The 288358-nt window shown below is 37.0% G+C and overlaps 1 long non-coding RNA gene across 3 annotated transcripts; it reads right to left on the bottom strand.

Annotated features, from left to right (window-relative positions):
• Positions 1-81025: 81025 nt before the first annotated feature.
• LOC119056655 (uncharacterized) lies at positions 81026-202638 on the bottom strand. 3 transcript variants are annotated; one of them, XR_008392555.1, is made up of 4 exons: positions 202593-202638; positions 88967-89247; positions 87553-87711; positions 81026-81222 (listed from the first exon to the last, which is right to left on the bottom strand). It is a non-coding gene; the product is annotated as an uncharacterized LOC119056655 (long non-coding RNA). The 3 variants fall into 3 exon arrangements; XR_008392556.1 differs by lacking the exon at positions 202593-202638 and adding an exon at positions 170471-170536; XR_005083916.2 differs by lacking the exon at positions 202593-202638 and adding an exon at positions 89882-90003.
• Positions 202639-288358: the final 85720 nt, after the last annotated feature.

Genomic DNA, 288358 nt, shown 5'->3' with positions numbered 1-288358 from the left:
TGTCAGTCCCCTGTGCTCACATGTTATCACTTCTCTCCAAACAAAATCACTTAAAAGGAAGAGAATACATGCATAGTTACTTGGTTTCCAAATCAGGAAAAGTGATGTGCCTTATTTTAGAGTTTGTTCTTTGAACTTTATAAACTGGTATCTGACTCTGTCTACAAAATACAGTATTTATTCTCTTCTCTGGCCTGAAAATACTTGGCTCCAAGAGGAAATGGATGATGGCATTGTGATATTTGGGGATTCACGACAAGGGCTCAGAGCCCTCGACATAATATATGATCACAGATTTATTTGTGGAAGTACTTTTCCATCCTCACCTTCTATGACTGTGAGCTCCAAAGGAGTGAGGACTCTTCTGCTCTTCTTCTACAATTGTGCAGACAGGGCCCAAGATACAACAAGTACTCACTTAAAATATATTGAAAAATAAGTGATCTGAAGCTAGCTGACAGATCAACATACTTGTTTACTTATAACAAGAAAGAAGAAGCCACTTCCAGTCCTGTGCATACCACAGTGCCAGGTGAAACACTCAGTAAATGTCTCTGCTTCCATTTAAGGTTTGCTCTTCTCTAGCACACAGGTGTGTCAGCCTCTGCTCAACTAGTCCCTCATGTGATTTTGACCTTCTGCTCCCTTTATCTCATATTCCTTTCTCCTTACTTAGTTCCTCTTAATTTACTGGCTTCTTTTTTTTCTACTTTCATATTTAGGTACTTCCGTGGCTCTTGTTGGCTTAAATAATATCTCGTACTCCCTGAAGTCACAGTTCCCTGGTGTTTGCCAGCACTGAGGATATCAGCAGTTATCCTAACTGCCAGTTTTCTTAGAGGCCTCATGATACATTTCAATTAGATCGACCTGTTTCCAAACATTGGTCACAAAGTCTAAGTCTCCTGTGACATGACAGAAAATTGGAATACCAAAAAATGGTAACAAGATTATGCAGGAGTTTATGAGTGTCTACACTAAGAAAGCAATCAAAGTATAAGGATATGAACACAGGATGGTAAAAAAATACTATCATTTGCCAACCAATTGATTATGTGGTATGAAGAGAAATTAATTAGGACACATATGGTCAATTTTCAGAGGCCCAAATTTAGCTACCCTGTACAAATTATATAGATAGATAGATGATAGATGATAGATAGATAGATAGATAGATAGATAGATAGATAGATAGATGATAGATAGATAGATAGATAGATAATTAGACTGCCCTGTGAAACCAAAGGCTTAGAATCTGGTTCAGTCTCAGGAAAAAGATGCAACAAGCACTCACAAGTATTAGCTAAGTCTCTCTGTCTTTCCCTCTCATCTTTGTTCTCGGCACATGTGTTCCATTCTTCTCTTTCTCTGCTTTTCTCAGTTTCTTAAATCATATAGCCTTTTTAAATGGCAGTGCAGAATGATTCAAACACTTAAGGTTCCAAATCTAAGTCTCTGGAAAGAGGTTAGTTTAAGTTCTTATCCTTGGACAAGTTTACTATTAAGCTGCAACCATGTGGCAGAGGGTGAGTGAGTGGAGGAAAAGGCACCACATGTGTGCTACCTGGCAGAAAATCTTATGAAGAGTATACTACAAAAGGCTAAGAATGAGTTAAATATGCCTCCAAAATCAAAACCTCTGACTTCAAAGACAGGATAGAACTCTCCCTGTGAATAGAAAGGAAGAGGAAGCAAGAAAAGTCACCGGGAAATCAGTAATTCTCTCTGACCCATGAATAAAGTGGAGTTCAGACATCATCAGTTTAAGGTATCAAAAATTGTTATTGGATGTATCATTAGACTTTTAGGTTCTAGATCCTCATCTCCTATTTTATTCTAAGTGAAGCCCAGAAATGATGGAGAAATGACTGTTAGCTAGAACAAAATGAAAAACCTATGGTAAATATAGGGAAATTCTCATGGAGAATTTCAAACTGGACAACTAACAGATATTATTTTTTGGTTCCACCTTTACACATCATGTTCAGGTACTCTACTAGTGACTATGGATACCAAATTGAATACTATAAGGTCATTTCCTGAATAATCTCACTTCCAAGTAAATATCTATGAGCCAATATTAGCACTATAAGAGAATTACATATACAGAGTTATGGGTTCATGATGGAAGGTGATTTCATTCAGCTAGACCATCAGGGAAGACTTCATAAGGGAAGTGGCATTTCGCTTGCAGATGAATAGGAGTTCATCAAGTAAAGTGTAGGGAAGATATTCTATGCAAATGGTTCAATACAAACGATCTTTGACAATATCATGTTTTCTAGTTTTGTTCACTCTGGGCACCAGAAAGTTGATAAGGAATAATTAAATCTGTCTCATTTAAGGCCAAATATCAACACACACAAGGCCACTTCATAGCCACTTGTCCTACTTAAAGGTATAAGAAATGATATATATGTATATGTTTTTGTAGGAAAGTAAACAATTACAATTTTATCTGAGTGGTTGTAACAGAGGAAGGGAGATGTTCCAGAAAGGGCAAAAGAGTAAAGTATATAAGTGGTAATTTCTCAACTATAGAAAAAAGCAACATTGAGATGAGACGTCAGTCCATCTTTACTGCCCTCAACAAGTATACAACCAGAATTGACTAAAGCTAAAATTATTTAAGGTAAAAGTATAGAGGCATGCTTTTGTGTGTGAGTTCACAAAGAAATGTTTTTAAATTTCAGGGAATTTTTAAAATAATTTGCCTTTTGGAAGGGAAATTCTTACTTCTTATTATGTTATCAATAGAGTAAGAGAATAAGCTTTAATTTTTACATTAACGCTCTAAAAGAATTCGGTGATAAAGAAACTAACTGAAAAGTAGTGCACTGGGTTTGAAGCAGTATGAAAAGATTTGAGCCGAACTCTGTTTTGTTTTATTTTTTACAGTCATTCCTTTTCTATAATCACTGCCATGAATCTGCTTGCATCTAGAAGTGAAATGCTGTATATTTTCAAAGCAGTAAAAATTCCTTAAAATAGTTCCAGTGGTTCAAAATATGCATGATGATCAAAATAGCCATCTATAAATACTGTCGATCTATCATGTGATATATAAACATGATCAAATATTTTTACATTCACATATGTATATATATGGAGTGGAAAGGAGAGAAGGCACAGAGAGAATATTTCTGTTAATCCTTGCAACTATTTGGCAAAATATATACCCCACAATATGACTACACTGCATGGGACCTAAAGGAATATGTCTTTCTGCATTGTATACACACACATAAACATCGGAGTTGGAATGTTCGCATGTACACATGCATACATATTTTAAATAACACTTTAAATGCAGTTTGGAAATACATATGTATATACATACTCACACATATTCTGAAATGCTATCATTCAACATAATTCATGATGTGTACTGAAATGTATCAAAGCAGAAACACATTCCAGAAAGAAATACTCACTGGTGCAATTAAATCATAAAGGAGTTTAATTTGTTCGCTTAGTAGCTAAATGTTTATTTCAACATTTTGGCCAGCAGTTTCTTTAATGAGAATGTACCTGGAATGAATTAAATTTGGTTATTATTTAAGCTCATGAGTTAAAGTGTTTCTTCAGGGACTGCACTTATGCTTTGATGCATTTCAATGGATACTGTTCTTGAAAATGCCTGTTTCAACTACTTGAAGCTGGAAACCTGAAAATCCCCATGACAGTCTGGTTTATGAAACTAGTCATGAACATCTTTGGGATACAGGGGCTGGAGGAACAACTTATGCTTTTTGACATAATAGCCGTATTGAGATATAACTCACATGTACAATTCACACTTTTAAAAGTGTACAAATTGATGTTTTTTTAGACTATTAACAGACTTGAGCAACCAGTACAATGACTTTTTGAGTATTTTCATTACACCAAAAAGTACGCATCAGTACGCATCAAATGTCATTTACCATTTCCTCCCACCTCACCCCACGTCCAGCCACAGGCAACCTCTAGTTTACTTCCTGCCTCTATTCTGGACATTTTATATAAACAGGACAACACAATATGTATCCTTTTCTTACTGGCTTCTTTCATCTGGACCACTGTTCTTATGCTTTATCTGTGGGGTACCATCTATGTGTACCTCATGTTTAGTGCTGAATGATATTCCCCTCTATAAATTTACCACATTTAATTTAACCATTTATCTGTTGGTGGACATTTGCGCTGTTGCTATGTTTTGGCTAACATCAGTAATGGTGCTATGAATATTTGTAAGTATTTGCATGGGCATGTTTTATTTCTTTTGGGTACACAGCAAGGAATGGTGCATACCCAATGGTTGGGTCAAATAACAGCCCTGTGTTTAACCCCTTTGAGAAACTACTAGACTGTTTTCCCAAAGTTGCCACCAGTTTTACATTTCTACCAGCAGTGTATGAGGATTTCAGTTTTTCTGTGGACAACTCATTTTGATGTCTAAGGATGTTCTTCCGAATTTATCAAAGCAATGTGTTTCCTAAGTGCTGGGTTCTGTCCTCTATTGTGATATAGCCACACAGGTAAGACATGACCTCCCTGATTTTCTACTCTTATATGCTTAGCAAAAGCATTCTGTGGAACCAGAAATATCAGCTCTTCTCCAAGCACAGAATGAACGTTCTCTCAAGAACGCCCTGTACACTGAGTGTTATTGACTGAAATATGAGAGATTGGTCCAGAGTGAACTCTGCCACTTGAAACCTATTTGACACATCCCACTCCACGAGCAAGCCAAGTATGGAAGGAGATACAGATGCTATTTGAGATCAACTTAATGTGTTTTTAAAATACAAATCTTAAATCTATTTAAACAATAGCAACTTGAGAAATATATCAATTCACTGAGGGAAGATCATCCTACAGGTTTTTTAGATTCTTTTGATTAAGTACCCTCTAATATTCTCAGAAGGGACTTCAGTCTTTCACTGCTAGAGTAGGTTTAGATGCACTGTTGTCCTCTCCTAACACCATCAGTTGCCACTTGTTTTTAAATTTTAAATAAATTATAAATTGCTGGGCTATGTAAATGTTCCAAATCATTTTGCCATATCCAAAACAACATTGAATAATAAGGGAAATACTAGTGAAGGCCAATAAATTTACGTAACTGAACTATTCACTTTTTCATGCTTTCAGCATACTATAGACATAATTTTACTGAATAATTATATAATGTATATATGTACATAGATGTAATTACATACATGCATACATTATATAATTATTCAGTATATAAATATCCATAAATATTCATTATATATATCAGCCCTTACCATAGTGAAATACTCTATTTTATAGTGAAGCTAATGCACAAGAACAACAATGATGATGATGATGATAAAAATAACACTCCTGCCCTGGCTGGTGTGGCTCAGTGGATTGCATAGTTCATTGAGTGGAATGAGCGATGGAACCAAAGTGTTTCCAGTTCAATTCCCAGGCAGCGGATATGCCTGGGTTACAGGCCAGGTCCCCAGTAGGGGACATGAGAAAGGCAATCACACACTGATGTTTCTTTCCCTCTCTTTCTCCCTCCTCTCTCTAAAAAGAAATAAAATCTTTAAAAAAATAACACCCCTAAACCATACTGTGTACTAAGATATATCCTAATTATTTTACATATATAATGTTCTTAATCTTCACAGCAACCTATTAAAATGGGTTTTATCAATCTCTCCAATTTACAGATGAGAAAACTGAGACTAGGAACTTAAATTACTCCTTATTTGTTATGCAGTGAGTGATGCTGGGCCATGACTGACCGGAAGCCAAGTTTGTCTGAGTCTAGTGTAACCTCCAGCCCACACTCTATCTAACCAAGAGGGCATTCACTGATCCCTAAAAGAAGGAGGATTGTTCTGACATGTATTTTTTTTAATTACAGTTGTCTGCAAAATGTATTCTCTACAGCTGCAAAGTAAAGCCCATTATTTTAGTGGGTCATTGGGAACCAAATACTGCCTATAGTTTCATGAATGTTTTATCTTTTTACATATTAACTATTTTCCAAAAGTAAGTAGAATATTTCATGTTTGATAGAATACAAGCTCACAGATAATAATTTATACTAGCCTTGACTACTGCATAACATTTCAATCAACATATAATAAAAATATAACTACCAACATGTTAAATCTGAAAAATAATATTACATTGAAAAGGGGCTTTTTATTTGAAAATGCTTAATACCTACAGACATAAAGGGTTTTCATAACCTTAATGAATAAAATATACTTCTAATCATAAAGTAGTGATGTATTCCAATTAATAGTAGTTGTTATGAAGTAACTATAAAATACAGCATATGTGCTTAAGTATCACTTCATTATCTCTATTTTGTAAATATGAAATCTAAAATATTAAAAACAATAGTTTTCTTGTTAACACAAATAAGGAATCATTGTCATAACAAATAACTATATTTTATCTATTTACTCAGAGTCCCATTACTGAAACATACCAGAATTTTAACCAATGTTATAAGATAAATGTTTAATTTGTGACCTGCATTCTGCACTACCCTCCAGGCACTTTTTATTTATTTTGCTAAAACTAAAATGTTTTTTATGTTTGCTAATTTCACAGCAGTAGCCTTAACATTGTCCTTAATTAATATTCAATAAAACCTCTGAATTTAAAAGTTATTGTGGTCAAAACTGTAAATAAGCTACAGAATCTATAGATAAAGGCAGTTAAATAGATTTAACCACCTGTGAGGTATAATAACCATGCTGAAATTTGTGGCCTGGAGTGTTTTCATTGCTATTATAAAAGGAAACATATACATAAAAGCAAGGGAATCATTCAGATGTGACCATTAATAAATAATTATAATATAATAAGCAGTAAAGAAGAAATCACGTATTAATCCAGTGTTATACAACATTCAAAAACAAACTTGAAATTATTTTTTAGAAAACCCATGAACTTAGTAACCACACACATAGAAGAATACTACTCATTATCTCAATAACACATTCTCAATACTAGAAGTGAAAAGATCTAGAGAGATTATTGGGTCCAGAGAAGGCCTGTATCCAAATCATTTAAAAGTATGTCACACAAGCCCTGGCTGGTGTAGCTCAGTGGATTGAGTGTGGGCCTGTGAACCAGAGTATCAAGGTTCGATTCCCAGTTAGGGCTCATGCCTGGGTTGCAGGCCAGTTCCCAGCAGGGGACACATGAGAGACAACCACACATTGACATTTCTCTCCCTCTCCCTTTCCCTTCCCCTCTAAAGATAAATAAATAAAATCTTTAAAAAAATATGTTACACATACGTAACAACTTTTTATGTCATAACATAAGATTGGTATAGAAATAAAATTTTAGGTAATTCTACATTTTATATTTTAAGAAAGATAGTCTATATAATTATTACATAAATTTAATCCACTGATATTCACTCATGAAACATAATTTTATGTAAGATATACTTGTATTCCATAAGCCTATACTCAACCTTAAATAATATTCCTTGATTAACAAATATTTATTAAGCACATATAGTGTACTAACATGAAGTGAATGGTGTTTTGAAAGCGACTGGCCTAAAATCCAGAGTTATATCTCTATACCTAGTTAGTTCTGTATATTCAAGACTTGGTTTTCTCATGTGTAAAATAAATTCATTCCACCCACCTCACAGGGTTATTTCAAATACAATATTAACTGAGAAATGTAAATAAAAATATTTTCTAAACTGTGAAATAAATCACAAAATTGGTGAAATCTGTTCATTATCATTTATTTATATGAAATAATCATTGCCCAATTTTCAAAACCTTTTTTAAATATTTGTTTTGGTAAGCATAAACTCAAATATGTTTTCAATACATTAAATTATGTATGTTTATAAAAATTATTAACAAATCTATAGTCAAAATTCATAAAGGTAGAGGAGTGGCTTTGAATCAGCTAATTTGTAGCAAATTCACCAGAGCGAATGTGTTCTGAGTATCTATCAGTACTAATATATTGTACGTCTACAATGATATGGATATTTCTTATGTTTTTCAATTTTCTTTTCTCTATATGATATCAAAATGATCAACTGTTACTCTTATTACATACAACTAGAAATAATAAATTAATTTTCTTTCTTGCAATTGATGGCATAATTTTTACAAGGCTCTACAATTGTGGATTACTAAACAGAGTTGTAAATCTTCTCCAGAGTTCTCTTCAGTTTCTTATTTTCTATGAAAAAAATTTCCTATAGAATTATTAAGATACAACTAAGCTGACAAGCTGACTCAATCTTGGGAATAATTAGCACATAAAATTGCCAAGTAACTTTCCAGATATGGCCTTTTGAAAATGAAGAAGAGATGACCAAGAGCTTTGGAAAAATGATAGTATTTACAAAGAATGAATAAGCAACTAGAATCATCTGGAAACCTTCTGTGATTGTATTTAAGGTACACAAGTGTTAAACTTTTAAGCATATTTATTAATTCACTCAACAGACATCTGAGGGTTTTTATGCATCAAGCTATGTGCTAGGAGCTATAGGAATATAAAGGTAAATATTACCCAGACCATGCACATAAGGATTATGCCTGACTAATGGAGCTGAGAAAGACAAATTAAATATAGATGCAGATGAAGATACAGATTCCAACACAGCTGTGCATGAAAATTATATTATAAGGTAGAAATTGGTGTGCCCCTAAATATGTACAAATATAAAAATGTCAGAGATGATGGCCTAAATTGAAGGATTGAGAGAAACTTCTTGGAATATATAGGGTCTTGGGCATACCAATGTGGAAGACAACCTTATTAGACCTAGGACCAGCGACCACAAACACTCAAGAGTGGGAAACTCTGAACTGAATTAGGACAATAATTAGGCCATTTGACTAGAGTAAAGAAGCCTAAATTAGGTAAAGCCATATAATGGGAGGATATTGAACATCAAATTTAAAATATTTAGCTACGATCTGGTAAACTTTTTGAAACTTTTTAGAAGGAGCATGCAAGCCATTGTACATTAGAGGAGAGGTTTCATGGGAATGTTAAGTGGGCAAATGTTCATGAAAGAAATTAAAACGAGGCTAAAAAAGGGAAGAACAAGGACTACTGCAGCAGCAGAATGCAATGCAAATGCAAGTGGAAGTTAAAGAGACCTCTACTTAGCTACAAGAATGAAAGAGAAAGAAAAAAATTGTAAAGACATTTTAGAGAGACGGTTGGCAAGGAGTAGTAACCATTTGGATTTAGAGTTAGAGATTATATATTTTTTTCCCTTTGGCAAGTATTATCTGGCATTTATCCTGTGAATTTCCATGTCTGCTAGAGCTATTGGGGTAACAGTAAAAGGAGGAAGAAAGAAAGGAAGGATGATTTACCTATTCTTCTCCATCTTTCTGAGCAGTATTTGAGAGGGTGAAAAATCCCAGCATATCATGTGGCCACCCTTTATTTAATTTTTTATTTATAAACTGACTACTTTCTATAGTCTCCCCTGCTTCCTGGATTTAAAATCATCTCTGCTGGGGTTGGAGTTGGGGTTCCCACAAGTTGAGGTTAAAACACAAAAGTCTGCAATAGCACCAATGAGGATTTAAATGACAAGTTTTTAAAGTATGTTATATCAAAACATGTTCACATCCTAAAACTGAATAAGAGGTTGAAGATAATGAAAAGGCTAAACAAACAAAAGTCATTAAATCAATGAAAGGAAAAGAAAGAGTAATATGAGACCCCACAAGAGTGAAAGCACTTGGATAAGTTTCAAGTTAACTTCATTAGTGCAGTGAGCCCGCGCTTCTGCAGCCTAAACGGGCACTGCCATGCTTTCTCCAGTGCACACTCTCAATCCTCTGTTTCCTTGTTTCTCTTCATGCTCCTGCATGCTAGGTCTAATGCCTCTATGGGCTCTAATTTTCTCCGACTTACTTCTTACTCTGCACTTATTAGCCCCTTAGACTGGGATTGAGCCATCATTTCCACATTTGTGCTGATTCCCCTTTCCCCCGTTGTATTCCTTTTTGAATAACATTCCAGATAGGACTAGGAATACCTGAGCATAAACAGCAGCGGTGGCTAAAGCCAGTGATGTAAGTGGTCAAGATGCCAAAGGAACGGTCAGTGTCTCCTTAGGTCTAACAGTCTTGATGTCTTCCAGTCTCCTGTATTCTTTCAGTTCCTTATGGCAGAGGATTTTCTTTACTTTTTCTTGGGAAACATTTCAAGTTCATGATATTTAGAGCTATCCATGGGTTCAGAACAGTCGGAGTAAAGTCTGAAAGACATACTGGCACTCCAGCATGATAGAGAAAATTAGTCATCCAAATTGAAAGATGAAAAATATATCCAAAAATTAAAGGAGGCTACAAGAGGGTAGAGATGGGTGTGGAGGACAGGAGGGAATGGTGTTCTGTCAAGAGTTTCCTGACGGTGCATCTTGTTTGGATCATGCAATTTGAGCAGAATTTGGGGGTCAGTTTTTGCTTTACTCTCTCCCATTTTTAGAATCAGTTTGCCCAATATTATGACACACATGTTCCCAGTTAGTGTAATAGACTGCATATGTAACGTTAACTACATCATTTCAGAGTTCCATTTGCAGATTCTACATTTTATTCGACTCATACGCCCCCCACCCCGGAGGAGACAGGCTGTTAATCCCCATCCTCTGTGGAAAGCTTATGCTATGGCTGGCAAAATGTGAGAAAAAAGGCTTTGTATTTCAGTTACCATGTTAGCTGTGATACACACACATATACATTTCATCTCCAGTGTTGTTCTTCATTAATTCATTTTGGAAATTATAATGCAGCATTTCACCATCGTCTTAGGGAAGCTCAGAGCAGATTTTTCTAGATGTGCAAGGCACTCTCTTTTCAGTGGGTTTGGCAGCTATCGTGAATAAGGGTGCCTAAGTTCGCACTTTTGAGGTTGAACCTTAAATTTTTGATAAGCCCTGGGTGGAAATCTAGGCTCAGAACTTGTCGAAGAAAATCTGAATCTCTTAAGCACTGAAGGGAACAATTAAAGGAGATTGGTTCCTTCTTCCTATGTATCTGATGTGAAATCTAAGTGTAACAAGAAAAAGGGAAAATTCTTAATTGCTTAAATAACTAGAGGAAGGGATTCAGTCATAGAAAACATTTTAATTCTCTATCAGTACTTTCAAGCTATGTTAAACTTACATATATATTTATCGGGGGGAGTGGAGAGTTAGTAAAAAAGACAGCTGTTTCTTGTAAAAATTGGTAAAATTTGTGTTTAAAAAGACACACAACAGGAAAAAGAAATATAAAAGCAAACGATTACTTCAGACTTTTACCCTCAACATTAAAATATCAGCGTTATCATACTTTGGCACTTTAAAAGATTTAATTCATGTAATAAACCTTATTTGGCTAGTTCTAGGAGATTTGTTCCATGAAAAACTGTGTCATTTATGAGTTCTAAGAAATTTTATATAAAGATGGGAAGAGTGCTAAAAAAAATATTTAAAATAGATATGTTTTTCTAACTATAGGAAATGTACACATTCATATTCCTGAATGCTTCAATAGGGTTAATGCTTTCATGGGAAATTTTTTTTCAGATATAATAAGTGCAGCTTTCTAAATAAATATTTTTCATAAGACAATATCTGATTCTGTAAACTTATATGAGAATAATCAATTACTTTCACCCTCCTTTAATCTTTTTCTCCAAGTTCACTTTTAGAAATCCTTTCAATGGCAAAATTAATAGTGTTCAAATAAAACCTTTGCAATTTTTAAGTTAAATATTCTATTATTATGCAATCAGAATTTGAAATAACATACTAAAATTTTTTCTACCCTTTCTCCACATACCTTTCCTTGTTTCTTAAAGAGCCCAACATGAAATCATTAAATTAAACAGTATGATTTCTAAGACCTTGAGAAACAAAATAATGTGTTATTTTAGAATCACACACATTATCACATCAAATACATAAAAAACACTTTTCATTTAAATGTGACAATAAGCAATATATAAAAATACTGAAGACCACCTTTAAAAATCTTGAACATGAGCAAGACTAAATAGTAACTTTCCAATGGAAAATGAAAACTAGAAAACATAACTGTAAAATATCAACTTAAAAATGCTAACAAGGGCACTGAAAATTATTTGAAGTTTTATTGAATTATTTTTGCTTTCAGAAATTGATTTTCATACAAACAAGAACAGTGATAGATACATATATGCACAAAAGTCACAGGTCGATTTTCCTCTCTCAGTGTGTGTGTCACCCTGATTTATAGTACCTGATTGATCTAACAGGCACCAAGAAACTCTGGTATTAAAGATCATAGTATACTTTTTTTTTTGAAATGCTGCTCAGAGATTGACAGAATTCCAAACTGTACTGTACATACCTTAGATCTATCATTCTTATCTATCACTCTGCATTTTATATCGAATCAATTTTGACACATCACATTTGAATAAAACAGTGATAGAACACGCATACTCATTTACACTTCAATATTAATTGTTACACTTTTATGCACTAAATAAATGTACATAATTGGTAAAGTGCATGAGAATTAAGTCAAATTAGCCAAATATGCATTTAAAAAAGACAATTCCCCATCTCATCATTACTCTATATCAAGGTATATAATGAGATATATGCTGTAAGTCATTATAAAAACTGATTTACATCTCTGTAGGATAAACAAATATCTCCCTAACCTAGAAGAAAAATAAACTTTCACTGAGTTTAGATTGGAATGTAGAAAATAGAAATTGTCCTTCATCTAAAAATGAAAGAAATTATTTTCCACGTCAAGACCATTAAGTGAGCAGATCAGAACTTATGTGCTTTGCAGGGTTGAGGCAGCCCCAAGCCTTATGTAGCAAGATCCACTGTGGGGTCAGTGCCCTCTAACTGCATACTAAAAACTTACGAGAAGTAGTAAAGAAGATCAAGATCACAGTTAAAAAATTGGCCTTCAATAGAATCCCCTTTAAAAATAGCTATGTCACTACTGACATTTTACCCTTTTGTGGGTCAAAATCATGTTTCTCCAAAGAACGTGATTTTTCAAAGTAGGGGAAGAGGCTCAGTTGGCCACCCATTTTTCTAATGCTATTAAATTACAGTAGAAAACTGTGTCTTACATATAATCAGGATGCTATTGGTATACAGAGGTTGTAAATAGAAATTTGAAAATCCCTTAGATACATATTATGTACTATAGTATTTATATCTAACTGATGTTTAAAATGTAGCTATAGCATTTAAGCCAAATAACTATGAAAAAAAACTGCAAGCTAATCTTCATTAAAGGAAAGTAGTTTGTACACACAGGTGTCAAAGATCTTAAGGACCAATCCTAATACCTTGTTCAGCTGGAGGTCAAAGCATCTCAATCCATTAGAATATTGTTGTTCTTACCAACAACCATGAACCAATACACACTTCTTTAACCTCAGACAAAGCTTCTGGATCCTGTCTTAGAAGAGCCTATTCACTTCCCCACAATTCTAAAATGGTGACTGCAAACCTGAGCACTCCACATTTTGACCCAAGTAATTCTTTGTTGTGAAGGTCTGTCCTGTACACTGTAAAAGGGTTAGTGACATGACCTCTGCCCACTAGATGCCAGTAGCAACCCCTTCCTAAGTTATAACAATTAAAAATGTCATTATACAATACCAAATGTGCCCCAAGAAGAGAAAAGTCCCCAAATAAACCTGCTGTTCTTGAAGGAGAGGAATAACCTTGGTTAAAGTCCAGCTTACTGAGGAGAGCAAGAACTATTAGCTGAGAGCTTTACAGTAAGAGGGAAAGATTGAGAAATAAGATCAAACAATTACAACGGGTTGAATAACAATGGGTTCATACTTCGATCACTACACTAAGTATGAACATCACTACAATAACTATGAATAGCAATTATTTTATTCTACATTAACATAGAGATCCCCATACAATGAGAGCATCCCTAAGTCATTGCTAAATAAGATAATTTATGCTCACTGTAGTTATCCTGAGTCACTAAGAAATTCTTAGTTTCTTCAGTGTACCCCAACAAAGGAAAGAGATGAGATAATACATCTGAGTAAGATTACAATCAAAAGATTGAACATTTCTAAATTCAGGCCAACTGATGTTTATCAGAAAAATGCTTCTTTGCAGATATGTATTTTAGATTTTCCAAGGCAATAGATTTAGAATATTTTACTTCATTCTTTCATCGGTAGCTGTTCAGAAAATAGATATCACCCATCAAAGGGACAGCTTATCCTTTGTTAAAATCCTACCATGTTTTGGTTTGTACCTAGTTTTGCCCACAGATATTACCAAATGTGAAGGCTATTACCTCCTGCCTGGTCAGAGCTGCCCATAAAGATGCTAAAGAGAGATGTATGCTTGAGGAAGATCTGGACAGTTTTTTTTAAGTTCAGGTAAAGAAATCTGGGCTCTCCAGAGAAATAAAACTAGTAGGATCCATGATAGATGATAGAGATAGATAGATAGATAGATAGATAGATAGATAGATAGATAGATAGATAGATAATAAATAGATAGATGATGATGATGATAGATAGATAGATAGATAGATAGATAGATAAAGGTAGATAGATAGACATGAAGGGGACCCCCCAGAAAGCAGAATTCACTTATACAAAAATTGTGTATTTATTCCTACAAATGTAAACATCAGTCAACTTCAAAGTACTCTCTGTTTGAAACACCTATTGAGATATACTTTCAACTGCTCAAAACAGTGTTTGAACTCACCAGTTTCAATGCCTTTTCATTCTCTTGCCATTTTTGTTTCACCTCTTCCATATCAGCAAAACATTTTCCTTTGAAGACTTTTCTCATTGGGGGGAAAAACAAACAAACAAACAAACAAAAAGTTATTTGAGCAAGATCAGGTGAATAGGGAGGGTGGGGCATGGGAGTCATGCAATTTTTGGTCAAAAACTGCTGAAAACTCAGTGTGGTATGGGCAAATGAGCTTATAAATTACCTATCATGAAATGGGCAAACACGTTAAAAGAGTTAAAAAAAAAGACTTCACTAAAGCCAAACACAGCCTCTCACAGTGGCACACTGATACAGACAGGTTCCTAAAACTCTAGCCTAGTGGGGGAAACCTGTACTACAGGGGACCTGCCAGAACATAATTCTGGCTTTTGGGGGCTCCTCCTTCATAGATAGATAGATAGATAGATAGATAGATAGATAGATAGATAGATAGATAGATAGATAAATAGATAGATAAAAAGATTTATTACAAGGAGTTGTTCCACATGATTATGGAGAAACCCCAGTGTCTGCAATCAGAGATCCTGAAGACTCAGGAAAGCTCATGGTGTGGCTTCCAGGTTCAGTCCAAGTCCTAAAGGAGGAAGAAATGGATGTTCCAATTGGAAGACAGTCGTAGAGAGAGAGGACAAATTCTTTTTTACTCAGCTTTTTTTTTTCAATTCAGGTCTTTGACACATTGGATGAGGCTCAGCCACATTGGGCAGAACAGTCTGCTTTATTCATTCTATAAATTCAATTGTTAATCTCATCCAGAAATACTCTCACAGACACCCAGAATAATGTTTAACCATATCTGGGCACCCCATGGCCCAGTAAAGTTTACACATAAAATTAACTCTCACAAAGCTCTGTGTGAAGAGAGCTTGCAAAACAAGATCAGGGTACAGAGTAGGAGAGGGAAACACAGAGAAGGGCAAAGAAACCAAGCGCCCAAAACAAAGCAATGGGGAAAATATTGTGGCATTAATTGGGACAGGGTAGGTCAGAGACCGGATGGATACACATAGGTCAAAACCTTATTTTGCAAGGAGTTTTAGAAATCTGACATGCCCATTAGACAAAACAATTAAATAAATGTGCTAGCCCAATTCTACAGTTGGAAAAGCAATCTGAAACAGGATCATGGGAGTAAGCAAAGAGCTAGGACAATGTCATCCTTTTAATGATGATATCCTAGAAACCTCATTTGTGCCTGGCACGAAGAGGGCTTGGGGTAAGGGAATTCCAGAGACAGCAGCAAAAGGGATGGAAAGGAAGTCAATAATTATATTCTCTGTCCACTTGTGTTTGATATAAAATCAACCAGCAAACACTCAGAGAGACAGGCTTCAGATTGGAGCCCATCTCAACCATTTATTAGCTACGTAATTTTTGGCAATTAGTTGACTTTTGGGGTTCTGAGTTCTCATAAATGATATAAATACAAAGACTAAGTAAAACCCTAATGAAATAAACACATTTAATAACACTATTAATAACTGGCTGCCAGTCTGCATCAAATGCCTGTTCTCAAATGAAGACAGCCACATAGGATTGGGATTTTATAAGTCATTGTTTGTGGTCATTTGGGACCCTCTTGGGTCAGTGTTTTGTCAACTGTTCACAGTACATAACTTAGTACTTTTATTTCTGTGCTTTTGTGTGTGTGACAGAACAGACCAACTGAAAAGTATCATTTTTCATTAGCTTTGCAATAATACAACACTGTATTTTCTGTGGTTCAGTTTTCTGGACACACTCTTGGTGTTATCTCTGTGTTTTACAGTCTCTACTTCACCAGGTCAGGCAAGGCAGATCTGGGCTCTTAGAGAGTGGGGCCTGAGGCTTGAAGAAGTTGACCAGACTTTTTAAAGAAAAAAATATACAAAATTATGAGTATAAAATTAGATATGAAAAAGAATGGTGATTTAGAATGTAAATAAGAATTATACATTTTTAACTAATAAACTTTAAAAGAGGGCTTTGGAAGGAGTCCTTGTAAGTCAATAGCCCTGAAAACTTAAACTTCATTAGCTTTACAGTACATCTGCTTCATGTGGTGGATGAGGATTAGGAAAGATCATGCATGGAAATACTTAATGCCTGATATTAAGAACTTACCTTCAAGCCCTGGCCAGGTAGCTTAGGTGGTTAAAACATCTTCCTGATACGCCAAGGTTATGGATTTGATCCTCAGTCAGGGCACGTACAAGAATCAACCCATGAATGCATATATAAGTGGAACAACAAATCCATGTCTGTCTCCTGGTCTCTCTCCCTCCCTCCATCTCTTCTTTCCTCCCACCCTCTGAAATTAAAAATTAAAAAATAAAATTAAAAAAGAAAACTTATCTTCAGAAAATGTTGGCATTATGATTGTCAAAATAGTGAATAATAGTGACTATCTAACATGTACCGAGTCACATGATACTTGAAGACATGAGAGTTGGGGAGAGGCTGTGGTGATGGATGAGAGCTTCCTTCCTTTCTCTTCTTTGTCCCCTCACTGGGGACGCTGCCCTCTCACAGCCCAGGACACATGAGATTGAGATGTCATGTGCATTAGTCTTAAGTGAGAAAAGGGACCCCAGCCCTACTGGCCTGATTAGCAGAGTCAGCTGAGAAAAGTTAGATGTCAAACCTGTCAAAATTGCCTTCTAGGGTTACAAAAACAAAAAATCAAAGATAGAATCTTTTTGTAGAAGTAATAACTACGAATACAATCACAATATAATATAATCAGCAAAAATGCATACATAAATGAGTAGTTATGAAAGTACCAACAAAAGTGTAGGCTATTAATTTTGTCCAGCACTATTAGAGAAACCTCACTGGGAAATACACATTATAGCAAAATCCTCGATGGAGAAATGAAGTGCAAAGGTATGAATAGGTGTGGACCAGGTGAGACAAGTAGTACCTTGGACTAAGGAAGGGTCACAGGAGATAAAAGTGCATAATAATTTCACCTGGGGTTCTCTGGTATAAGATATTTGGCCTAATGGAAGTAGGAAGCTTATTATGCATTGACTTTTATGAGCTTGGTAATAACAGCCTTGGGGACGTTGTGCAAGAGTCACCCCTGGAAGGGTAAAGGCTACGATCAGTGAGGTTACTCCTGGGTAAGGCTGTACAGGCTCTGTACTGCACAGCTTCCTGGGAATGCTAGTCACATAGACTACAGTAAGAACAATACTGTTGGAGCTTTACATCACTTGTAAGAGCTGTAACCCAGATCAAGAATAATGACGAGCTGAACCAAGCAGATGCAAAGAGGATAAAGATAGTTAGCAAACCAAAAAATATTACTGAGAAGCAATTAGCAAGTATGGGAGACCATATTTCTCTTCAGTTCCTCAAACAGTTGTTACGTTTCAATGAAATACACTTGAGGTTGGAGTAAATTGGAAAATACAAGCTTTTGACACAGCAATCCCACTTCTGGGAATACACCCTAAGGATCCCGAAATGGAAATCAGAACATATGCACCCCTGTGTTCATATAAGCACTATTTACCAAAGCCAAGATCCAGAAACAGCCCGAGGGCCTATCAATAGATAAGTGGGTAAAATGGCTGAGGTACATTTATACAATAGAATACTACTCAGTCATAAAAAAGGAAATCATACCTTTTTCGACAACATGGATGGACCTAGAAATCATTATGCTAAGTGATATAAACTGGTGAAAAACAAATACCATGTGATCTCACTTACGGGTGGAATCTAATGGACAAAATTAACTGACAAACAAAATAGAAACAAAGGCATGGATACATGGAGCAGACTGACAGCTGTCAGAGGAAAGGGGGTGGGGGACTGAATGGAAGAAAGTGGAGGAATTTGCCAAAGAACATACATGTATAGCCTATGAACAAAGACAACAGTGTAGTGGTGGCCAGGGGGAAGCCAGAGTGGGGACGGGAGGAAAGGGGCAAAGGGGGGAAAATGGGGATATTTGCAATAGTATCAATAAAGAAAATGCAAGCTCCACCCCAGATCTACTGAATCCGAATCTACATTTTCATAAGACCCCAGATGCTCCTTGTACAAAGTAGAGTTTGAGAAGCACTGTTTTAATCTGATTCATGGAAAATAAAGCTACCCAGGTATCATACTGATTAGCTGCTTTAGCAATACCACCTTAAACTCACATACATGTACAAAAGGAATTTGGCTACAGGAAGATTCAAATAAAAAGATGAGAAGATGAGACACTCAGCAAAGGAAAAGACCAGCAAGCACTCGCAGTCTCTAACTAGAAGGATTTAAGTTTCCAAGTTTTGAGGCTGATTCCAATAATTCAGCCCTTAAAGACTGCCCACAAAATACAGAGAATTTTGTTCTTTCTGCTTGTTTGCAAGAGTAAATACTTTCCAGTGAGGGCAATATTCATTTCATATCATATTTTAGGATGATTATAGCCCATCTCAGGTGGTTGAAGTCATTTAGCCTTCAGCCTTGTACCTTATACCCCACCTGAGGCACGCTGAGCTACGTGGAAATGGGCTGCCTGTTGTGCCTTACTGCTTAATTATTGTATTAACATATTGAAACTTCCTTTGAATTAGCTCTTCTCTGTGAGTGTGTTTATTCTGTAGAAAAGCCCTTCAGTGATTTGCAATGAAGGTAATTTTTCTTGTCAGCTTACTTCAGAAATCCAATAAGTATAAATCCAATGCAATTTTAATTTGCCAACATTTTGTTTCCATTTCATTCTGTTTTGTTTCCTTTACATCTTTTTTTTTAAAAAAAAAAAGAAGTCCAAATGCAAAGCTTCGCTTACTGAATACAAAGCAGGATGCAGCTTCCCCAGAATACACAGGGCAGTGTTGCTGCTCTGGCTCCTGTCATGCTGGGCGCCTTTGCCCACTGTGGGCAGAAGCTGGCCTGCCTAAGACTACATCAGAGCACACTTGAACTTTGGATCCCTTGGCAGAGAGCTGCATGTTGACCCATTGAAAACTTTGACAGACATTCATGTCTGTAAGCATAAATGAAGTGAATAAAAGTTGGGGGGGAGCATTGCACATAAAATGCCATCTAGAAATTCAGTCATCTTTATAGCTGCAGGGTACTGGCAAGGTTATATTATAACAAAAAAAGTATGATTGGTGACATTCCAAGTCAACATTCACTTCTCTGGTGAAAGCCCCTGCAAGTATTAAATCCTGTTTCTAGTTATTTTAGCCACACCCCCACAGTGTGGTCTCCTGTTTAAAATTTTAGCAAGCGGTAGGAAATAAAGACTAAATATTGATTTTTTATTAGTTACATGCATGCCACCACAATTTTTGTTGCTTAAGATTTAGGCACAGCTAACAAAAAAATTTAGGGATAGCTGTCAGAGGGGAGGTGGCTGGGGGATTGAGTGAAAAAGGTAAAGGGATTAAGCAAAAAAAAAAGCACCTCACAGACACAGACGGCAGTATCGTGATTACCAGAGGAAAGGGTGTAGGTTTGGATGAAGAGGGTCTAAAGCAGAAGATAAACAGTGACAGAGCAGTTGATGTTGGGTGGTGAGCACATAATCCAATATACGCATAATGTATTATAGAGTTGTACACCTGAAACCTACATAATTTTATTTACCAATGTTACTCCAATAAATTCAATAAAAATAGAAAAACAAAAGTTAAAAAAGTCAGGGGCAAAATTGCACCCCCCACAGGCTATAAGTTTAGCAAGAGCAGGAATCAAATTTTATTCACCTCTGTAGCCCCTCCCACTAGCATTTTGAAATTAGGCTGGGTAAGTAGTTGACATTCAAATATATTGAATTTTGAGCTTACTCTCAAATTTGCATCCAGGTGCTCAAATTTTCTTTTAGCTTTATCTGACATGAGAATAAGAAGAAACTAAAGTCAAAGCCCTCTGCTACACTACCAAATTTAAGTTACTGTCTAGGCTAGGTATTTAAGCTTATTAGTCTAAACCAATCACTCAAAGAAAAAGCCTTCCTAGTTATTTTTCCCAATACACTAAAACTTTCCCCAGAAATTCCCCTCTGCAAAATGTCATTTAAGTAAACTATAATCTTTTTAAGTAGATTTATTTGTAATTTTTAGTACCTTATTTCATTTTCCTTTTCTCAGTGCTACAAACCCAGCCCAGTGACTCACCTATGTGGGACAGAGCTTTAGGTGCACAATGTCATTTTTATGACTAAGGGCAAATTACTGTCAAGTTAAACTCAATGACTTTGGTAATGCAAGATCTTGAGAGAGAAAGTAGAAGGCAAATTAGCAGTGGCTAGAGAACCACAGCGTAACCTCATTTTTAATCATAAGTGTTCACCCCTCAATGGGCATAGCTGATAGGTTGGTGAGCAGACTCAAAATAGGTCAGTTCCAACTAAGTTTAAATCAAGTGGTGGCAGCTAGTGATATAGTGGTGGAGTTTGGTGGTTATATACACTGGCTTTGAACTCCGACAAGCCTGTGGTCCCTGGATTATCTTGTGTGGTACTTAAGAACCAAATGCAGAGAGATATTAAGAACAGAACTCTCAGGAAGGGTTATGTCAAAGAAAGGCAATGAAAGAGTAAGCAAGTATTAAATAATATCAGCAACAGAATTCATCATCCAACTTGATCTTCAACCTCCAGGTTTCGAGTCTCAGCTAACCATTTTTTTAAAATATTTTATTTATTTATTTTTAGAGAGGGGAAGGGAAAGAGAAAGAGTGGGGGAAACATCAATGTGTGGTTGCCTTTCATGTGTCCCCTACTAGGGACCTGGCCTGCAACCCAGGCAGGTGCTCTGACTAGGACTTGAACTAGCAACACTTTGCTTCAGAGGCCCGTGCTCTATACACTGAGCTACATCAGCCAGGGCTCAGTTAACCATTTTTATTCAGTGCATTTGAACAACAATTAAGCGAGTATTTTGTGCTAGGCATTACAATCCCTGACCTCTGCATAGACTGCCTGGGAAGATACATAAATTTTAATAAAATAAGTATTGCAAAGTGATGCAAAACTTGACAGAGAAGATAAAGTGTGAAACATATGAAAATGCAATAAATCTAACTCTGAAGGAAGGTTATATTGGAGGTGGGCCTTCAAACAGAGGAGGAGTTTGCCAAGCAGACAAGGATGAAGAAGGATTCTTAGTGGGAGAAATAAAAGCAGAGCCTGAGAAAGGCTGGCAAGCTCCAGAAATTGTAAAGCATCCTGCTATATTCAGAGCAGAGAGAGAATGGGGACAAGGCCAAAAACAGGGTAGGAGTGGAAGCGGTCAAAAGAAATGCAAAGGAATTTTGACTCTTTTTAAGGTGATGACAAGTATTTAAGTAAAAAAATTTTATAAGCCCGTATCTGTGTTTTGACCATTAAATTTAATCATGATGTCGGGCCATACTTTTCCTCTGCAATGTCCTAAATATGAAATCTTTATTTTTTGGCATTGTTAATACTGACATCAGTTCAGTCCCTCAACATCTCTGAATACTTAGCAAAGCCTTCTAACAGACTACCTGACCTCTTATCTCTCTTCCTGGAATCCAGTCTTCACACAGGTTCTGGCAAACTTCAATGACTGATTCCCAAGTGTTTAAATTGCAAGCTTTTCCATAGTTATGAGAGCTTTACTGAGGTATTGGGTTGGCCAAAAAGCTCATTTAGGTTCTGGTAGTGCTTGGTTGTCTTTAACTTCATTCAAAACAATTTTGTCAGATTGTATTGTGACAGCTGTTATATCATCATTCTATCAAAATTGGTGAATTTGGGGGCAGCCATTTTAATATTGAAGATGGAGGAAGACATGCAACATTTTTGACGTATTGTGCTTTATTATTTCAACAGAGGTAAAAACGCAACTGAAACACACAAAAATCTTTTTTCAGTGTATGGAGAAGGTACTGTGACTAATTGAAACTGTCAAAAGCAATTTGAGGAGTTTCTTGGTATTATTGACATTTTGGTCAAATAAGTCTTTGCTGTGAGGTGTCTTATGCATTGGGAGATGTTTGACACCATCCCTGGCCTCTGCCCATTAGAAGCCAACAGTGGGAGACAGCCAACATACTCAAAATATCAAAATCAATAAGCTTAGTGGTGAAAACGAAAACTGTGCCTTTTATTTTTATGGAAAAAACTGAACAGTTTTTTGCCAAACAAATACTTATTCAAATAAATAAACACACACACACACATACATGCACACAGAGCGTGAGGCTCCCATTATGCAGTACCCATAAAAGGAACCTGTCTACTGCTAAGGCCAGAAGCCCAGAATCCTACCAGAAAAATATGAAATTCCCAATAATCTAAGTCCTCTTCAAAACCACCTCAACCATCTTCTTTGGACATTTTTCTCTTTCTTTCATACATTTGGACAACTTTTGTTGTAACCAAAACACCCATAATCTCAGCCTTCAACCTTTGTATACATATGTCCAATATGAGGAATGCTTACATTCTTGTACTCTTACTACACCTGTAAAAACCCTACCTTTCCTTTAAGGCATATTAGGTATCACCTGGTGTGCTGCTTTTCTTATCCATCTGTCTGGATGTAGTCCCCTCCCCACACCCACACAGGACATTTCAGAGAACTTTGCCCTTCACTTACTTTACTTACCTTATTATACTTGTATTGCAATTATTGGTGATTAATTTGATGGCAGAAATCATTGTTTTCTTCATTACTATATCCTCTGAAAAATTATCAATTTATTTAACAAGTAATAATTAAATTCTATTATAATTCTGATGGGGCATTGTGATAGATATCGATTGATATGTAACTAATCACTCCAAAACTGAGAGGCTTAAAGCCACAAATTATCTCGCACAATTTATCATCTCACACAATTTTTGAGTATCTGGATTGCGGGACCAGCTTAACGGGTGCCTATGACTCGGGGACTCCATGAGGAGCACTGGCAGGACTCGGGTCATCAGAGGACAGAATAAGGTCGGGAGGTTCTACTTCAAAGTTGACTCATGTGGCCACTGGCCAAGGACTGAGTTTCTTCCTGGCTGTTGCTTGCCACATGGGCTACTCTATAAGGCTGACTGTGTTATAGAAAATTACATCCCAAAAGTGAGTAATCCAAGAGAGAAAAGAATGAGAGAAAGACCAAAGAAAAATTGCAATGTATTTTCATTACTTACTCTCAAAGCAAATACCACCACTTCTTCGGTATTTTATTGGCCACACAGACTGATCCTAGTGCAGTGTGGGAATGGACTGCATACAGGTACGAAACTGACTTCCAGAGGCCCTTCATATTACACAGTAGAAAATGGTCTATTCAGCCACTGACTGGATGGAAGACTAGTGCTATGTCGACAATAGTCTTCTTTGTGAACAGGATCATATTTTTTATAATGACTTTTAAAAAACAATTTCAATATGAAGTGATTAATGATTTGGATTATTTCATTATTTAACAAACAAAATGTTCAATGTATATGAGATAAATTGTTCAACAATCAATCTTACTAGTGATTAAGACAAGCTATTTCTTACATCTCATCAAAGAAAACATATACAATTCTGGTCAAGACATCAGCAGAGGTAAACACAGCTCACCTCCTTACAACCAAAACTACAACTAAAATATAGAACAACTATCACTCAGAACTGTCAGAAATGAAGTTGAATGGAAGTCTAACAATTATGGAATTAAAGGAAACACATCCACCCAGACAGGTAAGACAAACAGAGATAAGGAACAGTCTAGTTCCACATCTGTGTGTGGTGAATAAATGTTCAGGAAGTATATCTTAGGAGCAAGGAATCCCAGTCCCACAACAGGCTTCCTGGACCAGGGTTTCAGTGCCAGAAAGATAAGCCACCATAACTTCTGTCTACAAAAACTAGCAGGGATTGAGTCAGTGGAAGAAAATTCTGGAGTCCCAAGCAGATCCTTTGAAAGAACTCACAAATGGATTTAATCAGACTCACTCCCTCTGAGTGCACTAGGGTAACAGCTTAAAAGCTTACAGGCACTAGTGGAATACAGGAAGAAAGTGAAGTGTCTGGCATGAAGGTAGGAGCTGGAGCACACCTTTCTCCCAGACTGAAAGATGGGCAGAAGATATTGTCCTTTTTCTGTGCCCACAGAGGCACAGAGCCAGGAGGCAGGTGCCATAGCTGAAACTCCATCCACCTGGCTAACACTATTTGCCCCACCCTGGAGATTCACAGAGACTCCCTCCCACCCAATTTACAGACCCCTCCAGGCTGCTTTTTCATATGAATAACTGGTCTTGGCTCATGCTTTAGACTTTCTAAGTCCTCTCAAATAAGCAAGGGCCAGTCTCAGTGAACACCCAGGCCCCATTCCTCTTGTTAAAGGGTGACAGGCCTGGTACTAGCAGCAACCAGCCTAGATTCACAGCTTGGCTTCTCTTGGGAATCTCTAAACCCAGCACAAGTAGCAGCCATCTCAGATTGCTTTACAGCTCAGGCAAGGTTTCCCTGGGCAAAATACAGGTGGGGACAAACCCTGTACTGCACCACCCAAGAAATTCCAGAGCTCGCACACCCAGTGGACAATTGTAGACAATGTGGGGGCATCACCACTCTGCCCAGCAGGGAGAGATAATCCTCCACAGAAGACAGAGATTGTTGGTGGTCAGGGGTTACAGCCAGACTTTACTTCTGATTGGCCGGAGTAAATCCCTCCAATTGACCTGTCAACAGTAATCGAGGTTCAACTACAAGATGAGGGTATACTCAGCCTACATGAAGGCTATACTTTAAGTGCCCAGTGTTAGAAGAGGCTGTGCCACTGGACCCTACAGGACACCTACTACATTAGGCCATGTTACCAAGACAAGGAGTTATAGAAGCTCTACTTAATATACAGAAATAAACACAGGGAGACTGTCAAAATGAGGGGACAAAGAAGCATGGCCCAAATGAAAGAACAGATCAAAACTTGAGAAAAAAACTAAACAAAATGGAGATAAGCAATCAAAACACTGGTTAACAAGAATGCTCAAGAATCTTAGTGAAGACCTCAACAGCATAAAAAAAGAGCAATTTAGAAATGAAGGCTAGGCCCTGGCTGGCGTAGCTCAGTGGATTGAGCACGGGCCTGCGAACCAGAGTATCGCAGTTCGATTCCCAGTCAGGGCTCATGCCTGGGTTGCAGGCCAGTTCCCGGCAGGGGACGCATGAGAGGCAACCACACATTGATGTTTCTCTCCTACTCTTTCTCCTTCCCTTCCCCTCTCTCGAAAAATAAATAAAGAAAATATTTTAAAAAAAAGAAATGAAGGCTATACTAATTAAAATAAAGAACAATTTGCAGGGAAACAACAGTAGAGTGGATAAAGCTGAGAATCGAATCAATGATTTGGAATATAAGGAAGCAAAAAACAACCAATCAGAACAAGACAAAAAAATACAAAAGAAACAAGAATAATGTAACCAATGTTAGCTGTTTACCCAGTTAACCTCTGGGTAAACTTCAAGCATTCCAACATTTACATAATAAGGGTGCCAGAAAGAAAAGAGAAAGAGCAAGGAATTGGAACTCTATTTGAAGAAATAATGAAAGAAAGTTTTTCTAATTTGGTAAAGGAAATAGACATGCATGTCCAGGAAGCACAGAGTCCCAAACAAGATGGATGTAAAAAGACCCACTCCAAGACACATCATAATTAAAAATGCTAAAGCTTAAAGGTAAAGAGAGGATCTTAAAAGCAGCAAGAGAAAAGCAGTTAGTTACCTACAGGGGAGTTCCCATAAGACTGTCAGCTGATTTCTCAAAAGAAACTTTGCAGGTGAGAATAGGCTGGCAAGAAATATTCAAAGTCATGAAAAGCAAGACCTACAGCCAAGATTTCTCTACTCAGCAAAGATGTCACTTAGAATCAGATGGCAGATAAAGAGCTTCCCAGATAAGAAAAGACTAAAGATGGTCATCATCACCAAATCATCATTATATGAAATGTTAAAGGGACTTATTTAAGAAAAAAAGATCAAAACTATGAACAATAAAATGGCAATAAATACATATCTAGCAACAATTGGATATAAAAATCAAATCAAGCAAACAAGAAGATCTGGGACAGAATCATGGATGTGAAGAGTGTTTTGATGGTTGCCAGATGGGAGGGGATTGTGGGGGAATGGGTGAACAGGTGAGAGGATTAAGTACAAACAAGGAGTTACAAGTTACCAGAATAGCCATAGAGACATAAAATACAGTATAGGAAATGGAGTGGCCAAAGAACTTATATGTATGACCCGTGGACATGAGCAATGGTGTGGGGAGGGAAGCAACGGGAAAACATGGGACAACTGTAATAGCATAATCAATAAAATACCATTTCAGAAATAAAAAATAAAACATATATTTTCAAGTTTATTTCAAAATGTGTAGTCACTAGCCATGTGCTGCTACCAAGTACTTGAAATATGACTAGTGTGATTGAGGAACTAAATTTGTAATTGTATTTCATTTTAATTAGTTCAGATTTAAATGGCTACATGTGGCTAGTAGCAATCATATTGGAAAGTGCAAGCCTGGATTAACACTATACTTTTGTTTTGATATAGACTGGAAACACAGATCTCTCGAAAGATTCTTTCAATTTTATTTTTAGAGAGAGGGGGAGGAAGAGAGAATGAGCGGGAGAAATACACTGCTGTGAGAGAAAAACATCGACCAGTTGCCTCTTTACATGTCCTGACTAGAGACCAAACTCACAACTTAGGCATGTGTTCTGACGAAGAATCAGACTAGTAATCTTTTGTTTTGCAGAATGACACCCAACCAACTGAGCCACACCAGTCAGAGCAGAAGACCTGGAACAATGTTTTAAAATGACATCTTGGGACAGATAATACAGTGATAGAATCAAATCACCTCGATTTTAAACTAAGGTTTTTCATTTACTAGTGATTTAACCATGAGAATTATACACGTCTCTGCCTCAGTGCCCCCAGTTAGCAAAATAGATGTACTTACTTATATAAATTTGTGGATAGGATTAGTGCCTAACATATGATATATGTGATAGTGCCTAACATTTATAAACATATAGTCTCTGATGCCATGTTATTATTGGTGAACCTACAGTTCCAATACCATGTATTAATTAGTTTAATGGGATAAATGCATAAAATCAACCTTCACATTCCTGTAGCAAAGAACAAAGTTGTGTAACATGTGCATTTCCTACATGGCAGCTTCAGAAATCAAAAAATATATATTTTTCTTTGAAAATAGACAAGCTACTAGCTGGAACATCCTTTTCTCCCTTAAGTTTTACATCCAAGTTTTGTGGAATTTTTGGCAATATTTTAGTCATAACTTAGATGATTACTATGAAAAAGACCAGGAGAGTGCTGTTCACTTAATTTGTTAAGTTTGCTAGTGTTCATTTGAAGTTATTATTACTTGAAAGATAATAATAACATGGCCAAGTTCCCAAGGAAAGTAAATGTTTAAATCCCCTACCTGTGGGTATGAAGATATTTTTTTTCCTACAGGTGGTACCGTAAACCATTAGCCTCCCCTGGGGGAAGAAGTGCAGTTTAGTTGCTGACATTAAAAGTAACACATTTTCGCCTGGGCCAACATGGCTCAATTTCTTGAGCATCGTCCAGTAATGGAAAGATTGTGTGTTTAAGTCTGGGTCAGGGCATATACCTAGGCTGCAGGTTTGATACCCTTGGGGCGCAGGGGTGTATGACCCCCCCATCAAGGTACATAGAGGGGGCATCCAACTGATGCTTCTCTCTGGCATAGATTTTCTCCCTCCCCCTTCCTCACTCCCTTCCTTTCTTCATTCCTCTCTAAAAGTAAGAAAAAATTAAATGTCCTGAGTTGAGAATAAAAAAATTTTAATAAGAAGTATAGCAGTCTCACCCTGGCCAGGTGGCTCAGTTGGTTGGAGTGTTGTCCCACACTCCAAAAGTTTATGGAAAGTTTGTGGGTTCAGTCCCCAGTCAGGGCACATACATGGACTGTGGGTTAGATGCCCAGCTGGGGAGCACACAAGAGACAACCCATCCATGTTTATCTATCTCTCAGTCTCTCCCTCTTTCTCTCCCCCTCCCCCCTTCCTCCCTACCTCCCTCCCATCCTCCCTCCCTTCCTCCCTTTCTCCTTCTCTAAAAATCAATCAACATATCCTAGGGTGAGAATTAAAAAAATTTTTAAGGTAAAGCAGTCTTTTCATTTAATATAGGTTGAGATAAATTCAGATTAACTGCGCACTGTATAAAGAAAAATGATTAAAGCATTTATTATAAAAACAACACACAGGACTATGGTTTTCTGTATTTCTATCCTCAACACACACAATTTTAAATTGAGGACTCAGTTGAACACTATCCAACCTATTTCAGTTAAACAACTTTTTACAATATATTATTGACCCATTCTCACTATAGTTTATTTTCTTCCTTGGGGAAAGCTAAGAACTTCTTTATAAATTGGTTAGAGTTTTTATGATTGCCCTTTGAGTTAGAATGTAACGGTGTATTCTAACACATCAGTGCTTAGTATTTTGCCCATCTCTGCTCTAAACTTTCCCTCTTCCTCATACTATGATTCAATTTAAAAATATTTCCAATGATCAATCTAAATAAATAACAAGTTAGCTTTAAGGCAAACAAATGAATTTGCATTGTTTTATATTCATCATAAATATTTCACTTAATTACCAAGGTACCTAGTTCAGAAACACAAAACAATATTATAAATTAATTAGCACTGTCCCTGCTGATTTTTTAGCAGTTCTTTGGAATTTAAAAGCCAAAAGTAAAAACAGCCTGCAGAGTCAAACCAGAGCATACATTATATCCAAATGCTAATGTCCATGAACATGTCATAGTATAATTTGTGGGATATATTTTGAACCCTCAAGATTTTGGTTTTCTTCAGGTGCCACCTTATTTACTTTTGAATTCAAGTTCAAAAGGCCCTTCCCCCCTTTTCTTTATTTAGCTTTATATGATCCAAACAAACTAAAACCCCTATTACCTTGAAAGAGATTAAAGGAGGTACTTTTCTCTCATTGCGGAGTGATTAAATTGTATCATTACTAAAAATGTAAACACATATTTTCAAAGATAGAGAAGGTCATCAGCATGAAATAAATATATTCTCAATATAGAAATGTCACAAAATTTAGTCTTTAATATCAAAATTTTAACTTCATTTACTATTATCCCAAAACAAAGGTAACACATTTTATTTAACTCATTGTTAACTCTATGAAAAGTTTTTTAAATCATTGCTTTCAAATAATTGATCTTTAATAACATTTCTGAGTGAAAGTAACATAGCCTCAAAGGAAATAGTAAAAGTTCATAATATCTAGCATAAATCTAAATAGCACGGTGCCTATATTTTATTAAAATTACAGTCATAAAATTTTGTGATAAAGTGGATTTCAGTCCTACAGAACTGATATAAATATCAAATTAGCTTCCAAGAGTTAATGTTTAAACCCATTTTAAATAGCTTCATTATATAAATATTATTTAGGCTTTTTTTACAAGTGATCTTATGTATATATTATTATAAAATACTCGACCTTTTTCATTATTAGACACTTAAAATAAGTGTCTGCTAATTCTGTACTAAAATCTCTGCTAAAACAAGTTGGTTTTCCTCTTCATGAACTAAGAACAGTCTGAAAGAATTAGTACTGAGAAGAAAATGTTAAGAAAAACAAAAATATTTTGCTTGACCAAGTAAAAAGGACCAAAAATGGTTTGGTTTGAATGATACGATGATTTGGAAACTAGGTCTGATTCTGCCGTATTTGAACAGCTGGAGTTTATTGTTGTTGTTGTTTCCTGAGTAGCTGGGGAATCAGCGTAAGTCCATCTAATGCATCATATCATCAGCCTGACTTTTGGGGCAAGACATTCATTATAAGTGACTAAATGTGCAATATTCTAATGAAACTAAGAAGCTAATATTAATCAATCTTGGTTTCTGAATTGAGAACTGAAAACAATAACACAATGGGTGCAGAGAAACCCTTGGTTTTACTCCTTTGCTCACACATTGCAGCCTCCTGAAACTGGGGTCAATTGGTAAATTTCTCAACAGTAGTTTCCTGGTAATTTTTCCAACCAGCTATTAGTCATCATGCTGACAGTCTCTGAACCATCTTCCCTAGGTTCCTAGGCATACATGGTGTGAGGCAATTGAGTAAATGACTGATTCACTCAATTTCACATTCTCAGGGTTCTTAAAGTAGTCACTGTGCTCTGTTCTCAGAAATATGAGTTACATATTCAGGATCCATATCTTCTGACCTCTCATTCTTTATCCTGGCATGTTTTGTCTTTGGGCATGAGGCTTCTGTTCTTTCCATCTGTGCAGGGCTGCCACCTAAAACTTAAGTCATTCTGCCCTGACCTTTCCTAATTTGAGGTTGCTACTTCACTACCAGTTGTTTGTGATACAGAACAGCCTGCTGTAATAGGAAAAAATAAATCATAAATATACATGTATGAATGTATATGAAAGATTAAGTAAAAAGTTAGACATATATATATTTATACTAATGATTGAGATAATGGGTATTTTAAACTATCACTGCCATAAAATGTAAATTATTAATGGTGAAATTTTACATGACTCTTCAATTTTGACATTCACATGTTTACAGGACTATAACCTAAATCACTGACAGAACTGTGAAGTAATGACTGACAGACAATATAAATAATAATATTATTGAAATAGAGTGATTGAGCTATCATATTGACTAAGAAAAATTATGGATAATTTTTAACTGAAAAGATTAAAAAATAAAGTATATATTATAAAAATGTATACGAAATACCTACAACAATATACATATATTGTTTCATGTTACGTACAATCAAGAGATGTTCCCCCCTTTCAAAAAACTGAGAACTACCTGGTGCTTAGGTTGCTAGAAGCAGGGATGCACAACATAGGCACTCAGTATTTTACATTGTCTTTGAGCCTTTGTCTGGCTTCTTGGTCAACACATGATTTCTGATTCAATGACAAAGCTCCATCAGCGGATCCGACTGACAGAAGAAAATTCTGAGACCTCACCTAGATCCTCTCCACTGCTCAGAAATTCTTCTTTTCATCTCTTCTGGATTTCTGATGACAGTTCCATAGAAGGTGTTCCAAACCATCCCCTCTGTCCTCTGTCTTCAACACACATCTACTCATTTCATTCTCCTTGTTGTGATCCCATTTCTTCATTTACTGAGCAGAGTTAGACCATGCAATATGTGTCTTTAAGTTCCATTTTCTCTATCACAAAATTATCATTGTCATCCTTTCTCTCTGGAATCCATCTCCTCAGTATTAGGGAATGAAGCATAAAATATTTATCAACATTCAATTCTGTCTCTTGAGCTTTTTATTTCACATGATCCCACATCTTGTATTCTATCAACCATACATTCACCTAATCAGTGGCTCACTTGATCAGTCAACAAATACTTACTGGGCTCACAGGCAGCAGTATAGCACTTTGATTCCAGAAGTGGGTTCTAATACCTGTTCTGTCATTTTCCAGCTAATTACTATGGAAATACACATAGGAAAACTCTTGACATGAAAGTATGAGACTTATATAAAAAACAATTATGGTTTGCCAAATGATATAACAGGAGTAAATTAAAAGATAACCTCTTTTGCTGTATGTTGTAATAGTAAGAATATCTTGAATTTAGAATAAAATTTCAATTGCATTTGTTACATGTCAAAGGATTAACAGGTGAGACTGAAATTAAAATTTTGGAAAATGCTCTAGGACCCCATGGTTCTCTCCAAAGAATTCCTCTGTGACACTGGAACTTTGTCCCAATGCTGCAATCCCCCTCCCTCAGGTTTTTACAGCCAGAGGTTTGGAGGCTTTCTCTTCCCATACTGGAATTCTTGGTTGAGTGGTCTGTCTCGCTCCCCAGTTGTTCCTCCTGGTTTACCCACATACAAATGTAGGACCACCAGCCCCTGCCTTGCTCTGCATCCTCTTTGCCTAGATGCCTATCTCCACCCCTCCTACCAGTCTGAATGAATGTTTTTTCTTTAACTCCTAGGTTGTTTGATTTCCATACAGTTTGATTTTTTTCTGGCAGTTCTGGTTGTTCTTATTTTTTTAATTTGTTGTTGTCCTTCTTCTTTGTGTGAAGATTGTGTGATGAGGCAAAGTGTATCTACCTATGCCTCCATCTTGGCTGGAAGTCCCTAGAGTTTTGAAAACTAATTTGAAAAATTAATGAAGGAAAACTTTCCCAATTGGCAAAGAAAATAGACTTCTAGGAAGTTTAAGAAGCCCAAAGAGTCCCCAGAAAGTTGGACCCAAAGAAGCACACACCAAGGCACATCATAATTATAGTACCCAAGATTAAAGATCAGGAGAGAATCTGAAAAGCAGCAAGAGAAAAGGAGACAGTTACCTACAAAGCAGTTCCCATAAGACTATTCCCTGATTTTTCCAAAGAAACCTTGCATGTAAGAAGGGACTGGAAAGAAGTATTCTAAGTCATGAAAGGCAAGGACCTACATCCAAGATTATTTTCCCCAGCAAAGCTATCATTTAGAATGGAAAGATAAAGTGCTTCCCAGACAAGGTCAAGGTAAATGTGTGAGTCATCACCAAGCCCTTATTATATGAAACTTTAAAGGTACTTACCTTAGAAAGAGAAGATGATCAAAACTATGAACAGTTTTGATCATCTTCTCATAAAATGACAACAACCTCACAACTAAACCTAAAACAAAAACAAAAACAAACTAAGCAAACAACTAGAACAGGAACATAATCATAGAAATGGAGATCCCAGGGAGGGTTACCAGCAGGAAAGTGAATGGGGGAGTATGGGGAAAAGGTACAGGGAATAAAAAGCATAAATGGTAGGTACAAAATAGACAGGGGAAAGTTAAGAATAGTATAGGAAATGTAGAAGCCAAAGAACTTATTTGTATGACCCATGGATAAGAACTAAGGGCAGGGGGAGCTAGTGGGAGGGGGGTTGCCACACAGAGGGGAATAAAGGGGAGGAACAAAATGGGACAACTGTAATATCATAATCAATAAAATATACCTAAATGTTTTTGAAAATGCAAGTAAATGATAAGATACACTTCTTACTAGATATTTTAGAGGTATTATAAAAGCATAATAATTTTAAAAGCTTGGAACTATTCCCCAAATCAGCGGAGAAAAAAATGGAATACAAATAGAGAGCTCAGGAGCAAATCATAATTCATATGTAGAAGTATAATATATAAGAAAGGTGACCTAATCTGTCAATGGAAAAAAAACTGTTTGATAATTAATTCACTATTTAAAAGCTTTAAATTATATACTTATAAATAAAATTAACTATAAAATATATCTCATTCTCACATAAAATTACATAATTTAAAAGCAAACAGTAGGTTGTTAAAATATATTAGGCAACTCAATTATTGACCTAAAATATGAATCCATAATGCAAATCAATAAGTCAGACCTAAAACCTAATTACATAAACAACCATGTGACAAAAGGAGTGTGAAGGGTAATAAGAATGTGAAAAATAATTTACAGCTTTACCTATTATAAATAAAAGGAATTGTACAAGACAAGACTCTTTCTGCCTATCAAAATTAGACAGAAAAAAGAGTAATGGAATACTATGAATGGGGTTAATATTCAAAATGTATAAAGAACTCATACAATTCAACAATAAAAACACAAACAACCCAATAAAAAATGGGCCGGGGATCTGAACAGACACTCTTCCAAGAAGATATACAAATGGCCCACAAATATATGAAAAGATGTTCGACTTCACTAGCTATCAAGGCAATGGAAACCCGAACTACAATGAGATATAACCTTACCCCTGTTAGAATGGCTATTATCAATAAAACAAGTAACAAGTGTTGGAGAGGTTGTGAAGAAAAAGAAGCTCTGATTCACTGCTGGTGGGAATGTAAACTGGTACAGCTGCTATGGAAAACAGTCTGGCAGGTCCTGGAAAAATTAAGAATAGTTACCACATGACCCAGCAACCCATCTTCTGGCTGTCCACCCCCAAAAAAGCTCGAAAACATTTATTCACAAAAATATATGCACCACTGTGTTTATAGCAGCATTATTCACAGCAGCCAAGACGTGAAAAAAGACAAAGTGTTCTTCAACAGATGATTGGATAAAGAAGATGTGGTACATATATGCAACAGAATAGTACTCAGCCATAAGGGAAGGGAAATACTGCCATTTGCAACAACATGGATGGGCCTTGAGAATATCACGCTAAGCAAAATAAATCAGAAAAAGTTAAGAATTATATGATTTCACTCATATGTGTAATATATAACTAAAAATAAAAAGGGGAACAAATAAAGAAAAGAAACAAACTAAATTCGTAGATACATAGAGAAGGGGTTGGGGCATAGCAAAGGGTAAAGAGGGTCAAATATATGGTGACAAAAGATGACCTGACCCTGGGTGGTGGGCACATTATGAAATATGCAGATCATGTATTATAGAAATGCACACTTGAAACCTATGGAATCATCTGAACCCATGTCACCCCATAGGTATAAATTTTAAAATTTCTTTACAGTAATACAGTATTCCATGTTTGTTACAGTGTGCGCAAAAACTGTTGTTTGGAGAGGAAATTGGCACATGTGCCATTTTGTCTGTTCATCTGTCTTAATCCATCCAAACAACCTCACCTGAGCATTTATCCTTTGTAAGGTATTGTTTTGAGTAGTTGGGAAGTTAGTATCAAATGTTTTTAAATGTTTACTTTTGTATTCTGAAATTTTTTTTCTAGCAAGTATATTCTAAAGAAATAAGCACTGATGAGCAAATAAACACACATAGGATATTTATGATAGCTTTAATAGCAAAAAAAAATTGACACACCTAAAAACCCAACAATAAGAATGATTAAATGAATCCTGCTATCTCCATACAATTGCTTGTATATTCTTCAGAAAAAGTAGAAAATTTTGAGACTATTTAGGGCCTCAAGGGTAATTAACAGTAGCAACATTTGCGTGTAGTACAATCGCCATATTGTGATACACATACAACAAAGAATAAGAGGGATTATCAGTGGAAGGAAAATAAAATTTTATTTAAAAATAAGAAAACAACCAGAATTATAGTTTGCCAAAAAGTTTATACTTTTCTATGTTACTTCTTATGAGCACATTTTTCTTTTAACATCAGAAGTATTACTAGTCATTTTTAAATTCTACAGAATGAATGATAAAAAAGATATTATTATTACCTAAAAATATAAGAAGGCCTCAAAGGCACATTCCAGACTTTGCTTAGTCATCACTATCTTTTCTCTCTGGCATTTTTAATCTCTCCTTGGCCCACAAATAAGCTCAGGTCTCTCCTATTTAAAAATTATTTTCTCCTGTTTCTTTGAGCTAGCCAATATTTTTCCCACATGTTACGACTGCCAAATTTCTTTAAAAAGCAGTCGATATTTCTTCTCTCACTTTTTTGCCATCCATACAACCTTTTCAAAATGCTTCCCACTTCGATATATTTCTTGAGCCAGCTCTCTCTCAGACCACTGGTAAGTCCATTTCAATTTCAATTTTCTCCTTTTTGTTATACTCCTTGCTTTGTTTTCATTGTTTAACTATGGTCATATTTTGGTAGTTTTCTCATCAATATTTCACTCTCTGTTTTTCTCCTCTGACTCTTTAAATAGGTGTTTTTCTTAATATTTCTATCCTGAGCCATATTCTTCTCTTCTACATTTCTATACCCTTTTGGAAAAATATTATTTGCTTTCATGTTCAGTTTTCACCTCTATACATATAATTCACAAATCTCCAGTTTCTGATTCTCCCTGGAATCATACCCCCCCTTCCCTTTTTTAGCTGCATGCCAGAGGTTGCTACCTAGATGTCCTTCAGTCATTGCCAAGTCAACATATCTAACATTGGAACATTCATTACATTGTACAACTTACTGTCCCACTGACTTCTCCATTTCTATCTATCTCCCCATAATTTATGCATGCCAAACTCAAAATCTTAAATGTATTTGTCTTGTTTCTTTTTATCCAGTTGGTTAACCAAGGTCTCTCAATTTTTTTTAAGTAGTTTTCATTTTCTTTCTCATTCTTTCCAATGCTGATAGAACTACGCTTACTTTAGTGTATAACTTGGTCTGTTTCCACAGAAGTAATACTCTGGCCATTAGTCTAACTTCTTTCACTCTCCTGTTTTATCTTTCAGATTTACCTTCCTACAGTAACACTACTATGATTTTACCACTAACTACACAAATGTCTCCCTGCTGTCTCTCAAGGTGAATGCTCTTTACCTTGGCACACAAACTCCTTTTCAATACAGTTCTAGGCCCCTTTTCACTACTACTCTACAGATTTCCTGTGCTCCAAGAGGACTACTTTCTAACATGAGCTGCCCTTTCTGAAACTGCTAACACCTTTCCTAAAAGCTCAGCACAGATGTCACCATTATAGCACAGCTCTCCCCAGACATGCCCACTGACTCCTTGATTTAGTCGCTCTTTGTGGCAATTACTGACTGCTATTTGTTCCTATTTGTAAAAATGCCTTTCCCCCAAGCTATATTGGAAGGTCCTTGAAGACAAAATTTGCATCAAATTAGCTTAGAATACACCACAGCATTTGGCACAATATTTTAAGAACAAATCAATAAGTTTATGGGCAGCAAACTACCTGACACTTTTTGGTCATTATTGTATTCACATATTTTCTGTTAGTATATTGGTTTGTTATTCTCCTTTGTAAGATTGTTAAATCTTTACAAATAAGAATTAAACCTATTTTTTAATAATAGATAATCATTGGTTATTAAAGTCTTAGAAACTTGTTATATATAAAACAATTTTCCTAGGTGTTTTACTCCTTATCCTTGCTTTCTTTTTTAGAAGGAGTAATATAAAATTCTTAAAATGCTATTTTTTATTATGATTTGTCAGTGATTAATCTGTAATTAAATCTTGATTATTAGATTGACTATCAGGGTTAAATCTACTTCTTAATCCAATTAAATGTTTACAGGAGAACATAGGTGGCTGCTTAAGTTCTCAAAAATAAGCATAATTTGATATCCCAGTGGTGTATGAATCAGGTAACTCTTTTATTTGGCAGATTTTTGAAGGAAAAAAAAGCATCAAATGACCAGTCATTTCCCGAAGCACCTCTTCTTATTTTAACAGCTATTACTCTCATTCCATGCTCATCTCCCCTGAGATACTGTGTTGGATTCTTTTTCCTGAATAAGTCTTTTAGAAATTAAAGATAAATACAAGTCTCAGAATACCAACAACACTCCTGTCTGAGACATTTCTTACATGTTAAACCAAAACGGGGTGACATTACAGCCCAGCCTTGCTCAGATCAGGTGAAGCCTTCGCTGAGTAAATCTATAACACAAGACTGTTCCCTCAGCTGTGAGCCAAAAGAAACAAGAGTAAAAGCACAGTAATATGGTAATATCATTCCAAGATCCCAAACGTATCTGTAAAACCTCAGCTGGAAGTTGATTTAACCTCTCTGGTATTGTCATGTGACCCCTGAGGTGGTACCTTCCCTTCTATAAGTGAGTAGAACAATTACCATTACCCGTGGAAGCCAGAGTTCCCCAGTGACTCGGAAGAGTCTTGAGAAGGGATAAAGTTTCATAGCTTATTGCAATTCCTCCAGCACTGAAATCTCCTGGAGCTGAAACTCATTCAGAAATGATGAGGCATTTGAAGCTGCCTGAAACAAGGACTCTCTACTAAAGTGCCTGGCTAGTCCATATCCCACCTGAGACAATGATGAAAAATCACGTTCAGAAAAAAATCTATCCTGCAATGGAGCTGAGACAGTAATTATTAACCTGACTTTGATTCAGGCTTGTTGACTCTTTAGATTCCTAATAGCCCATCTGCACTGGAGGTATTAAATGCTGCACTGATCATTTAACTTCTCCTATCCAATTCCTGTGATAACTTCTGTACTCTAGATAATTAGGGAACTGAGCAAACAAATTGCCACCCTTCCAATATGAGGACAAATGCATTTCTACGAGTTTATCCACTGCACTTTCAGGAAGCCTGCCCCCTGTAGCGTGCAATCATACCATGGCGTTTCCCTCTGGGCAGTTTACCACAATGCAGAGGGGGGGAAAGGGGAGGTAACATGTGGGGACTTAACTGAGGCCAACCCAGAAGTGGCTGTCATTCCACAAGAAGAAAAGCAGGAGTGACAGGCCCCCTTTGCATTCACAAAATACTTGTTGCCATGTCTGAACAGATTTTCAAGTGCAGAGGTGAGCCGTCTTCCCACTGGCTCCATGGGTTACAAACCACGCATACTGAAAATAGGTGACATTTGACCAGATCGGAGATAATAGCATTTTGAACAGCACCCTTGTAGCTACAGGAAAAACTACTTGAAATGGGGAGGCTGTCAGCAGAGCCTGTGTGTTTGGGGGAGGGGGGGCGCGGCTACACAGAGGCAGAGAGAGTTGTAGCTACACAATGAGAAGAGAAGCAAAAAGGGACACCCAGAGAAGAAGAAAATAAGCAACTGATTCACAAAAAAAATAGAAATGAAAAAATTAAACACCTCAAAGATGATTTAGTGAGCAATTTAAAGTCAGCTAAGGTGGAGCAGGATGGCAAAGGGCTAAGGAACTACTTACTCTCTAAGAAGGCATCTCATTGCTTAAGTGGAGACAACCCTGGCTCCAAAGAGAGGTGTTTTCTATTAGCTTGCCCACTGGAAGTAAGAAAGAAAGGCAGCAACAGGAAGTGGATGTTTAAGGCTACTTGTACGCGCACATAGGAAGCGGCTGTTCCAGTGGGACTGCCCTTCTCCCGACAACCCTCCAGGAGCCCTGTCATTGTGGACACAAGCAGCAAGCTGCTTCCAAGAAAAAAAGGCACATTAAAAAAAAAAACAGTGATCTGGAGATTTTTCTAAAAGCATAAATGCCAAGAGCGAAATAAATAGGTTAAAGAGGGATATTCAACTTTTTCAGAACTGTGAAATGAGGAGCAGGGCGGGAGAGAACAGGAGAGAGAAAGGGAGGAAGAGCTCTAGAGAAAGAGGAGCGCCTACTAAAGAAGCCAGCCCCCCTGTACAGACAGCCTGACGCCAGATGGCTTCTTCTAATAAATATTCAACCTTAACTCTGTTCCCATGTAACTTTGTTGTAAAGCTGCCAGCACACCCACACAGATCTGGGCCAGCAAAATGATTACAGTAGTACAAACAAAATAGTGCAATAGAGGAAACAGACAGACAGGGTCCTTCCACAGACAGTCAGAGCTGGAAGATGTGAGCTGATGGACTTTTAGATTTAATGCTTCTGAACTCCTAATAATAAGTAACATTGGAGGGGAAGAGACATCAAAAGAGGAGAAGAAACATTTAACTGTTATCTTCACTCTGCTTCAGGTTTCAGCACTGACATATGTACAACTTTTTCTTTAGAGATTATGCATGAGATACTATATTTCAAATATGATTTTCCAGTATAACCTCTCTGTTTAACTACCTTTAGAGGAATAGGACCTCTCTGATGTCTCCTCATCCCTCCCCAGTATTTTTTAATTGCAGCAATCAGTAAGACTTGATCGGTTAAATAAAAATAGATGATTCACTGTAATTAAAAGAAAAGCACAAGAGTAATTCTCCATCAGTGTCTTCTTCTTCTTCCTCTCCCCATCACCTCTCCATGCCCCCCAGCTATTTGGTGTTTAAATTATATTTAAATGTGTGTACACCTCTGGATCCTGAGGGGAGGGAGATTCAGTATGCATTTCTATGTTTGGGGGGACATAATTGGAAAATCATGATGTCAAAATAAAAGGGCATTTTAACAAAGTAATATATGGATATTTTAAAACAAATAATGCCAAATTAGCTTGAGCAAATGGTGATTTGGTGCTATATTATTTTAAATATGTAAACTTTGAGTATGTTAAAATGCTTTGTTAGAGAACAACTACTAGAGAACGACATCAAGCTTTAGCAATTTTAGTTTTCTAATGCTATATATGAAGTTCTTATAGATAGAAGTGGACCGAATCAACTTAGTAATAAAATATAGCAACTTGGAGCAAATCATCTAAAATTCTTGGTATAAAAATGAGTTGCCAACTATATTTTATTTTCTATTTTTTATCGGATATCTAAAATTGCCCAGAAAAAATCCCTAAAGGAGGTTACCATAAACCAAAGCTTTTTTTTTCTTTACCTCGAAATCAAGGCTGTATTTTTTGGGTTATCTGTAAGCACTGATAACACCACAGGAATGGAGTTGTAAGAAAACTCAACAAAACAAAAAAAATTAAACACTTATGAAGAACTAGATAAGTTTTGTTAAGTGCATACTGTTGTTTTGACAGTTTGAGAATCTGCACAGATTTTACATTTTATTACACTGACATCAAAAGCTGTATTGATAGGAAAGGACCATGTTTCTAACAAAGAGAGACAGATAAAAATTAGCATTTATCTTCTGATGATATGGAGCTTTCCTAGGGTAAGTCACAGGATTTTCCATTCCTGCAGAGGACTATCTCAGGGAACTGAAAATGCATTGGAAGATTAAGGTTTCCCAATTAAGGATAGGATGGAGACAAATCCTTGAAAAGATGTGTATAAACTGCACACATGAAAAATAAACAATGCAAACATATCCCTATACAAAATATTCAGTTGTGCATTCAAAAGAGGTAAAGACATACAATAATTGAAAATTATTTGAACATCTGTTTGCACATTAATCTGCATATTTTTGCACATGCAATCATCCATTTGCATCAGCATATTTTGGATGTCGCACGCACACATTTGACACCTGTTATTAAAAACCAGGTTCATAATGTGCTACTAAGTCCCTAAAATATAATTTCATTTTCATGAAATTTATCATGAATTCCAAAAGGTAGTACTTTTTTAGAAAAGTGGACAATATACACAGGATGATATTAATGGAAAATAGTGTACTTCTCCTCATGTAGGCATAGACAATAGACTTCAGGGTTCAAAGAGAGAACCTAACTGGTTGTCACTAAAAACAAATAACAACAGGGCAGAAATGAATCAACACAATCTAGGTCCTTCCTTCTAGCAGAAAAACAATTAACCTCTGAGGAATAAACTAAGAAGTTATGCTCATCAACTGAGGCAAGCATATGTTTACCTAACACATAGTACATACTCAACAAATATTTGCCAATTCCTTGGTTAATGAAGGAATGTATAATTTAATTAAATGTCACATTGAGCTGATGGTTACTGAGGTCAGATGATATATCAGACTCTGACTGATTTGCAGGCCCATCTCATTGCATCAATATGGCAATAGCCTTTGGGCAAATATTAAAAGACTGAACTAAAAAGACTCTGCTATGGACTAGGAACATGACCTTGGACTAATCTCTCCACTAGTTGATTTTCTAAAATGGGAGACTGGATTGAGTTAGCAAATATGTGGTACATTTGATGCTACCATCCCTTTCTCTACCCACAGTAGGTATAAAAAGTCAATCCTGGCAGTCTTTCCCTCTGAGCCTGAACTTAGCCATAAATTCGTTCTTAACAAACCTCTCCAGGCAACCACCAACTGATTGGATTCGACACACAAAATTCATCTACTTTCTACACCTGGACTATGTTATCTCTAAGGCCACTTTCATAAAACAAATCTAAAACTTCTAAAGAACACTAAAATCCTATGCTTTTAAGAAAGCATCCTAATTATTTGGTTGTTTTCTAATTACGAGGTCTCCAATATGCTCTAAAAGTAGTTGACCATCAGTTAAGATTTGAGAAGTGCTTGCCTCATGTAGAGTTTCACTGTAATACTATTTTACATGGATCCCACCCATGAAACATGCTAAAGTAAAAAAAAAAATATTCAATATATTTCTCTCTTTTGGATTACCCATAAAAGTAGGCTCTCTCAGGCAGTTATGCAGAGTGGATCAGGAAAGCAGCATGAAGCAATACTTTGCACAACACAGCCCTTTGGTATGGAAGAAAGACAGCAGCCGTGGTCCCAGCTTCTGCCAGACAGAGCGTTGGTGGTGTGACAGAAAGCACAGAAACCTGGAGGCATGTTGGACATATTCAGATGACTCAAGCGATATGGAAAGATGGGAAACAAATGTAGCTCTCAGAGAGGACGGGTTTTGAGAAAAATTGCTGGGAAATCCTTCAATGTGATAAGCATTGCAAACAGCTGAAATGAATCCATCAGAAGTATATATTCAGTGTTTGCTTTGTATCCAGCATTGTGATACATTCTTAGAGAAGTACAATAAAAGACTATAACACAGTGCCAGCTTTTGGGGAAATTACATTCTAGTTGGAAGAACCAAAAATTATAAATAACAGTACAAAACTGCTTATAAGCCAAGGATACTTCCCCCCCCTCCAGCTACATCTATACCCATATGGACAACATTTTAATCAATCCTATCACTTTGAATCACAAGGCTTCAACAAAGAATGCCCAGAATATTCCTTATCAGGTAGAAAAATGCACCCTGTTGTAATTTTGACACTTGTGTTATTTTCCTAGCAACTTATTGGGTGATGTCTCTTCATTTCCTAATGCCAATAGACGTACGTTCTTTTTGCCTGCACATTACACATACCTCTTGCTTATTGAACTGTCATCCAAATTACCCCTAAAGAACCACCATTCTTCCACCCTCAGTTTTTGTGGATTGAGTGAGGTCACCTTTCACATACTATCTCCAAGTACAGGCACATGATCCAAAATGGACAATGGCAGTGAGCACTAGCATTGGCTAGGACTGTGGTGAAAAGAAATTCAATGTCTGACCAGACTAGCTGGTGGCCTTGGGTCCAATGAACTATCAATAAGCCCAAACAAGGAAAGTGGAGCTGAGAGGTGGAAGCAGATGGATCCCTAGTGGCACAGTATGAGCACTAGGATATAGCAATGTCTGATTCCAGTATGATTTCCTGGCCTTTTCAGTTATCCATGCTAACAAACTCTACCTTCCCCCTACTACCCAGCTTAGACCAGTTTAAACTGGATTTCAGTCACAAGCAATCAAAATAACCAGGCAAAATCAACCCTCATCACTGGCATGCATTAAGAAGTCAGTTGGTCCCATTTAACAACACGCATGCAAAAAGTACCGAAATCAGGGTCCTTAAGTCACAGGTCAACAAAAGTAAAGTCCCAGCTTTTAGGAACAAAATAAGTTGAAGCATCAAGTTATTATAAAACTCTTTCCTATAACTATGTTTACCTATTTCTCTTCTCATTGCTCAAGACCCTCTGAAATACCCCCTCTGGGAAATATTAGGAAACAAGGTGACTGCCAAAATTCCCCTTTACTCATCTCCATTGAATTAAGTTTCTTTTGAGTTGCTGGTAGAGAATTTTTATGAAAACAGAGTATCTAATTATTAGGTAGAATTATCAGAATTCTAAAAAGTTCATTTTTAGGTCATTTATGAGATGGCTAGTGTTAATTCTCAATTTAGAGCCCCTTGTCCTCCTCCTGCTTGTTTTCCCTGAATCCAGCCAACTCTCACCAAGTTCCTCAAAGGGAGATCCCCACACAATACAAATTCTACCTCGGCACTCAGAGTGCCCCTAGAGACAACAGCTGATGAGCACTCTTAGAGTCATCCCAGGATACTGGCAGGACACTAAGGTATTTTTGCCTGACATCAGTAATTTATGCAATGGAATTATGTAGCTGGTGAAAATAAGAAATAAAGAAAGAACCAAGATATGGAGGGGTGGTTTCTCATTCATAACATCAGAGTAAATCCATAGTGGCTCATAATAGCTACCTACCTGAACTAACCAAGTCCTTGGCTCATTGCCTAGCCTAAGAAGTCACACTGCTGTTTTACTAAAAGTTAGCTGTGGGAATGTCTCTATCACAACATCCCTACTACTGGCCACGTCTAAGCCAAGCATTTGTTCTTTTTTAGTCCACTTCCTGTTTAGAAATTGCTTCTATTTTGAGCAGTATGTTTACTTTTTCACCTTTCTGTAAGAGGAATTGCTTTTTATTAGCTAGAATTCAAATACAACCAAATGAGGAAAACTCAATAAAGGAACTGAAAAGAAATTTCATCCAATAAATTTGCTGTGAAATGCCAAGTTTGTGGCTGTGCCTGCAGTCATTTTAGTTATAAGACACATAGTAGGAAATAGTTTTGGTGTTTTCAGCCATTGGTTTATAAATTGAATAAGATAGATGTGTTCATTCATAGGAAGTAATGTAATTTTTCTTGGGAAAGTTTAATATTATACAAGTCCATTAGCATATTTACAAATTAATCTTCCCTTAGGAAAAAAAAGATTGAAGATTTATAGAAGGAGAGGCTTTATTACTTTTAAAACTGCATTTTGAAAGAAAATAAAAGAAAAGAAGAAAATTATATTGAACCATAAATGCCTTTTTATGAGTAACAGTTTTGTAAAACAAAAATTTATGAAATGAGAAGAGAATAGAGCAGAACATAGAAAGGGTTTTCAAGAAGCTCACAGAAATTGCAACTCCTATACCACAAATTGCAAACTCCTATAAAATTAAACCTGTTTATGTGAATGCAAGCTAAAGGGCATTAAATCTATTAGGAACTTAAGGCTATTACTGTCAATTTCCCCTGGGTAATTTTTTTAGTCTAAACTCTTTAGCTACTTATTCTAATTTTTGACAAGTTAGGATTTTAAACCTTCATAACATTGATGATAACAAAAACCTGTGTTCTTTTCATTTCTTCCTCAAACTCTCAATGACTCATTAATGTTCAGCAAGTAACTGACAACGTAATTAATTACTAACAATTCACTGTCATAAAAGAGACTTTCTCACAGAGAAAGTCTTGGAGTATAAGTAACGGAAGTCTCGATTTACACACAAATTCCTGACATATTATGAAAAGGAAGAAATGAGACTTGATCTTCCCCCAGATAGTTACATTTTACTCATCCCTAGCATCTACCTTGGAAGTGTCCTTTTTTAAGGAGGGGTTAAATGGACTTTCTACACAAAGAATTCAGTCTATTATTAAAAACAATCTTATAAATAAGTTACAAAATTTAATGATTTACTTATGGCTACTCTTGCAATACATCTAACTATTAAAAAATAAAGTATTAATTATACTAAAAATTTCATTGCAACATTTTTAAACATCATCCTAAACAATTCTTCAGATTGAAAGCTACATAATAGTAATTGGTAATAAAAATAAATGGCTATTTATTTATCAATCATCTCTTATATTTTAGGACTATACTTAATGTTTTCAATGCATTTTCTTATTTAATAGGCACAGCAACTTTATCTGGTAAATAATATGATCATTTGTATTTTAAAGATGAGAATGTTAAGCTTAAAGATATTAAATATTAAAAACATCCATCTAGTTCATGATGGAGTCCAGAGTGGAATTTTAGTCCTTCTGATTCCAGAGTCCACACCAATGATGTTACTCTATTCCCTGAAATCCAAGTAATGAAACTCTTCCCGGTGTTTTCAAACTTAGTTAATAAATTAACTACTAATACTAGCTAAAATAATTTCAGAGATGTAGATCTCATTACTACAGTTTAGCAATGCCACATATTAGAAAGTTTTTTCCATTATACTTAACCAACATCTAGTCAAACAAATGCATGTCCATTGGTTTTGTATAGTTTTCCTTACACTATGGGCTACCACGGTCTCCACAGGGCATCTTCACTTGCAACAGCAGCCTCTGAAAGGATATGCTGTCAAGCTCTCTCACTACCTGTTCTCCTGTCCCTATGGCCACTGTTCTTCCAAGTTCTTCTTTAAAAAAGGGCACTTCAGTTGAGCGTAACCTCCATAAGTATTTGTTCACTTAAAATAGTAAGCCTTCTATTTTTAGTTCCAATCTCTTTCACCTCAATGCAATAACATTATGCCTAAAGCCATGGCAGTTAGATTCTGGAATTATCAAGAAGACCTATCATTTACCCAAAGGTAAAGAAATAGTATTCCTGAAAAGACACATACTTCTCCCCCCCCCACCTTTTTTGAATGATTTACTGGGCCAGTGATTTGAGAATAGCTTTGGATAGAAAAGAAACCTACAGAGCCAGGCCTGGGAAGAGCCTTCCCTTACAATGCTTTAGTGGTAGTTCTGAAGTCAACCGAAATTTAAAAAGCTTGGGCTTCTTTCTGAAGTCACCCAAACAACTATTATCGCTGTGATAGAAGAGAAGCCCTTCCTGATCCTATGGATGTGGAAAAATACTGAATTCAGCCAATTTCACTGGGAATACTTAAAGATCAATCTGAACGAATGCTCAGAGTGCCTTTTGACCCACATTGAAACATTAAATTCCTATGGCAGTAATGTAGAGTCAAAATCTCATGGAACACAGATGCGTATAGTACAAACATGTATAGCACTTCCACCTTCAATATGTCATTTTATATTAACAGATGAGGTAGAAAAGGGACAGCTGTTGGTTATCTTCATTCAAGAGAGACATTGAGAGCTGGAAATGCTAAATAGCTTTTTACCTTTCACCTAGTAAATGGCAGTAGAGCTGGAAAAAGAAAAAAAGATTGGCCTTCCGGTTTAATGCACTCTTCAAACTTCCTCTCATGAAATGTGCTGCAGTCCATCACACTTAACCTACACTTTCCACACCTCCAGAAGGAGATATCAACAGATATACCTGTTTACTTTGGCGTGAACTCAAAGGAGTAAGCTTGCAGAGCTGGTCTCTTTGTACATTAACTTTAATTTCTCCTTTCCACACATACACTGCAAGAACATCAGGTAGATCCATTTACTTCCACCCCCTCATCCCACTGCTTCTCCTAAAGTGACATATTAATTATGGCTCATTTGAAATTTTCTGTTACAAATGTAGATGCAGACTTCAACACCTCGATGAATTATATACACACCATGCAAGCCTATTTGTTCCAGGTTTCTTAAAAGGAGAAAATGAATGCAGGGTATTAATCGTCAAACTGATGTCTCCTATTGAAAAGTAAATTATTTAAATGAGTAATACTCCGGGTGTTTTAATATGTTACTTTCTAGAAATTCTTTTTCAACAGGCAAGGTTAAAAGAATGAAATACAAGTTAAAGTACACTACCAAGATGATATAGAGATAAAATTAAAGCTATGTATACACTACATAATTGTGGTCACCCCAAACTGTTGGGTCTCACTATTCATTGATTCTGTGGCTATCAATAAAATTTGCCACAGTTATCTAATTAGCTTTTAAAGGGGTCTAAAAATTTTGACTACTGTATACCTAAATATGTCTTATCCTTTCACACACAAAGAATGAATGTACTGCCTAATGTAGATTTATGTTTTTTAAATCTTAACTTTCAATGGTATTGAGTAGCAAAGCCAAGTGGAATAGCCATAATATATAAAATATATAAATAAGTATAAACATATATACGTATATGTGAATATAAGTATATATATTTATGTGGTCTATATTCCTCCTGATTTAAGTTATGTATTAGACAAAATTTCCCACAGTCTCCACTTTATTTATTATAAATATATCACATGTACAACTAAAAATTACGAGAATGAAGCAATCAATAGGATCAAATATAAGGTAAAGAACATAAAGTTAAAGAGGGTAAGACCACCTTGAATAGAATATAAGTAGTCGGAGTGACCATTGAAACCTTCACATAGAATGTGCATGAATCAGAGGGGGAGAAGGAGGAATATTCGGGTGAGTGCAATTTATTAAACTCAGCAGGTACAGGAAAGACATTCAATGATGAAAGTCATATCAGTTGGGAGAAACTAATTGCTTTCAAAAACACTGAATATGTGTAATGGAACAAATTCAAAAGAGTTTTTATTTCAATAATGGTACTAAGTGAGAAAAGAAAAATTGATAAGGCCCTCCACCATGCAGTTACTTGAAGACCTAGGTTGATGGAGGCATATTCAACCCATGGCTGTGAAGGTCACTCTGTGAATTATTTCCCTTCCAGCCACCGGGTTAGGGAGAGAAGAATGGAAATGCGTTTGCAGTGATATTTAATGAACCAGGCCTGGATGAGAAGCACATCTCTCTTTTACTCACATTCTGTTGGATAGACCTGGTCACACAATCACAACTAAACATGAAAGAGACTAGAAAATGTTGTAGCTGTGTGATCATGAAGAAGATAGGGCTACAATTTTTTTGGATGGCTAGCAGTTTCTGCCACAGTCTGCCCTTGCAGTCACCATAGTCATGTTCATCTTTCTTCCTTCACACAGAACACATTCAGTAAAATCCTGAAAAGAGACAATCCACTTAATGCATCTAGCTAAGTCCATGGGTGTCTGAAATGTTATTTCTCTCTTCAAACTTGAAGTGGTTTCCTATGGTCCTATATGCTGTGAACCAAGAGACAAGTTCTTCTTCTTCCCCATATACTCCTACATATCAGGAGTAGAAAAGAAATAGCATGACTCTGTTAAAAAGTCTGAAGCATAGAGGAGAATAGTGGACACACAATAACCACGGATCCACAGTAATGATGGAACTCTACTGAAAAGGTATTGTGAAGCCAATTGAGCAAGTTCCAAGATCTTGATTTAACTCTCTAGGAGCAGTCTCTGTCTCTCTCCCCTGTTACTCCAAGACCCAGGCTGCACCCTCTGGATTTTTTTCCCTTGCCCATTATTATACAAGGTCACGTCTCAAATGAACACTAAATAAATGTATTCACTTGCAAAGGTTAAAGTCATCCCTGTCTGTTTCCTGCTAATGTAAGTTTGAGGAACTGAGGGTTGTTTTACAATCAGAGTTTTGTTAAGGCTGAAATTATTGTGTTATTGGCAATACATTTTTTTCAAATACTTAATTTTTTAAAATTAAGTACTTCTTAATTTTAATTACTTTTAAGTACTTTTTAAATTACAAAAATATCTTCATAAATATTTTTAATTCTTTAAAAAATTAGGAACTTCTTATCATTTGTTTGCAGTCAGTTCCATGAGTTAGTAATAATCACTTAAATTCTTTTTCAGATTTAAGACTTGGACCTCTTTTACTGATTTGTTTATTTGTTTCTATTTGTTTGTTTATTACCTTATTTTGCTTTCTAGCTTTTATGCCTTTATTTCAACCTAATGGCAGATACTTTGGGTCATCTAAAACAAAATAAGAGGCTTATATAAGAAGGTAACCCACTTAATTATTTTGAGATGTACTTCACATACCATATCAGTTACCATTTAAAGTATACAATTAAATGGTTTTTAGTTTATTTATAGATAGGTGCAACCTCACCACAGTCAATTTTACATTTTTATCACCTCAAAAAGAAACTTCATTTTCTATAGCTACCACACACCCCCAGCTCTAAGCAAGCTACTACTTTCTGTCTTTATCAATTTTCCTTTTTGGATTTTTTATAAAAATGGGATCATATAAAATGTGGTCTTTTGCTTTGCATATTATTTACAAGACTCATCCATGTTGAAGTATGTATCAGTTCTTCATTCCTTTTTATGACTGAGTATAATACACTTGCACAGACATAACACATTTTGTTTACCCATCATCAGTTGTTGAATATTTGATCTGGTTCTACAACTCCCAATATTCATGTACAACCTTTTCTGTGCACATATGTTTTCATTTCTCATGGAGTGAAATTATTGAGTCAAATGGTAACCAAGTTTAACTATTTGAGGAACCTCCAGATTGTTTCCAAAGTGACCATACCAATGTATATATCTACCAGCAGTGTTCAAGGATTCCAATTTCTGCTTATCTTCACCAACAATTGTTATTATTTCACTTTTTGATTTTAGCTATTCTAGTGGGTATGATGTGGTATCTCATTGTAGTTTTGATTTATATTTTCCTGGTGACTAATGATATCAAACATTTCTAAATGTTTATTGGCCACATGTATATCTTCTTTGATGAAATGTCAATCATGTAATTATTTTTCTTTTGGGTCTTTTTAATTATTGAGTTGTAAGTGTCCTTTACATATTCTATATATCAGTTCCTTGTCATATACAATTTGCAAATATTTATTCCTATTCTGTGGTTTGTCTTTGAATATCCTTAAAAGTTCATTTGGATAAAGTCCAATTTATCCATTATTTTTGTTGTTGCTCGTGCTTTCATGTCATATCTAATAATTCATTACCTTATCTGATATCATGATCATTCATTCACCTTTATGTTTTCTTCTAAGACTTGTATTAATGTCTTTGATCCATTTTTACCTATTTTGATATATATTGTGAGGTAAAGGTAAAATTCATTGCTCTGCAAATGGCTATCCAACACCATTTTTTCAAAACACTATTCCTCCACCATCAAATGGATACCCTTGTCAAAAATAAGTAAACCATAAAAACATGCATTTATCTGTGTATGCTCCACTCTATTCCATAGATCTCTATGTCTACACTGAAGCCAGTACCATATTGTCTTGATTTCCCTTACTTTTGTAGTATGTATTAAAATTGGGAAGTGTGAGCCCCAACTTTGCTCTTCTCTTTTAAAAATTGTTTTGGCTATGCTGGGTTCCCTACAATCTCATATTAATTTTAGGATCACCTTGTCCATTCTTATAAAAGAAACCAGCTGGTACTGAGATAAGTATTTCATTGACTCTGTAAATTCATTTAGGAGTATTGCCACTTTGACAATATTAAGTATTCCAATTCAAGAACATGGTAATATTCTTCTATTTATTTAGATTTTCTTTAATTTCTTTAAGTAATGTCTTGTAGTTTAAAGAGCACAAATTTATGCCTCTTTTATTAAATGTATTTCTAAATACTTTGTTCTTTTTAATTCTGTTATAAATGAAATTGTTTTCTTAATTTTATTTCATAAGACTCATGGCAAGTATATAGAAGTATGATTTTTGTATATTAGTCTTATATCCCCAATTTTGTTGACCACATTTCTCTATTCTAAACATTTTATAGCAGATTCCATAAGAATTCCTATATGCAAGATTATGTTATCTGTGCATACAGTTTTACATCTTTCTTTTCAGTATGGATATATTTTATTTGTTATTCTTCCCTAATCACCCTGGCTAGAATCTCTAGTACAATAATGAATAAAAGTGGCAAACGTTAGCATCCTTGTCTTGTTCAAAGGGAAAGTACCCAGTATATTCACCATTAAGAATGATGTTAGCTACAGGTTTTTCAGAGATGCTCTTTATCAAATTAGTGAGGTTCCCTCCTGTTTATTCTTACTTTGTTGAATGTTTTTATCATGAGAAAAAATGTGTTGAATTTTGTCTAATGCTTTTTATGAATATATCAAAATGATAATGTGGTTTTTTTCATTATTCTATTGATATGGTGAATTATGTTAATTGATTTTCAGATGCTAAATAAATTTTGTGTTCCTAGAATAAGTCTCACTTGGTCATGGTATAATTCTTTTACACATTACTAGATTAGGTTTGCTATTATTTTGTTGATTTTTTAAATCCATATTTATAAGATATAGTAGTCTATAGGTTTCTTTTCTAATTATGTCTTTGCCTGGTTTTGGTATCAGAGTAACACCTTTGCCATCCCTGTACTATCATTCTATTAGTATATTTGAATTAAAATTGTGTTTCTTGTAGACAGCAAACAGTTTGTCTTCTTTTTCCATCTGGAAGAACAATCTGTACTTTGTGACTGGATTGTGTAATCTATTCACATTTAATATATTAAGATTCAGTTAAGCTCATGTCAATCATTATACTTTTTTATCTACATATCTCATCTTTTCTCATTATTTCTCTAGTCTCCTTTATTGCTTTCCTCTAAACTAAGTGAGCATTTTCTGATGTAGCATTTTAATATCTCTAATGACTTTTTTACTATTCTTTTAGTTATTCCCTTAGTGGTTGTTCTAGGGCTTTCTATATACCTTTTAACTTAGAACAAAGTTAGTTTCAGATTTATACAAATTAATTCCAGTGGGATATAGAACAGTTGCTTTTATATAGCTTTATTCTGTAAATATTATAAGCCCAACAAGCATTTATTTGTGTAATTGTAGTGTTAAGAAGCTAAATAGAGAAAACACAAGAAACATTTATATATTTTATATTAAAATTCTTATTTATTATTTCTTGTTGCCTTCAGTTATTCCTGTGAATTCAAGTTACCATCAGGAGTCATTTGCTGAGCCCAATACAGCTTTGTTTCCACCCACCCTCTTGTGCTATTATTGACAAATACATTACATTTTATACATTATAGGCTAAAAAACACATTGCATGCATATTGCTGTTTTAATTAGTTGAGAGAAAATGAAAATAAATATACATTTGTACTGCTTATTAAAATTACATAATGCTTTTACAAGGGTTCTCCATTGCTTTATTTTGTTCAGAGCTAAATTACTCTCTTGAGCCACTTGCTTCAGCCTGAAGAAATCCCATTAGGATTTTTTATAATTCCAGTATGCTAGCAACAAATACTCTCAGTTTATATTTATCTGGGAATCTCATTTTGGCTTTAATTTTTAAAGATAGTTTTGCTGGATAAAAGATTCTGGATTGACAATTTTTTTCTTTGAGCATTTATTTAGAATGCTATTCCATTGTTTTCAGGCCTCTATGTTTCTGATGACAAGTCCACCATAAAATCATACTGAGGTTCCCTTTTAAGTGATGAGTCCTTCTTCCCTGAGCCTTTCAATATTTTCACCTTGTGTTTGCTTGTAAGCATTTTTACAGTGATGTGTCTTTTTGTAGATTGCTTTGCATTTATTTTAACAGAGGTTCATTGAGCTTTCTGGATGTGCAGGTCAATATTTGTCGATAAGTTTGGAAGTTTTTTGCCCTTTCTGGCACTCTCTCCCTTCTTTTCTTCTGGTCTCCCCACTAGATAGATATTGGTACTAATGCTTTCCCACATTTTTGAAGCATTAAAAAAGCCCTGTCTTTCCCACATTTTTGAAGCATAAAAAAAGCCCTGTCTCTTTTTCTTCATTCTTCTTCTCTCTGTTTTTCAGGTTGCATAATCCCTTTAATCTTCATATTCGTAAGTTTTCTTATGCCAGTTCAAAATTACTGCTGAGATACTAGTAAATTTTTAAATTTCAGTTATTATTTTTTACTCTGAATTTTCCATTTGCTTCTTTTTAAAATAATTTACATTGCTTTATTGATGTTCTATATTCAATGTATCATTACCATCATACTGTTTTAAATGTTTTCCTTAATTCTTTGAATATATTCATAATAGCTGTTTTGAAATCTTTCTTTGTTAAATCTGACATCTGGTTGTTCTCACAGACCATTTCTGTTGACTGATTTTTTTTCTGGTATATGGGTCATACCTTTTTGGTTATTTGCACATCTCATTTTTTTTTTTGTTTAAAACTGGAAATTTTAGATAATATAACAAAATCCAGGTACTTGGTTCTTCTCCTTCAGCTCTTATTGCTATATATTTCCTTAGTTTTTTAGTAACCGGCTACCTTATTTTAATGAAGTACAATTCCTTCATAGTGTGAAACCTCTGCTGTTGCTACTTCTCATGGAGTGCAGCTTTGGAGATGCACTTGGGATACCCTGGGATGTCAGTGGCTTGGGCAGAACTCTCTTTGACTATTTTATCCCTGAGCACACTGTTAAACTCTACTAGTGGCTGGATGATTGCTCTACTGTTTTCAACAATGCCCTGGGGATAAATTGCTTTTACAAGCAAATCCCAAAATAGTGCAGGTTCCTTTAGAGGAATATTTAGTTCCCAGGTCAGTAATTCAGATTCATTCTGACACCAGGAGGGCTCTTCTCAACTCTGTCTTTCCCCATTTCTATCCAGAAAACTAGCCAGCCTACAATTTAGCCTGTATCTCTAATATGTCTATTAATATCCTTTCACCAAAACTTTTTTTTGAGAATTCCCTTAGACTTGAAATTCTTCATACTCTAATACATGTAAAATCAATTACTCTGGGGAGAAATTTGGAGATATCTGTTCCATGGCTTGCTTCCACTCCCCTAAGTCCCCAGAAAAATCTCTGAGCCATGGCTATGGTGACAATGACATGTTTTTCTCTGAACAACACCTCCACATCTGGAGCTTAGCCCTCAGCACAGGGGAGGGAGGGGCAAGCAACAGCCCAGATTTCAGATCTCAAATTGTCTCTCAATGTGGCACCTCTCATCCATGAGCTAGGACATGCTGGTCGGGACCCATGGGCTTTCAGTATGCCACCCCCCAAGGTAGAGCTCGCTTATGAGTGGGAGATGGGCAAAAGAATGGGATTTATTTGGTCACACTTGTCCAGAACTTCACATCAACAACCAGTCACAGGGGAAGGATGAGAAATGTTCTTGTCCTGCCTGTCCCAGGTAGATAACCCTCTAACTGAGACCTGGGAAGAGAAAGAAGCCTGTGTTCTTGGCTGTAGCAGTTTGGGGTAAATTTTCTATCTCCCTGAACTGAGAGGTAAAGGAAGGCCCTATGCCTGGTTTAAATATCACATATTATCATAGTTCTTACCAATTTTAGCAGTTTTTTTCTTTCTTTCCTTTCCTTATTCTTCTATTTCCTTCCTTCCTTCCTTCCTTCCTTCCTTCCTTCCTTCCTTCCTTCCTTCCTTCCTTCCTTTCTTTTTTGTTTTTTCGAGAAAGGGGAAACTAAGGAATGAGAATGAGGAGGAAAGAAATAATAATTTGGAAAGGAAACATTGGTTTCCTCTTGTACATGCCTTGACTTGGAACCAAGCCACAACCCAGGCATGAGCCCTGACTGGGAATTGAACTGGTGACTTCTTGCTTTGCAGGTCAATGCCCAACTAACTGAGCCACATCAATCAGGGCTGGTAGATTTTCTTGAATATCTTTTTTTTCATTTGATGTATGTCCACAGAGTTATTTTTAGAAACTTTAGTTTTTTAAAAAGTGTTCATCTGTTTTATTGGGAAGGTCTTGTGAGCTTCTCATACTGTCATGCCAAAGGTGTAACTCCCAACCCCCTTAATTTTATCTTTGCTATAATGTTGAGTTAGTTGTTTTTGTTGTTGTTTGAGAAGTAGTTTAGAACTTTGACCATCAAGGTCTTTTTCAGTCATTTTGCCTACTCTTTAGAGTACATAAATAGCTTCTAATTCCTAGGTTGTCATTTATACTTACAAATTAGCCTATTCTTTCCTAACCTCATCCCACCCTTATAACATCAAGCTATATGTAACAAAGTGCAATACACAAATATTTGGGTCTTTTTACATCTTTTACTAGATTAGCGGGTTCTGTATATCTGCCTTCCAGGTTGCTGCAAGCAATTGTTTTACCAAATGTTTATCTACTGGGTAATATAGATCTCCAATATCTTTCTGTTTCCAATATTTGTTTCCTTGTTTTCTGTTGCCCAACCACTATGAGCCCCATATTTTATGTTTTTGATGTGGCAGCTATGTACTTTGAGATGGTAATTCCTGTTTTAATCAGGTGAGGCAAACCACTAAAACAAACTCAGTTGAAATTTATTTCTTGTCAATATAATAGTCCTGGTCCAGAAATCAGATTAGTGGGTCAGTATTCTTACTCAAAGTTATATAGAAATTTAAACATAGAAAAACTACTTTATGAGTGATATGCAAAATATCTTTCACACAACACAAAACCTAAAATATATTTTTGTCTTACTTAAAAGTAGGAAAACTTATAAAAATCTCTGAGTCATAGACTTACGGATTTTTGTGGGCATTTACATGCACAAAGTTTCCTTAGGGTTGAAAGAGTTTTTAGAGCATATTTGCAAGCATGTTCAAAAAAGCATTTACAGCCCTGGCTGGCATAGCTCAGTGGATTGAGTGCGGGCCTGTGAACCAGAGTATCGCGGTTCGATTCCCAGTCAGGGCACATGCCTGGGTTGCAGGCCAGTTCCCAGCAGGGGACACAAGAGAGGCAACCATACATTGATATTTCTCTCCCTATCTCCTTCCCTTCCCCTCTAAAGATAAGTAAATAAAATATTTTTTAAAAGCTTAAAAAAAAGAGCATTTACAGAACATGATAACATTGAAGGGGGGGTTATTTCCTGAAGTCATTGCATTTCTCACATTTTGGAAGAAAAGATATGGGGAGAGAGATACTGGTTTTCCAATTCTCATTTTCACATAGAGGTGGAATTTCCACTCCATTACTTAGAAGGGAAAATTAATAGGAAAAGCGGCATTTAAGGCCTTTCTCTGCTCTTCCTTCCATCCCATGTTTTTGGGGATTGTGTCCCCCAGTTCCTATGGTTATTCTTAATGCCCAGTACCTCAGAATGTGACTTCTTTTGAGTGCAGGTCCTTTCGAGTTGTAATTAAGGTAAAGTGAGTTCACATGGAGGGTTTACTCCACTATGACCGGTGTCCCTATAAAAAAGGGAGATTAGAACACTGAAAACACAGAAACCTCGGGACAAGCACATGAGGAAACAGCCATTTGCATGCCAAGAAGAGAGACCTCAGGAGAGACCAGCCCTGCCAAGTTGTTAATTTCAGACTTCTATCATTCGGACTATGAAAAAAAATAATTTCTGTTCTTTAAGCCATTGTGTTTGTGGTGTCTTGTTATGGCAGCTCTAGCAAACTAATATACATGGTAAGAGAGATAACATATAATTTGTAAGTTTAGGAGAAATAGCAGGTCATGTGTGGAATCTTCCAACAGTAAACAGTAGCCAGTAAGCAATGCATTTATTCATTTATCCAGAATACTGCTATTATGTAAGTACTACAGATGCAGTGCTATGTTAGATGCTGCTAATACAGGAGTGAAACATTCAGGTATGCTACCTGCCTGCAGGAAACTTATAAGCTGATGGAGAAAGAAAAATAGAATAAATGTTGTGTATACAAAAGACACCAGAATATGGAGAAAACCTGGGTAGCTTGTGTTTTCCTCAGGAAAATCTGGGAAGCTAATACCCATATTGACTTGGATCGGGTAGTGGGGGTTGGGGGGAAATGGAGACCATGGGTCAAAGCAGCCAGCCAAAAGAATTTTATGATCTTCTGACCAAATTCTTTTGAGCCTATGGTGTTGAGGGGCAGCCTACCCTTGGATAGTAATTTCTTTTGCACAGATGGAAGAGGACTTGGATATGAGCCACAGAGACAATTACTGGCTATGAGTTTCTCCATTTTCCTAACAAAATGGCTGAGCTATCACCAAAACTGAACTGGTTACCTGAAGTATGGAAATATATAAAGCAAGCTCCAAATAATGTACAATCAAAACTAGCACAAATCAACATCCCACATTAAAAAAAATCAATACCCCATATAGTTTATTTCTGAGTATGGATACTACAACAATAACGAGGAAAGCACAGGCTTCAGAAGCAGAGTGAATGTCAGATGAAACATATGCATAACAAATACTAGTGAGAAGCCAACTACCGTTAGGTACTAAGGAGAAAGTAGTGAGAAAGTAAAATAAAACAGACATAGTCCCTGCCACTTGTGAACTTGGGTAAGTAATTTAATCTCTCTAAATCTATTTTCTGAGGTGATGGGTAAGGACTATGACAGTTATTTTGGATAACTCTTATATAGAGTAAATGTTAAAAAGACATTTAAAAGTACTTAGCACGGTGCCTGGCAAATAACTACATGTTGAATGTTATTTCCTTCTCACTTCTCTCCAACTTTGCTCTCTGCAAAATGGACCAAGCTAAACACATCCCTTTGGGTATTGTTCAAATGTGTCACCAAATACCATCATCTTCATAGCCAAAATCCAAGGCTGAAAGAAAGGTGCTTTAATCATATTTGAATAAAGTAGACATTGCATCATCATGGATAAAACTTTTAGGATCTTATCTAGAATGTATGTACATGTGTATTATTTCTTCCTTATTTTCCAGTACTTTCATCCTTATTTTTATAGTATTGGACTCATAGCAAAAAGTCAAATTATTTGCTGAAATAGACAAAAAGAGGATGTCACAGAAATAATCTGCCAGCACTGAAATAAAAGTAATACATCCTCTTAAAGCCTTAAGAAGGATCTTTATTTTTACTTACAGAATATGTAAGTAAAAAATATATTCAGTCATATATATATATATATATATATATATATATATATATAGTTATCTTCCCTTTCTCTAGAAAAAGATAAAAGCAATACAAGATAGAGAATCCCCTAGAACCTTCAAGGGGTACTGGAAATAGTAGGGAACATAAGGTTCAGATAACATATCAACATGGGTGGGTTATCTGTGTTGTATTGAGCCAGATTCTCCTTGTACAAAAGCAATTGTCAGTTTGGGTAAGTATTCTAGGCAGAACTATTCCTTCCTTTTCACAACCTCAGGGAGTAACTTGAAATTCTTACAGAATCTAAGTTACTTTGTCATAATATCAAAAGTTTTGGTTTGGTGAACTACATCCCCAAATTACTCTCAAGTCCTACACTCTTATCTATAGCTCTGAAGTCAATGAATTGCAGACTCTGGAGGCAACTTGTTCCTTGCTCTTATCTCTGTCATCCCTTGTCTCCAGCTACTCCACATCCCATGAATCAGAACAATTTTGATTTGAGATAAAGTGCTAGCTGTCAATGGGCTTTCTGCTTTTATTTTAATCCCAGATTCCCCCCCCCAAATAGCTTTCTTAAATCTGCTACCTTCATTTCTTACTCTTGAAACAGAGTTGGATTGGAATTAGATTTAATCCATTACTATCTATCATATTGATCATTTATTTTCAATGTAGGGTACAAGCTAGGCTATTTAGGGAGTACCAAGGGTGACTGTTATACTCAGACTTAACACCATAAATAGCAAGTTACATCTTTATTTTTTCTCTATACTTTTCACATTTATATGTAAATGTATACTTCTTTCATTAAACCATAGTGATCTATAGTCAAATAAATAATGTTAAAAAACAGCTTTGTTCCTAATTCATTTGGCTGCATGTAAAATATCCATAGCTGTGATGTGTAATGAAGCCACCCTCTGTTTAGAGAGCCCTGCAAAATCTACATGCAGTGGATTTCATTTAAGAAAGAACATTCACATCATTTGAACACAGTGTTAGCAATATAATAAGCAAGAACAATCTTCTGGGTAATACCAGAGTTTACTTAAACAGATTGATAACGTGTTCACCAAAAAAAATAGCAGGCACAGTTTTCACAGTTTGTTCCCTTCTGTATGACTTACCCACCAAGCACGATAGTACAATTACTGAGCTTCATTGTAAATGCCCAGACCCCCTTATGTGCTGTGATGGGATATCATCCAATTGTAGCAATGGCATTTCTCTTCCTATCACATAATTTTTGTGGCTGTCAAAAAATAAGTACACTTCATTAGAATAAAGATGTGAAGGGGGTACATGTAGAGAAAACAAGGTTTAAAACAAAGAACCACATGGTTATTTTTGCTAGCCTTAATTTTTTTCCTCTTCTCCACAGATCTCTTTACAAATCCTTCACTTGATGTTCCTTGATAAGCTTGGCCAATCAAAATGTCTCAGTCAGAAGTGACTGGTCCAACAGCCATGACCTTTCACTCATTTTTTGTTTTTGTTTCAAAGCTAGCTTAGTGGTCATTCAAATCATGAACGTGTTAAGTGGAAGTAGTCATAAATCTTTTATGACTTTTATCAATCTGCTGCCCCCAAAATATCTGTATTTAAATGAGAGGGGGGTTATTTAAGGCCACACTTAACAGGACTTCACAGTTGTTAAAAGTTGGCTTTCTGGTCATTTGGTAACTGAATTATGACGGTCTTTTTCTAAAATATTGACATCCAAATATAAAGTTTATATAAATATATACATACAGGCATGAAATATTGCAAATAGCAAAGAAAAAATGAAATGTTTTCAGAGTAAAATAAAACCATTGGTATTCCTTAACAAATATTTTAAAATGGTTTATTTGAAAATGCTTGTATTATTTACATACAAAATTTGATCAATGTCTTTACATCTCTGTTTATTCAAAATTGAAAACAATAACAACAAGTAGTGAAAAGCATCAAATTCACTTGTGACTTGCACAATCAGGTGAAACTCATTTCTACATTTCTTAACCAATGTGAAATATATAAGAACATGTGCTCTGTGAAGATCCAGTGTTAGTAGTACAAAGCTTGAAATGAATTAATTTGAGATAAAATATGCCTACATTTCCATGCAAATAAGTTTAGAGATAAGTTTTAAGGTAAATTTGTCCAAATGAATAGTCCAAATGAATAGTAAGTGGGGAGACTTCCGGCCAAGGTAGAGGCGTAGATGGAAACACTGTGCCTCCTCGCACAACCAAGTTTAAAGACAACAAAGTTTTAGTGACAAAAATGCAACCAAAACACAGAAAATTGAACTGTATGAAAGTCTGACAACAATGAACCATTCAGCCAGACCAGTAAGAGGGGCAGAGCCAGTGGCTGTCAGAACCCGGTCACGCAGGAAAAAGTGACCACAACCCAGATGCGCAGGCTGTGGTTGGCAGATCCCAGGTGCAGGGTGGCAAAGGGCGGACACAGTGAGGGTGCAAGGTGGCTGGCTGACCCATCACACATTCACATGCAAATAAACCAGGCACAGGAGTGAGCAGTGAGATAGACCACGCAACCCAGTGCCCCAGCACTGGGAAATAAAATCTAAAAGCACCAACTGAAAAAATTGGGGGGGGGGGTTGAGGTGCTGGGAGAATCTCCCAGGCTCACAGAGAGTTTGTTAGAGAGACCCACAGTGTCCTGGAGGGTGTACAGGCCCACCTACCTGGGAGCCGGCCTCACAGGGCCCGTTTTGCTTGCAGAAAGCAGCAGAGGGGACTGAAATGCAAGAGAGAACAGAACAAACGCCATTGCCCCTCTCTGACCCCGCCCCCACATACAGCGACTGGGTCGCTCTGCCCTGGTGAACACCTAGGGCTCTGCCTCTCAGATGTATGTAACAGGCACAAACAGACCAAAACATTATGGGTCTAGAAGAACCATAAAGCCTAAAGCCCCAGAGTCAATACTTCTAAGCGACCAAGAGATAGCCAACCTATCAGGTTCACAGTTCAAAACACTGGTGATCAGGATGCTCATAGAACTGGTTGATTTTAGTCACAAATTAGAGGAACAAATGAAGGCTAAACTAATTGAAATGAAGGGAAATGCACAGGAAACCAATAGTGATGGAAAGGAAACTGGAACTCAAACCAAGGGCGTGTACCGGAAGGAAGGAAAAAAATGACCAAACAGAAAAGGATGAAGAAACAAGAATTCAACAAAAATATGAGGAAAGGCTTAAGAACTTTCAGGACATCTTTAAACATTCCAACATCCAAATTATAGGGGTACCAGAAGGGGAAGATGAACAGCCACAAGTGGAAATCTTACTTGAACAAATTATAAAGGAGAACTTCTCCATTCTGGCAAAGGCAATAGACTTCCAGGAAATCCAGGAAGATCAGAGAGTCCCAAAGAAGTTGGACCCAAGAAGGAACACACCAAAGCACATCATAATTATGTTAGCCAAGATTAAAATGAAGGAGAGAATCCTAGAAGCAGCAAGAGATAAGGGGACAGTCACCTCCAAAGGAGTTCCCATCAGACTGTCAGCAGATTTCTCAAAAGAGACCTTACAGGCAAGAAGGGGCTGGAAAGAGGTATTTCAAGTCATGAAATCCAAAGACCTACATCCAAGATTGCTCTATCCAGCAAAGCTCTCATTTAGAATGGAAGGGCAGATAAAGTGCTTCTCAGATAATGTCAGATTCAAGGAGTTCATCATCACCAAGCCCTTATTATATGAAATGTTAAAGGGGCTTATCTAAGAAAAAGAAGATAAAAAATATGAACAGTGAAAGGACAGCAAACTCACAGTTATTAACAACCACAATTAAAATAAAAACAAACTAAGAGGACAGCTAGATCAAGAGCAGAATCATAGAAGTGAAGATCACATGGAGGGTTAACAACAGGGGAGTGGGAGGAGCAGAAGGGGGAAGAAGTTACAAAGAATAAGTAACATAAATGGTAGGTAGAAAATAGGGAGAGGGCAAGAATAGTAGGGGAAATATAGAATCTAAAGAACTTGAGACACATGGTCATAAACTAAAGGGAGGGAATGTGGGGAAGGGGGTGTGCAGGGTGGAGGGAAATGAAGGGGGGAATGTCATAATCAATAAAATATATTAAAAAGAAAATAAATTGAAAGTGGGTGTTTCCAAAACTATCTGTTATTTAAATGAATGGCACATTTTTTGAAGGACACATTTTTACAGTGTATCTTAGCCAATAGAAATATGGAGGCAGATTATGGTGTATATCACATGTCCAGACACATACCTAGCTGAATATGGCAAAAATTCTCTCAAACAGGGCTGGTTAGAGATTTAGTGGAAAAGGCAGCCATCTACATGATGTGCAGATGGAAATACAGAAGAGCATCTGTGCCAAAATTAGGTGTTCCCTTCTTCTTGTTCTTATTCCCATTTCACCTGTAGCATTTGGAATTCTAACCACTAGTCATTATTTTCATGCTTCACTGAAAATTTTACCAGAAAGCAAAGATATTATCTAATAAACCATTAAGTCATTCACCTTACCTTGAAAGAAGGGCAAGGGACTAGTCAACATGCTATGAATAACCCATGGGCATGTATAGCAGCGTGGGTAATGAGTTTGGGAGCAGGGGTTGGGTTGGGCAAAGGAGGGCAAAGGGAGGAACATTGAGACATCTGCAATAGAATAACAATAAAATATTTTTTAATAAATAAATAAATCAGACATACAGATAGTTCACTTAAAGGCCCTGAGAGAGTATAGTACCAAACAGGTCATTTTGATGAGGATAGGGATTTAAAAACACAGGTGTTAGGCCATTTTACAAGAAGAGCCCCTAAAACACTGGGTAGTTTGTCAGGGGAGTCAGAATTTCAGAGGGTCATAAATGCAAAGGTTAGCGGAGATGGGGTTGAGAGAAAACCTATGGCATCGTTTTCCTCCAAACCAGCTAATGAAATCTGAGTGTGATTGACAGCCTCTGGAACACTAATAGTACGTGGTTTACACTCTCAACCTACGTAATCCAAGCTCCAGTGACAGCTCTTAATGCTTATTCCTAATGACAATTTTGAAGGAGGTATATGTTTCTCGATACCGGCAAGTACCCGATCTTAGTCTAAACCAAAGTGTACGGACTAGGCAACCCAATGTTAACATTTCACAGTGAGGCAAACATTAAGTGGAAGATGTGTACAATGCCATCGATCACATTCTTCATACAAAGCATATGATCAGTTATTGAATTATTAAATTTGCATCCAGGTAGTTCTGAGGCAAGCGATTGATGGCACTTACAATGTGTATATGCGGTTGTGGGAGGACAGGCGACATAATGAGTGATTTGACTGAGGTGACTAATTCAGGCCTATGGTCTGACAACCCCGGCAGGTAATCCTGTTCCGACACTTAGACACACTCGCACTCACGGCTAGCTGAGTGCTCAGCATCCCCAAGTCCTTTACACTATGGGCCTATAATCACATGCGTTGCCCTTATATTCAATAAAGGAGACTTCAAAATAACAGCATTTTATTGAAAATTACACTAGAGGAAATTCTCTGAAGTAAATTAATGATAAAAGAATAAAGCTGTTAAATGAATATATTTTTTCATGCTTCAGGGCTATGTGTTTAACAGTTTTCTAACTGTTCATTCATTTATAAAAAATACTTCAGATATTATCTCCTAGAGTCGAAATTAGATATTTAATTGACTGGAGGGAATGAAAACGGCTCACTTTTAGATACGGCAACTAATTTAAAATATTTCTATAAAATGCTTCATAAGACCACCATCAACCCAAATTCTTGGCAAACATTCTTGTGTGTATATATAGTTGTTTTTATAAATGTCATACTGTAAAAGCTAACTCCTTCAGAAACATGTTTATCTTAATTAGTAAAGTCAACAGACTTCTAATGGAAAGAAATGGGTATTTTTCTCTGTGGTATCCAAGGCATCAAAGGCCCAGTTCTCCTGCCAAACCAATCTTCCTTCCTGCCTGTCTTTCAAACCCAGGTGATTGCAGACAGCTGAACAGGCATTTTCCCCAAAGCCTCTGTTGACCCGGCTTCAGTCTCTTTCTCTCTCTCTCTCTCTCTCTCTCCCCCACCCCTCTCTCCCCTCCTCCCTCTTTCTCTCTCTGTGTCTCTCCTCTCTCTCTTCCTGTGTGGTTTTCTATTTTGCCTTTTTTGTGTTTTTGCCTCAGGAAAACTAGGGATATTCATGACACTGAGGGAAATAATGTGGAATTAACTAAATTCTTGAGGCCTATCCTAGCAACAAGACCATCACCATCTGTTCTGAAGACAAGCCAGCCATTATCCACTGCATTCTTTATACAGACTCCATCACCTGTGAGGGAAAAACACTGCCCCTTTTTGGGTTCTCTCTTTGTCACAGAAAAAGTGGTCTGTGTCCTGATGCAGTGAAACCTAAAGAAAGCAAATACGACTAGGAGCACGTACAGCCAATTTAAAGAGACTTATCTGAAGGCCCTAAAAGGCCATCCCAAAACATCTGATAATTGTCATCTGTGCATAGTAAAACCAGACAAAAGTATATTGTGGGTATCTCTCAAGAGCCATTTTATTTTTTAAATTAGAAAAGAACAAATGGAATGTGTATCTGTAGTTTGGCAGTAAAATAATTGTAATATTTTTGTATCTATTTTAGCATCAAAAATTGAATTCATTTCACCTTTTCAAACCACATCAAAATTTATGTTTTGAAAGTGGCATTAAAATGTTATTTCAGTGACTTCAGGGTAACAATCAATCTGCTTAGACAGCTATCGCAATCCAGGATGAAATTTTTTCCTTGGGAAAATGTTTAAAACATTAAAGACAGTAGCTTGGTTATACTTTATGGAGTAAAATTTATATTATTAGGAACAAACAAGGTTTATTTTCTCTCTCAAAATACTTTAGTACAAAGGAAGACAGTATCTGTAGAGAGACGTTTGAAAACCTCAGCTGGAGTCTGAAGTCCAGATAAGGGAAAATAGGAGATAATTGTGGATGATTTTCTTCCTAGAAAAAAATACACCTGGAGATGTGATCCAATAAGTTAGGAAAAATAGATCTATTCAAGATCTACTATGTACCAATCACTAAGCAAGGTGCTTTGAGGGTTTTTTTTAATTTGACATGGTTTTTAGTAAAATACACCAACAAATAAAGTGTCCCTCACGGCCTAGAAAATATTAGCTCTATAATTATCAGTAAGATTTGCTTGATGTTTATTTTTTTAAATCTTCTTTTTGTGCTCTATCTAATATGATCCTGATCAAGGGAGTGGCAGGCAGACTGAGAAGGCATCTCCATCACCCATTTAAGTATGAGGAAACCCAGGTTCAGACAGGTGACCTGGTTTGTCCTGGGCTCCCTAAGCTAAGAACCTAAAATCTATTGAGTCCAAATTTAAGACTTCACTCTGCCTTTTAAAAGGCATTATTTATTGTTTTCCCATCAAATAGGGAAATACAAATGAATAAGAAGGCTCAAGCTAAAGCAATGATAGCTCTTCATTCTCTTGGACATATCACTGACATACCTGTTGGCTGAGATTCAAAAACAGCATGTGTGTCTCACATAGACTCCATTTGCATGAGCCAATGTTCCTGAAGTTACTTGTAAAATATGAACAGGAGTCACTAGTGTGGTTGCAAATAATCTTCCTTTTTAGATTGCACCTTGTATTCCTGTCACTGGGCATAAAAAATCTCCTGCATGTTTCTCACATGGCTTTTGCTAAAGTATTTCTAGACACAGACACAATTGAAAATCTTCGCCAGTGATTCTGAGAAGCAGCTAAGTCATTCTCTTCATCCCATCTGTGAATTTGCTTAATCTGAAGGGAACAAAATCCCAATGTTTGGCTAGTTTCAATGAATAGAAGAAACACATATGTCTGGTTATACCACTTCAGAGTAGAACAAAAGCACACATGGGAACTGAATAAGATGTACAGTGAGATCATTGAAGGACGTTTTGATCCCACTAATAGGTATTAAGATGGTGTAAGAAAAACAGATTCCAGAATAATTGCCTCTAGCCAATTGGGACTACTTGCATATATAAAAATATTATAAAATAAAATATTTATCAAGATATAAAGATCTGTGCAGGATGAATCATAGATGCCACAGATATGCAAAGTGGGATGAGAATTGAGTAGCATATCTTAGCAATGTAGTTAACTCCATTTTAAAGCTAAAAGAAAATAACTTTTCAGACAATTATTTCCCCAAAAAAAGATATAACTATAACTAATATGAGTACAAAAGCAGTTATGCAGAAATCACTATTCCCAATCCTCATTTTCAGATTAACTTAACACAGTTGTTAATAATGCTAACAGCGATGTTTTGATCCCCGTGTGGCCCGGTGACCTTGCTTTCTCTGCTCCTTTAATACAGAATACAGACTTTTCTCACAGTCCCTTATAAACATGTGCTGATGGTCACAAAGGGGAAAGAAAAGGAAAATAATAGGACAGACCAGCAAACAAAGGAAATGGCATTTATAATCCTCGATTGTAAAACTGAACACAGGGTATCAATACCCTGTCCTTGTCGCTGGAGTGACCAACCATTCTGGTGCACCCAGAATTTAACCCAGATGCTGGATGAGGGCCTTTCAGTGCTATAGCTGCAAAATCCCAGGCAAACCAGGGTACGTGAGTCACCCTCCTTAGCTGTGAAATAAGTCTGTTTGAGGTTTAATTTGGCACCACTACTTAAAGTCTTCAACATTTTTTAATAAAATGTTTTAGGAAAACAGGACTGAAGAAGATCTGAGTGTCTGTTTTGAGAGTCAAGAGCCCCAAAATGCACATGAGTAGAAGAAATGTGGAGTTTCAAACTTCTTAATTGCTACAAGTAAATGTTTGTGATTTTTGCCAACACCAAGACCACTGCTTGCCTTACCTCTTGACTCATCTGTGCTCTATCGGAAGTGACTTTTCTTTCTTCAGTTTCTGTCTACTGCTGAGTTATCCCCATTCACCCCATTATGCCTCTGCTTCCCTTTACTAAACAGGAGTGCCTAATAATTTGTTAAAAAACAATCCCCACCCCACTTTTTTATTTTTTTTAAAGATTTTATTTTATTATTTATCTTTAGAGGGGAAGGGACGGAGAGAGGGAGAGAAACATTAATGTATGGTTGCCTTTCGTGCATCCCCTGCTGGGAACTGGCCTGCAAGGAACCAGCCTGCAACCCAGGCATGTGCCCTGACTGGGGATCGAACCGCGATTATCCGGTTCGCAGGCCCATGCTCAATCCACTGAGCTATACCAGCCAGGGCCCCACCCCACTTTTTTAAAAATAATATGGAAATGCTGCCCTGCAGTTCAGGGGGAGAAATAAAATTCAATGGATCCTATTGGAGATTGTCAGGGCATCAACTCATTACACTGTAAGTTGATTTTTAAAAGGGGGAAAAAGTATTAAGAACTTATCCTGTCTTTAGTTACTTTGAGGTAATTAAATAGTTGATGAAAGAATTTTCTTTTAGAAAAAATTAATAATTAACTACAGACAGAATGATAAAATTAGAAAAGTCACCACTTGCAACCCTATAAAAATGATGGATGCAAGCAATGATTACCAATGAATGTAAAATAATTATTGAAAAGTTATTGCAGAACTTTAAAACTCTTACAGGACTTTAGACTTGAAATGTTTACTTAAGTTCAAAATGATTTAAAATGGGGCAACTAGACTTATTGGGTTGATATCTTGGTAAGGTATATAAATGTCTAATCATTATGTTGTATACCTGAAACATATAATATTATATCTCAACTATAATTGAAAATAATTTAAATTAAATTAAATAAGTAATTGAAAATTTTATTGTAAAAAAGATAAAACAATATAAAGTTTCTTTTCAAAAAAAGAAATAAAATAGGTTGATCAATTACTATAAGCATCACACACAAAAGGCATACACAGAACCCTGTATTAAATGTTCTAGCCTGAATAAATTAAACCAAAAATCTGTAACTAATTGTAGCAAATGCCTTGGGTTCTCACATCTCATCCCTCTGCCCACCTCTGATCTCAGCTGCAGTTCTGAGGAATAATTCCAGTTCACTGTATGCAAGAATCAGCTTCCAGGAAAACTCCCAAAGGGACAGGAGAGTCCATGGCAAGTTCCAGGAGTATTTTCTAACCTTCTCAGAGGACCTCACAAAATAGAGCCTTGAGGTCATCAGCAGGTACCTTGACAATACAACTGTAAATGATCTGTCTTTCCTGGCTTACTGTCTCCACTACCTTAGTCTTCTTGTGGAGTCACTTTCCAAATAAATAAGGCTCCTTATTGGAAGCCCTGCTTTCAGAAAGCTTTAGGTAGTCATTAATGAAACGTACATCTAATTACCTATTTCTAGGAAATGCAGGAGATAAAGGAACAGCTTGCTGTTGGCTTAAGAAATGTCCAGCCTTCCCAAGATCAATAACTCATATTTCTAACAAACTGCATGAAAAAAAGGGACAAGGGGTAGGGGAGGAGGTGGGGAGGGAGAAAGGAAGAAGCTTTTTAAAGAATTAAAAAAGAGCTAAAATATAATAGCCAAATATAGAATGTGAAGTTGCTGAATTCTTATTTGAGTAAACCAACAATAAAAAAAATCTCAGAAATGTAAGTGGAGGAATTTAATATAAACTGAGTATCAGGTGATGTTGGGAAATATTTAAATATGTTAGGTTGAATAGCAGAAGTGGTTATATTTTTTAAGACTGTACCAGATGAAACATATACTAAAATATTCATGGGTTAAATAACAATATTTTGCCTAAAATTATTTAAAAATATTCCAGTGAAACCAAAAAAATATTCCAGTGAAACCAAAAAATAAAAAATTAAGGATTAGATAAAATCATATTGATAAAAAGTTGATAATTGTTGAAGGTGGTAATGCAGATAGAGAAATCATTATCATCACTATTATCTCTACTTTTGTTTATGTTTAAAATTTTAGGTAATGAATAGTTAAGAAATAAAGATTTAGTGGCTTGAAAAGACCCTGAATTGAGATGCACAAAATAAGTAAAATACCATCAACTTTAATTTATGTCTAATTTAGTTGACTCAATCACCTAAACTAACCTGTCAATTTCAGTTTGATTCCAACTGTGAGGGTTGGGGATGAAGCCAGTGCAGGGACCACAGTGGTACTACCACTAGGAACAATCCAGGAACCCAAATGTTTGTGACCTTCTGTGTTACCAGGAGCAAATTTCCAGGTAAGTTATTTTGTCACTGGTTGGCACACTCTGAAGGCCTCCTGTTACAGACTGACCCGATTGTGTTTCCTCAAATTTTGTATGTCGAAATCCTAACCCCTAAGTGATGACAGATGGAGATGGGACCAGGAAGAGTGCCCCCAAACCCTGCCTTCTGAGAGGGAACAGAATCTGCCAGTGCCTTGATCTCCGACCTCACAGTTTCCAGAACTGTGACAAATAAGTGTCTGTTGTTTAAGCTTCCCTTCCACCCAGTTCGTGGTATTTTATTATATCTGCTCAAGCAAACGAGATACCTCCCCAACTTCTGTGTGCTGAGGAGACAAAAAGTTATTTAAATATTAGGCTAAGCTAAATATAATTAGAAGAATAATTAAAGGAAAAGAACACCTTATATTGATATTTTGAAAGTGTTTTCAAATGCATTATTTCTGTTGATTCCTAAAGAACCCTCAAGAGTAGAAGTCATATGTATAAAGTCAAATGGTAGCGAATACAAATCATGTAACAATCTCTGCTTTACGTTTCGCTTCTCATATAGGAATTCAGAGTTGACCATACTTTGAAATGTAACACCCAACAGGAAGCTTCTTGAGGGAAAGGATTTCTTAGAAGTATTCATTTTTGTATCTCTACCACCTAAAAAAGCATTTGACATATTGTAAACACTTGATAAATATTAATGCTTAAATTTCTTTTTCATTTGTTTCTTTTTTAAAGATTCTATTTATCTAATTTTAAGAGAGAAGGGAAGAGAGGGAGGATAGGGGGAAAAGCATCAACATGAGAGAAAAACAGTGATTGGTTGCCTCTCACATGCACCCCAACTGGGCACCAAACCCATAGCCCAAGCATATGCCCCGACTGAAAATCAAACCAGTAACCTTCCATTTTGGGAAACGACACCCAACTAACTGAGCCACACAGGTCAGGACTACTGCTTACAGTTCTTTAATTCTTTTACTTCAGTAGCAGTAGGGTCATCTGTCTACTCTCATCATCATTGCCATTAAATTAGTGTAAACTAACATCACTGTCTTTTCTGGAATTTCTAACTGGACTCCTCACATCCACCATTGGCAATACCAATTACACTATAGATAGTGTGCTTTACAAATTCAAATATGACCCTATAACAGCACCCACCCACATACACACATGTGTACCCACAATCATTCAATTATGATTCATAGCCGTAGTGCTATTATTTTCTAAATCTGTTATTACATATCTATTTTGATCATTTGATTAATAAATGTTTTAACTAACAGACTTCAAACCCCATTCAGTGGGGGTGGTGGGTGGAGGGAAACAAAGGAGGAAAAATCAGGACAATTGTAATAGCATAATCAATAAAATATAATTTGAAAAAAAAACATTTTCAGGGCAGAAACTGAGTTTGTTTTGGTCATCATCTCTATTGCCCAGGCTCTAGCCTAGGATGCAGGGTGGAGCAAAAGCAGATTTACAGTCATGAGTCTGCAAAATACAGTTTATTTTTATGTTATTATTTATTAATTATTGCAATATTTTTCTTACAAACAACCATAATTCTATTTTTGATCACCCTATATAGTGGTCAATAGTATTTGTTAAAATAATTCATCCAGTAGCCAAATTTTAACTCACTTTGAGTTATTATAGCATGCTAGCTTTATTATCCAAAATAAATAGGTAAAATAAAATAGTGGAGGAATATTATCATCAAATTAATAAAATTGTTTCTGCTTGCTAACCAATCACTGCAACACCCATAAGGTCACAACTTATTAATAGAAAAGCAGCAATTATATCTCTTTGACCCAGAGTGACCCTGCTTGTGAATTCAAGGGAAGTACTGAAAGAAATCCATTATTTTGCCTTTACCTACAATGGTTATAGAAAATTAAAAGTATATTTGAGAGCTTTCAGGAGCACAAGCAATTCTTTATGGTCAATGGTCAGTACAGAGAAGAAAAAAAATGTTCTCATCTAGTAAAAATTTGAGTCATTGGATTTTTAGGTCTTTGGCAAAATCCACTCTACAGAAAAAAAAGTAAGCATATAGAAAACTCAAACTTACTACAGGTAAATTTCAGAGCATATTATTTGAAAGCAAAGTAACTTTGAAGAGTATTCACAAACCATTTCCTTTTACTCTCAGCCCCAGGACATTTCAAAGGCCATGGGTTTCCATCTCATTCCATGATACTCCTGGAGGGAATGCATCTTTTCCTTCTCTCTCTGGTACCATATCTCCTGTTATCATCACCCATGTACTGTGTGTTTCTCTTATGGGATTAAAAACCTGTGAGTTCAAGATCTGAGTCTCTGCATATTGTCTGGGTAACAGTATGTTCGGTAGTTCAACACTCCTTTGTTAAATGCTATGATCTCATCTACAAAAATTCAATTCATACTGAAGACTTCTGGGACAACATCCACTGTGTCAAGTAGAAGATGGGACCAATGCACATGAACCAACAGTGTCATAAAAAAATAGTCATTCAAGGAAGGACTGATCCACTTCCATTAAATGGTGAATGGGCAGAGTTTATCTTTGGAGTTCCTCTTTCATGTTCTCGGCTCTGAACACCTTTGTTAATACGCCTTTCAGCTCATCACCCCATCCTGTACATGAGATTAAAAAATGTGATGAGTTTAACTTGTATGTATGAATGCAATGAAGAATGTAAAGTATCTAATGAATTTTTATCAGTTTAAAGTCAAACTTTATTTGTAGAAAATATTATTAAGTTATAACAACTTGAGATATTATAATGAAATAAGTTCTTGGAAGTTTTATTGAATAAATTTTTAGAAAAGTTCTCACCATCTATGGAAAGATGCCTGCTTAAAGTTCATAGAATGTTACAATAAGAAACACCTTCAGATAATTTCTGGTTTAACACCCCTACACTCAGGAAGGTTAAGTGATGTTATTAATTACTGATAAAGGATATTGGTTATTTCCTATGCTGGGCACTGGGCAAGGCACTAGAAACACAAAGATGAATAAGAGTAAGAACCTGCTCACAATGAGCTCCCAGGGCAGCAGGGCACATAACCTCTAGGCTGAGGGGAATTATGCCTTCAGCATGTAGAGGAGATATTTGCAGAACTCGGCATTTTGAAGAACCATGACTTCTCACTGATCATCCTGATGAACATACAAGTATCCACGGCCTCCTCGTGTCTCTCCACAGTTACCATTGTTTTAGAACATGTTCCATCTGAAAAGAAATAATTCCCCTCATGTGTACTGAATGTGTACTGAAGAGTACACATTTTTAATCTAAATAGTACCCTTTTTTGACATTTTAATTTTTGGAATTTAATACATAGTCTAGTGTTACCAGAACCACCACTTTCACCAAAAACCACCTTAAAATAGCTATAGAATCCCAAACAGATAATGAGTTCTTACGGAGTTTTCCCAGTTGTGGAGAGGAAATCATTAGTAATTTAAGACAGAAGTAAAGAAATCATCTAATTAATGTATTCAGAGATGAATCTTAATGTCCAATTATTCTACTGATTTGACACAACCTAGTAACAACATAACATAGTCAGTAACATTGTATTAATGTTGGAAGAATTAGAGGGAAGGTAGCCAAGTAGAGGAAGGGACTGATTTTTTTAATGCTTTTTTTTCTTTTTTGAATATACAATAAGCAGACCTCTTGCTTAAGTTTATCATATTTTTTAAAAAGTAAATCCACAGAATTAATGTAAAATCCATACTGTGCTAAAAAGTTAGAATTCCTTCAAAATTAAAGCTTATAAAATATCACTTATACAAAGTCTATCAGATCAATTCATTAAATATTAACAAATGATTTTTCTATCATTCAACAGTCTCTTAGTTCAGCTTCATTGATTGATTCAACCAATGCCTATTTAAACATGTATAATTTTCATATTTTGTAATTGGTCCAATATTAAATGATACTCACATAGAGTAAAAAGTTAAAGTACTGATATTATCACTTCTATATTCATGCTCCCATTTCTTGAAGTGATCCAAATTTTAAAAAATGTTTTTCAATTTTTAGTATTTTTTGTTGAATAACACATAGCATTAATGGCAAAATATTTGAGAATGCACAAAGGTATTACAGCACAAATCTGCCCACGTTTCTATCCCCTAGTCTCCCAGTTCTCTACCAAAGAAAATATGTACATATATACTCAAATATATTTTTATAAAATGCAGTCACCATAATCAATAGCTGGTTATATTTTAAGATCATTTAGCCACATCTCACTTTCTCTCTTTCCTTCATTAAACAGTATAAAACCAATAAATGTGTTAAGCAAATACATTTCAAAATAAGAATATTAGGAATGTTTTAATTTTTCTCAAAGGTAAACATATCCTCTGGTTATTTCTATATTCAAGAAAGTTTCATTGTTCTAGAAGATATTTTTGAACTGCTCTGTATTATAACTCCTATTTATGGTGTGTGTCTCTCTCTCTCTGAAAACATTTAAATCATTTTTTTTGTTTTTTTATTGTTAACGTTTTGAGCAAATATCTACCTGCTTTGCCCCATCAGTTGGGCCAAGGCTGTTGTCAGTGCAGCCCACGGTTTTGGTGAGATGCTGCGGAGTCGCAGATGTGTTAAGATGACTGATACACATGTAAATGTCTGAAGAGTCTGTCTAGCCACAAGTATCTTGAGTTACAGTTTCACTCAGAGCAAACATAGAGTCTGACCTGAGGAAATACAGACTATCTGAAGAGACACAATGCATGTAGATGATGTAGAGATGGCATTGTTTTTAGTAATCGATGGACAGCAAATAATGCAAGAATTCAAAGGAGAGAAAATGACCACTATAGGCTAATTGTCAAGAAGGCTTTTCTTTTATTTTTAGGAAAACAGGGTTGAAACTAGGCACCAGATGTGTATACAAGATTTTTTTTAAAAGGATAGTGTGCTCAACAGCATGAGGATGGAGATCTAGAAGGCTGTATAAAGGATAGTGAGTCAGCAGTGTGGCTGAAGTAAAAAACAATTAATAAATGGGAGTAAAGGAAAATCAGGTTAGAAAAGCAGTTTAGAATTACATTACAGGAACCTGAAAAGGCTAGTTAAAGAATTTAGACATTACGTGCCAGCAGGGCACAGCAAGCAGTAATTTTCTATGAGAGATGACATGATAAGAAATGATGGTTTTAAAAGATTAGTCTGAGGGTTTAATTTTTCTGTTCACTCGTGTTTTCATTTATTCAACAAATATTGATTCCAGTATTTGAATATTCAGGCATTGTAGTATAAATACAAGCAAAGATAAGCAAGATACATTTCCCATGCTCAATGTGCTTTTATTCTAGAGACAGAAGTAAAACAATCCATGCCATTTACTGTGATATGTAACATGGCAAAACACCTCCACGAAAATTTTGAATGTAAAGAATAAAGACTTCCAGATAATGCTAGTGATCAGGGAAAACCTTGGCAGAACCAATTCTGAAACTTACACTGGAGGGATCAGTATAGTTTACTATATGAACTTGGAGAAGGAGATGCAATGAAGACATTTTAAGCACACAGGAAATAGTCATGCAAAGCCAATAAAGCATTAGCACAGTGGAATTCTCTCTTTGTTGCCCAATGTCATGTCACTTTGGTCCATCTGCCATTGCAGCTGCAGCTATGATATGTAGTTCTGTGCAGTGTCATAGCTATCATCCCAATCAAGCTTCAGGGACTTCTTGAAGGTTCTGGAGGCCACTTAGCCTCCTCACAAACACAGCCTGGGAGTGTTGGGTTGTTACACCCAAGGCATCCTTCAACCAGTGGACAAATGACTTAGCCTCCTGCTCTTCTGATAATTCTGGCCACATTACAAGTATCTGAACATATTATAAGTATAGGCATTTTAAGGAATGAAGCCCTATTGCCCATTTCTGGAACTTCAATTACATATCCTAACAAAAACACTCTATCTCTATTCTTGCCCCTCATTTCTGCTTTCTTATATAATTACCCAAATAAACTCCCTGACACCAAGTCTGCCTCAGGCTCTGCTTTTAATAGAACCCAAAGAGAGAAAAAAGTCTTTTATTCAGGATGATTGTAGAGAAATGTATGGTAGAGGTAGGTCATAATGACGGGGAAGAATAGGGAAGAATTCTTCCTTCTGAGAATTCTTGAGACTAGAGAGCTTTATATGTTATGCTAAAAAGTTTGAATTTTATCTAAAAGCTTACAGGGAATCATTAAATTAATCAAAACAAGATAGTAACATGATCAAGATTTTTGTTTTGAAAGATCTCTCTGGCAACATGTGAAAAGTATGAACTAAACATCCTGTAATGAGAACTGAGAGGCTTATGTAAAGTCTGTATGGTGATGACTAGTCCATATTTTTAGTCTCAATTAAGGAATTCACTGTAGAGATGAATATGAGAGATCTGCCTTTATGGGAGTGTTTGGTTAAATATGTGGAGTGAGAGGTGTAAGACTATCAGATTTGGGACAATGTCTGAGTAGCAATGTTACTCATCCATAAATACAGGAGCAGTAGGTTGTGGAGAAAGGTAGAATGAATTTATTTTCCAGAATAAAACTTTCATTAGGATTTTAATCAATCATGGGAAGTTAGTCCATGGCCTATAGTTCTTGGCCATAAACCTATAAGGGGCAAATATTTATGGAACTTAAGTTCTGTGTAATTATAACTTTCTTTAGTCAAAGTATCCTCATGTAATCATTCTAGATATAAAGCAAGGTATTATCCTTTAAAAAGTTTTTAATTTCTCCATACAACTGGCCATTCTCAAACTTTAAGAACACCAAAAGCTCTTGAAGGGGTTGTTAAAATACAGATTACAGGGCCTCACCAGCATGTGTGTGATTCAACTGGTCTTGGAAGGGTCTAGAAATCTGCATTTTTCACAAGTTCCCAGTACTGCTGATGCTGGTTGTCTAGAGACCCTACTTTGCAAACAACTGCACTAATAGACCCTAAACAACTTGTGGACCAAAACTGCATCTCATTGGTTTCCATATGCATGATATCTACCATGTAGTAGGATCTCAATGAATGTTTATAGGAATGAATGAAAGACTATATTATTATATTATTATATGTGATGTAACTAAAATTTTTACCTAATTTGGACAATTAACTGCCTCATTCAAGAGTCTTCTTGTTACTCCCACTTATAAGGAAATTAATAAATCAAGAAAATATTAAGTAATTGCTGTCCCATTTGCTGAAAACGGAAAAGCTGAACTCTGTGTTGTCATGGATACAGTATTCTATTTTCAGTACTAGTCGTGTCCTACTTGTTAATGACTGTTACAGTAACCAATAAGAAAATAACACTTCACTCACCACATTTCATTAAATTTAACACCTCATATTAAGCTTAATGGGACAATAAGAACAAAGTTCTGCTTGCCAATTGTTTACAGAATTCCACCATTTTCTTGCAGTTAGTGACTCACACAGCATCAATCTTTATGAACAGCTCCCAAAATAAAAAGGAGATAAGAAAATAAAAGCTTTTGTTGACTTAATAATAATGACCTCTTGGTCAGACATTGCCTGACATTTAACCAATAGTTGAATTAAAAGACTCTACCGCCTTTGATTCAGGGTCTCTGCTTCTACAACAGATTATTACCTCGCAGGAAATGCCCTTACTTTCCAACATTATATATTTAATGGAAGAGAAAGAAAAATAAATCCTGAGCACTAGGGCCTTCAAATGCATGTGCTTTACAGTGGTAAATGCAAAATATGGGTGGAGAATGGACAAAATCACTTAGCTTGAATAAAATTCTTCACAGTTTGATTTTGATGCCAATCACAATAAAATAATCACCTTCATCATTGAAATCTGGGATTGTGTTACTGTATTTTCAAGGAAAATTGAGCTGTGAGGGTACAGACCTTCATAATTTATAGGGAGGGAATAGATTATAAACAAACAGCTCAGGCTCCAGGAAGAAAAAAAAAGATAATTAAATACATTAACGATGCATACATCTGAGCAAAAGACCAAAGAAATTCTGGAAAATATAGCATCATTTAGAAGTCAAGGGAAATAAATGGGGAAGGAGAAAAGGACAGATAACTCAGAGGGACTGAATAAATCTCAGATAGGATATAAAAGACTGGAAACAGATGTTTATATTAAACTGCCAATGGAGTGATGAAACCATACAGATTGTGGTACCAATTTAACTGGAAAAAGCTATGGCGAGCAGACAGAGATTTGAGTTGGGGCTCTATTTTCCACCAGTCAACTAAAAGAGGTGGCTGCTGCTGCTACTGCTAATGATGAATACCATATGCTAGCAAGAGACACAGCCAGTGTACTCTGTGCAGCTCTGTGTGTTGGTTTGAGGAGATATGTGTGATTTTCTTTATCTGATACAAAATTAATGCAACTTCAAATAACTGCATGCAGAATGCCTGAAGAGCCTATATTGCTTCTCTTTGAAAAAGTCAAGTGGGAGTTATTTGAAAATGGTTTCATCTCCATTCAACAAGGCAGGTAAAGTAGTTCCACCTGATGTAGCCATGATATTGACCTAGTTGCCTATTTTACTTTTACAGTGGAGAGGAACCCTACAACAGAAAAGTAAAATAGTCAAATATGATATTTAAGAAAATAACAACAAACTCTCTGCTTACAGTCTTCTTTAAATGAGCCTACGTGTGTTCTGTACATATGTTACAGTAATTTACTTAGTGTATAAGCAACAAAAGGATCTAAATCTTGTGTTCTAGTCATCAATTTAGTTTCATGCTGAAAAAATGTTTCCCCATATTTAAAATGTGTGTGTGTGTGTGTGTGTGTGTGTGTGTGTGTGTGTGTGTGTGTCTATCTTAGCCCTGACCGGGCAGTTCAGTCCGTTGTAATGCCATGCGGCACACCAAAGGTAACGGGTTCAGTCGCTGGTCAGGGAATGTATGGGAAGCAACTGATCAATGTTTCTATCTCACATTGATATTTCTCGTTCTCCCTTCCTCTCTCTCTAAAATCAATAAACATGTCCTCAGGTGAGAATTAAAAATAAGAATCTTCAAAAATACTAGAATTGGCGATACGGGTTTTGTTGGTTCATTTGTTGTTTTTTTTAAGGGAACCTTGTATCCAAATCCAAGTTTAAAATAAACAAGTGGTCAAGAAAGAAGAAAATAAAAGGACAACTGAGAGAAATGATGTATAAGAGGCCTTATTTCCTCTTTTGAAACCAGTTATAAATGCCTTAATTCTGAGGTGAATACCTAGTTAGTCTGATCAGCTCAGCAGGCAAAAAAAAAATGAAAGAACAAAATAAAAACCCTGGTTATTTCCTTTCAACATTTGACAAACCAAATGACTGATGATTTGATTTTTTATGTCCCCATCATTATATTAATGTTACATAGACATGGTCTAAGTATTCATTTTATATTTTTTTTCTTCAAAACTCATTAAAATATAGAGAGTAGAAAGGGAGAGCCACAGAATAACTTTAAAAAATATTTTGGTAGTCCTCATTAAGAAGAGTTTAAGTACCTTGGATTTTATTTTATTACATGGTAATAAAATTCAGCCAAGGGAGAGATATTCAATCTGGAATTCAAAGGCCAAATACAAGTGCTGCTAGCTCATAACCAATGATCCTTTGACCAAGTGAGTAAACTCCAGGCTGAGGAAGCCTGTTGTCCCAGAAAACCATCTGCGCTGTTTAAGCTACTACTTTGTGTTATATAAATGGCCTCTGCTTACCAGCTAAAGTTTCTTTTACACCCATTAATATGGAAAGAAATAAAGGAAAAAAACACTTCTCACAGAATGTGAACCTCTTAACAAATATTATCAGATAAATTTTAATATTGTGTTTACTAATGTAATTCTGTTCTTTAAAAATGAAAGAAATGGAAAACAAAAGAAAGAAAAGGATGAACACCATATACACCCTAAAACTGAGGGAAAATCAGAAAAACTGAGGAAAAGGAATTGTTTGTAGAGATAGATTCCGCTGCCTTTCAAGCTACTGTCATTTCATTCCTCTCTGTAGGCCTGGGACTTATTTTCACTGCTCAGACAGTCTTTTGGATCTCTAATATCAAGGGCAAACACATATTACTTGACAACATTCCAAACTTGTCTGTGGGAAAGATTTAAACCACCTGACTCTGTCTTCTGCTTCTGGTCTAGGGCAGCCATGCATGGTGGGCCTAAACGTGCACCTCCTCCTGGAGACTATTCGTGATCCTTCCCAGTGCCCCCTGCACCGGAGTTCACCTCCAGATCCCTTCAGAGTCACCAGTCCCATTGACATTTATAGCAAAGGTTTGCATTCCTCACTAAGGAGAACAATTAATTGGTCTCTGAGGAAAAGTTTTACGAATGCTCCCTGGGCTAACTGGAGACCTGGGGCTTGCTTGAGAAAGGCAGGCGGACAAGAGCCCTGCTCCACCCCCTCTGTCCTGCTTGGGTTCCAAGAATCAACAATGAACTAGCAAGCATGGAAAGAAATTAGAATTGTAGAAGTGCCAAAGGTATCCCTTGGAACAGTGTGAATATTGTGTTGTCATGTAAAAGAGCCCTTGAAAGATAAAGGAACCAAGTCCAATTATATTACTGGTTTCGTGTTCATCTGAATCACTGTCTAACTTCAGACTTCCAATGATATCACCGTGCCTGCAATAATTAATTCACCTCTTACTTCCAAAATCATGTTGGAAAATTAATTCCCAATGCTAAAATGAATTTGGCAGCAGAACACATTACAATTTTGCAGGTTACCTGGCAATCATTTTGAAATATTATCTTGGGTAAAATGTAGTCCTGTGTCTTCCCCACAGATGCAGTCTGTCTGGTCTGTGGGTTTATTTCTCAGTATATTAAAGAAAACATACCCCCCTTTGATGTTTTTATAAAGAAACACAAATTATCTTTCATAAACATTTGTACAGATGCAAAAAATATATTTTATCTACAAGAAAAACAGCACTAATTTTTAACTACAAATAAGCAAGAATAAGTATTACACTTAATAAGAAAACCAATTAAAATTAAACCTCACAAATAAATCAGAGAGAAATCTTACTATTGTTGCATGGTTTTTATTGTGGCTTATCATTGCAGAAACATACATAATAATTTAAGGGCAGGCCTGCTGCAGCAAATTGTTCTTTAAGCAGAAGGTAAACTCTTGGATCTGTATATCAGAAGCCAGGAATGACCGTTTCGACCCCAACGAAAATCTTCATCTATAATTAGCAGGTCTGTCAACACAGAGAATACCTATTGAGACATTAAAACAGTTACAAGGATTGAAATACCAGGTGCAATAAAGTAGAAGTATTTTTCATCATTATAATATTTTGGCCAGAGAGGTGGTTTTTGTGTTTGTTAGTTTTTTGCTTCACGATGTACAAACTCAGAGAGAACCCAGATCTCTCTGGTGGGCTCTCATTTGGGCTACTTCAGCCCCAAGAAGAGGCTAATTATATGAACACTGCAGTAGAAAAAGATGGACATAGCTGGCTACCCTTTCCTTTGGCAAAGAACAGTGATGGCCTTACCATCCTTCTGTTTATGGCAACACAAACTACTTTATTTGAAAAGTCACTCATTTCTATGATTGCAATGGACATGTTTTCATCAACAGAGCAGTTCAGGAGGAAAAAATTATTTTATTAGCTAATTTTCCCTTCATGAATTAGGGATTTTTTCTCTGTGCAGAGAGAAACTTCAAACCCCTCCAGAAATGGAAGCATGCCCATGGCTTGACTAGGACAGATCAAGTTTCCAGTGGGCTAATAACCTGCTCCAGTGAAAACATATTTTTAATTTGCTTTTAGGGTTATTTATTTTTTATTATTACGCTAAGGGTTTATAATTTAATGTCAAACATAATTTTGCACGAATTATGTGACTGTACTATGATGCAGTAGATAAGCACAGTGTGCCTCGTTGGCACGGTCTCAAACGATGTTTTTGAGAAAATGGATCACCATTTGGCAAGTTGCCATTCCATAAACTGCTCAGTAGAACTTTAAAAGGAAAAAGTTGCAAAGAATTTTCATGTTTTGCAAAAACTATTTCTAGTAATATTAAAAGCAGAAAAATTACTTATTGCTTTCTATTAGATGTAACATAAATTGCATGAAGCCAATTAAGAAATTAAGAGGTTTCCAACTAGAAATTGCAAAGTCATATTTATTGTAAGTTGTCAACCAGCCAAGTGGAATAATATTTTTAAATGAGAATATTTGTTTAAAAATATACTAGTCATCATAGTGCCTCCAAGTTTTATGATCAGTTTCGTAAACGTTTAGGAGCATGGCCAATGCGCCAAGTATTACGCAGGGAATGGGAGACGCAAAAGTAAAAACCACACCGCTGCAGCCCTCAAGGAGCCCACCGTCTAGTGGAGGAGACAGGCAGAGACACATCCTGTCAAGGTTCTGTGGTAAGTGCTGTCGTGCAGTTATGCAGAGGGTTCTCTGAACCATAGATGAGGAGCATTTAGCTAAGATTTGGGGATGGGGTGAAAGGTCAGGAAATGTTTATACGAGGAGACTGGCAAACAGTTTAGTGTTCCAAGTTGGAAGGCAAAGAAAGGATTAAGAGAGTTGATTCACCAAATAAGTGGTTATTTGTATATTTGTACATTGTCCACAAGTTTAAATAAATGTAAACATAACATTTATATGTCATTAAGCCATTTTCACATGCTTTAGCTAATCTGATTCTTACATTGACTGGCCCTATGAGTTTAAGTATGGAGGATATTAGAATCTTCACTCTTCAGATACGGAAAATAAATCTGAGAACAGCTGCATGGCCAGCCCAGGGACACTCAGGTACAAATGCATTTGTAAGACAGCTGGGGGCCAACCACAGGACTCGTGGCTGCAGCCCACGTCTGACGGGCTTCACTCTGCCATCATCCTCCTCACTTATCAAATCATCACTAATAAGACAAGAACTACTAAACCTTCAGACATAGAAATGTGTAATTAGAGAATAATGTGAAATATCATGTTTGACCTTTCCAATTAAAAGCAAACATCATCAAATTAACATCATCAGTGAATATTCCATATATTTTTAAATGCCATGCATTCATCGGCCACAAATTTTAAATCAAATCATATAGAACATGAAATCAAAACCTATCTGTGTATCTACATTATCAAATACAAATAGTTTGGTAGAAAAGTAAGTGAAGCCTGGGGAGTTAAAGCATTCCAGTATGCAACTGGCTTACTGAACATACTAGCCATGTGAGTTATCCAACCAATTATAGGACAATTGCTGTGATGTTGATTGGATTGCAGAGTCATTGACCTGATTTTTTTTATTATGGTGAGTGAAATAACTGAATTGTGAAACTCTCATAAATCATTGTAAATTTGTCTTTATACACAATCTTAAACTGTGGACAGTTTTCTTGAGTTTCCACTCTTGCTTCAAAATATTTACTTTTCAGAATATAAGAGATGTAAATCCTAAATTAGAACATTAACCTGAGCTGGTATGATATAATTAGATAGGGTTTTTTCTTTTATTATTAAAGAGTTTTACATCAAGCATAGGCTGGTCTGAATCAATCAGTAATCCTATATGAAAATATTCAGCATGGCAAAACGTTTGCTTTTAAAATGTTAGAATTATTAACAAATGTCACCCTAATAAATTTAATAAAATTAAATTAAATTTTAAAACAAGTTTTAAAAAAAGAATTTTTTCTCTCTGTAGAACCACAAAGTTTTTACTGGTGACAATGACATTTATTACTTTTGTCTACTTAAATTATTTAGGTAACTTATGACAACTCCTCTTTATATTTGCTAGTTACCTGTATCCTTACCATGTTAAAAATATATGTGTGTATGTGTATATGTGTATACTCCTCCAAAGGTTTCATGTATTAGTCAGGTTAGCTTAGACTGTGTTGCAATAACAAATGCACCCCAGAATTGCTATGTTCTTTCGGGTCTGGTAAATCTTCCAACTGATATCATAAGAATTCAAGTTACTTTTATCTTGTAACTCTGTCAATGAGAACATTCCACATCCGGTTACTGCATCAGAAAAAGAATGAGCTGAGGGCCCACACAAAAGCTCATAAATACTTTTTATTTGAAAGTGAGTCATATTATATTACTTCCCCTCACTGTCCCTTGGCTAGAAGTAATCAAATGGGACTGCTTGGCCTATGGGGGAGGGGAGAACAGGAGTGAGAGAAGGTGGGCGAACACCTGAATTCTCTGTGAACAGTAAATTTATCTACCATAAGAGGCATGGTTCTAGAGGCACTTACACTTCTGACATCCTCAGAAACAAAGTCCCTGGTTCAAACATACCACAATGTAGTTTATGCATCTAGAGCTAGAATGAGAAATTAAATGTTCAATAATAAAGGTGATACTGTTTTTAAACAATAATAATAATAAAATTATACAATTGCTTAAAACCAATAGCTAGAATGAAAACTAATTTCCAGATTATTTTCTTGCATATCCCTTCTCTAAATTTGTATAGAAAGTCAGTATTCTCGAAGAGAACATTCAGAGAGACCCTAACATTTCCCTGAAGTTGTGTTGCAAGTGCTCCATCCAAGATTTGAACCTAGTTTGGTCTTAATCTACTGTATCTGCTCTTGCCACTGTACCAAGCTAACTCTCGAAGTGTAAATTTATGAGGCAAGTGAACAATATCTATCTCTGACCCAGCTAAACAAACAAACAGACAACTCATGAGTGGAAGCTACCTCTAACCCAAGGCTCCTGAGTCCTAGGAGCAGTCAGGCAAGAGCTAGGTTCAAAACTAAGAAATCAGACTGCTAATTGAAGAATGGGAGCCTATCTATAATGCTAATAGAAATGAGAATAAAGGTAATGAGATAGGAAAATTTTCAAACGCAGAAGGAGTTAAAGGCTTGGCATCTGTAACACCGATGATACAGTGCATTGATTACGAACAGGATTTGGCATCAAATTGGCCAGGACAGTTTTTGATTTGCTTAACCTTTCCATGCCTCAATTTTCTTTTTTTGTAAAGTGAACATAAGACCTACCTTGTTGGATTGATTTTTCTGAAGATTATATTAAAGGAATTAGCATTTGAAATGCAGATTACAATGTATGACATGCCTTTTCCTAGAAGAGAGAAGATCTTGAAGAATCTCAACTCATAATACTTAAGTATTATTAATAATGCCATAGCCACTGGGAGACTGCTTAAAGTTTTTTATGTGATAGTTTCTTATGTGACTTATGGGCTTTTGTGTGGATTTCTTGGTATCGAATTGGTAGACATATTATAGAATGCAATGTGTCATGAAAGGTTCATGGCACTGAAAACCCATTCTAAATAACACAGCTGATATGAAACAATGCAAACCTACCTTACAAAATACATAAATAGTCAAAAATTATTTAGAAAAAATCAATAAGACTAAAACTATTTATCTTATTTTCTATTATCTTAAGAAATATTCCCATTCTACTGCCATAGTTACTGATAACCTTGTAAATCATTAACATAAGCAAAACAATTCTTGCCTCCAGTAAGTGACTGAAATATAGATAGCATCAAGGTACCATCCCCAACTTAAATAATCTGTGTGGTTTCATAGTTTGATTTTACACACTGGCATATTTTCCACTTATTCGACCCTACCTTTAAAGAGTATGTTAACATGAAAATAAAGTATACAACTAAAGCCAAAATTGGTTGCATAACTTCTAGTAAAAGCCGAGAAATGTGTATCCACCTTAAAAACAGGTCTCTCGTTTGAAGCAGTTGACTACTTAAGTATTTTTTCATTGCTTTTCAACTATAGATACAATAAATTTGTGTTCATTCACTTTATACACTAAGCAATGGACACTTATTCTAGATAGATAGAGCCTGGTAAGTGATGTCATGGCAATTGTCACAGTAGTTCAGGGTTTTGCTTCACCTCCAGATGTATTGATGGGACCAAGCTCAATAGTATTCTCAAGACATCTAGCACTCCCTAAGTACTGAGTAACCAAAAATTACTTACTGTGTCAGCTGAAATCAGAAAAATAAGTCAGGAATAACTCAATAACACCGAGGCTGTGAAAAAAATCCTTTTATTTTTTTTAATCCTTAAAAATCCTTTCAAGCATTAAACCTCCTTTAGATAGGAATTTATATAGTCAAACATTTGTTTCTAAAACTGAATATTATCTCAAGTTCCCCCAAAAAGACTAGAAAACATACCATTTGCCTTTTGGAAACAGCATTCAATATAAGAAAATTTTATATTAAGCACATTTAAATAGATGTTTCACATAGTCCTCAAGTAGGTCAGAATTGTAAGGAGAAGCAATGTACTCAGGACAAAAAGTCAAGGATCCTGAATTCTGATTGCGGTTCCAGCCATTTTATCAAATCACTTCACTCCTATGAGCCCCAGTTACATCTTCTACTAGGTAAGAAGTTTGCACAAGATAATCCTCTGTGTCCCAAGGTAAAGCATACTGCAAACTCTTCACTTATAACCAATATGTCTTAGACCAGTATGTCTTTCCACCATGTACAAAATGCTTCTCAAAATATACTAAACACTGTCCACCAAAATAAACTCAGACAACACATAGATCATTTAAAAAATGTAAAGTAGGGTTGTATCTTAGGAAAAACATAAATACATACAATTTGGATAAATGAATAATTATCTAACATTGCATCCTGAGAGCCATCTTAGGCCCAACATGCCTAATCATTCATGATAAACTCAATCAGGCACTTCAAATTGAATTATCCAAGATTTCCTTGACCTCACTAAATAGTAAATCTTTGTTTAAGAAGAGAGAGAATCTTTGCATGAACCACAGGGAACCAGACTAAATTCAGACGTAACAACAGTTCTAATTGTAATAATTATTATTTTTTGAATTCTTACTATACACTAGTGTGTTAAGGAATTTGCAGGCATCATCAAATGTAATCCTCTCAACAACTGTAGGTATTAGATGATGTTATTCATATTTTAAAAAGCAAAAATAGCTCTAGAGGTTTTTTAAGGTCACACTATTGACACATAGAAGTGGTAGCATTTAAACCCATTTCTGTCCAACTCCACACCTTCTACTTTTTACTATAGCAGGACCTCAAATAACATCACATTGAACATAATTTTATTACAATGTTGATGAGAAATAAAAATGATCCTGGGCAGGGGCCACTGCCTCTGTGGAGTTTGCCCATTCTCCCTGCATCTGTGAGATTTTCTCCAGGTTCTCCTATTTCCTCCCCCTCTCAAAGTTGTGCACATGGAATGGATCAGTGTGTTTGCACCAGCCCAGTCTGAGTGAGCTGTGGCTGTGTGGGCTTGTGCTCTGTAATGAACGTGCATTTAGCCCAAGGTGGGTCCTTCATTGGACCCTGAGCAGCCTGGACATGCACAGGTTCTGGCCACCCATCACCCTGAGGTAGAAAAAGCTCATTGGAAAATAAGAATAAGCTTATTTGTTTTCATTAATCTTCCTTAAATGTAAGTATAGCTCACATTTATTTCAAAGTTTAATATTAGCAGTGTTGGTATCTTTATTTAGAATTATGATGATGTTTTGTGACCAAAAATATTACCTCTTGTTTATATCAATGAGTTTGTGGTAAGATCGCTTTCATCATCCGTCATTTCACCCACAGTTGCAGTTTCCAAGAATCTTTCTATGATGTAGCAAATGAGGACTCACTGTACTGCCTTATATATAACCTTCATGTTGGAGCCATACACTGGATCTTCTAGGAGAGTGTAGAAATATCAAAAAGTGTAGGTTAATCAAAAAGTCCATTTATATTTTTCCATAAAATAAAAGACACATTTTTTATTTTCACCAATAATTTTATTAATTTGGGTATTTCAAGTAGGTTGGCTATCTCTGGTGAGGTATAACACTGATTGTTCTCAATTAATGTCTTGATTTGATCACTATTAACATCAACTGGCTTGTCTGACCATGGAGCATCATCCAGCAAGAAATCTACAGCACAAAACTTCACAAATCACTTTCGACACATTTGATTAGTCAAAGCACCTTCTCCATACACTGCACAAATCTTTCTTTTGCATTTCATTTGCATTTTTACCTTTCTTGAAATAATAAAACACAACATGCCAAAATGTTGCCTATTTTCTTCCATCTTCAATATTAAAATGGCTACACAAAAATTCACAAATGTTGATTTTTTAATGCATGGTGTAGGACAGCTGTCACAATACAATCTAAAAAAATTGTTTCGAACAAAGTTAAGACAACTAAGTGCTACTAAAGCCATCAAACATTAAAAAAAAATCACAAAACTTTCAGCCAACCCAGTAGTATTCTAGGAGCACAAGTTAGGAAGAAATATGTACAATTCTGTTGCTCAGTGGATGGTTATTCTAATAGTCATCCACTGTGAGCCAGAATTCTATTTGTCATTTTGAAAGTAAGAGTTTTGTTATTTAATAAAATAGGACTGATTCCTAAATACTAAAAGTAAGATAAATAAAAATAATAATGTCTCTTTTCCAGAATTAGCATAACATTGCAAACTTAGACAGATTTTCATATAATTCAAGTTTCAGATCATCGATAGAATATTTAAGACTGTCTTGAATGGATGTGGAGTTAAGAACAAGGATTCCTATAGATATTTCTTCTTTGTTAAATGTTGCCAATAGAAAAACACATAACTTATATTCAGTTCCAATGTACAACCTTTTGGAGAAAAACTTTGTGTCTCTAAATATCTTTTTCACAGTATGCGCCTTTACCAATTCCACTGTATAACCCACAAATCTAATTAAGAATATTTGAGCCAGCAAGAGAAATGTGCAATTGATTTTCTATCCCAGTTTTCTCTCATAAATATAGACTCTATTTCATTTGCTATATATTCATATAATTCTTTTCCTTAAAAAAGTTTTGAATTTTAGAAATCTTCACAAACTAATTATACTCCACTTTCAATGAGTGCAACTAGGATTTCATCATCACAGGAAACAGAATCGTACCTCTTGTGGCTCGTAATGGTAATGGTAGGCTTCTGCATCATTGCTTTGACAATCTGCCACTGATTCTTGTGGTCTTCATCTTGGTCTCCAAACACTTAAAAACAGCTGGCAATCTTGATGGAGAATTACATTCTCACTTGTTGGTCCTTGAGCTTCTTAACAACTTAAACTATTGTCATAATGATGTGGCCATGCCCTTGGGCTTTAATCTGATACATCAACCACAGTCCATGGTTAGAGCCTCTTAGTAAGGTCCTAAAATATTTCTTAAGAGTTCCAATCTAAAAAGAAATACATCACTTTAAGATATTTGCTTTCATCTAACAAAAGATACTTACAAACAATGGCAATAAGAAAAATTAGCACCAGCAACCAGCATAATAGCAGGCATGTGATTTTTTTAATGAGTAGTCTCTTGAATCCACACCTTGAAAATTGTCTCACTTAGTGAGAATATATGGCATTATTACAGTGTTATAATTAAAATTGCATTAAGAAACATAACACCAATAAACGGGTATGGAAAATAGTAAAGAAAAAATAAAAAGGAGGTAATCTGAGAAGGCTCTGGAGGATACTGAAAAAAACAATGAGAAAATATCCCCAATTTAGATAAACAACAGTGAAACCAAGAAATGGAGTAAACTACTATTTACTAAAAACTTATAGATTATTATAGCACTTTACTGAATTGCATTATAGCATTATAATACTAGCATATAATGCAAATGAACTACAATTGTATGAGTCAGTAAAAAAAAAGGCCAACAGCATAATGTGAGTTTCAAAATATGAGATGTAACTTGTGGGTTGTGGGTCATTCTTGGCTGGATGAAGGGATCTAACCCTATCAGAGTTTGAAATAGCAAAGGTTATAAAGCATACATTTTCAAAAATAAAATAAAATGTCATTACTATTTTTGAAGTTCACTGTTAGATTATTGTTGCTTTTAAAAACCAGTGTTGGTCTCTTAATCTCTTTTTTCCATATGTCCAGAAGTAAATTCATATGGTATTGGTTGATTTTGCTATAATGCTGTAGGTGGTAAAGAAAGATGATGACATTAATGACCAAACATAATGAGCAAACACTCTTCATAAAATACTGGGTTAACAAAGACACTGTTACGCTTCCTAAAATGCATGTGTTTTTCTTGGTGCCTGATTTATGGATGCTTTATCTCAATTCCAAGTGTGAATCTTTAGTCATGGAGCCCTGGCAGTGCCAACACAAGTTGAACAGCTAAACTCGGTTCATTGAGTCATGAGGTTACTCCCTTTAATGGAATCATTATCATTGCTAGTAAGTCAACAAACCTGTGATTACTGGTATTGCAGATGACATGACTATTATTATTATAAGATTTAAAATACATTTTACACAGTTATTAGATCTTAAGTAGTAAAATTATGTGAGAAGCAGAAATCATTTATTTAATATTTGATGTGTCACAAATGAGCCAAAACAAGTCATTCTTTTTAGGTGCCTTTCTAGTAACACCGGAGTACTTTCCAGTTGTAACCTATCTTTCCATTTTAAGCGTCTAACAGCATTCCTAGAAAAACTCATTATAGAATTACTTTTCAAAAGTAGAGATGTTAACAAGAAATGGTAATATATCAAAAATAATAAAAATGAGAGAGAGAGAAGGGAGAGGCTGCATCATCACAGACCATAGCCTGAATCTTATAAGAGAAACTGCAAAGTTGTAGGTGACTGGAGAAAGTACCAAACAATTTAGCAAGGAGAACAGCTTACAGAGCAAACACTATGAAGGCAACATTTCTGATTGTTGTCTACACCCTTAAACAATGAGATCATCTATCAGTGTACAAGAACACTAATCAATTATAAGAACACATTTTTTCTTCTCTTAGAAGTCTAAATAAATACATAAGTTTTTTTTTAATTTTTGTGCACAGCTTTTGTAGTCTCTAGTGACAGTAAAATGTGCTTAAATTATTTGTCCCTTACAACTGGAACACTAATGATTTAAACAAAATAGATTTTTTTCCTAAACATTCGCAGATCTGTTTGTTTAAAAATAAATCAGAATTTGAAACTTACATAATCATCTTTGGACTCTTCTATCTGCCCCAGATACAGTTTTCAAATTGTATTTCCTGGGTGCAAATAATTGAAAAAGACTTTCTCTGCCTTGGTCTTGGTTGATTCCAGCTACAACTGGAGAGCCAAATGTGGTCAAAGGTGACAGGGTAGCCTGCCCAACAAGCAATATTAATCACACACTAAACATTAGGGTAATGTTCCCTGCTTAGCATGCCCCCCATAGAATATACAGATGATAGTGATGGGCATCTGTTAACTATATCAATGGCTATTATCAGATACTCTCTTCTCTGGGTCTCAAGATTGCTGTGTGAACTCACTCCACCCACCACCTTATGTCCTTGGTCCCATTCCTCTGTCACCTTCTCTTAACATCTTCAGTGACCTCTTCACTATTGTCTACTCTAGTTAGTTTACTTACACACATCTTCACAGGCACATTATCTTTTAAAAAAAACCTCATTTTGCTTTTGTGTTAAATTTTTATTCTACTATTTGAAATGGTACACTGTGCTCTCCAAACAGATGCTATATTATATTAAAATAACCTAGATGTGTGTTTTGCTCCTTCTGGGCTGCCATCTCCTTGAGAGGGAAAACAAGGTCCTGCTGATCTCCGTATCTGCAGCAGCCAGCACGGTTCCCCATTACCTAGCGGATGCCCCATAAATAGTATATGCACTAAATTGAACCCATTATCCACGTGTTTCTTTTTTTTTAAAGGTTTTTTTTAAGATTTATTTATTTATTTATCTTTAGAGGGGAAGGGGGGAAGGAGAGAGGGAGAGAAACATCAATGTATGGTTGCCTTTTGTGCGTCCCCTGCTGGGAACTGGCCTGCAGGGAACCGGTTTGCAACCCAGGCATGTGCCCTGACTGGGAATCGAACCTCGATTGTCTGGTTCGCAGGCGCGCGCTCAGTCCACTGAGCTACACAGCCAAGGCCTATCCACGTGTTTCTTATCCTTTTAAAATATGTTTTATGTTCTCACAACTGTACTGAAGGTCAGCAAATCAAACAGCACTTTCCCTTCTCCTACATGCTTCAACCTGTTACCAGCATTGGACACACAGAAGTGTGGACTTTGGAGCTGAGCAGACCTGAAAGCAAATTGCAGCTTAGATGCCTGCCAGGTGTGTGACTTTGAGCACCCTACCTGATCTTTCTGAACATCAATTTCTGCTAAGGATATGCCTCTAATAGGATACCTGGGAAGAGTAAACAATATTGAGTATATATCTAGACCTGACATATTATTGATACTTGGTATGTATTAGTTCTTTTTTTGCTTCCTCTTGTCCGTTTATTTTCCATTATCCATAATGCTGCAGTTCTATGAGTCTTTGTTCTCATTATTATAGTCTTTTTGACTTCTCAGACTTCTACTACTCTTCTCCCACTAATGTGGGTTCTAAGAATCTGTCTTATTCCTCATTCCTTTAGTCTTTACCTGTATCCCTTAATAATCCAATCTAATCGCTGAATTATAACCTTTAATATGAATTACCTTTTGCTCAGCATAGTTGACTTCAAATCTCCCTCCGGGTTCCCTGCCTTGTAACCCCCCCCCCCCACTAAAGCAGGGTAGCCATTTACATATGCTCTGAAACCCAACTACTTTCCCCATACAAAATATGTCACTGTCTTCACTCTCCCGAAATGCTTGTCTTCTGTGTTTCCCATTTTGGTAATGAGACCACCACTTATAAAGTCAAACAAGCCAAAAGTCTGGGTACCTTCCTTAACTCCCCACCTCCTGGAGCACAAGTCTGATATCGTGTCACCCCTGACTACTTTAAGTAGCTCCCAATTGCCAACAATGGACTCTTTTTTTGGTTTACTCCTCCCTGCCAATAGAATTAGATATTTGATAATCTCTCTTTCACCATCATCTTTCCTGCTGCCTGGATACTGTTATTCACAATGCCTTAGTGTAATGCTTAAAACTCTCCATACCCTGGTCCTTACTTATCATTTTAACCTCAGTTTCTAAAATTCTCATAGATTCATCTTATACTTCAACCAAATGGAGCTGGTCTCAGCACCTCATTAGTAACTCCAGATATTTCTGACTTCATCTTATTGCCCTTCCTGAATGTCCATCTTTACATCTTCTACCTTGTCAAATCCTAGATATCCCACCAGGCACAATACCATTGTCCTCTCTCCATGAAGACTGCCTGAGGTTCCACAGCTAAGGGTTATCTTTACATCTTCTAAATCAAGGCAATTACATTGTATGCTGCAAAACTACACTTCTTTTCCCATCCCCAGTGTTTTTCCTCCCCCTCCCTACAATACTCTCCTTGATAACCTAGGGAATAGCTTAAAGTAGCTAAAAAAATTCCAGACAACCAAGTATATTAAATAAGAAATCTTAAATGTATACACAAAATTAATTCAATAAATTTCCCAGAAGATAGCTTCATATCTCCAGCAAAGAAAGTTGCTCTTAACATGGTCAAAGCTACAAGGTACAATTCCAGGATCCCAGCTCTACTGTGAGTGGTAAAGACTGCTGGAAATCCGACCACCAGAGAGGTGGAGTGTTACTGTATAACCAAAGGCTTCTGCCAAAGACTTGTAATTAGCAACAGAATCAACTGGCATCACTACACTATATTTTGTTTCTTTAATCTCCTTTTCCCCTCCTTTGTTTTCCTCCTCCCTGTTTGTGACTGATAGAGCCACGTGATCAATAATCTCACTTTCTCCATCTCTGATCATCATCTTTGCTACTGCCTGCACGGTATTATTCACTTTAATACATTAATCCTTTGGTTGAAATTCTTAAACCACGATTCTTTATTAAAGGACCATCTTGGCATCCAGGTGCTGATAGCAGCTTGTCTGATGTTTCAAAAAAATAAATCTGAATGAAGCCTCTCCCCGCCTCCCAAAAATAAATAAATAAATCTGAGCTGAAGAAAGAAAGATCCAAAGAGAGAAAGATTCCAGTGTATCGACACAATCAAAGATATGGGAAGAAAATAAAATCTTATAACATAAATCAGAGAACAGGAAAGTTTCACCTTGCAATTACAATTAGATGTCAACATGGCATTTCATGGCAAAGTGCTAAGAAATATCGTGTCATTTTATTGAATCTCAATCTTGTTAGGATCACGAGGAGAAATAGAACACACACTGTACTGGTTAGCAGACCAAACCTTTATACGATTGCCGTAACCTTTGGTGGAGCCCAGTGATTTTTGTTCCTTTGCAGAAAGACATTAAAGTGACAGTGTGGCAGGCCATTTTTTCCACCACACACACTAAAACCAGTGTGCGTGCAGCGGAGCCCTGCCAAAGCACGTTGCATTCATACAAAGATCCATACAGATCTTAATCATAAAATAATCCATTCTGTACTCTGTTTTTATGACATTTATATGAATCTGGCCACAGCCTCATCAAGCAGTTCACAGAGGAAAATTGTTCTATTTATGTGGTCGAGACAGGGTGGACTTGATTTTCAAGCAAAGAGAAAAAGAACTATCCAGTTTTTTTGCAGTCGCAAATCTGGAACTCAAAAGAACTATTTTACACCATTTTGCAACTATATTTGTAACAGAGGATCAGAAGAGATGATATTCTCTTTCTCTGTCCCCTGTCAATAGTAAAGTCATGTATCGCTATTTCTGAAGCTGTGAGATGGAGTGAAGACACCTGGAAATAGTTTTCTCCTTCTTTTCTATTTAATTGCAAAAGGCAAAGAAATGGATGTGTGGGTAAAAGTAGAAAGGAAACTTTCCAATGTGCATCTGCTTTAATTTATTCTTGCCCCTGCATTGTAAGAACTAATACTTTTTCAACTAATTTCCCCAACTTTTGTTCCTTTTACCCTTTAAGTATCTCACTTTTATACACACCCACACACACGGAGATAGAGAGAAAGATGACCTCTGAGAATCTGTACAGATTCATCTGAACTTTCAATTTTGGGATGATGGAAAAAATTAATTTATGTACATGTTAGTGTTACTGTGTTCTGGACTTTATTAAGATACATAGAAGTAAAAACAACTGTTTTCTTTCCATTAACATCACTTAGAAAGCTAATTTTCTAAGTAAACTGTGTAAAATGGATAGAAAAATATGTCATTGGTACACTAATTCTATTATATTTCAGCCATTTATACAATCATTCACTCATTTATAATAGTGTTGGCTTCACTAACAGCTCGGCCCATAATTTTAGTCTTATATTGTCACACAGAGTTCTCTTAGGTGCTGCACACATTCTCTTCAAGTCAGAAACTAGACTCTGATGATCTAAATCCTACATGTATGGAAGATCTGAGTTCAAGTTTACTGGCTTCTTTAAGAACACAGCAACTTACCTGAATGGAGAGTGATTGTAGAAAGGGGCAGAATTATGTCCAGCAGGCAGACATCCCGCGACCCCAGGAGTCACATCAAATGTGAATATTGTTCTATAAATTTCATCAGAAAATAAACTTCTTCCCTTTTCCTTTCAAATAATAAAAAACACTCTTCTTTTCTTTTAGAACAAAGAAGGGGGAACAAATGAAGTGCCCAAAATTGTAGAACTGTTCTAAGAAACCAAATTAAGGTGAATAATTATATGAAGATCGCTCCTAATTAAATAAAGACACTGTTTCAAGTGTTGTCTTCTTGCTTTTCTTTATTTTTCAGAAATCACAGGTATTTAAAAAAACGCTATACACTTTCTTTCTTAGCCAGCCCTACCCCCCCATCCAAATGACAGCATACACAGACACGTAAACTCCATCTGAATCATTAGTGTATGAGATACTGTTACCCTGAGGCTGCTGTAACTCACATATATGCCCTTCTTTCTATTTCAAATCTTTAAAATATTTTCTTTTCAAATACTTATAAAAGCACGTATGGTTGAAATAAAAATAAAGCACATACAGATGATATTTTTCAAACACCGCACTCTCATCTACTAGAAGGAAAATAGGCATGTTCTGTTTCTCTGGGTCCAATTGATATGCTCAGAAAAAGTAAGACCTGAAAGGTAGAGAAGGTCAAGACAAGATTATAGAACTACTTTAAGATGTAACAACTGTCAGTCAGAAAAGAATTTGCATCTTTTATACAGTCTACCTACCTGACATTAAGGTTTATGAAAGAATGTTCATTCCATTGTTTTAAAACGTGTATGTTTTACATGTGATCACTATGTGAAGATGAGAAGCTGCAGAGAAAATTCAACCCATTTAAATTGTTTGATAAATATTTTAAATGTTTTTTACATTCCTTTATTTTAAAAAAAAGCAGGGGATAGTTTGTCCTGAGACAATCCATTACGAACATCGACATTGTCTTACGTTTCAGTCAACCCTAAGTTAGTGGAAAGAATCTTCAAGTTAAAGACAGCCATAGACTCCTGCCAGTCCGGCACCTGGCAGTCTACTGCCTCATGTGAAGAGACCCTCTAGGAAGCATGTGTGCACCCTCCCTCCATGAGACTATTTCAAAATTTTAGGATGCCAGGTTCTTGAGAGAATTAAGACAAATATCAACAGCGAAGTTGGTAAATTCAGCAGGAAGCAAGGAGGCTGAGCATACACCTGTTTTGTTTTGTTCGTCTTGCAGAGCAACAAGAAAATTCTACAAGACTCCTTGAGATCAGTGAGAAATTTCATGAACTTTTTCCATCTGGCAGTTATCCATCTCTCTAAGCTGCACTTTCTTGACAACACAGGAATTTAAGAGAGCGTAGTTCCATAGGAAACACAACACATCAAATGTTGATTGACCACCACATGAAATTAGTTATCATGAAGACAAAAGAGTGCGGAGCAGGTGCAATCCAATAAGAGCCCAAGACTGAGGCCCCTTTTACAACCCAGAATGATGCATTGAATGTGTCTGCAAATTGTAGCAGGGAGCATTATTCTGGAATAAGAGAGAAATTGCATGATGGGGCCAAATCACAAGTACACTAAGCAGTACAATCACTGCTATATGTAAGCTGGCCACATAAATAAATAAATAAATAAATAGGAAGACTTTATTTATGTATCAAGGCAGTTCTGCCAGCTATTTCCATAGAATGAACATGAGATGAGGGACATGAAGCCACTCTTCCTTTAGCTGATCCCAGTTCTCATGCCTTTCATATATTCAACAGCTTCCAGCACTGAGGGCTACTCAAGCATTAGGTTCTACAATATGAAATCTAAATACACACCAACTATTTCACTTATGTTTAAGCAAAAATTAAAAAAACAATGATCTATTCCAGTACTGGAGGAAAACCTTGCTGCTTTGGACTAATAAGGGGAAAGGATTCTTTGGTCTCTGATACGGAAGCTACCTAAGGAAGAATTCCTAAGGTAATTTTGTCTAATACAATTTTCTCCTCATATCTCAGCTTCAGAAAGTAGTTTCTATTTCTATAAGACTGCCAATACATTGTTTTGTATACAATCATTTAACATTGCCCATAGAAATGATCCTTGGTATGCATTCCAGAAACCAACTGGCAAACAAAAAATGTATTGAGTACTTACAGTATGCCAAGCTAGATGTTATTAGGCAATTAAAAAAATACTATATGATATCAACACTCAAGTAATTAAGATCAAGTATAACATTTACAGAAATGAGACCAAGGGTTTTTATTATATAACAATCACAAATCTTTTTAATTTGTGAATTAAATTATAGAAGGCTTGAAGGGAAAATGTTTTGAGTATGATAGTAAGCAATTTGAGAAGTTTCATAGGCGAGTATTTAAAAAGGAAGTATGGATTAAAAGAAGATCAAATTTTTAAGGTTACTGCCAAGTGGTTGAATGACCAATGAGATCAAACTATATAATCTTGGTTTTGGACAATCTGGGTTTTGCTTGGTTTCCTAGCACTCAAGGAACAATTAAGAGGGTAACAGATTCAAACAGATCAAACTGATTATCTATTATATCAAGATGCAAGGGGAAATTTTGAAAATGGCATTGGAATGTTCTCTGGCTTTCAGAGAAATCATCCGTCTGACACATTGCATATGTGACCGGTAGCCCTTGAATTTTCGTCACCAGTGAATTGGGGACTAGTTCAGATTACACACAGAAAAGGGAATTTTAGTTGATAATTTGAAGACACCAATTCACTTTGGAAGTATTGAATCAGTTCAAACCATGCATTGCACATACTATGAAAATATCTTTAAAAAGTTAAACACCCTAACAGAAGCATCCAAAAGCATCATTAACTTCTACTATACTGGAACGAGGATGAAAAGTGAATAAAATGCACATACCAAACATGCATGAAGAAACTGTCTTCCATTTTGACAAACTTTTTTAACCAACAGAAATTATGACCAAGACAATGATCTCCGTAAGAATACCTATGGTCTCAGCATAACAGGCAATACTTTTTTCAGTGTTTTTTACAAATGTATATTTATTATTTGCACACCAAAATGTACTCAGTTTGACACAGTTACATATATAGGTTTGTCTAAGCTCTGTGGACATGTGGAACCCAGACAACAAATTCCTAATGTATAGTCACCCTCATAACAACAGCAAAAGAAATTCTGCAGACATCAGCTATGGAAACTCTGGTTGTTATGAAATAACAATATCTGGGAAGCAATAGACCGTTCGTGATGCTGCAGCAAGTAGAAATGAAGGTATCTTGTTCTGATCACAGCTACCATGATACCCAAGGGGCAAGGAGACAAGACTTGCAAACAAAAGGCTAAACAGCAGCAAATCACAAAAGTCTACAGAAGCCCATAGTCATGCAAGGATTGATTGCGGGAGGCTATACGTCTCTTTCTGGGATTAATGCCCATAAAGATAGCAACACCATCATCAGTGTCATCTTCCAAACAAAGGACCACAATATAGAGAGAACAGTATTAATTGTTGTCAAAATCACTTGTGCACTCAGCAATTTCAGTAGGAACAATCAGTTTAAGTGGCGGTGGCAACTTCTCGACATAAAACACACTTGCTGCAATCTAAACTGGATTTGAAGAGAGGTGAGCAACTGCTTTAGTTGTTTAATCTGGTTAGATTTGAGCTAAAGTAGTTCACATTTTTAGAATGAACGAATCAAAGGCATAATTGTTTTTGTCATCTGCACAGCAATTTTATTCCTGAATGCATTGTTTTAGGCAGGAATTAATAAAAATTGCATGCGCTTCAGGTGCTGGGTAGATCACCCTTTTCCACAGAGCCCAGCCTGAAGCTGTGAATGCTCCTTTTCTTATTATCAGTTAATAATTCTCTCTCATTGAGGCAAATTAGGAACTTGACTGTGTTAGAGAGTCCAGAACACTGCTAGAGGCAAAAGGGGGCTAAATGGCAGAAATTCCTCTCTGAGCAAGATGCATGAAGCACGACATTGTGTCCACCACAAAAGCCGCTCTGTATTTTTGATCCTTTCTAATTTAATTAGCCCAAGAGGTAGCGCATTAATTTGCCAAGAATTCTTCTGATGCGAAAGCTGCCCTTATTGCAGTGAAGGGAAAAAATAACCTGCGTGCTACAGTGGCATGCTAGCAATGAAAGGGGGTTGTTTTTGTGTTACAAATGGCATTGCAGGGTTACAAGAGACCTTTAAACCTTTTTATCTCTGGTTAGGTCATATGTAACACAGTGCAACACAAAGCGCTAATTAACCAATTCTGGTCCAGACATCTTTTAGAACACTTAAGAGAGTTACACAGTTAGAACCCAGGTCAAACGCACTGCTTTGTTTGCTTTTAAAAACGGAAAACAACTTCTGGTGTATATATTAAAAATAGAACCAAAAAAAATCATCAGTCGGCAGTTCAATTACTCTACCAACTCAGACTCTAGATACTCATTCTTGTCTGTATTTTCTTTCTGTTTAATGATATTCTTTATGTGGGCAAGCTGGAGCCTTGAAGTCCCTTAGAAGGTCTCTTGGCTCTTTGTGCTGTATTTGTTTGGTAAATTGTCTCCATGTTAATCTTCTTCATCAAATACTTGGAGTCAGTTTTGAAAAACTTTGATCAGGTCTACCACCACCGCGCTTCTTCATTGCCATGTGCTTCTGATATGCACTCACGCACTCGAATGGGTCATTTACTCATTAAAGAACGAGAAACATGCATCCTACCATGATAAGTCCTCCCCAATACTTTGAACTGTTAATTAAGGCTATGCAATCATGTCTCCTGTTTGCAGAACTATTTCTTTTCGAGAAATTACAGGATTCTGGTTAGGGACTCCCAGCACCCCTGTCGCTTTTCCTCCCCAAGTTCCATCTCCGCTGCCTGAGCAAGGCTGGGTAAAAACACTCACTCTTAGAAACTAACTCATAAAACCCGAGGATTGTTACATTGTATGTTTAATTCTGCTGCCCCTTTAATGAAAACCAGTAGAAGACAATAGCTTTAAAGGAAGGCATTGATATTTGCCCCGCTCCCTGCTTCTGGCTAGAAACCAGTGAATGGAGGAGTGGTGAGTGTTTGGGGCTATGTGTTACGGATACCCAGAGGTATCACAAGCAGCCTGTTTGTGGCAGAGCGTAAGATTTAGTAGCCAAACTGAGAAGAGGAAATTAGCATTGTCAAGAGGTAAAGCAGGATGGATCCAGGCTCTAGGGAGTGGCCTGGGGTGAGAGGGCAGAGAGCAGAGGATCTGGGGAGAAAAGAGGGATCTTTTTAAATAGCGACTCTGTAGATGAGAGAGGGGAAAAATGAGAAAAGGAAAAGGAGTAATTGGCTGTTAATTGCAAGGGAAGGAGAGGGATTGGAGGGAGAATTGAATTAGGAGAATCTCTATTTAAGCTCCAGCCACACTTTCTCATGGACAACAGTATTAAATAATCTAGTTTCTTAAAACAGAGTTTGTCCTTTCAAAATTTGTTTATTTTTTAAAGGTAACATGCTTCCAGATATCTTTGTTCCAACCAAAAAAATGCTTACAAATAGATTTAAGGTACAATTTTTAAAACTCCTGAAGTTAATGAATTTTTTTTCTGAACTAAAAATCTTTATCTTTTATATATTTGTAGATTCTGTTTAAAAATAAGCAGCTAAACAGTAAAATGATCGTTTTCCTACACAAGTTAAAAAGTTCATGTATATAATGTTATTAATATCATTTATGAACAAGATAACTCAGCTGAGAATGTGCTTTTATAGCTACATGTTTAAATGTTCTGAATTTTTCCAGGTTGTCCAGAAGATTTGAAAGGGTAAAAAGATTTCTTAGCGCACAGTAAATACTTCTGAAATAGTGAATTAAAATGAAAAACAGATGACATATTTATTCAGCTTTTGGCTTCTGTTACATCAAACAGCACATTTTCCTCAAATGGTTTCATCAGTGGACCCGTAACCTCTTAAACTGATCGACTCGAACATGTCACTTTTTTGATGATTAGAGGTTTATAAAATAGTCCCTACTTTTTTCATCTGTCAACATGTAGCATAACTCTCACAATAGATAACCAAAAAAATAGCATTTATTTTCATGCTTCCTCTACAGATCATTTTAAGATTTCAAGTATAATGAAGATACAATGTATAAATAAAGTGTTTGATTGTCATTAAAAAGTATCTTGAAATTTTGTAGTTAATTGATTTTAATAAGTGTTCTATTTTAAAAGGTTGATAAAATCAATCTAAATACTGCCCACAAGGAAAAAAACTGAATAACTTCTTAACAGGATGATATGCAGGCATGAATGATATTCATAGTCATAGGCAAAAAGCAAATGATAGATATATCCAAATTTGAGAGGAAAAAAACAGCAAGTTGTTATTTTGAGCCAATATTTAATAAATGATAGGAAACTACTTTCACTGACTTTCTAAAATGAAACATATTTTTCTTCTTAGCTTCAGATACCTTTATGATCTCAGAGATACATGGAAGAAGACAAACAACTTACCTATGTCTGCTTTCAAGATAAAGCCAGGACCCTCAGATTTCAACCTGGCCCCCTAAAGTACTATGATAGGTCTGAGGATGAGTATGTTCCTTAATGTTCTCCATGTTCCTGGAAATTTGCTAATTTACACACCCTTAGCTGGGACAAGTTGAAGAGGAACTAAAAATATAAAATCGTCTCTGGAGAAAAAGGAAGCATGGCAGACCAAAAGCAAGAAACGGACTGGTCTCCAAATAACCAAGAATAAAAAGGTGTGGGCTTGGGATAAAGGCCCTGAGGTGATGCCTCAGGCAGGGTCACAGTCCAAGCAGATGGCGCACTCAGGCTTGGAGACTGAGAAGAATTTAAGGAAAGGACACATTACAAAAAAGGAGGGAAGGGAAGGTACTCAGGGATAAGATGCATCAGGGCCAGTGGCAGCAGAGAGGTGGAGCACCCTGAGGTCTGAGGAGACAAAAGCAAGTCCAGAAAGAGGTGAGCACCAAGGACCACTCACTAGACAGGGGCTGTGGCCTTGCAGCCTGCAGCTGTTCCCCAGGGAGGGAGCAGGGACGCTAACACCCTGACCTCACCCTCCCCCATCCTCCGCTCCACCATTATTGTTGTTGCTGTTGCTGTTATTGTTATTATTGTTGTTGTCAGCTTTTGACAGAGACCAAATCAAAAAGCAGGGGCAGTGCATGAAGAGCCTCCAGGGTGAAGGCCAGCAAGGACGGTCATAAGTTAACAGGCGCAGGTAACTATGAATATTTATTGTGTCAAGGAAACATTTCTTAATGTTAAAACAAAATGTTAATGACCTTATGGAAGGAAAACATGATGTCTTTTTCACAAAGAACATTTGACAGTACTCTGGGATAAAAAAATATATCTGCACACACCCACGCCCACCCACCCACACGCACACACTGAATTATTCTAAAAAAAAATAGAAGTCAAATTATAAAACTAAAAAGTACAAAAATATATAAAAATCACGACGATAAAACATAAGAATGTATAAAAATATGGGTAGCTTTAAAACTCTGTGACCAGACTCAGTTGCTCTGGTATTAAGAAATAAAATCCATCCAGTTAAGGTTTTTATAACATACAAGGAACAGTAAGAGAATGGGGAGTAAAAGAAAAAGTAAAATAAGAAAAGACAGATGATGAAGGGGAAATTAATTGAAGCATTGTTCTTTCCATGTTTCTTTTCCTACCCTCAATGCAGCCCCAGAATATTAATTCTTAGAAATAGGAATCCAAGGATCCTCTGAAATCTCACTGCTCTTTAAGCCACTGTAGAAACGGTGGCTTAATAAATTTGTAGAAACAAATTTATTTTCTCCTACAAGTCAGTAGTTCCCACCCTACTTTCTCAGCAACCTTAGGAAAAACATGTCTAGAAATACAGAAGTACAATTTTCCAGTCAAGTCAATTGTACAGAAGTATAATTTCCACAGTCCGTAAAGCTATTTAGATCTAGACTTCTGTTCTCCACCCATTACCCACCCCTTCCGTGCCTCCCATGTGGAACAATAAGGGTCCTTTGGAGACATGAGGAATCCAGGCCATAGCTTTCTAGACACAATCTCCGTGGGTGCAAGCCCAAGGGCCAGCCTGTGCTGAAGCTCTCCTCACTTCCCGGACCTTGCCAAGCAGGCCTCCTACCATGCACAGCTGAAAACAAAACTAACTGCTCTGTCCCATCATGCTGAATATCACCTCAAATGCACTTTTATCCCTTTCTTTTTTTCCTTTCCTCCTTTATTTGTAACATGTATCCTCTTACAGGCACCTGCTGAGCACTAATATGCTAGCCACTGGGGAAGATGAAGGATACAAAATAATAAATCAAGATCCCTGGACCTTGGGCAGCACCCAGCAGAGTGAAAACTACACATTGTTACACTGTTCTTTTCCACACCCTGTAACCGAACATAGAACATAGCATATAGGAGACATATAAATACCTATAGCACAAATGTACTAGATGCATAAATGGATACAGATGCACGTGTATAATCTGTTCCCGAAATACCTCCATTCCCTTGGGGTAAGATCCTCCCAATTTACCCCACTCTATCCTGGCATCCTTCCTATATCTTGTGGTCTTTTATTGAATTTCAATAAAAATTTCAGATTTTAAATAATTGAATATGCACAAGGATATTAAAGCCATACACTCATTCCTGGATGAGGGTTAGCAGTGGTAGGAGTTGAGAATCAGCTTTAGACAAAATGGGAGGAAGTAAAAAAGGAATGATATAAGCAGAGGACATTCTAAGGATGTGGAAAAAATGAAATACTAAGATTTCCTTCAAAAAATATCTTCTTTCCGTTTTTCCCCCTCAGAAACCCACTCCTTAAGAATAAGCAGACCTTAAATGTAATCTTTGCAACTAAATTTTATAAGGACAAATAACATGTAAGAAAACCTTTTCTTTGTGTAGTCACCATTTTCAGAATCACCTGTCGTAGCACAGAACGTATATTTCTGCAGAACTATTAGAATCACCTGGAGAGCTTTAAAAACTATCAGGTCCAAGCCCCAACCAGGTGGGCACAAGGCATCAGTATGGTTTAACACTCCCTGGTCGGTACTAATGTGTGCAGCCATGGTGGCAAGTAATAAATATTTTGACATGTGATTATTAGTTGCATGCCTATTATCCTTAGTAAAAAGAAACTATTCTAAGTATTTTTTTGTTTTTGATAATGTCAAGAACATATTATAATAACATATATCTTAAAATTTCATTTAAAACAAAGGTAGGTGGATATTAAATTTTTCAACAGAACTGATTGTTGAATAGAATAATTGAAGTATAGATTTTTAATGCTTAATAATAAAATGAGGCTCCTAAGAAAATAACAAGGTTTTGGTAAGCAGATGGAGTAGGGTCAGAATAATGATACGAAATTTTTATTCCGGTTTACTTCCTCCCACCCACATGCTCTTTCCCCCGCTCTGTCTCTGCCATGTCTGGCGTCGTTGTACAGAATTTAGATAGTTTAGCAACTTGCAATGCAAGTTAGTTTGGGTGATGCTGACTTTTAGGAACTCCAAAGTCTCTTTCATCTAAATATTCAGTAATTTTATAAATATGTCTATTTTACAGTCTATTTTAGTACGTAGCTCGGCGCACAGTTCCTGAGCTGGTTCACACGATTTAAGAAGCCATCTCGAGGCGGGGCTTGCTCTGTGTGTGTGACAGCTGCGGGGATTCAGGCAGGGCTGAGTCTTCGGAAGGCGGTGCACTTACAAGGTGTGGAAACCCACATTAACTCTGGCACATAAACTACCAAAAATGTTCTTGTTAAATGGGTAACATGTTTTGTAAAGGTGCAGAATCTACTTTGTTTCTGTCACTTGTCAGAGTTAAGCATAAACAATGCACAAACAAACAAACTGTGCCAGTATAAAATGTAATATTTGTTTATGAGGCACTTCCAGAATCTGACGGTGGCCCTCTGTTCGCAATATTTAGGCCATATCTATATTGGCCAAATTTTACAAAAAAAGTTACTTAAGCTTTGGGTATTGATAAACATTTAATAGCTTTGAAGCCACCCCTGTAACTGGTTGGTAATCTCGGGCAAAATCAGGCTAGGGTTACCAATTGTAATTGATCCCCATGTCACTATAAAAGCTAAGCAAGAAGAATCATTAACTAAGAACCTGCTATATAGCTGGCTAACATTCTCTTAATCCAGACCTCCCTCAATTTTAGGCATTTTGGAACCAGTGAAAGTCCCCCCAAAATGTTAGAAAGTGAAGAATGTTACCATTATTTATTTGTGAAGAAGATATTACATGAAAAGAATAAAACTATATCCACTATCATTATATTACATAAACACCAAAAAAGTAGGAAATACAAAATTCCTCAATAAAGAATAATTCTATAAAAAAGAATACACTCTCTTATTTCACTGCAATCCAATGAAAATGTCGTTACAGACCAGCGAGTCCCTGGCCAGTATTGGAGAATCATCGTTCTGAGAGCATTCACTTAGCATCCTGCCTCGTTCCCAGGAAAACTCTGTTTGCAATCTCACTGATGCCTGCACACAGCTTCCCACTCAACCCATTTAAAGGGCAACCCGTATGTTCAAGACAAATCTAAAAGGAACACTTCTTTCTCCAGTTCAGAGCTCACATTTTACTACTGCTTGAAATAGCACTGACAACATTAGAAGAGACACACTTCTCAAAGACTACCATCCACAGTGATGGATGGAGACTTGGGGAGGCAGACACACAGCACAGTGTACAAATGAGGTGTTGTAGAACTGTGCACCTGAAACCTGTATACTTTTGTTAGCCAGTGTCACCCCAATAAATTCGATAGAAAGGAAAAATATAAATAAATATAAGATTACCACCTATATAATGTCAGTGTTCTTTTTCTTGCTTTCTTTTCTTTTGTTTTAAATAAAAGTTCAGGCACCAACCCTTAACCCAGCACATAATTCCTATAATTCAAAATAAGAATCTCTGGCCAGACAGTCTTATAAACTATGGCTTTCATATTGTATGAAAATTAAATGTAAGGGACCATTTTGTGAGTGGTTTATATATTTACGTACAATTGTGATTTTATATGTTTAGCCAAAGCATCAAAGATCCCCCTTACCTTACAAGAGCATCTATGATGATATTTAGAACAACAGGAATGAAAAGGCTCTTGCTCAAGTTCTACACTTGATAAGGGTGTAAGCCTCCAATCTGCCTGAGATCATTTTGTTACCACGTGATATGTCTACGCTGCCAAAACTGAACAGCACTTCTGAACAACTTCCTGATGATCTTGTTTTCTGTCTTCACAATGACATCAGGCTGTTAATGCTAAGGCAAATCTTTCTTTTCAAAGGTCTGAAAAACTGCTATATCGGATTCAACCTAAAACATTGAAGATGTCCTGCAAGTGACCATACTGCAGTTTTAAACTCTACATTTTAAATTCATTGTAAATCATCTAACTTTTCATTTATTTTCATCTTTAACCATATTTTGATGTCCCTTAAAAAACAAAAATAGCTTTATTGGTCCTGTTAATAAATATTTTTTATTAACCGTTCTATTTCCTCTCTTCAGTAAATATCTCAAACCCACAGAGGCATTTCAGAGAATGACAAGGCAAAAACAGCCCTGTGACTTTTCCCCAGTTTTCCTGGCCCCACAGCCCTGACGATGTCAAGTATCAACTTCTGTCCAAGATACTCAGAAGGGCAAGTGCTGAGAGGAAATCTCACAGGTCGTGTGTCCCCTCCCCAGTGGTACAGACAGCTCTCGAAGGCAAGACAAAGGAATCCCCTCTGTGCAAGCAGCAGAGCAATGAGGCAAGTGAAGAATGTTGGCCAAACGATATTTGCATTTAATATGGGCTAAACAGCTATGACATCAATTTTTTAAATTAAAAAACCAGATACTTTAAAATTTTTCATCCAAAATCTAAACCAGAAGCTTTTTATTAAGGTACTTTATATGAAAAAAAGAGCAACCCACCTCTACAAATTTATACCAAAACCAAGGACCCGCTCTTGGGTTCAGGCTCAGCAGGAAGAAAGCGAATAAGTACCACCATGCCCTACTCAAAGGGAACCTAAAAAGCAGCACTTTTAGTCCCTTTGACCCACTTTCTAATTTCTCATTTCTAAAATTTCTTCCTCCCCTCTGTAATTGGCTGAAATACAAGCTGAACTGGCTAGTCTATAAATGATTATTTGATGCTGATTCACACAGTATTCTTAAACATAGTGTTTTCAATATTTGAAATTCAGATTTAAGTTTGAGAAATGTAATATAATTGCACAATGTCCCAGAGAAGGCATATATAGTCACCTTAAAGAAGAAATAGCTCCAAGTTCTACAAGGTTTGGTTATACATGATCAACTGTTTTAACAGATTTTTTAAAAGTACATTCAAAAGTGAGTTGGTCAGCTACCAAAGCATTAAAAAAAATTACAGAGACACGTATTGGCAGTGCTAGACAGCTCTTTCTACAAGAGACAAATTATTAGCCCAAACTTTGAAATCCCCATGCCTATGGTAGAGGTAGAGATATTAACCTAAATCCATTTAACTGTTTGACTCATCCAATGCCTCCTCTTCTAGGCTCACGCAGCACAGTTCTCTAAACCAATCAGACGCCCATGCAGGACTGCCCAAAGTGAGCGAGTGTGCTTCAAAGACTGGTCCATGAGCTAGGTTCTCACTTTGAATTAATCAGATCACATTCTGAGTCCACACCAGTCATCCAGAAGAATGGATGCCCCTTGGTGCACAATTGAAATAAGGCTTCTGAGATTGGAAGGCTGAGGACCAGCCTGGACCGCCTTCGGTTCCCCAAGGACTTGCCCATGGTGAAGACACCTTGGGAAAAGACACTATTACCTGTGACCATTGCTTTTGTCATTGTAAAACTTAGACTGACATAAGATTCTGACACAACTTTATGAAGAAAGGGAAAGTTTCACCAGAACATAAAGCTCTGCTCTCTCCTCCTGAAAAATCACCTAGAGTGATGTATGTGTGTGTGGTTTTTTTCCTTGAATCAGCATTACATTTTAGTATATATTTAGCATGATGCCTAGAACAGAGTTGGTCCTTAAGAAATTGTCACTTTGTACAAAGATTGATGGCTTTTGACAAAATGATACCTCATTTCACAGTCTCAGTATTTGTCAAAGAAAACGAAATGTTTTATCCAGAGTGACAGAGTGACATTGGTTATCAGGAGGTTAAGAACCACTCATAGAGGAAAGAGTTTTAATTAACAAAAAGAATTTTCTAGAAATATGTCTTTGTTTATACTCAAAATTAGAAAGGACTATAAAACTTGTGTTCTTAAGGCACCCAGGGTTTTGACAGACAAGAATTTTGCAGAAGCCACTAGCAGAGGGTGTCACCTCTAACACTTTTGTATAATTTTTGCATTGAGGAACAAGAACATAATGTCCGGCATAATAGGCATATAACAGAAATTACTGTATTTGAAAGATTCATCTTGGCACAACTGAAGCCAAAAGCCTGAGAGCTCTCTGGCACTGACTGCCACGGCTCTGAGTCAGTCTGTGAGTGAGTCGAGCTGATGGATATAGATGGCATGAGCTCTGGTCTGTGATACGGCAAGACTTGGAAGCAGTGGAGGCAAAGCACCAAGAGGACAAAAGCAGAAGACCCAATCTGGACCTAGATCCTGCTCTGTTTCAGTCCTAAGAATTTTACCAATACTCGAGATAAGCAGATGTTGTATTGTACCAATACAACAGCAGAATTAGCTGTTTCCAAAAGATATTTACTATATTTATAACTGTACCTAAGTTGTTTAGATATGCCTGTATACATATATACCTTACCTGTTAATTAATTAGGCATAATTATTTAATTGATAGTTTGAAATCAGCATTCTTCGAGTTCAAAACAAACAAGTAAACATACAAGTAAGTTTAAGATGCTGACAAGTGCTATGCAATAAAAAAGATATTATATAAGAGAACAATGGAGAAAAAAGGGAACTTACTTCAGATTGAATGGTCAGGAAAGACTTAGGAATTGATAGTTAAGGTGAGCTAGCTCTGTTTGAGGACAAAGTAAGAGCTGGACAAAAAAGGACTCTAGCCTAAAGATGCGTAAAGGCCCTGAGGCAGGGAAACACTCAGCCCAGTCAAGCCCAGAGCACAAGCCATCAGGGACAACCAGAGTTGCTAAGATGCCAATGATGGAGAGAGGAACCAAAATGCAGTGGGAGGGTTTGCTCAGGCATCAGAGCTCAGAGGGCCAGTGGGTCATGGCAAGGGATTTGGACATTTTCTCTGCGTGTTGGGAAAGCCCTGAAGAAATTTAAGTAGCAGACGAACATGATTTAATCACTGTGACTGTTATGTGAGAAACTGATTTATGAGGAGACAATAGACAGGAGGACCAATTAGGAATTTATCACAGTGGAGATAAACTCCACACAAAATAAGGTGATCGTGGATTAGCATCAAGTAACGGTGATGGTGATGGATGGGTTCCAAGCTCTTTGAAGGTGGAATTGACAGGAGGTTGTCATTCATGTGCCGTATGTGTGAGAAGAGCAGCAGTAGTAATGGATTGGAACCACTGAGTGGTGAAGGAACATCGTCCACATCTGCCATTAGATGGACCCAAGCACACTGGTCCTCTGGAAAAACGAGTTGAGAAGCACCGCTTTTGAAAAGGAGTACAAAAGGGACTATTTCGTTTAAAGTGTACATTCTCTGAAATATGCAATAAATTTGCAGAGCAGATTGGGGTAGTAAAGGTATTTTCCAGTTCTTTGAAGAATCTTACCCATCCTTGTCAAGTTTGAATAATATGAATCTTGCATTTTTAGAGTTACATAGGTAACTGCTTCCTTTCTTCTTTGGTTTAGAGTAAATTAAAAAATACAACAAAACAAAAACAAAAAAACAGCCAACCTGAGATCAATAAGGCTGATTAGAAAACTAGGCTTCGGGTCTGTAGTTAAAATCCTGGAGAAAACTCCCACGCTCATGTGCCTCTCCCACTCTGACCTTAGGAAAGCTCAGTGAAGGAAAAATGTAGTTTTTAAAAGCAGGTAAGCCTCCCCAGGATCACTGCCTTGCAGGAGCCCAAGCAGGGGTGTCCAACCCACGGCCTGTGGGCTGCATGAGGCCCATAATGGCTATGAAAGAGGCCCTACGCAAAATCATTAATTGGCTTTAAACTTTTTTTTGCTCAGAGGTTTTTGTTAGTGTTTGTGTATTTAATGTGCAGCCCGAGACAACTCTTCTTCTCCCAGTGTGGCCCAGGGAAGCCAAAAGTTTGGACACCCCAGGACCGAGAGGGAAGACACAGGAAAAAGTCCCCACTGCTTGCACAGTGTTCTCATTTCGCTCCATTCAATCAGGCACCAAGTACCAGTGGAGACCCTACACTTGTTACCCTCAAACTAGGTAATTTGCTTCAGCTCGAGGAGGAGTTTTAAGTATGGTGTACCCTAGCTTCCCGGGAACAGCACTGAACAAGAAAATTTAAAATGATCAGAACTCTCTTCTTACTGACAACACTCACTTGCTGTGTGTTTCTGGAGAGTGATCTAAGTAATCCCTACTAGAGATCAAGCATGAGAATGAAAAAAGAAACATTTTGGAAATAAAAGGCATGAGTTACATTCTTCTTGAAGAGTTTGCTAGTATTACTTCCCACTTTGCAGACCTTGAAAATTGTGAGGTCTTTTAGCATCTCAACACCCTTCCCTAGTCAACTCAAAGGTATTATTTCTTCACCTACAAAATTACAGGTTGTACTTTGAGGTCTTCAGTCTTCTTATAAATCCTTTCTTCAAATATCATCTGAGTTGAAAGGGAAATAGATGTGAAACCCACTAGAGCTGAATTACCTGTTGGGAAGACTGAAGTTCCCAGGCGCCTCAGGGAGCATCTTAGGACTGCAATGAGCACAATCTCTTCCTTTCAAATGTGCTGTATGACCTTGTGGCTGTCACACCCTCACTTCTTAGTAACAAAGTATCCATGCAACCAAAGAATCAGACAGTGCTTATTCTTTCAGACAGTGTATTGAAAGAAGCACACCCATTGCTCATCAAAGTGAGATGAAAAAATGTCAAAAAGCAAAAAGGTGAAGGAATGGAGAGCCACGCTTGAAAGACAAAAAGATGAGAATCACCAAGAATATATTTGATGAATAACAAAGTATCATTCATATTGTTTATCAGCTCTGAAAGATAATTTTTGTACAAGTTTGTGCTATTTTTATGTTACTATCTACTTGCTTGTTTTGACTTCTGTGATTTGTGAAATTCATTTTAATCTCGAAGTCTTAGGAACAATGACAAAAAAAAACAAATTTTTAGAGGGACATATACAGCGTGCAATTCAGAGTACAGAGGCTCCTGGCTTCAGGAATTCTCATTTTCTTCAAATGTTGGTTTAGTCCTGCATTGAATTAGGCTGTAATATCCCATTATATGATAAAGCATCATTTAACAGGAAGTTATACTCTTTTATGTTATGTTTGCATTTAATTTCCATGCTACTTTAAAAAAATAAGTGATAAGTAGAAGCAGAACAGGTATTTGTAATTACTCATGAGTCATTTGCTCTCATGTAATTTAATAGCCACAGATCTTTAATATTTATAGCACATGTTGAAAGGATTTAACATATGTAGTGATCTTCACCAAGTAACTCCATACTCTTCTTGAATACAAAGATGTAAATTTTGTCACCATTTATGCAACCTGCTAAAAATCTTGCTATTAATTCATGTGAATGAGTTTTTCCTCCAAAATTTTAATTAAAACACAAATGCTTTGCACACTTCAATCTGCAATATCCCACACATGCGTTTTTTTTTTAATTTGACTGATCAGTTGGATAATAGAGAATTTCTCTCTAAGATGCTTCTTCATACCTGAAGATTCTCAAAAAAGAGCTATATTTGTGTAAAAACTCATTCAAAAGTTAAATATTCTTCACACTGCGATGTTCTCTGTGGCAACAGTGTTCTCTTCACATGCCTATATATTTCTAAAGGTGCTGTAATAAGAAAGGCGGAGTAGAAATCCATTATGGTGAATAGGCAATAATAGTGCAGACAACTGGAATTTGGCAGAAAACCATGACATGTAAAGTCAACATTAATAAAGAACTGGTAGCATCAGAAAATGTATTCTCACAATCAGAAGCATGTATAACTTAGAATTTCTGCAAGAGTTGTTATTCAATGCAGAGTATTTTGAGTATCATTTGAAATGATAGCAAATAATTCTTTCTCCACACCTAAGTCTAAATTATTGGCAAAGCTTTCTAGCATAACAAAATTTCAAAATATATGACCACATTTTGAATTATCTGCCATTGAATAGAAATATTTTATGCTATTTTTCAGAATATGGTCATATATTTTGAAATTTTACATTCGAAAGTAAGTTTTAAGAATGTATTTAAAAGACTTCATTAATTGGCTGAGTTTTTTTCTCCAGAACAATAACAAAGCAGTAGAAGTAAAATGATATAATAACACTACTGTATTCATCAGAATTGAACACACACACAAATCCTTTGTTCCTTTTAAACATTCTTCACAGGCAAGTTTTTAGCTGTGTCACTTTTATTATTATAAATCATTATAATGCTACATATTTTCTCACCCTCTTTTCTTAATAAGACTAAGAATTGATCAAAAATTGTGGGCTATTAAAAAGCAAAAATAAAGATTTTTCTAGATTCATTTTTCAAAACAGAAGTGTACATTTTTCTGAGGAGATGAAATAGAAATGTTTGATTAACTGACACTCAGAAATCATCCCTGAGCAATCTGTTAGAATTGTTTTCCCTTTATAGTGTTTTCTGTTCTATGCTATGAAGAACTATGAATCATAATTTCTGGCAGCTAAAACCAAAGGCGGTGATAGGCTCTATTAACATCCTAAAAATATGCATGTCCTAATGCTCTCTTAAAATATGTCTTCTCAGAGATGTTTCAAATTTTCTCAGCTAAGCAAAATGACATTAATGAAGACCCTGGCATAAAGATTTGCTTATTTTAGTTTGCTTAACAATGTAACCAAAGCACAAAAATATTGCTGCTCCATGGCAGATAAATTATTCTGTCACATTCTGACCTATTGTTTGTTAACATCTCATGAAAAACAATTGAATCCCTTATGATCACTAATTACTTTGATCATTACATATAAAGACAAAAAACCAAAATCATATTTGAATTAGTTCTTTTTCGTGTAAGAGTATAATATTCCCTTTTCCTGTTTTGAAGAAGTCTGGCTAAAATTATTTCAGCCCAAACTACTAGGAATAATTGAGAATAATTAGCAATTTAAATCAAGGTAGCATAATGTGTCTACATCAATAGCTGATAAATTTCTGGAAAATGTCAAAAGTGCTACTAATATATTTCTTGTATTCGGCATTCTTCAAGGCAATTTGACTTTACATGCCTTTTCCCTGTGAAAGTTTACTGCAGGATTCAAGGAGGAATTTCCTCAGGGAGAACACTATCTGGGCACCTATTTAGCTCACTCTCAGTCAAGGATGAGTAGGATGCAGAGAAGGTCAGATTTAAGTCAACAGAAGATGTCTTGCTATTTGATGTTACACCTTTGAGGCAAAGGCCTGATACCTTTTCAGGAAATAAAAAGCAACCAAATGAATACTTTTCTCTGTTAGAGACAGTAAGAGGACAAAGGTCAGGTAATTACATCTCTTGTTTGCATTGTTGGGACCATTTTCTTTTGTTTTAATAGGAAAAAAACAAATTGATCAAGGAAACACTACCTACCGATTTATTTCATGTAAGTAGTATATTTATACACTTCCAACATTGTAGTATACTTTAAGCAAGATGCTCTGGAAATGTTTGATAAATGCAATGGAAAATCTGTTTTTTAAAGTAGGAAATAACACAAAGAATTCTGAAAGCAATTCTCACAGTGATATGAGGGAAAATGGAAAATTAGAAAGGAGAGACTCTAACGAGAGTCTCTAGACTTGGAGTCTAGATAACAGACTCCAGTTAACAGAATGAAAAACGGAAGCAAAATATGGAGTGATAATAAGAGACTTACTATTCTCGTATGCCAGTATCATGCCCAGAATACAAGTTATTATTTATTCTATTAGAACAGCATTATCCAAAGATGTTTCTTGAAACATGAATTCTATTCTGAGATTATACATTATTGCCCCCCAAAAAACATTTTCTATAATCAGAATTTTAGAAACACTGGATTAAGCAACAGTAATGGGTTTCCTAAGTACAAGACATTTTAGTCTTCAACAGGCTAATAAATTTTGTGACTCTAAAAAGTATATTTGCCTACACGATGGCAAATGCCTACTCAGTTACTCAAACTTATTTCACAAAGGAAATTGTACACAGATAAAGAGATGTGGATTATGGCAATTTAGGGAACCAAGATAAGAACTTCCCAAGAATTTTTCTTTTTCATCATATAAAGTTAAGTCATACTGCTAAAGAGAAAAAAATTTTTTTCCTTTAATTTAATCACTTACACTTTTCCTCATTACTTTTCTGCATGGACACTTTCTCCACATCATATTTATTGTATTATAGTAGCTCAATTCAACTTCTTTATAAATAAAAACATAAGAAGTTCCTATTTTATTGTGGTTCAATTACAGTTGTCCCAATTTTCCCATGTTGCTCTCTGCTGCCCCACCCCCCTGCTCCCACAGTCAATTCCCACCCTGTTGTTCATGTCCAGAGGTCCTTCATACATGCTGCTTAAAACATAAGAAGTCTTAAACATACCATGCTGTGATAGACTTTCCTTATGTTGGAGGCACCAAGCAGAGTGCTTTGGGAATACACAGCTACCTTTATTGCTAGGAACTTCAAAATGTGGAAACCAAAGGAACTTGATTCAAGATAGTATACAAGAGAGAGGATGTGAGTTAATGATCTATTTACCCAAGACACTATTTCAAAGAAAAAGGAATATATATGTTTAATCTGTTCTAAAATATCATCAATTATAAGACCTGTGATTTAAGAGATTTCAGGAAGTAGTAGAAATGTACATCAAAATATCAATAAAATATACTTGTGATAAGAAAATAGGACACCCTGGCTGGTGTAGCTCAGTGGATTGAGCACGGGCCTGCGAACCAAAGGATTGCGGTTCAGTTCCCAGTCAGGGCACATGCCTGGGTTGCAGGCCAATTCCCAGAAGGGGACGCACAAGAGGCAACCATATATTGATATTTCTCTCCTTCTTGCCTTCCCTTCCCCTCTAAAGATAAATAAATAAAATCTTAAAAAAAAAGAAAATAGGAGACAAGTCATATAAACAAAAATCACATCCTAGAATATGCACCAAAAAAACTACAGTCTAGAAAACTATCTGTAGGACAGAATTTCTATAAATGTAAACTCAGACATTGCAGGTAGGATGGAATGGAGGGAGGAGTGAATAGTAGGCTAAGAGGCAGGGGGCAATGGATGACTCTCACCCAACAACTATACGTGTAACTTACGGCAGTGGGCATTTGTATCACCCAGGTAAAACAAGTAAATGAAGAAACACAGTTCTCCTCAAAAAGTAACAAATGATCTCTGAGGAAAAAAAGGGTAACTATTCTGGGAATGTTAGAAACAATAACTAACAGTCTAAAAGAGCCTTCATTTAATTGTTTTTTTAAATAACAGAATGATATAAAAAGGAACAAGTAAATAATTACAGTTCCTCTGAAATAAGGTTTTTAAACTTTGTCAAAGTAAAAAGTTCATAGAATGGCGAAAATTAGAAGAATTTAACATAAAATAATTTTCTCTTATTTAATCTAAAAGGAAAACACGTAAAGGATCAATCCAAGAATTCTAACATCTAGTTAACACAAGTCAGAGAAAGAATGAAAGGGAAGGAAATTGTGAAAGAAACAATAGAAAAAAATCTTAGAGTTGTCAAGACTAAGACTGAAACTGCCCAACAAAATGAATATGAAGATAATCTTATTTAGATTCACTAGTATGAAAACTTAAAATACTAAGACTAAAGATATGAACCTAAATATGCTCAGAGTCACTTAAAAAGCCATAAAGATAAGATTAGTATCAGACATTGGCATTAAAAGTTGCTAAGAGACTGTGGAAGAGTATTTTTACTCTAATTTTTGTAACCATCTAAAATAGCTCAACATATTAAAGGACAGAATAAAGACATGTCTTCAACATTTAAACATCCAAAACTATATAGGCCCTTTTTCAGGCACATGTTTAGTAAAAGGAAAGGGGGAAAAGCACCCAAAGATTCAGAAAACAGTTGATTTAATTCTGAAGAGCAATGATGTGTGCTCCCAGGCCAAACTGGAGTGGGAAGATCAATGGCTCACAAAACTGGAATCATATATGGAAATGAGGGTGAGAGTATGTTGCAGGTAATTAGTACGATCACGGATAAGGAAAATCTGAATATTTACTAAACTTACTGGGCAAAGGGTATACAAGGGAAAGAACATTCAATTTACCCCTGGAAACATTCTCCTTTGAATAGCAGAGAGATGGCTGTATTGGACATGTGAATGTGAAGGACTACAAGCAACGTTAATGAGCACTATATGTCTCTGCAATGAATAATTAAGCTACCATAACAATCCAAATGTGTACATTGTTTTCCCATTTTGTAGAATCAACAAATGTACAAATCACAAAAGGGTTCTTCTGCTGGGAACATTGCAGAATAGAAAGCACATGTTGTAAAGTAAAAAAAATATAAAATTCAGGTGGGTAAAACACTTAAATATAAGTCACAATACCATAAAAGTCCTGCAGGCGAACGTAGGCAGGAAAATCTCAGATATTACATACAGCAATATTTTCATTGATATGTCCTCTAGATCAAGGGACATAAAAGAAAGCTAAACAACAAAACAAACAAGCAAGCAGAAAAAAACAAAGACACTGAAATAGAGAACAAGGGGACAGTGACCAGAGGGGAGAGGGAAGGGAATTTAAGTGAAAAAGGGGGGAGGGATTTGGAGGAACAAATAGGAAGGACACAGGGACGAGAACTAAGGGGGGTGGAAATGGGAGGGAGGTGGGGAGCATGGGATGGGAGAAATAGACAAAAAACTGTACTTGAAAAATAACTAAATAAAATTTTTAAAAAAGAAAGAATAAACAAATGGGGTCTTATCAAAATAAAAAGCTTCTGCATGACTAAAGAAAAGATCAACAAAATGGAAAGGGAACCAACCATATAGGAAAACATATTTGCCAATGATACCTTGGAAAAGGGTTTGATCTCCAAAATATATAAAGAACTCATATGATTCCATTCCAGGAATACAAACAACCCAATTAAAAATGGGCAAAGGACTTGAATAGACACTTCTCCAAGGAGGACACACAGAGGGCCCAGAAATATATGAAAGAATGCTCAGCATCACTAGCCATCAGAGAGATGCAAATTAAAATCATAATGAGGTTCACTTCACACCAGTCAGAACGGCCATCATAAACAAATCAACAAACAAGAAGTGTTGGAGAGGATGTGGAGAACAGGGAACCCTAGGGCACTGTTCGTGGGATTGCAGACTGGTGCAGCCATTGTGGAAAACAGTATGGAATTTCCTCAGAAAACTAAAAATGGACCTGCCTTTTGACCCAGCTATTCCACTGCTGGGATTACACACTAAAGATCCTGAAACCAATCCAAAAGAACCTGTGCACCCCAATGTTCATAGCAGCACAATTTGCAATAGCCAAGCAGGCTATAGTGCTTGAAGGTGCCCATCAGTAAATGAGTGGATGAAAAAACGGTGGTACATTTACACGATGGAATACTATGCAGCAGAAAGAAAGAAGGAGCTCCTACCCTTTGCAACAGCGTGGATGAAACTGGAATGCATTATGCTAAGTGAAATACACCAGGAAGGAAAAGAGAAATACCATATGTAACTATAGATGGAACCTAATCAACAAAACAAAGAAGCAAGCAAAGTACAGCCAGAGACATTGAAATGAAGAACAATCTAACAGTAACCAGAGAGGAGAGGGAGAGGGATAATGGGGGATAACAGGGAAGGGCCATCGAGGAACATGTATAATGAACACACGGAGAAAGCCAAAGGAAGTAAGTTCAAGGGTGGGAGTGGGGATGGGTGGGGTCTGGGCGGCCATGAGGGAGTGAAAATGGACACAACTGTTCTTGAACAACAGTGAAAAAAATAAATAAAATAAAACATATAAAAGTAAAGATAACATCTATGCTGTAGAATTGGAGCTTTAGGTATTGGTATTTTATATATATATATATATATATATATATATATATATACATACACACACACATTTTTAAATATATATGTATACTTTAATAATTATAAATGTTATATATAAATGTGTTATATTTCCAATGTATATGCATATCTTTTATCTCTATATAAATGCACAACTATATATGCACATATTTGTATATGTATATTAAAATAAATATATGTGCATATATTTGTGCATATATTTGTGCCTACTTGTATAACATGCCAGGAACAACGAACAGATTTCTTAGCACCACAAATTTGATTTTCAAATATCATTCTTCAAGAATACAAGGTTAGTTCCAGGCTGTTCTAGGAAAAGTACAAGATGAGCCTGAAACATTTTGCCTTTGAAGTCAAAAATATGAAGTCTTTGGGCATGATGGAAATACAGCAAAAAAAGAGTTCATTCTATTAGCTAAATTTGAGCATCAAAATAATGACAATAGTGTCCACGGGTTATGCATGAATGTTCTTTGGTTAATCCCTCCATCACCTTTCATTCAGTCCCCCCAGCTACCCTTCAGCACCTGTCAGTCTGTTCCACGTATCTATGCTTCTGTTTCTATTTTGTTCATTAGTTTTTTTGTGTGTTCATTAAATTCCACATAAAACTGAGATCATGTAGTGTTTTTCTTTCATGGACTGGCTTATGAGGATTGACATGCGGTGGGCGGTACTGGGTAGAAGTAGGAGGAAAATGTGGGAACAACAATAATAGCATAAATAATAAAATATAAATACATAAAAATAATAATAACAGTAGATTATAACTCATTAAACAGTAAGAATCTATAAATACATACTAATATGAATAAATAAATATCTTTTCTGACAGTGTATGGCTGACAGTCAGAGGTAGCAGAAATTGAAGAGCAATAAAGGAAAATGATAGAATGCCACCGTATTACAGAATAAAGGCAACTGATACTGTTTATTAATGATACAACAAGATATTAAGGTTTAATATATTGTTTGAAATTACATAAATGACAAAGGCAGGATTGTGATTATATTGTAAATTATACTGTCTGAATATTTGTGCCCCCACCAATCCATATGTTGAAATTCTAACCTCCAAAGATGATGGTATTAGGTGATGGGGACTTTAGGAGGGGCTGTGACCATAAGGGTGGAGCCTTAGGTATGGGGTTAGTACTCCTATAGAACAGATTCCCACAAAGACCCCTGGCCGTTTCTACCATGTGAGGACACAGGGAGAAGATGCTATCCATGAACAAAAAAGTGGGCCCTCACTGGGCATAGACTCTATGGGTGCCTATCTGATCTTAGAATTCCCAGACTCAACAACTGTGAGTTATGCTTTTTATAAGCTGCCTAGTCTGGAGTATTTTGTTATAGCAGACCAAAGAGACTAAGACAAGGATGGTGTGGAGAAGCACAAGATATGAACTGTCTAAATATTATTATTTAATTCTATTAAATCGTTCATATAAGGATGTCCTTTTTTTCACCTCTATTTATGACTATATTTTTTCTGGATATAAAATCCTGGATTGATAATTTTTTCCTTTAGCATTAAACATTACTTATAAAAATGTTCATATTCTTATTTTGGGCCTCCATGATTTCTGATTAGAAATCTGCAAACATTTGCATCTCCTATAAGAAGAACATCATTTATCTCTGGCTGCTTTGAAGATTTGTTTTGTCATTAGTATTTAATAATTCAATTATGATGTTTCTGCATTTGAATTCTTTCAGTTCATCCTGTTTGAGGTTTACTAAACTTCTTAAATCTTTAGATTTCTGCTTTTCAAAATATTTGGGAAATTTTCAGCTATTTGTTCTTCAAATAATTTTTTCTGTACCACCTTTCCCCTTACTTTCTGGTACTCTTACAACATAAATGTGAGACCTGCTTGTATCATCCTGAGGCTCTGTTATTTTCCCTTTTTTCCTTAGACTGTATAATTTCTATTGATTTATGTCAAATTCACTATTTCCTCTTTCATTTCCAATTGACAACTAAGCCTCTACTGTGAGAGTTTTTAGTGTTCGTTTATTTTTGTTTTTTAAAAAATTTGTTGGCTTATTTGTGTGGAGAGTGAGTTATGATACAGGGATGAGCAAAAGTAGGTTCATAATTATTCATATGGAAAAAGATGTGCAGGTTATGATTATTACAATAGTCTTATTAATGGTATTTCACATATTCTCAATCGTAAACCTACTTTTCTCACCTCTGTATTTTTAGCTTCTAAATTTCCATTTGGTATTTCTTTGTCTTTTAGTTTTTTGCTTTGACTTTTTTTACACTGGCTTCAAGAGTGTTCATCCTTACTTCTTTGAGCACATTAATAATAACTTCTTTATAGTTTCTGTCAGATAACTCCAGCATCTTAATTACCTTGGTATTGATGTCCATCCTTTGTCTTTTCACATGTGAACTGAGTTTTCCTGGGTTCTTTTTTTCCAATTAATTATTAATTATATTTTAGACATTTTGAACATTACCTATGAGTCTCTGCATTTTATTTGAAACCTATGGAAAATGTTGATATTTTGTTTCAGCAGTTAAACCAGTTGAGTTCAGTCCCCATGTTCTGAACTCATATTTGTGGTTTCATCATACATTCCAGTTTTCATGGCTTTTGCAGTGCCATTTGCATCTGTCTTTTGTGTTTGCAACCCAGTGGCCAGTCTAGAACCTAGGCAACTGTCCATCTGTTAGTTCAATTTTCAAAGTTTGTGGCATATTGTTTAAAATTAGACCCATGCCCTGGCTGGTGCAGCTCAATGGATTGAGGGGGGGATATGAACCAAAGGGTCGCCAGCTTGATTCCCAGTCAGGGCACATGCCTGAGTTGTGGGCCAGGTTCCCAGTGAGGAACCTGCCTCCCACATGCCTCCCACATGAGAGGCAACCACACATTGATGTTTCTCTCCCTCTTTCTCCTTCCCTTCTCTCTAAAATTAAATAAATAAAACCTTTAAAAAATAAATAAAATAAAATTAGATCCATGTATGTGCAGCTCAAGTGAGTCCATGAGTCTATAACAATTTTGTGGTATCACTTTCCCAATTTCTACATACCCATGATCTCTCTGATACTTTCTGATTCCCTGGGACTCCCTTTTTAGTTACCCAAGCATCTTGGGTTTTAATTACTCACCCTCACACAAACTTTCCATGACTGCAACTGCATGCAGGGTCAAGCAACAGGAGGACAGAGAAAGAAAAAATACTGAAATCTTCTCATTCCAATGTGCTGGGGGGCCCCAGTAGCCACCAGTGTTGCTATGTAAAGACTTCTTTTCTGCATCTGAATCCAGAACTAAAGGACTTCATCTCAAGGCCTCCCTCAGTCTAATGTTTACTTCCATTTGTTGGACTATTAGAAACCATTACTATTAGAAATGGTAAACTCACTGTTGGTTCAATGATACTTCAAATTTAAGGAGTAAGATTCTCAAATAGTTGTTCCATGCATTCTAGCAAGGTTTTTATTTCAATCCTCACCTGAGGATATTTTTATTATTGATTTGAGACTGAAATAGAGAGAGACAGAGAGAGAGAGAGAAATATATTAATTGGTTGCCTCCCAAATGTGCCCAGGTGAGGGATCAAATCCCAAACCTAGGCATGTTCCTTGACTGGAAATCGAACTCACAACCTTTTGGTGTATGGGACCATGCTCCAGCCAATTGAACCACCTGCCCAGGGCATTCTACCCAGTTTTGATAGTTGCATTCATTGTGAATGACAGGCTGGAGTGTGCTTACTCCATTTTACCCAGAACTATATATAACTCCTGAGTGGTTCTTTTTTAAGTTAAGCCTATGAAAATCATGTTTTTTTAAATTAATTCATATCTAAGTTTTATCTGTGGAGAAGTTTTAGAGGGATTGGGAAGGAAGTAAAGAAGAAAGGGAGGAAGGGAGGAAGGAAGGAAGAGACAGAGGGAGGAGGAACCAAAAATGCAAGAGGAAGAGAGGAATGATAGAAAAAAATCAATCTCGGGGTTGGCTGTAGACTGGCTCAGCACCCTCCTGTTACCAGGGTGCTGAGAGAAGCCCTGGGAGGTGTGAGCTCCAGAAACAACCCCGACCTGCAGGATTACAGCCTCCACAGAGCAGAGAGGCCGGGTCCAAAAGTCTCCTGCTGTGTTCATTTCCTCAGAGGAAAGAAGAAAAAGTGCCCAAAGAGCCCTTCATCAGTCACTAAGTGCTACACAGCTCCATGGGCCCCTGATTTACTAAACCTAACAGAGAAAACAGAGACAGGTGCAACAAGACTCTATCTCCTCTCCTGCAAAGCTGTTTGACATTCATTTCATATCCTTCAAGTTGGGGCATAATTTGATACCAGGTTTTATAGTATAGTTTATTTCAAATCTCGTACATTGCTCTTTCCTCCTCTTACTCCATATTACCTCCTCCCCTCAACTTCATATTTTTGTTTTAAATTCTATCTTCTCTCTTGCTAAGACTTATTTCTATACCACACTATTATTACTATTGCTCCCTCCACCAGCCTCTCAAAACCATTTGTGATTGTCATTAGTCATCTGACATTCCTTCTCTCATTCTAAAATACCCTTATTCTCTCTCCACCTTTACCAATGTTTGCTCATAGGTAGTGGGTAAGGTGGTTGCTATTACAATTCTTCAATCTTATTTATAGAATTGTGACTTTCTTTGTATTTCACATCTCAAATGTCACTATTCCCCTCTCCTACTCCATTTTGCTTTCCTCCTGCCCTTCTTTCTTCATGTTAAATGTTAATTTTCCGTCTTATCTAGGTTTTCACCCTGCACTCTTAGAATTCTTTCTCCCCGATCTTCTCTAAATAACTTCTCTTTCCTTTGGGCATCTCTTAAGTTCTTCTTTCTTTCTTTTTGCCCTCTTATCCCCATTCTACCTTAGCTCATAAATCTTAGCTCATTGGTAGCTGATATCTCTGTGGTGGTTTTTTCCTTCAATGACGGCCATAATATATATATATATATATATATATATATATATATATATATTTATTTATTTATTTTTGCATTTATTTTTGTATTTATATTTATATCGTGATGGTGGTGGTGATGGTTGTCTGTTTCTTCTCTCACTAGATATATACAAATATATTTTTTCTTTAAATTTCAGTTTTAACCTAATACTACATGCTTCTCTTTTCTTACTCCATTCCACCTTCTCTACTCTCTTTTTTGGTTATGAAGTAAATTATATTTCATTTCCCACTTTGCTTTGTCTCTATTTCCAACTCTTATTATTGCCCCTCCCTTTATAATCACAAAATTCCTTTTCTTTCAATTAGTCATCTCATATTCATTTTTATATTAGTCTTAATCTTTTTACTTTTATTAACATTGGTGCACCCAATCATAAAAAGATAAAGGACAGTGCAAGAGCATCAAGCACAGATGATCAAGGAGATAGCACCACAGGTCTACTGAAGTAGATAGCACTACTGAAAATCACACTGTGAAGACAGCAAAATCAAGAGGATGGATAAATCTAACAAGCAGAAAAAACAAGAAGAGTCACCTAAAATGGAGAGATAAAGAAACCACCACCCATAAAAAGGAAAGGAGGGATTTCCAAAAAAGACTGCTAAACAAAATTGAGACAAACGAACTATCAGACATCATGTCCAAAATAATGGTTATAAGGAGCTCAATGAGAACTTCAAAGAACTCCAGGGAAGCTTTAAGGAACTTATGCAAACTACACCAGCATTAAAGAGGCATAGAAACCATCAATAAGAGATAGGTGGAAATAAAAAATACAATACCTGAAATACAGAACACAGTGGAAGGAATTAAAATCAGGTTAGATGAAGCAGAGAATTGAATTAGCAAGCTAAAGGACAAGGTAGAAAAAAATTACCAGACAGAACAAAAACATGAAAAAAGACTCAAAAACAACAAATAGTTAAGAGAACTACTGAACAACATGAAACATAATAACATCTATATAATAAGAATACCAGAAGAAGAAGAGGAGCAAGTGAGAGAAAATCTGTTGGAAGAAATAATGATGGAAAGCTTCCCTAATTTGATAAGAGAAAAAAGCCACACAAGTTTAGGAAGCACGGAGGGTCCCAATCAAGATGAACCCAAAGTGGTCCACTCTAAGACACACCATAATTAAAATAGCAAAATTCAAAGACAAAGAAAGAATCTTAAATGCAGCAAGGGAGAAACAGATAGTAACATACAAGGGAGCTCTGATCAGACTATCAGCTGATTTCCCAACAGAAACACTACAAGCCAGAAGGGAATGGCAAGAAATATTCCAAGTAATGAAAGCCAGAGGCCCGCAACTAAGGCTACTCTACTCAGCAATGCCCTCAATTAAAATGGAAAGTGAAATAAGGAGCTTCCCAGACAAAAGAAGGCTAAAAAAATACACCTCCACCAAACCATCACTGTAAGAAATACTAAAGGGACTGCTTTAAGAAAAAGAAGAACGAGAGACAGAGGTACACAGGTACAAAGGGGAAAAATGCCAATGAATAAGTACCTATCAATAATAACCTTAATTTAAATGGATTAAATGTTCTAATCAAAAGATGTAGGGTAGCTGAATGAAAAAACATGGCCTACATATAAGCTGCCTACAAGAGACCCACCTCAGAACAAAAGACCTAGAGAGACTGAAAGTGAAAGGGCGGAAAAAAATACTCCAAGCAAATGAACAGTAAAAAGAAAAAAGCCAGGGTAGCAATACTTATATCAGACAAAATGGCTTTCAAAGCAAAGGCCATAAAAAAGACAGAAGGACACTTCATAGTACTCAAGGGAAGAATCCATCAAGAAGAAATAAACAACCCTGGCTGGTGTGGTTCAGTGAATTTAGCAGAGGCCTATGAACCAACATGTTGCCAGTTGGATTCCCTGTCAGGGCACGTGCCTGGGTTACAGGCCAAGTCCCCAGTTAGGGGTGAAGGAGAGGCAACCACACATCAATGTTTCTCTCCCTCTGTTTCTCCCTTCCTTCCTATAAAAATAAATAAATACGATTTTTTAAACAAAGAAGACATAAATGTTGTAAATTTATATTCACCCAATATAGGAGCACCCAACTATATAAGAAAAATCTTGGAGGACTGCAGGAAAGATACAGACAGCAACATACTTCTATTAGGAGATTTTAATGCTCCACTGTCAACAGACAGAGCTCCCAAAGAATCAACAATGATTGTGGCATTGAACCACATCATATATCATATATAACTTCACCCCAAAGAAGCAAAATACAAATTCTTTTCAAATGCACATGGAACATTCTTAAAGACAGACCACATGATAGGATACAAAACAAGCCTCAACAAATTAAAGGAAATTGAAATCATATCAAGCGTGTGCTCGAGTCACAACATTCAAGAAGGGGACCAATGGGGGCAAGAAGGGGAAGGGTCAAGCGAAGAAACAAGTGCAAAGGCCCCAAGGACAAGGCCAGTGGGGTGGGGATTTTCTTTAGGAGCGGGGGTTGGGTGGGGCAGGGGAGAGCCACAAGGGGATAGATTGAGACAATCATAACTGAACAACAATTTCTTAAAAAGGAAAATAGTAATCTCGAACACCTGACTGAAAGGAGATCCATACAACTCCTTTAAGATACAGTAACTTATTTTTCTTTTGTCTGAAAAGAGATCATTGTGAGGAAGCCAAATTCCCTAAATGTACATGTAGAAGAAGTTGTACTCTTTATCACATAATTTTTGCCACCAAGTAGATAGAAATGCCACTTAATTTTTCAAAAGATAAAAAGACTAAAATTTAATTGAATGCTTATCCTGAAAATGTGGTGGGTTAGGTTGGAAATGCTGTCCTTGAAAAATTTTTCAATAAATAAATTTTTAGGAGTTACTAAATTGAGGGAGGGGGTTGCATGTACAGCCTAAAAATGTATCCCCCAATTTTTCCAATAAACTGTCACAGTCTGAGTAGGTTTTAACTTTAAGAAAATTTTCAAGTATTGATGAGAACATATCAAATGTTTCTAAATGTTTATACATTAGCGTTTCATTATATACTTCTGTCTAAAGTAAATAGATATTAGAACTCTCTATTCATTATAAATTGTTTTAATCTTACATGCATAATTAAATGGTAAACTGATGATAATCCAATGATAACACTATTCATGTCTATTATACTATTCTGAATAAATGACTCAATTTATAAATTCAAAATTTATTCTTTTTCTATAGATATTTTTCCTGTTCTGTTGTATCTTTACAATGGGTAAACCAGAATAAAACCTACGGTATTAAGGATAAAGTAAAATTATGTTTTGTGTATCATCTTTAGAAGTTGTGGAAAGGAGAGTTTTCAAGGGGTGTTTTTAATATAGAAACCCAGAAATATGTAAATCTTGTCTTTGGCCCAGCTACCTCTCATCCTTACAAGACTCCATGGAAATACTTGCATGAATAAACATGGCAGAACAGGGCAAATTAACCTTCATTATTAACCTGAGCTTTGGTCACAATGCCTAAGCAGAACTTTTTAGTTGTCTGGGCTGGACCAGTGGAAAACTTTCTCCTAATTACAAGCAAAATACAGGCATAAGCTAAAGCACACTGAATGACCTACAATTTCTTCTAAGCACACACTAAAATCTTATATTTTACCACTAATTGCAAAATGGGCTGGGTTTGAGACCAACCACCTTTCCTTAAAAGAATTTTGGTGAGGGTGTTGGTCCCCAAACTTAAGCCACCCACCTTGGCATTCCTAGGACAAACAAAAACTTGAAGCCTGTCTACCTCGTGGAAAGTGAAGAAAGTTCTCAAAGAAAAAAAGTGAAGCAGCCGAAAAGGCGAGAGTGAGAAGATAAACAAGAGAAACTTGACTAGGTGTGGCCTCAGGTCCATCCCTCCAGCCCCCTCCTTAGACTCAGTTTTGGATTGTGAATCCTTCTGGAGAAGCAAGTTTTGATATAAAAGCAACAAAAAAGGACATTTCTTCCATAAAAGTTCACACTATTGTCTGTGAATTGGCTCAGCAATTTCTCACCTTTTTAAAACAGTGACATCACATCTTTCAGAGAAGTCTCCATATAGCAATTCCCACATTCTTATCTTTAATTATGACCAAATGCCCAAACTTTTACTTAAAAGAGGTTTTGGTGTTTTAAATTATTTATATACCTGCCCTTTAATGGTCCACAGTGAAATTAATTGATCACTCACTTTGCTGCCAACTTTCACAGCCAAATGAGATCTATCACCTATTTTTTCTATAATTTTTGCATTTGGCCACTGTGTGAGCTTCCTATTGTTGTGATAACAAATTGCCTCCAACTCTGTGGTTCCAGGTCTTGGAACTGGGTTTGGTCCAGGAACTGAATGTGAGGCCTTCTTGGCAAATGCTCATCTTGGCGACCTGAATCAAATTTTTGCCCTCTAGACTTTTTGCACCTGTGCAAAGCAACACCTTAGTAAGCTGCATGTCCGTGTTAATCAAGGGATTCCATGCCAGATGAATCACTGTCACAAGCCCCTGTAGGTCCAACACTCTGATTACTACTCTGTCCTGGAAGCTTATTAAAAGATTGCATTCATCTTCTTTCTGTGGGTTAAGCACTGACATGTGGCTTCCACTGCTCTGTGATTCCATTATACCACTGAAACCTGGGAGTCCAGTGGGTACCCATCTCTACCCTACAGAGGACAGCCACTACTGTTTTTCCTTGCCAATACATATCTGAATACTCAGGTGAAGAGGGTTTCTTTGAGGGGCATGGAAGTGGGTGACTGAGTGATTTGCATATAACAGACTCATCCCAACATTCACACTTCCCTGAGCCTTAGGACTCCTTCCACTACAACATTTCAGCACAGATCCAGCATTTGCTCCTCAGTGAATCTAGACCACCTTTGAATCTAATTTTAATTCACTATATTTACATCATTCCCAGGTAGATGAGCCAATACATAAAAGCTTAAAACCCAGGAATAGGCAACTATATAGAAAAATTTGACCCAATCAAATCTTGTATTTTTCCCCTTGGCTTAATACCCTTAGAAGCTACTCTTACATGTGATACACAGACTCCCACTGATACAACTTGCACAGTGCTCAAACTCTTTGCTATACACACTGTTTTCTCTGCAACCTGGCACCATACTTTGTCTGAGTTCTCCTGTGTTCGCTAGTCTACCTTTGAATGATTGTGTGGTGTAGAGTCTAGGACATAAGAACTTCATAGAACATTGTCTTTTCTTCCCCCACCCCTTTAAAAATTAATCCTGAACTATATTGTCAGATACAAGCAAAAAATTCAATAACAGAGAATTCAACCACTCTAAATAACCAAGATTCTTTCTTATTTAGGGCTAAGGAAAGTTTGAAGATTTAAAAAAAACATTTCAGTGTATTTTAGCCTATTTCACACAGAATACAGGCACCTAAAATAATATTTGTGGAATTAAATCCTAATCCAAAATCTAAAACTGTGTAACTGTCCTTAGAGTTTATTCTTCCTTAAGTGTCTATGTCTGAAAAAAAAAATCCATAAGATTTCAAGATTTACCAGTTAAAGACAAATGTACCATAAATTGGTATGTTAATTACTCATGAGTAAGATTGATGTTGAACCTTGAGTATACTTAACAGGTTTTGTTTTTTCATGAAAGCCTTCATTTCCATTGACATTGGCAATCAGATTGTGAATCTTAGCTCCAGTGTGGTAATTATGTCAAACTCAGCTCAGGAGGGGAAAACATTCAGTAGAGAGCAGTTACCCTTGGTCAGAAGGAACAAGCACAAAAAGGATAACTTACTTATCAAATCTATCCTACTCAGGGAATCACAAAGTTTTTCTAGTCATAAGAATAAAATTGGTATTAGAAACCTAATTTCCATGTTGCACAGAAGTAAATACAAAACAGTAAAAGTAGACAGTAGAAAATTTATTTATTCACTAACATATTTTATTGTCGTATTGCTTGGGAACAAAGTATAAACACACTATCTCCCCACGTGTTTTAATTTATACCATTACTTGCACAAATCAAGTTGCTGGGGAACGCCCTTTAAAAGTTGATGCATCTAGGGCCAGCTTACCATTTACTTGTGATGTCAAAGCTAATTGCTTTAAGCACCTCTAGTTTGGGGAAACGGCCATATGTACTGTCTTATGCCATGTATAATGTGCATTTTTTGCCCAAATTTTTGAAGAAAAAAAAAGAATGTGCATGATACATCGATAGTACCAGAAATACCTTGTATCTCTTTTGTAAGTATTTGTTACATAAAATTTCTTGTACCATAATATGTTCAAAAATAAATGTTAAAATCCCTTTACAATACAAAAAAAAAGTATCTAAAGATAAATAAATAAATAAATAAATAAATAAATACATTTAAAAATCAAAAGAAAAGAATTTTTTCCTGAAAGTTAGGGCCAAAAACGTGGGTGCACATTATACACAGCAAAATATACTGTTGTCAGCACTATGACCATTCTTTTGGGAAGCAACTTTCTTAATAGCAAAAAGGTGCAATGTATAAACACATACTCTAGAGCAGCTATTACAAGTGTATTCATTCCAAATACATCCCCAAAGTGTAAAATTGAGGTACAAAATAACCATTCCATGATGTGTTTCAAAAATGTACCAGATGTATTTCTCCATCCTTGTGGGAACCTGTGATTCGCCTTCCCACATGAGCTATGGCCATGCAGGAATATCGTTTCCTCTTACTTTCCCACGAACTCTGTTGCAACTTGCAGGACATTATGGGAAATTTGACACAATGTGTGGGACACTGGTCTCTTGCTGGAATTGCGCAGGCATGCACTGGCATTGTTTGAATCAAGGATCAGGATAGTTGCTTCTTCTATTGGTGTCTAATAAGCTTTCATAAGGAGACCAGGAGGCTGTCTCTCTTTCCAAAGTCATCAGAACTGACAGTGCAGCCCATTCATTTAGTCAAACTGCAGAACAGAAAGGCGTAGCCTTAGCTACCAATCCCAGCTAATTTAACAGTGCTAGGGATTGCAACATTGTTTCTGCAGTGCTGGGGTGGGGTAAGAATTGAAAATCTCAACCAAAAATGCACTCTCTTTTTAAGAGAAGCTTAAACTCTGTCATTCTCTTTGATCTGGGCACCACAGAAGTTTTGAGCTGTTAACAAATCCTTCTTGTTGCTGTATTTTATTCCCCTGGCAGGATGAGTAGACCCAGAAGCAGGGAAAGAATTACTTTTAAATGAGAATCTGAATTGTTTATGTGACCTAGGTTTCCATTCAATCGAGGGAGTTAATCTGTTTTTAAATCAATTTTCCCCTGAAAAATAATTTTCATTTAATGGTGGGGATGTTTTTCAACCTGAAAAGATAAAAATCTCAACTTTATAAAACTCAAAATTTGAAAAAAATGTACAGAAGTTTTAAGAAATAGTCATCATTCACTTCAGGTGATTCTATGTGTTTTTTTTAATATACTACAAGAAAGTACATCAACATGGAAGAAAAGTCCATTTCATGAGTCTAAAGGTAAGTTCCTAGTAAAAATGTGTTTGACCAAGTCCAAATGATCAGCCTGTGACTTGTGTGCTAGTACTGCGAGTTATCAGGACATAGAGGTTTTGTCCCTAATATAAAAGTGACCAGATAGACTCATAAATGGAATTGTTAATTACACTGAAATACAGTTGATCTAATCATGAACTGAAATTGGCTATTAATAAGAAATAAAAAAATTCTCTCTGTACATGATGAGTTTAGTGGCAATCCCAGAGACATATCTATTATCAGAGGTGATTAATTTTTTTCTAAATAAAACCTTCCAAGTTATCAAAGTGGCCTTCATTGTGTGAATCTTTTTAAAGAGAAAAATCTAATCAGATTTTACTTTTGAGATTTTTAAAAAATCTCAATAGTAAAGAAACAAACCTATATACGCTTTGAAAGTGGCCCCCAACTTCTCTAAACAGTTGTATAAGACAGTTATTTCTCTTTTTGCACCTTGCTCACCACTGCCAGGCTCACTTCTGCCTTTTGTAGCATCCTACCCCCAACACGCACACACACACAGTGGGGGTCACGGGCCCACAGAGTCATCGGTGGCACAGATTATTAACGTTAATACATAAAAGTCAATACATTGTCATATGTTTAGTCCTTATCGTACTTGGCCCCAAAAAATACAAAAGCTACTCTTTACTGGTCTCTTCTTGAAACACTTCACTTGGCTCCCACCAGCGGCATCCTGGTTTCCCTTCAACTCCGGCCCTTCTCCGTGGGCCCTTTCTCTTCTCCTTGGGTGTGAATGTTGGCATTAAGTCACCCTCTGTTTTCAGTACACACTCTCTCCCTACACAGTCCCTTGGAAACACATGTATTTTTTAATGCAAACAAATTGCCAACTTAATCGTTCAGTTTAGACTTCCCATTTCAGGTGACCAACTGCCCGGATGTGTGCACTCAGCTCTCTTACAGACTCATGCACCTTCACCATTCCACGCTGATCTCTGAGCAGTTCTCTATTTTAAATTTGGTTTTCTCTCACTTTTTCTGATGGCACCAACAATGACCCAGTTGTGATCATCAGAAACCTGGGAGCCATCTTTAGCAACTCTCTTTATCAATTCTTCTCCTATAACCAATCATCAGAAACTTCTATAAAATTCCTCCTGCCCTGGCTGGTGTGGCTCAGTGGATTGAGCGCGGGCCTGGGAACCAAGCAACCACGGTTCGATTCCCAGTCAGGGCACATGCCTGGGTTGCAGGCCAGTTCTCTCCCTCTCTCCTTTCTTTCCCCTCTAGAGATAAATAAATAAAATCTTAAAAAAAAATTCCTCCTGATTTTTTAAATTAAATTCAGTTATTCCTGTCCATTTCTAGTGCTGCTATCATCATTCAAGCTACCATTGTATCTTATTTGGACCACTGAAATAGTCTCAGAAATGGGCTTTCCACTTATACCCTTGTCACATTCAAACTTAAGCCAGAGTAACTGAAATCAAAAAATAAATAAACTCGACTAAATCATTCAGTGCACAAAACATCTTCATAGTCTCCAAGTGTTGCTAGGTAAAGACCAAGGCTCTTAACCATTTTTCCTCTACACACCTTATTGGTATATTTCCCATACTCTCCCTCCCATATTACCTGCTTCTGGCCCACCTACTTTTTATTTACTTCCCTTGCCTTGCTTTGTTCCCTCTTGCCTCACCTGAGGTCCCCTCTGCTCACACACTTTCCCTACTGCCTCTGTAAATTCTTCCACAGAGAGCAGTGTCAATGCCACTTCCTTGACAAAGCCATCCATGACTTCCCTGACCAAGCCAAGTGCCCCTGAATATATTCACATAACATCATACTTAAACCCCGTCTTCACATCTATCACAATTATCACATTAGTGTTATCTGTGTGATCACTGGATTTGGATCTAGTCAACAAGTTTGCATGAGCAGTGAAGGGCCTGGTGTGCCCTGCTCCAGCATGTTGTAGGCGCTGAGTCAATAGTTGTAGAATTCGTAACTCATTAAATGAAGATAGATCCTCCCTACAATATTGACCAGCCCAAAAATTACTTAGGTGACCATAGAACCTGATTTTCACAAGCAGTGAGGCTAATTTTTTGGATAATAATTAAAATAAAAACGGTGACAATGAGAATGCTAATAGCAAAGGTGATATTTGCTAATACCAAGGACCTTCATTTAGGTCATAGGCAATGTATCTATGTAATCCTCATCACAACCCCCAAAGTAAATATCTCTGTTCCCTCTTTGTGAGGACTCAAATTCAGAAACTTGATGGTTTATGCAATTACTATCATTAAAATTTGATGACCCTTTCAAGTACATTTCTTATGTTTATCTGTTACGTAGAAGAGAATTTCTAACTCCTTTTTCAATTCAATAATACCTAACTTTATATATTTGTGCCCTACAGGAAATTGCTGACCTTTAAAAATGAGCTTACCCACACACATTTCCAATCATTTAAGTGCACTGTTGTTCATCATCAGTAAGTGGAACTCTGTTCTTCAGTACAAATAAAAGAGTGTTTATTTATAATGTAATGTGTCCAGAAAGTTAAGTAGTAGGTTGACTTGAATTTCTTTTTGCTTATTAGAGTGTTCTCTCTAAAAATCTGAGTAACTTCTTGTTTAAGTCTAAAAAAAAGTTTTCCATGGCTGGTGTGGCTCAGTAGATTGAGTGCTGGCCTGCAAACCAAAGGGCCATCGGTTGGATTCCTAGTCAGGGCACATGCCCGGGTTGTAGTAGCTGGCACTGAGAGGCAGTAGATGGCCCACGAGAGGCAACCACACACTGATGTTTCTCTCTCTCTCTTTCTCTTTTCCTCCCCTTATCTCTAAGAATAAATAAATAACATATTTTTTAAAGTTTTACTTTTTATAATACTGACATAGAACTTTTTTCCTGGTATAGAGAGTAGGACTCTATAAACGCTAATGATAGATCTTCTAGAAATAAGAAATAAATTTATTATGACTCAATTTTACATGTATCTAATAAATGTCCCTTGTTATTCCAAAAGATACTGTAAAAGTGTAACTGAAAAACATACTGTGATCATACAGAACACACCAAAAAATAAACAAACAATAATAACAGATAATTATTTCTTGTACTCTCGCTTCCATAGACCTCTTATTACTTTCAATGGCAGAGCCACTATACAGTGAAGTGGAGTAACTGCTAATAAACTGAAGGCATGACTTGGGTATAAAATAAACTCTAATGGTTACTAAGCTTTCTAAGTGTCAGAATAGGGTCCTCCAACCTGGACCAACAGTTCATGAAAATACTGAGGCATCTTTCCAAGATAAGTTAAATCCCCCCTATCCTCCCAAGATTTGTTTTATAATACATATTACCTTATATGAACTTCTTGTCATCTAAATTTTTAGAATATATAGCTTACAATATAAACTATTTGGATAAACCTGTGAAAATGACAGCTTGATCCTGTTTTAAGAAATGTGTCACTCTGTCTCACAAGAAGTCATGCAATACCGAGACGTAATGATGGTTTTACAACTGTTTTCCAGCATATTTTTACATTGCATGCATTTTCACTTCCAGCCATGAATCCAGTACTTAACAAGACAGAAAATTAATAATTCAGCTGAACATGTTTAACCAGGTAATGTAATCACATGCTAACTCCCCTGAATGAGCTCTATTTAATTTTCTAGATAGACTTTTTAAGTCATTTGATACTATGGCCCAAGCAACTAGAAATGTAATGCACCAAAAAGTAGAGTAGATATACAACTCAAAAGTGCTTTTCCCCAGTGTCTGCACTAAATGGGAGGGAAAAGGGGAGTCTGTGGAGGGGAAGCGAAGCCGACACTCCATCCGTAACTTGTGCCGCTGTGTCTTATTATTGCAGCACATATGGCTGCTGCCGTACTGATCTGAGACCCTCCGACACATCGGCACAGGCAGACAAAGTGAGGAATTAAGTGTTAGCCTCCACTTCGACTCTCCCTGCTTCGGAGATTTTCTCTAAGAGTATTATTTAAAAGTTGTTAATTTCCTTTGATAACAGTTTTTTTTTAATGGAAGAAATTCCTCATGGAAGTGAAAAGGAAGTGGCATGATAGACTGTAAAGGTTCTAAAGATGTGTAAATACTTATTTGTGGACTTTTTAAAATGCAGATTATGTAAATACTCATAAGGACTTTAAACACATTGATCCAACTGACTATACTTACTTTATTTGGGATTATTCAAATCTGCCTTTAGAGCACAAATTGGATATTTTAAGTAATACTATTTACTTCATGGAATGATCCACCAAGGCTATTATAGTCTTTGTATAAATACATAGAACATTATCTGGAAAATTAGCAATCTGAGGCACAACAAAAATCTTTATGTACAGCTCTTCCTCACAGCAGACGGAAATCGAACTGCAATTTAAAAATAGGATAGAGCTTTAGTGACCCGCCATCATGTTTAGCATTGATAAACATTCTCCAATTTTTCATAATATCTGGTCACCAGGCTTCTCTTTCACCTGTGGCAAATCATTCGGGACTTTTTCTTCCCTGGAAAAGTTTTAAACCAGCAGGTTCTTCTACATACCATGAATCAGCTGTGTTTTCTGGATAGTTTAGAGCTTCAAGAAAAAGTTTTTACCAAATTTGACATGTTTTACCACCTCAACATGCAAAACTATTAGAGGTAGTCCTGGCCAGGCAGCTCAGTTGGTTAGAACAGCATCCCGATATGACGAGGGTGCAAGTTCGATCCCTGATCCGGGCACAAACAAGAAACAACCAATGAGTGCATAAATGAGTGGAACAAGATCTTTCTCTCTCTCCACCTGCACCCACATCTCCTTCCTCTCTCTAAAACCAAGAAGTAAAAATAATTTAAAAACCACTACAGGTATAATTTCAGACCCTTCCTTATATTTAGCATACATGTCAAAATAAAAATGCATTTTTAATTATTTGTAGAAGATTGAAGAGATAGTATGATTTTATTCTCCTAGAATAATTTAAATAAATAACTAAATTTTATTTAGCATGTACATGAGCCATTTAACTGTTTCTGCATTAATATATTAAAATAAACTTATTTTAGCCCTGGCTGGTGTAGCTCAGTGGATTGAGCGAGGGCCTGGGAACCACACAATCGTGGTTTGATTCCCAGTCAGGGCACATGCCTGGGTTGCAGGCCAGTTCCCAAAAGGGGACACACAAGAGGCAACCATACATAGATATTTCTCTCCCTCTCTCCTTCCCTTCCCCTCTAAAGATAAATAAATAAAATCTTTAAAAAATAAAATAAAATAAGCTTATTTTAAAATTTATGCATTTCATAGTAAAAACATCTTTTTGCATTTCACACAACTTCATAAAATGTATGGCATAATGGTTTAAATATTAAACTACTTAAATATTTAAGTCCTAAGTCTAAAGTGACAACTTTAAATAATTTATTTATCATTCATTCATGTGTTTCTGCTGTATTCTGTATAATATGTTTGCCTAGTGGTGCACAAGAATTTCCAAGAAACTTAAACTTAGAAAAAAATCAATAGTACTTTTAGTTTGTTGAGAGCAACATTTACTCCAGTTACAAGTGACCTCGTAGCTTTTGATTGGGAGAGTAAAATAGTTAGAAGTGGGTTATGTAAGGCTATCTCTAATTTGAGAACTGTGTCTCGTTGTATACTTACTTTATGCATCTTCATATGCTATTGACATGGAGGATTGAAGAAGAAACTTAAAGCTGATTCAGAAGTGCTCATTTTGACTCTAACCCACACCTTTGGTTACAAGCCAGATTGCCTGAACAGAAATTAGATTCCTAAATAACAGGGGAAACACTTTGTTAAACCATACCTGGGACCCCGCTTTTGAAAAGAGACACTATTATATCAATCTTTAGAAATAATAGTTGACTCAATAAATATATTGAAAGCAAGTACATATGGATGAGATTTCCTTGACATCATTTAAAAATAATTAAGGGAGGGAAATACTTGGGATAGAAAAAATTGGGGGGGGGTATTGAAAAGAAGCCATTTGTAAAATAACTGGAGATATTTGATGAGTTCGAAGTGAGGGTTTGTTGGCCGGTCCTCCCTTCGGATTAATGGACTTTTTGTTAGGAGGGCCTGGTTTGAGTGTCAGACTCACCCTCCCTTTAAGAAAACACCCTGAAGCCACCTGCAGACCACGCCCACAATGTCCCCGAAGGGAGACACTGGAAACACAGAAGATGGCAGGACAAGGATCCCACAAAACACCATAATGATACAATTTTTCTCATGAGTTCACTTGCTCTTAAAAGTAATCAGTGTGAGAGAAGTGATTTAGACTTTGGATTTGTAATCAAAGTAAAATTCTTTCTCTGGAGGTCCAGCTGATCTTAAATGCACCTATTCTGCTAGAATAATATATAATCATTGAGAAATAGTTTCAGGAATTTAAAACATAGTGATACAAAAACAAAGGGCCATGAATTCTTGCCTAATTCTGTGTCAGTCATATTTTAGTTATAGTGGACCCCGTCTTCTCAAGTGTACAGTCCAGAAAGGTTGCTAAAGAAAAACTGATTTTAAAAAATATTCAATAAAATATCATAACTTCCGAATACTAATGACTGAAAACAGAATCTATCAGTTAGAATACACTTGGGTATCAAGTTTTCTATCCACCAAAAACACTTTGTAGGTCCGAAGATATTTTTACAATAGCAATTGCTTAGTGACAAGCCTTAGAAATACTGTGGCATTTTACCTAGTTTAACACAATTGAAGTCTTTTGAAACTAGCTGTCCATTCCAAAAACAATGGAGTTCATAAAGGAAAGGGCCAGTATAGCTGGAAGTATAATGTGAAAGATAAGACTTGAAATAGATCTTGAGAAATAGATAAGAGTGGAAGAGGCAAAAAGATGAAAGAAAAAAAAAAAACAATGCAGAGAGTAAAGAGTAAGAATCAAAGCAAAAGACCGTGCCTGCTGAGGAGAGAGAGAGGAACGCTTTTGAGAAAACTGAAACACAAGGCTGAATAAAATGTACAAAGTCTGTATAAGACCAAATAAGAAAAAACAAGACATGCTATAACAGGACAGAGGTTATAGGTCTTGAATTCAGAAATGCTATGATGGAACGAACATTTCAGAATTATTAGTGTAGAGGTACAAGTATATAAAGTGGATTGAGGAAACACTGAAAGGAGGAAAATGGACCAGGAGTTGGTGCAGAATTACAAACATAAGGTGACTAGCAACCAGGATGGTGTGATAGAAGTCACCAAAGCCAATGGAGCAAGAAAAGCCAGCAAAGTGTCAAAGAACAACACAGTCAACTAATAGAGAGTGATCCCCACATGGCGAACAGGAGAAGCATAGACTGAGAACAGAGTTTGAATCTATTTAATAAGTCTGTAACCTTCCTTAAGCCACATAATCCCTTCAAAATTTTTGTTTCCTTATCTGTAAATAAGAATAAAAATACCTACTATGTAGAGTTATAAGGAAGAAGTGAGAGAATGTATATAAAGCAAGAAATAAACATATAGTAATTGTTATGAAGAGACCATAGAATTAAGAAAATATGGAATATTTGTCTTTTGTAATTGCCAACCCTGACCAGAAATGTCATTTCCAATGATGACCATAAATGTCTTTAATGATCCTCTCACTTATTCTAACAGATATATTCCAGTGGAAAGAGCTGAATCATAGGGTCCCATTTTATGAACACTTTTAATCATCACTTGCAAAATGATAGGTTATTTTCTGAACTGCTTTAAGCCAAACCAATGGCTTTAAAGCAAGTGTAGAACTTGGCAGGATGAACCAAAGAGTTACAATTTCAGGGACATCTGGACACTGGCAAATGAAGAAAACTCAGTTTCTAATATTGATTAGTTTCTACTTCAAGAACTTCAGGTATTCTTGTTGAGAGTCTTTTGCCTTTTTTTTTGTAAAGATAAAGATAATAGCTGCAACTTTTTATTGCTATAGCTGAAATCTATTTTTGTGGAAGTAGGCACTGAACCATATAAAAATACTAAACTACTAGGAAAGCCAAGTTTGAGCTCATCTTTGTTGTTTGAAGGTCCTTGTCTCTCACTTTGTGGCTGGAAAATCTTCCAACAACTCAGAATTACGGACATTCACTTTTACCTGAAATGCATGGAGCTACACCTCTAGGTCTGCTCCTTCTCCAAACACCAATTCTATTGTCCATCACACATTTAAATGGTCCCTATGTGCACAGCACTCAGGCCTGGATTTTAGAATTATAAAAATAGTTCATTTGCTATAAAGTTTTTCCTTCCTCCATCCTTACCAGCACAAGTAAGCTTCTCGTCTTAAATAATTTGAAGTCTAGACACCAGCTGAAAATACCATTCTCTTGGACCGTATTCTAAGCTTTATTCAACATCTCTATCACAAGGAGATATTAAAGTTGCCCCTTATAAAACTGGCAGTTCATTTTCAACTGGATTTCAAGAACAGAGAAAATAAAAGAGATGATAGTATATAGTAAAGTACCTTAAACTGCTGCCTAATTTCATGCAGTCTTTAATATTTTAATTACATGTTTAACCTCAAGTTTTTAGGTGCATAATTTTATGAGCTACTGTTTTGTAACCATCAACAGAATCAAAATATAAAATGCTTTTGTAACCCTGTGAAGCCCCTCTTGCCCACCACATAATTACTCTTTTTACCTATTCCCAACCCGAGACATCCCCTACTTGGTCCCAGTGATTTTGCCTTTTCTCAGTATCATGTAAATGGAATAATAGAGCATGTTTTCTTTGTATCTGACTCTTTTCACTTAACATAATTCTTTTGAGATTCATCCATGTTGTTGCATAAATCAGTAGTTCATTGTGGGTTTTTTTGTTCTGTGTAATATTTCAATGTATGGCTTCTTTACGCTTTCAGAAATTGATAGAAATTTGGGTAATTCTACAGTTTTGGAGACTATGAATGAAGCTACTATAAATAGTCACATAAACCTCTGTGTAGACATATGTTTTCTTTTCTTTTGGGTAAATAACTTAAGTGGGATTACTAAATAAATATAACAAGTATATGTTTGCTTTTATAAGAAATTAAGAACTGTTTTGCAAAGTAGCTATACCATTCTTCATTTCATGCCAGCAATGTGTGAGAGTTCTAGTTGCTCCACAATCTTGTCAGCACTTGGTATTATCTTTTTGCTCATTTGTTTTTAACTCTGGTATCTCGTGATTTTGTTTTGCATTTCCCTATTGACTAATGATGTTGAACATCTGTTCATATGTTTATTTGCCATTTGTATTGCTTTTTTGGTGAACTGTTCAAATTATCAGCCTGTTTTTTATTTGATTGGTTATCATAATCTATCTTAAAGTAATGTTACATCATTTCACAGTTAGTGTAAAAATATTACACAAATATATTTTCAATTCCTTCCTCGCATCTTATGTGCTATTTTTGTTCAACATAATTTTACTTATTTTATATATCACATACTATATATTTTTATTTTTAGTTCAGATAGTCTATTATCTTCTAAAAGGATTAAATATTTTTAAATCTTTTCAATTTAATTTAGTTTTTTATTCCTTATGCTTTTTAAAATTTGTATGTAGATACAAGTTCCCATTTGGTGTTATAATCCTAGAGAACTTCTACTTTATTTCTTTTTTTGCATTTTATTTTATGTTTTTAATATATTTTATTGATTATGCTATTACAGTTGTTCCATTTTCTCCCCTTCACTCCCATTCACCCTGCAAACCCTCTCCCACCCACTTTCCCCCCCTTTAGTTCATGTCCATGTGTCATATTTCTAAGTTCTTGGCTTCTACATTTCCCATACTATTCTTACCCTCCCTGTGTCTATTTTCTACCTAACATTTATGCTACTTATTCTCTGTACCTTTTTCCCATTCTCCTCCCTCCGTCTCCCTGTTGATAACCTTGCATGCAACCTCCATTTCTGTGGTTCTGTTCCTGTTCTATTGTTTGCTTAGTTTGTTTCATTTTTGTTTTTGGTGTGGTTGTTAATAATTGTGACTTTGCTGTCATTTTACTGTACTTGCTTTTTATCTCTTTTTTCTTAGATAAATTTCTTTAACATTTCATATAATAAGGGCTCAATGGTAATGAACTCCTTTAACTTGACTTTATCTGAGAAACACTTTACCTGACCTTCCATTCTAAATGAAAGCTTTGCTGGGTAGAGCAATCTTGGATGTAGGTCTTTGCCTTTCATTATTTGGAATACTTCTTTTCAGCCCCTTCTTGCCTGTAAGGTCTCTTTTGTGAAATCAGCTGAGAGTCTGATGGGAGCTCCTTTGTAGGTGACTGTCCCCCTATCTCTTACTGCTTCTAGGATTCTCTCCATTTTAATCTTGGCTAATATAATTATGATGTGCTTTAGTGTATTCCTCCTTGGGTCCAACTTCTTTGGGACTCTCTGAGCTTCATGGACTTCCTGGAAGTCTATTTCCTTTGCCAGAATGGGGAAGTTCTTTTTTATTATTTGTTCAAATAACTTTTCCACTTGTTGCTCTTTCCCTTCTCCTTCTGATACCCCTATAATTTGGATGTTGGGAGGTTTAAAGATGTCTGGAGGTTCCTAAGCCTCTCCTCACTTTTTGAATTCTTGTTTCTTCATTGTTTTCTGATTGAATGTTTCTTTGTTCCTTTTGGTCCACTCCATTGATTTGAGTCCCAGTTTCCTTCCCATCGCTATTGGTTCCCTGTAAATTTTTTTTAATTTAACTTGGCATAGCCTTCATTTTTTTATCTAATTTGAGACCAAATTCAACCAATTCTGTGAGCATCCTGATCACCAGTGTTTTGAACTGTGCATCCGATAGGTTGGCTACCTCTTCATTGCTTAGTTGTATTTTTTCTGAAGCTTTCATCTGTTCTTTTGTCTGGCCCATTTTTTTCTTCTTGGGGTGCCTGTTACATACTGAGGGATGGAGCCTTACATATTCACTAGTGCAGGGCAATCCAGTCTCTGGGTTGTGACACTGTATTTGGGGCAAGGGTCCAAGAGGGAACAATGGTGCTCGCTCCACTCTCTGCCAGATTTCAGTCACTTCCCCTGCTTTCCCCAAGCAAACTGGGCCCTTCTAGTGCTGATTCCTGGGTGGGTAGGCTTGTGTATGTTCTAAGATCCTGCGGGTCTTTCCAACAAACTCTCCTGTGAGGCTGTTTTTCCTGGCACCCCAACCCCCACAGGTGTTTTCAATTGGTGTTTTGAGACTTTATTTCCCCACACTGTGGCTCTGGGTTGTGCAGTCTATCTTGCTCCTCAGTTTCGCCTGCTTTATCTGTGCACAAATGTGGGACCACCTCGTCTGCCAGCCACCTTGTGTGCTGCATCCCTCCATAATCTGTTGCCTCACTGTGCCTGCTGGCTGCTGCTTTGCATTCCTGGGATCCACCAGTGGCCCTGCCACAAGCCCTCTCCGCCCAGCCACCGGACTCTGCCCCTCTTACTGGTCTAGATGAACGTTTCTGAACTCCTTGGTTGACAGACTTCCATACAGTTCAATTTTCTGCCTGTACTGGTTGTTTTTTTGCTTTTAAATTGTTGTTGTTTCATTTTGGTTGTGCAAGGAGGCACAGTGTGTCTACCTACACCTCTATCGTGGCCAGAAGTCCTCCACTTTATTTCTTGTAGTATTAGCATGTAGACTGTAAATTCTCTAAGCTTTTCCTTGGCTAAAAATATTTTTATTTCACTTGCATTTTTTTGAAATCTGTTCTCTGTGGTTATAGAACACTGAGTGGATGGGATGGGGAGAATCCCTTTAAATAAAGATATTAATCCATTGGCTTTTGGCTTCCATAGTTTCTGACAAATATTCTGGTGTAATCGTGATCTTTATTCCTTGATATGTAATTTTTCCTTTTTCTCTCATGTCTTTAAAGATTTTCTCTTTGCCTTCAGTTTTCAATACTTTATGACACGTCTAACTGGGTTTAGTTTTGTTGTATTTGGTTTTTAACTTCGTTGCTATTTTTTTGAGTTTTTTGATTTGTGTTTTGATCTCTTCCTTGGGATGTGGGGTAATTCTCAGCCATTATCTCTTTAAATTATCATCTGCCCCATTCTCTGTTTTTCCTTGGAATGATAATTATACACATGTTAGACCACTTGGTATAGTACAGACTTTTGATGCTCCATTATGTTTATCATCTATTCTTTTTTCCTTTATCTTTACCTTTGGATAATTTCTGTTGTCCTATCTTCAACTTTAGTGTGTCTGCCTTCAGCAGTATCCAGTCCAATGATGAGTCCATCAGTTCAGCTCTTTACCTCTGATATGACTTTATTTGGCATTCCCATTTAACATTTTTATAGCTTTTATGCATTGCTAAGTTATCCAACTACTTGTGCTGATGTTCAGATTTTCTACCAGTTTCTAACATATTAATAGACATTATTTTTAAATGCTTTTCTGATAGTTTGAATATCTCTGTCTCATCTGATTCTGCCGATTGTGTTATCTCTTGACAATGGGTTGTTTATTCTTGTTATTTTTGTGTACTTTCTCCAATTTTTTAAAAGTTGAATATCAACTCTGGCTGGTGTGGCTCAGTCGATTCAGTGCTAGTCTGAGAAGCAAAGGGTCACCAGTTCAATTCCCAGTCAGGGTCATGCCTGGGTTTCAGGCCAGGTCCCCAGTAGGGGGTATGGGAAAGGCAACCACACAGTGATGTTTTTCTCTCTCTCTCCTTTTCCCTCTCTGTAAAAATAAATAATTTTTTTTAAAAATTGAGTATCAGACATTATATTGAATAATTGTGGAGGCTGTATTAAATAGGATTTATGCCTGAAAATGGACATCCATCTTCTGCTATGAAGTAATTAGAATAGGGCTCTGAGTAACTCTAGTCAGGAATTCAGCTGAGTTTAGGTTTTGTTGTCACTAGCTAACCTTGTCTTCAGTACACCTCAGTTTTCACATTCCTCTAGCAATAAACTGATATCACGTTGGGTTGAGAGTGGTGGCTAGAGCGCTACATGATTCTTCTTAGTGTTCCCATCCTCCCACCAGCTTTCAGCATATCACAGGGCCTGTCTCACACTGGGGTCTCCTTCCAGGCCCTGTCCCTCCTTTAGTAGTAGATTGTTGTTGCTTGTTATTCAGCACCAGTCTCATCATGGAGAATGGAAGGAAGTTCTCTTCAGTCCCATCTTAAGCAGTCTCTCTGTGCCTGGGCCTTCTCAGCATTCCTGTTCCTCCCAGCCATGACAACAATACTGTGCCTTTTACCTGCAATTGCACTTTGATGGGAATTCCCCCCTGTGTCCCAGAAGCAGGAGACTTCTACTTGTTATAAATATGGGATTCCTGGTCCAAGCTAGATTTCTGCTGCTGCCTTAGAATTAGGCATTTTTCCTTCTGTTTTTTTCCTCCAGTAACAATAGATTGTTGCTTGGTTCTTAATATATTGTTTCCTACAAAAGCAGATAAGTTTTCTCCTATTTATCCCACAGAAACAGTACCTGCATCTCAAAGGTAGTATTTGCTGCCTCTTCTTGGCCAGTGTTTTCCTCCACAGGAAAGGAGGGCTCAGCAACTCAGATTGGGGTTCCCCCCAATCTGTGCTTCCCCAGCAAGCAGCCAATCACTCTCCTCACCTAAACTACCGAGGGGCACTGTCTCCAGTTTTCATCCTTCTGCCCAATTCTTCTCATGAGGACCCAGCAGATAAGTTCATGCAGAAATGTTCCTTTTGTGTCTGGGGCCCTGTTTATTCCCAGATGAGATCTTCCCAATGTAATGGCTTTTCTCACTTGCCAATGTGGCTGGGATACAGTCCTCATTCTTTTAAGCAACAGTTAATTTAGTTGTGCATATAAATGCAACAATGCTTAGGTTGTTTCCATATCTTGGCTATCATGAATAAGACAGCAGTGAACATGGAACTGCAGATAGTTCTTTGAGATAGTAATTTTATGTCCTTGAACTGTATACCTAGAAATGGGATTGCTGGCTTACATGATAGTTTTATTTTTAATTTTTTTAGGAATCTCCATACTGTTTTCCATAATAGTTGTACAATTTTACATCTCCACCAACAGTGTAAAAGAATTCCCTTTCCCCCACATCCCACGGCATTTGTTATCTCCTGTCAGTTTGCAATAGACATCCTATTGGGTATGAAGTGATATCTCATTGTGGTTTTGATAATCATTTCCCTGATGAATGATGTTGAGCACCTTTTCACAAAACTCTTGACTATGTGTATCTTCTTTTGAAAATGTCTATTCAGGGCATTTGTAACAAAATGGATAAACCTAGAGGACATTATGCTAAGTGGCATAAGCCTATACACAAAGACAAATATAGTAAAAGTTACTGATATGTGCAATCTGAAAAATCAAGCTCACAGAAGCAGAGAGCAGAAATATGGTTGCCAGACGATGGGGTGGGGGAAATGAGAAGATGCCGGTGAAAGGGTATTCACTTTCAGTATAGGATCAATTACTTCTGGGGACCTAATATACATAGTGGTGACTATATTTAATAATACTTCATTATATACTTGAAATTTACTAAGAGAGTAAATCTTAAGTGTTCTGAACACACACACAGATAAAAGGTAACTATGTGAGGTGATGGATGTGACAATTATCCTGATTACGGTCATCATTTCACAACATATAGGCATATTACACCATCATGTTGAACACCTTCAATTCATATGTTTATTTGTCAATTATACCTCAATAAAACTGGGGGTGGGGAAGAGAAATTCTGCCTGCAGACAGCAGCTTAGGCCTGTGTCTGTGAGTTTCATCCTGACCATGACCCTCCCTTTCTGAAGGCCTGCATTATGGAGTTCAATCTATTTTGGCCAGCCACCACAATCAACTTACTCAGTTCTTCATGACAGATAGATGAATAGATATATAAACAGGTACATAGTTAATAGAAATCTTCTATTTGTTGTGGGGGCCACTACTTCACGAGTCCCCCTGGTGCCACAGACACACGTGAATAAGTAAATATGGCCGAGACAAGACGATATCTGTTTGGGGATGGAGGAGTGGGCTGTGGCCAGTTTCTCAGGGGAGACAAAGGCCAGCAGCGGCCAGTTTCTCCGAGGAGAAAAAGGCCTCGAGCGCCCTCTTCCATAGCCTTTTATTGGGTTGTAATACACAGAAATACTGGGCAGCAAGGATCAAACAGTAGATAACAGTTCAAAGAGATCTGAGGGCTTCAGAGTCTGAGTCAGTGTCTGTCAGGAAGAGAGTTGCAGAAACTTTGGGAGACATACTCATTTCCTCTTGGACCCTTATCATATGAATAAAAGCACTTTTAGCAGACCAGATTTCACAGGTTTATCAGCAAGTCTTTGTGATGACAGATTTTTCCCCAGGACATGCTCTAACAAGGCAAGGAGCTGCACCTCTCCCCTCAGGTATTCAGGCTTACGGGGATTAGAGCCAGGAAGTGCTTCTCCCAGAGAACATGGGGGCTCGGGCTATGTCAAAGCTGGGGGGTGAGAGTCCATTGCTCTTTGTTGCAGGCCCCCAGAGTCCTTCCATGAAGGCCTCCCAAGTGATCGAGTCTGGCTTAGGTTGCCCCCTGCTGTGAGGGGTCTTACTTGTCATTGACTTTTGACTAAACTCTGGGGGCAGGGAGAGGAAACTGAGGCAGCGTTTACTACCAGAGACAAGCTTTGTCTCCTGCGGCTGGCATTCCAAAGGTCGTCTCTCGCCCTTAGCCACAAGGGGTAGAGATACAATTCCTAAAATCAGGCAGAGTGGTCTACAACAATTTGTTCTGCTTTTTTGATTGACTTTGACTAATACAGTTCCTGAATTTAATAGTCTTATGTTCTAGTGGAAGGAGACAGAGAATAAACAACTAAAAATATCAGGAGGTGATAAATAATATGAGGAGAAGTAAGCAGACTGCCATTTTAAAGAGGGTGTCAAGAAAGAGTTCTGATGATATGATCTTTTGCTAGAAACCTGAACGAAGTGAGGAAGCAATGACCCATATGTATTTGAGAGAAACACATTCCTGGTACAGAGAATAGCAAAACTCATGAGGAGATGGAACGCTTATGGTTTGGGGGGAAAGAAGAATGAAAGGGCTAAAGTTCAGGTAGTGAGGGGTGAATAGAGGACTTCAGGCCAGACAAGCTCCTGGGGCTGAAAATGTAGGGCTGAAAGGTCATGGACGTTCTTAGGTCTTATTGTGAATCAGTTGTGAAACCCTGCAGGCTTATGAGTAAACACAGTATAAAAGTACCTGGCTGCCAGGTAGAAAACACAATGTCTGCTGGAAGAGTGGAAACCAGGGGCAGGGCATGGGGAGCAATCAGAAAACTATAACAATATTCCAGGAGAGGGGTGATGGCAGTTTGGTTCAGTGTGATAGACAGGGAGAGGACAAGAAGTGTCAGAGCCTCACGATATTTTAAGATAGAAATGAGAGTTTGCTGAGGGATTTGGATGAGGGTTGTGAGAAAAAGCAGAGACAAGAATGACACTATACCTTTAGCCCTGATCCTTGGTACCTCAGGAGAATTTCCTAGACTCCTCCACTCTGGAGTAAGGGATAGTTCACAGCACACTCTTCAGACAGAGCAGTGATGGCCATACCACTCCATTTTTGCCTGCTAACTTTCTATAATCCACTGACGACTGCAAACCTCTCCAGGCTGTGAACTGCTTACATCTTGTTCGTAACTATGTCCCTAGAACCTGCTGCAATGCCCTGCAGTCACTCAAAAACATGTATCAAATGAATGACTAGATTTTTTAATGTTTGCAGTTCATAATTAGGAATTTTTTAAAATAATTAAATTAATTTTAATATACTTATTATATTGGGTAATTTGTGAAACACGAGTTACTTCATTAAATTTTACGTTCACAAATCGGTTAACCACTTAAACTTTTCTTATTTTCACTATTAATTTTTAAACTTTCCTCTATATCTACTGAGACTTTAATTTTTTTCATAAGTTTGGATAAACTGTTTTATATTATAGATATTATCTCATCTCTGATTTCTATGAAAATATTCCATATTTGTTGTCTGTGCTTCAACTTTGATATTTTTATTTCAAACTTATTGATTATTTTAGACTTTCTTTAAAAGTCATTTTATATCTACAGAGCAAACAAACACATATCACTTATATAGTTCTTCATGTTTTTGATGGTTCAAATTTTCAAAGTATCCCTTTTTTTCTCCTGGAATTTATCTTGTATATGATGGGAAAAGATTTACTAAAATGACTTTTTTCTCTAAAAATGTAAAACAATTGGAAATGACAGTGAGTTTTTTAACCTGTGGTGTTATTTTTCAAATGATAATTAATGTGCTTAGTGTTTCAAAAAAAAAAACACCAGCTCCCTGTGAGCAATACTAAAATATAGAATAATAGTATTTGTTACTTTAAGAGATGTATCAATACATAGCACATGCTTATTTGAATTGGTTTACTGAGCTAACACTACTGGAAAATTTAGAGTTTGAACACAAACAGCATTTTAGTTTTTTCAAATAACCTTTGCAACTTCCAAGGACACCCACACTGATATAGCTGAAAGAAAGGACTTTATTTTGATAACCATGCTTTAGAACTAAACAATTTCTAATGATTCCTATGTGCTCAACAAACTTTTTGTTGATATAATTGTGCTTCTACCTGCAACCTAAATAAGGCTTACTTCAACTTTTTAATAGCACAGTACCAGTCCATTGACATGTTCCTAATTTAGCACAGCCACAAATAATGGAACAAATTTCCTTAGCCTTTTTCTGCCTGTCAAAATTAAGCACAAAAGAAAACGTAATAGTGGGAACTAAAAATATATATCAAAACAAAAAAATTAACTTTAAAAACTAATAATAAATGTGAGAGCAAAGTTTACAACTATATGAAATGTAGAACTGTACACAGTTCAGGGCCTTAAGTCCCTGGATTTACAGAAATCCCCGAAACAACATATTTTCTATTAGAATTTTCTATTTATAATCCTGTTAAATTTATGCTGTAATAAAAATACAGAGATTCGTGAAACTATTTTATAAAATCAAAACGTTTTCATGTGCCAGAATATTTCCAAATCCAACACCAGGTTTAAAAAAAAATCAAATCTATAATCAACTTATCCTTATTTTTATCAAAATGAAAACATTTACTGAGGAAGGGAAGTGACTGAGAAATATGCTGGAATTTCACCTTTGTCACTTCCATTTAAATCAAGTCAAAGAACGTCCATGTGGCTTTCAAAGGTACAAATAAAACATGTAAAGAATTTTAGCTGACTTCTTAACGACTGGAATTGTTCTTATATATTATTAACTTTTGAACCATAAATCTACCCTACATCTTAAAATCTTGGCATCAGAGCACTCAGAAAAAATTTAAATGTTCCCGCTAAAAGAGTATCCTTTGGTAAAAAGTCTGAGGAATGTTTAATAACCATCAAGTGACAAACTAAATCATGTGAGGATTCCACCTTGCCCATTTCATAATTATGTACCTTTGCATTTGGTTCAATATCCAAATATCCAAAGCAAACAAACAGATTAAAAGTGAATGTATATATTTCATCTCAAAGATGACATAATATAAATATTTAAGTTAAATGAGTTTTAATAAAACACTTTATATGACATTTATATTTCAGATACCACAAGTCTGACCATGTACAATACTATTTCATAAAAGGACTTAGTCTGAAATGGTAAAATAAAGGCAAATATGGTCATTCATTAGAAATAATAATTTATAAAGCAGTTCAAAAGTCTCCTAATTGTTTAAAGCAAAGACAGTATAATTTAGAAAGATGAATTGCCAACTCTACTTGTTGTGACCCATCACACCAGGTGCTTTTACTGAATACATTTTTTAGTGCATGTGCTAGAGAACACGTCTTTTCCTTGCCAGATTTGCATATTTTGCTTTACAGTCATGATTATATTCAGGTCATCAGTGGAGATTATGGCAGTCAAAGTAAAATTGTGCTATGGTCTATTTGAAGTAGTTTATTTAAATGCTTCTTGGAGTGGGATAATTAATAATATCTTCTGAGTATAAAAAAAATGAGTCATTTTAACAATGAGTACAATAATCCCGTATATGAGTGTCCAGAATTCTGATCCCTTCTGTAACAACTAAGTGCAATGATTATTTTAAATCACTTTTAACTACCAAAGTCCAGGTTACCCTATCGTTCTCAAGCTGAATTACCTATGACACATCTGAGAGACTCCAGTAATTTTAAAGCGTTGTGAATTGCACATGCTCGGAACCCATCATTTCCAAATTTGAGGGCATAGAAAAATTTGAAGAGCTTCAATTATTTTGAATCACCACGTGCGGCACAGAGAGAGATTCGAAATTGTTGTAGTGCTTCACATTTTTTTAAGTGCTTCAGTTTGGAAGGAAGTCAAGCAGCATTCCAACACTGAGGCAGGAGACACATTGTCCTAGTTGGACATCATCACAGCTAGAAATGTATACCTAAGAGCCAAGGAACTACTCTTTTTCAATAACACAGTTTGAAAGGCGGGGTCTTTTCAATCCCAAGTAAATGTGCCATTCCAATTAGAAACAGTAAAGTGAGAAATGTGGTGATTATCAGGACAGGGGAGAAAGATCCAAATTGGATTTACAAAAATGGTTTTCCGTAAACGTAAGGCAACACGACAGATGAAAGGCACACACAGCTAAAGAAATGCAAGGAGGTTTTGAAAGCACAGCAGGCAAATTCATGTACTCCTACAGCTGAATTTTAATCAGAGTGGCCTTTTCCTCACCATGGTTTTCCTTGCCTCAATTTGCCCAGCAAAGCTAACCTCTGGTTCCCTCTTGGATGAATGATTATACGGCATTATGTTTTACCAACACTCTGGAGCCACTTTTTCTATATTCTCTTTGTTCGATTGTGGGAGAGGGTGAGCACTTTGACATTTTAGACAGCTCAGAGTTCACTTTCGACATCCAAATCCTTAAAGAACCCAAAACTATATCAGCACAATCAGGCTATTTAAAGATGGCCTTTCTTCAGCATTTTCCATCTTTTCATCTCAGTAAAAAGTTATGGTCTCCTTTGTTGCCTCTGGGTTTTCACGTATTTTTGGCCTGGCACTGCCCAGAGAGCAGGACACTCTTCATAATTCTGTGTCAGAGAAAACATAATGTCCTATAGTTAGTAAGGGGGAAAAAGGGTAGAGAAAAATGAAATAAAAAGAGCCTGAAGGCACTGGAATAATTAAGCAAATGCAGTGACAGCTGTAGCAGGTCTTGGGCAGAACTGGCTCCACTGAGCTGAATTAATGACATCAACAGCCCAGTATCTCCATTAACATCTGATCATTAATTATTACACTCTGACAGTGAGAGCCTAAACCTTCTTAGGAGTGGCCTGTTATTAATCTAGCTTACCTGCCCTGAGCACAGGCTGCTCACCCACCTCAGTGCAGTTAGTGGGCTGGTTTTTGTTTCTGGTTTTTTTAAGCATCCGTTATTGCTTTGTTTACCTGGGTAAATGGCGATGAACATCAAATTGTAAACCCTGCTTTGAATTTATGGGTTATGTTTTAACTAAAATAGAGAGATAACTTGCTTGAACCCATTGCACTAATTTTCTTTGTCAAGTTTATAAAGATCAGGAGAAATGGTCTACCTGAACAAATGCACAAGGTAGCAGAAGTCATTTCCCATTGTCCTGTTGTCTAGTCCTGTGGGGACAGAAGTTCCTCAGATTTCCCCCAGAATCCCAGTCTTAGGACTGTCATCATTGAGCATAACTGTTTTTCCAGTTCTAGAATTCTTCACTTAAAATGCAAACCAAACACATAGAGAAGTTGGTTTTATGAACCTGTATATTATGGATTATCTCATCAAATTCTGATAACCCATCAGATAAATCACATTCTCTCTCTTTTCTATTAAAAATAACTTGTATTTTATCTTTTAAAAATTAAGGATTCACCCTATATCTATTTGTCTAAGTGTTTCTGGAGAGGCTTTAGAACTTGCCAGAGACTTGGCAATTCAGGGTGCCCATGAAGGCACGCACATGGATGCACAGACATACAGATACACCATAGATAATCTATAAAATTGTAGGAGGATTAGGAAGCTCTTTCCCCACTCCCCACCCAAAAATGGAATGGCCTGCTAATACCTAACAGTGCCTCATTTTCTCTCCAACAAAGATTGTCTTTAGCACATGACAGTGTATCTTCATCACTGGCAAGAAAAATAATGGGAAACCCAACAGGAACTGATGCTAAGTACTCTCCTGAAGGCAACACACCTTACAGCATCGGAGTGATAATTAACTTTTACCAGAAAAACCCTTATAGAAGTCCAGCACATCAACTTGCTGGTCTTTCTTTTCCTGCTACAAACATAATGCAGAGTTCACTTCCTAGTCATAAACATAGAAGCAACATAACTTACTAAAGTGCCTGTTCCAGCTCATGGCCATGAATGGATGGAGAAAAATCCCAGCACTTTTAGGACTGCATAGTATATTTCCCCAGCATACAGAGGTAATCTGTATATACCTCCTTTTTAGCAAAAAAAAAAAAAATGATAGAATCAGACCTGGCCAAAAGTTCCTGTCAATTTTGCTTTTTGCGCATCACTGATATTGGCTCCCAGGTGGTGGGCAGTCGTAGGTTTTGCCAAGATGACTGTGAGAAATAAAGAAATCCCATGTTCACCACCATAACCCTCAGAAGAGCCATCCTCCCACTTACTGACAGACCTCTTTTCTGTTTGCAAAAGCTCATAGATTAGTCCTCCAGGAAGATCCTTCTTGGTCCCTCAGTCAATGCGTAGGATTCCCCAGGCCTCACTATTAGAAGCCATTACTCAGAAATCACCTTGGATGAAGAGCAAGTGGAATAAGCCTTTGGTTAATAGAAATTTTTGGTCTTTCTATACAATAAAATAATAAAATGAAAGAAAAGTAATATAAACCCTATTGACTTTAGTTCTCTCGTCTGTAAAGTACAGATGAAATGTACAGAAAAAAATAAACGTCATGGTCCCTAATAAGTCTGAAGTTGAGATTTTGTTGAGACGTGTGTTTGCAAAGCTAAAACCAGAATAGTGAAGGAAGAACCCAGAAAGAATGGCAAAGAAGAGACCTAGGGAGAAAGGACAAAGTTACTGGGACTAAGTACCATTTAGTAAAATTTTTTAAACTTTGTATTTTTATATAGAAGGCAGTTCTGTGATGAAGGAGGGGGAATCAATGTTTTCTCTCCATGTACCATTTTATTTTAGCCTCATGGAATATATTATCATATGGCATCAGTCTCTTCCATTAACTGACCACACAGCTTGTTCCCTAAGACTTCCTCCTAGAACTTAGCTCATTTTCACTTGATTTCAGTGACATGCTGACAGCCCTTAGAGCCACCCAACCAATGGCCCAAACATGCCCACCATAGAATTTTTTGGTCTCATAGATTGAGAAATGCTTAACTTTTTTACAACTTTCTTATAACTTCATTTAATTTTTCTATTTTGAGATCACTCTAAATGGATTAAAACCTAGGTAATACATTTTTTAAATCTCTTGTTTCCCTCTAGCTTTCTTCCATCAATAACATTGCTGGCTTGGATTCTTAAATGGTCTATCCAATTTCCTCTAACCGCTTATAAATTTTACGTGTTCCTGCTGCATACTAATTTTCAATACCTGATACTATTTGTTTTAGTTTCTCCATAGTTTTCCTGACTCATAAGTTACATTGAGTCACCCAAGATCACTTCAGGATTTCTAGCTACAAATTCTGGCTTCCAACAATTCTCCCGCTTCATGTAATCATTCTATATTTTAAAACACTTAGTAAAAAAGAAATGAATGGACATAAGGCACTAATGTTTCATCTTCCTGATAACTATAGCAAAAAGAGCCACGATTTCCATGGGCGAGCCTTACAGAAAAAAAGCCACTATGTTAAACATCCTCCTATTATAGTTTCTTATTAAATATTTTCCTGAATTTTCTTCGTCTTATACCACATTCACAATGACTCTTTAAAGAATTGAAATCTTGCATTTTTATTACCTCTTTTTTACATTTAGCAACAGATTACAGAGCAGATATTGTTTGACATTGAATTTCTGTTAACATGTCCTCCACTGGAGCATAGTTGCGCACATTGTTTCAGAGCTAACATAATGGGGAATATTTTCAAAGAGGGCTGTGTTTCAAGCCAGATGGTTTATCTGCCGAAACAATTCTCCCAATAGAGAGATAGTGGCTTCACAGTTGCAGTAGTGTTCATAAGCCTAGTGCAGTAGATTCATTTGGCACCCACATCTTGGAGTCAAACAAAAGTGTAGTTTGTGTGGATCTCAGACTCAGACGTTCATAAGTGAAAAGGAGTTTTCTGCAACTGCACGTTGTGCATTATTGTAAAGGCAGTAGTGTGTTTATATCAGAAACACAATATGCATATATGATATGATTTTTAAAACATGTTAATAGTTTCACCCATATAATGCAAGGGGACAGTAGTAGAATGATTGTTTCAGAGATGATCACAGTCTGATCCAACGAGAGCCAACTTGCCACACTTGTGTTAAAGGCAAATATATTACCACAACTCAGGTCCACTATGTCTATTAACATTTGAACAGGAAAGACTAGACATGTATGAAATCTTGAGATTTGGGCAAAGACAACTTTTACCTAATGAACATTCAGGAGTTACACAAAGTGTTCTATAAATGTGTCCATTCATAGTTCTTCTCATCTTCTCATTTAAAAAAAAAAACCTCTTGATTTGAAATCTCATGATTTTCACCATTTGGCTTATTTCACTTAGCATAATATTCTCCAGTTCCACCCATGCTGTTGCAAAAGGTAGGAGCTCCTTCTTTTTTCTGCTGTGTAGTATTCCATTGTGTAAATCTACCATAGTTTTTTGATCTACTCATTTACTGATGATCCACTCATTTTCTAACACTTAGCTATTGCAAACAATACCAAATAAACAAGCCAGTGAAAGACAAATACTGTATGATCTCACCTATAAGAGGAATCTACTGAACAAACTAAAGTGATGAACAAAATAAAACCACAGGCATGGAAAGATGGAACAGACTGGAAGTGACCAGAGGGGAGGCCAGAGGGGGGTAATGGTGGAAAGAAGAGGAAGGGACTAGTCAAAAAATATCTATGAATAACCCATGGTCATGGACAACAATGTGAGAATTTACTCTGGAGCAGGGGGTAGGATGATCGGAGGAAGTAAAGGGGAAAAATTGGGGCAACTGTCATAGAATAACAATAAAAATGATTTAATAAAAATAAAATTGTTATTTTCAAAAGGTCCCTCAATAAAAGCCTTGGAGGCTTAGAGTATTGACTCCCTTACCCAACAACGATCTTTGGAAGTATTGGCGTACACACTGGTGTACATACACATCGACCGTTCCTCCTTTGTCAGAGTCTCCTCCCTGTACACTAATGCTACCCACACTTTAAAAATAAAACAAAAGAGTTAGAGGATTCCAAGAGGGGGTTACCGTGCTCTGAAATGTCTCAGGCATGTAGAGGGATGGGAAAATCCCTGAGATTCCAGGGATTAAAAAAATAGCACATGGGAGGTTCTAAATAAAGAAATTCTTGGGCACGCTAGGGAAGTTGGCATGAGCCTTGCAGCTCCTTCCCTCAGAGGCTGCTTTTGCTTGTGTTAGCTAGCAAGTGGGTGCGAGAATGTTTGGGAACGCATGTGCCCTTTTATGTTTGAAGGACTCAATGAACACTAGAGACATTTTATTTTCACGGAGAATAAGACCTTTTTTAAAGTATACTATTTTCCTCTGAGTCATTTTTATCCCCAATATATTTCATATCTTAATAAATTTATAACAACACACTATGTTACCACTTCAAAACTTAAGAATAAAAGAAAGGTGTTTTTTGTTTTGTTTTGTTTTGTTTTGTTTTGTTTTGTTTTGTTTTAGCAAAACAGTGAAAATAAAATGAGAACTCAACTAAATGAGATGACATTGTTTTCATACACAAAATGTACACACACAGTTTGTGTCCCATAATAACTCTACAACAAGAGGGAAAAAATAAAGGTAATTAATACCAGCTTAACTACCTTGAAATTAACAGGTTTACTAGAAAACCCCAGGACATGGTAAATATCAACATATTAGCTGTTAGGGCCCTCAAGTATGATAAATCCAGATCAGAAAATTTTATTCCAAGTTAATGTGTATGTTAAATTCAAACAAATGTTAGAGGCACATGCCAAGATGAAAATCTTTACATGACTGTCTCCAAAACATACTGTTAAATGAATACCTGTGGGCAAATAAAAGTGAAAAATATAAACACCTGCTAATTACCTGCATCACTTTGGAGGCTGCCCAAGGAATGTTAATACGTTATTTCTGCCACAGTCTTGTATAGTCATTATCTTGATCTTTGTGAGTGAGGATTTGTTGGCATGACATTTAATGCAAGCATTAAATACTGGAAGAATTGTGGGTTTTTTAAAATAAGTGACTGCTTTGGGGAATTTCTCATTCTTCTTCCTTTCTTTTCCATTTTCATTTCACAAATATTGTTACTTACTAGCAGGCAGCTCATAGAGCATTTTGATCTATATTATACTGATTCCATTACCTTTGTAACAAAACTTTTGTAAATATTTGGTAACAGATCTAATATTATACGTTCTAGCAGGTCAGGCACTTCCAGTGTCTATGGATAATAAATGCCACAAATCTTTAAATACTCCCCCGTCTCAAATGCCAGGAAAACTGCCCATTGCTTTAGCACATCATTGGAGTGGTTTCCTTGTGTGCTCTGGATATTTCTTATCACTTTAAATGACTCTACCAAGAAGAAACAAGAGTGTATATTTTCCTTACTTTTGTTAGATAGTGTCATCAAAATTACATATATGAAATCCAGGACAGGGGGAAAAAATCTCTGATGGACAAGTTGAATCCAGTTCAAATATTTGTAGCATCAACACAGCAAATGGATATTTCCAGAAAGTGAACCAGTTGAATTATTCATGAGATGAAAGTTAAGTCAATACATCTCTATCTTAACCAGATCCTTTATAATAGTTTTCATGGTATAAAATATGCAGGACAATTAAGATCTATAAATATTATATGTAAACAGAGAAGAAAGATTGGTAATATGGTAAATCAGTGTATTTGTAATGTAATTGTCTTCATACACTAACTTTACATTTTTTAATTGATATATGTAAATCCAAGTACCTTGTACAGGATGTTGTGAAGTTTGAAGAATATTCTGGGAAACAGGACACAGATGAAAGCTAGGAAATTCATCTTAATTATTTTTTAGAGTAGCTACAAGAGTCCAGTGGAACCATTTCTTCCTCTCCATTTTATCAACTTTTAATTGCACTGATTTTCAAAGGAAGAACTCCAGCATTAGTCACACAAGGAGAGTAGTTGCATGATCCCTTCAGTATATATTTTCTCTCCAAACTATAACCCAAATTATCACAAAGTTAAAAGGTGAACTTCCACAAATAGAAAAAATACAGAGCTGCCCAATTCCTTAATGTTGGGGTGATGGGTGAAAAGCACTAGTGAGCTCTCTGCAAGGGCTTCCTGGGTACCCCCGTCACTAACCACCACCAGCAAAAGAAAAAAAAACACCAAATTCACTCACTTGCATCAAACCTATGATATCCTTCCTATATCATAATTCTAGAAACAGCTCTGTTTCCAAAAGAAATGTCCCCATGCTGGGCCAGATTACCAGGACCTTTCTGGTCAGGACTCTGATATTCTGATAGCCCTGCGCTCTCCGCACAAGTGAAACTATAGCCACAGAGACCTGAGCCATGTCTCCATGTGGGCTGAAGTTTCCAGGTGGCCTCTGTGTGTTATGACTGTGCCTGGCCTCAAAATAAAAGCAAATTGACAATCCCTTACCTCCTCCATGCCAGTGCCAATTTTTAAATAAAATGTCTAGTGGTGATTTATTGCCAGTGCAAACTGCCAGACTGGCAGCCCCGTTTACCTACTAAGCAGACGAATCAGTAAAAGCTATGTCAACCTTGCCCAGTTTCCCAAGTCTGATGTGGAAGGCATTCCAAATCTCATATTTATTCTGTTACTAGTAGTAACAGAATTTCTTATTCCTGGGCATTACTAAACAAAACATGTAGCTGACATTGATGACTTCAGAAAGTGGTCATTCTTCCCTTGAGGACTTCCTGAGATCATCTGAACTCCTTTTCCATAGATGGCACACACTTACATTCAGATAAGAATTGTTGACCACTAATCACCTGGCTTGAATACCAGGCAGGGCTGCAGAACTGAAAGAATTTCTGTCCTGAGTCTAATATCATCTCAGAGGCATGTTTCCTCCCACTTCCCCAGGGACCAAGCACCTGCCTTGGCAATCTCAAGAGACTTCTTCCTTATTCCTCTCCAGCCTATAAATAACCGCACCTGTTGGCCAAGGTATAATTTTTAAAATGTTGATTTAGGTCTTTGTGGCTCCATCCATTTCCACTAACCCCTATCAAGCTTATCTATTCTCGCCAGAATACATTGCATGAGACTTTTGCATTGCTCTGATCAAAAGCACTTCTTCCTATTCAGGAGTAGCAGTTCAAAGAAGACTGCTACATATAATGTATTTTGAGAAGAAGGGGGGAAAAACAGAGGCATCAATTCCTATTTCTTTAAGATTACACGCAGGCTGCTCTGACGAATGAAACCTCTTCCAACCTTATTTAAGCAGCCCAGAATGACTAGTTATCATGTCAATGAGAAGAAATCTTTTATGTCTCATCTTGATGTCTCTGTGTCATTGTACACAAAATGCAGAGCCGTCTATATTTCATTAACCATTTTCTTCATGTATTATTTAATAAACTGTTTAGAGCATGCCTAATTACAAACATTTATTATAGAATTCAAACCGAGACATGTGTGAGAATATGCTAAATCGTCTCCTACCTAGAGTTTTAATGAGAGTATAATACCTCCGGCCCATATGCTTCAAGAACGTTATCCTTAATTATGTAACATGGGTATTTTACTGATATCTGTTAACTGCTCGAGCAGCTGTGGTTTTCTGCTTTTTTGCACAGCTCGGGAGGAGCAGTGAGTTCAGTTTCCCCTTTTTGGGGGGTTGCAAAATCCATACCCCAAACAGGTGTGTGCAATCACGAACCGCAGTGATGAACCCAAACTGCCTTTCTAAAAATTCCACCAGCCGGTGACACACGCTGGTCAAGGTTGCACAACTTTGTTTTCCACCGGTTATTTTGATGATTCATTCCCCCATGGGGAGGTGAATTTCAGCCATTGTTTCTTTGCTCCTTCTTCTGATAACTATAGAGGAATCGCTTCCTCATTTTGATAATTTCTCTCTCTCCCTCTTTTGCTCTTGTTCTTGCTGTCTCCTTTTTTCTTTTTCTTTTTTAATTGAATTCTGATCATTTGGAAGGTGCTGCCAGAAATGGCTGTTCTCTTTTTTATGGACAAGGACTAAGAGAAGTGAAGCTAAAAGAAACACACCCATTAAGCAGAACTCTTCAAGTTATTGCTTCATTGCTAAGAATCTACCTGGATATTATGTAACTATAAAGTTATCACTCATGAAAAACAGAACTCAAAGCAGTAAGCATTTGTCCACTTTCAAGTACACAAGTTGGTAAACTATGCTGATTCTATGGATTGCTTCAGAAATGTTTGTGGAACTGCCTTTGGAACCTTCTTTCTATTGTTTTGAATGTTAAATCGGCAAATCGCCTTCTTTAAAATGTGGATTTGATTTGTGCGAACATCCAAAGTTTATCGGGAGCCACATCTGCTGATAAATGGAACTGGCCTTTTTCAAATAAAAATAAATTTGATTATTAAATAATAAAATGAACTCTTTTTGAGGAATAAAAAAATGAATCTACAGATAATTTCAAAGAAAAGAGGACACAAAACATTTTGAACAATTGCAAATACCACTGATTTAACTGTAGACCACCCAATATGACTTCCCTGAACAAAACAACATTCCTTGGTAAATATCCTTGCTAAAATTATACAATATTATTTTGCCTTCATATCTTGGTCTTTCTAGAAAATGGAACGCTCGATTTATTTTTCCCTTTAAAAGTAAAATAAGGCTACTCTAGAGAAAGTGTTTTCCTAACTAATGGCAATATTGAGATAAACACAAGAGCATATCAACCCTTTTCACATTGGTATAAACGTGTGGATTTTCTTATACTACAAAGCAGTGTGTCATAATGGTAAGAGCACGTCATGAAATGTGATCATTCAAATACAAAATCCCAAATTACTACTTGTCTGTTACCTTGAGCAAGTGTCTAGATTTCAATAAGTTCTAAGAAAATAAATGTACACTTTGCATGAGTATCGTGAGGAAAAGACAACCTCAAGCAGCATGTCTGGCACATCGTACATGCACAAGACATGGTGACTTTTGTGACATGTGTTATTACATGCCAAGGATCCCCACTGAAGCATGAGCTCCTGGAGAGCAAGTGTTATCTCTCAGCCCTGCTTGTTACTCAGCATCCAGCATGGTGTCTGGCACATAGTAGGGCTTAATAATCCTTTATTAAACTAGGCTGAATACATCCTTCTAAATGTACTTAAAATTAAAAATAAAAAGTAGAAGATATTTTTAAAATTGCCCTGGGGCAACATGATTCAGCTTAATTGAAAATAGATGCCAAAGCCACTGATAATCAGAAAATAATGTGTATATTATTCTCTCTCTCTCTCTCTGTATGTGTGTATATTTATTTATATTTACATGTATACATATAAAATTTCTTTATCTGGCCTTTTTCTCTCCTATTCAGTGTTTTAAGAAGTTTGTATTTTATCACTGCAAGTAATCTCAAACAAATTTTAAGATTTGTTTAATCTTAAACAAAGTTAAGTAGGTGACTCTAGCCAAAGCAGGTAGATTGAGTGGAAGCACAACAGAAGTGGGAGAGAGATGCCAGATGGGGTGATGGTGGGCGGAGAACTTCGGGTCCGAAGAACATGAACCCACTACTTCTATAATTCTTGGTAGCTGCAGGGGTGTGGGCTCCATAAGGTTGGTGGAGCACTGAAGCACAGTCACACTTCCCTAAACACAAACACAGTGAGGCAAAATCTACTCTTCACCTGTCTCAGTCACAAGCCCAATGGTTGGCCCTCACAAGTCAACCACGCAAAATGATTCCCACATGTCCTGGGAACTTAGAAAGCAACTGTTATGCAGATAAATGAAAAAATACCACTTAATCATCATTTTATCTTTCCCATTTTTTCTTCTTTTCTCTATCCTCTGACAATAGAAATAAGAACACTCTGAAAATAAAATAACTCAAATATGAGACCATCTTAGGCTCAGTTGAAAAATTGTACAAGCTGTCCTTTGTGAATTATAAGCAATTGCTGTCCCTACATGAAACAATAAAAGTACAACATATGTAGGTATCTTCAACTCCCCGACATTAATAAAAACTCTTGAGCTGGTCACTCTTGAATATTACTAGTCTTGCTTCTTCTCAAGCACCTGCTTATGAAGACTTTGACCAATGCATTCAATTTGCACACAGGTGCCCCCAATGAAAAAACTGTGCTTTGTCATGGCACTTGGAGGAGAAGTTAGATAATTGTGTTTAGGAGAATTACAAAGAAGGAACAGAAACTTTGGACTTTTTTTTCTTAATCTTAGGTTGGAATCTCATGACCCAAGATTTTGCAAGTCCTGAAGAAAATTCAGCTCAGGCAATGAAAAGTCTTGTGATCCATTACCCTGCAACCTCTTAGTAATTAAACCCCTGATTCATAAAGGAAAATAATAGTGCCAAAATATGGAATCTGAGAATTAAGCAGCAAAATAGAAATACACAGGCCAGCTCACCTGACACTTCATCATCCCCTATTCTCTAATTTCTCACTTTGAGACCATTCTTCTGTTATAATATTTCTCATTGTGTATTTATTTATATATGTCTGCCCTCCAGGTCATGAGCTTCTTCATAGCCAGGCCCAAACCCGAAACTGCCCTGTAAGCCCCAACTCCTGACACAGAACTTGGCACCGACTGGATGGTTAGTATTTGTTGAATAAATAAAATTATGGCCAAATTGTGGTCTTTATAATGGGCATTTCTATGAATAATAATGCATTCTGTAACTCAGTAACAAGCACTATATGGTGAGCAGATATGACTGTCTCTAAACACAGCAGCAAGTAGTCAGATTCCCTTGTCTTTCTTCTTTCCCTGCCTATTTTGAGATCAGCTTCATCATTTCTCCCCCCACTTTTCTTCAGCCTAAATGCTACCCATTCAGCAGTAGATTGCCATGGTTGGAGGCTTAAGGGTCAGAACTGTGGAAGAAATGGAGTAGTGAACCCCTGTAAGATCCCTCTGGCTAGCCTCAAAATTCTACTGCTCAAATAGCACTACAGAGCTCCTAGTAAACAAGTCTCTCTGAACTAAATGTACTGCTCCTTTCACTGTCTACACCTCTCAGTTAAGGGCAATTCCAGCCTTAGTTATTCAAACTAAAACCTTGGTGCATTCTTAATAGCTCTGTTTCTCAAGCCACATATGTAATAAGCTGGGAAATCCTTTCGTCCTACCTTCAAAGTATGTCCATAATCCAACCATTTCTCATTACCTTCACTGCCATCACCTTGACCTAAGCCACCATGGCCTCTTGTGTGGATTGCTGACAAAATAGGTATTAACACCTCCTCCTGCACCCACCTGCAGTTAGGTTTTAACAAAAGAGGTAGAGTGACCCTCTTCAGCCATAAGTCATATCCTGTCAATTCCTTTCCTCTGAACTTACCCATGGCTATTGATATTACCTAGAGGAAAAGCCAAAGATCTCACTACAAACAACAAGCTCCTGTGCCATCTGCCTCTCCCCCACACCCCACACCTGTTACCTCTCCAAACTCTCTGATTACTTCCCTCTCTCTCTGCTCCAGGCACCCTGGCCACAGCTCTGTTTCCAGAACAGAACAGACACTGTCCAGCCATTGCACTAAGTGTGCCCTTTGACTGATTAACACCCAGATGGCCAGATGACACACCCCTCATTTTCTTTTTGTCTAAACTGGATCTTTCAGTGAGGCCTTCTCTAGACAGCCTGTTTAAAACTTCACCATCCCTCTCTGATACCTTATATTTTTCTTTCCTATATTTTTATCCTTAGCAACTTTCACTACCTAATAAACCATATATTTTCTTTATTTGTCCTAGTTATTGTCTATTACCCCCAGCAGAATATGTGTTCCATCACAGCAGGCATGTTTGCCTTTTTAAAAAATTTCTGTATCGCTAGAGCATAGAATTTTTCCTGACTGGTGCCTGGTATTCGGTACATATTAATGAATGAATGAATGAGTGAATATGTCTCCAGGCACTGGCTTCATTTACATGATCCATAGTCTTATCTTTTATGTTGGACTTTTCTTAGTGAGGTGTCAAAATTGGAAATTTTGTAAGAACCAGTGTTTCAAAATTTGTATTTTTTAAATGTATTCATCTAAAAATAGGATATAAGGAACAAGTATGAAAGACACAGAGATGAGGACTGGGGGGGGGAATAGGAGGGAGGGGGGAGACCGGGCGGGGGGGGGTGGGATGGGAGAAATAGATAAAAAAAAAATGTACTTGAAAAGTAACTAAATAAAATTTAATATTAAAAAAAATAAATAAAATAAAAAAATAAAAATAGGATATAACTGTCCTACTGTAAAGTTGTATACTAGTTTACCTAATAGAAGGAGCTCATCAGCACTTTTGACTTATGTCATAAGAATGATTAAATTAGATAGTATACATTTAAAAGCATGTTTAATAAGAACTCATAGAAGTGAAAATTATCTTTACTTTCAAATGATGGCATCTATAACTAAAAGGACCCAGAGAACTGGTTGAAAATTTTGTTCAAAAACTCTGAGAATTAAAAGTAGCTTGTTATATTAATTTAACAAGTAACTATCATTATCATCATCAAGACCTTATTATATGAAATGTTAAAGGGATGTATCTAAGAAAAAGAAGCAAATCAAAACTATGAATGGTAAAATGACAACAAACTCACAACTATCAACAACAGAACCTAAAACAAAACAAAAACAAACTAGACAAACAACTAGAACAGAAATAGAATCACAGAAATGGAGATTAATGGAGGGTGATTAGCGGGGGAGGGGAAGGAAAAAGGTGGGGGAAAAGGTACAGAGAATAAGAAACATAAATGGTAGGTACAAAATAGACAGGGGGAAGTTAAGAATAGCATAGGAAATAGAGAAGCCAAAGAACTTATATGTACAACCCATGGACATGTTTTAAGAGGGGGAGGGGGCTGCAGGGCAGAGGGGAATAAAGGGGAAGAAAAAATGGGACCACTGTAATAGCATAATCAATAAAACAGACTTCTTTAAAAAGTAAATAACATTATTTTTATTAAAAAAATGACCCATTAGAGAATATCAAGGAGGAGTTTTATTAACTATAGCAACAAAACAGATGAAACATCATAAAAATATTAAGACTTATATAAACTCTGCATGAACAAAATGCTAAAATGTCATTAAGAAAGGTAAAGTAACTTAATCAAAAAGACAAGTCTGTATGAAGAGTCTATAACTCCCCCCCCAAATTTATTTAATCTCTGTCAAAATTCAGGACACCACTCTAGGCACTGGGGATACAAGAGTAAATGAAGATTCCTGTTGTTACGGTGTCTCAAAGGCACTGAGGGTTCAGTCTGTCCAAAACCAAACTCAGAATGCGCTTTCCCCAAACTCCATCCTGTCCCAGTGACTCCTCTAGCCAAAAAAGACACCACCAGCTCTGTCAGCCATGAACCTGGCATAATCGTTGACACTACTTTTCCCCTTACCATCTAAATCAAAGCCATCGACAGGTTTGACTGAATTTCTGTACTGAAGTTTCTTGAACATTTCACCACCAATACTGGAACCTCAACCAGCATTGTCTCTCTCTGGACGATAAGGTTCCCAGCACTATATTACCTGTCTTTAATTAGATCTCCTAAGGACACAAATGAGATATTTGTTTGTATAATTCATTGATTTTTGGTCTCTCCTGCAAACTATATGCTCTATGAGAATATACACAGTACCTCTTCTGGTTCTCATTGTGTTTCTAGCACTCAGCAGAGGGTCTGGGATATAGTAGATGCTCAATAAATAATTGTCGTATATAGTACTGCCCTTAGACCTGGTTAAGATGGGCGTTAGTCACGATCCTATTCTCTAGAGTCTCCTTACACACACACACACACACACACACACACACACACACACACACACACTGTCACACCAAGGGGAACTAAAGAACATTTGTATTGGTTTGATGCAGACACTGGAAAGGAACTCTGCTTCAAATGGGCAGCAAATGCAGTTAGGTGGGAGAGAAAACAGTCATGTCAAATCCTCCTTGCCAACTAATAAGAAACATTCTTACAAAACAAGTATCATTTCCAAGAGGCATCTAGCATCCTCCTTGCTCTTTTTTATATTCCAATTCATATCCCTGGAAGTCCTAAACCAATACAGTGTTTAACAGAATTTTTCACATGCCAGAATAGCACAGTTTAAACCAGCTCAAAGTTGATGCAAACGTAGGGAAGCAAGCACTCTTTACTATTGCTGGGACTATATGGTGCTAAAATTTCAGATAGTATTTTGAAATATATATCAAGATTTAAAGTCTCATACCCTGGAGAGGCAAGATATCCCAGGAGTTATCAGCCCAAGCTGTGGATCCAGAAATAATTCAGTCATATCATGACTCTGTCACTTCTTTGCTATGTGATTTTATGCAAGTTTCTTAACCTCACTATACCTCACTTTCATCCTCTGTAAGGTGATAATAACAGTACCTACCTCATACCTACTAACATTTTGAGTATTAAAAAGGACACTGCCTATAAAATGCTTAGCAGAAAGCTTGGCTCATAGGAATAACTATATATATAATCTGTATACATAAATAAAATAGAAAATTTCCAAAAAATGATACACACTGTTTAAATCGCTATATTTGGGGTAGCTGAATTAGGGGAGGGATTTTGTCAATCATTTTATATTTTTTATACTGTTGAGATTTTTTGTTTATCGTGCATGTATCATTTTATTTTAAAAATTAAATTCATTTTATAAAATATTTGCAGTTTTAGTCTTTGAAATTATTAAAGTTCACCAGTTCCAGGACATTTCCTTCTTCGGCATGTGGAAAGACTTCCCACTCCCACTCTCCCTTGCAGGCTGGTTGAAGCCATGTGATTACTTCTTGCCAGTGAATTGTGAGTGATTGTGACATGCGTCACCTCTGGAACAAGGGCATCAAAGTTTGGTGTCCCAGACTCTTTCTGTGCCCTAGTAACGCTGGAAGACTTGGTGGTGGTGGGCTGGCTATCCTATAAAACAGTGCAGAATTTAACACATATTGAGAAATGCGAGTTTTCCTTTTAGACTGTCCATTTGTCAAGACTGTCCATTTGGTAGAGTGTGCTGTACCATAAAAGGATTCCAATATGTATTTATTCATGGTACTCTTCATTATTTCCCTCCCTCACTGCCAGACATGGAACTGCAAACTGTAGTGTAAAACATTCAAGTTTTGAAAAGTATTGTACCTGCCATCTTTGGAAATAGATGAGAAGCCAAAGTAACTAGCCAAAGAACATTTTTGGAATTCAGTTGCATTTATGTTGTAGTCTACTAAATCGCCAACCTCCAGATGCATTCAACAAGCAAGTTTCAAATATCTATTTGTACCACGAACTTGAAAAACAGAAATAACTAAATGCAAAACCAAATCTCACCAAATCCATACCTAATTGGAAAGGAATGCTTGGAAATAACTGATCAGAATATCAGAGCCGCTAATGACAGGCCTATGGTATTATGGCTAAACGGAGCAGTTTGGCCATTTGTTCCTGGTGATCCAGGAACCTTTTAAGAGAAGATGCTGTTTGAGGAGAATTCAGGTAACTGGGCTAATAAATTTAGTTTTAGAGTCCAACCATGTTCCAAATAAAGGTGTTTAAAATAAATGCATGATAATTTCTTCCCTTTGTTTGTTGACTACAATAAAATGAATGCCTTTGTGCTAGGTTTGTATGCATTTTCTCATAAAGATTTATTTCCATTTAATTTGGCTCTACCTAAAGTCAAATATAAGTCTTTGTACTGCTATTGGAATTATTTGATGACTTCACATCAGGGATTGGTAAATAGTGGTTTTGTCATTTAAATACATGAAATCCAGTGCAAAATCAGATTTATGGCAGTCTAGTAATTTAACTGAAAGCCACGGCCACAGCTCTCAAAGCCAGAGGTGTGCTCAGATTGCATATTGAGCAGTGACGGTGGGGTGATGCTTACTCAGCATGTTGCACTCTTATCATGTTTCACCAGTGAAGGTGTAGATAGAAAAGCTTCAGGTTAGAATAACACAACAAAATAAGATATAAATTACATGAAACCTGATATTCAACAGGCATTTCATCTCCCATTACATCTTAAAGCCTTCTTCATCAACTGATCTCAGAATGAACAACTGCACCCCAAGATGACAAATCTGTAATTTATATTTTATACAAGACACAAAAACTCGGTAGATAGAAACTGAATTTTTTTAAGTGTATGTAAATTTCCGGTAAATGTTATGCAATCAATAAATAACCAATCTTGTATCCACTCTGTTGAACTATTTATTTGGGGGTAGTTCTTAATCCAGTAAATATAAATGTCACTACCAAATGTGATTATCTATGTCAACATTTTCCAACATCATTGCAAGGACCAGCAAGTCAATAATTTTCCATGCCATCGCATTCCTGTCTAGTCACACTAACGTCATACGTCAGTTCTTTATTCCTTCCCTACCTTATGCCATTCTCGGACTTCTGTGATCCCCATAGAAAATATGAATGATTACTGTCCAGAACTTTAATATGAATTGTGATTTATATGTCTCAACAACAGTACCTGACTTTTATTGTCCTCTCTTAGAAAATGTTGAACTCTTTCTTAGGATCTTGAAAATATTTATATCCTTTAACCCAGTAATTCTACTTCTTAAAATCCATCCTAAAAAAAAATCAGACTTCTGGTCAAGATGGAGGCATAGATAGACATACTTCATCTCCTCTCACAAACACAGAGAGAATTACAAATAACACCCAGAACTGCCAGAAAATTGAGCTGTGTGGAAGTCCATTGACCAAGGATTTAAAGAAGCCACATTCATCCAGATGTGTGGCTGGGGCAGAGATGCAGAGATGGGAGGAGAAGGGAAGAGACATGGTGTGACGCAGAGTGGCAGCAGCAGTGGAATGATCAGTCCCACATTCACCAGTGGTGGATACCTTGGGAGGGAGCGATCCCAGCCCCAGGCCAGGCCTCACAACCCTGAGTTCCAGCATCAGAAAGATAAATACCCATAACCTCTGGCTGTAAACACCAGTAGGGGTTGGGGCAAAAAAAGAAACTGCTGAATTTTCAGCAGATTCCAGTTAAAAGGCCTGCACAGACTTATAATGTATGAAAACACACCCACTCTAGGATTAAGCACCAGGGACCTCTCCAAACCCTCCTACCACACAGAGTCACAAAGCAGTAATCAGGTTGCCCAGCTCTGGTGATTACCTAGGGCTCCACTTCACACAATTTACAGGTGACTTTTCTACAATAGGCCACACTATCAAGACAGGGAGTGAAAGCAACTCTACCTAATACACAGGAACAAACACAGGGAGGCTGCGAAATCGAACAAAGAAATATGGCCCAAATGAAAGAACAGAGTAAAACCCCAGAAAAAGAACTAAATGAAACAGAGATAACCAACATATCAGATGCAGAGTTCAAAACACTGGTGATCAGGATGCTCAAAGAACTCATCGAAGCCCTGGCTGGTGTAGCTCAGTGGATTGAGTGCGGGCCTGCAAACCAGACAATTGGGGTTCGATTCCCAGTCAGGGCACATGCCAAGGTTGCAGGCCAGTTCCCTGCAGGCCACTTCCAAGCAGGGGACGCACGAAAGGCAACCATACATTGATGTTTCTCTCCCTCTCTCCTACCCTTCCCCTCTAAAGATAAAGAAATAAAATCTTTAAAAAAAAAGAACTCATCGAGTGCAGTAACAACATAAAGGAAGAAATGAAGGTTACACTAAGAGAAACAAAAAAAAATCTACAGGGAACCAACAGTGCAGGAAAGGAAGCAGGATTCAAACCAATGATTTGGAACACAAAGAAGAAATAAACTTTCAACTAGAACAGAGGGAAGAAATAAGAATTTAAAAACTTCACTAATTTGTGAAGAAAATAGAGATATGAGTCCAGGAAGCACAGAGAGTCCCAAACAAGATGAACCCAAAGAGGACCACACCAAGACACATCATAGTTCAAATGCCAAAGATTAAAGATAAAAAAGAATCTTAAAAGCAGCAAGGGAAAAGCAGAGAGTTACCTACAAAGGAGTTCCCATAAGACTATCAGCTGATTTCTCACAAGAAACTCTGCAGGCAAGAAGGGACAGGCAAGAAATATTCAAAATTATGAAAAGCAAGGATCTACAACCTAAATTACTCTATCAAGCAAAGCTATAATTTAGAATTGAAAGGCAGATAAAGTGCTTCCCAGACAAGGGAAAGCTAAAGAAGTTCATCATCACCAAGCCATGTAATATTTAATACATAAAATGTTAAAGGGACTTATTTAAGAAAAAGAAGATCAAAACTTAATGAATATATGCACAAGGATGAACAAGAGGGTGTGTTACAGAATGTGAACAGTTGTCATTTCTGGGTAATAAGAGTACAAACACTTTTAATTTTCTTACTCACTTGTTTCTAAATCCCTTATAATTTTCTCAATAGACACACAATAAAAAAATAAATAAAATATATACACATACCCAGAATTTTACATCTTTCTCCAGGATTTAGTCTAACTATGAAGTGCAGTCATTTCTTAAGCAGAATGAAGCGGCATCTATTAATATTCAACTACTATTTAATACAGAAAGAAAAATTATCTTGAAAATCTAAAGGACTCATCCAGGTCAGAAAACAGAAATGTTACTCAAAACCCTGACACTAACACAGAAATGTGTTTGCCCCACAACAAGGCAGTCAAGTGCACAGGCTACGTCAGTTCCTGCTGGTTCAGATCCTCTGTGAACTTGCTGTTCTAGACACATTTAACTTGATTTTAAAAAACACTGAATATGAACCCTCACCTTCTTAATGCCATTTGGCTTGTCTGGATTAGGACAGGTGATGTCGTGGAGCCTTGCAGAGGTAGTCAACCCCTAAAATTAGAAGAGAGGACTGTGACTACACTTAGAACAAAGATGTCCCTTCTAGACCTAAAGTTCATTGGTTCCTAGACTTCTAAAGTTCATGAATTGGCCTATTGCAAGCAGAAATTAAAGGATCTACATAGCCTAGATCTTTATTCTGCTAACTTCCATTCTCACTATCACTTCAGAGAACAAAGCATATTTACTTTTACAGGAAAAATAAGTGCATGATCACAAAATAAAATACTGAGCTTCTCAAGAAAAAATGACTTTTCAGCCTTACACCAAAGCATATGTGTGACTCTACCAGGGAAAATGTTATCATGAAACAGAGGTGATCCTTGAATTGGCATTTGGGACCTCCTGAGCCAGATGATGTCTGGTGATTTCTCTGAGAGGCTTTTCCTCGAAGGCTAAGGTGCTTTCATAGTTGAACTGATGAATGTATTATAATAATATTATAATATTATAAATAAAAAATGAGACAAGGCACCAAGATTTATTTATTCCCCAGAACTGACATACTCCAGAGAACATTCCAGTGTTTGCCTACTTGATAACTCGTTGGGAGGGCAAAGGGAGCATCAGAGATCAATCTCTTCCAAGAACACTACTGCCCATCATTATGGAATTGAGCTTTTAAAAATGTTCGTTATTAGAACTCATCATAAAGTAAGCTCAGGTTTTTAGCTAGCCACTAGAATCCCTTTAGTCTTGCTGGAATCCTCTAGTCTAAATGCCAAAACCGAGATATACTTACTGTCCTAGGATATAAAAAGTCAAGGGACATGGCAGCAAGTTCATCTGAGGATTGATGCAGACACATTTTTAACTCCACATGAAGCAAAGAAACGAAATAACCATAAAAGATCTAAATCGCAATTCTAAATCTTGCTTCTAACAGCAGCAAATTCTGCTCATCTGGGACAGAGGGAATCTTGTTTCCTGATTCCCCTCATTTTTCCAAAGCTGCTCAAATCATCCAAGAACATTTGCTAGCCAAGTCCTGGCTCATTTTTCAAAGCATATACATGATGAAAATACAAACAAATGGCTCGCTTTTATTTATTTCAAAATAATTGTGTAGTAGATTAAAGTCAATGAAAATTTTAGCAAGAGCCAATGAGTAAAAATAAAATAAAAAGAAATTCACTGAAGAGGGTCATTTTAGCTAATAGGTTGTGGGTAATACTTGGAGAAAGTCAACATTCATAAGCATGTTCTCTTCATAGTTTCTTAATCCAGATTCAAAGGTAGTGGTTTTGTTGATGAATATTTTATCAAATGAGAATAAATGCAACATTTTATTTGGATTACACCACTTAGACAATGGGGAAAATAGAGAAAGGCCAATAAATCTTAAAGAGTTAATTATTTATACAGAGAAAATTTACTTTGTATGTTGTGACTTGTTTTATTGGTATACTGCAGTTCAATTTAGATTAAGAAGCAGAAAGATTATTGTTCCCCAACAGAGAAGCATCATAAATAAATACAGAAGAGATTTTCTTTGTATTTGTGCCAAGCCACCTACAAATATTGAGAATAAAAGAAAAATATGCTTTCAAAATGCCTCCAGTTTAATGGCATTTAGTTATAGTTAGCACCAAAAACTTCACGGTGGGGCCGGTCAGGTCAGGCCCTTCGCCTGCAGGCAATGCCGGCTGCAGCGCTGGCACCGTGATCACCCGTCTTTGCAACAGCGTCTGCTGGCTCCTGGTTCAGTTTAGTTTACCTACAGCACGGTTCCAAATTTGTCATCCTTCTGTGGACGAGAATGTTCTGTTGTGTCATGTGACACTCTGGTTATCGAAGAGACCTTTTGTAATCCAAATTGTAGGTCTTTATTTACCATTCCTTGCCATGTTGAAGTTACAACCTCTGCTAACCTACCAGAAAAGTAAAATAATAAGAAGCAACTCTAGAAAAAAGTTTCTTTCCCTGGCATGAAGAGGGTGGATGGATGGATGGGTGGATGGATGGATGGATGACTGTTGGAAGAATTACGTATTCTGACAACACAGATGTCAACCTCACAGTCCTTTGAGAAATCCTAACAGATCCAACTTTGTAACAATTTGGCTCGACCTAAGACAAGTTATAGAATAATGCCAAACAGTTATAAAACAATGCTAGTTATAAGAATGTCCCACATTTGGGGGTGTTCTCTAAGATAGGAGTGTATTTGCTCAGTCTAAATTCTAATTGGAGCCCTTGTTGGTGTGGCTAGTTCGATTGGAGCACCATTTCATAGCCTGAAAGGTCATGGGTTTGATTCCTAGTCAGGCACATGCCCAGGTTGTGGGTTTTGGGTTCAATGCCCAGTCAGGGCACATGGAAGTAAGGAACCAATTGATAGTTTTTCTCACATTGATGTCTCTCTCTCACTTCCTTTTCTTAAAGCAATAAAAAAAGTTCTAAGGAAAGGATAAAAAATAATTTTTAATTAAAAAATAAAACAAAATTGGACCTCCCAACTCACCACAGTATTTACTCTATTCCTTGGGTCTTCCCTGAAGTATATTCTGTTTTGGACACACCTATAAAACATTTCCCCCATTATTTACAAACCTCAACTCATTTCTTAATTTTCTTTCAGAATTATAAAAATAATAGCTACCACTTATTGATTCCTATATATGTACCAGCCACTGTGTAATGGACTTTAGATATATGGTCTCATTTGATGTTAATAAAAGTGCTATACATACATTTATTCATCCAACACGAATTTATTATGTACATTTTATGTATCAGGTAATGTTCTAAGAACTTAGAAATTGTTCAATGACAACAACGGACCAAAATCTTTTCCCTTATAGAGCTTACATTTTAGTCAGGTGGGTAAAGGAGTAAACAATAAACCAGTTTACTATTATAATAATCATCCTTACTTTGAAGATCAAATAGTGAATATTCTGAGAATTTAATAACTCTACAAAAAAATACATTGACAGTAAATGACAGATTTTAGGATTCAAATCCAGGAGTCTAGCCCCAAAGCCTGTGTTTACCATCATTAAGTCACACTGCCTCCACTCTTGGAATTGAGCTAGAATACTACCAAGTTCTTAGAGTCTAGAGTAGACTGTCCAAGGTGTGGGTAACTTAACTGACCGTGTGGCAGACATTGTCAGATGCGAGTCATCTTCACAACCGCTGAATAAAGCCAAACCTCTAAGTCCCTTTATCTGTCATCCATAACCTTCAACTAAGATTGAAGGCAGCCTGCAAATTTTACTTAATATAGTTCCAGTCCAACCTCTACCAGGCATAAAATAGGATTTATACCCCTGGCTGGTGTGGCTCAGTGGAGTAAGTGCCGGCCTGCAAACCAAAGGGTCTCCAGTTTGATTCTCAGTCAGGGTGCCTGCCTGGGCTGTGGACCAGGTCCCCAGCAGGGGCGCGTGAGAGGCAACCACACATTGATGGCTGTCTTCCTTTCTCCCTCCCTCCCTTCCCCTCTCTCTAAAAACAAACAAACAAATAAATAAATAAATATAGGATTATATTTCTCTCCTATACGTTGGTTATAAACATGTGGTAAGTTCTGCTCAATGTGTTTCGAATGTAAGTGAATTTGTCACTTGCATGAGAGAATATTTAATTTCTAATTCACTACCTCTCAGAATTCTCTTTCCTCTTGTATGAAGCCTAGAAATGTTTAAGATGCCAGTGGCTCCTCTGCTGATCTGTGATATATAAAGAGCAGGAATAAGAATAAAACATTGTTTTTTTAAACCACTAGAAATTTGAAGATTTTTGTCACACAACACAACCTAGCTCGTCATTCTTTACCTGGGCACAGGCAACTCCTAAATCTTTTTCTCTTAATTATGGTGTTGTAGGAGTAAAGATAACATAATAAAAGGGAAACAAACAAACAAGCAAAATATAACCAAAGACACTGAAATAGAGAACAGGCTGACGATGACCAGAGGGGAGTTGGGAGGAAATTTCAGGGGAAAAGGGGCACAGTTTGCAGGAACAAGTATAAAGGATCATGGACAAAAACAAGGGGAGAGGTGGAAACAGTAGGGAACTGGGAAGGGCTTGGGGGGTGGGCTGGGATGGGGGTAAAAGGCAGAAAACTGTACTTGAACAACAATTAAAATAAAAGCAAAATAAGTAAAAGGGAGAACCCCACTATCTAGAAAGTAACTACATGCTGATAGAGAAGATATTCGAGAATTTTGAGGAGAAGAAAAAAACCCAGCCCCGACCAGTTGGTTGAGTGCCATTCTGCAAACCGAAAGGCCACCCATTTGATTCCCAGTCAGGGCATGTGCCCGGGTTGCTGTCCGTCACTGGCTGGGGCACGTGCAAGATTCAACTGATTCCCATTTCCCTCTCACATCAGTGTTTCTCTCCCTCTCTTTCTCCCTCCCTTCCCCTTTCTCTAAAAAATAATAAAATATTTTTAAAAGAAAGAAAACATCATGAGAAAAATATATATTAAAATACCTATAAGCTAGGAAAATGTACACAATAAAAGAAAATTAAGAGATTCTTCTCTATGCTCAAGTCAAGGAGTTATCACCATGCAGAATCTCAACCTTAAAAGAAAAAATAATGAAGCTGAATATTTAATTTATTCATTCTTTTGTTGCTCTATATTTTTCTCAAGAGTTGATCCCTTCCTCAATTAAAAATAAACTCTGGGAAACCACAGTATAAGTGTCTGACCAGTGCCTAAATGTCAACATCTTTTAATAATTTTTTAATAACACTCAAATCTGATATTGCTTCTTTAACATACAGAGCCAGAGAGTAAAGCTTTCAAAAACTGAGACACCACCTGCATTTACATCTTTCAAATGAAAACTGAAAAAGGAACAAATGTGGTCTCATTACTTTCCATCAAGGGCAAGATCCTTACCACAACAATGCCTATTGCACCAGATCATCAATCACAGAATCACATTGTAATGTCTGGGAAACACAGAATATATACACAGAACAGAGTAAAAAGACCACCACACAAGTTTATCTCACCTTCAGTGATTCAGATGTTATAGAAAAAATTATGTCACAAAAATACAGAAACTGGAATAATGAAGACAAAAAAAACTTGCCCTATTAAGATTTTCTAAACTGAAATTATTCTTATAGTTTGTTTTAATTTATCTTTTTTTACAATTCTTATTCTCATATTTTTAAAAGTAAGTTGCATTTGCACCTTTGTTAAATTTTAGCTTTTTGATGTAAGTAGTTAGTTTCTGGCAAGATTGCATTAATATCTATTTCAAAATATTGGATTCAAACATTTCCATTAATCTAAATAGAGAAGAGGAAGACTATATAACAGGCCCTGGTTTAAAAAAAAACATAGATACATAGCCATTGATGAGAATGACTGAAAGTACCTAGAAGCTAGTGTTTCCAAACCCATGGAAAAAGTATTCTGTGTGTGTCCATTACAAGTGTCAACTACAAGTTACAGGTGTAATCCACATCCTTAAACTCTCATCCAATTGTGATGCTGCCAAAGCACATTCACAGTGAGGGTCCCATGGAACAGGCAGCATCAACAATAAAATACAGATTGATATTAACTGGTCTAAAGATAGAGCCTGGGCTAATGCAAGGAAGTATAGAAACCTTAAAATTCTATCAAGTTTGCTTTCATCATCAAAATTCATTTCATTTGATGTTTTTCTGTTCAGGTTCTCTAGATAAAAGCTCCAAAGTAGATCTGATCCTTTGCACAAGTCATAACTCCTTATGCACACTTTTCCAATTAGCAAGAACAAGACTTAGTGGAATTATATTGATAAAATAATACCCAAATATATACCTCATAGATTTTACGTGCTCGTAAAACTGACTATTCCACAAAACTAAACCATGTACTTGGACTTGTTAAATATCACCTCCTGGATGCATCATGTAGTACTTATGTCATGCTCTGCTGATAGTTCTTGGCTAAAATAAAAAGTCAATTAAACATTTCTCTCCTGCAAATTAATATCAAAACTTAGTTTAGCTCACTTGAACAGAATATTAATTTGTTGAAGTTTGTACAGTCTCCACCTGCGGGGCCCAGTTATAGTCACCCTCGATAGTGCGGCCACAGAACAGTCCTCATCTCAGACACTTCTCCACATTGTTTCCATTACATTCCCAGCATCAATCTAGAGACTCCTCACAACAATTAACATATATTTCTTAAATGAACAAATTTGTTTTCTTAGACTTCTGTCATGCATGATAGATGAATCAATAGAAAATAAACATGTTAATTGCACACTTATTATGTGGGAGGCTCTTTGAACACTCTACTTGTTCTCTCACTTGACACAACCCCGTGAATATTATGTCCATTATACAGATGAAGAAACCAAGGGTCAGAGAGTATAATAACTTATGCAGAGTTGCCAGGTTATTAAAGGATGTATGCTACTTTATCTGACTCCATAGTTTTATCTATGTTCTTCCCAATATACCATCCAGTGTATTCTTACATAAAACTCATTTTCCCTTTTCCAAATCCTTGGCTACTCTGTACCAAAAGTGGATCTCATTGCAACAGGCCTATTTACACTGTACACACTTTCACATCAGTTTTTCCCCCTGATTGGATATCCTCCTCCTTCCCTAACATTGCAAACATTATCCTCCCTTCAAAAGTAATTTTCTACATGAAGTCTCAGTTTCCCACCAGCCTAGTCCTCTCTCAATGTGAATTGCACACTTTGGCTTCTGTGAACATAAATTAGTTTGGGATATTTCCTTTATTGAATCATTATCTAAGTAGACTATTATTTCAATCCCAGTCACATAAATTCTTGTATTTTAGTTTTCTTTGAATTCCCCAGTTCTTCTGCTCCTCGGGGCTGATATGTCATAAGTATAGCACAAATGCTTCAGTGCCACTGAAACTGCTAAGTCTATGCCATGCTAATTATGTCTCCATCTTCATGAATTGTATCATTTGACTTCTTTATAATAAATTAGAAGATGATGTCATGCACAAAAATTGCACTGGACTGAGAGTCAAGAGACCTCAGTTGACATTTCAGGCAATAAACTAGTAGTGTCATTTGGGAAAGTAATATAGCTTTAGTGCATCTCAGTTTCTTCATCTGTAAAAGAAAGAATTTGGATGACTAGATGCTACCTAAACAGAATGCTTATCCTTGTACATTTTAAACTGTATTTCTAAAAGAAAAAATATAATGGCGGCTATGTACTTCTGCAGCCAGGCTTATCCAAGATTTTCTCCACCCAGAGACAATACCCTCTGTGGTGTTTTCTGCTGCATTGACAATGTCCATCTGATGCAGAACAAAAAATATAGACATTAATAAAAGGCTTTTTTCAAATTTTAGCCAGTTTTCCCAAGGCAAACACCCATCAACCCACTCAGATATATTTAATACATCTGTTTCAGTAAATATAATTTGTGAGCAAAAATTGCATTGTTCTCTCTGAAACTTAAACTTCCACCCATGTAGAATACTCTGGGAGTTAAGTAACAGGACCATGTGTAAGATTGAGTCAAAGTTCATTCCACCTCACCAAACAAATTGTTTTTCCTAATACTGTAGGTATTTTAGCTTTTACTTATGTTAACCACATGTATTTAAGGTGGGAGATGGATTCAAGTTTTTAAAAGAGACTTCATCAAGTTCACTATTAATATAGGAAGTACCTATATTTCACTCAAGATCATGTGTCAGAGGTGAATCTTTAAACTAAAGCAGCACAAACAATAACCATGAGAGATATATTAATAATTACATAGGTATACAGCATTCAGTGCAAGCCATTTTTTCTTCATACTTGTTTTCCTTTGGTCATTGTTGCATTTACCCACCCATTCATCTGTCCAATGTGAAGTTACTGAGCCTCCACTATGGATTAGCAATTGATCCAGCTGTTCAGTTTCAATTTGTGATATTAGATGAGGTGCAAAGAATTATTTTGTTTCTAGGACACGTTATATGAGTGCAAAAACGAAACAACTTAAAGAAAGTTTAATTATAGAGGGAAAGCAGAAAACTCTTCTATTTAAGCTATAGGGAAAAAGTCTCCCAAAGTCCTTTAAAAGGAAGAAAAGCTACCAAGAGTAGGGAAGGTGTTGGCTTAATCTGCACAGGAAAAGAAAATCACAGTTAATATATTGGGTAAAGTCATGTTCTCAGGAATGACTGAAAAACACTACCGATCACTTTCACTTGTACACTCGAAAGAAATAACTATAGTTGTTAGGTTCATTGCATCTTATTTTTTACAGGCAAAATGTAAATTTTTCAATACAGTAAAGCTATTTTCCTATTCAATATTTATTTCATGTCAAATCACAACCAAAGCTAACCCACTAGATTTATGTTTCTGCTGTATTATCTCCTCTGCTCTATCCAATATGGATATATTTTGGTACAAATGCACTTTACAATTAATACATTATTCAATCATTAATAGATACTCTACTGAGAAATCATTACCTTTCTTGATAAGCTCAATTAACCTGACATTTTTTTCTTCAGCGAGTCAAACAGTGTTGGAGATCTCGATAACACTGGGTTAAAAATGTATACATTACATCATGAAAATTAATGTCTTAGGTAAGCAAAGGTTTTATTTCTTTCCTTTGCTGTGGCATTTAGTCTCATAATCTTTCATATTTTCTAATACTTTAGATAAACAGTCTTCTTAATTAGTTAAAGGGAAAAGGAAGCAAAAGCTCTAAAGCCCATAACAAGATGTCTCAAAACATCCATGCCTGGAAAAATTTACTTACATGATACACTGGACCCCCAAACAGTTCTAGAAAAAAAATGAAGCAAAGGTGAATTTTGAATGTCTTGTAAATATGTTGGTTTATTTTATTCAGTTTGTTTGTGAGTAGTTGTTTTGTCTTCCTCTAATTGAACTTAAAGCTAATGGCAGTTCATTTGCTTGGAATGCTTCCTGTATATCAAGTCTTTCACAGGTCACTTCACATAATTTAGCTAATTTTCTCTTTAGAAGCATTGTACAGTGTACATAACATTAACATGTTATTTTATGGAGGGAAAGGCTCAGAGAGGTTAAATCACTTGCAATGGGTCGCCCAGCGCGTGTGTGCTGGAAGTATGTCCAGTTACGAGACCTGTGCCCTGAGGATCTGTTTTTCTGACCTGCACACCTGGCTAATTGCCTCTCTTGGTTAGAGGAAAACACTGGAGAAACCAGAACTACATGTTAGATCCCCATTGTTTCACTTTGCTTAATGAAAAGGAGAATTCTACTCCAGATGTACTACCAATATGTTCCATTTATCACTCAGGGAACCAGGTGAAAATGTCTGAATGGCCCGATATAAAATTTTATCGCTGATGGTCACACACTTCATGTTGAATTCTGGACCAGTGGTGCTCATTGTTTTCACAGAGAAGGAATAGATGTGTTGGTCAAAAGCATGGTGTGTGTTCTTATGAGGGTTGCTTTCTGGGACATAGTAATTCTCATATAAATTATTTTATCATTTGGGGCTTTTATTTTATATTTTCATTACCATTTAACCCCCATGTGTCCCCCCCATAATCACCACACTATTGTCCATGTCCACGAGTCCTCCTTCTTTTTTGCTCAATCCCTCCACCCCTGACCTCCAGCCTCAAATAGGTTTGATGTGAAATAGAAGTATCGACTTGCTGGAATCCAAGAAGCATTGAGTTAATAATCTTATGATTAGGTCCTCTCTCTAGGACTCTGGTTATGCGAAGTAAATAAATTTGTGACTTCACCCAAGTGGATTTTTTAAAAGAGGCACCATCCTATTAAATGATGTAAATAATCCAAAACTTCCCCTTGTGTGTCCCTCCCTGCTCTTTGTAAGTCACCCGACAATTTGCAAAAATAACCAAGGAAAATGTTTTGGGTGGGCTTTTGAAGATATTTTTGGCTAAAGTGGTGGAGGTTTAAAATACAAGCATGGGAGTGTCTGCCATTTAGAGAAATCACCTGCTCACACAGTTCCGTGGAGAAGAGGAATGTTTTAATGTGTGTGTCATTCAGGACAACATGTGGACTGCATTAAGGCAGGTTATAGCAGGTCATGCCACGTGACACCGCTGAGCCGCGTACAATCGCAAGCAATATAACTTGCTCCGTGCAACATGTATTTACACAGGAGTAGGTTTTGTCCCCTCAGAAAGAGTCAACAGCTGCTGTAGATAACAAAATGCCCACACTACCCCACACCGAGAGGGATCGGTGCTTTGACATGATCTAAATTATATGTAGGTAGTTCGGTACATCTATATTTAGGGGCGTTCTAACTATGAACAATGAGTGTTTGGGTACATATAACACGTTCTCTAAGTGGTAAAAAACTCATGTTTTTTAATAGTCCATTGTGTAATTTAATAACTGGTGAATAAGAAGTATTTTAAAATATAGCCTTACAAATTAGACAGTAGAGACAATTTTTGGCTTAGGCAAGCTGGCTTCTGAGCCAATCGGCCAAATATTTAGTACTCTTATTTAGACTAAAGATAAAATACTCTGCAAGTACAGACATTAAGAAGGCTCAGAAAAAAGAAATCAGGCTTGAATTATGATAAAACAAGAAATGGGAGAAAGTGAAGAGATGCATTGCTGAATATCGTAACAGTTAATTTTCAAGAAAAATCAGGACATATGGTATCACTGGCAAGCATTATAGTCCTGAGAACAGTAAGAGGGTTGTTGGGCTTTTCTCGTTGGACTAAGGTACAACATTATAATTTGAATTACCTTGACTTTGGATACCACTTTGACCACAGATTTAGATTCTCACTTAAGCCTCATAAGAACCCTCTAAACAGGAAGAGAACAAATCTTTTCCAGTGCACTCCCCACCCCACCTCCAGGGCTGGTCACTCTCACCATGACAGCACATGCCTGCCCAAGCAACACTTCCAGTGTCTATAATTAACCATGTGTTAGCTTATAAATCTATTCAAAGCACAAAAGTCTTAAGAACACAGGGCTGTTTTTACAATATCTCTTCTGTATTCATCAGTAAATATGAATCAGTTTTATCGAACTAACTATTGGGAAGTATAAAATCAAGCTAAGTGTCTCGTTAAAGAGGTAAGATTTAAGCTTCGGAAACAAACTGTGGTCTAGGGTAAGTGTAATAGAGCTTTATTCTGTAGGGCACAGTACAGGAGTGTGTCTTAGAAATAACTAACATTTATTGACTGCTTAGTATGTGCTAAGCACATCACCTTAGCAAATTAATTTAATCCACATAAGAAAATTATAATAACAACAAGAAAAAATATGTTGACTAAGAAATTTGCCTAAATTCATATAGCCAGTTTAGAGCAGGACAAGAATTCAAACCCAGGGCCACATCTCACTACCAAACACCCTCCCTTTCAATGCCCTTTCCTAACCTCACCCATGATGAGAATTTGCTCTCCCTGCTCAGGCTAACTATATTTTTCTTGGAACTCAAATTTAGTCCTCATGTTCTTTAAAGTGAGCATATCATGTGTCAACAAATAAACCTAAAAGTTCTGATGGCCAAGGACTTGATAAATTGTTTCCTTTTATACTTCAAATGCCTACCTGTATGTTTGGCACAAAATCGGCATAGAATGTTTGCTGCATTTAAATGTGTTCTCGCCCACATCTACTTAACCGTTTCTCCCTTGTCCACTCAGCTCTGACAATAATCAGGGAAGCAATCAGGGTTCTGAAAATAGGAAGACTTGCAAAAGACCTGAATTTTGGATCCAGCTTTGCCTCCCATTAGTTGTGTGACAACTGAGAAATTTGTTTTTCTTCTTCCTCTCAACTTTGTTTTCCTCATCTATAAAATTGGAATATATAAAATCTGTTTGACAAAGGCAAAACACTGTTCCACTTTTCTTTTTATCTTGTTGTGCTCTACACACATCGCAGGAAAATTTAACTTACAAACTTTGAAGTATCCATTATAAATATTAGTAAAATTTTCTGGATTCACATACCAGTTATTCATTCATAAGGTGCCTCTTTTGTGCAGGCACTTTTCAGAAGGATAGTTATATAACAGCGAGCAAAAATAGACCAGTATCTGCTCTCATGGTATTCATAATTTAATGGAAGGCCAGATGTTACATCTGAATATCATTTTACTTTAACAGTTTCATGATTAAAATATATTGACAATTTCTATTTTTATTGAGGGAACCTTCAAGAGTCAATTTGAAATCCATCAGATCTGTGATCCTAATCATTAAAATGTCTTATCAAATCACAAGAGCAAAAATTAGCCAGAGCACCGGAAGCATAGCTGCCCACACATTTCTGAAACATTGCTTGTCGTGAATAGAGCACTTGGGAATCCCAGGGACTTTCATAAAATCACAAACTGTTTTCATCATGAAAATGTGGTGCTCAAAGTATCCCTAGTACAGGTGCAGTATTGCCACTCAGGTCCTGTTTGTACAAGATGGACAATTAGACTAATGTAAACAACGTGGCTGTGGTCATCTCCAATTCATTGTTGGAGATAAGGTGAAGGTAAAGAGAAACATCTCAACATTTACATAATAATATTTTATATTATATTAAATATTCTGGGAAAATCAATTCCCAATAGTAAAAAGCTACATTATCATTTGCAGAACTCACCATATAAATATGACATTTATAACAGTAAGTTTCTTAAACCTGGCATTATCTTAAAAATGCATTCATGTTAAAAACACATCCTCATGCTGTAGGATTACACTTTTATTTCCTTTTATTTCTCACAGAAAGATGTGACATGTTTAATGTTAATAATTTTGTAGCAATCAATTAAAAGGAAGGTAAAGAATGGATTTTTCACAAGAAAGGAAGGAGTGATTGGCCATGGATTTCAACAAATTCCCCAGCTGGCTAAAGATATATCATGCTGGGCACTAGAGCAGATAAACCTTCCATGGCAAACTTTCAAGGACCCGTCACTGATGGCCGTGCTCCCTGTTCTCTCTTGTCTTCTTTTAAAATGCCAGTCGTGTATGGATGAGGCACATGTTTCTTCTGCCAGTGCCTGCTCAAGCAGACAGTTTACTAATTTGTAGCTTGGTAAACCTTTCACTGCACTGAGCACCTTGAGGTTAGCACATCTCTAATCATTATTTGATAACAGAAATCTGCAAGCATCACATCCCTAGTAACAAGAACATTGTATCTTAGCAACCAGCCTTGATATTCAAACAATTTCATTAAAGCGTAGCACCTCTTAGCAGGTGGGTGAGTGCGGGTGTTGATAAACATTTATAACATGATCAGCCATTGTGTTTGCCAACATTGTAATCAGCATGACAAATTTATGAATTTGTTTACAAGCTCCTAGATAGCCAATCTATGTAGGTAAACTATATTTCAGACTGGTTAGGAGATCCAAACACCAGATACGAAATGGAGAGTTTCTTTAGAAATTTGTCAATTTAAGAGGTTGCCAAACTGTTTTTAGTGCTGAGGCATCATTAGTATTTTCACTGTGGTTTACTTTTTAAATAATAGGGTTAAGTTTAAATGCTTCAGGAGTAAAATCTAAGTAGGAACTTGAGCTACATTGAGATTCATAAGTATCATGTTATAAAGAAAGTGCAGCTGGATTTTTTCTTCTCCAGTTGGACAGAGCTAGCTGATACACCTTTGGTGCCCAGTGATCTGTTCCATGAATGGCTAAAGGAAAACAAATGTGGTGAAACTCCCCTCTCAGAGGAAAGAAACTTTTTAGTAAATAGTTTACTACAAATTGTAAAATGTATTATAAATATATTTATGTAGACATTCATTTAAGAAATGAATGATATGTGTGCATTATGAATCGGTCCAAACATCAATAGCCTTTCCTTACCTATTTATTTTGATCCAACAGTCCTCACTTACAGTATCTAGATTTGCATGGAATTTAATATTTCATTTTAGAGATATTTTGAATCTTTTTCCTAGTTAATTAACAGGAAACAATGTATGAGTGTTTTTCAATAGCCACTAACCCCATGCTCTTCAAAATTGAAAAGCCTTCTAACCTGGAAAGTACTACCAAAGCACATCTTTTTCTTAATTCTATAATACAGCTCCTAATAGTACTATAAGATCTCAAACCTGTGATTGTTCAAGCACTACCGAGCATAAAAGTTCACTAAGGCATGCACTGGCAAACAGGTAAAAGAAAAACAAGGACTTTTATACTTTCTGAAGTTTGAACCTTGAACCCACAGCGCACAGTTACAACAGGGCCCCTGGGCTCCTCCTCCCTGAACAAGCTATTAATCTACCTGAAAAAGGTGAACTTCGGTGAAGCATTATCAAATAGGTAACAAGCTCCCTTTCAAATTAAAACCAGCCATGATGAAAAACAAGTTAGTTGACCTAGCTTGTTCACCATGAACCATGACACGGCAGTTAATAACTACCACCTGGATAACTCCAAGCTTCAACAACTGGAGTCACAATGTTGGAAAGATTGAAAGACAAATATATAGTCCTGGTCTGTAAGACCAACAGCTTTATACTCAAATATTGTGCATGAACGTTTTCCAGAAAGAAATAAAAACTAAAAACTTCCACAGCTGTAGTAAGAAAAGATTATGATCTTGGGATTATTAAAGATGACAAAAACTCTCTGAATTTGTGTGTATGATACCAGTGGGCTGGGGGGCAGCGTGAGGGAAGTGAGAAGGAGAGAATGAGGCACCATTTGCCTTATATGTTAGATTAACTGTTCAACTTACCAATTTAACAATTACTCTTCCCAATTTCCTAGCAGTTTCCAATACCTGGGTTTTGTTTTTGTTTTTGTTTTGTTTTTGTATTTTGACCAAGAGTACACAAATTATTTTACTCCAAGGGGAGGAAATAAAGCTTCTGAGGTGGGATGGAAAAAAGATACAGTGGCTAGAACAGAGAGACACAGTAGGAATCTGGGACTTGCATTTTAGTCTATTTATACAAACACTTTCTACTTGACAATTATTTATCAGCTCCTTATATTTATAATCTGACTTTTCTTAAAATTTGTGATTTATCATGAGAATTTTCAGCTTTCTGCTTCTATATGATGTTTAGAGAAAGAACCAGGGTTTTTGTGATTGTGTGTGCATGTATATGAGTGTGGGTATAAGTGAGTGTGGGTGTGAGTGAGAGTATGCTATAAGTTTGTTCTGCTTACTAAAGTCATCAGGTAATTCTACGTCTAACTTTTGTGAGAGTGTTATGAAAATTCAATGGTTCAGTGTTTGTTGGACTACTCAGATGGACATTTGTGGTCATTAAAACGTTGGATTTCTAAAGATATATAATAGAATATAATTAAAGCACAGGTTCCAGAACTAAATTCCAGAATTGAGAAAGATTTTTCTGTGTAGCATTTTGCCTTCAAAACAATGTAGATATTATGGAATATTTCCCATTAAACAAAAATTACAGATAAATGAACGCATCATCCTCAATAACACCAGTTAGTGAAAACCATTTTGAGCTGTTTTTCCCTGCCTGTTCTTGACAGTTAAAAACCAAAAAAGTTATATTGCACATTTGATCCACCTCAGAGAGGCAGCAATCACTAACATTGGGTTCCAATGTTAAAGCAAAACATCAAGTTTTATATAACCAACATAGGATGGTATACACTCAGTACATAGAATTGATCTGTTATTACTGCAAATGCATTTTTCATTCTGCCTATTCGGACCTAAAATTTCTGCCAAAACATTTTAGATTTAAAAACATTGCCTTTGTCCTTGATCATATTAAAATTCAGAAGGAGTCTGAGAAAGAAAACAGGAAAGAACTGTGATGTTACTAATGAATTCAGACACTGGCATGAACCAGTGTTGTTTTGGTCCTGCAGAAGAACACCTTCCATAATGAGCTGCTGAATACCTTGCTGTTAGCAAATTGTAAGGACTGAAAATTCCACAGAGTTCACCTTGCTTGATATTTGTGTAGTGCTTTTTATCTGAAGGTATCAAGGTGCAAGATAAATATTAACTCCCCAAGTCTGCCAGTTTTGCAGCACTTAGATTCTGTAAACTCACACTTTTAATCATAATTATTCCCCATTCCATTTTACTTCACTTACCAGGATAAGAATATGCTTTAATTTTTCACACAAAGTTTGAATGTAAATAACAAGTTTCAAACTCCCATGAAACTTAAAGTCCTAACCCCCTCTTTTGCACTCAAAATGTATTCTCTTTTCTATATTGAAAAAAATCAAATTGGAGTAAAAAAAGGCCCAAATTATCTATCACAATCAGAGAAAAGCATATTTCTTGAATAACTGAAACCTCATTATCAAATTTTTAAATAATGCTTCTTGAAATCATTTTTTTAATTGTTGCTCAGTTACAGTTGTTCACATTTTTCCTTTGTGCTGTACACCCTCCAGCTCCCAAAGTCAGTCCCGACTCTGTTGTTCATGTCCATGGGTCTTTTATTTATGTTCCTTGAGTAGACCCTTCCTCTTCTTTCCTCCATTATCACCTTCACCCTTCTCCTTCAGTCACTGTCAGTTTGCTCCTTATGTCTGTGTCTGTGGTTCTATTTTGCTTATTTGTTTTGTTCATTAGTTTCCACTTATGGGTGAGATCATATGGTATTTGTCTTTTACTACCTGGCTTACTTCGCTTAGCATAATACTCTCCAGTTTTATCCATGCTGTCATGAAAGGTAGGAGTTGCTTGTTTCGTTCTGCTGTGTAGTATTACATTGTGTAAATGTACCACAGTTTTTTTTGATCCACTCATTTACTGATGGGCACTTAGGCTGTTTCCAGCCCTTGATTATTATATTTAACACATCAATGAGCATTGGGGTGCACAGGTTCTTAGGGTTGAACACCCCAGGATTAGTGTTTCAGGACTCTTAGGGTATAATCTCAGCAGTGGGATCATTGGATCAAAAGGCAGTTCCACGTTTAGTTTTTTGAGGAAACTCCGTAATGATCTCCATGGTGGCTACACCAGTCTGCATTCCCAACAACAGTGCACTAGTGTTCCCTTTTCTCTGCATCCTTGCCAGAACTAAGTGTTTGTTGATTTGTTAATGATGGCCACTGACTGTTATGAAGTGGTGTCTCACTGTGGTTTTAATTTGCATCTTTCTGACAGCTAGTGATGCTGAGCATTCTTTCAAATGTCCCTGGGCCCCTCCTTGGAGAAGTGTCTGTTCAGGTCCTTTGCCCATTTTTTAATTGGATTGTTTGTCTTGATGTTGAGCCATATGAGTTCTTTATATGTCTTGGAGACCAAACCTTTGTCCAAGGTATCATTGGCAAATATGTTTTCCCATACGGTTGGTTCCCTTTCTATTTTGCTGATGCTTTCTTTAGCCATGCAGAAGCTTTTTATTTGACGTAGTCCCATTTGTTTATTCTTTCCTTTATATGCCTTGCCCCAGGAGATATACAGGGGAAATATTGCTGAATGGAATATCTGAGATTTTCCTGCCTATGTTTTCCTCTAGGACTTTTATGGTGTTATGACTTATATTTAAGTCATTTATCCATCTTGAGTTTACTTTTGTGTATGGTGTAAGTTGGTGATCTGGTCTCATTTTATTATATGTACCTGTGCAAACCTCCCAACACCATTTGTTGAAGAGGCTATTTTTACTCCATTTTATGCTTCTGCCCGCTATGTCAAATATTAGTTGACCATAGACACATGGGTTTACTTCTGGACTCTCTATTCAGTTCCATTGATCTATGTGTCTGTCCTTTGGCCAATACCAGACTGTTTTGATTACAATGGCCTTATAATATAGTTTGACATCAGGTATTGTGATCTTTTTAAATTCTATCATAGATGATCCATTTTTTAAGGACAAAGTAAACCAAAGACAAGTTTAACCTTTCTTATTATTCTAGGACAGCAATTTTCAACCTTTCTTATCTCATGGCACATATAAACTAATTCCTAAAATTCTGCAGGACACCAAAATCTATATTACATTTTTAGCCAATTTGACAAAAAAAATTGATATAATTTTGATTCATTCACGCCACATGACTATTATTGTGTTGGCTGTTGTTATTTTTTAATTTGACAATATGGGGGGAAAATAGGCCAGTACCCCTGATTAAACAGTCAGGGATTGCATGTTTTAAAATTTTTTGTGATACACCAAATGAAAATCATTGCTCTAGGCCATCATGTATGACTTTAAAATGTTGTAATACAGCTCTGACATACAGAGGGCTGTTTGCCCCCTAAGCACATAGTTCAGACTACAATTTACTTTTTCATTTTGTATCTGATTTTGTGGACTTAAAATTGTTTTCTCCCTTTCTATAAGCTGCCATGCTATTCTTAGAGCAATATCTACTCCTTTCCACCTGTGCCTTCCAATATGTTAGCCAGGAAACCAGAAGCCTGAGCTAAAAAACTAAACTAGTCATGAGTGAGAGTGTATGACGGTTGCCAATGAATAAGGTACATGAGCTTCTTTATTTATGATATATTTCTGAATATACTTGATTCGCATCTCTAAATAGATGAGCTATTTCCATAGTGCAAAATACTCAATTAAGACAAAAATCTGTATTCATACCATGGCAATTTGAACTAGTTAACTGGTAGAAAACACTGGTCATAGAATAATATATTTAAAGTAAATTGAAGAATACTCAATAAATAGCATAGTTTTATTCCCTTTTGCCTTGCTTTTGTAATTCTAGTTTCTATTTCTAGAAGGTGATCATTCCAAAATCTAAATTCCCAGCCGGGTGTTCTTTATATTCATTGATTATTGGGAACTGGGGATCAGACCAACAAATATTATTTCACAAATATTTTGGTTTGCTTTTCTAAATTTGTTTGTCTCTATATTAGCAACAAGCACAATCGGGCTAGGGCAAAAGTGAGAGAGAAAGAAAATTCACTGCCAGAAAATACAGTAAATCCCAAAGATAAGATCCTCCTGGTGTCTAAGGACATGTATGACACAGCCAGGAAAAAGAAAGGGATGAAAATCTGGGAGAGAGAGGAAAAGCTCATGAGTAATGTTCACGGCCACATACCTGAAATAACAATATAGGCGACACTGGTCAGTAGGTTGAAGCTCATAACAGAATGAATGACGATGCCACCAATGTTTCTGCAGCAACATGCTACGGACCATGGAGAGGACCTGGGTTTTACTAAATACCTTCCCTGATATGAAGTTCTTAAGCAGTTTCCCAGATACACTATGTAGGCTTCATCGTGAAGACTTTTTAATCTAAACTAGAAATGTTTTTTGAATTTTGAAAACAAACTTTTCCTCCCCCAGAACACCCATTTCTCCTAAATGCCTTAATGGTTTCCAAAGTGTAAATGGGAATCACCTAGAAGCTAGCTGGGATGATAGATTAGATTTTAAATTGTGGGTTACATATAACAGTAATTCCCACAATGCATCATATAATCCTTCCGACGTCAACAGAGTTTGTAGATGAAAAATGCATATACAAATATTGTGTGCCCTGCCTGGTGTGGCTCAGTGGATTGAGTGCCAGCCTGTGAACCAAAGAATCGCTGGTTTAATTCCCAGCCAGAGCACATGCCTGGGTTGTGGGCAAGCCCCTGGTAAGGGGTACAGGAGAGGCAACCACACATTGATGTTTCTCTTCTTCTCTTTTGCTCTTCATTCCTCTCTTTCTAAAGATAAATGAATAAAATTATTTTTAAAAAATATTGTGTAACTTTTCTCTCATAGGCCTCTAGATCATCAGTAGAAGACAACCATGGCCAGTCAGGACTAGGACCTCACAGACTCTAGTCACAGCTCTAACTAAACAACTAGATGAATCACTACCTAAACCTTTGCTACCCAAAGTGTGGTCTGTGGATCAGCACTACTGACACCACCTGGGTGCCTGTTAGAAGTAATGAATTTCAGGCCCCATTTCACATACTGAGTCAGTACCTGTACTTTTAGCAAGATCCCCACGTAATTCTTATGTTCATTAAACATAATGTTCTTATGAACATTAAAATTTGAAAAGCACAAGCTAACAAATAAATATACAATATAGAATGTGTTTCTATCCTCCATGTACTGTTCTAAAAGCTTATATACATTTACTTAATGAATGCATACAATAAAGTCAAGAAGTAGGTATAAAGACCGCAGTTTTATAGATGCAAACAGTAATGTAGTTTCACTAATATTATATGAGAGAAGTTAAAAATGGTATTTATGAGTGGAAACTGGTTTCCCTTCTGACATTCCTCTAGTGGGCACATAATGGTTCTTCGGGCAATTTCTGTGGACAGCCGTAGTAATTGTGACATTCTTCCCCCATAACATTCTATTTTTGGTAAAGAAGCAATTGATAGAGGCACCAGGCCAGACACTCATCCCAGAATTATAGAATGGGACACTTTTTTGAAAATTTCAAGCTTCACAAAGAGCCAATAAATTTGCCATTTCAGTTTTTCTTTCCTATCAAGGTGTGCCTTACCTTAAAATTTGGGGTCACCATAGGGGAAACCTATATTTTTCAATTAGTCTTAACATTCCTTAAAAAATTAATTTTGTATTACTGACCATATTGAATAAGTAGAAGTTTGGGTTTCTTATATGTTATTTCTGATAAGGGTCCAAAATTAAAATAATTTCAGGAATAAAATCAAAATAAACCTTGTGACTCCAGCATGAAGAAGGAAGGAAGGAGGGAAGGGAGGGAGGGATGGAGGGAGGGAGGAAAACAGAGGGTAAGGGAAGGAGAAAGAGAGAGAAACATCAATGTGTGGTTGCTTCTCACATGCCCCCGCTGGGGCCCTGTGCCCTGACTGGGGATCAAACCAGGGACACTTTGGTTCACAGGCTGACGCTCAATCCACTGAGCCACACTAGCCAAGACATGTCAAATCATTTTGATTAATGAACAACAAAAGATATAAACGCTCAGCAATTTCCTCAGTTATCTTTAAGGTACTATTTAGATAATATATAGATAATATTAGATAATATAGATAAACATTTTATCTATTGTTGTAAAGCAACCATGAGGTATATGTATTAAGATTTAACACAAAATATTTTATATTTTAATGTTTTATAGCAATCTTTAAATGAAGAGTTTTCTTCATGCGATAATAATTTCTAGATTTGTAGCAAAAAAATAAATCTTCATTTTCATTTTGTCCCCATTAGAACTTTTGAACAAAATGCTAAGCATTAACCATGATTATTGCTGACATCTTTTTATCAGTGATCTCCTAAGGTTTTAATGCAAAACCCTGAAGACTACACTCAGGTTATCATTAAATTAGGAAGGCTGGTTTCCCTCTGTGTTTACTGACCAGAGCACACAGTTCTGAACTTCCAAGTGCATGCCTGGCTAAGCAGTCATGCTCGGTCTTCACAAGTTATCTTTTCTTTCATCGTCTTCCCTTTAATCCCAATGATTTCTTTGATTCTTACTTTCATATCAATATCCTTTACCTGGGAAAGTGAAAAGTGATAACACTTGTTTCAAATTAATTTCTTACTTTTCGCTTAGTGCTGTGTGTCTAAAGAAGCAAAACTTATTGAATCAAGTTTAATGACATAATAAATTCTACCTTTCTGACAATACTATGGTTTAATTCATCAGTGCACTAAGTTTTTGCCTTCAGCATCTGATAGGTCATTAGTCTGTATGTGATCCAGTAGCCAGACTCCTCAGAGTCTAAACTCCATCAGCAAGCACCAAATCGGTTGTTTCTGAAATATGACTGGTGGGTCAAGTGTCCTGAAAAAGAGTGCCTTGGGCATCCCAAACAGAGACTAGGGCATGACAGGCAACACACTACAACAGAATTTGATGCTGGCACTCACTGAAGACTTCACTCATTCTAACTCATTAAACAACTGTTCTCCAAATGATGTGACTTCTACTTTTGATGTTTCTAGCCAGTGGGTCATGCAATGAAATCAGTTGCTATGTGCCAATGGGCTTAACGAACATACTGTGTCACTGACTTGAACATATTCTAATCGTGTTCTACCCCAAGAATCTTTATCTAATATCATAAGACAGTCTATGGAATCTGTCGACCTTGACCACAACAGGCAGGTTACCACACATTGGCCCCACATGTGAAATGCACTCTCTGCTGGGCCATCTAGTCCCTTTTCTTTGTGATCATCTGCAAGTGCTCAAAAATAGAGATAGAGATACTGTTAACATTTTTCCAAAATGTCCCATATGATTTGGTGAAACCATTTTTCTATCCTATTGTTTGTAGCTGAAACAGCCAACTTATAAATTTTACTGTAGTTCTGCTATGGTGCTACATTCATTTAGTCATTCAGTCAATGTTAGATACTGGGAATGAAGTTTGCAGTTCCTGTCAAGAGTAATACAGGCCATCTTTGATAAGGTAGATAGATAGGTTCTGTGGCCTACATCACCATAATAAACATCATCACCATCCTATGTTTATCACATCCTAAAGGTTTATCACAAAACACACAAGACTAGATACTAAATATAATTGAGACCTGACGCTATGTTTGGGGAAATAGAAAAACTTCCTATGCCTCCCCCTAAAATGGGATTTTCAGTGTGTTATAAAAAGCATGTTGTTTCACTTCACCATAGTGTCACCATCCTAGAGGAACTTGGGAGAAAGACTAGACCTGATTGTTGAACCGCACAACTTAATAACTTAAAGGCCAGCATCTAAAATTGCTGTTCATTCATCACCCTTATGAGCAGAGGAGTACGAAGGGCCATGCTAGCAGGAACAAAACAGAGGGCTTGGGTTCTAAACAAAAGGTGATTGTTGAGAGGAAGGAGAAAGAGACACAGGGAGTCTGAAAGACAAGCGAGTAGAGATAGGAGCAGGAGGGCAGAGGAAGCAAGAAAGGAAGAGCAAAAGGAGAAGAGAAATTAAAGAGTGGGCGGGAGGAAGAACAAGTGAGAAGAGCATTAAACTACAGTACATGTGCCTAAATCCATAAAATTAACATATTTAAAATAATCCAGTGTTTCCTCATTGAGAGAACAAGAGGCTGGATCAAGTTATAGGGCCTCGGACATGTGAAAGCCAAGTATCTTATTGTGGTAGGCAGCCTCCAAAATGGCTCCTGCCGCCTACTATTCATATCCTTGTATAATCCCCTCCCACTGAGTTTGTGTTGAAACTTGTGACTCACTTCTAACCAACAGAACACAGCAAAAGTGAAGGGATGTTTATCCTAAGATTATTACCCAAAGGGCCTGGCTTCCATCTTGCTGGCCCTTCCTTGCTCTCTCTCGTTTGCTCATTCTGAGGGATATCAGTTGTCACACTGTGAGGTGCCCTGTGAAAAGGGCCATGTGACAAAAAAACTGTGGGAGGCCTCCGGCCAACAACTACTGAGGAAATGGGGTCCTCAGTCCAAAAGCTCACCAGGAACTGAAGCCTGCCAAGAACCACCTAAGTGAGCTCAGACCCTAATCCTCCCTGAACCAATCTTTAGATGAGATCACAGCCCTGGCCAACGGGATGATTGTAGCTTTGAGAAGTCTTTGAGACAGAAGCACTTAAGCAACCCTCAAATCCAGACACACAGAAACTGTGAAATATAAATGTTTGTTGTTTTAAACTGCTAAGTTTTAGGATAATTTGTTAGACATCAATGTTTAAGTAATGCACACATTAAATACAAATTTGACCATTTTGCTCAAGATTAAATCTAGGTTAGCAGGTGGATCACTAAGTTAGTCCTAACAGATTGAATAACTGAACCGTGAGGGCCCAGCCTATGATAAACATAAGAACCTGCTTTAAATTAACAAATCTTGCTCATGTTTCCCAGTCACCCAGGTTTGAGTGCCAACCATGGCCCAGGTATTAATGAACTGTGAGATACTGGCCAAGGCTTTTAACCCCTCTGGGATAGGATCTTCTTGCATAGAAAATGGGGCTAATAATTATCCCTGCTCGTCACGCCTGTCATGAGATTGACTTGAGGTCATCTAACTGAAACTCCTTAGGAAACTCTGAAGTTAGTCATAATGTAAGTACTTAGGAGGCTGCTCCAGCCTCACTCATGAGATTTCTCTGGGCTAATCGCATTTTAAATATTTGCAACTTTTAAGAAAGTATTTCCTCTTTTTTATGAGGCAAAAGATATTATCTCAATACTTCTTAAGTTTTGCCACAACTGAAAATATCTCAAGTTTTTATTTTGTTTTTCCAAATCTAAGGCCTTATTCTATCACCTGTCTTAAGACAGGTCATTTCTTGTTCACTGAAAATTTAGTTTAAAAATTCCAGGAATTTTCTTTAAAGGTGTACAGTTTCGGTGACTTTCCCTAGAAACAGAGACTAAGATGGGCATTCTTATTTCCAACTGATTTTCTGTAGGAGTGTTTGAAGGAGGAGAGGGAGGAGAAGAGGAGAACTCTAGGCAGGAATGTGGGCTCAGATGGAGACCACCTTCTGTTGATCCTACGGGGAGGCTCCGGAGTACGAGTCACAGCTGGAAGCATTAGGTCCACTTTAAGGCAAAGAGGCTGGTCTTTACAAGCTTCCTCCCTTCCCAGCCAGTCAGTGGGTACAGGACAATTCTCCAAAGGAGCGGAGGCACCTCTGAGTCTACCGCCCACACTCGAAGCAGCTGGGGAGCATGTACCAGCCACTGAAGGGATGTAGGCAGGGTACCAACAGCATCCACTACAGGGTATACATATCACATGCTGTCTCATTGCATTTTATCATTATTTCTGCAAACAGGTCCTAATGTGCTCAACTGTTTCAACATTTGGTCACTTTTTCAACAGCCCAGTTAAATGAGCTAGCAGAAAGAGTAGCAGTGTGGAAAAATAAAGATTTGTCTCTAATTAGAGTTGTACAACTCAACTAAAGTCGGATAACAAAAGAAAGGGGATCATTAGGAGACATTTTTCCTTTGCTGAGATGAGGAGGGTAGCTGGGAAGAAAGGGTTCTGGAACAAACCCAAGTGGAAGAGGAATGGGGGGAGATGAAAAAGGAGAAGGGGGAGAGTGTGGAGAAGTCATGAGCTCAGGTCGCTGAAACCAGCAGAAGCGACAGAAGTCCAAGCCAGTATCCAAGAGGAAAGGGTAGGGAAGGGCAGGGGAGGAGAAGGGAAGGAATGATTTGTATTTCAAAGATGAGGATATATCTGAACAGTTTAGAACCAAAACTGTCTCTCCTGCCCAAGCAGACCTCTGATGTTCCTGTCAAGTTTTCCCCTGTCTCTCAAATCTGACGTGGCCCACTTTTTTCCTTATAAATTGTTTACATTTGAAAAGTGCAATCATGAAACCAAAGATGGTAAAACTTCTGTTTATCCGATGGCTATTACTCACACTTCAGCGGAAGCTTCCTAAAATATTATTGCTCTTGGTTACACAGGGAGGGGTGGCATTTATTGGAAAATGTATTTTGACATAAGTTGCCTAGAAAAAAGTCTGCAGCTTCAGAATGCATGAGAGCCTTTACAGAGGAACTAAAACAGAAATGTGAAGTCTGGGGTTTATACAGTCTCCGGGCTGCACAAGATCCCACCTCCCCCGCTCCCGGAATGGATGACCGACCACTGACAGCATTACAGTGGCACTGCTATTTCAACCGGAATGCAGTCTCTTTCCATCATTCTCAAACACAGGTTACCACTTTTTAAAACTGCTTCAGCTGAGGAATGTTTATGTATGATAAAACTAAAATGTAAACATGGGTTTAAGGTGATTGCCCCGCTTACTTTATATAACAAAATAACTGCTGCTTTTCCAACTTATATTGAAACAGTATGTTAGTTCTGTTCCGACAGTACATAAAGATACTGGTTTTCCTGGACATATAAGCAAAGTCTTTTTATGAGCTCATAAAGGCTAGACATGAGAATATTTAAGTAGTGGGTAATTCATGGAACAATATCTTTAGTTATTCAGCTAACAGAGAGGGCAACCACAATTTATTCTTCTTAGATCTCTTCCTCCCATTTTTTTAAATTCTTAGAAGGCAAAAGGTATTGAGAAAAGACCTACATACATTTTTTTATTATTATTGAACTATCAAAGACGTGCTCTCTTGTGGGACTCCCTTCACTTCTGAGTTCTATATATGTTCACCCACTTCAGAGAAGATGGTGAAATGAACCCAAAATGCCAACTTACTATTTGCATTATAAATAGAGGCACAAAAGGGTATTTTGAAACTTTTGGTTGATCTAGCATATCAAAGATTTCTTTTTAAGCTACTTCAGTGCCTGCATTGAAGTAAACTGAAAGCAATAGCTTAAAAGTGGCAAAAAAAAAAAAAGGAAAAAAGTCATAAAAATAACCCAGCTTATTTCCATGGAAATCTTCAGTTTACTCTCCACCCTCCCCCTCCCCCTCCGAATTACTTCTCTTTCTTACTCTCTATGCGCAGGACTCAAGCAAGGAAGAAATTTGGTATTTTTTAAATTCAAGTGTTAAACTAGTTCTCACTGGAGTGCAATCCATTTTCCTTGCCTTGTTAAATTTGCACTCCAACTTCCTGCAGAGAGCTTAACTCTCCTCTTTTATTATCTTGAGCTAATTATCAATACTCAGTTTTGACTCTATTCATGCATTTTGCAATGTCTCCCATTTTCCTTTACTTCATAAAGCACCAAACCAGTCATTACAGTGTTTACCTGACAGACAATATAAGCGATGCTAATGAAATCTCAGTAAGAAATTTCCCTGTCTTCATCGCCACAGTTTTCCTAACTTCCACCTGGGCCTTCACAGGCCCGTGGTTTTGTTTTCTGCTCTCCAAATGGAGGTCAGGCCTCCCTAAGAATCATGGGAAAGTTGAACCGGGCTGCAGAGAAGTGGTATTTTAATTATAGCAAACAGCCATTGAACATGGGGGACGCCTCCGTGGGCTCCTGCCAGCTATAGCCCCGGGAAGAAGGCAAAGGTTGCTGTGTGGCCCTGGCAGTGCCTGGGGAACGAATTGCACTTCTCCTTTTCAGCATTATCTTGAGGCAGTTGAGCTGTAAAGGCCGAGAACTCATCATTGCTCAGAGGATTGAGAAATGTTCAATTCAGTGCACGGAATATGAAATCCTATTATCAAAACATTAGGGGGATGGCAACATTGGCCACTACATTTTTAGAAGTAAAATATGCACTATTACTGAATTCGTTCAGTAAGTTATCTCTAAAATGAAAAATTTATGCCGATATTTGACCATTTTCTCATTTCCAAGAATATTTTAACCATGAGAGGCAGATAGGGTATCTATTTTATAGTATAAGAATATTGAGACTAAATTAATATCTGACTTATGTATACCTATATTATGGAGCTCCTAAAACCTGCAAAAATTTGATTTTTTCACACTTTATCATACTTTATACTGATAGGAAAATAATTCATCTGGGAACAGGTATCAGTCTCTCTGTTCTGATTTTTGTTTAAAGTAGCAAAGCTTCCCAGATATAAGAAGTTGAAGACACAGAACTCTGGGTATAATTCCACCATCATTTCAGTGTTGTACTTTGAAAATAAATACAAACTGGCCCTCAACCCTCTGAACAACCATCCCTCCACACACTCTATCATCCAAAAAGCCAGTAAGAAAAGAAAAGAGATATCACCACAGATCTAGTAAAATACTATCAAGATTAAACTGTGGATACCACTGATGGAGGGAAATGCTAGCATTGCCATTCAACAATGTGGAGCTTATTAGACCAGAGGTACATCTGTCTTTAATTAGGTTAGGAAATACAGTATGTAATCATTTCAGCTTCACAACAAAATTCATTGTTTTAGGGTGGTTAGATTCTTGATTTGCATTTGACAAGCTACTGTCTAATGCAAAATTTGCCTCCAAGTTAAGCCTAGAATATTTAGCTATCTGTCAAATTCTTTCAGTATTGTTTTTAACAAATCAGACTATTAAAAAAACATTCATATGTCACTAAGTTAGGTATCACATCTAGCTAAATTCAAACCATACTATGAACTTCAACTGTGAGTTCTGAAAGTATTTATTCATTGCCTATCAATTTACCAGCCTTTCTCAGGTGCAAGTTTATACAAAGTCATAGATATTGATGATTTCTTGGGTCTGCATAAAACTTCAAATATATTTTGCAATGACACAATCTAGAGGAAAACTTTAGTAATGTTCTATTATTGCCACATATTCCCGCGCTTGTGTTAGAAACACCTCAATATCTTTCTCTTTCTGACACCACGTCCTACCTACTTCCTCCAGAGTTATTAGGTTCAAGGCCATGTTCCAATGACCTCTGCCATACTTCACTAAGTGTCTTTCCAACGTCAGCACTAAGTCTTCCTGAAAACACATCTCCCTTCAGGTGTCCATCTGAATTTCTCAAGGGAAGTCTGCCTGACAGTAATAAGGAAACGAACAAAAATTCGTAGTATACAAAGGAGGCTAGAACCACCATATCTGAAAATCTCTGTTCTGGTCTCAACCCCAGTTGGCATTTCTGGAAACCGTGCATCTCACGGAGGTTATAAACCATGTTGAATACTTGAGGACTTCCTGCTGGTCCTTAAGAAATAATTTTCACAAGGTACGATAGTAGGACTTGATCGACACTATTAAGTTGTATTTGTTTAAACAGTTCAATTGATTTAAAGGGGGGGGAAAAGTCCACTGACAGTTTTAAAAGCAATTTTTTTTAAATGTGGTAAGCTTTCAGTTTTTCAGGACAATAAAGTGTCTCAGAAGTTATCTCTATTGCCAGGATTTGAAATTTAAAAATATATAGGTTTCTATAAATGGACATTTTATTTAATCTCTTCACTGCCATAAGGCTGAGATATTTCTAAATAGAATAAAAATATTTTAATTTTCCTTTTGGGAAGAATTTAATCAGACTTCCTAATCATTACAATTTAAAAGTTTAGTTATTATAATTTCTTAATATCCCATATAAATCAGAAGTCAAAATGTCACTTATCATTCTTTATATTTAAACAATTTTAATTAGTAAACACAAAACTATTGGAAATAGCTATAATTTTATAGATTTAGACATGATAGAAGAAAAACACTTATAGACAAAGTAGATCTTTTTCTATAAAAGTTTCCATCCTTTCACTCAGAAAAAACACGTGTTATGGATGGAGGTATTCAATTAGACAAACAGTGACAAGTACTAAGTCCTGTGAAATCCAGTTAAGATCAGTTTGATGCTTAACGATACTTAACATCTTATTTTTCCTTTCTAAACCTGTCTGAAAAAAATTCCAAATTTAATTTAATCTCTGCCATGGCACCAAATATGTCAGAAGGCAATAAAGTCAAGGACAGTCCAGGTTGCAAAAACTGCTGCTTTCAGCGTGCCTGGTAAAAATGACAGCCCTCCCCTGTCAGGTTCTGATACACCGGAGTGGGTTTTCCTGTTATTCTGAAGCATGCCTTTCTTCCCATATTAACAATAAAAGTTGGGTGCACTATCTGACTGCAGAAGTTCCTTCCTGAGCACAAGTGTCTCTTATCTGTTGAGAAATTCTGACACCAGGTAGATAACTGTTTATATCCAAAGCATCTCTCTTAGGCATATAACTGAGTGTTTTAAGAACCTACATGAACAAGCAAGTTCTCTTTGCAAATATACAAAACACTGAGAATATCGGGCACCTTTTTTCTGGAGAGACTATTATTCATTTCTGCGATGTGTCGTTCTACAACGCATACAACCCCGTCATACATCCATGTTCAAAAGCTCTCTGACAATTGTCTGTCCCCACCTAACCTCTGGATGGTTGGCCTCTGCTCAGTTTCTACCATCTAGTCAAGAAAGACAAAGAGTGATTGCTATTTCCTATTCTTACCTCCTTTCACGTCTCTTTCACAGAAGGGCCGTGCTAAGAAAAAGAAAACCCTTACAAACTAGGTAAGTTCTCTTTGCTGTTTCCTTTCATCTCTCAGCCAGGGTTAAAAGTTGGCACACACCACTGGCCTACACCCAAATCCCTTTGCTGTGTCTTACCATCTTTCTCGCCACCACTCTGCTCCTACTCCTGGAAAAGGGTCGGTCAGATAAAATAACTTTGGTTCCTTCGCTAAGTCACTACTGATCTGTTCTTCCAGGGAACTAGATATCCTATTGAAGTTTAAATATACAAGTCACCAGATGGAACCTCAGTAGCCCATATCTTATTTATTAAACACTAACTATGTGCTGGACATTCTGTTAAGATTACGAACATAGATAAGAGACTTCTTCCCCTCCAGGTGCTTAGAGCTCCATTAGGTCAGCAGATACAAACAGCATGGCACATGCAATAAGAGGGATAGGTACAGGATGTACTAGCAAAACAGGAGAAAAGTCATGTTCACACAGCTTTATGGAAAAGAATAGGTGCAGAGGTAATTCTAAACACCCAAAAATACACACATCAGAAGCCCTGGAAACAATTTCAGTTTCTCCCCTTAGAGTATAATGTTAGCTGTGGCTTTGTTGTATATGACCTTCCTTATGTTGAGATATGTTCCCTCTAGTCCCACTTTGCTAAGAGTTTTTGTCACAAATGGGTCCATTTGCTGAATTTTGTCAAATGCTTTTTCTTCACCTGTTGATATAACCATGTGATTTTTTATCCTTTATTTTGTTGATGTGGTGTATCATATTAATTGATTTGCAGATATTGTACCAACCTTGCATCCCAGGAATAATTCCCACTTGATCATGGCATACAGTCTTTTTAATGTGCTGCTAGATCCAGTTTGTTAATTAGCTTATAACTTTTCTTTCTTTATAAAGTATTTATCTAGTTTTGGAATTACAATAATGACGGCCTCATAAAATGAGCTTGGTCATCTTCCCTCCTCTTGAATTTTGTGGAATAGCTTGAGAAGGGCAGGTGTTAATTCTTCTTTAAATGTTTCATAAAATTCACCTGTGAGGCCATCCAGTCCAGGACTTCAATATGTTGGAAATTTTTTAATGACTGCTTCTATTTCATTTGTTGTAATTGGTCTGTTCAGATCTTTCTGTTTCCTCTTCATTCAGTTTTGGAAGAATGTATGTTTCTAGGAATGTACCCATTTATTCCAGATTGTCCAATTTGTTGGCATATAGTTGTTCATAATATATTCTTACAATTCTTTGTATTTCTCTGGTGTCAGTTGTTATTTCTTCTCTTTCATTTCTGATTATATTTATTTGGGTCTTCTCTTTTCTCTTGAGAAGAAGAGTCTGATTATAGGTTTATTAATCTTGTTTATATTTTCAAAGACCCAGCTCTTGTTTTCATTGATCTTTTGTGTTGTTTCTCTAGACTCTCTTTTGTTTATTTCCACTCTGACCTTTGTTATTTCCTTTCTTCTACTCACTTTGGGCTTTGTTTGTTGTTCTTTTTCTGGTTCCTATAGATGTAAGGTTAGGTTGTTTAGTAACATGTTATTTAGCCTACATATCTTTGTGTGTTTTTCACCTGTTTTTTCTTGTGATTGATTTTTAATTTCATACCATTGTGACAGAGACTATGCTCAATATGATTTCAATCTTCTTGAATTTATTGAGACTTCTTTTGTGTCCTACCTTGTGGTCTGTCCTAGGAAATGTTCTATATGTGCTTGAAAAGAATGTATATTCTGCCTCTTTGTGTTGAAATGCTCTGAAAGTAGTTAAATCTATCAGGTCTAGTGTGTAATTTAAGGCTGATGTTTCCTTGTTGCTTTTCTGCCTGGAAAAATCTGTTCACTGATGTCAATGGGGCGTTAACATCCCCTACTATGACTGTACTACTGTCCGTCTCTCCCTTTATGTCCATCAAGATTTGCTTTATACATCTAGGCACTTCTATGTTGAGTGCATAAATATTTGCAAAGGTTATATTGAAAGAATATATGCATTCTCGTGTTCACTGCAGCATGATTTACAATAGTCAAGCTACGGAAGCAACCCAAATGCCCATCAACAGAAGAGAGGATAAAAAAGCCCAAACTATGGTACATATATACAATGGAATATTATTCGGCTGCAGAAAAGAATGAAATCTTACCCTTTCCAACAGAATGGATGGACTTAGAGAGTATTATGCTAAGTGAAATAAGTCATTCATAGAAAGACAGATATATGATTTCACTTATATGTGGGGCCTAAGGAACAATATAAACTAACAAGCAAAACAGAAACAGACTCATACATACAGATAGAAGACCAATGGTTGCCAGATGGAAGGGCCCTTGGATATCTGGAAGAAAAGGGTGAAAGAGATTAAGAAGTACACATTGGTATTTATAAAATAATTATTGAGATGTGAAGTACAGCATTGGAAAGATAGTCAATTATATTATAATATCACATATGTTGCAAGGTGGGTACTGGAAATATCAGGGGGCATATTTTATAAAGTATACAATTGTCTAACTATTATGCTGTATACCTAAAACTAATCCAAAATTATATGACATGTAAACTGTATAAAAAAGAATTTTAAATTTTTTAAAAAGGCCTAGACTATACTAGTGGGCTGACATTTTTATTTCTCTGTGTATTACACTTAGGATTTATTCCAAAAAAAACACTGTACTTAGGCACTGCTAGCTCCACCTACTGAGTCTGTTTCTCATGTGCCCTCTTTTCTCCAAACCCACTGCCTCAGTCCACGGCCTCAGCATCTGCCTGGACTATGAATCACATTTCCCTAGGTACTTCAATTGATCTTCTCTGGCCTCCCAACTGTTAGCATATTGAGCTCGCTGAAATATAAATCCACAACTCACCTGGTGGATTGGAGTAAGGGCCTGAGAAAGACAACCTAAAGAAAGGACTCAACATGGTATAAAAACAGTAAGCAAAGAAAAGCAAGAAGGGCCTTCTCGAGGAAGGACCAGCCCAAGCACAATCATGGAAGTGAGATTAAGTGTGGTGTGAGCAGGAAAAAATTCTCAAGTTCTGGCATTTGCATAAGGATAGACTCCGATTTGAATAATCTAAAGCTAGTGCAAGAGATATTTTTAGTCAAGTTTTGGGAAGGTATTTAGTTGGCCTTCCTAAAGCAGCAACTTTCTGTTTTGAGAATGAAACCAGCCCTAACTTCAGAATTTCTTTTCTGCTCTCAAAGACTTCTCCAAAGTATGTTCTTTGTCTTCTTTAGAATGCAACATACCTGGAGACCTTTCTCTAACTTTTCCTACTCCACGCATCCCATCATATTTAATTGCTTCATATAATTATGGTTATTTTTCTATCATTCTAAATTATTACCTCTTTTTCCCTACAGCACTTTGGAGGTAGGAAACCTGAATTTAGTTTCTTTCTCTTCCTCCATTCAGAACATTTTAGAACTCTGTGATTGCTGTTAACTTGTGGTCTAGTTTAGCATCTTATAAGCAGAAGCAGAAAATTCTTTTATCATAATTGTTCCTCAGTGATCCTTTTGGATAGAGATATCAGGAAAGTAATTCACAACAGGAGTTAAGTGCCCAAGGTCATTAGATACAAAATAGTAATAAAACTGGCTACCACTAGAGAATGCCTCCAATGGGTCAGGTTTCTTACACCCTTTGTCTCATTTAATCTTCACAATAATGTCATAGTGTCAGTATTGTTACCCTATTTTATCCATGAGAAAACTGAAGCTCAGAGAGATTAATTTGCCCAGGTTTCTCAGCATTCAATTAACAAATATTTATAGACACACTCAATTTTCCAGGCGCTGTGCATATACTAGGGATACAATGCTTAGTTAAAACAAAGCATGGTCCACGCCCACTTGGAGCTTAGTCTAATAAAGAAAACAGGCTCTAAATAAGCATCCACACAAAGGATTGTAAAATTGTATATATGAAACGTTTTAACCTGATCTAGAACATTAGAGAAGAATACTATTACAAGAGGGAGCTATCGGTGACTGACCAGGTTTTAACCATGGAGAGGAAGGAGGAAAGATTCTTTCTGATATAGCAGGGCAGAATCGGGACTCAAACTTATACCCACTCACCTGACTTAGAAGTTTACAATCTGAATATGTTTTAAATCCCTAAGTTCAAAATAGTACACTGTAAGCACACGCAGCTCTCATTTGTCACCTATGAAGAATGCTAGAAAATAGCTGAAACTGATAAAAAGGGTCAAATATAGTATTTGTACTGAGTTTTATATATAAATAATAATGAATATACAGTTCCTGAGAGTAATCAAATAGTGTAAGCTCCTCTTAATAGAAATAAATATTTCAGCTACAGGTTAAAAGGAAATCAGTATATTAATAGAATTAATATGGTGTAGCAGATAATGAATTAAGAGATCTAGGCAATGGTCAATAAAGGCTATTAATATCACCAAAAGAGGAGGCAATGAAACATTATTTCCCTCCTAACAGAAATATGCTACATGTCTATGAATTAGAGTTGCCAAAAAAATAATAATAAAAAGAACCCTACTCTAATCATGCCTTTAAGTACCAATTTACAGGAAACAGGAGAAACTGAAGAACATGTCAAAAGATAACACAGAAATTTAATCATTAAAATCAGAAAATTCACAGGAAAAATGACCCAGTTTCTTTATCAAATAGAAGTTAAGGGAGAAGGAGAAAGAAAGCTAGAAGGAAACCTATAGGTTAAAAGAGACAAGATATATTCACCAGTAGCTATGTATGAACCATTAGGGTCTAGATTCGAACAAATTGTTAAAAAATATATGTGAGACAATTGGAGGAATCTGAACCCCAACTTGATACTGAATAATAGTAAGAAAGTTTTATTAAATTTTTAGATGTGTTAATAATATTGCAATTGCCTTTTAAATAAAAAGAGTCTTTAAATTTTAGAGGTATATTTGGAAATATTTACAGGTGAAATGTTGTGCAGGATTCATCTCAAAAGAATCTCAGTAAAACAAGATTATAGATGAAACAAAATTGGCTATGAATCAATTATTGAATCTTAATAAAAACATGGAGATTCATTACACTCTTCACTATATTTTTGTATATGTTTAAAACCTAAATTTCAATAATAAAGTGGATATAATTTAGTAATATAGTAATGTCCTTTAACTCTCTTCTCTTCCCTTGTTCTTCTGTGCCTTCTTCTATGAGGCTCTTGGCCCTTTGTTAAGTCTCATTTTTTCTTTTTTAAACACTCAACAGAAAAATAACACACCAAGGATTTCCTCTGTTAAGAAAAGGGGATCATCCGAGCCTTGGGCATAACTTTGTTTTGATTCGCACCCTCTTTCTTTCTGGACAAGGCAGTTCTTCACCCAAATGCAGTTTGGCTAACTTTGAAATATGCAAGGGGAAGACATACTTCTCAGCCTTGACCTTAGGCAGCCTAAAAAGTGCACACCCTTCAAAACTATTTCAATTGCACCCTGTCACACCTCTTCCTCATTTTTCAACTTCACTTTTTTACCATCCTGCATTTTGACATCATGGACATTTACAATTATCAGCAAGGACACAGTCCTTTTCCTTAGTAACTGTAAGTTTACTTAGTGTTTATAGAGAAAAGTCCAGCGTCAGTAGCATGCACACTCAAATGGAGCCTTAGAGATGTTTGCATTCAGTTCCCTCAGTTCCGAGGGCCAGTAAGTGAGGCTCCAAAAGGTGAGAAGACTTGACCCAAAATACATACTGAAGGTAAGCACCAGACCTAGGCACTCTGAAATGACACACACAGCTTTCCTCTCCAATTCTTAATCTCCAAGAACAGAAGATCACTCAGAACTATGATTTTATGATTCATTTTAGCCAGTGTGTCCCCAAAACATACAATCCTAAGAACGTGGTTGAGTCCCTTAAGGCCTCCTCCCCTTCCCCCTGAGGGTGATAAGGTTGATGATGAGCAGTGGCTGGTCCCAGGCACAGCAGGAGAGTTCAGAGGCCAGAAGGTGCCCCTGAGCCCTAGATGAATCATTCTGTGAGCATCACAGGGTGGACCGTGCTCTCTGCGCCTGGAAGGTTCTGTGGACATTTGAGACTACAGTGTTGACCCTCTTTTAGTCTTTGGATAGGTTTCTTAGCTTTATCGATAGTTTCAAAAAGCTTTGTATAACAAAAGTTACCAGTGCACATTTTAAACCATCTCTTTTTCTCACTTGACAGTGTTAATTTTATTCATTTTTGTAAACCAATTCAAAAATGAATAAAATTTGCATCTTTTGTTATTGCTCTGGCTTTGGTCACTTTTTAGCTGAAGCAGTTGCCTAAGTGAGCACTGAAAATAATGTTAACATTTTTTCTGTGTTAATTTCCCATAAATGCATTAAAACAACTCTCCATCACTTTCTATAAGTTTTACAGTTTTCCGAGAAAGCCAGGCCCAAGAACAACAAGTGAACTGCCTGAGGCCTCAGAGGTGGCGAGGACAATGCCAAGAGCTAGGCCACTGTCTAACTGACCCCAAACCCACTTCTTCCACACAGCACAGGAGAGGAAAGTACCATCTGGGTGTCCTTCAGAGATCACAGGAGGAGCAAGCTGCCCAGCAAGGGACCATCAGGACCTTAAGGCCATCTGCTCTCCACTTCCCTTTCATGATCCTCCTGTGAAAAGGCCCAAATGAGTTCTGTGCTTTTTAGACAGCTGTAAAATGGCTGTGGGAGAACAACCTTGGAGTGAACCTGATATTGGGTGTGTGTAAATGGTTCATGACTCTGCTGTTTAGTGTACATGAGTCACCCAGAACACAGCCAGGCTCCAACATAAACCATGTCCTCAGGCCTCACCCTCAGCCCCTGCCACAAGCTTATTCACACATGATGTGTTAGCCTGGCATCCGACACCCCCAAATCATCTGTGAGTCAGAGCTCATTACACGGGACACTTCAGACTTGCTATCCTAATGTTTGGCTATTAGCTTCATAATTGAACTGAGGCAAGGAACCTGGGAAATGAGGGGGCCAAGCTCTTACTTATGCAGCGAAGGATATGAAGCAGGACCAAAGGCACCAAGAAAACATTCCAAGTTTAGCTTTCCCTAGAGGAGGTCAAAGGCGAGCCAGACTCCTGAGTTCCAAAGCCAGCTCTGCCCTTAGCATATGTGTGAGCTTGGACATATCACCCCTGCCTCAGCTTCATTGTCAGTAAATGGAAATAAAATAGCATCTGCCTCATAGGGCTTATTCTTAGTAAAACGATGATGCCTACAATGTATATATGAACAAGTGCTATTATTCTTTTGCCTTCATAATACATTGTCTTAAAACCATCTATATCATGAATATATATACCATGCAGTTTAACCCATTAACCCATGACAAACAAATTCATCATGAAACTGAATTTGTGTGGCTTTGTTAATTACAAATTTGCTCAATATTTGATATCTGGAGTTGGAAAACAAAAAGTTGGAAAGTAGTAACCAATATAAACCTAGGTATCTTCAGTAAATTAAAAATATAATCTTTAATAAACTATCTTTTTTTAAAACTTTTTTATTGATTATGCCATTACATTTGTTCTATTTCCCCCCCTCCATTCCCCTCCACCCTGCATACCCCTCCCCCACCATTTCCCCCTTTAGTTCATGAACACGTGTCTCAAATTCTTTAGATTCTGTATTTCCCCCTACTATTCTTACCCTCCCCCTATCTATTTTCTATCTACTGTCTATGCTACTTATTTTCTGTACCTTCTCCCCCCTTCTCCTCCTCCCCCTCCCCTGTTGCTAACCCTCCATGTGATCTTCATTTCTATGGTTCTGCTCCTGATCTAGCTGTCCTATTAGTTTGCTTTTGTTTTAGGTGTGGTTGTTACTAACTGTGAGTTTGCTGCCCTTTCACTGTTCATCTTTTTTATCTTCTTTTTCTTAGGTAAGTCCCTTTAACATTTCATATAATAAGGGCTTGGTGATGATGAACTCCTTGAATTTGGTCTTATCTGAGAAGCACTTTATCTGTCCTTCCATTCTAAATGAAAACTTTGCTGGGTAGAGCAATCTTGGTTGTAGGTCTTTGGTTTTCATGACTTGGAATACCTCTTTCCAGCCCCTTCTTGCCTGTAAGGTCTCTTTTGAGAAATCAGCTGACAGTCTGATAGGACTCCTTTGTAGGTGACTGTCCCCTTAGCTCTTGGTGCTTCTAGGATTCTCTCCTTCATTTTAATCTTGGCTAATGTAATTATGATGTGCCTTGGTGTGTTTCTTCTTGGGTCCAACTTCTTTGGGACTCTCTGAGCTTCCTGGATTTCCTGGAAGTCTATTTCCTTTGCCAGATTGGGGAAATTCTCCTTTATTATTTGTTCAAATAAGTTTTCCACTGGTGGCTGTGCCTTTCCCCCTTCTGGTACCCCTATAATTTGGATGTTGGAACGTTTAAAGATGTCCTGGAGGTTCCTAAGCTTCTCCTCATTTTTCTGAATTCTTATTTCTTCATTCTTTTCTGTTTGATCTTTTTTTTTTCTTCCTTCTGGTCCACTCCCTTGATTTGAGTCCCAATTTCCTTTCCATTACTGTTGGTTTCCTTTGTATTACCATTCATTTCAATTAATTTAGCTTCCATATGTTTCTCTAATTTGTGACTAAAATCAACCAGTTCTGTAAGGATCCTGATAACCAGTGTTTTCAACTGTGCATCTGAAAGACTGGCTATTTCTTCATCGCTTAGATCTATCGGTTCTGGGGCTCTGAGTTGTCCTAGAGCCATTTTTGGTCTATTCGTGCCGTTAAGTAAGTGGAGTGAAGCCTTAGTTGTTTACCAGGACGGGGAGACCCGTGTGGCTGGTTTGTGACGCTGTGTGTGGGGGCGTGGTCAGAGAGGGAGCAATGGCGGTCCTCTCCACTAGCCCAATCCATCCAGTCACACCACTCGCCCTGGGCCTGTTTATCCGATCGGAATTGTGCGAGCCTGCTGCCCCGTGCAGGCTTCCCTTCTCACTGGTTTATCCGCACGCAGATGCGTGACCTACCGGCCGCAGACAGCCCGCCGTGCCTCTTCCCTGTGCGCTCCCATAGCCAGCCCGCGATCAGCGCCTTCGTGCGCACCGCACACCACCCGGGGATTTTTTCTTGCCAACCTGCTCCGCTGCTGGCTTCGCTTCTCTTCTCTTACCTGTTTAGCTGAACATTTAGTTGTCTTTGGACTCCGTATTGTCGATTTTCTGTGTGGCTTGGTTGTGTTTATTGTTGTTAAAAATAGTTGTTCTTAGATTTGGTTGTGCACAGAGGCAAGGTGGTTCCACCAACGTCTCCATCTTGGTGGAAGTCCTTCTTTAATAAACTATCTTCTCAGTAATTCTATCTAAGAACTAGTCTAGGTATCTTTTCTTTAACTTTTAGGTCCATGAGCTAATTTTTCTTCTTGCTAAAGTTCAAAATCTAATTTCTAACACAGGTTACCACTGTAATAAACTGTACAAGCTTTAAAATGACAGGTTGAGAGATACAATTTTTTAGAGTTATGAATTAATAGCCATATATGTCAAAGACTTTGAAAGTGCCAACTTTTTCATATTTATAGATATATTATTGAAATGATAAAAAATGAACTGCAGAAGGAGGAAAGAACTGAGAACCACATATAATGAATCAAACATACTTAACAAGACGTGTACAGACACTTTGGTGAGCATCTCTTTTATTACATTGCATTAATCAAACACTGCTAAAGACATCCATCTGAGCACAGTGTCACAATGTTATTCTATAAAAACATTCTTTTGGGAAGAGTCTGTCCTGACAGCCATATCAACGACATTGTCTTCAGTGATTGTCAGACCCACTTTCTCAGAAATTAAGACAACTTCTTCTATATGTGCCTGTTGAGCTCCCCTCTCCCCCCTCTCCCTCCCACCCTGACCCAACCAAACTGGCTTTTTAGAAGAATGTAATGTAGTTGGAGAAAATGTACAAACTCTGATAATGACTCAGAGAAATCTATGTGTAAATTATTTGAATTTTTGAAAGAATGATATCAACTTTAGCTTGTACTTTTTCACAAATTAAAACAGAAAATTCTGGTTATTTAGCAAAATAATGAATCTACCCTTAAGGAGAATTTTTTCCTAATGTAACACAGACCTGATGGTTGTACCTAGTTATGATGGGCTATGTTTTCATTTTCATGCTGATAAACTACCTAAATGTTTTAATATGTAATTGATTATCATGTGTAGTTGGATTTCTGTTAAAATTCTATGAGCCCTACTTTATGGAAAACTAAGTCTATCACATAATATTCTACTTAATATTGAGAGAAACACATATAAGAGCAAACAGATGAGGAATATGAATAATATCTCAAGATCAGTTGCCATCAGACTATGCAAAAATCATTGAATATCATTAAGTTCCTTCTGTTATACTCAAATAGTTCAGGAAAAATTACAACAATGTATTTAAATCACATTCTTTCTTGTCTTTAAATAGCCAGTGTAATTCAGCTAATACATTCAGATAATGTTTATAGTTCTCTAAACCTATGGATTGGTTTTGCCATACCTAAACTAAACTGTATCTTCAAACAATTTAGTTACCAATTTTTGATTTTTTTTAACCTGAGAAAAGAAACTTCAGAGAACTTTAAGGCTAGAAGTTTATCTTAATTACTATGCAATTGGATAATCAAAATCTAAAAACCGGCAGCTAGTAGCTGAATGCAAAACTGATTTTAATAGCTTTAGCTTTAAATGGAAACTATATAAAAATCAGTGACTGGTAGAAAGAGCATAAAGGTGTTCATGAACTGCTTAGTCAACTATCTATAAAAAGCATTTCGAAAAAGAACAAATTGGGCCAATTACACCTTTGCCTTCATACGGATTCAATTTTCTCTTTCGGTTTGAGAATAAAGTTCTTAGTACTTACATGACTCGTTTCCCCCTCAAAAAAAAAACTTCACATAACAAATAAGCAAATAGTTTTTCAGTCTAAAATCATATAGCTAGCAACCTGTCTTCTAAAATTACAGTAACTACATAGAAAGAAAATCCAGTGTGGCCACAATAATTTTTAAGACTATGTCGAAGCCACCTACAAAATCTGGTTCTCTTACTATAAAACACCTTACCTACAAAGCAAGTTATTTTCTTCTAGTCCTTGGCACATTTGGAGTGGCCAGCCTGACTTATTGCTGTCACTCCCATACACACCTAATAAAGTCTATCCATATATGACCATTCTCTAGTAACCTTGTCTGTTAGAGGATTTCTTACTTAACCTGATTTAACTATGTTAAACAATATGGTTTAACACAATAACCTGGCTTAATTATATTTTTAAAAAATCACCCTCATCATTTTGTCTAGTAGACCAAGCCCCAAAATGTCTCCCTTCAGATTTTATATTGAAAAGTTAGGTTTATTTTACTTTAACTTTTAAACTGTTTAAAGAACTTGTTATATAATTGCACTAGTGTTCTGGATGTGGGAATATGATTTTATTTGATATTGTTTAAACTAAAAATGAAATGTATCAAGAGACATTAATAATATTTTTAAATAACCTGGAAAGGCATAGAAAGCTTTGATTTTGAATAACTATAAAGTGTGTCAGGTATATATCTGGCTATTGAGTTCAGTGACCACAATCTATTTACCTGTTGTATGAAAGGTTAATAAAAGGAGCAGTTTAAGTATTTTGCTCTAAACCTGACCACAGTTCTACAGGTAAGTGCATTACCCTTTTTTGACCAGCGAGAAAATGGAGGCTGAGTCAATGGAGTGACCTGCCCAAGATCACAGTAGTGAAGTAGGCAGATCCCAAATCAAATGATGTTCAGGAGTTTACAGCTCTTATATTGTGCTCTTGGGAGCCTATGGGACTGCTGGCCTGAGCGTCAGTCAGTTCTCCTCAATCATGACCTAACCAGAACTGGCCAGTCAGGGCTCAGAGAGGTTCTTCTGCAGAAGTAAGCTTGAGAGAGCGCCACAGGCTTGGCCCGAGGAAGACCTCAGCATTTAGGGAGAGCTTCAAACTAGGCAGGCATTGTACAGGGAGATTTCCTCACAGGTCTTTTCCCAAGTGTTTGGACATAACAATCACAAGAAAATGTTAAGAGGCAAGGAACTTGTTGCATGTGTAAATCCACCTTTGTTTTTTTCCTGTTTACTAATCTAATGAGATTACCAAAAAAAAGTACCAAATAGAAAAATATAATTTAAACAACAAGCAGCTTGTGCCCTGGAATAGTTTCAACTCTACAAAAGTTTAAATTTTATTAATTTATTTTCAGCACTTTAATATGGGATATTTTTTCATGAAATTTCAGATTGATGGCTCCTGTCAAGAATCTTAGAAATCTGACCACCCTGTACCCAGGGCCTAGCAATTGTCCAGAGCAAAATGGGTGTCACTCAAATTTAGAGAGGCCACATACTGTCCAGCTTACCATTACTTCCTTCCTCCCCACCTACATTTCAATATGTCCAATTGTGTTCCTCACTTGGAAACTATATGTATTCTCAAGAGTTAATTGCTGGTCCAAAGCATTTGTGGGATCCTTAGAGAACTGGTCCAGTCTCAATTTAACTGAATCCTTGCCCAGCTGTTCTTGCTTCAATACCAACAGCTCTCCATATGTTGAGGAAAGCTGATCAAACGAATATGTAGGTAGGTAGGAAAGCTGATAAAACGAAATTCCATATGAATTTGACTGCTCTGGGTACCTCATCTAAGTGGAATCACACTGTATTTGTCTTTTTGTGACTGGCTTATTTCACTCAGTTCAATGTCCTTGAGGTTCATTCATCTTGGGATAGGTGTCAGAATTTCCTTCCTTTTCCAGCCTGAATAATACTCCAATGTGCATATGCAGCACACTTTTTTTTTCCATTCATCTAATGATTTGGGCAGCTATTTCTGGTCCTGGTTGGTGGTTATAAGATATTCATCTATAATACTGTAAGTCATCAAACTATGCATTTGTTTACTGTAGTTTTCTGTAAATACATGTAACTTCATAATAAAAGAGTTAGAATTTTTAAAAAAGAAAGAAAGGAAAAAGTAGCCTTTAACAGGAAAGGTAACTCATGCTTGTTTTCAAACAACCTGAGCTGCCATTGCTCTCCCAATCCCAGTTTTCTAGCACAGAGGCTACGACTACAAAGATTGGTTTGATTCCAAAGCAGAAAAGAATTTCTCAACAGGCACCATCTCTCCCAGTAGGAGCAGCAAGCAGGTAAAGGAACCTGCCAATTTTCAATGCCTCTTTGGCGCTGCTGAGGGAGGACCTGGGGGTAAAATACACAACAAATGGGGAGAAATTCCGTTCAGAATGAGACTCCCTGGTTGTGTTCCTCACCTTCTCTCTGTCTGCATCCTTATAGCCCCCCCTCCCCTGGCTTTCCCACTCATCCAGAGTTTTAAAACAGAGCAAACACTCAGAAACAATTGGCAGGTGATTTCATGTCATTACCTGCCTGCCACGCTAATTACAAGCCATTACCTGCCAGCAGCATGTAGTTTTGTACAGTTTGTGAGACACAGGGAGGGTCTACTTAACTGGAAGGATCATTTTTCTCTGACTAAGTAGTGCCAGTGTTGGCAGCCCCGCGCCTCCCAGCGGTACATAATGTTCACCTGGCACTCATTCTGAAGGATCATCCTGGAAGATGCACACACATGCAGCTTGTGTGCAAAAGTCCAGAAGGATATCCATAGTTTTCTGTCATTCAACACTATTTGCCTCCAATTTTACATTCTTATGTATTAAAGGGAAAAAGTAACCCACAGATCCCATTTTGCAGCTTTACCTACTATAACAACTCTTTGAAAATATATGAAATACAGAGTGAATAAAACTCTACTGCTTTAAGAGAGAAAGAAGGAGCTACTACCCTTTGCAACAACATGGATGGAACTGGAAAGCATCATGCTGAGTGAAATAGGCCAGGGTTTGAAAGATAAATACCATATGATCTCACCTTTAACAGGAAGCTAAACGACAAAACAAACAAGCAAGCAGAACAAAAACAAAGACACTGAAATAGAGAACAGGGGGACAGTGCCCAGAGGGGAGAGGGAAGGGAATTTAAGGGGGGAAAAGGGGAGGGATTTGGAGGAACAAATAGGAAGGACACAGGGACAAGAACTAAGGGGGGTGGAAATGGGAGGGAGGTGGGGAGCACAGGGCGGGGGGGGCTGGGATGGGAGAAATAGACAAAAAACTGTACTTGAAAAATAACTATATAAAATTTTTAAAAAACTCTACTGCTTTAAAAGTACATTTTATACTAAATATGGTTTTAGATTGCCACCTGTTATTACGTATCAATAAAATAAAGTTCCATTACAATCTTAATTTCCACTTGCAGAATAGATATTGCTAATGCCTGTAAATTATGCATGCCTCTATTAAATAAAGGTCCATCAAAAATTGTCATTTCTAATCCATTCAGTATAAAAATTGTGACACAATGGATAATTAAAAATTTTAATGCTCTTCAGTTACTTTTTAAATTATAAAAAGCCCAGTTCTGCTGCTTTTCTTTTTAAGTTTATTTTTATTTTTTCATTCTCTAATCTCAGCATAGGAAATACAGAAACTTACTAGCTTTTAACTGGCACAGTTAAACCCCCCTTATTTCACTCTTCTGTACCTTGGCAATGAACATAAGACATACCAGGTATGTCACACATTGTATTTTAACTGAACTTTGAGGATAATTTACAGGATTTTCCAAAACGACACTTCCTTTTTATTCAGCAGCTTGAACATAAAGACAGAAGCCTCTTCTGACTGCAAATACAGCAATTATACCAAGTTATGCTTTGACACTGTTACCACGGGCAAATGGCCAAAGCACATCCTCAGTCAACATATCTAAGCAAGTTAACAAGCTCCCTTTACTCTCTACAGAGCAGGAGAAGAAAGGAAATGCAACCCCTGAGAGATGTTCAAATGAAGGAGAAAAAAGGCTGTTGGTGTTTGTTAAAGAAAATGGTGTCAGTATCTTGGGCTGATCAAGGTGTGGAATCGGAGGCCCTGACAGATGATCAGGTCCACGTTCGACAGAAGCTTTTCCCCAGGTCAGATGTGCTTGATGATCTCAGCTAATGAACGACTGGTCTGCAGTCCCTTGCAATGGAACTCCACCTTGCTTTCATGGCGTGGTCCTCCTGGTCTGCCCTCTCTCTCACCTCCCTGCTCCCTCATCCCGTGAAAGACTGCTTTTGCCTCCTCTTTTATCAGCTCCGTTTTATCAAATATCAGCACATTACCACACAAAAGACATTGAAACTAATTAAGTAAACTCCAAACAACGATTACAGATCATTTTGCTTCAGCCAGAGATATCAGATTTAATTAGGTGATGGGTGTTGTTGGGGCACAAACACAAAAGCTATCAGCTGTTTGAAAAGGTTCAAGCCCTAGAGAGACCGAGTCTTCCCACCATGACACAAATAACAACTGAGCATTTCTTTAAAAAAAAAACGAAGAAGAGGAAGAAGACAGGCATGAAAAGAGTTTACTGTTAGAGACAAAAGCTTTCATCTGAGATTTGTTTCCTCTTCTTGCCAGGTGATTTAAAAAAAAAAAAAAACCACCATCCACAAAGAAATAGCTAGAACCAACATTGACATCACCATGACACAGAATGTAAACTGCTTCCAACAAGCATAATTTTTACAAGTGATTAATCAAAATTTATTTAACCAGTCATCTCCAATGATTATCAACAGACTCGCTTAGTAGTTCAATGAAAATAGTTTGTTTCCCTGGGATACGTGTCACATAACAGCTTATCTTCAGCAGGTAAAACAAGAGGTTTGAGGTTAAAGTTAATATAGTAGTTAAAAGATTAAAATTTTAGTGTGATAGATTTCTTGTTTATAAGGAAAGTGGGAGAAAAACTATTGATTCTGCTTGGCCGCACTTCAGGCACAGCTCTGTGGACTAAAGGGAGCCCCATTTCTGCCACTCACTAGCAATGTGCTATTGTGATACATTGGCAATAAGTAATAGAGGGTAGGATAATTATCCAATCTTTGTCATGAATAAGTTGTCAAACTCCGATGCACAGATATATTGGATCTTAAAAGAACGTGGTATTCCTTGCAAACAAATATGGTTTATTTTTATTAAAGATTTGTTGAGTTAGAAGTTAAAAATGTGATGATCTTTTAAATTTTTGCACTACAGACATATGACAACCAGACCTCTTTTGACCGTGAAAATTCATGTCGTTTTAGTCTTAACTCTTATTCCCACACACGTGGACACACACACACACAGAGATGATGAAGGAAAACATGCAAACGGGCTTCCACATGATAGACAGTGGGTCTCTTTGGTTTCTAACCAATATTTATGGCGTGAAGCAGCTCTGAATAATGGCTCTTTTATATGCTATTGTTAAACAATTTTCCTAGAAATTTTTGCCCAACAAATGCACATAAGTTTATGTGATGAAAGTTCCTTAAAGCAAGCCTGAAACAGTCATACTAGTTACCCAAAGGGCCAACGCAATCAACATGTCCCAAGTTCAAGTACACCTCAAAATTCCTTTCTTCAGCTTTTAAAACGTTGAAAGGAAAATAATTTTCTGCGTTGGCATTTAAATGGTATCGTTCCGTGTGAAAAGAGTTACTGAGACATTTGTTGGAAGTCAACAAAAATAATTTGGACATATTTTGAACTTATTTTATCTGACTCCTCGACATTTAATTTGGTGTGAAAAACAGCAACGGTAGAAAACAGATGTTAGGGGGCCAAGTATACAGCAGAGGTCAAAACAAACATAAAACACCGCTTCCATTTCTAAAAAGGGGAAAAAAATGATTCCCCCAGCAACAGGTTCTATGTTAAACCTGCTTTTTTATTGTTCTGCTTGGGATATCTGTAGACTGCACAATGCAACGCTGTCTGCCGCGGAGCAATACCTCTCAGCACTGGTAATTTAAGACTTTCTTCTCTGTAATACACTGAACCATCATAACCTGTCTCTTCCCATTTAGTTTAACCTACAACCACCACATACTGATTTGGCTGTGTGTGGCTTTTTCTATTGCCATTTATTACTCTGCTCGACTCCTGAAATTCTGTTTGCAATTTAAGGCCACAAATTAGAAGCGTAAGTCATCTGTTTCCTATAATCCCCCTGTCAGGACTGGAATCGCATTTGGAGCTCAGCACTGAGTCTGGGCCTGGGCCCTTACAGACTTTCTGATTGGCTGGACTCGCTAAGAGCTGCAACAGAATAAATAAAATGCTCTGGAAAAGTAGAGCTTTTTACCAAAATAATAATAGAAAAAGGAAGAAAAAAGAAAGAAAGATGAAAGAAAAGAAACTGGGTTTCAAATATTTTCCTTTCCCTTTCATAATAATCAAATCAATTACTACAATGGTAGGAGGGTTTTTTCCTCCAAAAAAAGCAGAGCTGACTATTGCTACTTTCAGGACAAAATGCTAAGTATTTAAGATTCCATGTGGGAGAAGAGTGTAATCCTGCTTCAATCAGTTATATGTTTGCTGCATATGAAATATCTTTTCTAAGACCTGCCATGTTTCTTGCAAAACATGGTTTTATGTGTACTAATTAGCCAGGTATTTTTTTAATAGTGTCACAGATCATTGGCTAAGTTAAAAATCTATGAAGCCCTAATCCATCACCAGGCTTACCGTTTTAAAATATTTTGCCAAATTTTACTTAGTATCTCTGGATTATATAGAAAGGCTTCAATTTATCTTTTTAAAAGACATTTGTTCATTAAATAGCATAAAAACTTCAAAAATTTGAGAATATAACTGTTCTTTCTTTTCTTTTTTTCAGCTCATTTTCATAGATTTCCTACGATCGTTGTTGGACCTCAGACTCTTTTAGCATTTCACATTTTGAAATACTTCCATTTCTTTTCCATTAAAATTTAAATGTACAACATGTCAGATTATATAGTAAAAAGAGCAAGAGAAAAAAATATAAATGGAGCAAAATATAGAATAGCCACATCTAAAAACATATCCCGAGTTCCTGGTGCAATTTGGAACTGCATTGGGCTTTGAAAAACCATCATTAGTTAACAAGAGTAAAACCCAATGGAGTGACTCAGGTTTGTTAATACACTATCTGTACCTGGGCCAAGAGGTTAGAAATAAGTGGGTCAGTATTAGCTGAATACCCCCACAGCAGCTTGCTTTTTAAAAGAAAACAGAGTTTACAGGGAAAATTATATATTTGATACAAGTTCAGTTTTAACCAAAAAGAAAAATTAAGTTAAAATAACAGCAATTTTTAGAGACAATTTTAAGAAAGACAAGAGAATTTTTAAGAAAGACAAAAAGTCATAATATTAAACTAATTTAAGTTTATGTGATTGTTTACAAAACCACTTCTGGAAATGTTTTGTGCTTCTATAACTTAAATCTAATTTCTACATTCTTTTACATCAATCTTTGCTGGCTGTTAGTCTATAGTATGGCCTGCGATTTCTGCTTATTTAAAAGAAACAAAGAAGGAAAACTCGCCAAGACATTGAGGTTTCAAAAAAAGAAGAAACAAATAGCTACTGTACATGTGCACTCTGATTATTTCCTAGATTTTTTCAACTATACTTTCTGTATTGCAGATTTATTTAATAAACAAATGCATCTTCTGGGCCCATAATACACAAATGCATGCTACTGTTAATTCATTTACAGAATGCACCGTGATGGCCCCTAAGCAAAAGAGCAATCTTGTTATAATGAATGTGTACTATTCTTAATAAGCACAGTGTAGCAACGACCCACACTGCACACAAAAGCACACCCAAACCATTTGGTTTGTTCCCAGAGCTCGGACACCAGCACCACTATTAAGTAGCTGTGCGCTGGGAGAGCAATCCAGTATTGGCATGCAAATGAGCGCACGAAGAGGCCAGATGCTGCTCTTTAGAAAGGAAAAGTGCCCCAGCTCCAACTTGGGGGGGGAAGAGAACCTGTGAATGTTACCAGAGTGGGGCAGCTTCGGGATTGTGTTCCATTATATTTCTGACAGGGGTGGAACTGCCAGTGCGATGAACTTGGAAACATGAGTAGAACAGAATTTTGCAAACCCGTGAACATTCAAGCACTCCATATTTCCACGGATCAGCTAGAGATTGCCCACCATGTTTTCGGTTTTGCTTTCTTTTATTACCTTGTTTGTTGGAGTTTTTGTTTCTTCTCTTTTTTTTCCGGGTCTAGAATGATACCTCTGTGTTGAACACTTGAAAGACTTTATCTCTTTGCTTTTTAAACAAATTTTATTTATTTAATTGTTGTTCAAGTACAGTTTTCTGTCTTACTCCCATCTCTTTGATTTTTAAGTTCGAACTATTACATTCACAGGAGTTCCATGATGCTCAAAAGCTTTGTCATTTCAAATAAAATATTAGGTTATTGAAAAGAACGTGGTTTTTTTTAACTAGCTCATCAAGAATGATATTCATCTGAGTTTAGTGAGCTTTCATAATTTGTGGTGGGCATATGACCCATTAGTCGCTGCCTTTATCTTATCATAACAATTGAGGGCCTTGGGGAGAGAGTAGGAGGGGAAGCCAGTATTCAAGAGACCAAACCTGGTCTGGAAACAACTGGGGTAGATTGTCTTCCCATCAGAATCAGGACACTGTGTTTCCTGTCGACTCATTTTTCATTTTCTTTTCTTCTCAATGTTTAGGGAGTCATTGATTTATTTGATTTCTTGTAGATAGTTGGAGATGATAAGGATGGAAGTCATGGGTACATGTTTTGAGAAAAGGACTAATGAAAAAGCAGCAGGGACAACCATACATAGTAAAAGTCATAAGAGGAGATAACAGAATTCCTGTGACACAGCTAATTAAAACATGTAAGTGTAATGTATTCCTTTTATAACGATGGCGTTTGGGGACAAGACCTTTCTCTACCCTTATGTAACAATCAAATTTAACCATATTATCTTATTCCTCTAAACATTTATTTGAATTATCACTATAGGCTGGATGCTGCTCAAAGCCCTAGGAAGTTTTATATCACAGGAAATAAAATGGTTCATGATAGTGGCCAAATCTACATATTAAGCCTTCTGATCATGGGTTATTAATTATAAACCCACAATAAATAAATCTTCTCTGAAGAAATACTGACTTTTGTAAAAATAGAAATGAATATAAATATATCTGGTGGAATTATGTCAATTATTTTCCTTACTTGATCATAGCACTGTCTTTCAATTTCTTTCTTTTCTTAAATGTATTTTATTGATTATGCTATTATGGTTGTCCCATTTTCCCCCCTTATTCCCCTCCTCCCTGCATACCTCCTCCCACTCTCATTTCCCACCTTTAGTTCATGTCCATGGGTCATACATATAACTTCCTTGGCTTCAACATTTCCTATACTTTTAACTTCCCCCTGTATATTTCTTATCTACTATTTATGCTACTTACTTCCTATACCTTTTCCCCCTTTCTCTCCCTCCACTTCCCCCACTGATCTCCATTTCTGTGATCCTGTTCCTGTTCTAGTTGTTTGCTTAGTTTATTTTTGTTTTTGTTATTTTTTAGGTTTAGTTGTTGATAGTTGTGAGTTTGTTATCATTTTACCGTTCATATTTTTATCTTCACTTTCTTAGATAAGTTCCTTTAATATTTCACATAATAAGGGCTTGGCGATGATGAACTCCTTTAACTTGACCTTAGCTGGGAAGCACTTTATCTTTCCTTTGTCATTCCAAATGATAGCTTTGTTGAATAGAGTAATCTTGGATGTGTGTCCTTGCCTTTCATGATTTTAAATACTTCTTTTCAGCCCCTTCTTGCCTGTAATGTTTCTTTTGAGAAATCAGCTGATAGTCTTATGGGAACTCCCTTGTAGGTAACTCTCTCCTTTTCTCTTGCTGCTTTTAAGATTCTCTCCTTACCCTTAATCTTGAGTAATGCAATTATGATGTGCCTTGGTGTGTTCTTCCTTGGGTCCAGCTTCTTTGGGACTCTCTGAGCTTCCTTTGCCAGATTGGGGAAGCTCTTCTTCATTATTTTTTTCAAATAAGTTTTCCATTTCTTACTCTACCTCTTCTCTGTCTGGCACCCCTGTGATTCAGATGCAGGCTATTGAATTCTTGTTTCTTCATTCTGTTCTGGTTAAAATTCTATTTTGTCCTTCCAGTCTAAACCACTGATTTGAGTCCAGGTTTCCTTCCCATCACTGTTGGTTCCCTGTACATTTTCCTTTCCTTCACTTTCATAGCCTTCACTTTATCCTCTATTTTGTGACCATACCCAACCAATTCTGTGAGCATCCTGATCATCACTGTTTTAAACTGTGTATCTGATAGTTTGGCCATCTCTTCGTCACTTAGTTGTATTTTTTCTGGACCTTTAATCTGTTCTTTCATTTGGGCCTTTTTTTTTTGGTCTCAGCAAGCCTGTTGGGCCTGTTTCTTAGTAAGGCAGGGAGCCTTCACCAGGGCAGGGCAACCTAGTCCCTGCATTGTGGTGCAGCCTGTGGGGAAGGGGTCTGAGAAGAAACAATGTAGCTTGTTCAGTTCTCTGCTGGTTTTCAGTCACTTCTCCTGCTTCCCACAAGCAAATTGGGCTCTTCCAGGGCTGATTCCCAGGTGGGTGGTGTGTGTACATTCTAGGACCCTGTGGGTCTCTCCAATGAAGTCTCCTGTGAGGCTGGGGGTTTCTCCCTCTGCCACCTCAACACCCACAGGTGTTTTTGGTCAGAGGTTTTGAGGCTTTATTTCTCTGGGCTGGAACGCTGGGTCGAGTGGTCTGTCTCTCTTCCCAAATGTTCCTTCCAGTTTATCTGCACGTGAACATGGAACTTCCCCCTTCACCAGCTGTCACTTCACCTGCCCCAGTCCTCCAGCCTCTGCCTTCCTCTCCACCACCACTGCCTGTCTCCACCCCTCCTACCAGTCTGGATGAATGTTTCTTCTTTAACTCGATTGTCAGATGTCCATACAGATCAATTTTCTGTCAGTTCTGACTGTTTTTTGTCTTTAAATTTGTTGTCATCCTTCTTTTGGTTGTGTGAGGTACAGTGTATCTACCTAAGCCTCCATCTTGGCAGGGAGTCTGTCTTTAATTTTCTGAGTAGCCTTTTCCTATCAGTCAACTGGTTCCTAAAATTTATTCATACCCTTAATAGATATTTATTGAGTACCATATTAGTTTCCTAGGGCTGTATGTGTAACAAAGCATCACAAATCAAGTTGCTTGAAACAACAGAAATTTAACCTGTTACAGTTCTAAAAGCTAAAAAATCCAAAATCAATGCGTTCACAGGGTCCTGTTCCCTACGAACCTTCTCAGGGAGGAAGCTTCCCAGTCTCCTCCAGCTTCTGATAGCCCCCAGCATTCCTTGGCACGTGGCGGCCAACCCCAGGCTCTGCTCCAGCTGCACAGGGCATTCCTCCCTCTGTGTCTGTGTCTGTGTCTGTCTCTGTGTCTGTGTCTGTGTCTGTGTCTGTGTCTGTGTCTCTTCCCCTCCTTTTAATGACACAAGTCATATTGCATTAGGGCCCGCCCTAAGTCAGTAAGACCTCACTTTATTCTGATTACGTCTACAAAGACACTATTTCCAAATAGAGTAACCCTCACAGGGCCTGGGGGTTAGGACTTCAACATCTCTTGAGGGGAAGCAATTCAACCCATTGTATGTACTTACTCAGTACCCAGCACTTGCACTTGGGAATTTCATCAATGGTAATACGATCCTATGGAAGGCATTGTGGAATTTACTATAAGGATGCTGTTTAGGACATTCTTACTGCACCATAGAATATGTTCTTATCTTAGGACTCAGCATGAGAAATCATTGAGTTTCTTCCAATTGTCTTTTTAACATTTTAGATGCTGTTAGTCTCATAATTGATTTGTTTTTGTCATTGACTAGGTGGCTAGCAAGTTCAGAATCAAATGTGGACCAACCACAAGTAAGTATAACAACCACATAATTTTATTTTATATAGTGAACTTTACTCATTTCTTTCTTATTTTTCTACCTTTTATTTCCTTTAGCCATTTTCATGTTGATGAACTATTGGAAATGGATTTAATATCTAATTCTGGAGCAAAGCAAGTCAATAGTAAATACATTTTAAAATTAATTAGGGTAAACACAAATTAATTTGATTTCCCCTATACCAAAAATAATTTAAAAGATGAAATATACTGTGAAGAAGAATACATTCCAAATATTAACCTATTTGTTCTCAGTGAGTGGGATAATTGAGTATTAATGATATGACATAGGATGTTTATAAGATAGATCAAATCCTCACATGATACTAAAGCTTGAGGAAAGTCTCTGAAGCAATAAAGTTTCTGAAAACTTCTCTATGTTCCATAATGAATTAAAAAAGAAAACCGAGTAGTTAACATGAATACTTGCTTCAGATAACTGAAAGCTCTCAAATAGCAGAAGGAGCGGATATTATATACTCAGAGACAAGATTGGTATTGATTGGTATAGAGTATTGCAAGGCCGAGTGAAAAGAACTAATAACCCAAGACCATCAACACTGAAAAAAGGATGTCCCATTCTCAATGTGCCTATATTAGAAATGTTCAAGGTATGATATATCATGAGTCAGGGATCTGAAATAATGAATCTAAGCGTTTAGTAAGAAGTTGGCTCGGAGAACTCCTTTTCCTTCCATCCAACTCCAAAAATTTTTTAAAGATTTTATTTACTTATTTTTAGAGAGAGGGGAAAGGAGAGAAAAAGAGAGGGAGAGAAACATCAATGTGTAGTTGCCTCTCAAGCAACCCCCCACCAGGGGCCTGGCCTGCAACCCAGGCATGTGCCCTGACTGGGAATCAAACTGGTGACTCTTTGGTTTGCAGGCCAGCACTCAATTCACTGAGCCACACAAGGCAGGGCCCAACTCCAAAATCTTAAGATTAATGATTTATTTAAAAAATAAAGCCATTATTTGAATGTAATTGGACCCATATTAATAGTTTTGAATTTATAATTTCATATATAGGCATAGTAATGGATCTATCCAGGCACCAACTATACAGTAAAACTTCTTTGTATAAATCTACTGAATAACATAGCCATACAACCTCAAATTTAGATAAGCAAACCATATTTCAATTTAATAATTTTTTTAAAAAGCAATTGAAATTTAGCAGGAGAAAATTATCTGTCCAGTGACATGCAGCAAGTCTAGAGTGTAATCAGAATTATGAATTACCAGTTCTGAGACTGCAACTGGAGGTGCAGCCGTACTACCTTCCAGAGAATCAGAAAACCATGACGACCAGTACTCAACCACTCGAGTCAAGCCATATTGGCTTCTCCTTATGCAATTACTAGACATCTAGTTATTGAATCTAGTCACCAAAAGGCATAGACAACCCTGTGGCTCTTCAGGTGACAATTGTGAATGTGTTCCAGAGTTTCATAACTTTCAGACCTCATCCATGTGCCTTGACCATTGTCATGACTAAACTTTTTTTCTTATTCACACACCACTAAGCCCAATTTCCTTATGGCAGATGGCAGGATTTATCCAGTAATCTCCCTGTAAACATATCTAATGTACTGTGCTGCCCCTTGATTCCTAGGTTTTCTTTCAAAATGAATGTGCACCCAGTTTAATAGATAAGATCATTCCTTTCTCACTTTCCCTGAGGGATGACAGACTATTGCAACAAAAACTGAGAAGACCCCTCTGTGTTATTTCTGGCTTTACCACTGGCATGATCTGTGCCCTTACCCAAGCCGCTCACCCATTCTTTGAACAGGGTCCTTCAGTGGCAAACTGGGGGTTGCTAGTTTCCTGGGATCATATTCAGGAATCACTGAAGTCTGCACTCGAACGTTCATATAGACAAGAGAAATAATTATCATTATTATTGTTGTTATTTATGACTAATTCAGCTGTAGAACTTGAAGATTTAAGATCCCCCCACGGATTTTACTGTGGCCTCCAGAACCTGAGATTTAATTTTAAAAGAATTAAATTTCCAGTCTGCTTTACAGAGGTGACTGTGAGAATGTGTGCTGACAGACTGTTGTCTTCAGAGGCAAAATCCAGACACACAAAGACAATGCCACAGCTCGAACAGAGGGTGACCCTTTCCCATTCATCTTAATGGAGTGTTAAACTTGAAGCCTAATTAGGTCCACTTAAATGCCAACATTATTATACTTTTCTCTGCTTATCTTCATACCAGAAACAATCAACTAATGCACTCATTTAATCTGAGTGCGTGCCACGATCACATCCAGACGCCCTGTCATTTTGATAGCCTGCTTTACAGTCATAAAAGTACAAGTTTTAAATTTGCACTTTGGTTGTTTTTAATTATCAGCATAATTAGATTACTTTCTATTACCTTGAATTTTTAGAGGTGAGACTGTATACACATGTGGATGATGTCTGTAAGGCAGTGGGGCCTGATCACTATTCCCATAAGGGGCTGGTATCAAACTTGCTCCCAGGATAACAAAGGAGGATGTGTTAAATGAAAGATCCCATTCCTGCCCTTCAGACAAGGTCACAGCTTTATAGTTTATACATTGTGTATGTGCCCCCGGTCTCTACATTCCCTTTCTGATTCACCATTGCCTCCTGGATTCCATTTTAATTTTTAATTCCTACAACAAACCTTGGAAGTAGCAGAATTTGAAGTATATAAATCCACACTCGCCTATTCTGTACCTAGGAGAATCCAGATCTAGGCCCTCAATTAAAAGTCCTTGGCGACCTTATAAAATATCTTGTAAAACTCTATTTATTTACTCATGGCTATAAGGAGATTAGTCTGTTTTTCTTTAATGGTCTTTGTGCCAAAATGGCACACAAGAAACTTTTGAAAGTTCATCATCCAGGCTTATAGATAAAGCCACTGGTGAGTATCTTCCAGAGGAAGAACTTTATCACCCCTGTCTGTGCACTCTTCCACCAAAGGCCCTACCTCATGTGCCCCAGGCAGCTAAGTGTAAAAGAACATGATGCTTGCAGGAACATTTTCCAAAGGCGTTCACAGTAGATGCTGATAGTACACACCTTGGTTTTCTGACCCTTCCTAGACAAATAGAACACTATGTTTCTTAGCCCCATTTGCAGGTGAATGGGACTATGACTAATCCTGGCCGATGGGTTAGGACATGGAGGGAATGTCACTTTGGAGAGAAAATATTTGGGAGCCAATGCATAATCCCCAATGCTTTCTTTCCCAACTTGGACAAACACTGAAGCTTCTTGTTGAGCGAAATGTGCTGTAAAATCAAAGTTGCCTGTAATGCTTGGTCTCCACATGGGATAACCCCTGGAGACATATCTGGGCCAGCAGAAGGTTCACATGACTGAAAATAATGCTATTTTGGTTAACCATTAAGATTTTGGTATTGTTTGCTGCTTCAGCATGACCTCGCCTTTCTGATCTAAAACACTGTCTCCGAATTAATTCCCAGGCCTAATTTCACTGGATGGATATCATATATAATTGTCATCACTGCCTTCTTCCAGCATCCAGTACAAGAGGGTAAAAAAATGAAGATGCAAAAGTCCTTCCAAATAGTCCACCTAGCTCTAATTGCACCCCTTGTGGTTGACTTCCTTGTGACTTATACTTTGATCTTGGAAAAAGTGAATTAAGTACCATCATAAGCTGTTCTTAACCCCCAAGAAAGAGACCTGGAAGGCAATGGTTGCTCCTAATGCTCAGAGCATTTTCCAGGGACAGAAAACTAATATCCAAAGAGAGGCCAGAGAGAGGATTGGAAGAAAAAATCCCTTAGGTAAAACCTAAAATTCAGGTTTGTGTTATCCAAACAGGCACCAGGGCAAATGCCCATTAGCTAGCTAAGAAATCAGAAACTATCCAGAGAGCTATTAAAGAAAATTGAAAAAACAAAAGTTGTAATAATCTTTTAAAAGGAGGCTTATGTGAATAAAAACATCAAATTATATCTGAATTGAGCTAAGCAGTATTTTTATTGAGCCTTTTAGTTGACATTTGCAAACATCTAAACTTTAAAAACAGTTGCTCTGACAACTTTGAAGGGCAAAAAACTAATTTTTACTTTGACAGGAGTATGTTTAAAGTGTTTACATTAAATCAGGTCACACGGTTTCTAACATCAGAAGGAGTTTGTTTCCTATGTACACACTCAGTTATGAAAAGTCCCTAGATAATACATAGATACTAATGAGCTCCAGCAGGGACTTAAGAAGGAAAATGAGCCTTAGGGAGTCTTAGTAATGAAAGGAGTAAAAGTGAGAGATGGAGAGAAGAGGAAGCTATCACTAGTGAATGGGCAGGCAGCATGGAAGGGGAGCCCTGTGCGTTATCTAAGTAAAGATGGGCTTGGCTGGTACAGGAGATTGCTAGCCAGGAAGCCCAGGTGCAGAGTGGAAGGTATGCTCACATAAGAGCCAACTGAGGATGGGAAAGCAATTCCCCAACTTACGATCTCTCACTTTCAGCATGTCAGTCTCCCCATAAGCAAAACAGTGAAAACACCAATCCAAAAGAACCTATGCACCCCAATGTTCATAGCAGCACAATTTACAATAGCCAAGAGCTGGAAGCAACCTAGGTGCCCGTCAGTAAATGAATGAATCAAAAAATTGTGATACATATACACAATGGAATTCTATGCAGCAGAAAGAAAAAAGGAGCTCCTACCTTTTTGCAACAGCTTGGATGGAACTGGAAAGCATTATGCTGAGTGAAATAAGCCAGGCATTGAAAGACAAATACCACATGATCTCACCTTTAATAGGAGGCTAAACAATGAAACAAACAAGCAAGCAAAATAAAAACAATGATACTGAAATAGAGAACAGGGGGACAGTGACAAGAGGGGAGAGGGGAGGGAATTTCAGGGGAAAAAAGGGAAGGATTTATAGGAACTAGTATGAAGGACACATGGACAACAACTAAGGGGGGTGGAAATGGGAGGGAGGTGGGGGCACGGGGGTGGGCTGGGATGGGAGTAAAAGACAGAATACTGCACTTTAAAAGATTTTTAAAATACCTACCTCACAGTGTTAGTGTGAGAATTAAATTTTGGGTGAGACCATCCGAGTAATGTTCCTAATACACTGAGCATACATAGTGGGTTTTCAGTTAATATTAACTCCTACTAGATTTGCATGCTCTGTGAATTTAGCTTGTTAATAAAACCATATGTGCACAGCAAATAGTAAGAACAGTACTACCAGTGAGTGGCCTCAGTGATTACCTTTTCCTGAGTAAGAAGGGAGACACAAGTCTGACATTTCTTCAGCTGAGATCAATTCCTAAAAGGCTGTCATAGAGTGAGTATTTCCTAGGGACAGATAAGCAATACCGTGGAATTTTCAGGAAATTTTTCACCTAAAATTTCATTTGGAATTTTACTTTGAAACACTATATAAGGTGCAACTCTGCTGTATTAATACAGTAAGGAATCCTTGTACTGCAATTAGCGAAGGATCATTCACAGTTTTGCTGAGCATAATTTCTGTTTGTTTCCTCCTCCACTATGATAAGTAACATGGTGTTGCCAAGACAGCAGCACTTGGGTCAGCAGTCCTGGGTTCAAATTTTAGCTTCTCCCTGTACCAGTTCTGACAGAAAAATAAGTCTCGAACCTTTTTGAACTTCTATTTCCCTGTCAGTAATTTGGGATAACCTCTGATGAATATAGTGAAGATTAAATTAAATAACACACACAGTACCTAGCACAGTGCAAGCAAAACCATCAGCTCTCTCCCAAGCCCACAAACCCCTACAATTGTAATGCAGTTATCAGAACAATGTATGATTTGTGTGCAACTTTCTCTCACTAGATTATGAGTTTCTCAAGAGCAATAGCTAGGATCTTTTATACTTTGTACTCCCCAAATTTGGAAAGAGAAAGTTACAAATTCAGCTATGGAAGAAGAAAAAATGATCATTGTTTGCTGAGCACAAACGAAATAGGTAAATAAAACTGTATTATCCCTCCCTATGTTATTCCTCTTCACTCCAACAGAAACTTGAAGATGTTATGTGTAAGCATTGTCTCAGCTCACTTCCAATTCTCTCCTCTGTACTCCAAATGCATCCATTTTCATCATTTTGCTACTGTGTTGGCCAGTGTTACCAGTAACATCCATGTTGTCAGCTCTAGTACTCTCTATTCTCTTTCTCAACCTATCAGCACCCTTCAGGGTAGTTGACTGCTATCTTTTTCTTACAACACTTTCATCTCTTGGCTTCTATGACACCACGCTCTCATGGCTTTCCTCTGTTTACTCCCCTTTGCTCACTCTCCTTGCTAATAGACTTCTAAACTTTGAAGTACCCAGTTCACTCCTGGTCCTTTGCTCTATCTTCACCATCTCACTAGTAAGCCCTTCCATTTACACATTGGATAGTGAGAATCATTTAAGTGCTAAGAATCCCACATCTTTATCTCTAGTCCTTACCACTCCTCAGAAATCCAAACTCATCTAACCAACTGTTACTTGAGGTCTCCACTTAAAGTCAAATAAATGTTTCAAAATTTACATGCCCAAAAGATCGTTTTGATCTCCTCCCCCTACCCCTACTGACTCCTGTCCCTAAGTTCTTCATCTTTTTTTTATTCTTTTTTTAAAGATTTTATTTATTTATCTTTAGAGAGGAAGGGAAGGAGAGAAGGAGAGAAATATCGATGTATGTTTGCTTCTCATGTGTCCCATGCTGGGAACTGGCCTGCAACCCAGGCACGTGCCCTGACTGGGCATTGAACCTGGATTGTTTAGTTCCCAGGCCCACGTTCAGTCTACTGAGTTACACCAGCCAGGGCTGGGCTCTTCATCTTGATAAGTATGAGGATTCTTCTTTGGAGGTCTAGCACAGGGATTCTCAAACCTTAATGTGAATATGAATCACCTGGAATAGGGGGAGGGGTCTTCTAATTCAATAGGTTTAAGTTAAAGAATATGACTCTGCACTTATAACAAGTTCCAAATGGTGTGATGCTGCTGGTCCTTGAATCATATCATTGAGTAACAAGGGTTTTGGAGATAATTCTTGGTGCCTCTGCTTCCCTAATGCACATCTTCATACACATACTCAAAAAACCAGCAATGTTTCTTCAACCACATTTCTCCAGAATCGGGCTGTTCTTCAACTCACAACACCTGGTCAATACCACCATCCTCTTTCTCTTGTACTATTGTTGTCCTCAGTTTCTAATTTGTCCCTGTCCTGCAAGATGTTATCTCCACTACAGCCTCACAATGCCAACCACATCACATTACTACAATGTTCTGTGTTTTGTTGTTTTTTTTTACCAGCCCTACAGTTAAATCTCATCAATGACTCTTAAGTGGCCCTCAACTCACCTTCAACCTCATTTGATGTTGCTCACTTTCTGGCCAACGATGCTCCAAACACACTGATTTTTCATTCCTTAACCTTGCCAAGCTAACTCCCACCTTACAGCTTTTTCACTTGTTGCTCCCTCTGCTTGGAAAGCTCTTGATCTTTTGCATGGCTGGCTCCTTTCTGTCATTCAAATCGCAGCTTAAATGTCATCTCTGAGTGACCTTCCCTGACCACCCGATCCAAAATAGCCACTCTAACCTGTCACTCGATATCAAGTCACTGTTTTATTTCTCTGCATTTCAATTATTGCTATGTGATATGTTTTACAGATTTTTTATTTATTGGCTTATGTTCTCTCTCTCTTCCTCCTTCCTGTCCCCTTCCTCCCATGCACACTAAGAGGTAAACCCCAGGAAAGCAGAAACTATGCCTATCTTATTACTGGCTGTGATCTCTGCATCTAGGTCAGTTCCTGGTCTTTAATAGGCAATCAACAGCCACTTGATGTGTGATTAGATGAATAAATGATTCAATAAAGAATTCTAGAGTCTATTACAGAATGAGAGGGAACACAAAGCTCCTTGGCATCTGGGCTTTCCACTTTGTCCTGCAGGATCCTTCTTGACTCCTCCTCTGAGTCCTCCAATCCCACAGCACTTAAAAGCGAAGATGAACATCTGGGGGTAAGTTGCCAGCCATCACTTCTGTGATTAAAGGACCTTGTGTTTCATAGTTTCTGCCACAAGCACTAGAATTTGGCTCATTTCTAAATAAACCAGTAAGTTTCTTAAATGAAAAGAGTAGCCCCTCTGACCATGAACTTAATTTCTATGACTCTCCACTAATCTCTTTCAAAAGCTTTACTTGACTCTGTTGCTACTTATTATTTCAGGGATGGGTGCTCACTCATAGTGATTTGAGCATGAAATTTGATTCGACCATTATAAACACCATGCATGGAAGTAGAGTAGTTCCAGTGGATCACAAAACTATGGTCTCCCAGCCAGCATTATCTGCATCACCTGGAAACTTGTTAAAAATGAAAATTCTCAGGCTTTGGCCCCAACCTTCTGAACAGAAACTCTCAGGGTGGGATCAAGCAATCTGTGTTTTAAAGATTCTCCAGATGTTTCTGAAGCATGCAAAAATTGGTGAGCCACCAATTTAAACCATTTACAGACACCATCATGAGTTTCCATTGCTCAGGAAAGTTGGTGACCTCAAGAACACTTCATGTCGGCATTAGATAATGTCCAGAAGAGTGACTCATACCTGGGCAAGTGGGGTATTAGCAGGCATATATTATGGAATACTTTCACTGCTCTTAGTTTGTCCAGGAAACGAGACTTAACTGACTCCTTCACTCAGATTCCTTTTATCTTCTGTATCTCCCTTGTTTGTTCCCTCCAGTTTAGCTAATACTACTTCAGTGAGACCTCTGGTATTCAAGGCAAGAAATAACACCTGAGGTTAAAACTAACCATGTGGGGTAGCTCTCCCATAAATACACACACACACAGTACTTATTCTGTTGCTAAAAGAAATTCCAAGTATGCAGTCATATCTGAACTATAATATGTATTTCATTCAAATGTTCAATGAACCAAATCTCAGCAACCTCAACGTATTCAATTCAGGCAGATTTGATATTTTTAGCTACATAACCACGGCATCTACCTGCTTTCAGTTTTGATCCTAGAAATATTTCTATGTCAGCCATCTCTAGTTTCAAGATGAGAGCTTACATAAGTTAGTGACGAGTGAATTAGTATTTTAAAGTTGATTCCCAATGTTGGTGGCTAAAATCCATGGACTCACGGTACATTCATGTTTTATTTTCAAATGTAAAACAAAAGCAGTTATATGATACTGTTATGTGGCTCGCAGTTTACATAGTCACATGTAGAGGCAAACCCTTTTTCTCTACTACCCACCCCAAGTTGACTCCTATTTAATTTCCCAGCTGTCAAAAAAGAGAAAATGTTAGTGTTATGATCACAGTCATAAATTGAGGATGATATTATCACAGAAGGTGCAGAAAAAGAGGGTATAAAGGACACTCCAGGAAATTTGAATAAACTACATGGTTATCACCTGGTTATATTTGGGGATGTGCAACTAAGAAAAACATGTTAATGAAAGTGATAATAATGTTGGCAAGTTGTTACTTAGACTGCCTTAACATATTCTAGAATGTCATTCATTCCTGCATGGATTTTGTCTTTTTATTAATCATATTATGCTCCCTATGGTGCGAAACACTAAAATGTAATCCTATTCCTCCATGTCAAAATCTTGAAAAGATCCTACTTTACTTTGAATATTGCCATAATTGCAATACTATTTTATATTATATGAGACTTGATTACCAAGTACCTTAATACACATATAGTATGTTGTTAATTTTAATAATCATTATGAACCTGTGAGTAGAACAAAACAAAGATTATTTTTCCCATTTAAATATCAACATCTGAAAATAAGACATGTTAAGTGACTTAATCAAGACCACATAACTAATTTGCATGGAGCTGTAGTGAATTCCAGGTCGAGCCCATTTTCTATTATACAATACACACCCAACTAAAATTCCCAGACATCCTGGGAAGTGGTAGGAAAAAAAATCTTCCTTCAGTAATGTAATGTTGCTTTACTGTACCCTGATTAAGCACTTTTTTTAGCCATAGTGACAAATGGCTTAAAAACTGTATTCACTGACTGATGTGAGAAATTACCTTCTAAAGACAAAGACGCAGGCTGTCCCACGTGCTGCAATGCTCTTATGTCCGTGTAAACTGCTGGAGATAGACAGCAGGGTGCGAGCAGAAGGACATTCATTACCTACAGAAGCAGTACGTATTGATTTTTCTGTCCATTGTAGAGACAGGTAATACAATTTCATTGCCTATTCAATATGAAAAGAGGACTTAATGGAGTTATGGTTTATGATTTGGCCATTGTGTCAGACATCTTTTCCGGCAATCTGTTCTCCATCTCAGACTCCACCCCAGGACCCCAGGTAACCATATAGCTAGATGTACCCCTTTAGCACCAAATGCCATTGGTCCTGTAGAACATGGGACAGAATATATGAAAGAAAATAGTGAGTGAGGGGCCACTTTTTACAGGTTATTTACCTGCAGTCACTGAGGCTGAACAGCACTGGAGACACATGCCCACAGGAGTGTCCTTCAGTGGCACAGAAGAAAAGTCCACACTGAGCCCTGATGATGTAGCTAACAGTCCTAAGGTCATAGCAACCTGAGACTGCATTCATTTTGGCAGTTTCTTCCAAATATAGTTCAAAAAGGGGAAGGTTTTAGGTTTGTTGTTCACTTTTTGGCTTATTTCCTTAAAATGAGTTGTGCATGTTGTTGGAAACAATTCTCAATAGGTCTTCATATTCTGCATGTCTTGCAAGCAGAAGCACTGACTTCCTTAGTTGCAGACTATCTGTACAAGGATATTTGTACAGATGTGAACAACTGTGAAAGACGCTCTCTCTCAAGCAGTGGACCCACATACTGGTTGCCCAGTATGGAAATTTCAGACTCTCTAAGTGTAGAATCTCTATCCTACAACACAAATTAACAGCATATGCAGGTGGTATATCACCTGGCTCTCTTGGTCTTGCTCAGTAAGATTGAGGGGGTTAGGATACCAAATATTCTGCTGCTTACGCTGCTTGCTGAGTCATAAATAACAAAGTCCATTGTCTCTGACCCAAGTCTCTCTTGCTGACCTGACCTTGAAATAACCAGGTATAAGTAACAGTACATAAGAGTTGTGGCCATTCAAATTCAGTTTTTCTAGATGTTTGTTACATTACAAAGTTGTGGTGTTAGTCACACTTTCCTGCTGCAGAGATTTGTACTGGCTTTTACTGTTGATCCTTCCTGTTGCCAGATGAGCTGGTCTTCAAAATCATTTGGCTAAAGAAGGAAAACAACCATGAAAAAGTGTTTCTGTTAGACAACTTTGCTGCAACACTGAAAAAAAGTGCTAAGAAATTATCTAATACTGTACATGTTTGCTTGTGTGGACAGATTAGGTTAAAATAAATTTCATAGATAAATTATTCTGACCGAGCTTGACCTGCTATAAAGTTCTCACACATATTTCTGGGACTGCCCAAGAGGTGTTTCCCGTGTACTCCATTCCTGCCACGTCTACTGCTCTCTGCCTTGTTGTGTCTCTAACTTGTGATTCTTGCTACTCTGACCACGTAGCTTTTCCAAAGCTGCTGACACAGCTCTTCTGTGCTGATCTCTGTGGGGGAAGGAAGATGGGTGATATACTTGGTGCTAACTCAGTGTTGCTTGGGCAACAGAGATCCTTCTAGCGGTATCCAGAACCAGATTTAAATGTGGAGCACTGTGCCGGATCTTTCTTTCCCTCCTCGTCTTCAGTGATTCATGCATCAAGCTAATCACACATGCAGCTTTCTTCCCTTAGAACTTGTTCTCCTTCAGATGGCTTGGACCCTCTTCTCAAAGAATTTTGTAGGGCCAGTCTCCCACTGGACCACACATTCCTGCACCCCTGAGGGTCCTTGCCTCTGGCATATGTGTGTCTCAATTTTTTACTGCCTTCAGCTTTGACTCAAAAGTCATTTGGTCAGGAAGGCCTTACCTAACTACCCATTTTTAAATGTCAGCCTTTATTCCTACTCAGGCTATCCCCTTCCCTGCCTTATTTCACTCTGTTGTACCAGTTATTTCCAAACATTTTATAAAATAAATCTCATACTATTATTGTCTCCTCCCACTGAAATGTAGTCCCAAGAGGGCAAGGGTTTTTATTTCTTTGGCTCACTGATGTGCTTAAAATGGGGCCCAACACCCAGCTGGTCCTCAATAAAATTTTTTAAATGAATGAATGAATGAATGACTAAGTCATAGCTGAGGCCACATTAAATCTGATGTCCAGTAAACCATTTTGGCTAAATAGGTAGTTGTGAATAGTCATGCCAGAAAGATACCCACATGAAGGGCCAAGTATTTGGATAAATAATCATGATCCAGTCACTCATTCTGGTTGCCCTTCACCTTTGAAATTAAGACAAAAAATGCATAATTTTGCCTAGTTTTCCTGTTCTTTGCAATGACTAGCCATATTTAAATCTACATAGTTCTTATATCCAATAATATGATTCTTTTTAATCCTTTTCTTTTTCTGTTGCCACTTAACATTGCTTCAGAAATTAATTATAATTATTGAAACTATAATGTGATTTAAGATACACTATTGCCTGCATTTATAAGCTAGGATAGATTTTGTATGTGTGTTACCACGGGGAAAATTAGTAAGAATTTGTCCATTTATAATGTATTTTGACCTTTAACAGGTCAAAGGGGAAGAGATAGTCTCAATAGTCTTGGGGTTCACAAATCCATGAAACAAGACTGATGCTCAGGTAAATTGCTACAACTTTTTAGGAAAGCCCTTAGAATACCATTGACCCTTGAACAATTCAATAGGGGAAACTAACCCTCACCCCTGCAGTCAAAAATTCACGAATAACTTGAGTTAGGCATCCTTAGATGGGGATTCCCAACTCCCAGTGGAAATCACTGCCTTCGATCTGCAATTGGTTCAATTCACAGAAGCTAATCCCAGGAATACAGAGGGCCAACTGTATATTTATTGAAAAAAATCCATATAGAAGTTGACCCATGCAGTTCAAACCCCTGTTGTTCAAGAGCTAACTGTATGTAAAATTCTTTATATATTTGAGTGTATCTATTATACTTTTAAATATGTATATAGGAGGATGTTCAAGGAAATGTTATAATGAATAAAACTTTCTGGCAACCTAAATATTCAACAATAGAGGAATATTTAAATAACATTAAATATTAATGTTAACATTAATGTTAACAGAATGTAACATTAAATTACATTCTCATTATTTTCTGTAATAGAATATTGTTTAGTCACTTAAAATTGTGTTTTTGAAGACCATCTAAAGAAACTGTTTTCACAACACAACTTAAAAAAACTAAAAGCTAGATACGCGTTAAAAGGTTCACTTTTTTTAAGCCATTTATTTTTTCACATTTTTATTGTTATTCAAGTACAATCGTTTCCATTTTCCTCCCACCACTCACCCCACCCCAGCCACGCCACATCCCACCCTTGATCCTACCCCTCTTTGGTTTTGTCCATGTGTCCTTTATACATGTTCCTGAAAACCCCTCCCCTTTTCCCCCCATTATCCCCTCCCACCTCCACTCTGGTTACTGTCAGTTTGTTCTTAATTTCCATGTCTCTGGCTTTTCAAGCAATAAGTACATAATATACTTCTTCATGGAAAAAATGGAATGAAAATTGCAACACATTAGTAGAGATTATTTCTGTTTTAGTCCATTTGTGCTACGGGTTGGGTGGCTTACAAACCACAGAAAATCTATGGATGTTCGAAGTCTGAAATCAAGGTGCTGGTATGGCCCGGTGAGGCCCCTCTTCTGGGTCACAGACTTCTCGCTGTGTCCTCAGGAGGCAGAAGAGGCTGGGGAACTCTGCGTGGCCTTTTTCATGAGGGTATTAATCCCATCCACAGGCCCCCACCTCCTAAGACCATCACATTGACCGTAAGGATTCCATCATTAATTTTGATGGGGAACACAAATATTCAAATCATAGCAAATTTTGATTGTAGAATTAGAAGTTATTTTATAGTTAACTCCTAATATATCAAAATATCCCATTGCATTGGCCACCAAGTTTTTAAGTGACGTTGACAGACAAAACATTTGTGACAAAAGATTTTTTAAATAATTTTTTAAAAGATTTTATTTATTTATCTTTAGAGGGGAAGGGAAGGAGAGAAGGAGAGAAATATCAATGGATGGTTGCCTCTCAGGGGCCCCTGCTGGGAACTGGCCTGCAACCCAGGCATGTGCCCTGACAGGGAATCGAACCATGATCCTTTAGTTCGCAGCCTTGTGCTCAATCCACTGAGCCACACCAGCCAGGGCTTGTAACAAAAAATTTTTAAACAGTGAAATATATTTAGATGATGATGCAAAAGAAAAATAATATACTCATAATAAGATCAGGTATTTAATGAACTCTGATTGAATCAGAGACTGTGCTAAATACTTTAATTTCTCTATGAAGTAGATATCAGTCTAATATGTTACAGGTGAGGAAACCGAAGTTTTTAAAAGATAAAATAACTGTTTCAGTGTCACATGGGCCTGTCAGGAGCAATGACAGATTTGATCCAGATTGTCCTGCCTGCAGAGCTTCTGCTTTTAAACCCTCTGGTCCATGGAAACAGTTGATGATGACCTACATGAGTTAGCTTGTAATTTACTTTAGGTTGAGACTATGAATTATGTTCAGGTAGTTTAGCATTACTGATGGTGTTACCACTCAAATAATTACTATCTTTTAACTCTTAATCAGATATTCTACTGTTTCTATCTAGGGTATTTCATTTTCTTTTTTAAAGCATTTTTTAATTTAATTATTGTTCAAGTACAGTTTTCTGTCTTTTACTCCCATCCCAGCCCACCTCCCATGCCTCCCACCTCCCTCTTATTTCGACCCCCCTTAGTTTTTGTCCATGTGTTTTTTATACTTGTTCCTGTGAATCCCTCCCCTTTTCACCTGAAATTCTCTCCCCTCTGGTCCCTGTCAGCCTGTTCTGTATTTCAGTGTCTTTGGTTATATTTTTCTTACTTGTTTGTTTTGTTGTTTAGCTTTCTATTAAAGGTGAGATCATATGGTATTTGTCTTTCACCGCCTGGCTTGTTTCACTCAGCATAATGCTTTTCAGTTCCGTCCATGCTGTTGCAAAGTGTAGTAGCTCCTTCTTTCTTTCTGCTGCATAAAATTCCATTGTGTAAATGTACCATAGTTTTTGGATCCATTCATTTACTGATGGATACCTAGGTTGCTTCCAACTCTTGGCTATTGTAAATTGTGCTGCTATGAACATTGGGGTGATTAGGTTCTTTTGGATTGATGTTTCAGGGTTCTTAGGATATACGCCCAGCTGTGGAATTGCTGGGTCAAAAGGCGTATTCATTTTTAGTTTTCTAAGAAAATTCCATACTGTTTTCCATAGTGGTTGTGTCTGTCTGCAATCCCACCAACAGTGAACTAGTGTCCTCTTTTCCCCACAACCTCTCCAACATTTGTTGTTTGTTGCTTTGTTTCTGATGGCCATTCTGACCAGTGTCAAGTGGTATCTCATTGTGGTTTTAATTTGCATCTCTCTGATAGCTAACAATATTGAGCATCTCTTCATGTGTCTCTGGATCCTCTGTACATCCTCCTTGGAGAAGTCTGTTCAAGTCCTTTGCCCATTTTTTAATTGGGTTGCTTGTCTTCTTTAAGTGGAGTCATGTGAGTTCTTTGTATATTTGAAGATTAAACCTTTGTTTGAAGTATCATTGGCAAATATGTTTTCCCATACAGTTGGTTATCTTTTTTATTTTAATACTGTTTTCTTTAGCCATGCAGGAGCTTTTTAGTTTGATGAGATCCCATTTGCTTATTCTTTCCTTCATGTCTCTTGCTCTAGGGGACATATCAGTAAAAATGTTGCTGCATGAAATATCTGAGATTTTCATTCCGATGTTCTCCTCTAGGATTTTAATCATGTAACAGCTTATATTTAAGTCTTTTATCCACCTTGAATTTATTTTGGTGTATGGTGTAAGTTGGTGCTCAAGTTTCATTTTTTGAGTTGTCCAGTTCTCCCAACACCATTTGTTGAAGAGGCTATTTTTACTCCATTTTATGTTACTGTCCCCTTTGTTGAATATTAATTGCCCATAGAGACTTGGGTTTATTTCTCGGCTCTCTGTTCTGTTCCACTGGTCCATGTGTCTGTTTTTATGCCAGTACCAGGCTGTTTTGATTACAGTGGCCTTGTAATACAGTTTGGTATTGGTTATTGTGATCCCTCCTACTTTGTTCTTCTTTCTCAAAATTGAAGCTGCTATGCAGGGTCGTTTATAGTCCCATGTAAATTTTTGAAGTGTTTGTTCTATGTCTGTGAAATACGCCATTGGTACTTTAATAGGGATTGCATTGAATCTGTAAATTGCTTTGGGTAGTATGGACATGTTGGTGATGTTAATTCTTCCAATCCATGAAAATGGTATATGTTTCCATTTGTTTATGTCTTTCTTGATTTCTTTCTTCAGTGTTGTGTAGTTTTCTGTATTCAGGTCTTTTACCTCCTTGGTTAGGTTTATTCCCAGATATTTCATTTTTCTTTTTGCTATATCAAATGGGATTCTTTTCTTGATTTCTGCTTTTGCTGTTTCATTGTAAGTATACAAAAATGCCTTTAACTTCTGGATATTGACTTTGTATCCTGCTGTTTTGCCAAATTCATTTATTAGATCAGTTTTTGGATAGAGCTTATAGGATTTTCCATGTACACTATCATGTCATCTGCAAACAATGACAGTTTTGTTTCCTCCTTTCTGATTTGGATATCTTTTATTTCCTTTTCTTGTCTGATTGCTGTACCTAAAACTTCCAATACTATATTGAATAGAAGTGGTGAAAGTGGACAACCTTGTCTTGTTCCTGATCTTAGTGGAAAAGCTTTTAGTTTTTTCCCATTGAGTATGATGTTGGCTGTAGGTCTCTCATACATGGCTTTTTTTATATTGAGGAATGCTCCCTCTGTTCCCACTTTGCTGAGTATTTTTATCATAAATGGGTGTTGTACCTTATCAAAAGCTTTTTCCTCATCTATTGATATGATCATGTGATTTTTGTCTTTGCTTTTGTTTATGTGATGTACTACATTTACTGATTTGCAAATACTGAACCATCCTTGAATTCCTGGGATGAATCCCACTTGGTCGTGGTGTATGATCTTTTTAATGTATTGTTGGATGTGATTTGCCAATATTTTGTTGAGAATTTTAGTGTCTATGTTCATTAGTGATATTGGCCTGGGGTATTTCAACTTATTATTGCTAAGAAAATATACAGAACAAATTGGCTTAGATGCTACCAAAAATGGGTATATTTACAGTTTTAATCAGTTGTAATTAAATCATAATTATAACATAAAATTTTTAAGGGTAAATTTCTTTCAGAAAAGATGCCTTTTAAAATAAAATTAGCAGAACATTTCAAGCTAGAAGACTAGAGTTGACTTCCTGATAAATGAGAAAATATTAGAACCACAGAAAAGTCAAATTGGCATTCAAAAGAACTGACAATTTCACAGACTCTGCCTCTGAATAAAATGTTGAGGACTTTCTTGTCAATTCTTCCAGATGTTCAGGTAGAACATAGTACACTGATTACTTTAACCAAAACAGACTGCTTTTGCTCCAACTTGCCTCAGGTATAACCAAGTGTGAAGCTTATCAAACTGTCAGATCAAGAGAAAGACAGTTTTTACCTGAGAGAAGCTAGGCAAAATGCACAGGACACCGTGAGCACTTATAACCTAAGATATTCAAAGTATCATGTCAGTGGGAAGAAATTCTAGATCCGAAAAGTGCCCAGAGAGAATTCCAAAATACGCAAACTAAAGAGAGGGAAAGTTTTACAAATTGCATTTCATATGAAACAAAGAAAACAAAATTAAGACTTTTATCTCAACTTTTAGAAAGAATTAATTTCTAGAAAAATGTACATAAAAGTAAGGTACAGAATTATAGACTACACTCATTTAAAATACTGTCATTTTACTTGGCAAATATCTGAATAATCCTACAATTTAACTATTTTAAAGAGACAAATTAATTACCACAATGTGTTTTCAGTCTGTTTTAGGGAATTTATGTGTTTAGAATGTGGTGTGTTATTTTGGAGATCAAACTCTTGTCCAAGGTATAATTGACAAATATATTTTCCCATATGGTTTGTTCCCTTTTCATTTTGTTGATGTTTCCCTTAGCCATGCAGAAGCTTTTCACTTTGATGACATCCCATTTGTTTATTCTTTCCTTTATGTCCCTTGCTCTAGGGGACGTGTTGGTGAAAATATTGCTGTGTGAAATATCTGAGATTTTCCTATATTCTCCTCTAGGATTTTCATGGTGTCATGACTTATATTTAAGCTTTTTATCCATTTTGAGTTTATTTTGTATATGGTGTAAGTTGGTGGTCGACTTTAATTTTTTTGGCGTGTAGCTGTCCAGATGTCCCAACACCATCTGTTGAAGAAACTATTTTTACTCCATTTTATGCTTCTTCCCACTATGTCAAATATTAATTGACCATAAATACTTGGGTTTACTTATGGGCTCTCTAGTCTCTTCCATTGATTTATGTGTCTGTTCTTATGCCAGTACCAGACTGTTTTAATTATAGTAGACTTGTAATATAGTTTGATATTAGGTATTCTGATTTCTCCTACTTTGTTCTTCTTTATCAAAATTACTGCAGCTATTTGGGATAATTTATGGTTCCATATAAATTTTTGAAATGTTTGCTATATATCTATGAAATATATCATTGGTATTTTAATAGGGATTGCTTTGAATCTATAAATTGTTTTGGGTAGAATGGACATTTTGATGGAGTTAATTCTTCCAATCCATGAACATGGTATATGCTTCCATTTATTTGTGTCTTCCTTAATTTTTCTCATCAGTGTTGTGTAGTTTTCTGAGTATAGGTCTTTTACCTTCTTGATTAGATTTATTCTTAGGTACTTTATTTTTCTTGTTGATCTCCAAAATATATAAAGGATCCATATAACTCCACTCCAAGAAGACAAACAATCTAATTAAAAAATTGGCAAATGACCTGAACAGACACTCATCCAAGGAGGGCATACAGAGGGCCCAGAGACATATGAAAGGATGCTCAGTATCACTAGCCATCACAGAGATTCAAATTAAAACCAAAATGAGGTATCACCTCACACTGGTCAGAATGGCCATCTTAAACAAATCAACAAATAAGTGCTGACCAGGTTGTGGAGAAAAGGGAACCCTAGTACACTGTTGGTGGGATTGCAGACTGGTACAGCCACTGTGGGTAAACAGTATGGAATTTTCTTAGAAAACTAAAAATGGAACTGCCTTTTGACCTGACAATTCCACTGCTGGGATTATACACTGAGATCCAGAAACACCAATCCAAAAGACCTTATGCACCCCAATGTTCATAGCAGCTCAATTTACAGTAGCCATGTTTTAGAAGCAACCTAAGTGCCCATCAGTAAATGAGTGGATCAGAAAACTATGGTACATTTACATGGTGGAATACTAAGCAGCAGAAAGGAAGAAAGAACTCCTACCCTTTGTGACAGCATGGATGGAACCAGAAAGCATTATGCCAAGTGAAATAAGCCAGGCTGTGAAAGACAAATACCATATGATCTCATCTATAAGAGAACCTAATCAAAAAAACAAGCAAGTAAGCAAAATATAACCAGAGACACTGAAATAAAAAAACAAACTGACATTAACCATAGGGAAGGAAAGAAGGGTACAATGTGGTAAATAAGGGAAAGGTTCAACAGGAACATGTATGGGGGATACATGCACAAGGCCAAGGGGCTGTAGGATCAAGGGCAGGAGGTGGGGGTGGACACAGAGAGGGGATTGGTGGTGGGGAGAAATGGGGACAACTGTACTTGCACAACAATAAAAAATAGGAAAAAAAGAATGTAATGTGTTAAACATAGATTGTATTTCTCAGATATATTGTAAAAATGCTTATGTTTTTTTTCATTGACTATATTGTTAAAAATAACATCTTCAAGTTAAAAAAATTTAAATGTCTCTAAAATTATGTTCCTTCCCTGAGCTTCCCTTGGAAGGTAGTAGTCAGTCAAATGTGTAGGGTTACTTCAGCTGCCTGCCAAAATATTGCTCATGACTATTAAAGTATGCTGAAAAACACCATTACATCAATGACAGAAAGGGCATGATTGTTCTTATTTCTGGAATTCTTCTGATGTGAGTCAATTCACGGGGTGGAATTTCACTGGAAAATGGCTTTAGGAATGTTTTAAATGAAGGAAGAACAGAACCAAGCCTTCAAACACAAACATAATGGAAAACTATGGAGTAGGACTTTACCCAGCAAGCAGAGACAGACATCCAATTCAAAGTAAAATCTAGAGCTGCAAAAAACTTCAATTTCCTGTGCAATTTTCACTTTTATTAATTTAACATTAATTGGTTTTTCTTAATACTCCAAGTAAAACATTTTATCCTTGATATACAAGACTAAAATTATGTGACTTTGCTTTTTATTTCAGACCCAGAAACATCAGATTGAATGAAGAGAGACTACAATATCTTAAGTATTGCTTTTGTATTTGTCCCCAAATCCATAAAGCACTTAGGAATGTGGATAATTTGGAGATGCAGAAATAATCCATAACAAAAGAAGGACTTTCTGATATATATTTTAAGTCCTTGGACTCAAAGAACTTTAAACCCAAACAGAATATGGCATTTCTGATATGGCATCTACGGAGGCTGGTCATATGTACAAACTCTGTCTCTTGTAACGTCCTCCAGATAAAAAAGACGAGGCGATCCAGTTTAGGATTGTCGGATGCTGCCCACCCAAATCAGTTCTTCTGTTGATTCTATAATTTTATGTGTTTGCTTTGTCTTTTCAAGTAAGTGAAGCTAAGGAGCTTTCTTTTATCTGTCTTATTATTCCCCCAAAGGGTGTATTATAGAGCCTCATCCAGTGTGAACATTCTCTATTTATTTGTTAATTCCAGATAAGTTCAAAATGTTTTTTGGTTTTAATTAAGAAGACGAGCTTTCTATGCCTAGATAAGACATGTTCCCTATTATTTGGGGTGAGGACTAGGAAGATATTTGTTTAATAAATCTAATAAGTATGCTAACAATTAATATGGTAACACACATTGTTTAGTAATTTTCAAACTTTTTTTTCGTAAAATAAAATCCTGCTCAGATACCCAACAAACAGCACTGAAAGCCCTGTGGTTGAAGTGAGTGGAGAGGACTGGGTGAGAAATAGATAACAGCAGGTGGGAGAGGTGGAGGCACAAAGGAACTGAAGCCCAGCCAGTTGGCTCTCTACTTACTCCCTGACAAAGGCCACTGGGAATTTCCAGCCACCCTAGAGAACTGCTTAAAATCCACTAGTTTAGTCTACTGTGTGATGTATTTTAGTAAAACGAAAATCTCTGCTTCACCCTCCTGCCAATCAGTGTCCCAAATTGAATCCTACATTTTTAAAGTCTATTATAAATATAATGCCATTTGCGACAGCATGGAGGGGGCTTGAGAATATTATGCTCAGTGAAGTAAGTCCATCAGAAAAAGCCAAGAACCAAATTATTTCACTCATATGTGGGATATCAAACTGAAACTGATAGACACAGACAACAGTATGGTGGTTATCAGAGGGGAGGAGGTAAGGGGCTGTTAAAGGGTAAAGGGGGCCAAATACATGATGACAAAAGATGATTGGGCTTTGGGTGGTGGGCACACAGTGCCGATGTATCATATACAGATGACGTATCATAAAAAGGTACACTTGAAACCTATATGGTCTTAACCAATGTTGCCCCAATAAATTTAGTATAAATATATAAATAAGTTTTGAATAAATGAATTGACCAAGTGAATGGATGCATATTTATAACCAAACTGAACAAAATGCTTATTATAGTCATAATATTTGCTCTAGTTGACTTAAATAGAATATGAGAATGTAAATATAATTTGAATTAGAGAAATAAACAAGCAAAAGTATCAACTGCAGCTGACTGCCAACATCTGAACTTTGGGGAGGTTATTCTGCAAAGTAAAAATGTGTACCCATTGCATTCTTTTCTATCTATGGTAATAAAATGGATTTTAGGATATATGTATGTTTCTGTTGCCCTGAATCCCTGCTTTCATCTGTTGGTAACAATGGCTCAAACACTTTTTTTTCCATTTTGAGACCTACCCCTTCCCATGCCTCCAGTCTTGGCAATATGTCCATTAAAATGTCACAGTTACTCCCTCCCTGCCTACCTCGAGCCCAGCCAAGGTGTAGGCACATTACTGTAGCTAAACTAGTCAGCCTTTTAACCCTGAAATGTGAGAATGTCCTGGGTTGACAGGATGTTGGAGGAGAGACTGGAGCTGCTCTGGGGTCCCAAGCAGACTCTCCATTATTAGGTTCTACTACTTGAATCCCTGCAGCTATGCTGGTCGGGAGCTTTCTGGGCCCTGATTGTTCAGCCTTTTCTTTTTGTCTGCAGGCTATAGCACATCTTTCCAATGCCATCTTTTATTTATTTAATTATGTATTTATGTTTCTTCATTTGTATTTAAATTAACCAGAGCTTATTTTTGAAATCCAAGAATGCTAAGAGATACAGGGGCCCTAAATGCTGATAACACAGCCAGAAATACACTTAGAGAAGCTTAAATCAAACAAGTCTTGTTCATATTTCACAGTGAAGTATATCCCAAAGTTTCCATTTGGTTTACTAGGATTCCTCTCAGTATTATTAGGTCTTTTGAAAATGATGCTTATAGAATCCTACCACCCAGCCAGATACAAACTAAAGACGATTGAACTGAGATCAGGAAAACAGTTTACCATAGTCTGGGACAAGCTATAAAAACTTTTTAAATCTCCACTTCCTCATGTATGAAAGGATGAGGTTAAAGTAAATCCTTAAGACCTCCTATAATTTGACAAGCTTTGAGCTTTTCAGTTTACAAATAAAGGATAAAACATACCACCAACTGTTGATTTTTTTAAGTCAGAAGTAGGCACTCAAAAGGAGTCCCTACAGTCTTACTTCAAGGCAGTATTTAAATTGAACACCAGACCCACCCAGGATCAGACTGTGCTGTGGCGTGATTTTCCTCCATAGTTTTGCAGAATCTTTCTCTGTGATGAAAATCAGTGCCATTTTATGTACTCACATTTTCCTTTTTCCGTTCTCCTTCTATGGTTGGGGGAAAAATGAGTTATAATTAGAATCAAGAAAATACTGCAAGGATAAATACAATGTATCCTGTTTTTATAAAAGGTCATTCTTTCAATCTATCAAAGCACTTTACAACAAGCACCTAATTGATGGTCAAAGCCTCCTCTGTAGGAATAAAACACTACGCCCAGTATACAGATGAAGAAAGGAAAGAGGGAGTCAACAGAATTTTAGTTGACCATCTCAAATCTGGAACGACAAATTCAGAGCACTTTCATTTTAAAACACTGTGTGTCTGAGTGTCAAATTAGCTCAGTTAGTTGCAGATTATTTTAATGTTGACCTAGAAATATGTGTAATACATTTATAATGAAAACAAAGCAAAAGACATTAAGTAGCTAAGAGTCAATCCTAAAATAAATAGCTATTACAGTGGTTTTCAGAGTAACTTCTTTGGTTACTAGTTGATGATTTCTGCGAAAATCCCATGTAAATCTGACAAGCTTAATCTACTGTAAAACTGCAGAAAACTAGAACAGAGTCTGCACTTAAGACCAAGTCATACATACTAATAGACCAATACTCATAAGTGATAGCATAACAATAACTGCACGTCACTCATTCAAACCAGAAACACGCTTCCAACACCACCACCACCGTGTTTTCTCCAGCAGTGTCCTCAGCTGGACCGGCCCAGGATGAGAAAGGAAGCTACATGCCTGGCTCATCAGATGATGCCTGTTTAGCATTCAATCATCCACTCTTATTTATTCAAAAAATAATTATTTCATGTGTCAGGCACTGTGCTATGCGCTCCATCAGATTATTCACCCTCATTTCTGTAGAACTCCTTCTCTCAACTCAGAGTGCCTGAGGAACCCAGGAGCATAACAATCGATGAAGGAACTAGATGCCATTTTCTGGCTTGTTTAACAGAACACCTTCATGCCTTTTTTCTTTAATTACTTTGTGGAAGGAGTAAATGTCCTCAGGGGGATAGTCGTCAGTCAGTTATGACGGACACCTATAGAAAGTTCCCATGTCATGGAGGAGCTAGCTAAAAGGCCAGGGTCCTGATAAAATCCCAAGTGAAGATTTCCCAACTGCCATTGGTCTTCCAAGATATAACTTAGGAGACATTGCACACACGAGCTCCTACCAACAGGGAAACACTCTTCCCTGCCCTGAACACAAGGGCACACACATAGGCCACATCTTTGGTTGTGCAAAGGGAAGGGAAAGGACCATTTTTCAGTGCCTACCTTTCATCGGGCACTAAACTAATCTCTTTCAGCTTCATCATCTTAATCTTCAGCTGCCCCTTGTTCAGTGAGACTTTCCCTGATCACTCCATCAGGAAATTGAACCCCCCCATTATATATCATACATTTTATTTATTTGTTTACTATTTTTTGCTCTCCTCTAGAATATAAAATTTCAAGGGCACAAAAAGAGATTCTTATAAGATGTACTACTGGTCTGATTATAACAGCCCAATCCTTTTCCCTTCCAGTTATAAACCAATTAAGAAGTGGGATAGAAGGGCAGAAGGAGCTCTAACACTGTCACTTCATTCCAATTAAAGTGTGTGCAGACTCTCCAAGGCGAAGTGGCAACCCCACTACCAACCCCTGAACTAAACATATTCGCTATCGCAGGCAGAAGACCTGGGGAATCACAGACCTTTCCCATACAGTGGAAAAGGGGAAGACATGGTTTACCCGTAGGGGGCAGCTGCAGGCAAGGGAGGCCAGACACTTCAGGACCTCACTACCCCAAGTGTGATCTTTGGACCAGCAGCATCAGAACCTGGAGGCCTCTTAGAAATGTAAGCTCAGACCCCATTCTAGGCTTTCTGAGTTGGAATCGGTATTTTCAGAAAATGCCTAGGTCCATATATATTTAAGAATTTCAATAACATATGTAATATAAACCTTAACACTACCACAGACACGTGTCGTTGGGCTTAGATTAGCAATCAGACAAAATACTCTGCCTTCCATTGTTAGGTGACAAATATATGAAGAGACAGGACAACCTTCTCATTCTGAATTTTTCCAAGGGAGGACAGAAGTGATGACTTTAAAATATGAGCCTGTTTGTTTCTTTATTGCTTTTAGAGACAGCAGAGACTGGGGCGGGGCATGTGATGAATCTCTACCCTCACCCTTAATGCACCTTCTTTCTTTACCTAGAAAAAGGGAGTAATAACACCTGCTGTATGGGCTTTGGTTAAACTTGAATAAGTTGGTATATATCGAAGTCCTTAGTAAATTATTAAATAATATTTTTAAAGTTTATTCTTGTGACACAGAGAAAACTTGTGTCTGGAGAACTTCATGTTTTAGAAATTCAGCATATCGTGTCATTGTTAGATCACAGAAACTTTTACAAATATTTTTATATTATCGTGCTCATCAAAAAAATGTGCAGTGGTAAAAATAATTTGATATTAAAAATGAGCAGAAGAGCTAAATAGACACTTTTCCAAAAAAAGACATACAGATGGCCAACAGACACATGAAAAGATGTTCAACATCACTCATCATCATGGAATGCAAAGCAAAATGACTGTGACCTTATACCTGTCAGAATGGCCATTATCAAAAAGACAAGAAATGGCAAGTGTTGGTAAAGATGTGGAGAGAAGATAACCCTTAGTGCATTGTTGGTGGGAATCAGAACTGGTGCAGTCACTATAGAAAACAGTATGGAAGTTCCTCAGAATTTAACAATAGAGCTACTATATCATCTAGTGATTCTACTACTGGGCATGAAAAAAGAAAACACTGATTTGAAAAGATATATGTGCATCCCTATGTTCATTGCAGCGTTATATGGAAGTAATCTAGGTGTCCATGGATAAAAGAATGGATGAAGAAGATATATACAGACATGTATACATATATGTACATATGTATATATGCATATATAAGATGGAATACTATTCAGCTATATAAAAAGAATGTAATCTTGACATTTGGGACAACATGGATGAACCTTGAAGGCAGTATGTGAAGTGAAATAAATAGGCAGGGAAGGACAAATACCACATGATTTCACTCATGTGAGATCTAAAAAAAAAACCCAGACTCATAAATACAGAGAACAGATTAGTGGCGGCTAAAGTAAGGGGGTTTAGGGGAGTGAAATGGGTGAAGGGGATAAAGTATAAACTTAGAGTTATAAAATAAATGCTGTGGGTATCTAATGCACGGTATGGGGAATATAGTCAATAATATTATATTAATTTTGCAAAGTGACAGATGGTAATTAGACTTATTACAGCCATTATTTCACAATGTATACAAATATCAAATCACTATATTCTATACCTAAAGCTAATATAATAGCATATGTCAATTATACCGCAATAAAAACAAGAAAGAAAACCCTGTTGATTTAAATAGGTAAAAATTCATGAAGAATTTTTTGGAAATTTATAACTAAGAAGATGCTAAAAGTCCTGCATTAAATCTTTGCTTTCAACTGCCAAATAAAAGTTTTGTAGAATGTATCTTTTTTAAAATTTGCAGTAATGATGTTTGTTGGCAAATCAAATTTTAAAAAATTTAATGTTAATACTTAACAGACCAGTTTCTATGAGATAAAATGAGGAGCCGAGAAGGGAATTTATGAACACCAGCTACTGTATTCTGAAAAAAAAACTAAGATGTATTTAGCTATATTTAGACTGTATAGATTTTTCATAGTTAATATTATAAAAATATATTTGTATTTTTTAGCTTTGAAAGTTCAAAACTAATGTCTGTATCTCTCTGGCTGCAACTTGCCCAGTGATATAACACAGAAAATGGTCATCCTGAAATATGGCCTTAATAAAACAGCCAGTTACTCTTTTTTAATTAGCAGGTAATGAGATATTTTGTCTACAGATATTTGTACAGACACACATGACATTTGTTTCAAACTGATTAAACAACATATTCATATTTCAAAGATTATGAAGCTTTTCCTTGGGACTGTCTTTTTATCTTTCAAAGAACACAATGCTAATAGTTTCCCTTTTCCTATATTCAATGACTATTTACTACTCCTTCTTGATGTGGGCTTTCAAAATACAAAGAAAGTTTGGCAAGTTTTCAATGGCCCCTTTTAAAGTCTCTTCTTAAGCACTAGTATAAAAGCATAAAGAGTGCTTCTTTGCAGATCTGATAGTGTCCCATGGTCAGTATGTGTGCATTAAGGATTGTCAGTTACAATTTAGCACATTCATTCACTGGAGTCCGCCCGGTTCATCCGCATGCAACTGATTTCAGGGAAACAAAGTGATCAGAAGTCAAAGTTAACATAACAACTTCTTTTCTACAAAAAAACCACCCAACACATTATGGGTCCAAATTTCAAAGCAAGTTACTATATTTGCAAGTTTTAAGTCACACTTGGCAGTTTTTCCAAACACAGTGGTCAGGAACTGAAAAAAATAAACATGTGTTTCCAGGATTTTCTTTTCATATGCCATACAAAAAATAATGTTACAACTATGTTTTCACTCCCTTTAAAAAGCTCTTCTTAAGGAAGAACGCTTTGCCGGTTTGTGTTATTTTAAGGTAGATTTTACAAAATAACAAGATAAATATTGCCTTCACTGTATAAATGGAGGTTTAATTTCCCCAAAGGGATTTCTTGAAAAATCTGATCTATCATGATGCAGCGATATTCTGTACTTGAACTCTCATACTTAAAATCGGAACACTGAGCACTTTCCATCGCCCAGGTGCCTTAAACAAAAGACAAAGTAAAAGAATCAACCAACAAACAATTGTTAGGGAGCCAGTCTAAAGCCATTCCCATTTTGCCCAATGAGTAAGTGAGGTAAAGTGAATTTATTGACTTCCAAGGCTCACAAAAGTCTTAGTGGCTGCAGGAGTATGAAAATCCACAGGTGTGGTTCTTATTCGAGACAGAGGAAACAATCAATCTTAAAGTGGGATCTCAGCCGTTCAGAAAGGCCTCCAGACCCAAAAATATCTCCATTACTAGAAGGCCAGGTGGTCTAAATCTCCACTCTAACCTTCCCACCCTTTGAAAAGTCTTGAAAATTCTGACCTATTAAAATGTAAATATCATACTTTGTACCTAATAATACCAGCCAGCAACTCATTCGAAGGAATTTATTTCTGTTTCCTAACAAAGGAACTACAGAGAATAGAATCCAGGGCAGAAAGTGAGTTAGGTAAAGAATAAAACAGGAAAAGCATCCAGTGTGGAATCCTCTTTAGGCAAAATGAATCCTGGTAGAGCCCATGGACTGCTGTGGATAATGGTGTGGCCCAGACACCCGGGCCAGGAGGGAGAAGAAGGAAGAATGAGAGGGTAATGACCTCTCTGAACAGGATGGGCACTATCAGAAACGTATACCTGGGGAAGGGAGATAAGAAAGGGTTATTATAAAACACAAGGGGCAAAAACCGTTCCAGGTATTGCACACCTTGCCCTTTACCCAAATAAGTTAAAAACTTATGGCCACACAAAAATCTTCACAAGGATGTTTATAGCATATAAAATCATAAATGCCAAACATGGAAACAACCAAAAGGTCTTTCAGTAGGTGAATAGGTAAACTGTGGTACATCCACATAATAGAGAATTGTATGAAGCCAAAAGAAATGAGCTCCTAAGCCATGAAATACATGGAGAGACCTTGAATACATTTTACTAAGTGAAAGAAGCCCATCTGATGCTGTATGGTTCTGAGTATACGACGTTGTGGAAAAAGCAAAACTATGGGGACCGTAAAAAGATCAGGGGTCATCGGGAGTCAGGGGAAGGGGAAGGATCAACAGGCAGAGCACACAGGACTTCTAGGGCAGTGAAACTACTCTGTATGCTACTGTCGTGGCGGTTACATGTCGTCATTCATGTATCCAAACTGGTAGAATGCATAACAACACCAAAGGTAAACTGTAGTGTAAACTATGGGTTTAGGGTGATACCAATGTGTCGGTAAAGGCTCGTTGGTTGTAGCAAAGGTATCATTCTAGTGCAGGATGTTGATGGTGGAGAACACTGAGTGTGTGAGGTCAAGAGGTAGATGGGAACTCTCTGTACTTTTCACTCAGTTTTGCTGTAAACCCAAATCTGCCCTAGAAATAAATCCTATTTTTTTAAAAAAAACAACTGTTTAACAATTTTGTCTAGGACAGTCCTTGTTTAATCTTTACTTTGGTTTTGTTTTTAATCTTCATTCTTGTTTTTTTAAGTTATAGACTTCTTTAATACTCCAATGACAGCTATATATTCTCTCCCAATGCCAAAATAATAAGTACTTCCACACATTCTCAAAAAACAGTGCATAGAATTTTCAGTGTTCACAAATTTTCTGAAATCCATCCATACAACTAATACTGGCTAATTTTATTGCATGCTGCCAAGTACCACACCCTTGTTAGGCTCCATATAATGCTCTGTCTTATTCATCCCAGCAACAACATCATGACGTAGGTATTAACATCCCTATTTACTCAGGAAGAAGTCTAATTGCAGGAAATTTTTTGAACAGCTGCTGAGTGTTTGAGCAGGGACTCCTACCTGGGCTGATCCCAAGGACCATGTTCCTAACCATTCCCCACAAGAAGTCTGGCTCTGGTAGATCATGGACCCCCGCTAAACAGTCCACATCTAAGAATGTTTCTGTTTGCCTGTTTCCAAGTTCCTATTCTCCCATCAATAAAGTATTTATGTAGGGCCAGCATGTGGACATTACACAGAACTGGACGTTCATTGGAATAGAAGGTAATCATTGCAACTGATTCAACTTCCATAATTGACCCCACTCCCATTCCCATCTATCCTGCCACCTACCAGGACATAAGTGACAGGAAGGAGCAGAGCCCCTCTGTACACACCTGAGAAAAGAAAATTTGGTTATGCTTGAAGGATCAAGCATAAAACTTGAAGGGTCATTGCCACAAACGGAAAAAAAAAACTGGGTTAATTTAACATGCATCTCAGTGTTGGTGCCTGGAAAGGAATATTCCATAATCAACAGAGATTCAAACCAGCTAACACACAAACCACATGTATTAGTAGAGATTTGTAAACTCTGAGTAAATTGAATCAAACATGAATAAATGGAATAAAGAGCAAAAATGAAGTCTGAATCCCTTAATATGATACAGACAAAGCCCTCTTAACCTTCTTCAGCCCTAATTTTATGGCTCTGATACAGGGTATCTCTCTGAGGCTAGACCAACATAGAGAGAGCTCTCTTCTCAATGTCTCAGAAAGACAACCAATCCAAAATGTGGAAAAGAGAACACATTGTTTTCCCTTCTGGATAAGTTTCTAACTCTAATTTTTTAATCTTAGTGAATAAAATAACTATCCACCTAGTCAAAAAAAAACTAGAAAAAATGAATGCAAATCTGAGACACTTTCTTCTCTCATCCCCAACATTTAAATTTTCACATGCCCTAAGGATTCAACCATTAAAATATCTTTTTAGGCTCTTCCATTATTTGCCAGTATTATAATAGCCTCCCAAATGGTCTCCCACTACCAGCCTTAATCCCATCTGCAAGCCTCTAATCAACACTGTCAAATGAGTCATTTATTCTAAAGCATGAATCTTTTGTTCTCTTACTGAAAGTTCTCATCGTGTCCTCATTGCTTTCAGATTGCATCCAAACTCTTCAACATGTCATAACAGGTCCTAATGTCCACCAATCTGTACCCCATGCTCCACCCACAGCAAACCACGGGCACCATTTTTTTCTCAATGAATATTCACAGAGAATTTACCTGCCCATAACATACATCACCCACAAAATCCTGCTCTCTCCTGCACCCAGCCAGAGCACCTCACCAATTCCCATCATCTACATTATCCCACGTTCTTCAACATTCAACTCAAGTATCACCTACTTTTGAAAGTCTTCTTTGAAAGTCCAGCCTGGGTGAGAAGTGTCCATGGCTAGATAATCTAATAGGCCCACCATATGGTAGTAGCCCCAAATAGGAAGGGTGTCAGAAAAACTGAGAAAAGATATTAGTTTGAAATCTTTTGATTCCCTTTTTAAAGTGATAAAATATTTATCCAAGACAAAAATTGAAATTTTGCTGATCTCCATTGTACTGATTTATAGTTAAACATTATTTTCATGTTCAATTACAAAAGAGTACATGCAATATCATCTTTACAGTGGCACACCCTGGGCATCCCTCCTTTGTCTTCCTATAAGTAAGATACCCTTTATAATTGTTGTTTTTTCTTGAACAGCATCCCAACTAGAATGTGAGTTTCTCCTGAACAGGAACTGTGGCTTTGCTTGTTTATACCTAGTTGTCATTATGCCTGTCAGATACCGGGAGTTTAATAAATGCTTATGTATAGAAGGAAAAATCAAGTAAGAGAGGATGGGAGGGAAGAAGAAAGAGAAAGAAGAAATGGGAAGGTAAGAGGGATGTTCCCCCTAGCCCTTATATCCTATGTTTCTAATTCTGAAAGTGAATTCTCAATGCCCCTTTGCCCTGATATCTTTGTTAGCAACAGCAGAAAGGCAGCTTTTAACCTGGGCAACCAGGAAGACAGCTAAAGTCAGTCCTTGTCAAGCCCAGTTTACTCTAAGGATGAGCTACTTGTTCAACGATTCTAACCTAAAACAGTTTTGAACATGAATCCAGTCTCAACTTTGAGCTCCCACAGGATACACAGCTAGACACTATCCACCATCTTCCTGACCTTCCTAGTTTCTAATACATACCTGAAGATAGTCTCTGAGCCACCAGGGTCCCAGAAACAAACCAGAGGATCCCAGAAGCTGGACACCTCTGCATGAAAACTTGCAGAGGAATCTCACCCCAAGGCAATTCAGCAGTGCTCTGCTCACTCCAAACCATGGGCAATGGCCTACCCCTTCTACCCTATTTGCAAAGTGACAAAAGCCTGCAAATTCAAGGCCCCTTTTTCTATTAAAAATAATAAAAGGCTAAACTGAGACATATGCTAAATGAGAGCCAAAGTATTTTGAAAAGTTATAATGGATTCTTGTGACAGAAATTATATTATACATAATATAAACATCTGTATTTAAGGAAGATAATGGTTTAGCCCCAGGAAATGATAGCTAAGCAGTGATGACTTAAGCAAATGTTTTACAACTAATGGAAATAAAAATTACATATCATTACAGCTAAGAGATGCTGGGAGAATGCGACAGGAGGTAACTCATACCAATGGACTTTAATGCAAGAGATAATTAAAGTTTCTAGAAAAAAAAGACTCCCCCAAAAAAGGGAAGCTGCAAAGAAATTAAACTTTTTGAAGTTCAAAAATGTAACATTCTACTATTTAAACCCATTACATATATAGTGTAGTTACTGGCATAGCCATGTCTTCCTTCATCAGAGCCAATTCACCTTCTAAAATTAAATATTTAGAGGCAAGCTGGTGGCCTGGTATTTTGTGTGGCAAATCAGAGTTTCAAAGCCCTTAAGACACTGTAGCACTGTTTCTAACTAAGTCAAAATTGCCTTCATTAGAAGTTACGTGATAGCAACAGATGCAACAGAATTTGGCCAAATATTTTAGTGTTCTTCCATTTGGTAATTATTACTTTAGCGAGAATCTCAAGTAAGAAACAGGGGCTAGAATTTGGCCTACAAAGAGAAGCATATCAGGTAACTGGCCAAATTTATAATCCCAATAACAGAGAATATTAAAATCTCCCCTGAAGACAGTTTCCTCCAGGGCAAAACTCCAGAGGCTAGCCAGTGGCACGTCCCCTCTCTGAGCCTTCCTCCACACAGAGCAGCAGAGCAATGACATGGGTTGCCCATGCTGGCTTCACACCATCCAACTTACTAATGAACGTTTTATAATAGACCGCCTACCAAGACAGGAAGTCAAAGCAGCTCTATCTGATACATAAAAACAAACACAGGGAGGCTGCCAAAATGAGGAGATAAAGAAATATGTTCCAAATGAAAGAACAGGACAAAGCTCCAGAAAAAGAACTAAATGAAAGGAGATAAGCAACCTGCAGAGTTCAAAACATTGGTTATCAGGATGCTTCAGAAACTTAAGGAGTACTTTAACAATATAAAAAGACCCAGGCAGAAATAAATGTTGCATTAAGTGAAATGCAGAAAAATCTATAGGAAACCAACAGTGGAGGAATGAAGCTGAGAATCAAATTGATGTTTTGGAACATAGGGAAAGAAAATCCAAATAGCAGGAAGAAAAAAAAAGTTCAAAAAAATGAGGATAGGCTTAGGAACCTCTGGTACATCTTTAAACATTTCAACATCTGAATCATAGGGATGCCAGAAAGAGAAGAGTAAGAGTAAGAATTTTAAAACTTATTTGAAAAAATGATGAAAGAAAACTTCTCTAATTTGATGAAGGACATAGATATACAAGTCCAGGGAGCAAAGAGTTCCAAACAAGATGAACCCAAAAAGGACCACACCAAGACACATCATAATTCAATTGCCAAAGGTTAAAGATCAAGAGAAAATTTAAAACCAGCAAAAGAAAAGCAGAGAGTTACCTACAGGGGAGTTCCCATAAGACTGTCAGCTGATTTCTCAAAAGAAACTTTGCAGGCTAGAAGAGACTGGAAAAAAGTATTCAAAGTGATAAAAAGCAAAGACCTATAACCTATATTACTCTATCCAGCAAAGCTGTCTATTAGAAAGAAGGGCAGATAAAGTGCTTCCCAGACAAGGTGAAGCTAAAGAAGTTCATCATAACCAAGCCATTATTAAATACATGAAAGGCTAAAGGAAATTATGTAAGAAAAAGATCAAAATGATGAATATTAAAATGGCAATAAAGTCGCACCTATCCATAATTGAACCCAAACAACAAACTAGGGAAACAGACAGAACAGGAACAGAATCATAGATATGAAGATAATTTGGAGGATTATCAGTTGGAAGGATGGAAGGGGAGAAGGAGTGGAAAGGTGCAGGGATTAAGAAGCACAAATCGGTAGGTACAAAATAGATGGGGGGACATTAAGAATAGTATAGGAAACAGAGAAGCCAAAGAATTTATATGTATGACCCATAGATTTGAACTAAGAAAAGAGGATTGCTGGAAGGAATTGGGGTACCGGTGTGTGGCAAAGGGGGAAATTGGGACAACTATGAGAGCATAATCAATAAAGTATATTTTAAAAAATTAACTAAATAAAATCTTCCTTGAAGCATCCCTGTTAGTTCATTGATTTCATCACAAATATAAATTCAACCAAAGCCCTGGCTGGTGTGGCTCAGTGAATTGAGTGCCAGCCTGTGAACTAAAAGGTCACTGGTTTGATTCCTAGTCAGAACACATGCCTGGGTTGCTGGCTAAGTCCCCAGCTGGGGACATGCAAGAGGCAACCTATTGATGTATCTATCACACATCAATGTTTCTCTCCCTCTCTTTGTCCCTCCCTTCTCTAAAAATAAATATATAAAATATTTAAATTCAAAGAAAATGATGACTCATATCCATTACCAAGACTCCAAGAGGAGCAGTGTGCATGGGGAGAATACAGTGAGGGTTACCAGATAACCAGTCTAGAAGGGCAACTATGAAAAGCTAAGACTGGATGCTGTTTGGCAGTTTAATGAATTGTTGTTGATCCCCCCCGAAAAAGGAGCCCTTACAGCTTTAATTTGGGCATTAAATATCTGAAGAATAAGATTTAGCCCAGTTGTGCTTCAAAATGAAAACCCAATACTGGGTTAAGAATGATAGTTATAATGATAGTTGTACATTAGAATACTTTAAAGTATACAATACACAATTTTTCAGTACAATTAACCATGCAATATAACATTTCCTGAAACACAATCACAATTCCCTTTCAACAGTGTTGATATCATTTTTGTGACCTAATTTTTGTGATAAAAATGGAGGCCTTTTTTGGCTGGCTTGCTTTAAATTACAGTATTTGGTTGGAAACTAATGTTAGGGTATTATCAATTTGACGTTTGAGTTCAAAGAATACTCAGAATCACAAATTGACACAGAATATAAAAGATTATATTTTTCTTTTTTATCTTGAGTTGAAAACAAGTTTATTGATTTTAGAGAGAAGGAAAAGAGAGAGAAACATTAATCAGTTGCTTCCCATACCCACCCTGACCAAGAATTGAACCTGCAACTTTTTGGTATACAGGATGATGCTCCAACAAACTGAGCCACCCAACCAGGACAGAAAGACTATATTTTCTAAATATATTCTTGCCAGTGTGCTACCTACGTTCCCTCCAGTGTTTCACCTGAGGCCCCAAACAAGACAACTATTTCATTGCCTGAGAACCAACCTGTAACCCCCTTGATGCAGTGTCTTGGCCAGACTTTCAATTGAAGGCCCTGAATAACTTTTCTCCAGTAGCTTAGAACTGACTCTTTTTTGTCCCGAAGTTTCATTCTTCACCACCACCATCTCATTCTTCAGCAGTCCTTAGTTCTCAATGGCCCAGCGTTGAGAAACAAGTAAAAACCCATACATATGCCCTACCAAGTGAGGCACGCCGCTGTCCCATTGGCCAGCTCACTCATCAATGCCCCATGTTTGTTAACATTCCTAAAGACAATTGTGCAGAGAACAAATTGATGGCACCCTTGTTTATATCAGAAATTTCAGAAACGGCAAGAGATTTATTCATGGAATCTTAACACCCATTCAGACTGTCATAAAACACAAAGGACCAGATTCAATAAAAACTCTGTCCAACTTTCACAACACTAAAGTCTGTGTGAGCCTTCAAAATAAAATCAATTTTTCCAGTTTTGCAAAGGGCTGTTCAGACTTCAGTAGCATGGAAGCCAGCTGGGGCATTTCCGTATTCATCCCCTAAATTAGTTTCAAACGTGGTTTTGAGGACCACATTTGATCAGAAGAATTTCATGCTCTCTCTTTCTCTCTCTCTCTCTTTTCTCTCTCTCTCTCTCAGCATATTTCAGAGTACATCACATGCAGAACAAACAACAGAACTGCGGCATATGTCTCATGCAGTTAAAAGCTTTAAAACTGGCCCATAAAACAGAATTCTTTGGTACACAGTGAAAAATATTTTTTGATTCCATAATCCATACTGCAGTAAAGTTGGGTAAAATCATTTTTGAAAAGTTGCTGTGTCCATAGACAGCTGTTCTTCATACATACTGGGAATGTTTCCTTTACATTCCTAAGGACATAAGAGTTTGACATTAAGCCAATACCTCTAGAAATGGTGAAAGCTAAACACACCACATACTGATGCTTTTACTCTCCCAACAAACTTTCTCCCACAACTAAAATGTTAAAACTTTTACCCCACAGCCCACATTCAGAGATTAGTCCAATAACTAATGTTCTGTCCAAGTAAAATACATTTTGTCATAGCCTGAAAATGTTACCTTTCACAGAAGTATAGTATTTCGGACCAGCAGGGAACATATGTCAACATTATCTATTATTACCCAATGTCAGGACCAAAAAGGGAAGGTGGGTGGTGGATGTTAATAACGACTTAAGCGATTTCTAAAAGAGGCATTTGAGAAGTACAAAGCCAGAAGTTTCAAATGTTTTGTCTTATTTTCGCTGTGTCAGCAACCTGCCCCCCCCCACAAGAACAAACCTAATGCTGCCTCCAACCCAACGCCTAGTTCTCTTTTCAATTTTAGCCAACGCTTTGCTAAGCTGGAAAGTTTGAAAAATACCCTAGAAAACTTCTCCACCAGAAATGAAAAACAAAAACATATGACCAGCAATGATGAAAGCAACTCCCACTCGCTAAGAAAAAGATTTTCAATCACAGAAGCACACAGCTTTTGGATTTGAAAATTTATTTTCATTTTTCAAGCTACTTGTCTGGTGTTTAGATTTGGGGGTTTGGTTTCTTGTCTGACATTGGAGGAGCTGGGGGAAATGCTGGTGGGGAGTGTAATTGTATTTAAGCAATTTTGACAAAGGTAAGCAGAAAGCATTCTCCCCCTCTAACAAGGCTGCAGAAGGGACAATGCCCATCCCCAGTTGATACAGGTTTCCCCTGCAGGGAGATCTGAAAGTCACTTTCCAAAACAATCCAGAAGAGGAAATGCATCTCCCACTTTTCCTAAAGTCAGATCAAGGTGTGGCACAAAAATATACTGTGAATCTGTGTCTCACCTTAGCTTTTATCCTGGGCTGCTGAGACTATAAGATGCAAATGTGCTTGCAGGTATCATGATTGGAAACAATTAAATTCTTGTTCTTTTTGGGCCATGTAGTTCTACCCAGTATTTCTCAAGGAAAAGAAATTTCAGTTATTACCTCACCACATGAGCATCTTGGGGAATTATTTTGGGTCACAGGTAAAGGCCTCTGTCCTGGCTGAACCCGGGTACGGGAGGTACTAGGGTAACATGTCCCCTGAGTCCTGGAAATTTGTACACTATCCATCAGTAGCACAGGATTCTGGATTTCTGAGCCTGTTGAAAAGTGGTTCTCATTCACTCATTTGTTTGGTTGCTGCCAAACTGAATCTGTCCCTTGGAAGAAATCATTTCAGAAAGATCGTAATACAAAAGCATCTAAATAAATTGTTCATGTTAGGTGACCCTTAGAACCCAGGAAACTCAACCCATGGCAGAGCAAGTGTCATAAGACTGTGGAGGAAAGGGGCAATGCTTACTGCATCGACTTTCGGAGGAAGTTATCTTAGTTTGTTCTTCCTCATCTCACTCAGTTTCTGAGGACAGAAGTCATAGACCTGTAGGTTGCTTCTAGATATATCACTAAAGCAAAAGGATATTTCCATGCTATTATTTAACTAGTTGGTATTGCTACCCAAACAGTATTTTAATTGCCAGATGGCAGAATTCCTTATTTATCCCACAACTGAATGGTGGATTTTAATCAAATGCTAGAGAATTTTTCACTCTTCATATAATGGGATTTTGCCCAATGCCCCAAGCACTGGAGAGTGCTTTGAAGTCATTTCCAGTGTCATGGGAGAGACAGAGCTCCCTCAGTTCTCTCAGTTCATCAGTCCTCTCTGACCTACTCCTCTGGGACCATGTTTATAACATGGCTGGTGAGGTCAAGGGTTTCCTTTGCACTTGGGGCAGAGGACGAAGTTAACCAGACACCTCTCATTTAGAACATGGCTTCATTGAAGCTCCACCTGAACTAACAAACCATAGGCAATATTGTACAAAAATGATACTAATTTAGATATTAGAAAAATTGCTTAATGTTGAGATGGAAAGAATCCTTAAAAGTTCAACCTCCTGGTTTTTAAAGATGAGAATTGAAGTAAGAGACTTGGAGCAATTGTCTACGTCACACAGCATAATATGTGCCCTGATTCCACTCCATTTTTTGCATGACATCATGGGAAACTAAGTAATAGTGTTGGAAGTTAGAATCCTGGTCCCCTGGGGACAGGGAGAGTGAGGTAGCAGATTGGAAAGGGTGCGAGGGGATCGTCCCTGGTGTTGACCCCTGGGTAAGGATGCTGTTTACAGGGCTTCTCCACCTAGGATTTGGGCACTGTTCTACAAGGATATTATCTTTCAATTAAAAAGAAGGAAAGGAAAGAAAGAGAAAAATAATTAAATACAGTAAGCTAGATATACATGGTCTGGCACAAATAATGCCTCTCTTTTATTACAAAATCTTTCACCACTAACTCATAAGCATGTAATTTTGTACCATAACAATATCACACTCAAGCACACTATATAACATTTTAGGTGAACTGTTCAACTTACAACTATAAATCATTACACCCATATCATTACCCTACCAATCACACTCAGCCAGATGTTACTTCTGCCGGACCCTGTGTATGTGTGGGTGTGAGAGTGTGTGTCATTTCTAGTAAAAAGCTCTAGACACGAAATTTAAGAAAAAAATTAAACTCTACATGCAAAGAGGATTGACTTAAGTTACTCTATCATTCTGACTCCAACACTGGGAAATAAGAATATCACAAAGATAAATAGTAACATGCTGAACAAAATAATAATAAAAATATTAACATTTTTATTTGAAATATACTAATCAAGTGACCCTATGTTCTATTACTTTATGTTTCTTGAGCTTCAAACAACCTGTTCTCTAAGGAGAGAAGTTAATTCATATGATCATTTTATAGCCATGCAAACCAAAGTTCACAGAGATTTATTAACTTGCCAAAGGTGACACAGCTCATAGCTGGAACGGCAGGAAGGAAAAGCTGGGTATTTTGAGCCCGGCATATCTAGGTGTTCTCTCCACTCCAGTGCATTGCCAGTAATAACAGTCTCTTGCTTTTGTGAAGATACTGAGCATTCTCATTCATTCCACAAAACACGCACAAAAGACCAGGCCCTTTATAGATTACACATATGGAATGGAAACCTATCTTCAAGACATTCGTTTTTTTGTTTTTTTTTTTGTAAGGAAGTGAAACAGCTTAGTTTTTAAGATATAAATTCGATCACCAAAAATTAATCTCATGGCCCAGTTTTTGTCTTCACTTGCATTTTGAGGTGGCCAGAGTCTAAGAAAAGCTGAAGAAGCATTTTAGGCTAAAATTGCCGAGAACTAAGTTCCTTTTTGAGGCTAGAAACATTTTTAGGGGTAAAAGTGGGGGAAGATTTGATATTTTAATTTTTTTCTCTGCTGGTGCATGACTCACAGATAGACTTTCTTCCTTATGGAGCGGTTCATAGATACTAACAGAAATGTTAGTATCGGTTTTTGTTGATTTGCAATTTGGAATTGAAAAAAAATGTAAATGATGCATAATCTCTACCACACCCCATCTAGTAGAATTTGCAAAGAAAAATTTAAAAGCTTGGAAGTTTCAAGATTAAAATATGAAATTATGTCTGGGTCTTTTTCTTATGGATGTCCTCTGAGCAGCAAATCTGAATGAGCTTTGGAAACATTGCCAGTTTTAATGTTGAGCACATTAATTTGTAGGAGAGCCTCCTGGGTGAAGAGGTCAGATGTTCTGCTTCAGAATTATCCTTGAACCTTTTCCTGGTTAATATCATCACAATTCTTGCTTGTTATATTGGCCTCTGATTAATGGATGACATTTGCCTGAATTTGGATTGAGTGTTAATATACCATGTTAGACTACAACTGACAGGCTCCCTTTTTCAATTTATTTGAGGCTTCTTGCAGAAGAACTGTAAAACATAGGATGAATCCAGATACAACCAGCCAAAAGCAGACAGCAAAAAGAATTGTGCCAAATTAATATAACTCAAATAATCATGGCATTGCAGAGTTGAGCCATTTGTTTCTGACCCTTCCATTACCAATTTGGAGTACCGCACAAGGCAGTATCTGTGGTTGCCATGAGAGGAATAGCTGTGAGGTTTAAAAATACCAAAATAATAAGCCACAAACCTAGTTCACAGGTGAATTAGCGTAATCTTTCTGAAGGAAAGGGTCCTAATACAAACTAAAAGCCTAAAATCCATACATATCTTTACTCCAGCAATTTCACCTCTGGAGATATGTTTTAAGAGAGTAATCAAGAGTACGGACAAATATGTGGCTACATGAAACATTTATGCCAAGCATATTTATGATCTTGAAAAGATTGGAAACAAACTAAATGCTTAACAATAGAGCCTTAACTAGATAAATAATGGTATAGCCAAAATAGTGCTGTGAAAGAACATTTAATGTTACTAAAATATATTTAATATATGCTCGTTCATAAAAAGAGATTTTTAAAGTTACAGCAGTGTTTACATTTTTTAAATGTGCATATAACATAGCATACATAGATGAAATGTTTGAAATACTGTGAGCCAAAATATTAATGAGGGTTATTTATAATTGTGTAATTGTGGGTGGTTTCTAAAATTTTCATTCTGTACATCTGCACTTCCTAATTTTTATAAAGTGAACATGAATTTTACTTTGGTTAAGAGAAACACAAAACACTTTTTAATAAAGAAGAACTGGTCACCACTATATAACAGAAGTATTTGTCAACACAACAGATACAAAAAAAGAGTTACAGGCACATCATTTATCTTTTTTTCCATTCCAAGGGAAATCCTTTTTTCAAAAAAATTAAAATAAAATATGATGGTTGTTTTTAATTACTCTGTTTTTCTGTGCCCACCTTATAATGTTAAATGTTAAAGTTATCTGAGAACAAGTATCTGTTTAAAGTATCTGTTGAAACACAGTCATGTTGTTTCGTGGGCTACAGCCTTGATGTTTAATCTGCTGTTATAAGTTTACATAATCTTTCAGTGTCTCAATTTAATTATTAATAAAAGGGGGACAGGCTGTGAGTCATGCTCAGATAGTTAAAGAATATTAGGCCAATCAAACCAAAAGGGTGCTTTAACTTTATTTGGTCCTAGTCTCTTCATTAGAATAGGATTAAAAATAAATATAGAGAAAGAGATGGAGAAAGTGAGTCACCTAATTTACATCTAAAATAATGCAAACAAGCATGTCTTTAAAAGGTGTTCAGTAGCTGAAGTGCAAAATTACAGCAACTTAGATGTAACTTCTTAGTGAAAAATCTTAGCATTTCTAATCTTACTGCAGATTTTTTTTACCTTGTCAACTCATAATTCATCTGATTTTGATAAAGAAAAATGTTTTACTTGGAGACAAAGTTAAGCCACAGTCTACCTCGAACTAAGTAAAGATGAACCTCTTCAGAAACAATGGTACAAAGGAAAAAGCAAATTATGTTTTATAACTCAGACAGAACAGTCATCCACCAAAAGAGTATTACCTTCTTTTAATTATTAGAATAAATCATTCCATGGAAAACTGTTCAGCACATAGTGAAGATAAGAGAATGACAAATATAATACAAAACAATAAAAGGAGATAGATTCTTTATTCAAGCAAAGTCATCCTAGTTGCCAGTGAAACCCTTTGAAGGACATCACAAGGTACCTCAGAGGCCTCAAAATGTCCACAGTGCTTCAGGTTCAAGACCTGGGTATAACGTAGTCTGGTTAACACTGATCCAATTTAATCTTCAATAACTAGCCTTGGTGGTATTCCAACGAAAACAAAACATTTGAAACTCTTTCTTTAAAAAATTCGTTGTTAGGAGAAAAGTGGTAGGTATTTTATTACTAAGCATGGCTTGAGTAAACCTGGAGCTGATGATTTGTGCTTGACCAGGTAGGCTACTAAGCATTTGGGGGTAAAGCAGTAGATTGGAGCACAGCACAGGATGCTGCTTGAGTTCAATTTTTAAGGAGCTTCCTTTTATCTAGAGACATTTGTGGCACTAAAAACCCAGGTAAATTTCTAGAAACTTTTCATGTCTTTGCTTTTGAGCCCCCAGCAGAGACTTGGAAACTACACTCGCAATCAGAAGTCTGGTTGCTTTGTTCTTTTAGTAAGAAAGAAAATAAGTAAACCTAGTAAGTTATTGCTATCTCCCACCCTACTGGGCCAGCTGCCCAGTGATCCTCATGGTCCCTGGATGAAGTCTCTTTCCATAGGCAGGTCTGCCCAATCTATGACCAGGTTTTCTGGCAGTGCTGAGAGTACCTTTTTTAGTTTTTTTTCTTTTTTTTCTTTTTTAAAATATATTTTATTGATTATGCCATTACAGTTGTTCTATTTCCCCCCTTCATTCCCCTCCATCCTGCACACCCCCCCACCATTCCCCCCTTTAGTTTATGACCATGTGTCTCAAGTTCTTTAGATTCTGTATTTCCCCTACTATTCTTGCCCTCCCCCTATCTATTTTCTACCTACCACATATGCTATTTCTAAAAGTTGTTTTGCTGTGGTGGCTGGATCACTATTGTGCACTGACTTTCTATGAAGTCCATCCTTCAGATTCACCTTCCAGTAGCACTCTCAGCTCTTCAAAATGGTACATCACCCTGGGAAGTATCTCTTCATGCAACATATTTCCTGTATTAATAATTTGGCTCTCTCTAAATTTCTGTTTGTGGCTCCCTCAAAAACCATACATCCCCCTTTAATCTAAGTTATGTTGACCTTGACTAGAACTCTGTCCACTAACCCACCTCCCAGTAAGATTATCCAATACCTCCCCGCTATAGTTCTTCCAATGATATGTGAAAGGCTATGAAACAATTAGAAGAAAATCTCAGTTCTCTGAGGCCACAGACTAGTTTAGTGAACTTTGGCTCATTGGCTCGTTCTCCTGGAGGACTGGCATTCATGATGAAGTGAAAGAGAGCAGATACATGAGAAATAGGAAATCTCCAATAATAACCATGGTTTGCATAGAAAAATCGAGAGCATAACATTTGACACTAGACAGCACAGGTCTCACTCTGTTCACATACAGCAGTATTATGAGAAAAGGAAGGGAATAAATATAGAGCATATTTTTCAAGAATTTAGGCCATGAGTATAAATGATGAGCAAATAAGAATTATTCACAGAGAGTAGAGCTGAGAAAATTTGGTGTGGTATTTCCATTTATGTTAATTTTTTTCAGTTAGGGGAAGTGTGACTGTAATAATATTTGTAGCTTCCATTTAGTGCATACCCTGTATTAGGGAGTTCTTTACCTAAATTTTCTTATTTAATAGGCACAATTTCCCTCCCTTATCCTCATTTTATGGTGAGAATATCAAGGTTTAGAGAAATTAAGTAACTTGTCCATTGCCAAACAGCTAGTAAATGAGATAACCTTGTTCAAACTAAGTTCTACAGTCTCTAAAGCCATGCATGCGAATGAAGGCAGTGAAGAGGGAGGGAAATGGTTCTATATTAAAAGGGGACATTACAAGCAAAATGGTATTGAATGATCATGAGACAGCTAAAGTTTGTAGGAGTCTTTAAAGCTAAATGCCTGCACTGGATGGGATGCTAAAACTTTGCTGAAGAGTAGAATTTGATACAACAGGTCTGTCTTGGATGTCAACCAGTCACTTAGTTACTGATCTGATCATTAGTTTCATTCACTTTCCAAACAGCCCCACAATTTAAGCCAGGAGCTATGCATACTACATTCCTTAAGTCAACATAATACAGTCTTACACAGTAATAACAATAGTAACTGCAACATGGTTCAACAATAAGTGATCTAGATTGAGATTCAAGAGACTTAAGTTATAACTGAAGATTTACTAACTAATTTTGTGAGTCTAAGAAATTCACTTAACTTCAATGTGACTCATATTCCCAGTCTGTGGAGAAGGAGATTCATTTATTCAACAAATATCTGTTGTGGGCCTACAATGTTGTAGGCACAATTATATGTGGTACAGAGTGTATTTTATACCCAAAGTCTCCATTCCTCTGGAACTTACATCCTAGTAATATGTAGAAGAGCCAGAAAATCACAAAGGAAGCTAATCAAAAAAATGTTAGAGAGTAATATGTGACAATAACACAGGGAAATGGGAGAGAATGTGCAGCTAAGAGATGAATTTCAGGCTCTTGCCATATTAACAGGTAATGGTGGGTCTTGGAAAAGTATCGCATATATTCAAAATAAGAAAAAAGAAGAATAAGGTTTACTGATGGATTCGATATAGAGTGGTAAAGGTAATAAGAAATCGAGGATAAGTCCTTTTTAACACCTATATAGATGAGGTTGGCATTTACTAAGCTAGAGAAAAATGATGAAGAGCAGGTTTGAGGATTTGTAAGTCACGAGTTTTGTTGTTGATTATTAGATATTGCCCTATGTGACTTCAGAGGTTATTCCCACTATAACATTCTGTGACTCTAAACTGTAATGAGATAAGTCTTTCTGAGAGATAAGAGATGATGAGAAGTAACTTCTATGTCAATGAGGGACTAATTGACATAAGATAGAAATGGTAGCCCCCAAAAATCTAAGACATAGAAACTGTATGTGAGCTCAGTTGGTAAAATCATGAACTCAGGTTTCTAATTCACTGAGTATTAAGATCAAGAATAGGACAAAGAAAAAAATTGTAAATCTAGAACCAGAATCGTTAGAGCCCTAATACATTGCCCAGGAAATTTTTTATAGAGCAGACAAAAGTAGGTCTATAGTTGTGAGTACACAAAACGGAGTTTACTCTTGTATTATTATTTATTAATTATTATATTATCTCCCATATGGACAACTGTAAACCCACTTTTGCCCCACCCTATATGATGTGCAGTACATGGCATCTACATCTGGAAGACAGGAGGGCAGCGCAAAGATGGTAGAGACCTCTCTCAGCCAGCGGTTTGTGCGAGAGATCTCATTGCCTTTTTATTCTCATAGAAGAAATGAGTTAGGAGACTGTAGGAATAGGACTGGGTGGGTTTAGTGTGAAACCTGCCATTTTATTTTGTGAGGGCTGGACTTATCACCTCAGAAGTGTGAAAACAGGTGTGAAAAACATCCCCCCTTGCCACCCCTATCTCTTCTAATAAATGCATTCTTTTTACAACCTTTCACTCGGACAGTGAGTGATTCTAAATACCCCATGGTCCTTATTGCCCATGCTTATTCTCCTCCTTCAATGGAATCGTCTAAAACTCCTGGGACAGGAATTTGGTGTCATGATAAACTGAGGGAGATACGGGGTTAATTGCTATGGAATTCACTAGCATTCCACTTTGCTACTAGTTACTATACTTGAAAATACTGTTTTTGCAGCATCTGTTTCATAGGAGGATGTTCCTGCAGTGTTGTTAGGCAGCATGAGGACTATTTTTGCCCCCTTAAAAGGACCAGCATTGCTGGAGTCGTGGCCACTGGCACAAGACAGATGACAAACTGTACTGTTCCCATTCACAACCAGAATCAGATACGCTGAAGGATCATGGGAGATGTTGCACATGGAAGTATTTTGTAAGCTGTAGTGTATACACAAATATAAGCTGTGATTCTTATATTTTTATTCAATCATGAAGAAATGGATGTTGAGTATTAGTAGGCGGAATTCCTACTCATATTTTTCGTTAAGGCTGGCTCACAAGGGTACTGTCACAGTCACAGCTGGTTTTGAACAATCTGAGCAAACACTATTGCTGAGCAGAATAGTGGCTTGATATGTGTAGAATTTTACCATAAGAGTTTCACTTCAACACTAGATATTTGACATTCAATAGCACTGAAATAGGTAAAGGGCGGTTTTTTCACGCCTTTTTATATTTGGTAAGTGATAGGTTCCACCCAATTAGAGTTCCAATTTATTTTAAATAATAGATTTTACAAAAAAACCCTCACCTAACCCCTCACCTCATGTATTTCTATCAAATTTAAGCCTCTTTTTTTTAAAGTACTGAGGATGATATAACCACTAAAATTGTGCCCTGCCATACTTATCTCAGCAAATACATTTACCTCATAAGTTTGTTTTATATCTTTTTTCCTGCTCAGAAAAATGCTGGCTCCACTATTTTTTTCTCTCCTAATACCATCCATTTTCTGATTCCACTTTTTCTGAGGTCATATATTATGACAGAAAATATACTATTTAGTAGTTTGACCCTTCCATCCTCAATCATGTTTAAAAATGCTTTTTTTCTCTACCTTATGTCAGCAAAGTTAAAAAATGAAAAAGACACATCACAACATATTTATAAAGTAAAACAAATATTTACCATCTTTGGCTTTGTTTTAACTAATGTGCTGAACGTTTATAAATGCATGTCCTCCTTTAGGGATTGCCCATGTTACATGAAATTTTTTTTAATGTGACCTTTTAAATGATAAGGACCCAGTCTCTAACAAACCAGCAGCACTGCAAATTCTCTCCCCCAAGAATTCACTGTGTTCCAGTCACGGACTCCATCCAACACGTTGGGGAACATGCTTTAAATACAATAATTCACATGGATTTCAAGTCTCAGATTATAACTATGACCAGAGACCTTTGCCATTAGGCCAATGCCCAGCATCCTACCTCCGTGCCTCCATCATTAATTTGACAGCAGAAAAGTGTTAGTGCTAACTTCATTTTGACCTTGCTCATTAAACATTTCCTTTATTTAAACAAAAATTCTATTGGAGTTATTAGTAACTTCATCTTTTTTTACTATTATCAATTGTTTGAGAGACTACAGGTACGGGGAGGACATGACTAATTCATACCCTCTCCAAGCACGATCAACATGTTGCCATCTTTTCCAAGTCATGATTTCTAGAAGTCGACTCTACACTCAGCTACAGCAAACGAAACGAAACAAAACAAAAAGACAAGAGCCAGGCAGCAGTAATCAAGACATTCAGATCAACAAGGCTTCCTAAATTTACTGTTCTCCAGGTCAGCGTGAAGATAGAAGTTCCACACAAAGGGCACTCTAGTCATCAAATCCAAAACCCATTCAAAATACAAGGACAAATATGAGATCAAAACACAAAGACACCACAGCTTTATTTTAAAAGTGCTATTTAAGCTATAAAGGATTTCCTGTTGTTCTTGTTTTAAATAATTTTATAGTATTCCTCTATTCTTGGGTTACTCTATATCCAAATAATCATGTATGTAAATGACTCACTACAACAGTGGATGCCACTGACAATGTAAACATCACTGTTTATCCAGAAGCATTATATGTTCATGCAAAAACAGCATTAAAAGCTTGTGGTCAGATCATAAAACCACAACTGTAATTGTTTATTTATATAGCTCACCATTACTCTGTAGTGTAAGTTTACATTTTTTTTAAATTTCTAAACACTGCTGAGTTAGTCTTAGAAGAGTGAAAAATGCATCATTCACCTAAATGATTAAAGACAAACAGCTTAGGCCTATGCATGCAGCAAGATGCTTTAATATGGAAATTATTTACTTTGCCCTGGCTTATAGTTTTCATTTTGATGCTGCCCTTGAAACTCTATGATAACAGAGCCATTCAGTGGAATTTCTGCGTTTTTTTCTTTAGTTCAGGGCAGCTGGTTTCTTTCCTCTCTAAGCAGAAAGCTGAAGTATATTTATCACTCTAGCAGTGACTCAAAACAAACAGGAAGTCTTCATCAGCCGGCTCCTGGGCATAGCTGATATTAGGTACTGGCAGAAAGGAGACAGAGACCTCATTCTGTGGGAGTCCGACAGAATGTACACGCAGATGCAGGCGATAACAAAGTTAGGGATGCTCCAAATGACCACCGTGTTCTCCCAAGATTAAGTGCTCTTGCAATGCTCGCCAGTTTTCAGTCTGCAAAAATTCCTCAGTCTTCCTTTCCATTTCAGTCTGAAAGAGTAGTTTGAACTGGATACCACGAGCCTTAGAATCCCTGTGAACCTATGTGCCAAAGGAAACCTGGGAGGGAGCTATTCTGGGAGATTTGGCTTTGATCTGGTTGCTAGGAAAAAGCCCTGCTTTTGTCTGGAAGTATTCTGAATGGCTCCTTTAGTCAGAATGAGGCAGGCCTGCAGGTCACTGTCTGAATTAAGTGAAGAGGATTTTTTTAATGCTAAAAACGAAGTTGTCGCTGTGTGCCATAATAAAGCTGGGGAGAACAAACTGGGCTGCGGAGCAATGGCCACAGCTCTTTGCCACAACTTAAACTCCAAGGTATACTGGGAAAATCACCGAAGCATGCTTGCAGATCAAATATATGCAAATGTTCCCCAGTGGCACTTATGTTCCTGGAAACCTGTGTCTTCATCTGCTTTTTCAAATAAAACCTCTTTCAGGTGCAAAGCCCACTTTGTTTTTATTAATACACCATCACACCATTTTTTAACCTTATAAACAGAAAGGGCAAATATTCACACCTAACTTTCTATAGCTAAACCAAACTCAGAATGGATTAGACTGCAAACTGCTGATACTGGTTCAAAAATTATTAGGCAATGCACTTTGAGAGGTCCTTCCAATATTTTTATATTTGTTGACTAATCTCCTAAATGATAATGCTTGTACCTTTGTATAAAGACTCTACAACCATTATCTAATCTGCACAGATCCTGGTGAGGTAGAAAGGGAGCAAGTCTTATCTCCATTCTACAGATGAGGAAACAGAGATGCAAGGAGGTTGAGTAACAAGCTCACGTTGAGTGGCAGCATGTTCTGTCCTATTGCAGAAATGACCGTAGGCCACAGGTTTTGGGTTTTCAGGAATGGGGCTGGATTTTCACCTTGCTCTTATGTTTGCCAGTCCCCTTAAACACCAGAATTTCTGTAGTGGCTGCATTGACAGCCCATGAAACCTGCTGGAAAAATAGGCAGCAAACTTGGCACAAGTGAGGTTCAAACCCTTCATCTTGGTACCATTGGCATCTGGTGTGGATGAGCTGAGCCACAGACTAAAAGCTTAAGTAGTTCAAAGCAGAAAGTTCCATTGCTCCCCTTCTAAATAATAGTGAGCTTATCTAGTTTTGTTCTCCCTTGGGTTGGCAACATATTTTACACTCCAAATCCTAAAATTGAAAATATAAATACAAAAATAAGAAGGAGCTAAGAGGTAAACTACATGACTGAAAATGTAACTGTAGTCAGAAAAAAAATAAATGAGTGAAAAGTGTACAGAGGTTGGGACCTTCAGGAGCACAACATTGTCATGGGTCTGAAGTGGTTCTTCACTTGTATTTGTACATGTAGGTCTAGGCAGTAAAGATAAGGAAAGGTTCAAAATGAAAGGGATCCCTTTCTACAATGATGTTAAATGTTCTCTGTCTCTCTGCCCCCCTCTCTCTCTCTCTCTCTGTTTCTCTCTCTCTCTCTTTCTTGTTCCCTATTTCTTTTTCTCTCTCTATCTCTCCAGATCTCAGCTTTATTGATATGATTGATAGACTCCTTTAAAGGAAATAGGGGCCCTTATTGCTCAGAAAAAGTTACAGGAAGAATGTACGCAAGACTACTGAAGTGTTAACCTGATGTGACCTGTATTGTTAACCAGGAGATGGGTGATTATTTCACAAAAGCAGGCTAGGGAAACCTCTGTGACATCTGAACACCTTCTAGAGGTTTCAGAAGCAGGATGGCAGCCCAGCACATCATTTGGAACACAGATTTTCCTGCAGAACACCAGGCAAAAAACTCAGGAAGCCCAAACCAGGCATCTCAGCCAAAGGGCAAAACAGAAGTGTCTCCAGGGGAGCATACCCTTTCTCAGTCTACCCATTTACTTCAATTTCTTTGTGCACCACATATAAAGCTGTAGGTCTATGAACTGTGTATCTCTGAAGACCACAATAATGTCCTTATTCCATCTCTGAGAGCCACGGAGCCAATCTAGGTTTTAGTATCAGACTGATGGATTCTGAACTCTCTCAATCCAAGACTACTACTATGCTGGGCTCAACTCCGAATGTGGAGAAGGACCAGATTGTTTTCCTGGATCCATGAAACAGCAACAGGCTAGCAGGACCAACTAGCCAGACCGCACGGTGCTTCTTCAAGCCCTGCCCAAGGCCAACTCCAAAGACCCACTCCCGAGTGAGACCAAACCCTGAGGTATGCACCCCCTCACTTATTCACCACCGCCTTGTACAAACCTCCCAGCACCCTGGAGACCTTGGCATTTATTTCTGTGTATCACCATGGTTAGAGCTAAGCAAAGGCCAAAAATGAATTAGGTAAATATAGTCAGTCGGTTCAGGCACAAATTCAGCAGGTGAATTTATTTCAAATTACTCTTTTGATCCTTCTCATTTAAGATTCTCTTTAGAGACATAGAAGAGAACTTTGTCATTCTTAAAGTAAAGAAAGGCAGTGTTTGATTTTCATATTTAGTGCATGTTTAATCATACAAAAATACTTAATAAAAATCCTTTTTGAAGTTATTATGCATTTATTACAGGATTATCAATTTCAATAATGAGAACTTTATGGTTAGTATTGGGTTGATATGAGACTATTTATTTCCTGGAGATTTCTCTATCATTTAATTGAGTCACCTTATTCCTTCTGCCCCAATACACAACTGTTCCTGTTATTTTTTTAATTAATCTGGGTAAAAGCCTTCTGCAAAAGCCATCTTCCTGGATCCACAGCCTCCTTTCTGAGCATTTGTTAACACATTATATTGTACTAACGTGAGTCTACCCAGAAATTAGGCAATCTATCCTGGTTTTTATATTTTTTGAAGGCTTACAAAGTGCTAATCCCTAAAGCACTGACCCCCAGCCTGGGCAAGCACCAATTACCTCATAGATCCTGAAGAAACAGATCCACCAATTACCTCATAGATCCTGAACAAAATTCCAAAAATTTTCCCAGAGAAAATTAATTATAGTTTTAATTTGAAATGTAAATATCTGCCATTGAAGGTAGGAAGTGTGTCACTGTGGGACTCGGTGGGCTGGAGCCTTGTAACAATAGTCCATTGAAACTCCTCAAAGCTCAAAATCATTTTGCTTTCCCAGAAAAAAAAAAGAGAAAGAAATGCTATTCTTATTCTTAGGAACTTAAATTCTAACACACACCTTATGACAGGCACAAAGAGGAACTAGGACAAAACCCATTCCAGGACATTTCCTCAAAAAGAATACAAAGTAGGTGTGCCACACATTTTCATGAATAAAATAAACACGATAATATCTAATAATACCACTGCACTATTATGTGTGCCTAAATTACAGTTGTTCTAAGAAATGAGAAAATCTCTGGAATGGGACCAGGATTGCCTTTTAATTGTCCATTAGAAAAAGCAAAGAATAAAACCGCCTGCAATGGTTTTTCTTTCGAGATCATTCACCTTACTTTTAAAATCCCAAATCAAAACCATATTGAGATGCATGGTGAGGCTGAGCAATAAGACCGATGCGAACTGCCTCTTTTCCCCAGTCAGGCTCAGCAGCTACAGCAAGCCCACAGTGCCAGCTTGAGACTGGCAAGGCAACTAGCATTGCAGGAGACAAAAATCTTCATTTTTCAGTTCCAATCCGATTCCATGGAGAACATCTCACTCTCTCTCCTCACTTTTTCTTTCTTTTTTTTTCTGAATTGAGGTCTTTTCTATGAAGGGCTGTACTTCCATTCTGTGAGATGCCCCCTAAGCCAGTGAAAAACCATGACGATTTTATTTTCACATGAAGATTTCTCTCCCAGGGCCATAGTCTGTGAATGAATGGCTTGTAGGACACACTGCTAATAATAAACTCCACCAACTGTGCCAACACAAGTGTGAGAAAAGCACAGGGAAGCTCGGGCTGGCCAAAGGAGTCCTCCCATACCTGCCGGCTGACTCCTTCCAAGAAAGCTGTTGAGTCAGCTTGCTTATTTACTTGCTTCCTTGCCAGGAAGGTATTCCTTTTAAAATGTAAAAATAATAGCTGCTACATCTCTTCCTTGTCTTGAAATCACTGTTTCTCTTAGAAAATAAACTCATAAACTCCATCTGTTAAGATACTAGAGAACTGTGCTGGACAAAACATGCCCACATTTGTTGAAGGTGCAATCCCATACTGGCTGGGAAAGGAACTGGAAATAGGAGGTCACTTCCCATTTACATGTAAGTGTCACCATGAAACACTGGCTAAAATCAAACATGTCAAGACTGATTGCATGTGTCATAAACTCATCTCATCTGACCTCCTCAACACTTGTACCAGAGTGTCACTGTCACTGAATAGTCTGGATTCCAAAGAGCATTCTGGCTGAGTTCTTACCCACCCTGTGGATTAACTAACACCATTTTTTTTCTTTTAAACCTCAGGCGTGTTTTCCTCCAGTAACACAAAAACTTTTTAGTCTACCTACTTGCCATCAATAAGCTGGTATGCAAATGAAAAAGCAACTTGGTTATTAAAATAGAAGGTAGACAAAAATTATGTGCAGGATTTATTCCACAACCTACTTCATTTATTGGATACATCATAAGCTTCTGCCCATTTCTGAAGCCATCTTCGCTCCCATTCTTTATATTAATTCTTTGCTAATTTAACAAATATTTATTGAGCACCTACTATTTTCAAAGCACTTCACTGGGCACTGAGTTTGTAGCACCGGATACTACAAAGCAAGTCCTTTGCTCTACAGCCAAAACTCTCCTGGGAAGAGACAGACAGATAGATAGATATTGTGTTAGATAATTTTAGGAAATTATAGGAACTCTGAAGAAAATATACTTGGATAGGGAGATGAAGACTGATTTTAACACAATGCTCTAAATATATAAAGGTTGACTTGTTCCTTAACAAATCGTGGATGTAACATTTCAGTTCATGTGTCCAGGGCAAGGCTAGGATATTTGAGCTGATTATCTGTTGGAAGATAAACAACCCCCACCCCCCAAAAAGTAAAAATGCCCTATAATGAGAATGAGCTGTTGAGTCTTAGGAATAGAAAAAAATGTAGGAAGACTGAGGCATAATGAAAAGCAAAATAAAGAAACATTAGAAGTTTGAGGGACTCAGACATTAGAATTTGTTCTGAAAGCAAGGGGCAGCTATTGGAGGATATCAAATAAGGAAGAAACTTGATCTGATTGAGGCCTTCAAACATCAGAGTGACTGTCAGCTTCCTGTGGAATCTAATAGAAGATCGAAGCAAGACAGATTCGGGATATATTTGTGAGCGTGTAGAAGAAAGCGGATCAGAATAACTGTCCTTTTTTTTTTTTTTACATGAACAGCAAAGTGGACAGTAAGCTGTTAACTGAGATGGAGATGATCAGGGGCAATACTACTCTCCCTCCTCTAGGTGTGAGAGATGGAAATTCATTTATCCAACCTTGTCCCTCAGCAATTCTTGAATGCATGACCAATGAACTTTTATCAGCTTTCCTCAATTTTCTTATGTTCTAGTCTCCTATTAAAATCACAGTATTCCAGTATTCTAAGTTGCTGACATGCCCTTTCTACTCCATTCCTATCAACTTCAACCCTAGTTTAAAATCCAGTTCTTCTAAGAAGGCTTTTCTGAGTGAAGCTCTCCTCCTAAAGATTTACCCCTTATTAACATCCATCTTTTCCATTTTTATTAAGATTTCTTTACTTTATACTTAGTTTCTTCTCGATTCAGACCAAGTTCCTTGGTCTCTCTGTCTTTGGCTCTCAGCTGCATCCTTTACATATTCCCAATGCTTCGCCAGCCTCTGTGTTACCCAGACCTGAGCTCCGCCCCCTCACCGCTGTTCTCTACCTGCCATTCCCTCCACATAGCTCTACCTGCCGTAGTACTACTAGTCCTATAAGACCTGGCTCAAGGGTCTGTTTTCAAGAAACTACTTTTGACCCCTACCCAATCAGAGGTGATTTCTCCCTCCCCATCCCCTAGGAGGCAGTGGAGTATAATGGTTGATATCTCTAGCTCTGGGGGTCAAACTCTCAGTTCACAGGCCCACCTCTGCCATGTGGTAGCTATCTGCCTCTGGGTAACTTCTTCATAATGCATAGTTCTCTACCGCTTGATCTGGAAAGTTGGGGCGGGTACAGGGGTAGTGAAGAAAAGAGTGCCTGTAACTCATAAAATTGTGAGGATTGAGTCAACACACTTAAGATATATAGCATATGACACATAATAAGGACTCTTCAATACTAGATAATTCTATCATTTTCCTTTTAGTGTTCCTTGGCTATCTTGTAGAAATAATAATGTACTTTGTATTGTGGTTGTCTGTAACCCATCAAATTTAAAGTTCTCTGAGGATACAATGGTGCCTTCTCTGTCTTTCTATTTGGTTGATATTTTATGAATATTTATTGGTGAATGAATGCTGAACATAAAGTAATTTTAAGGATTTTCATTTCTTTTGCTCCAATAGATTGATTCTTCTTAATCAGTCTATTGGATTGATAAATAATATCATTTAATATCTTATTTAAAATTTCATATTGCCCAGTATGCATATATACTGTGTGTATACATGTATATACACACACTATGTATACTGAATATATATTTTATACAATCTATATTTTTAATTTTTACTTTTCTGAATTAAGAAACTCTTGAAAAATCAATGTATGTAATATGTATATCTTACTAAATTCACCAGTGATTCTGCTTTTAAAAAGGAAACCTATTTCTTCATTTTTTCTTCACATAAAGAATTACCACAACAGGACATCACTCCAGTTCATACAACTCTTCAGGCCTCTGAAGACCCGGAATTAGACAGAAGGTTCTTGTTAGTGACATGAGCTCGCTCATCAATATCAATTAATATTTACTGGACGAAGCATGGGTGTAGCGCACTGTGCTGTGTGTTGGTTCACCCTTTCTAAATGTGAAGACACTGTCTCTGTTTCCTTACAAGTTAAGAAAGACTATGCCCGTGGTCCTAAGTAATAAAAACATACACGTCTCTGTAGGTTTATGAATGGTGTTGTATCTCATCTCACAAAAGAGAGACAATTTTCAATGAGCAAGTAGATTGTGACTTATCTTGAGACATGACAGAGACAATGTCTGGTGGGAAAATACAGAGAAAGAGTGTGAATTTGAAAGGAAATCAAGGGTTGATTTTAGTTTACCTTTTCTAAACTAAGTATAACATGCAAAAATAAGGATAAAAATTGAATTAAAAGATAAACTTAGAGTCTCTACATCTTTTTCCAGAAAGTTTCACTTAAGCTAGGAAGGATTTCCTGTAGTTCCTAGTAAACAAAATTTTATTATATTCTCTGTTCCTAGATTATCCCATATCCAAATAATTATAGATCTAAATTACACAACCCCACCTAAAGAATATTATATTTTCCCTAGTGATAAGCTAGTATCAAAACTTCATAATAATTATAAGCCTTTGTAGTCTTCCCTTGTTCATTTGCTTTTTTCACATTTCAGTCCTTTATTTCTTTCCTCCTTTCTTTTCTTCCTTCTTCTGACTTTTCCAGCATTTGTGAGTAATTTTGTCAATGCTTCTAGCTGACAGTCTGCACTGTCGGCCACAATTCAGCAGCTATGTTCTGTCCCATACATAGATTGAGTTATTTAACTGCACAAGTTCTTGTCTCTAACACACACTCTTCTTTTCTTGGTTGAAGTATAACACATACTTTTTTCATCAACCTCTAAAAAAAGTAACAAAGACTCCATTCTTACATGTAAACTCAAGAATTCAGGATAATTTTTCATGTAGCATCCATTTAAACTTCCAATATTTCCATTTTACACTGTAACTGCTTATGGCATAGCCTGGATTCTGATAAAAACATGTCCGCTTCTGTGTGTCTGACTGAAAACACATTCACACTGAAACAAGTGGGTAATAAAACCACCAAGATAACCATTTTCTGCCTCGTTTCTTAATTTCTATATACTTCTTTGGGTCTTCCGTGACCTCACATTTTGCATAGACCCTATGGATTACACATCCGTTTGAACTGGACACAGTTTTGGCTTATGTTTTCTGCCTCACAGAATTTCTCCGCTTGGCTACTAAGAGTCATTTTTCCATTACTTTTTGAGCTAACTGACCAAACTCATAATCTCAGATACCAAGCTGTCAGTGCTATATGAAAGTAAAGTACCTCTCCTAATTTTGCATCCTGTATTTCTAGTCCTCAAAATAGTAGTAAGGACATAGCCGCTCTTACCTCTCCTGTTTTACTTTGTGTTTTTTTAATCTTCTTCCTCAACAAAACAACGTATGTTAAAATCAAAGACATTTATTTTAACTCATCAAAATTGGTCTATGCCACTGTGTTTGTTTGCCTGTCTGCCTGCTGAAACATGGAACTTGGGGTTTCACGAGTGAGACGTCTCTGGATAAAAAGAGATTATTCGATGTATTGTAATAACAGATCTCCTACCGTACATGCTTCACAACTGACTCAGAATTTGGAAAATGAAGAATACCTTTTTTAAGTGGAATTTGAGTAAAGTTAAAAAAAAGTTTAACTACTTTATTTTGAAGTAGTAAACTCCTATGGGGTGAGTTTGGGTTGGTTTTATTTATTCCTGGGTCTGCATGCCTGGAATAGTGCCTGCAACATAGTAGGGGTTAGTTCAATAAATAAATTTTAAATAGATTAGCTACTTAACAAAAAAAATATTGCAACTTGTTTACTATCTCTCAAAAGCAGGTTCCTTCATGCACAAAATAGCATCAACTGTGTAATTTGCCCCCACTTCCTCCTTTTGCAGAAAGGCAACAAAGGAACTGTAACTTTTTACCTAGGGATCAAAGGTGTCAACCTGTTGGCTCATGCTATTTTAAAGTCTAGGATAAGTCCTTAGTTATTTTTAGGTAATTTCTTTTGTTTCAAACTTGGAAAGAAGTGTTAACAAAGATTACAAAATAAATCACTGATTCAGAGCAGGAAAATGCATATTAAAAAGTTCAAAATATATAATGCAGAGGCTGTGAGCTAAGCTTCCCAGAATACAAGTCAGATCTAGCTTTAGATACTAGAGTGCTATATTGGGCCCACTTGGGGCCCATCAGCATAAAAGGAATGAGGAGAACTTGGAGAACTGAGAGTCAGGAAAGGAAAGAAAAAAAACAATTTAAAAGTTACAGGGCAACCCATGCATTCTTAATACCTAAAACAGTTAAGTCAACAGGTAGAAAAACACAACCAGTTGTAACAATGGTGAACTGTAGATGGTGAAATTATAGGTAAATTTATTCCCACTTAGAATTTTCTGTGTTTCCAAATATTCTACAAGTATATAAGACTAGTGCAGTCAGAAAAAAAATGCACACACTTTTTAAAACGAGAACTGTTGATGATAAAAATCATTCGATACATGACAAAAACGTAAAGGATTAAGATTATACAAAGAAGAGAAGGTTCATTGGTGACTTAAGCATCTTCGGTGTTTAAAACCACCATTAACCTAAATGTATTGCAACCCACATAGGATGCGGTTATTTTATACGCACACACATGTGTGTATACATATCAACATGCACTTTCACAACCTATTCACATATACACATATACATACTTAAAGGAAGTAGTAAGGCTCTTAGAGAGAGGTCATACAAGCCATGTGGGAAAAACGCACCTAGATAATGAGGGTATTGTTCAAGGCAGCAATTCTCACAGAGTGATGGGATGGGAGGAACATGAGCAAGGGAAAAGGATGTGCCTTTCCTAAGGGACACTGAAGAATCTCAGGAAAAGTTGTGTTTATTTAAAGGAGAAATGTTTAAAATGAAGGTTAAAATAGAATGTCCATTGTACCACAGTCAAGGTATACCCATGGAAGTGTCCAGTATGTTAAAATACCTTCTGCAGGAGAAAATTGTTCGAGATTCCCTAGGCTCCCATCTTCAAGGGGGAGGACTCTGGATAGCACAAGACAATACAGGCACAAGCAGTTATTCTTGTGAGCTGGGGTGGGTGACCTGGAATTAAAGTTTTGTCAGAAAAAAAAAGGAATAGATCCAAAATTAAGCTTCTTTATTCCACAAAGCTGACTAAATTTTTTCTGCTACCTATGTATCTTGACCCAGAATTATTTGGGGGAATACAAACCAAAGCCTAGTGACCTCCCTGACCCATTCTGTGATGGAGGAGTGATATTAATCTCAATAAACCTCCATTCAACAGCCATTTGTATCCAGTTTTTCTCTTTCCACTTGCTACAGGGATAGTAAATAAGAAATCAACATTATCCGCATAATGCAAGCTGGCATCTCTCAAGTATCCTAATTGCATCATAAAGAAGAAATTCAGGAAAATATGCTTTTACTCAGAGGAATTGCTTTACTAAATGAAATATCAGGAATGTTAACAGGTGCCATCATTAATCAGGAGAGATACTCGGAGAACATATGGGCTTTTCCAGGCTCTTAAAATTGCATTATGTAGGTAGCTGTCTCCCTTTGACCTCCTGACAGTGACATTCAACCATGTATTCTAGGATTAGAGTAGTTGGGTCAATTCAAACTGTGATGCTGTATATGGACCTAAAGTTCAAGCAGATAATAAGCACAACTAAGCCTAAACCTTTTATTCAAGGTAGGAGTCCTTTCCAAGCTTTCCAATTTCCTCAAACGGTGCAATAACTGACAAACACAGCCAAAGAAAGCGTTCCACAGTCAGTTCAATGGGCATCATTCTTCAAAGAGGAATAGCGAGGATTTATTCAGCATCTACTACACGTCAGTGATTGTACTGAACACTTACATCCACTATTTCTCTGAGGTCCTGAGGCTGTCCAGTTCTGGTTCCTCTCTCTGAAGTTAAACTTAGGGAAATTCATAGGTTCCCATAAGTCCTTCACCAGTTGTAGCCAGAGACATATCTGGAATAGGTCCAGGAATAAGTCTAGTGCCAATCATTCAAAGAAGATGCAACCCACAGAGGACAATTGGATGGAGAGGACTGGAAAAGTGTTTTATTATGGAATACCTGGTGCCACTGCCTTTCATCAGAGCAAATTCTGATGGAGCTCCAAACCTGGATCACTCTTCTCAGGGTCATTGACTTACCATACTTGGCTCTTACTCTCTCTCTCTCTCTCTCTCTCTCTCTCTCCTTCCCTCCCTCTCTGTCTCAGCTTTGCTCTAGGAGGACAGAAAGGGTGTACAGAATCAGTAAGAGGTGACAGAGATCAAAGGACAGCATCACCCCACTTGCTCCAAGGTGTTAGCCCTAGGACGATACTGTTACTCTCACTTCCGCCAACAACCATTTTATTTTCTGTTCAGTATAGAACCTTGACCAGAAAGCTTTCCCCATTCCCATTGCCCTTCTCTCCACTTCATCTCTCTTTCTCTATCCCGGCCCCTCTAACTACATGTGCGTACACACACACACACACACACACCTTTACACTCACCTCCTCCCTTACAACACTCAGGCACATCCCTTTCTCTTCAAAGTACATCAAGTACTCAAATAGAGAAAAGAAAACCGTCAGACCTCACTGAGGCCATGCTCATGTACCCTAAGTCAGAATTCAACTTGGTTTGGAGGTGGTTTCAACTGTATTAGTTTCACAGTCACTAATCGATACCACATGAGAATCAATTTCAAATACCTTTTCTATAAATGGAGCTTTGACAGCCCAACGTTTAGACCAGATACTAAAACTAGATGGCATTCCTTCTACATCACTTTTGTGATCACAGCCTGTTGGCAAAAGATTCTTGAAGTAGCTCCTGCTGCCAGTTTCTCCTTGTTCTCCACTCCTCTGAAACCTGCACCACGCGGCTGCACGTCAAACGAGACGCACACGTTTTGGCGGAAGCAGCAAAGCACCCTCCAGGTGGAAGGCCCCGCAGGTACTGGGGAGCCCCTCTTTAAAAGTCAGCAGTGTCTCCTCTTTGTGTCCTTCCTGCCCCCTAATGCCACATCACACTGCGAGCTGCTCTCTTGCATTCGTCTGGATAGCAGGCTCGTCTGGTTCGTCCTCTTCTGAGAGAGATGTGAGGCCAAAGCCTCAAAGGTGGGAGCTACAAGTTTACATGCAGCAACAGGGCAGCCATATCCTTCTGCTTTCCCCTGAAAATCAAGCATCACCTTATCGTTTCCTCACCAAGATTAACTCCTGCTTCCTGAAGAGTATTTCTGAGGTAGAAAGCAGAGGTGGTGAAAAAGGGGGCAGCTGAAAAGTCCAATCTGTCAAGCTCCATTTTAGAAGAAAGGAAAACTGAAAAGTGAACATATTTAACATGAGCCATTTCCTGCACTCAGGAGGGAAGAAAGCGCGCTAGTCACAGTGTGCAGAAGGGGATCCGCACTGGTGTTATCTCTGACCTGCAGCTTAGCCCCAGTGTCTCAGCTGCCAAAAAGCTCCCATTCAACGTTGTGCTGAGTTCATCAATGCTCCACGTGTCAGGATCCTAACAGGAAAAAGCAAGACAGACAGTCTCTCCATTCAACCGCCTGGGGACCCCATGACAACTAAAATCCCCTCGCAGACCGTCCATATCAACCTTCGGCAGGTCAGAGCAGGCAACCCCTTCAGAACCACAGGCACAGGCCCACACCCTTTCCCCTTGTCAACATTGTCACTTTAAACAGAACATCAAGCCTTATCACGAAACCTGAAGTAAGTATGACAATTAAGATGGATTGCAAAGCCTGCTTGTGCTTCACAATTAACAATCACTTGGCAGCAGGTTCCACGCAACTGTTGGGGGGTATGGCAAGAACTTTATCCCTGCTTAGTGCTGCATTAGCATATTTAGTAGGCTGCAAGACATAATTCCTAAGATATGAACATATTTTTGTCTTTCTAAAAAATCTGCTATTAAACCATAACATGGAGAAACTCTGCACCAGGCAGTCCACGTGCAAGCGCTGAGATGGCGTTGGGGAAAAGAGCAAGCAAAAGAAATGTTCCCTGTGCACTGATAAGGACCTGAACCCAGCACTGCTTCCAGTCACGGGTCTGCTAGAACACCATGGCTCCTTCCTGTCTGTGACAGAACTCAGCAGGGGGCTGGGGGGGGCTGCTGCTGCCCCTCAGTTGCTGGCATCAGGTAATCTCTCTGTAACAGCATAGCTACATGCTTTAAACCCAAATGTGAAAAAAAGAAAATCAGACCCTGAGATGACCCTAGTGGTTACTTAGCAAACTATGTCTTTTTCACAGAAAGCACTTCTTGGTTCTCAACCTCTGAGTAATAAAAGACACTGATAAAAATCACAAAGGCGCTTTATTCAACAAATGTGAGGTCTCTTCCTCAAGCTTTCCATTCTTTTCCCTTACGTGCAGAGTCCCGTATGTCACACTGAAGGAGAAGGATCAGGGAACTCTAAGACCAGACCTAACCTTACCAGAAGCCCAATCCAACCACCGCCCCAAGCTTCTCCTGTGTGTTTACTGAGTAGCCCTAGAGTCCAAGTACACCCCAGTGGGGGCTGAGGAGGGAAAGAAACAGAGCCAGATCTTTCTGAGATAGCCAGGACTTTGTCTTTCTTGACATCTGGGTTGCAAGAAGGCAGGATATCCTGCTAAATATATTACAGCTGTGAGACCTACCTTGTGACTGAAGACACTGCCGAAGCTGAAAAACACAGAAGACTTAGTGTATTGTCTGGGAAAGCAACCTCACCCACTTTTTACCTCTTTTCTAAAAGAAAACACACACACAGGCATGCGTGCATGCCTGCCACCAGTTTAGCTGAGCAGCTCTCCAGTTGCATAAAAGGAAGCATATGAAAGTAACAAATGCAATTTAGCCTACAAAGTCTCTCTTCACCAACCCAGAGAAGTGGCAGATTAAAGCACCTGGCAGTCCTGGCACGCCGAAAGAAAATCGAAGCTGTGACAAAACAAAACAGGTGTACAGGTATAAAACTTCTGCTTTCCAGCAATGCCCCTCTCTTCACTGGAATGCTTTGACAGGTGCAGAAGTTCAAGTTACAGTGAGGAAGTGGCAAATAAATACACAGCATTAGCGTCTGACGTGCTTGCTGAGCACCGGGGATGTTAATAACTGGCAAGGTACACTAATCTCTGATTGCAACATTTGGTTTACCTTAATCTGGAGGGACAGCTGTATTAAAGAGGGAATTATACTAATCAGTTCAAGGCCCTTGCATATAAAACTTCCCATTAGGCTTAAAGTACACCAGCTTATGCTCATTCTCTAGGAGCCTTACATCTGGTTCTGAATAAGGCTGCCTCTCATTTGCAAGGTACAAACTGAAAACAAGGGGGAGTGAGGCTGGCAGTTGCTGGAGGATGGGCGATAGAAGAGCTCGCTACTAATTCTTTGAAAATTTTAACAGCATAAAACTAGCTGGTAGGCATCTTAATACTAAAAGGGAAAAAAAAGAACATGTATTATCAACCCTAGGCCATTTTTTCCTGTTACCGGAGGTGACCAACATAAAATAAAATTGATGATGTCAGTCAAAAACAGCTAAGCACAAAGCTTGGCTTTGTTATCTTAAGTCAGAAGGTATGATAGGCCATGCCATATGGCTCTAATCCGCCTCTATCTCCCATCACCTAACAGGAAACCTTCATGTAGCATGACCTTATTTGGCTGGTTCCAGGTTAGGGCTGCCCAAAGGGGATTTTTCTGTTTCTGCTATATCCAAAGGTTTATGTTGATTTTTTTCTGAGCCCTGCAAACTATAAATCCAACTGATTACTCTGCACTCTTTTGCTTGACTGAGCCTTTACAATCAGACATCCCCGTTAACAATAAGCTCCTAATGAATCAAACATCTATGGCATTAGTTTCACCTAGCTGCCTCTTTCCCATGCACTGCGCCGCTTTGTCAGACCTGGTTTGATGAGAAAAGCTAGTGACACTTGCTGCACCTATTGATAAACAATTCAGTAATGAGGGGCATAACAAAAATTACCTAAAACAACCTGATGAAAAATGACAGGCAAGGCTTACCCCATCACTCAATAGCACAGGGAACTCTGGTTTCATGTAGGGAAAATAATGGGGTGAAGCAAAATTTCCTTCTTTACCAAGGAGTCCACTTCTGATTGTGTTTATGAAGAGATTAAATTTTTCAGTGATGTTTGGTTTTAGAATATGTGACTCTCAGTAACATTGGGAACTCACAGAATTCAGGATGCTTGCTTTTCAACTTGCTGAGATTAACTCCTTGCTTTTTCTACCTAAACTTTCTGAGTAACCAAACTAATATCAAGATTTTCAGTTTATTTCTTCCATGTGACTTTAGTCATTGAGAAACTCAATAGTACAAGCAGTAATAATTAGGGAAATAGAGTGAAGGCACAAAGAGAGAAATTCAAAAATACAAGAAAACGTCTTTTTAGCAAAGTAGAAAAAAAAAAACTTCATGGACAAAATCAGCTCCCTGAGAGGAATAACTTAACCTTTCCAGGGACATTGAAGTGCCTTTTTGTGGAGTCACCCAGAGGCCCTTTGCAACTTCGAAACAGGCTTATGCCCAGGGGAGGCCAGGCTTTGGTGAAAGCTTGATTCAGAGGCAGAAACGTGTGGGTTTTGCAATTGCGTGGCAGCATGTTGGGAGGGTTTCCATCAGTGCACAGATGCACTCGAAAATCAAATATGGACACGGGGAATGTTTTTTGGAGATGGAAAATGAGTGCTGATGACATGTTTATACTTCGCAGATGGATCCAGTACAGAACCATTTTTTGTAAAGAAACAATATCCACCATTTGCTAAAAAAAATTTTTTTTTGAGTAGCTACAAAATGGTGGCACAAAAAGTGAATATTTCCCATCACACATACTCCACCTGTTCCTTGGTCTTACAACTGTCTTCCATCCTGATGGTAACCATTGACTGTTGTAGTCTTATTTTTTCTCAAATGTTATCCAAAAGAATATGAGAAAAGAAACACAATACACAAAAGCAGTTGGAAGAGCAAAATGATTTTAAATTAATTTGCTACATATGAAAGATTGGAAATGACAAATGTTATTAAGTAACAAATGCCGAATTTAATTCTGAAAAAAAATCTATTTTCTTATTGGCACATTTTCTCCTTAAATTTGATACCAAATCAATTTTGAATGTTTTCTATGTAGAGTCCAGAATGTCTCCTTTATTCCTTCTTTTGACCCAATTTAAGTCTAGTAGGTATCTGAATCTCTAGAAATTACAAACACTAATCATGGTATTAATGTTATATGATGCCTTATCATTGATACATTATAATGATAAATAGTTTATAATTATAAATATTAATTATGGCAGCTTGGAAAGGCACAATGTATATAGGGTATGTGTTTATAAGAAGATAATTTAAAGCATTTAACTGCCAAATAACATTGTTGATAACATTGTAAACTTTGCTCAGTAGAAAATAACAGAATACATCAAATCAATTTATTGTCACCATCAGTAATATTAACTTGCTATTTCATGTGTGAAATATTGACACAAGTGACCCACTTCAAAGATGCAGAGATTGTATAACAGTAAAGAAGCTATTATTGTAAAATATAAAAATTAATAGTTTAATAATTTAAAATAAATTCCAGACACATTTCACACTTGATAAGTATTTTTTAAGTGTTTCAAATAATATATGACATATTAAAATCCATTTTTCTTAGTTTTGGTCAGTCAAGTTAACTCTTCTGATCTATATTCTTAACCTACTAGTCAATCACATTTTTATTCTGAGAACTAGCTGGAGGTTAAGAATCAGAAATAGAATAGAGACTGGATAACAAAATCTTGAGAATATACATAAATCGACATGTTCTTTTGGCCTTGTAGTTTCTGGCAGTCGCCCAAACACCAATCTGGGGCTCTACATTGTATG

This window comes from Artibeus jamaicensis, unplaced genomic scaffold, assembly GCF_021234435.1.
Source record: "Artibeus jamaicensis isolate MK-2021 breed Jamaican fruit bat unplaced genomic scaffold, CSHL_Jam_final contig_603, whole genome shotgun sequence".
Taxonomy (NCBI): domain Eukaryota; kingdom Metazoa; phylum Chordata; class Mammalia; order Chiroptera; family Phyllostomidae; genus Artibeus; species Artibeus jamaicensis.
This window is presented reverse-complemented; position numbering and strand designations above follow the sequence as displayed.